Here is a 288,358-nt window from a genome sequence, read left to right as displayed (position 1 = left end):
CCCCACTGTCTGCAAGAAAATGTAATCTAGACAAAACGCTTCAAAATAATTGGGACTGGCCAATCACAGCGCATTTATTTAGAAAAAATGATGTATTATTTTTATTTTTTATGTGTTTTGTCATTTTTCCAAGATGGAATGGCGGACTGCCTCATTGACAGACATCCAAAGCAGTCCAATCACAGCGCTCTATATGTTTGATGGGCCAGTCATAGCACTCCGTCAGCCAAATGGGCGGGATGTACCTGCAAGTTAGAAAACCAAGATGCCCGCTACTCCGTAGTTGTTCAATCACAGCGTTGTTTTGGTTTGGGGGGCCAATCCCAGCACTCTGTTGTGGACGGGATGTTACTGATATAAAGATAGCGGTGGATGTTTTGAAACGGCTTTGGCATCAACTTTGGACTATTTTTGACTTAGGGTTTTCTTTGAGTCAAGGGGAGATGGATGGAGGTACTTAAGTTTATTTCGAAAAGGACATATTTGGATCTTGTTTGACGGTGTACGGCGGACCGCATCGTTGACTTGACATCCGTAGCAGTGGGGATGTCTGGTTGTTTGGTATCCAATAGCATACGGAGAAAGACCGTAGATCCCACCCAGCCCTTAGAGCAGATACTAGAAAGAGAGTTGAGAGCTGTCAATGGACCGTAGACGCTGCCCGACTATTTATTGAATTTCTTTATTCATCTTTTGGGTGAAAAGTGAAAAACACAGAAGTATTCCAATGATATTACGAAAGTAACTGTATTCTAAATACCACGTTTAAAAATAGTAACTGTACCGGAACACAGTTACTCATAATTAGTATTCTAAATACGTAACGGCAGTACTAGTATTCCGGTACTCCACAACACTGGGTGAGAGGTTCTGGTCCGAATGGATGTCCAGGGTGAGACGGGTCTGCTGTGATCCGACCTGCACGCCTCAATGTCCTGGAGGTGTACAGGTCCTGTATGGAGGGGAGTTTGCAGCCCATGACCTTCTCAACAGAGCGCACGACACGCTGCAGCCTCTTCTTGTCCTTGATGGTAGCTCCAGCGTACCACACGGTGATTGAAGAGGTAAGGATGGACTCGATGATTGCGGTGTAGAACTGCCTCATCGACTGTGATGACAGGTTGAATTTCTTTATCCATTGGCACATGATGAGCTACAGTGTTGACACAGCTGCCCTGGAGCACACTGACAGAGGTGAGGCTCCGAAACACAGGAAACACTGGTGTCTTGCCCAAAGACAAAACGGCTGAATGGGACAGAGTGAAGAAGAAGAAGAAGAAGAAGAAGAAGAAGAAGAAGAAGAAGAAGAAGAAGAAGAAGAAGAAGAAGAAGAAGAAGAAGAAAAGATCTTTTCTATAGCGCCTCTCAAGACAAAAATCACGAGGTGCTTCACAAAAACAAAAAATGTAAAAATATAAAAAATAATTTAGAAAATGGCTAAAAAATATTTAAAATGAGCAAAAAATAGACAATTGTGGTTAAATAACATAAAGAAAGAGAGAGAGTGAATAGAAAAGAGGGAAATCAGTGGATCCTGAGGAAGGTGGAATAGGTGGGGAGAGCAGAAAGAGGAGAGGGTGGAGGTGAAGGTCACACCAAAGCTTGAACAGGTGAGTTTTCAGCTGCTTTTTAAAGGAGACCACTGAGTCCACTGACCTCAGGTTCAGGGGGAGAGAGTTCCAGAGTCTGGGGGCCACAGCAGCAGATGATCTGTCACCTTTGGTCTTTAGCCTGGTGCTGCACAACCAGTAGGCTTTGGTCGCTGGACCTCAAGGACCTGCTGGGGGTGTAGGGACTAAGAAGATCACCAATGTAAGATGGTGCTTGTCCATGTAAGGCCCTATAGACCAGAACCAGGCTCTTGTAATGAACCCTGAAGTTGACTGGCAGCCAGTGAAGCTGGAGGAGAAGCGGGGTGATGTGGGTTTGTTTGGAGGTCTTGGTCAGAAGCCGAGCACAGGCATTCTGAACCACCTGTAGACGGTTCAGGGAGGTTCTGTTCAGACACGTGAAAAGAGAGTTACAGTAGTCTAAGCGTGAGGAGATGAAGGTGTGGATAACTGTCTCAAATTCAGAGCGGGACAGAATGGGACTCAGCTTAGCAATGTTCCTGAGATGGAAGAAGGAAGAGCGAACAAGAGAACTGACATGAGAATCCAGGGTGAGAGCTGGGTCAAAGGGAGCTGGGTCAAAGGTCACGCCAAGATTCCTGACAGAACGTTTGGTGTGAGAAGCAAGCTGACCAAGAGTCTCTGACTTTGAGTGCCAGCTTGTCTGGGGCACAGATGAGGGTCTCAGTCTTATCTTCATTCAGCTGAAGAAAGCTCCCAGCCATCCAGGTTTTGATGGAGACAAAGCAGGTGTGGAACATCTTAGGTGTGTTCTTGCTGTGTCTTTGTAAATCCATGCTTTCGTTCTTTTTTAAACACAGAAACAGTTTTGTTTACCTGTTTGTAGCTACGGTTTCGCCGACAGCTGCCGGCTTCTTCAGGCTGACGCTGATGGTGGCGCGTCACTTCCTTCTCCGTTTATCTGCGGGCAGCAGAGGACGTTGTCGCCCTCTACTGCCCGCTCTCCCCTCTCCGACGATGCAGTCCCATGCGTGGTCCAGCGTGTAAACTCCGTCGTCCCTGTTCATGGTCCCACATCCACGTCTCCTTATCTCTATTGCTTCCTTGATCCATCTTTTGTATTTTTGTTGTTCGGTGGTTATGATCCGTGTGCTGTCCCAGTCCATTATATGGTTTTCTCTTAAGCAATGATCTGTTACGGCTGACTTTTTTATTGTGCTTTCTGCTTCTTCTTTTGCTGCTCTTGTGTGTTTACGATTTGCCTCTTTCTCGCACTCCTTTCTGTGTTCTATTGTCCGTGTATTGAGTTGGCGTCCGGTTTCTCCTATGTATGTTTTATTGCATATTTTGCATGGGATTTCGTAGATGACTCCACATTTTTGTCCAGCTGATATTTTGTCTTTTGGGTGTACTAATCTGTTTCTAACTGTTGTGTATGGCTTTGTTGGTGTGTTTATGTTGTGTTTTTTCATTGTTGCTCTTATTTTTTCCGTTATGCCTCTGATGTATGGTAGGGTTATCACTGGTTTTGGTTCTTGTCTTTCTGGGTTTCTGGTTCTTTTTTTGGGTTGTTCTTTGCTTTCTGTTTTTGTTTGTTGTTTTCCTTTGTTTATTGCCCATGTCGGGTATCTGCAGGTCTTTAAAGCGTGTTGTATGTGTTTGTCCTCTTGTTTACGGTCTCTCTCTTCTGTTATTATGTTTGCTCGGTGATATAATGTTCTGATTACTGACATTTTGTGTATGGTGGGGTGTTCTGATGTCCATAATAGATATTGATCTGTGTGTGTTGGTTTCCTAAACATAAACACATACAGGAAACCAACACACACAGATCAATATCTATTATGGACATCAGAACACCCCACCATACACAAAATGTCAGTAATCAGAACATTATATCACCGAGCAAACATAATAACAGAAGAGAGAGACCGTAAACAAGAGGACAAACACATACAACACGCTTTAAAGACCTGCAGATACCCGACATGGGCAATAAACAAAGGAAAACAACAAACAAAAACAGAAAGCAAAGAACAACCCAAAAAAAGAACCAGAAACCCAGAAAGACAAGAACCAAAACCAGTGATAACCCTACCATACATCAGAGGCATAACGGAAAAAATAAGAGCAACAATGAAAAAACACAACATAAACACACCAACAAAGCCATACACAACAGTTAGAAACAGATTAGTACACCCAAAAGACAAAATATCAGCTGGACAAAAATGTGGAGTCATCTACGAAATCCCATGCAAAATATGCAATAAAACATACATAGGAGAAACCGGACGCCAACTCAATACACGGACAATAGAACACAGAAAGGAGTGCGAGAAAGAGGCAAATCGTAAACACACAAGAGCAGCAAAAGAAGAAGCAGAAAGCACAATAAAAAAGTCAGCCGTAACAGATCATTGCTTAAGAGAAAACCATATAATGGACTGGGACAGCACACGGATCATAACCACCGAACAACAAAAATACAAAAGATGGATCAAGGAAGCAATAGAGATAAGGAGACGTGGATGTGGGACCATGAACAGGGACGACGGAGTTTACACGCTGGACCACGCATGGGACTGCATCGTCGGAGAGGGGAGAGCGGGCAGTAGAGGGCGACAACGTCCTCTGCTGCCCGCAGATAAACGGAGAAGGAAGTGACGCGCCACCATCAGCGTCAGCCTGAAGAAGCCGGCAGCTGTCGGCGAAACCGTAGCTACAAACAGGTAAACAAAACTGTTTCTGTGTTTAAAAAAGAACGAAAGCATGGAGGTGTGGAACAGCTGCAGCTTAGACATCTCATGGGGCTTAAAGGAGATGTACAGTTGATGTCATCTGCATAAAGATGGTAGGAGATTCCTTTGAAGGAGCTCAGGATGAGCTGAAGAGGAAGCAGATAGAGGAGGAAGAGCAGAGGCCCCAGCACAGAACCTTGTGGGACACCATGGGTAAGAGAGGTGCTGGAGGACCTAAACTTGGAGACGGCCACAGAAAAGGAGCGCTCAGAGAGATAAGAGGAGAATCACTCCAGAGCAGATCCTGATAGGCCTACCCAGTCTCTCAGCCTCTCCAGTAGCAGGTGATGGTCAACAGTGTCAAAGGCTGCAGTCAGGTCCAGCAGGACCAGAACAGAACAGTCCCCTGCATCACTGTGAGTCAGAAGGTCATTAGAGACCCTAAGAAGAGCCGTTTCAGTAGAATGAGCTACCTGACTGGAAGCTATCATAGATGTTATGTTCATCAAGAGCAGCTGTGAGTTGTTTAGCCACAACCTTTTCCAAGATCTTGGAGATGAACGGAAGTTTAGAGATGAGTCTGAAGCTGCTGTGGAGAGGGGTCGAGACTCAGTTTTTTAAAAAGCGGGTGGATTACAGCATTCTTAACGTAAGCAGGGACCTGACCAGAGACCAGAGAAGCATTAATTATAGAGAGTACGCTGGGACCGATGGACTGAAAAGCACTTTTAAACAAAGATGAGGGTAAGATGTCAAGGGGGCATGCAGAGGTCTTCATAGAGTTAACTAGTTTGGTTAACTCAGGCAAAGAAACAGGAGCAAAGCTATCTAGGATGATGGGCCTGGTTGGAGTCGGGAGAGGCGGCGATAAGGCTGAAGGAGAGATGCTAGATCTAACCTTATTGACTTTGTCCACAAAGAAAGACAGAAAGTTCTCACATTCCGCTACAGATTGGATGGAGGCTGTACGAGAGGCAAAGAAATTCTTCTAACATAAAATGACAGAAAGCACAAAAATGCAACTTGATGTTTACATTATAAAATAATGGTCATTAAATATTCTCATAGAGGCATATTTTTATTTATGAAAATATCTCCCTTGTCCACCACCCATCACACATATTTCCAGGTCTCTAAAGATGACTTTTAGACTTTTTAGATGAAATGATCGGGGTTATTTCTGCAGACACGGCAGAGCTAACACAGTCCCACAGTCTGCAAGAGCTTCATCAATAGAGTTATTGTGTGCAGCTTTTCTGTCCATGTGTTTCTGGCCGGCAGCGTAACAGTTCCTTACAGCAGCATTACACTCGTTACATTTATGAGAATATGATCCAGAGCTGTTTACTCTTTCTGCCACTCTGCAGTCTGTCAGTCAGCAGCTCGTTGCTGCCTGTTGCTCACAGTCACACAAACCTGAACAGAGTTGGCTGCCAGTAACCCATTCATTTAAAGAAATCTGCTGAAATGTGAATTAGATTACAAGAACCAGGAAAATATGGCACTCTGTGAAATTAGTCCTCAAGTCAGTTATGATTAAACTTTATACATGTTTAAAACAATGTGAAAAATGAGAGAATACACCATACAAACCAAATATTACACATCTCTGTGATCAAGGCTGGATTGTCCAAAGAGAAATATGGGTACAGGCCTGGGGGCCAAGGCCCACTAAAGTTCCATTTGTTCAAATTTCAGGGATGCTCAAAACGTTGATTTACCAGAAGTATAACAGTGAGACATGAATAATATTTTAACATTCTTGCCCCACCAAAAATAAAATAAACATGTAATCATTGGAGTCCAGTGATATTCTCTTAAGTTGCAATTTTCTTTGCTGCATTTTGCAGAGGGGACCCACAGGCAGACACAGAGGCAGTGGGAGAAGCCTCACAAAAGAATCAACTGCAAATAGGACCGAGACAAGTTACCACAGGGCACATAAATGTCTTCTATCTATCCATCCATGGATTGATGGATTTTGAAAGTTAGTATTCATGGCTTTGCCCCACAGACATCATATACGTAGATACCCTGTGGCTCTGCCATTTGGAACTGTAGTGGCCGGCGGCCACCATCTTGGATCGGTTCCTATTCACCCCAGTGCATTTATTTCTACCAAGAGATGTGTTTACCCAACTAAAAAACACATTTTATTATGCTTTTTCACAAAACCAGACAAATGGTATGGCATGATAATTAAAATGTAAATATAATTACATAAAAAACAGTGGTTAGGCTAGAAAAGTCAACAGTAATCACATGTGATCTGTTTTGAATAGTAGTGTAGTTTTACTGTACCATAGGCTGCACAAAAATTTAGCATATTTACTCTCCCAGTGTTGGTTCCAGGTGGGTTTGGAGATTGGGGAACCCATCCAATATGACGGTGATGCTGTTACGCTCTCCAGTGCCCACTGGGGTGTCTACATATTCATGACTATGCTTTACCCCCCATTGCTTGCAACCAGGGAAGCGCAGTGCTCAGCCACTGGAAGCAAACAATTAGCAACTACACCAGAAAGGCAGTGGAAGAGTCATGTCGCTCTTAGCCAATCAGAGGCAAGATCTTTGCATATCATAAATATTAATGACTAAGACTCATAATCCTGCCAACCAACCTATTAGCCAAGCCACGCTTCTGGAATACAGTGGATACAACCATAAAAACATAACAGACCAATTTCACGTGTTTGTTCAACACATTTACAGTGATCTCTAGTAAAAAGTGAATGCCTTGCGGGTCAATCTCTGTGGAGAAAAGCTTTGGCACTCCTGTTTCAGGAACTAGAAGTGAGCCAGATGAGGGGTGAGCAGATAAAAATATATTTCCTGATATTCTGACATCCCACCTCTGATTGGCTAACAGCAATGAGACTCAACCATTGACTTTGTTTGCTTTGCAGTGTTCATTTTTTGAAATCTCAACAGATAAGTCAAGACTATGGACGTAGTATTTGAGGGTGGGGTGTCCCCCGCACCTTTTACTGTCCAAAAACAATGTAACGCTATATCATTAGACACTGGTTGAGCACTAGGACCAAGCTGTGAACATGTCACGACGTGCTGCGGAGTGAAGCGGAGCTAAGGCGATGATCCAGACCGGGGAGGAAGCAGGCAGACAGGTAGGATGCACTTTAACAGTTTTATTAAGACGCACGCTGGACAATGAAACAATGACACCACAAGGAACACAGGACAGAAGGGGTTTAAATACACGAGGCGCGGGAGCTATGGTGATTGGGAAACAAGAGGCAGGTGGGAACGATTGACGGAGACACAGACTACAACCTAGGAGAAGACAGGACAGGGTGTGACAGTACCCCCCCCCCCCCCCCCCCCCTCAAAGGGCGGATCCCAGACGCCCACAGGAACCAGTAGCAGGGCGGGGGGAGGGGGACCCAGAGGGAGGGCCCAGAGGATGATGGAGAGGCGGCAGGGATCAGCAGAGTCCGGGGGCCGGCGCCTGCGGCAGATGAGGCAACGGACCCTTGGAGGCCGGTGGAGGAGGCGACGGGCCCTTGGAGACCGGCGCCTGCGGCAGAAGAGGAGGCGACGGGCCCTTGGAGGCCGGCGCCTGCGGCAGATGAGGAGGCGACGGGCCCTTGGAGGCCGGCGCCTGTGGCAGATGAGGAGGCGACGGGCCCTTGGAGGCCGACGCCTGCGACAGAAGAGGAGGCAACGGGCCCTTGGAGGCCGGCGCCTGCGGCAGAAGAGGAGGCGACGGGCCCTTGGAGGCCGGCGCCTGCGGCAGAGGAGGAGGCGACGGGCCCTTGGAGGCCGGCGACGGGCCCTTGGAGGCCGGCGCCTACGGCAGAGGAGGAGGCGACGGGCCCTTGGGGGCCTGCGTCTACGATAGAGGAGCCCTGCAGGCTGGGCCGGAGACAAAGTCTCTGCAGGCTGGGCCGGTGACAAAGTCTCTGCAGGCTGGGCCGGAGCGACCTCCAGAACCACCAACGGAACCGTAGACGGTGGAGACGTTGGACTGGAAGGAGCGTCGACCTCTGGAGTGCAGAGAGCATCCTCAGACGAGGCGACTTCAGAGGAGCCGACTTGGGAGGCGACATCATCAGACGAGCCGACTTGGGAGGCGACGTCATCAGATGAGCCGACATTGGAGGCGACGTCATCAGACGAGCCGACTTCAGACGAGGCGACTTGGGAGGTGACTTGGGAGGTGACTTGGGAGGCGACGTCATCAGACGAGCCGACTTCAGACGAGGAGACTTGGGAGGTGATGTCATCAGACGAGCCGACTTCAGACGAGGAGACTTGGGAGGTGATGTCATCAGACGAGCCGACTTCAGACGAGGCGACTTGGGAGGCGACGTCGTCAGACGAGCTGACTTGGGAGGCGACGTCAGACGAGCAGACTTGGGAGGCGACGTCGTCAGACGAGCCGACTTCAGGGGAGGCGACGTTGTCAGATGATCCGACTTCAGGGGAGGCGACGTCGTCAGATGAGCCGACTTCAGGGGAGGCGACGTCGTCAGATGAGCCGACTTCAGGGGAGGCGATGTCGTCAGATGAGCAGACTTCAGGGGAGGAGACGTCATCAGACGAGCCGACTTCAGAGAGGGCGGCGACGTCATCAGACGAGCCGACTTCAGAGGCGACGTCATCAGACGAGCCGACTTCAGAGGCGACGTAATCAGACGAGCCGACTTCAGAGGCGACGTAATCAGACGAGCCGACTTCAGAGGCGACGTAATCAGACGAGCCGACTTCAGAGGCGACGTCATCAGACGAGCTGACTTCAGAGGAGACGACTTCGGACACGTCGACCTCAGAGGAGACGACTTCGGACACGTTGACTTCAGAGGAGACGACTTCGGACACGTCGACTCCAGAACAGGAACGGGCGTCGACTCCAGAACAGGAACGGGCGTCGACTTCAGAACGGGCGTCGACTTCAGGACAGGAACGGGCGTCGACTTCAGGACAGGAACGGGTGTCGACTTCAGGACAGGAACGGGCGTCGACTTCAGAACAGGAACGGGTGTCGACTTCAGAACAGGAACGGGTGTCGACTTCAGGACAGGAACGGGCGTCGACTCCAGAACAGGAACGGGCGTCGACTTCAGGACAGGAACGGGTGTTGACTTCAGGACAGGAACGGGCGTCGACTTCAGGACAGGAACGGGTGTCGACTTCAGAACAGGAACGGGCGTCGACTTCAGAACAGGAACGGGCATCGACTTCAGAACAGGAATGGGCGTCGACTTCAGAACAGGAACGAGCGTCGACTTCAGAACAGGAACGAGCGTCGACTTCAGAACAGGAACGGGCGTTGACCTCCATCGACTTCTGGTCGGGGGCGTCGGCCTCGGGTCCGGGGGCATCGATTTCTGGTCCTTCGATTTTCAGACCGTCGACCTCTGGACCGGAACCGGAACCATCTGCTTCTGGCCCGGAGGAGTCGGCTTCTGGTCCCTCGACTTCTGGACTGCCGAGTTTTGGACCGGATCCGGTACCGTCTGCTTCTGGGTCGGTGCCCTCTGCCTCTGGGCCCGCTCCGTCGGCTTATGGGCCGGTACCGTCTGCTTCTGGACCCGATCCGTCAGCTTCTGGGCCGGTGGCAGAGCCGCTGCTAGGAGAGCTTGGAGTGATGAGGAGAAGCGGGAGGTCAGCTCGGCCAGCTCTAGCTCCCTGAGGCTGAGCATCCAACGGAGCTGGGCCAGCTCAGCCCGCTGACCGGTGAGCTCTGCTGGGTGAACCCCGCGCTCGCTCCTCTGGCCCTGAGACGAGGAGGATAGAGCATCCAGGTGAGACTCCTGGCGGCTCGCGGAACCGGCCGAGCTCCGCCTGTTGCTCTATCAGCCGGGCTGCGATTGCTGCTCCTTCCTCTGCAGGCGACGGAGGTGCCAGTTTGGCAGGAGACGGGACTGGTGGTCTGGCCGTGGGCGTGTCCGAACTGCAGCGCCGGGCACGGCCAGCGGCGGGCTCGCAGCTCTGTCCTGAAGCGCGGGGCTGTGGTGGCTTCCGGCGTCTTTCCCCACGCCGTGGACCGACTCCAGGGGAGCAGATCGCCAGCCTCATGCCCTCATAGCTGGAGCGATCCAGGGGCGTCTCCCCATGCCAACTCCCGTCCGGTTCCAGAAGGGCGGCGAGGAACGCCAAGGCTGATGGTCGAGGACGCCGGTGGCGGCGAGGTTAGAGCTGGGGCTGGAGAGGGAGAAGCCGGCTGGTGGGTCGGGGTGAGCCACTGGAGCAGGTCATCCCACGGAACAATCTCCCCGCTGGATCCAATACTGGGGGGTAGTGTCATTCTGTCACGACGTGCTGCGGAGTGAAGCGGAGCTAAGGCGAGGATCCAGACCGGGGAGGAAGCAGGCAGACAGGTAGGATGCACTTTAACAGTTTTATTAAGACGCACGCTGGACAATGAAACAATGACACCACAAGGAACACAGGACAGAAGGGGTTTAAATACACGAGTAGCGGAAGCTATGGTGATTGGGAAATAAGAGGCAGGTGGGAACATTTAACGGAGACACAGACTACAACATGACAGGGTGTGACAGAACAACTACTTGTGTTGAAGTCTATTTCCCATTAGAACCATCCATAAGCTCATCTATTGGCTTTGCTGATACTTGCTAACGTGTGACTGGCCAATTCCTGCTCTCACTTCACGCTGTAAACAGGATGTGATCTCTTCTTTTTCTAGTTTGCCAGCTGCCAGGGGGTATTCCAGTAAGCGAGTTTAGAACATCGGGGATCTCCTGATAAATTCCTGCTTGACAAAGCGCTTCCCTCCCCTGCCGGTTTTGCCGGCTCCACAAAAGATTCTCAGGTGGATTCAGGGCTATCAAGGCTCACGCTCGTCCATAGGCAGCCCCTGTTAATTGATGCTAGATAAATCAGAATGTAAAGGACGGAGCCTCGTTCTTCATCCAGATGGTACAATAATTATTCATTTATGCCTATGAGGACTATAAAGATATCAAAACTAAAACAGAAACCACAAGCTGTTTGAAGACAGCTGTGTAGCTGCCGCTATTTAGTTACATTGCGCAGTTTACACGTTTCCATGGCAACGCCGGAAGCCCGCATCAGCTCCTGTTTCTCCAAATATTTTATAAAAGTTTTCATCATTCATGTGTCATTTTCATGTTCTGCTACCGAATCTGGAATATTTCAGACAGGAGGACTTTTTTTTTGCTGAGCAGCTGTGAGTTTTGAGAATATACATTTGTGGTGATCATGTGACCCTAAAGTTTAAATCGTTTGTCACAAATATACTATTAGCACATATATTACACACTGAGGAAAGACATCACGTATGTCAGTTAAATCAAATGTTAACGTGTTTGACACGTGTGACCAGAGTAAATGTATAGTCACATCAGTAAAGTTTTTCCTTTTACATATCTAACAAGGTGCAAAACAAAGTTGAATTGAAAGTATTGAAGTTTTTTCTAACTGCCACCTGTGTACTTGACAGTTCTGCATTCCTGACATTGCATTAAAGAGCCTCTAGGCTGTAGTTTTATACAAATTTGTTTGTACACTTACTGTAAAGACCCCCCTCCACCCCCCACCCCCACCTCCCAGTCTTCATGCCGGTTGTTTGTCCCCCCCTTCTAAAGTCAAAATGTCATCCATATTCTAGCCTAAAGAAGTCCTGCCATGCTGTGGAAATGCTAAAGCTAACATTTAGCTTTTACTAGCAGAGACGCACTATACTCTCTCCTGGACGCTAAACCAACAAGCCTTCCCTGTCGGGACCCAAGATGGCTGAGTCCATGTTAAATTTCAGTGTGACATAGATCTGTCAGGATTTTCTAATCCGAGCGTTTCCCTGTCTTTTTTCTATCAGAAGCTAAAGAAGGAAATAGGGGTAGAAGACTCTTTTCACTTTTAGCTTGCATGTTAAACTCAGAGTGACTGACCGAAAACACCTTTTCAGAAATTGTTTTTTTTTTCAGCAAACTTGCTCTTTAAAACACAAACATAAAGTTGTTCAGATTAATGCCGGCATCAGAAGTTGAGGCAAGTAACAAGTAAAACTGGTTTCTCAGTTATCTTGCTCTGTAACCTTTTGACCTGATGGATAGCACTTTTTCTGCAATCATCCCTATCTTGAATCTAGGATACATTGTCTTCATATTGTTGCCCTCAGTTCAGAGGTGCAGATTTACAAGAATCAGGTGTAAATCATGTATAATTTCTGATAATCCTAATCTTCACTGGTTGGACAAATTGTTGCCACATGAAAACAACTCTAATCTCAAAAACATCATACAACTGTGCAACATTACACAGGTTCTCTGTGCCGCAGGCTGCCCTTGTGTCAATGGATGCAAGCAGCTGTCCACTTTTACTGTCAGCTATAAGGTAAAAGTTAGACTCTGGTTTACTTGACATGTAGGAGGTTTAACAATGTATTAACTCAGTTACCAAACATTTTAGCTTCAGGCCAAAAATACCAAAGCAAAGACTTGAGATGATGATCACAAACATAATAATACATAATCTGCCCGTCTCGGACTCTTCTCTTCTTGATGAGAACTGTCTGACATCTACAAAGAAAGTTCTGAGTATGCTTTACATCCGGCTCAGCTCACACCGTCGGACCAGTTTGGATGCTTTAAAGCAGAACTGGGAGCGGGACCTGAGTGTTAGATTGTCGGAGGAGGTCTGACACAAGGCTTTAAAGAACATTCACAAATCAGTGTTCTGTGGTGCACTTCCTACATTGGTCCAAAGACAGACTATCTAAAATTAAAGCAGACTTGGAGCCAACCTGTCACGGACCTGCCACACTACTTCACATGTTCTGAACGTGCCCAAAGTTAGAGAGATTTTGGAAACCCATTTTTGAATCACTCTCCGGGATTTGTGGGACCACTGTTCAGCCGGCCCCTTTGACTGGCATAATGAACTGAACTCTATTGGGATGTTTACTTTGTGAAGTGCCTGGAGATGACTTGTCGTGATTTGTCGCTATAAAAATAAACTGAACTGAATTAACAGCTTTATTTGGAGTGGTCACATTTCATGCTCCTTTGGACTCACGTCAATTGAGTGTGATAGCTTTTTGCTGTTTAACGCTAAGAGACTCATATGGTCACAGGGTTGTGGAGGCTATGTCCTACATACAAAATTTCCAGCACAGGCTGAGAGGCTCAGTTAATACATCTGAGGATGTTTACTTATCATTTATGGTCTTTTTTGATTGTGTGCCTGAGTAACGTTTTGTGATTGTTCCTTGTAAATTTGTTTGTCGCCTCTGTCAGTACGTCCCAGTGCAGTCGTGGCTACATTGCAACTCATCACCACTAGCGTGTGAATGGGTGAATGACGGATTGTGTTGTGAAGCGCCTTGGGGGGTTGTACAACCCTAAGAAGGCGCCATACAAATACAGGCCATTTTATTTTGATGTTTTGCTATAGTTTATCCAGTGTAGCGGGTGGGTGGGGTTGGGGTTTTGTTTGTTTATAGAAATGTTAAAAATTTTGTTAAAAGACTGTTAAAAAACTAACTATATTTAGGAAATAATAATAATGTAATAGTTTCTTTAGCACTAACGATGATTCTGCTTTCTTCTTTGCGATAATTCTGCACCAATATGCTGATGATAATAACAGACTCAAAGACACTGAAGCTCATAAACCCATGAGGTGTGGACTTCTTTTGTAGTGAGACCCTTTAACCCTTCCACTGTCCTAATGGGCGTGACGCCGCGAGGAAAGTTGACCATTGAGCAGGATTTATGGTTTATCCCTTGGGTCCATTTGGCAGGGGTGAGGAGTGGGCACCACATCATCCCTGCCACGTGGACCTCAAAGGATAAACCATCCAACCTTCCTCGCGGGGTCACGCCCATTAGGACAGTGGGAGGGTTAAAATCAGAAATAGCAGCTCGGCTCTGCAACGTTATAGGTTTCAAACAAGAGCCTGAGCCAAAGCCTGAAACACGACCGCCAGGCATCCAAGCAAATGAAAGGATTATTACAAGATGATTGATTATTTCTGTTCATCCAACAACTCTCGAAGGTCACTCAGAATTCACACCCACCTTCTCTGTGAGGAACTTACAGCAAATTTCACACACTTTGAACCAAAACAAAAGCATTTTGGCCCTGTCTGTTGACGACATGGGTTTTCACCCACTTTTGTCAACGAAGGAGAGTAAAACAGAACAGAAATACTCATTTTCACATGTGATCACGACAAAAATCTGAAATCTTTCCCACATATGTGTCAGATGAAGCCACAAAGCCCTGTTTTACATTTGTGCTTGGCTAAACATTTGCATAAATACCTTTAAAACAAGATCATTTTGACGCCTTCCCATTCTGCTGATTATGGGTTTAAGAAACCAAACAGGATGCACAGACAATCACTCAGGAAAGCTACAACCCCAGCCAGCCTCAAGCACGGACCCACAAGACAAATGAGTTCATTAATGTCTATTTAGGCGTTAGCATCCAGAAACAGCAGGTTTTAGGACAGACACTGGAGCAGACAGTGCAAACATTTCCCAGCATTCCTCTGAGGAGCAGAATAAACTAACACTGGGGCTTGTTTGGATCTAAAGGGTGAATGTGGATGAGTGCTATTTGAAAATGAACCAACAGAGACCTTCAAACCAAACTTTAGGTAGTTGAATCTTAGCATGTTGATCAATTTATCACTCAAACATTATTGAAGATGTAGAAGTTGACACTAAAATCATTACAATCCAACAGAATGAAAATGAGACCAAGACCAGACCAGGAATCAAAAAAGAAAATTAATGCTACTGTTGGTCTTCATCTCCTAAGCAGCATGGGTCTGTCTGGACTCTGTTTGTCCAACTTTGATATATTTTCCCCTGAGCTGCCAGAAAAAACCAGTAACTCAGGTCAGAAGCTTGGAGACGACAGAATAAAGCTTTCCCATAGGCTTTTTGGTGTTTAATGTGGCTAGATTGGAAACAAAAGAATGAAGGAGATAAAACCACCTGTGTGTTTAGTTCAATAGAAACATTTGTTGTTTTTTTGTAAAAGGTGTTCAAATGATCAGTTTGATTTAATTATCTACAAATAAATGCAATTAAAAAGGTTTCGGCTACTGTGTCTGCCTCACAGTTTAAAGCTGGGAGGTAGTTCCACAGGAGAGGAGCCAGATGACTAAAAGATCCATCTTCCATCCTAATTTAGTGCAGAGAAGCTAAAACAGGAGAGACATGATCTCTCTTTTTAATTCTCAACTGCTATTAGATTTCAGAATTTCAACTTAGAATGAGTTTGATAATGTTCTAATTTTATTTTATCACTAGTGATTATTAAACTCTACTCTCTGAAGCTTTTTTATTTCAATTTATTTAACCTTTAACCAGGAAGAAAATCCCATTCGTGAGAAAACCACAAGTCCTACAGCAAATTCAGAAATGTTGTGTAAAATAAGACAAAAATACCTTATAATCTGTATTTGTGCCAAAACTGCCATGGGAGTAAAAATAGGTTGTTGGCAAATGCTGTGTAAAGTAGAAGCAGCTTTCCTGTACAAAGTATAATTTATTTAAATTTGAATTATCCTAAACGCTCTCATCATCCTTTGACCACTAAGAGCTAATAATAGATCTTTTTGTGCCCACTCACAGACAAGTTTGTTAGCTACAACTGCTCAATTGCTGATTAACATCTATTAGCCATTCAGATGACAGCAGCTCATTGCATTTACTCATCCAGAACCTTCCGGGCATGGTGAAACAGGAGATTTATGTCTTGGATCTAACTATGTGATGCCATCATGTCAACATAGGTCAAAACCTCTGAGGAGCAACTTCACTAACCCTGAAATACCAAATAGTTAAGGTCTAAGGCCGAATGTACTTACCTGAATTAGCCGTGATGAGTAGCTCAGCTCCTAGCATTCAGCAGAAGTCCAAACCATTCTGTTTGGTCACCTAAAACAAAAAACAAAAAAGTTTGAGATCTGGCTAAAGTCTGCAACACAACCCTCTTCTGGTTGCCAACAGCAAATAAAACTTTGGGGGTCAAACATGTCTACACTTTTAGTGTCAAGAGTTTCTTTATATATAGTTGAAAACAAGATGTTTACACATTACCATTTAAAGTAAAAACACAGATGTGAAGTCTCCCGAACCAATAGGAGAGTCATTTCTAAGTAATGCATGACTAGCAGTTTTTCGGGCCAGTATCCCAGCCGTCTGCTTGGAAACAAGATCTAATTTCTGAAATTGACGTGTTAGAGGTAACGTTCCCATGCCTCACTTCTCCAAAAGCAGCTCAGTGTTCCAGGCTTGGCAAAGGCCAGCAGAGAAACTTGGAGAAGTGGAAACAGAAATAATGTAGTGTGTAGAAAGCTGATTTTTGTCAACATTGGATCAGTGAACTCAAATTCTGTCCTGTTGGGGAAAGTTTCCATGAGAGGAAAAGAACAAGTTACGGTCAGCTGGAGATTTTCCCTGTTGGAAGAAAATAATCAAGAAAATATGACAAAACTTGTCAAAGTGCAGAGATCTGTTGGTTCTCAGTCAGGAACTCAAAGAGCCAAGGCTGAAGCAGGGTGACCTTCAGATACAGACATGCACCACAATGGTTGGTCGCCATCCTGGATGAGTCTTCTTTTGCCTGCAGTGCATTCACTTCTACTGATGATGGTCTTCACCCAACTAAAAGACACATTTTATGCTTTCTCACAAAATCAGACTCATGGTATGGCATTATAGTTAAAATAGATACAATAAAAAGTAATAAATAAAATATAAAATCCCAGCAGGTAGGCTAGAACAGTCAATAGTCATCCCATGTGATCTATTTTCAATAGTGCGGTTGTTGCAACTGTAGGCTGCACTAGAGCCCTGCACGGGCCTAAAATCTGAGCCCGTGTCTGGCCCGAGGGGGTGGAGCCCCAGCCCGACCCGGCCCGAAAAGGTTTTCAGAATTCTCTGGCCCGACCCGGGCCCGACCCGAGCCCGACTTTTTTTTAACCAACTAAATGAAAACAAAGTGCATCAATCCTGACCAATGTGTTAAAAGACGTGCAGGATCCGATCAATTTGTTTTTCCCTCATTTACCGTCACAGAGATAACGGCGCACTGGCTCTGGTGGTAATCAAGTTAAATTGTATCTCTTTCCAACAATTTTCACAAGAAAACAGAACAGTTAAAAGCAGGGCTTGTGTTGACCAGATAGTTCCCGTATTTGGCAGTTTATTTTGACGGAGAAAGAATAGAAAGAATTACCCCGACGCATGCAGATGAACTGACATTTTATTCTACGTACATCGCAGATGTAGCTAAATCACCCAAGAAAAGATTCCCATCTGAACATCTGAGCTGGACACTGCTCAGCGCAGCTCGCTGTCAGCGCGTACATAAGGTGCACAGCGAACTGAAGTTGTGGAGATTGGCTTGGAGCGCGTCGCAGAACCAGAGCGCATGCGGGAAGGTTCTTCCCACTGAAGCGAGCGTTTTCCAAACCCCGTCTCTCAGAGAGACTTGTCACTTAGAAAATGTTCCCTGATTATGAAACTTTGGCTGAATAGTGCTTGTTCCTGTCTCCAATGTGGCGACACATCCAGGAGCCGTCTGAGGAGAAGCCCAGAATCTCACATCCTCTTCAGCTCAGACAGCGCCGATATGATTACGCACAAGCGTGACGCGTCAACCCGGTCTCACAGTCAGACTGGGTTGGGCCTGTTCAGGTTTACGCAGACAATCTTTACATAGAATTGACTTTCAGATATAAAATTAATTCAGTAAAATATAACGCATTTTATTTAAATATCCATTCATTAATTTACAAGCACAGAGAGCCGCATCAGATTCAGATCAGCGGGAAGGTTCCTCCGACTGAATTGAGTCGGAGGAACCTTCCTGCATGCGCTCTGGTTCTGCGATGCGCTCCAAGCCCCTCTCCACATCTTCAGCTCGCTGTGCACCTTATGTAGTACACGCTGACAGCGAGCTGCGCTGAGCAGTGTCCAGCTCAGATGTTCAGATGGGAATCTTTTCTTGGGCGATTTAGCTACATCTGCGATGTGCGTAACGAATAAAATGTCAGTTAATCTGCATGCGTTGGGGTAATTCTTTCTATTCTTTCTCCGTCAAAATAAACGGTCAAATACGGGAACTATCCGGTCAACACAACACAAGCCCTGCTTTTAACTATTCTGTTTTCTTGTGAAAATAGATCAAATTTAACTTGATTAACACCAGAGCCAGGCGCACTGCACCGTTATCTCCGTCACTGTAAATGAGGGGAAAACAAAATGATCGGATCCTTTTCTGAACTTCCCCACCTACAAAGTTTAACTACAACAATCAAACGTGACAGAGCCTGGATTTGTATTCTGAACAGTCTAAACATGTTTTAAAAAGAAACGTATGACGAAAGTGGCACCTGCTCAGTAAAACCACCAACAGGGTGAAAGATATCAAAATATTGTCGGCAGAGACGGGCTACAACCTCTGGATCCATTTTATATAAATCGTTTTATTGATTATCTTCTTATGAAAGATAACTTTGACGTACACGAGCGACCGGACTGGCTGCTGTCACCTGTTGTGAGCAGCGCTCTGCTGTGAGGATAGGCCCCGCCCACAACGCCACGGCTGCTGTGGCTCCCAGCGTTTTCTTTATTGTGGGAAACGGGTAATAATGGCTCTTTGATGGGAACAGGTTGCCGACCCCTGGTTTAACCCTTTGATGCATAATGGTCACTACAGTGGACAGGTATTCAAAATTGTTATTTCTTTATTTTTGCTATTAAGCACAGCTGTTGAAGACTTTATTGCATTTGAGCCCCTCCATTTGGAATTCAGTAAGTCAAGCCAACATATTTCATGTTCAGAATGCACGCTGTCCACTGAGATGGACATGTAATAAATTATTTGTAAATTAACAAAATGTTACAAAAATATTTGTTGAAATTTGTTTCATTCACACCTAAAGATGAATGAAAAAAATTGTTTAAAAAATCCTGGTTGAAGATTTCATAATTCATGCATCAGAGGATTAAGTGTTTCAATTTTTTTTTCTGATTTCGATTAAAAATAAAGGCGCCCGGCCCGGCCCGTGTCCGAGGTAATTACACAGTCGTTGGCCCGAAGCCCGGCACGAGGGCCGTCGGGCCGGGCCGGGCCGACCCGATGGCCTAGGGCTTCAGTGCAGGGCTCTAGGCTGCACAGCAGGCAGAATTGCTCACTCTGCATTGACTCCAGTTGTTTGAGGAGTGACAAACCCATCCAATACGGCAGCAGCACTGTTACGCTCTCCAGCGCCCAATGTTTATGGTCTCAGAGCCTCTATGGGGTCTTCATTAGGAAAAGGTGGAATGTGTTCTCCAGGTAGAGATGGAGCTCCTGGTTCTAGCCTTAGCATCTTGGTAGGATGGGGGAGAGGTGGGCCAGTGGATCAGGAGTTCAACCTTCCATCATCCGCCACTTATCCAGGGTAAGGTCAAAGGGGACAGCAGCCTAAGTAGAGAGGCTCACACTTCCCTCTCTTCAGCCACAAGGGCCAGCTCCCCTGGAGGAATCCCAAGGTGTTCCCTGACCAGCTGAGAAACAGTCCCTCCAGCATGTCCTGGGTCTTCCTTTAGGTCTCCTCCTGGTTCAACATGAACATGCACTGAAAACCTCTCCAGGGAGGCATCCCACCCAGATGCCACCTCTGCTGGATGGAGTTTGTCCGTATTGATGACACTCTGGGTTTATTGGTCCATTCAAACCTTCATCTAAAGATCTCCATAGGCTCCTCCACATCCAGAGGTCTCTTGGTCACTTCCCTCTGGGAGAAAATCCACAATCTGCTGGAGGGAGTCTATGTGCTGTGAAATTTCATAAACATCTGTATAACTGCAAACGTTTACAGTAGCTTGCTAAAGAGTAAAACTGTTAGTTTTAGTTGGATTTTAAGTCTAACTCCTCCTCAGTAGCCCAGTGGCAGAGTGTCCACCCTGGGACTGGTAGGTTGGGGTTCAAATCCTGGTCAGGTCATACCAAAGACTTTATAAAGTAGACCCAATGCCTCCCTGCTTGACCTTCAGCAAAAGGTGTTGGACTGGGGGTTAAATCACCAAATAGCTCCCGAGCGCAGCCACAGCTGCAGCTCCCCACGGGGATGGGTCAAATGCAGAGATGTAATTCCACCAGTGTGTGATGACTAATTGTTATGGAAATTTTATTTTTATTAATTCTTGATCATTGATTCAATCAACTGAATGTAATATGTATTGCCCTATGCCTCTTTGCATGCTCACTTATTCACACACACACACACACACACACACACACACACACACACACACACACACACACACACACACACACACACACACACACACACACACACACTCACACACACACACACACACACACACACACACACACACATTAAATAGAGCCGCTGAGCCGGTCGTTTTGATGCAACAGTTGTGGGGGTGCACGCCCCTAACAAAGATCATTTCGTGAGCTCCGCTCTGAGACGTTTGTTGACTCCCCTCTGGACGTCGGAGGGTCGTGTTGATGTGTTTTGGACCAGAACAATGACCTGTCCAGTCTGGTCAGCAACAACCTGCCGCAGGTCTGGTCGGAGGTGTTCAGAAAACCATCCGAGTAGAGGGACACGTAGCTGGAGAGGCTCCACTTTCTTTGGCTTTCCCTGTAAACATGGAGGGGGGATTTGAAACGTTAAAGAACATTTCTAAACTAGAGCATTTGAAAATAAAAATACTAGGGATGCACGATCTATCAGCATCGATGTCAGTATCGCCGTTGTTAGCCATTTTATATCGGTATCGGTCCGATAAGCAAAACTGGGCCGATTTTAACAACAGATGTTTTTTTCCCGTTCTTTATTGCTGCAGCGTGATTGAAGTGGTTACTTTTACTGACTGATCAATAAAATGTGATATTCCATATAAATATGAATTATCAACCGTATTGGTCTTTGAATATTTGATTTGATGTGAACTTGGGGTCTTTGGATTGCCAGAGAAACATACACTTCAGAATAATTCAGACAGAGTCAGGAATAGAGCTGAATGCATATTTCTAAACTACTAAATCTTATTAAACATTAACGTGAAGCGAATATGTTAAACATTCATATTAATATTATTAGTGACAGCATATACTGATAGATCGACATTAAATTCAACAACTACTAATCTGGTGTCATTTAAGATCTGAACTAAATCATTTCAGGAATACCACTCATGTGAACCCATCACTCATTACTGTAGAGTTTTGGACACTAGAGGCTGCATGACTGAAGTTGTTTTTAAAGTCGACCATCAAGTAATGAAATCGAGTCGGCTTTGACTAGTCGCTGATGATGTCGCACACCTGAAGCGGGTTGGTTCGCTGGAGTTTTTGACAATTAAAATTGCGCCCAAGGTGGCTGTTGCTAGCTGTGGTCGCAAGGTGACCGGTGCCAGTCGTGGTGGCAACCCCCGTACCCGCTGGTGGACACCAGAGGTTCGGGGAGCCGTCAGGCTGAAGAAGGAGGCCTACAGGGCGTGGCTGGTCTGTGGGTCTCCGGAGGCAGCAGACAGGTACCGGATAGCCAAGCGGGGTGCAGCAGTGGCAGTTGCCGAGGCAAAATCTCGGGCGTGGGAGGAGTTTGGTGAGGCCATGGAGAAAGACTATCGATCGGCTCCAAAGAGGTTTTGGCAAACTGTCCGGCGCCTCAGGAGAGGAAGGCAGCAACTCGCTCACACTGTTTACAGTGGGGATGGGGAGCTGCTGATGTCAACTGGGGCTATAGTCGGACAGTGGAAGGAATACTTTGAGGAGCTCCTCAATCCCACCTACACACATTTCGAGGAGGAACCAGAGCCAGGAGACCTGGGGATGGACTGTCCAATCTCGGGGGCAGAAGTTGCTGAGGTAGTCAAACAACTACACAGCGGCGGAGCCCCGGGGGTGGATGAGATTCGTCCTGGGTATCTCAAGGCTATGGATGTTGCAGGGCTGTCGTGGTTGACACGTCTCTGCAACATTGCCTGGTCATCGGGGGCAGTTCCTGTGGAGTGGCAGACCAGGGTGGTGGTCCCCATCTTTAAGAAGGGTGACCTAAGGGTGTGTTCCAACTATAGGGGGATCACACTCCTCAGCCTCCCTGGAAAGGTCTACTCCAAGGTACTGGAGAGGAGGGTCCGATCTATAGTTGAATCTCAGATTGAGGAGGAGCAATGTGGTTTTTGTCCTGGCCGTGGAACTGTGGACCAGCTCTATACCCTTGCAAGGGGTGATGGTGGGGGCATGGGAGTTTGCCCAACCAATCCACATGTGTTTTGTGGATTTGGAGAAGGCTTATGACCGTGTCCCCAGGGGCACCCTGGCTTTCTGTTAAGGGCCATTCAGTGTCATGGTTCTGCCTTCTCTCTGCTTCTGCTGCTATTTTCCCTTCATTGTTTGCAGGTGAGTGTGTTGGGGAGCAGCAGCAGCAGCTGCAGCTAATTACCATCAGCCTGGCCAGAAGATTTAAGGAGCGGTGCTGCCACACCTCAATGCCGGTTGATACTCTACTGTTGGGTACATCTAGCCACGTCCTTATCTGTGCCTTGACTTTAAGACTTGTTTACCTGAACTAACCCAGCTCTGCATTCTTGTCTGTACCAGCCCTGGATTCCCTCCACCTGCCTGAGGTGTGATTTATCACAAGAGTCGTTCAGCTTCCCTGGCCTCCTGCTCTCCACCGCTCACCTGCCTTCCTGGATCCAGCATCTCCTCCAGCGACCATCTCCTCCCTGCATCAACCTGACTTGCCTCTCCCTCCTGCCCCTCGTCCTGCTCAACTCAGTAAGCCTGTTCCTCTCATGATTATTCATCTCCTGGTTCTCAGTTTCTAATCACTCTCACCGTTCTTCTTAGAGTCGGAGTTGCCTCATTTCCTGTCCCGTTTGGATCAGCGCCCTCAGTTTTCGCTTTGTTTTCTTTATAAAATAAAGATTTTATTATCATCTCTTACCTTATCCCTGAGTGATTCTTCATGTGGGTTAAGAAATTACCACCCATCATGACAGAATCAACCGGCCAAACTACCGATCCCATGACAGAATCACTTCCTCCGGCGTTAGTTTCCACATTAACCCAGCACGAAAGATCCATTCAGTCCGTGCTCGAACAGTTAACTATCACCAATCAACGGTTACTAGATCTCGACGCCGAAAACCACCAGCTGCGGGCTCAACTCAGTGCTACAGCTTCATCCAATCCCTCCGCTCCACCCTTTCCGTCACTTCCGGTTCCACCATCACCAGGTCATTTCCGGGTCGCAGATTCTCCCACACCAGACACCTTCTCAGGTGAGCCTGGCAAATGTCGGAGTTTTTTGTTGTTATGTAAATTAGCGTTTTAACGATCTCCTGACACTTTTTCAAGTGATCCGGTAAAAATTTTGTTTATTGTAGGATTATTACGTGGGAAGGCATTGCTATGGGCCGAGGCTAGGAGTCGCCAGCCTGGTTTTTTACTCGGTCCTCTCCCTGAGTTTCTGTCTGAATTCACACAAATTTTCGACACTCCCGACAACCCTGCGGAAATAGCTAAACAGATCTGGAACTTACGTCAGGGGAGATTATCTGTACTAGACTTTGCCATTGAATTTAGAACTTTAGCATCCATTTCCACACTTGATGATGCGTCGCTCCGAGCCGCCTTTTCTCAGGCCCTATCAGAAGATCTTCAGGATCAGTTAGCCTTCTGCCCAGATTCTGAGAACATGGAGAGTCTAATCTCCCTTGCCTCTCGCATCGAAAAACGCCTCAAGAACCGGCGTAGGAGTTCCCGACAGCTGCCTCCCGTCACTGCCCCTGAGATGCACACCGCGACCCCGACACCACCACTGTCGCAGACAGAACCTATGCAGCTGGGCAGGGCTCAGCTAACTCCTGAGGAGAAACTGAGGCGGAGGACTGCTGGTCTCTGTCTCTATTGTGGTCAAGCAGGTCATATGATCTCACACTGCCCTGTTCGGCCAAAAGATCGCACCCACCAGTAGGTCCAGGGTTACTGGTGGGTGGCATTGCTAACCCAAGACCCCTGTGCTCCATGAATTGTGTGGTCTCCTTTAATCACAAAACCTTCTCTGCAGTTGCCTTGGTGGATTCTGGGTGCGAACGCAATATACTGGACCAGGTTGTGGTGCAACAACTGGAGATTCCCACAGTTCTTCTTTCTACGCCCCTCCGCGCGTCCTCCCTGGACGGTTGTTCCCTGACTACCATCACCCATCAGACGGTTCCCATAAACCTACTGGTATCCGGTAACCACCATGAGGTAATCTCCTTCTTTGTGTTTCCATCCCCTCAGTCACCTGTTGTCCTGGGCCACGAGTGGTTAACCACGCATAATCCACAAACTGATTGAAGAACAGGGAGTATCTGTAACTGGAGCAGTTTTTGTTTGTCCCACTGTTTATCATCTGCCTCTATCCCTATACTCAACCCCAAGGCCAAGACCCCTGAGTCTCCTGACCTGTCAGGAGTACCTCCTGAATACCACGACCTCCGGCAGGTCTTCAGCAAGGACCACGCCTCGACGTTACCACCCCACAGACCTTTCGACATGCGCATCGATCTCATCCCAGATTCCAAACTACCCACCAGCAGGTTGTATAACTTGTCTAGACCAGAACATGAAGCCATGACTCAATACATTTCGGAATCCCTTGCTGCGGGCATAATAAGACCTTCCACTTCACCCCTGGGAGCGGGATTTTTTTTTTGTGTCCAAGAAGGATGGATCTCTACGTCCTTGCATTGACTACCGGGAATTAAACCACATAACCATCAAAAACAAGTACCCACTTCCCTTGCTCTCATCCACATTCGACCCAGTCAATGATGCCTCCATATTTACTAAACTCGACCTCCGAAATGCTTATCATTTAGTCCGAATCCGAGAGGGAGACGGATGGAAGACCGCCTTCAAGACCCCTCTCGGGCATTTTGAATATCTGGTCATGCCTTTTGGATTAACCAATGCTCCCGCGGTCTTTCAGTCCCTGATTAACTCAGTTCTCAGCGATTACCTCAACAAGTTTGTCACTGTTTATCTGGATGGCATTCTCATATTTTCCAGATCTCCCACGGAACACCGCCATCATGTCCGAGCAGTCCTCCAACGCCTCTTAGAGAATCTTCTTTTTGTCAAGGCAGAGAAGTGTGAATTTCACTCCTCGTCCGTCAAATTTCTGGGCTTTGTTCTGGAGAGCGGAAAGTTGAAGGCAGATCCGGAAAAGATCAGAGCTGTGGAGGAATGGCCCTCACCCACGACCAGAAAACAGCTGCAACGGTTCTTGGGCTTTGCCAATTTCTACCGCAGATTCATTAAGGACTACAGTACCATAGCCACCCCTCTCACACAACTCACCTCCATTAACAAGTCTTTTTCTTGGACTCCTGAGGCGGAAGAGGCCTTCCTGACATTGAAGAAGCGTTTCACCCAGGCACCCATCCTCACCCGACCAGATCCTCTCCTGCAATTCACCCTGGAGGTGGATGCGTCTGACACCGGAGCAGGTGCTGTATTATCCCAGGTCTCCCCAGTCGATAAGACCCTGCATCCGTGTGCTTTCTTCTCTCGTCGTCTGTCCCCAGCCGAGAAGCACTACGACGTAGGAGACCGGGAACTGCTGGCCATAAAACTGGCGCTGGAGGAGTGGCGGCACTGGCTTGAGGGGGCGGAACATCCCATCCTGATTTTGACGGTTCATAAGAATCTAGCGTACCTGAGGGAGGCCAAGAGGCTTAATCCCCGCCAGTCCCGCTGGTCTCTGTTCTTTTCCCGCTTTAACTACCTCATTTGTTACAGACCCGGAACCAAGAACACCAAACCTGACGCCCTATCCCGCCTATACGCCCCGGGCAGGGAGGTTGAGTCCACCACTATCCTTCCTCCATCCTGTATCCTTGGGTCTATTACTTGGGACATCTCCACCAAGGTCCTAGAGGCCCAGCAGACAGACCCTGACCCAGGTACGGGCCCCCCTAACCGAACCTATGTTCCCTCCTCTGTTCGCAGTGCAGTAATTAAGTGGGCCCACACCTCCAGGTTTTCTATCCACCCTGGCGTGGGTAGAACTCTTGCCCTCATCCGTCGGACGTTTTGGTGGCCGTCTCTCTACAGGGACACTAAGGAATTCATAGGCGCATGCCAGGTTTGTGCCCAAAACAAGTCGAGCAACCAGTCACCTCATGGTCTCCTCTGCCCCCTGCCTATTCCATCACGCCCCTGGTCCCACATAGCATTGGACTTTGTTACTGGGCTACCCGTCTCCAGGGGTTTTAATACCATACTCACCATTGTTGACCGGTTCTCCAAATCCTGTCATCTTGTCCCTTTTAAACACCTTCCAACCTCTGCAGAGACCGCCAACCTCCTCATCTCTCAGGTTTTCCGTCTACATGGGATCCCCTTGGAGATTCTCTCGGACCGGGGTCCTCAATTCCTGTCTCGAGTATGGAGGGAGTTTTCCGCCCATCTGGGGGCTCGATCTGCTCTGAGTTCTGGCTTCCACCCACAAACCAACGGCCAGTGCGAGCGGATGAACCAGGAGCTGGAGGCCATGCTGAGATGTGTCTGCTCCAATAACCCGTCTAGATGGAGCGACCAATTGGCATGGATTGAGTATGCACACAACTCTCATGTCTCCTCCACCACAGGTCAGTCCCCATTCGAGATCTCTCTGGGTTATCAGCCACCTCTGTTCCCCTCCGACTCCGATTCCCCAGCTTCAGTTCCCCAGTTCATCCGTCGCGCTCGGCGCACCTGGAACCAGGCCAGAGCCGCTCTCCAACGGACTGCCGACCGCAACCGCCGGCTGGCTGACCGGCGCCACCGTCCGGCCCCCGCCTACGCTCCTGGCCAGCAGGTATGGCTGTCAACCTGTGACATTAAACTTAAGGGTGCCAATAGGAAGCTCTACCCCCGGTTCATCGGTCCCTACACCATCACTGAAGTCCTCAGTCCTGTTTCTGTGCGCCTGTCCCTGCCCTCGTCCATGAGGGTCCACCCGGTCTTCCATGTCTCCTTGGTCAAGCCCTTCGTGTCCAGTCTTCTGTGCCCTCCTGCTGAGCCTCCTCCTCCTGTCCGGCTCTCTGACGGCAGTCTCGGCTACCGGGTCCGGCGCATCCTGGATGTTCGCCCCCGGGGTCGCGGTCGTCAATACCTTGTGGAATGGGAGAGATACGGTCCGGAGCATCGTCAGTGGGTTCCCGCTTTGTGGATTGATGACATCTCTCTCATCAGGGATTTTGAGTCCTCCTCCTCCTCCTCCTCGGCTGGGCCGCCAGGTGGCGTCCCTTGAGGGGGGGGGGGGGGGGGGGGGGGTATTGTCATGGTTCTGCCTTCTCTCTGCTTCTGCTGCTATTTTCCCTTCATTGTTTGCAGGTGAGTGTGTTGGGGAGCAGCAGCAGCAGCTAATTACCATCAGCCTGGCCAGAAGATTTAAGGAGCGGTGCTGCCACACCTCAATGCCGGTTGATACTCTACTGTTGGGTACATCTAGCCACGCCCTTATCTGTGCCTTGACTTTAAGACTTGTTTACCTGAACTAACCCAGCTCTACATTCTTGTCTGTACCAGCCCTGGATTCCCTTCACCTGCCAGAGGTGTGATTTATCACAAGCGTCGTTCAGCTTCCCTGGCCTCCTGCTCTCCACCGCTCACCTGCGTTCCTGGATCCAGCATCTCCTCCAGCGACCATCTCCTCCCTGCATCAACCTGACTTGCCTCTCCCTCCTGCCCCTCGTCCTGCTCAACTCAGTAAGCCCGTTCCTCTCATGATTATTCATCTCCTGGTTCTCAGTTTCTAATCACTCTCACCGTTCTTCTTAGAGTCGGAGTTGCCTCGTTTCCTGTCCCGTTTGGATCAGCGCCCTCAGTTTTCGCTTTGTTTTCTTTATAAAATAAAGATTTTATTATCATCTCTTACCTTATCCCTGAGTGATTCTTCATGTGGGTTAAGAAATTACCACCCATCATGACATTCAGTCCCTTTACCAGAGGAGCGTGAGTTTGGTCCGCATAGCCAGTAGTAAGTCGGACCTGTTCTCGGTGAGGGTTGGACTCCGCCAGGGCTGCCCTTTGTCACCGGTTCTGTTCATTACCTTTATGGACTGAATTTCTAGGCACAGTCGTGGTGTGGAGTGTGTCCAGTTTGGTGGCAGGCGAATCTTCGTCTCTGCTTTTTGCGGATGATGTGGTCCTCCTAGCTTCATCCAGCTCTGACCTTCAGCTCTTGCTGGGTAGGTTCGCGGCCAAGTGTGAAGCGGCTGGGATGAGGATCAGCACCTCAAAATCTGAGACCACTGTTCTCGACCGGAAAAGGGTGGCTTGCCAACTCCGGATCAGGGGAGAGGTCCTACCTCAAGTGGAGGAGTTTAAGTATCTCAGGGTCTTGTTCACAAGTGAGGGTAGGACGGATCGGGAGATCGACCGCTTGGACTGACGGTACCCATCAGCTGCCTTTGGATTACCACGGGCCAAAAAGAGCCGATAGAACTCTTTCTTCAGCTTGACAGCATCCCTAATCACTGCTGTCCACCAGCAGGTTCGGGGGTTGCCTCCATGATAGGCACCGACAACATTGTGGCTGCATCTCCGGTCAGCCCCCTCAACAATAGAAGCATTGAACATGGCCCACTCTGACTCAATGTCCTCCACTTCCTTCGGATCGTGTTTGAAATTTTGTCTGAGGTGGGAATTGAAGCTCTTTCTGACAGGAGACTATGCCAGATGTTCCCAGCGGACGCTCACAACACGTTTGGGCCTGCCAGGTCTGACCGGCTTCCACCCCCACCATCAGAGCCAACTCACCAGCAGGTAGTGGTCAGTTGACCGCTCCGCCCCTCTCTTCAACCGAGTGTACAAGACATGCGGCCGCAGATCAGATGAAATGACTACAGTCAATCATCATTCTGCATCCTAAGGTATCCTGGTGCCAAGAGCACATATGAACACCTTTATGCTTGAACATGATGTACATTTATGAGCAATCCATGATGTGCACAAAGGTCCAGTAACAAAACAACAGTCAGATTCAGCTCAAGGGGGCCATTCCTCCCAACCACACATCTCCCGGTCTCACTGTCATTGCCCACATGAACGTTAAAGTCCCCCAACAGAACGAGGGAGTCACTTGAAGGAGCGCTCTCCAGCACCCCCTCCAAGGACTTCATAAGGGTGGGTCTGAGCTGCAGTTTAGTGCATAAGTACAAACCACACTCAGAACCCTTACCTCACATGAAGAGAGGCTACCCTCTCACTCACCGAGGTAAAACCCAACGTACAGGCAGCAAGATGGGGGCAACAAGTATACCCGCCCCTGCTCGGTACCTCTCAGTAGGAGGAACTCCAGAGTGGTAGAAAGTCCAACCTCTTTCGAGGAAACTGGTTCCAGAGCAAGGGCCATGCGTTGGGGTGAGTCTAACAACTACAGGTCCTTCTAAAAAAATTAGCATATTGTGATAAAGTTCATTATTTTCTATAATGTACTGATAAACATTAGACTTTCATATGTATTAGATTTGTTACATTCAACTGAAGTAGTTCAAGCCTTTTATTGTTTCTAATATTGATGATTTTGGCATACAGCTCATGAAAACCCAAAATTCCTTTCAAAAAATTTGCATATCATGAAAAGGTTCTCTAAACGAGCTATTAACCTGATCATCTGAATCAACTAACTCTAAACACCTGCAAAATATTCCTGAGGCTTTTAAAAACTCCCAGCCTGGTTCATCACTCAAAACCGCAATCATGGGTAAGACTGCCGACCTGACTGCTGTCCAGAAGGCCATCATAGACACCCTCAAGCAAGAGTGTAAGAAACAGGAAGAAATTTCTGAAGGAATAGGCTGTCCCCAGAGTGCTGTATCAAGACACCTCAGTGGGAAGTCTGTGGGAAGGAAAAAGTGTCAGAAAACGCTGCACAACGAAGAGGTGTCCGGACCCTGAGGAAGATTGTGGAGAAGGACCGATTCCAGACCTTGGGGGACCTGCGGAAGACTGAGTCTGGAGTAGAAACACCCAGAGCCACCGTGTACAGGCGTGTGCAGGAAATGGGCTACAGGTGCCGCATTCCCCAGGTCAAGCCACTTTTGAACCAGAAACAGCGGCAGAAGCGCCTGACCTGGGCTACAGAGGAGCAGCACTGGACTGTTGCTCAGTGGTCCAAAGTACTTTTTTTTTTCGGATGAAAGCAAATTTTGCATGTCATTCGGAAATCAAGGTGCCAGAGTCTGGAGGAAGACTGAGCAGAGGGAAATGCCAAATAGCCTGAAGTCCAGTGTCAAGTACCCACAGTCAGTGATGGTCTGGGGTGTCATGTCAGCTGCTGGTGTTGGTCCACTGTGTTTTATCAAGGGCAGGGTCAATGCAGCTAGCTATCAGGAGAGTTTGGAGCACTTCATGCTTCCATCCGCTGAAAAGCTTTATGGAGATGAAGATTTCATTTTTCAGCATGACCTGGCACCTGCTCACAGTGCCAAAGCCACTGGTAAATGGTTTACTGACCATGGTATTATTACTGTGCTCAATTGGCCTGCCAACTCTCCTGACCTGAACCCCATAGAGAATCTGTGGGATATTGTGAAGAAAAAGTTCAGAGACACAAGACCCAACGCTCTGGATAAGCTTAAGGCCGCTATCGAAGCATCCTGGGCCTCCATAACACCTCAGCAGTGCCACAGGCTGATTGCCTCCATGCCACGCCGCACTGAAGCAGTAATTTCTGCAAAAGGATTCCCGACCAAGTATTGAGTGCATAACTGAACATAGTTATTTGTAGGCTGACTTATTTTGTATTAAAAACACATTTCTTTTATTAGTTGGATGAAATATGCTAATTTTTTAGAGGAATTTTGGGTTTTCATGAGCTGTATGCCAAAATCATCAATATTAGAAACAATAAAAGGCTTGAACTACTTCAGTTTTGTGTAATGAATCTAATATATATGAAAGTCTAATGTTTATCAGTACATTACGACAATAATGAACTTTATCTTAATATGCTGCTTTTTGTGAAGGACCTGTACATCTAGCCGGAACCTCTCAACCTTACACACCAACTCCGGCTCTTTCCCCATCAGAGGGGCGACATTCCACGTACCCAAGAGCTAGCTTTTGTAACCGAGGATCAGACCGCCAAGGTCCCTGCCTTTGGCTACCACCCATCGACATATATACTGGACAATGGGTTTCCATAGACTCCAATAACAAGTTTTTTGTCTAAAATGGGAGGTGGCCACCACCACCATTTTGACCGTGTCACAGGTTCCGTCCAGCCCAGACAATTCCATAAAAGGCAAGAGAGGAGGATCTGAGGGTGGGGCTGTAAGGCTGGGATCGACTGACGACACCCGGGCGAACTAGCTACAAGCTAACCTGAAGCTAACCCTGGCTAACCCAAAGCTAATGCGGAGGTGGGAGCCGAGCTAACGGATGTAGCCACCTAGCTTCAACCCAACCGGAGCTAACTGTGGAACACCCATCGACCTGAACCTCACAAGAAGTTTAGGTGGAGGTTTTCGGTGCTTTTTCGTGAAAAGTACCTGGATTAAAAAAGTATTAAATCAGTAAGTTTATAATTTATTTCCGTAATGAAAACATATTTTGCTTTGAGCAAGTTAGCAGTACCGTTTTTTCCGGGCTATCGCTCCTGATTCGCACCAGCCATTAAATGTAGAATGAAGAAGAAAAAATATATCTAAGTCGTATTTTGGGGGGACATTTTATTATTTTTCTTACAAAATCTGAGACCAAGCATTTCACATTGCAAGACAAGCACCGGTAACCATAACAGAATGAACAACGCGGGCGCAGCAGCGCGCCATGGTCTCCAGCAGAGGAGAGGATGGCGGTGTTTCAAACCCTCCCGGCGGGCGAGGAGAGCTCATTCTTGGGCTGGAGCCGGCCCTCAGCACCCCGCCACAGGCTCCAGGAGATGCTGGCGGTGTTTGTATGTCGGAGTCACTGCACACACAGTTGTCACAGATGGTACTTGGCATCTACAGTCTTTTGCCCTGACTGTGCAGAAGTCGAACACTAGACACTATGCAGAACTCTGTGCTGAGGAGTTTCTCTCTGTGGCGGAGGAATGGGGAATTCGAGAAAAGGTCACCACAATTGGGACTGACAGAGCACGAACCATGGTGGCTGCAGCAAGACACCTCCCATTCTAACACATGCCTTGTTTTGCTTATATCTTGCAAAGAGCCATCACAGTTATCCTTGCCGACAGTGGGTTTAGTGACGTATTAGCAAAATGTTGCAAAGTTGTGGGGCACTTTAAACACAGTCCTGCTAAAACAGAAGAGCTACACCAGGAGCAAACAAGACTGGGGAAAGAAAAAGAGGCTCTCATACAAGATGTTTCCACACGGTGGAATTCAACACCGGATACGATCTCTCGTCTACTAAACAATCAAGAAGCAGTTTCAGCTGATTTAAACAAACAGAAACACAAACTAGTCTTGTTAACTCCATCAGAGCTGGTGAAACTCCAAAGGCTGGCAAGTGTCCTTGAGCCATGCAGGTAAATAAAACTTTTTTCTTACAGTTTGTTTTTATTTTATAGTTGACAGTTATTGTAGATTTATAAAAAATTGTTCCTGGACTTTCTACTGCAGATTCGTGACTGTGCTCCTGGGAGGCGATACTTATGTCTCATGCTCAGTCGTCTTACCTGCTCTCTGCCACCTGCATCACACCATGGCAGTCTCTGATGATGACTCAAACTACATGGTGAAGTTCAAGACTGCCTTCACAAAGGACTTATCCCAACGTGCAGCTACTCTGAATCATGAATGGCTTAAGATGGCTACTGTGCTCGACCCACGCTTCAAGGATTTAAAGTGCATTGCGAAGGGAGAGCGAGAAGAGGTTTGGCGCAGCCTTTAAACCCTACTGCAGGACCAGGGTACAGATGCCCCCACACAGGAGCCAGCAAAGAAAAAGAGCCTGCTTCTCACATCATTGTCTTCAGACTCTGATTCAGACGAGGAAATCCTATGCAACAGGGCCCTGAGTTTATACAGAGCGGAATCCACCATCAGCGAAACAGACTGCCCACTGCAGTGGTGGTCCAGTCGAGCTGGGACCCACCCACAGTTGTCTGTTCTGGCCCGCAAGTTCCTTATTAATCCTGCCACTTCTGTCCCATGCGAGAGGCTGTTCTCACTTGCAGGTCATATAGTAACAAAAAAGAGAGCTGCCTTGAGCTCTGAGAATGTGAACAGGCTAGTTTGTCTTAGCAAATGGTTAAAAGAAAAGGAGAAGAAATGATCAGTGAAGTATGAGTCCTAGTGGTTTGATACTCTTTGCACTAAAGTATTTCAGTAGTTAAACAGTTCTAAAGTGATATGCAAACTAGTTTGCATAAAAAAGCCAGTCAGAATTACTTGTTTGTTTTTTTTACTACAAAAGCAGAAATTGCACTTTACGTTGAATATTTTTTGCAAAGTACTGTGAGCCTTATTGGTTATTTTTTGCACTAAAATGTTTCAGTGATTAGTTATGGACAGATGTACAAACTACTGTATTTATGTTGCTTCAAGTTTCAAAGAGAAGCAACTCAAAATCACTATTTGCTTGTAAGTTTTTGCACTACAAAAGTAGGAATTGCACTTTATGTAGAATTTTTTTCTGTTACACTTTATGTTGAATTTTTTCTGTTATAATTTGAAGAGAAATTTCCAAAATTTACTTGTAGTACTTAAGTAAAATTATACTCATTATTGGCCTGTTCAACTTTGGCCAGGTATATATCTTTTTTTCTTGTGCTACTCTTCAGAAATTGAATGCATTTAATAGCAGTTTTTCAGACTTTAATAAAATACAATACGTTTATAATTCATGTCTGCGTTGCTTAATTATGTCATCCACCAAAATTCATTCAAATTTTTTTAAATTGCTTTAATGGGGTAAGTTTTTCTTTTTGCTATAAACTGCGATTAATCGAGATTAATTAATTACAAAGCCTCTAATTAATTAGATTAAATTTTTTTATCGAATCCCACCCCTAATTTCAACCCATTTTTATGTTAAATGCACTGGGTTTTACCCATCGACATATGCCCTATTAATTATTTTACCGTATTTTACATCTAAATTTCATGGTTAAACAGTACATGCTACATGTTAAAATGATAGTTAGCTAGCTACTTCGATAAACTCAGCTAGTTTAAAAGCGGCAGTGACATAAAATACAAAAATATATTTTAACTTACAGAAAAAAATGAAGTGGAGACTCCTTGGATGCTCTATTAGTGCAATCAATGCCACAGCAAGTCATTTTGTCCAACAATTGCACCAATAATATCCAAAACAGAATTCACAAGCACAGAGACTCAAAATCCCGAAACAGTTTCCAGGAGAGACTGAGGCTGTACTGAGGCCTTTCCACGGAGCTAGCTCTGTGGTCACGTGGGTCTGAGGCGGCGGTCACGTGTGTCGGATGCTCATTAATTATACAGAATTTTAGGCTTTCAATACACTTACAGTGGGGCAAAAAAGTATTTAGTCAGCCACGGATTGTGCAAGTTCTCCCACTTAAAATGATGACAGAGGTCAGTTATTTACATCATAGGTACACTTCAACTGTGAGAGACAGAATGTGAAAAAAATCCATGAATTCACATGGCAGGATTTTTAAAGAATTTATTTGTAAATCAGGGTGGAAAATAAGTATTTGGTCACTTCAAACAAGGAAAATCTCTGACTCTCACAGGCCTGTAACATCTTCTTTAAGAAGCTTTTCTGTTCTCCACTTGTTACCTGTATTAATGGCACCTGTTTGAACTCATTATCTGTATAAAAGACACCTGTCCACAGCCTCAAACAGTCAGACTCCAAACTCCACTATGGCCAAGACCAAAGAGCTTTCGAAGGACACCAGGAAAAGAATTGTAGACCTGCACCAGACTGGGAAGAGTGAATCTACAATAGGCAAGCAGCTTGGTGTGAAAAAATCAACTGTGGGAGCAATTATCAGAAAATGGGAGACATACAAGACCACTGATAATCTCCCTTGATCTGGGGCTCCACGCATGATCTCATCCCGTGGGGTCAAAATGATCATGAGAACGGTGAGCAAGAATCCTAGAACCAAACGGGGGGACCTGGTGAATGACCTGCAGAGAGCTGGGACCATAGTAACAAAGGTCAACCTCAGTAACACACTACAACGGCAGGGAATCAAATCCTGCAGTGCCAGACGTGTTCCACTGCTGAAGCCAGTGCATGTCCAGGCCCGTCTGAAGTTTGCCAGAGAGCACATGGATGATACAGCAGAGGATTGGGAGAATGTCATGTGGTCAGATGAAACCAAAGTAGAACTTTTTGGTATAAACTCAACTCGTCGTGTTTGGAGGAAGAAGAATACTGAGCTGCATCCCAAGAACACCATACCTACTGTGAAGCATGGGGGTGGGAACATCATGCTTTGGGGCTGTTTTTCTGCTAAGGGGACAGGACGACTGATCCGTGTTAAGGACAGAATGAATGGGGTCATGTATCGTGAGATTCTGAGCCAAAACCTCCTTCCATCAGTGAGAGCTTTGAAGATGAAACGTGGCTGGGTCTTCCAACACGACAATGATCCCAAACACACCGCCCGGGCTACAAAGGAGTGGCTCCGTAAGAAGCATTTGAAAGTCCTGGAGTGGCCTAGCCAGTCTCCAGACCTCAACCCCATAGAAAATCTGTGGAGGGAGTTGAACGTCCGTGTTGCTCTGCGACAGCCCCAAAACATCACTGCTCTCGAGAAGATCTGCATGGAGGAATGGGCCAAAATACCAGCTACTGTGTGTGCAAACCTGGTAAAGACCTATAGTAATCGTTTGACCTCTGTTATTACCAACAAAGGTTATGTTACAAAGTATTGAGTTGAATTTTTGTTATTGACCAAATACTTATTTTCCACCCTGATTTACAAATAAATTCTTTAAAAAATCCTGCCATGTGAATTCTTGGATTTTTTTTCACATTCTGTCTCTCACAGTTGAAGTGTACCTATGATGTAAATTACTGACCTCTGTCATCATTTTAAGTGGGAGAACTTGCACAATTGGTGGCTGACTAAATACTTTTTTGCCCCACTGTAAACAGAAGAGTGAGAAAAAAATTCACCCCCTCAGAGTTGTCATGAGTGTAAACTAGATAATTTAGACAAAAAACATGTTCTGGTACCAGGCTGTAAACACGTTTATTTTTGCTGTGAAATTGGTATTTTTAACATGGGAGTCAATGAGGATTTGCTCACTTTTGACACCAGCCCCCAGCGGATGAGGGTGGAACTGCAATTTCTGGTACTTCCGGGTTGGGACCAATTTTAGAGCCGCATTGTGGGGGCTTGCTACCACCCAACACACAATGCACCCGACCCCTTTGGCCCCTCCCACAAGTGGCAAGCTCACGGAAAGGGGGACCCAGGTCCCCTCTTCGGGCTTGCCTACGTGCCCCAACTCCAGCCTGGCTTCAGAGGGGGGCCCAAGTGACCCACTTCCAGGCTGAAGGAACACTGTTTCCAGTTGTATTGTACTTCATTAGAGGTCTATGGGCTGCACTTTGTCTGATCCCTCCCCTCACCTAGGACCTGTTTACCATGGGTGACCCTACCAGAGGCATAAAGCTTCAGACAACATAGCTCCTAGGATCATTGGGACACAGATGGCAGCCCATCATTTCTATCTTTATAAATGCTATTAGTGACTTTTTAAAAAAAGCAATTAAAGCATGGAATGTGGTATGATTAAATAATTTAATGGCCTGCCATACATGGTTGCCAATCAATAATTCAGTTAACTAATGAGCAGGTTTTACTAATGTCGTCATTCTCTAAACATTTGAACCCATTAACACTCAGAAAGTCAAAAGAGACTAAAAGAGACGGCAAAAGTCAAGGATTGTTAATCCTCAGTCTTGGGCTCAAAACACATCTCATCTCTATTATGTGGAAATAACATGGTGGAGAGCTGGAGGTCTGGAGATGAGTAAGACAAATCATCTTTTCATTATAGCAGGAGGAGAGAGAGAAGCACCACAGAGAGAACAAAGCAGGCTGGAGGGAAATGAGACAGAATGGAAATTGAAGATGGATGATTTGGTCAGACGAGAGAGAAGGAAACCTGCAGGTGAGCAATCATAGCCTCCTATGCTTCCGGAGTCGGGCTAATATAGCCACGGTTTGTCATCAGCTGTTTGTCATGCAAGTCAAACAAAGACTGTTTTAAAATTAGGCTGAATTGATGCTTTTAAAAGTGAACATCACAGAATAAATGTTGGCTGATTCACATCTCATTGATCAAAATCCAGCTTATTTATAATATGGGCCAAACTGGAAATAACTCCATGTTTTACAGCGTTGATGTGTTCGTCAGAAAAACATCTGATGAACCAATGGAACATTGCTATTGAAACTCTAAGGTTATTATGGGATGTTCATCTAAACCAGGAGTGGGGAACCCTGGTCCTCGAGGGCCGGTATCCTGCATGTCTTTGCTCCAACACTTCTGATTCAGTGGTTGGTTCACCTGTTCTGCAGCTCATCAAGCTCTACAGAAGCCTGTTAATCACCTGCTGAATGAAATCAGGTGTGATGATGCAGGGTTGAAACTAAAATATGCTGGATAGCGGCCCTCGATGGACCAGGGTTCCCCACTCCTGATCTAAACGCTTAGGAGTCAACCTAATTCAAGATGGCTGCCACAGTTTGCAGACTGTAGAAAACATACAAATTGTGATTAGTCAGGTGATTTTACATACAATCAGCTCACATTCATCAACTCTGACTGGGGGGCTTCAACCCGACGCGCAACTGTCGCGTAACGTCTGCAAAGCGTAGCTTGCAGCAATTACCCGCCATTGTACTTGATGTGTGCTGTTGCATCAACCACGAAGCGTCAGAACCGTAGGGACACAGTTTACACTTCAAGAATGTGTCAAACGCCGCAATTCAGACTGAGCTACTTTCAAATGAAGGCCTCGTGCAGAGTTCCCGTTGCTTTACTAGTTACAAAATAGGGTAACGCCTTATAAGGGTTGCTTTACTGACATTACTTAGTGCAAATATTAAGCATTAATAAAAAAGGGTCCCTTTATTAATGTTATTAACTATTATGAGACCTTAAGGTTAGGAGGATGGCCCAGGTGTGTGTGTGCTGCACAGTAATGCATTACATAATATGGTTAGGCAGTTGTTAATACTTTAATAGCTTAACCTCCTGAGCCACTGCTGCCCCATTTTAATAGTGTGTGTGTGTGTGTGTGTGTGTGTGTGTGTGTGTGTGTGTGTGTGTGTGTGTGTGTGTGTGTGTGTGTGTGTGTGTGTGTGTGTGTGTGTGTGTGTGTGTGTGTGTGTGTGTGTCACCATGGGGGCCAACACAGAAGGCGTGGTCCTAAGAGCAGTCTAGGATGGTATACCAAACAGGGGCTAGGTAAAACACCTCAGGGTGCGTCTCCTGGTGCTGATAAAAAGTCAGAAGGTGACAAACCACTAGTGCATTTTAGTTAAAATGTTAATTTTCTGCCTAAAACTGTCAGTGTTGTGCCGTTGTCAGGTAAAAACTCTGCACTGCATTTGAATTTAAATCTGCCATCGCTATTAGCTAAGAGGTACCCTAGAATGTTAGCTAGTATCATATGATGTCACAATGTTGTTGTGAGCCTGTGTGTGTGTGTGTGTGTGTGTGTGTGTGTGTGTGTGTGTGTGTGTGTGTGTGTGTGTGTGTGTGTGTGTGTGTGTGTGTGTGTGTGTGTGTGTGTGTTCTGTCTTCTCCATCCCCAGTGAGTCATGGAGGATGGCGGCTTATACTGAGCCAGGGTCCTCTGGAGGATTCTTCCTGTTAAAAAGGAGTTTTCCTCTCCATACACGCTAAATGCTTACTTAGTATGAGGATTGCATCAAGTCCCTGACACTAGTCAGGGACTTGATGCAATTTGCTGGGTTCCTTATACAGGAAACATTTTTTCTGATTGGCTTAATGAACTGACCTGAATTGGAATGTTTATGTGAAGTGCCTTGAGACTACTCTTGTCGTGATTTGGCGCTATATAAATAAAACTGAATTGAATTGATTGCACCAGTGCATGTGTTTTTGTGACTTTCCACTTACAGAACCTTTTGTGGGAGACAGCTGAGCTTTCTGGAGCTATAACTAGGATGAAAACAGAACGCCACGGTAGAGGTTCACCCCAAAAAAGGCCCTGCTAGGCAGTTCTGTAGGAAACACCTGCTGAACCTTTTAGGAACTGCACAAAACCTCCAATTGGTTGTGTATCAAATATAAGTATGTTATTAGTCCACTTCCTCTTCTGCTGCAGTTTAGAGAGAAAAGGTCTTAAAGTAACAACAGATAGTTATTTCAACTTTAAACTAGAGCTTTAATCTCAGTGATTGTTAAATTAGAAACTTGGCCAGTTACATATCTGACACCACTTCTGAAGCCCTCTGCTGACCAAAACTACTGCAGACACTTTTGTGGAGCAAGTGCATGTCCTATAGGGGAGATCTTTACCTGCTTTATGGCTGTTGGCTGTAATGCTAGCAGCTAGCATTTTCAGTTGTCAGATCAATAAAAAGAAGAAAAAAAAGTTTGCTTTTTCTGTTGGCTCCAGGTGAAGCCTGGGAAGAGTAAGAGAGTGATGCCTTTGGAAGTAATGCAAAGAGCTACAACCAGAGTGAACACTGACGTGGCCTACACTCCTCTGAGGGAGCTAAAAGAGGTACAAAATCATGGACTGATGGTGACCTGGCTTTGTTGCCACTGGACTTGTAAGTAATAATGTTTTTTGTCCAACAGTGTAGATCTTTTTACTTTGTGATTTATTTTAGGATTGGTTGGCTCATGTTAGCTCGTTGTTAGCGTTAGCTACTGCAGGCTGCAGCAGGGTTGTTTGCGACAGTTGTAATTCCACTCTCAACCAGTAGGGCGGAGGAGCAGGAAACTCCTCTGTTACTTTTATTGTTTCTGTATCATTCTTAAAATATTCCAATTTTTATTCAGAATTTTTTATTTGTCCTGCCAAGCTTTTCCCACAATAGTCAAGCTGTTCCTGATGTCTGCAGGAGGTCTTTCTCTATTTTGTTTCCACCTTTTTTTTGGAACATTCAAATTGCGATTCAGGTTCTGCAGCTTCTGCGAAGAAATCAAGAACCACCTTGAACACTTCCAGTTATTTTTGATTTACTTCATATTTTACAGTTTGCTGCTTATAGTTGCATCAGTGAGATACTGACTTTTGCAGATGCTAACTTCAGGTACTGACTAGTTTCTTCAGCAGTGTTTAAAATCTTTTCCAGTAGCACTCGTGTTTATTTCTATTCTACCCCTACCTGTGTAACGTTGGTACCTGTTCATCTGCTGACACAGTAATAACACATTTATTCATCACACAGTAAAGAAGCTTTCAGCCCATTGTTTTACTTTAGCAGATGCATTTCCTGTATTTGTTTAAAGTTGATGCTTCTGCTGTTTGAACCACCATGTCTCAGGGCTTTAAAAGCCAAACATCACATGTTTAGGTACAGCTCTCATGATTAAAATGCAGGGGACCACAAACATCTCAGCTGGAGTAATGCTATTGTTTCTCTGAGAGAAGGCAGTCTCATGGCTGGTGCCGTTTGTGTTTTTGTGTCATTTCTCACTCATCTGTTTTTACCCGTCTTGTGGGAAAGGAGCTGTTTTGCAGCACCTGGTTGGATGTAGCGGGAATGTAAAAAATAAGAAAACGCCGGCAAGATGTGTAGATCTGAAACTTAAAGTAAAAAAGTGTCACATAATTATTATGAATATTCCAGTGATCGTAATAAAACAGCATTTTACTAATATGATGTGAATTTCCGTATGAATATGGAAATCCGTTCTGATTGGTCTTTGAATGTTTAACCGGAAGATTTAGACTTCTTTGTTTATTCAGGGATCGTAACACACTTCGTATTAATTCAAGAGAGTCAAGTTTATAAAAAGTAAGAAATGTATTAACTAAACAATTAAAAACATGACAACTCGGACCATTTATGTGATGAATGGATCTATGTGGATGGAATGTGAGGTGTGATGTGATGTGTGAATGTGATGTTATCTTTAAAGAGCAAGTCACCCCCTACCAGATTCTTACTCAACTCTCACTTCCTGTTTGAAAAATGCAACGAATGCTGTTGCCTAGCAGAACGAGAGGGCGGAGCCACTAACGCACACACACACACACACACACACACACACACACACACACACAGGCTCACAATGACATTGTGACATCATATGGTACCAGCTAACATTCTAGCCAATAGCGATGGCAGATTTAAATTCAAATACAGTGCAGAGTTTTTACCTGACAACGGCACAACACTGACAGTTTTAGTCAGAAAATTAACATTTTAACTAAAATGCACTAGTGGTTTGTCACCTTCTGACTTTTTGTCAGCACCAGGAGACGCACCCTGAGGTGTTTTACCTAGCCCCTGTTTGGTATACCATCCTAGACTGCTCTTAGGACCACCTTCTGTGTTGGCCCCCATGGTGAGAGATCGCTGACCAACTGCTTTGTTTTTGTTCCAGTGCTGCTTGGCAGGGAATTCTCAGCAGCCCAGCAAACTGTTCCTGTGTCCTACATCTGGGGCAGAACAACAAGACCTCACCAATAAAAAACTGTTACTGCTTCATTCTGGTGTTGGTTGAATTCTTGGGTCCCATTTACTCCTGGTTGCGACAGACATGAGATACAGATAGACACTTGTTTGTTTGTTTACCGGTTGATTTGTTATGAGAAACCCACTAGATTGTCTATATTCCTTTTTGTTCGTGTATTTAGACGTTTTACTGGTATTTTGCTCATAATTGTTGCTTTTCAAAAGAAGAGCTCCATGTCTGTTTTCCGTGAATCCATGCGGCCGCCGCTTAGGTGTAAACCGGCGCAACATTTATTTACGTAGAACAAGGGTGGTACGTTTAACACCTCAGACATGAGCACCTGCGTGGAAATGATGTGAACAGTTGGATGTGAGACATTATGACGCAGCGATTCATCAGCGCATTTCCGGAGCAGGAACACTTGGAGAGACATCATTAAAGTAAGACCGGTTATTGCTCTTCGTTCACTCTGTGGGAAAGATTGATCAGATCTGTGCTCGTTACAGTGGTCCTTAAGCGCGTGAGTTACGTTCTAAAAATAACCCGCAAAATCCACTAAGTTGTTTTTACAGAATTAGCGTAAGCAGCTACTCTTGGGTCACACACGAAAACACACCAGACTCCGTTTCTCAACGTTTGTTGCAGCATTTAAGCAGATTTGCGTCTCCTCCTGTGCAGGAGCGCAGATTATGCCACTGATGCGCTCCATCTGTGGCACAGTGCGCGCCCCTCTCCCCGCACGTGCTTGTCGCACCTCCGCAAAAAAACCCTCATTACACACCTTATGCACTTCTTTCAGATATGCATGCACGTTTTGACTTTTCTCTCGTGTTTAAACTCTCAAAGTTCAAACCTTCAGAGCAGAACACAAAGCGCTGTAAAAAAAAGCGTGCAGCGAACGGTGAACCGTTACTGCACCGATGTTTGCTGATGTTGGTTTAAAACTGTTTTTCTGTGGTGGCACGTGCACATTTGATTTCCGTTACATGAGGAGATGTTCCTGGAGGGTGGTTCTGTTTCGGCGGATGAACACTCGGGTGTCAGATCTGCTGTCTGCAGCTGCAGAGCATCAGCCCCATGTTGGTGGATTCTGGAAGTTTTGATTTGTCATGTGTGGGTTTCCCAGTGTTGGTGGTAATAAGCTGCTGTTATGTTGAAGAATGAACCAAGAAAAATGAAGGCTGATGACTATTACACATAAATCTATATAAACATGTTAAACACGGTCAGCACGTGTTTGCACGGCACTGGCCGTGTTTGAGGTTATAGAGAAGTAACTGTTCAGTCAATAAATGTCTGACAAACGGACTTGTTCACAACGGTCGTGACCCGGCGGGAACAATCCGAATCATTAAAATAACAGAATAATTTACCTTTTCAGAAGATACCTACTTTATCAGTTAAATAAACAAATGCACATTGAAAACACTTCAATTCTATTTTATTGACCTAAACAACCCGCTTTTAATATTTTACACTTATGCTCACGAGGAAGTTCTAAGATCCATAAAAATGCAAAATTAATTTCGTTTATTCTAATAACTACGGTTGCTTAAGGTAAAAAATAAAATCCATGAAACAATCACGTGACTCCTTAAAGCTTGTAAAGGAAATTCAGTCACGTGATCTCACAGACGCTGAAGACGCACGTGACATAGCTTCTTTAGCTATGCTATTGTGCTTTAGCTTGCTGGCTGCGTCTGCTGTGCTCCTCAACATCCTTTGATCCTCTCCACCCCTTCGATCACGTCTGCGCATGCTCCTCTCCACCCTTTGATCACGTCCCTTTGTGACGTCATCCGCCAGCCTATAAATAGCGCGCTAGAACGCACTTCGTCAGTCAGTCAAGCTAAGCTTAGCAGGAAGGATGTGTGGATTCAGTAAGCTCTTAACGACCCATACAGCCATGTTTGCTGTTACTGGGTTTGTAGCAGGTGTTCTAATTACTAAAGCGGTTAGAAACGCTTATAAATATTTTTATGGAGACACAGAAAAAGAGGATTTATCCTCTATAGAACAACCGGAGTCTGATTTTAATAGCCCTGGACCCGAAATTTCAACTTGTCTACTTAAAGATGTCAAACCATTGATTACAGAAGATGAAGGGATGAATTCTCTCTCTCTGAAAGTGAACATAACTGATGTTAAATATTCTTACGGAGAAACAAAAGACGGTTCATCTACTTTAGAAAAACCAGAATATGAAAGCAACGGTGGTTTTGGGCTGGAATTAGCAACCGGTCTACTCAGAGATGTCGAACCATCGGTTTTCCAAGAAGAGAAGGATTCTGGTCACCAGACAAGCGTCTCTGTGGCCCATGAACCACTGACTGAAAAACCATTTTCTGATTTTACGTCAGATCAAGTAACTACGTCAGATCTGGATGCGTTTGAATTTAGAGAATCTGGCTCGAAGTCTCTCAGCGAAGACTTCACTGGAAATGAGGAAATGTTTGTGGTTTTCAGAGAAAAACAGTTAGCCGCAGTTTTAGAGATGGCGTTCGGAGACCAGGCAGCAGAAATACCGATCTCTGCTCAGGACTTTTCTGAACAACGCTTTGACGACTTGTTTGCGACGTCTGGTGAAGATGACGGGTATTCCTTTAGTCCTGAAGCTGCTTTTCTCCACTCTTCTTTTGAAGATGTGTCGGCTTCTCAGGACAACGGAGTTACGTCAGGAAGCTGTTTAGCATCAGAAGACACGACTTATTCCTCTTCTGTAAAGTCTGCTGAAGATTATCTGTCGTTGTTTCATTCAGAAGACGACCTCTCCTGTGATAATCCAGATACAGGCGTCTTTTTCACTTTAAAGGAAGATTTTGGAGAAATTCGGTCAGAAGAGTTGTCTTCAGGAATGGATTTATGTGAGGGCGACTGTTCTGTAACTACAGAGGAGCTTTTCGATGAGAATGATGAAAACTCGCTCTCTTTAGGTCAAAAGCAGGAAACGTCACCCAGTTTTACAGAATTAGAGGCTTTTATGGAAGGAGAAGTGAAAACATCTCCGGTTTCAGCAGAAGATTACGATTGCGTGTCTGACGGCTCTGAAATGCTTCATGGTGCAGGTGAGACCTGGTCTGAGCCAGAAAGTGACCTTGACTCATTGCCTTACGATGACAGCGACTTGCCTTATATGGACGAAGGAATGGGTTGCAAACTCGGGTTAGAAACAGATGTGAAGGAGCTAAATTGTGAAAATGGAGCTCCTCTTAGCGTGTTCGCCAGCGGTTCTTATCCTGATACCGAATGGGGGGAGGACGTTGGTCTATCTCGGACTAAGATTATTTGGGAGAATCAGGATGACGATCAGATTGATCTTTCCACAATTATAGAGGAGAACTTTGAGGAAAGAGATGAAATATCACTTTCTTTAGAAGAAAATGAGGAAATGTCTCCTACTGATGAAGGTTTAGAGGACATAGACGGTGAAACGTCCATTTTTTCAGAAGGACAATTGAGTGAGGGCGACACATCGTCAGATTCAGAGGAAAACGACGATTTGCTCTCCCACAGCTTTGAAAGTCTTGATGAAGATGAAACAAGTTGCTCCGAACAAGAAGACGAAGATTCACTGCCTGAACACGTAAGTCACGCTGAAAACTTGACGTCTGTGAGCCCTGCGGCTGAAACGTTCATTTCAGAGCAGAAATTAGATGACGGTAATTCTTCTCGCTGGTCGCCCAGCTCTTGTCACTCTGATGGTGAGGGTGAAACACTAGATGTTTTAGATGATGATGAAGAGGAAACGTGTTTGGCTATGGAGGACAGATTTAATCACAAGCCTGATGATTTTGATGCAGGTGAGACAATTAGCTCCGTTTTAGAGGTCGATGTGGATTTATTGTCTGAAGACACAAGCGGCCTTACAAGTGGGCAGGCTGAGATAAAGAGGCTCAATGAATTTGATGAACTCTTGGTGGAGCTTGGTCTACAGCATCTGGTCTGTGACAGCGTGGCTTCTGGTAGCTCGTCCTCCAGCTCCGGAAAGGAACTGGATGAGGATGATGTAGACATAAATTGGTCAGATATTAAAGAAGAAGTAGCCAATAGGTTTGGATTAGATACAGATACAGTTCAAATGTGGTGGGATGCTGCAAAGAGCAGTAAAACATCTCAGAGAAGAAAAAAATGCAATGTTGAAAAAGTTAGTTCAGGTGAGAAAGACAATGAAATATCTTCAAGCTCAGATGAGGAACTGAGTGAGAATGATGATGAAATATCTTCAAGCTCAGATGAGGAACTGAGTGAGAATGATGATGAAATATCTTCAAGCTCAGATGAGGAACTGAGTGAGAATGATGATGAAATATCTTCAAGCTCAGATGAGGAACTGAGTGAGAATGATGATGAAATATCTTCAAGCTCAGATGAGGATCTGAGTGAGAATGATGATGAAATATCTTCAAGCTCAGATGAGGAACTGAGTGAGAATGATGATGAAATATCTTCAAGCTCAGATGAGGAACTGAGTGAGAATGATGATGAAATATCTTCAAGCTCAGATGAGGAACTGAGTGAGAATGATGATGAAATATCTTCAAGCTCAGATGAGGAACTGAGTGAGAGTGATGATGAAATATCTTCAAGCTCAGATGAGGAACTGAGTGAGAGTGATGATGAAATATCTTCAAGCTCAGATGAGGAACTGAGTGAGAATGATGATGAAATATCTTCAAGCTCAGATGAGGAACTGAGTGAGAATGATGATGAAATATCTTCAAGCTCAGATGAGGAACTGAGTGAGAATGATGATGAAATATCTTCAAGCTCAGATGAGGAACTGAGTGAGAGTGATGATGAAATATCTTCAAGCTCAGATGAGGAACTGAGTGAGAATGATGATGAAATATCTTCAAGCTCAGATGAGGAACTGAGTGAGAATGATGATGAAATATCTTCAAGCTCAGATGAGGATCTGAGTGAGAATGATGATGAAATATCTTCAAGCTCAGATGAGGAACTGAGTGAGAATGATGATGAAATATCTTCAAGCTCAGATGAGGAACTGAGTGAGAGTGATGATGAAATATCTTCAAGCTCAGATGAGGAACTGAGTGAGAGTGATGATGAAATATCTTCAAGCTCAGATGACGAGGATGATGTAGACATAAATTGGTCAGGTATTAAAGAAGTAGTAGCCAATAGGTTTGGATTAGATACAAATACAGTTCAAATGTGGTGGGATGCTGCAAAGAGCAGTAAAACATCTCAGAGAAGAAAAAAATGCAATGTTGAAAAAGTTAGTTCAGGTGAGGATGAAGACGGAAAATCATCATACGAGAAGAAAAGTGTGGACGAAGCTCTTCCAAGCACGTCCACCGAGATCTCGTACGAGCAAACCCCGCATCATCAGAGGGAAAATAATGGAAGTAAGGTTAAAGAAAAATCATCAGTGAGTGCAGAAAAGAGTTCAGGAGTAAATAAAAGTGGAACCTCGATCACAGGAGCCAAAGCTCGGAGGTCTCTGGTTTCTGTCAGAGAGACTGAACCAGAGTCCTCACAGGTAAGCGAGACTAAAGCGTCAGTCACATCTGGAAAAGACCTGAAGGGACTGAAGAAGAGGTGGAGTACGTTTAAGAAGTAAATTAAGTTTTATTTACTTAGGAAGTAAATAAAATAAAACTCAAAAAAAGTAGATGAGCACATGTTCTTCATGTGCTTTTTACGTTTAGGCTCACTTGGTGACTTAGAACCGAGAAGCTGTTTAGGTTTCACTAGCAAGTAGAAAAAATAGAAGAAAGAACAAAAAATCTTTATAAAACGTTTTTATTTTCTATCAGATAAAATGTCTTTTTTGGGTTAGCTGCCATGCTATTTTGAAATGGTGCTTTATAAATAAATTGGTATGGTATGATAAATAAAATTTGAATGAAAAACATACTTTTATAAAAAACACAAAATAAACAATAAAATAATACAAAAAAATAAAAACCATCCCTTCCGCAGAATCGCCACCTTACCGTGGTGGGAGGGTTTGAGGACCTCCATGTTCCTGGAAGCTCTGCTGGCTGGGCCATTAGTCCCTATAGGGGTCTCCATGGCAGCAGGGTCCCAGGAAGGTGGTCGGACTAAGAGCGATTCAAACACCTAAAGATTAGACCTCCTCTATATGGATGAGAAGAGCGAGCTCTTCCACGTAGAGGAGATGCTGTCCACGGCCAGTCTTGTTGATTATTTGGTAGACGGGGATCCGGCCTCTTCAGGACAGCATTGGGGACACGGCGTCTCCTTCCTGTTTGATGGAGACTTGTGCGCTCTTCAGTTAGCCATTCAGGGTGAGTCCTAGCCTGGCATGCCTGACTCCTCCTGTGTTCTGACAGTGCACAGACTCTGTGCACTGTCAGAACACACACACACTTGGTCAGAACACACACACACACACACATGGTCAGAACACACACACACACACACATGGTCAGAACACACACACACACACACACACACACACACGTTCAGAACACACACACACACAAATTCAAATCAAATTCAAAGATACTTTATTAATCCCAGAGAAAATTAGTTTCAGTACACACAATTCAGAGATCAGACGTACATGGGCAAGACACATGACAAGAATAGCTGGGTTTCAGTCACGTGGTTAAAATGACGCGCAGATTTTGGTTGGAGGGCAGGAAGTAAACAGCAGAGTACAGTTATGGAGGAAACCGCAGAAGAGAGTCCTCATTGCATGTCTTTAGACTCAGTTTCGAAACAAAGGTACACGGATTTAACAAACAAATATGTTGGACGTGATCCGTATTTAATGAAAATGAGTGAGTTTACCCCAGAACTAACGGCTTTGCCGAGAATACAGTCTGTTGATATTACAAACTACCTGGTCCTTCAGACATCTTTCTACACTAAACAACAAATGAAAGCATATAAAAGTCTGGAGGCATATAATTTTTTTGTTAGCGGGTGGGTCCAAAACCTCGGTACTAAACGGCTCCGTGATGATTATCGTCTGGTATTCGCCAGGGTGAGTTTTTGTCTTTAGATTGATTTATACGTAAATTTGTTAGCAGCTAGCCTAGCCTGCCAGACTCGTGCTTTTGTTTAATTCTACACAGAGAACTATCATTCTGTGTAGAATTAAACGGAGTACGAGTCTGGCACGCTAGGCTAGTTAGCAGCTAGGAGGATTAACGTCAACACACAGTAACAACGTCATTAGCCTGACAGTCGTTGATGTTTCAAGGTAAACCACTCACAAAGATCGAGTGAAACACCTCTGAAGACGTGGATTATTTCGAAGGAAGATGGTGAAGTTATTGCAGCTCGTTGCAACTGCATGGCAGGGTAAGTGATCTATGTAGGCTGAGATTCTTGTTATGGGATTAGTGTTGTACATACAGTATAATATAGTGTTCTATTCACAGACTATCGGAGTCATGTTCTCATGTGGGGGCAGTCCTGTTCTCCATTGAAGCCGGGGTGAGAATGCGAGACTCTGCTTCTTGTACATCTGAGCAGTGCAAGTGGTTGATGCCATCACATGTTAAAAAGGTAACAATAATCAGAGAATGTCATTTCTGATCAACATGGAGGACTAGGCTAACTATGAGATGTAAATTATTAGGTTGTGCCCTGTTGTTTATGACTTTGCTCTGGTTCAGTTACAAGGACCTAATATTTTGTACTTATCCTCATCTACATTTTATTTTCCCAGAGATATTAGATATTAATCATGATTTTTTTAGACTCCTTTTAAATTTTACTTGTGTAACCGGGTACAAAATGCACAGAGGGCTCACGCTCTCACCCCATTATGAGGAGGAGGTTCATTTTTCAACTTGCCTACCCGATTATATTATCCCCTCTGGTGGAATATTCACAAACTTAGAGGAGCAAACACTTAGTGCATTTAATCAAATATCAAGACCTACTGTAAGTTTTCAAGAACCATTCAAGCATGAGATAGAAACGGCTGCTGACTTGTCACTTCTTGCCCCTAGTGAGTAGCAGCAAAAGCTGTGATTTCTTCTGCTGCTTTGTATAATCTCATGGCTCTGTCTGCAACCAGGATTTTCCCAAGTTCAATCCCTGACCTCTGGTCCACATAGTCTCTCCTCTTTGTAAACATTATTTTATTGTCCTATAAAGGTTTTTGTTTTCTGGTTTGTATTCAATTAAAAGTTATTTTGCTTGTGACATTTTAGTAAACTACAGCTTCTTTGTTGGGCAAAGAACTAATACAGCCAAAATTCAATACCTGAATGCCCTGTTGGATCTCAGTCCTATAATGCTTTACCTGCAACGAGTGCCAGATTTGTTACAGCATTTAAGTGTGTTAGACCCTAGAAATGTGTAGCCTGGCCTGCCAGACTCCACCTCTGTTTAATTCTACACAGAGAAGAACTACTGAACTGTCCTTATTCCAACGGGACAACAGACTCTGAAAAATTAGACAGGACACAGCAAATAACCACAATCTTGTCAATCAATGCTAGTGCCTCACCTGGTTTTGTTGCCATGTGTTCTATGGGCATAGCCCTGCTTTGCAGAATTTGGTATTTCCTTCTTACTAAACCAATGATTCTCTCAACATGTATACGCAAACTAGCAATTTTTCTAGTTTCTGCAACCTCACAAGCTGACAGCTGTTTTTTTCCCTTGGTGAAGGCAGGTGTCTGTAGTGAAGCACAATAAAATCCCACACTATCACCAATACTGAAACCTCGGTCTGCTAATATAATGTCTCCAGGCAACAAGTTTTTTAAGAGGCCACTCTCTAATGTAACCTGCTTATTGCTGACTCTCCCTCCCCAGGCACAAGATATATATGTAACATAGCCTTGGGGCGCAACTCCAATTAGAAATTTTACAGTATGATGGTGCGTATAATTTGACCACGTTTGTGCTTGGGCTAATAAATTAGAGGGCCTCTCAATGAAAACTTCAAAACAATCAACTATCACAGCAACTTTATTTCCAAATGCCTCTCTGAATGACATTGGCATTGTTGCATGAAGTACATGTCGCTCTGGCCACTCAATTTGAAATTCTAGTCTTTCATAAAGTATGTCAATTAATTTATGCCAAATTCTGGAAGCACTGGACAGAGAAATCTTGAATCTGAAAGCTAAATCTTTCAGTGGGAGATTTAGTCTCAACCTAATTAAAACTAACATAAACTGTTCAAATTTAGACAGCACAGACATGGGGCCATAGGTGATGTAGGGCTCACACAGCTCAAAAATCTGCAATAAAAGTAAAAAGTTGGGGAGTCCCGTGTAGAATTTAGTCTTGTCCTCATTTTTTTCAAATGAGTCCTGACAAAAATCTGTGTCCAGTGCCTTGGAGTGAAGATCTGCCAGCTCTGTTGTGTTCTGTCTCAGAACGTCCTCCATCTTCTCAATGTCCTTCATCGTAAGCTCTGTCTGGGTCCCGGCATCTGCGTAGCCTGCAATCGGAGGGCATAATTACTGAAGTCAAGTCAAGGAATTGTGTCTGTATAATTAAAAATAATGTATGAACAGTTGAGATATGATAAAAAGATTGCAACTCTACCAGGCACTTGAGCCAAATGATTTGTAGAGCCATGGTAAATGTGAAAAAAAACTTAATTTTTAAAAATGTGTAATGAAAATTTTACAAGATGTGTACACCTCCCTGTTTTAGATGTCCCTATTTTAAGCAGCACTTGATTCATTTCTGTAATAATGGCTGGGAAAATCAGAAGCTGTGTTAATAACTGGTGCATCATTTTAGTTATGTGCTAGAAAGCAACTTTAACCTAAAGAACTGTAATCTAAAATGTGTATAAGCATTAAGTTAAGACATTACTATGTTTTGATAAGATTATTGGAAGAAATCAGTATTTGCATCTAGATTTAGGGTACGCCGGACATCATTACTGAAACTGTATTGCAGAAATATGTTAAAAAATAAAGATGTCTGTTGTCTCAGTCAGTGCGCCCCAGGGCAGCTGTGACGACATTGCAGGTCATCACCATCAGTGTGTGAATGGGTGAATGATGTAAAGCTCTTTGGAGTCCTCTGACTCTGAAAGGCGCAACACAAGTTCAGGTCATTTATATGTTTACATTATATTTTGTATGCTGTTTTAGATTACATCTGCAGTATAAACATTAAAAAAAAACGTACCTCAATCATTAAATGTCTCAATCACACCGATGCGCTCAGACTGTGGGTGGTCAGGTGTCAGCATTGGTTCGGAGCTCTCAACTCTCTGCTTGTCTGGTATCTGAAGATCCAACAGAGTTTCTGCACAATCATATCATTTTTGTTTGTCTTCCTTTAGCTTCATCCTCTGATCCTGTTGAAGAGAGGTTTCTGACTTGGGCTTAGACTTCTGGTAACCGAGGTTGACCGTTGGAGCCCAGTCTTCCGACTCAACCTTATCTAAGGAGCTAGGGCGGCCTAAAAAGTCACATAATGTTCATATTAAGACTACAAGTAATCACTACAATAGAACTAACATTGCGGTATTTAAACACTGTCATAAAACAACGTTAGCTGTTAATATACCTTGGAGGAAGTGGTCACCGCAGACGCGGGCATTGTCAGACTCTGCTCCTCCTGACCGCAGGCGTAGGTTTAAAATCCATTTTTTCCGACGTTGTTCTGTAAGCTTTTTATATTTGTCGACTCTGTGAATGACAAACTTCGGTGCTCTAAAAAATCTTTTATTTTTTTCTCGGTTAGAGCGATTGGAGCAACCATAAACAACACAAAACATAGGCATTTTTACCGTTGCGATTGCTAAATTGCTGTATTCCACTTCACTTCCTGCCCTCCAACGAATTTGCGCACGCTGGTGATGACGTCACATGAAACCCAGCTATTGGTGACTGTGGTCATTCGCAAACCTGAGTCGCGCTACCTTAATAGAGATAAGAGGGGTTTACATGAGGATTGGGTCAGGTGGAGGGAAAAAAAGGCACTTCAGGGTTACCTCCACCGGGAGGGCAGCTTTGCTCTGCAAAAAAAAACAACCCTCAGACAGATATGCAACAGACTTCAGACAACACAGCATAAGTGTTCACTGGTGGGGTGGTGGCTTGGGACTATCCCCACTTCGGTTCTGGCAGCCACTACCAGCAGCGCATGTCACCTCAGTCTGAACAGGGGGAGGAGCATTGAGGGTTGCAGTGACCCTGGAACGATTCGGCGGCCTTCCCGCAGTCTCGCCCTGGCTGGGATAGGAGACAGAGCTGAGGACATGGTCAGAACGCACGCACACACACACACACAGACACACACACACAGACACGCATGCTCGCACACACTCACACACTCTCTCTCTCTCTCTCTCTCTCTCTCTCTCTCTCTCTCTTATCTCTTGGTATAAATAAACTCTGTGGCCAGATGTTCGGGGCATTTTGCCTCGTGCGTTGTGCCACAGTTATAACTGTTTGACTTGTCTGTTCATTGTCTCCTTTTTCTCTTTGACTACAGGAAATGGGTTATTGATAACATATTGATAAAATCTATGACATTACTTGGTCCTTTGAGCCGGGGTCCCATCACCTCGCGGCGCCAAGGACCGATGCCGGAGATAAATGAGAGAGTGTATGGATTTGCTTTGTACGTGTGGTATCTACTGTATGTATGGGGGAATGAGAACTCACAAACACCTTTTGATTGAAGATGGTACATTGATGGAAATGTAAACCCAGCAAATGGGCAAATGATCTGAAAATCATCAGAGGATTGGTGGAAAACATGTTTTGCTGGTATTTTGGTAACCACTAACGTGTTGTGCTTGCAGGGTAACCTTAAAATGAGATAACACAAGAGAGAAAATTGAGAAAATTACAAATTAACTATCAGGATTATGGTTACGTGGATGCACAGAGCAATGGAGAGAAAGAAAAAGTTTGAAAATGTGAAACAGAAAGAAGGCAAAGCCTGCCTAAAAAAAAATCAAAACAGCTGCAGCTGTGCTCTGAGTCTGAGCCACCAAGGTCAATTGGGGCCTGAAGGCTATAACTAGAAAATAAAGATGAAAAATATAATTTGAACAGGTTCGCAAAATTGTAATTTACTTATTTGTTTTTGCTATTAAGCACAGCTGCTGAAGACTTTATTGCATTTGAGCCCCTCCATGTGGACTTCAGTAAGTCCAGTCAACATATTTCATGTTCAGAATGCACGCTGTCCACTGAGGTGAACATGTAGTAAATTATTAGTAAATTATTAAATGTTACAAACAATATTTGTTGAAATTTGTTTAATTCACACCCAAAGATGAATGAGAATAATTGTAAAATAATCATGTTTGAAGATTTCATAATTCATGCATCAAAAGGTTAAGCACTGGCCAAATATTTAATTCCTGGTATTCTGGTGACTAATATAAGTTGAACTATGAACTGTGCCACTTTTAGTGGCTGAAAGGGAAAGGGTTTTAGTGGAACCCCTCGATTTGAGAAATTGATTGTTTAACAGTCCTTATAGAGCTTCGGATGTCACGTGACTCTCAGAGATTAGACGCCATGTTGGCAGGCAACAAAGGTAAACAAAATGAACAGGATCGGCTAGGATTTCACTCCGTCGAAGTTTACTTCACACTTTAAAACCGAAGAAATTGTTTTATATAGTCAGAAATTAAATAGACTAAACATCTCCGACCCTTACCATGCCCCTGGGATACTTTTTAAAAACGCCAGAAGCTGTCAGAGCGGACCTGGCCAGGGAACACCTTGGGATTCCCCCGGAGGAGCTGGCCCAAGTGGCTGGGAGAGGGAAGTCTGGGCCTCTCGACTTAGGCTACTGCCCCCGCGACCCGACGCCGGATAAGCGGATGAAAATGGTTGGATGGATGGACAAATAACAGATTTACATGTAAGAAGTTTAGAGTGATGTGCTGTTTGAATGTATAAACTGAACGCCAAGAGAAATCACTAGTCTGATTTTTTTCCGTGAATAAAATAAATATGTCAGGCAGGAGCGTCTCAGGATCTGTCTGAGATCTGTCTCGGTGAGACAGATAATAGCAATCCAAAGTGCTTTTTATGTGTAATCTGACAATTGATCAACCATTGCTTAAAAATTAAATACAGCTTAGCCGGTTAATTGCTGTGATCATAAGACACGTAAACGGCAGCACGCAGAAATCACGAGGCAACGTTTTACGTGATGTTTACTTGCTGCTATGAGTAATAAGACAGAAAAAGCCACGCCAACATAAGTTTAGGAAGCCCACTAAGAATCGTAATAAAAGCATTTAAAATAAATACCATACACAGTTGAGGAAACGTTGGTTTAAGTACCTGATATGAAGTGGTCGCTGCATAAGCGAAAACCTTTACTCTCGGGATCCCACAGTTTCATTTTAGCCCGGTCACTAGTGCGTTTTACTGCACTGATCCAACGTTTGCGGCGCTCTGGATCTTGGGGAATCCTGTAGGTGGCTCATCCCTTATGTCGTCCGCGTCTGTTCTGGCATCCTGGGGCACAACAGGAATCTACCATATTTCCCGTTTGATTGAGTTTTCTGACAAAAACAAATAGTCCAGCTGTGGGCTTCTGCCTGCCAAGATGGCGCCGTTTTGATTTGAACTGTTGCATGCTGGGAGAAGTGACGTCAACTCCCAGAGCTCTATTGACCAATAAAAGCAAAGTTTGCATGATTTTGGGTTGAACCTCCTGGACTGAGAAATTGACTGTGTGATTTAACAGTACTTCCAGACCAACTAAAACTAATGACTATTGTCAAATTGCATTTTATCTCCTTGTTTTTTTTTTCCTTTGTTTCTGACGTTTAAATCCAAGACAAGGGAGTTCAGCGGATGACAATCGCACCCAGATGAAAATAATCTGGTGGGCAGTACCTGTTGAAGTCAAAAATTGCATTTTGAACACTCTAAAAATAACGGTTGACATGAATTGAATCTCCTGGTGTCTGTCAAATGTAGAAACTTGTTCAGGTCTCCGATTAGCGGACATTGTGATCAGAACACGGGGAGAAACTGAAAGTAAAATTGAAATGAGACAGCAGATTAAAGCTGTTGTAGGGAATTTGCATTTAAAAAGTTTTAATTCTTTTAATTCTTCATGTATTCTCAGCTTGGGAACTTAACAGACCTTGGGCACAAGTGAGACAATACTCTACCAGCCATCCCTATCAGCCTATCAGTCATGTGATTCTTAAGCAGAAATCAGAAATGCTTCTAATATAATTCCTAAAAGATAAACAATGCCAAAAAGGAAGAGTAACTCTGTGTTGTTAATTTAACTTAAAAGTGGGTTATGGATAAGTTAATGTTTTAATTTAACATGGGTTTTGCACACTTTTAAATTTAGAATAAAGTAGCTGGACAGTTGATTAGAATTCATCTGTCTTCTTTGGGATGTAAACATTGGCCACTGTTTCCTAAATCGGTAGAGATTACGTTAATGTTGACACAGCTGCTTGGCCTTGCTCACTTAGGAATTAGGAGAAAAATAAAGTGATGGAGTTTCTGGCTGAAACTTTTAATATTGGTAAAATTTAATCTGATTAATTAGCACATTTATTGCTGAACACACCAATAGTAAATTTTGTACATGACCACATATTTCATTTATTGTAGGACAGGCAGTATGATATTGTCTACATTTCAAAACCTGGATTTCATAAAACATGATAAAGGTTAAATATTTTGTTACACACCTACATTTATTTTATAAATGGGGGTTAAATGTTGAAGATTCGATTGTTTGCTAATTCAATTGTTAAGCCAAACCTCGCTGTCTCCTTATCGTAATCCAAACAGAAGGAGACTGCTGGAGACTGCTAGGTGACCTGACCTCTTCAGGCACACAGAGGTCAATGGAGCCTGACATTTTTCCAAAGTAAGATAATTAGCAGATTGCTCTAAATAATCTGCTAACCATCTGACGCTTGTGCGTCTGTTAAATACCAATAGAACTTGATTATGAGGGTAAACGAAATAACATTAAGCAGAGTTAGACCCCTGATAGAAGGTTAAATGAACCAAATTGAAATGTCAAATTTAGGAGTGATGATAAATATTTTGCTTTGAACCTAAACTAAACAAACTTTCATAAGTACTGACCGTGCCTTTTTAAATGATCTTCTATGAATGACCTGGTTTGCTCCCTCGAGCAGATTCTTAAATACTATCGTTGATCGATATCATTAGAGATTACCCAATACCATCAAAAACATTATCTATAGCAGACAGATGGATTTCTAGGTTACCATGATTTTTTTTCTTTTCCATTATGTTGTTATCATATGATGGGGCAGCAGTAGCTCAGGTGGTAGAGCGGGTTGCCTCATGATCGGAGGGGTCATGGGTTCGATTCCAGCTCCCGCCAGGGGTATCCTGCTGTTGTGTCCTTGGGCAAGACACTTCACCCAACTTGGCTGTGTTAGTGGTGGTCAGAGGGGCCGACGGCGCCAAATGGCAGCCTCACCTCTGCCAGACCTCCCCAGGGCGGCTGTGGCTACAAGTAGCTTACCATCACTAGCAGTGTATGAATGTGAGTGTGTGTGAAAGCGTCTTTGGGTGTCTAGAAAAAGTACTATATAAGTTCAATGCATTATTATTATTATTAGATGTCTAGAAGGCCAAGACTACTACTCAAGTCATGGGTCATGTCCGTTTATATCCTTGAAACTTTCCTGACAAATGAGTCTTCTAAACAAGTCTCCCTGTTTGTGACTGGAGTTACCTAAACCTTGATTTGGTGTTCATGACTTCAGTAGCATCTATTTATGATCAGTTCCATATGAGGATGCTAAATTAACTGCATATTTGAAGAATCTAGTTCTTTACTAGTTATGAAGAGTATAGAAGTTATGTAAATACCTCTACCTTGTGTTAGCTAATCTATATGGTTTCTAAATTAACTGTTTATGTAATTAATGCTGAACTCCTTTTGTGCAGGTTGGTGAATATTTTTGCTAAATCTTTATTTTGCCCCTACTTTGGACCTAATCAGCTCCTACTTTATTATCCCCTTCTTAATTCAACAAAAAGAGAGCAGCTCTCGCCCTTGACTCATCACCATTGTTTTGTTATTGCTAGACAAGCATTATTGGACGACACTTGTTCTATGAGACCCTTAGGATGTGACCAGTAGCATGATAATCTAACAAATGCTCTTTGATGGTCACATTAATTTGAGAGTGACCTGATTACATATCTAGTAGCTTTTACGTTTGTCAGTCTTTTATTTTAGGGTTCCAAGCCCAAAGGGCATTGGAACCATTGTTTTTCTACGGATTTTTCATTATTATTCTTCTCCGCTAATAGTGTATGGGGGCAAGAGCCTGAAATTGCCAGGAAAAATCTGATATGTCATTCTGATAGAAAATCCTGACTGCTACTCAGGTTCGAAAATTTGGACCCCGAGTCACCTAGGTGGCGCTATTGCGGAGGTGAATACGATTGAGCTACTAGCTCCCAAACCATAGGCCCTACAGTCAAAAAACTTTATATGGACATGATCCTTGGATGATTCTGCATCTTTTTTGTATTGGCCACGCCCATTTCCGCCTAACTAGATTTTTTGCTAGATCTCAAAAAACGCAAAACTTAGTTTTAATCACCTATTCGGCATTTTTCGTCGAATCAACTTCAACCTTTGAACATATGATCTATGGAGGAAGAGAAGTTGTTGTGATGAAGAAAAACGCGGAATTATTGAAAATTGGGTTAATGACACCATGTCAAATTCTGTGCGCTAGCTAGCAAATGTCCTAATTGATTATATCTTCAACAATTTTCAAGATAAAATGATGAGACTCTAGACCCTTACAAAGTATGAGCGGTAAACCCTATCTACGCAATTTTGTTTGGATTCACCAAGAGGGGGAGCTAAAGATTCAAAAAGTTTGTTTCAGCAAAACGGCTTGATGGATTTCCACAAAACTTGGCAGATATGTTTATCATTGGACCCTTACGCTATATTTCGAAAATGATTAAAAAGTGGGCGTGGCTTATAGGCTATAAATAGGCTTTAAAAGTTTTCGCCCTTTTACTCATGAAAAATATATATTCTGTACAGAAAGTTACAAATCAAATCAGTCATCGTGACATCTACAATCACAGAAAAAAATTAGAATTTTGTCCAATAGATGGCGCTGTTGTACCCCAAAAATGTTTATGGCATGTTTCTCCCCATTACATTTGTAAAAAAAACTGGTCTCATCCAGTATGTTCATTGATTCAGTCAAATTTAGATGAGTATTTTAAAAAATAATTTAAACTTATGCTAATTAGTAGAAATTTGCATAGTAAGTCAAACGTACTTTCGTTAACTCCTCCCGGCCGTCCAACACAATCACATCACAACTTTCCCTGACAAGAGAGGAGGAGCGGCTGACGAAACGATGTGAAGGGATTTGGGATAATTTGCTTATTTGTTTTTATATGATTTTTTAAAATAATTTTCGGGGAATGAAACTGTTTTTTTAGCATAACTTCAAAAGATTTTGACATTTTTCAAAGCTATTCATAACCACCATACCTAAGGTCAATTCAAGTGGATATCTTGATTTTCAGCTTGATTCAACAATAGGGGGCGCTATAAATAGGAAGAAATTATACTGCTGAACTGGCTAAATGGATCTGCACGAATCTTAGTGGTTGTCATTATTATAGAGTCGTAAGACTACAATATCAATATGGTAATGATTGATCAAAGTGGGCGTGGTTTATGATCATTTAAAATTTCAAATTTGAAAAATTTCCTAAAAAATCATTATTTGCATGTAAGAGGGTAAGATTTTCAGGTTGTGTTAACTGGGTAGGCTGGAGCTTATGTCACGTTCTGGTCAGAGTTGGGATCGATCCTTCAACCTTTTAGAGCCATTCCCATCTGTACCTGGTCGACCCTGCCCGGATAGCTCCAGATGGCCCCAGCTTGGCCCGGTTGATTCCACACATCCGTGCTTAGGTATGCAAGGAATGCAGTCAGAGGCATTTTTAGGTTCTAGGTAATCAGCATGATAATGAATGAGAATGAATTGAGCATGCCATAAGCCCATGTGGGTTGATCCTACCCACCAATCAGAGGCTTGCTCTAGTGGAAGGTGTGAATATGCTGTCAGCAGGGGGAGTGTTGGCCCTGGTCAGCCTGAAGCAGACCACCTCAGAAAGAGGGCTGAAAAACAGTCTCATTGCACCCTAAAAATAGGACGGGACGCCGGCGGGAGAACGTGTCTTTGGGGCGGGGCTGCGTGAGGAGTGGGGAAGTGGAGGGCGGGGGCGGGGGGGGGGGGGGGGGGTTGTGTGGGCACTGGCACTGGTGGCTTGGAACCCGTTGATAACTGCTTGCAGTTGTAGTTGTTTATTTCTTGTTGTGTTGAGTATAAATGCTGTAGTTGTTCATAATCACACTTATACCCCTCTGCAAGTTTCTGGCATAATGAGAGAGTCTGATATTTTTTTATATGAGCTTGGGGACTAATGCTTAGAACTAAAAAGCAACCAGTTTATATTAGTGTCTGATGATGATATTTTATTCATTTGAAGCAAAAAATTTGAAACATTGTAAAACTTGGCCCACATTAACCCCAAAAACAAGCCAATTATAAAACTCAGGCTACTGCCCTTTTTGGTTGAACAAGGAGCTGCTTTAGAGGCACGAGGGCCACATGTGGGCCCTGGAGGCACAAGGTTGACACCTGTGATCAAAAACAGATCAATTTAAGAATCGTCACAGGAAGTGATTAAAAAAAGAGAGACTTTATTTCACAGTGAATAAAAACAAAACAGTCATCTACTTCCTGTTGGCGATCCTCTTGGAACGTCTCAGACCAAGACAGTGAGGTTGTTCCTCTGCCTCCTGTCCACAGTGAGACTCTTGATGTGATTCTTTTGGGTTATTCTCCAAGGTCGCCTTCCTCCGACTGTCTGCAGGTTTTTGCCGCCCTCCCGCGGCCCGTTCAGGCACCTCTTCCTTCTCCACCCTCCGAGGTTTTTTTGTTGAGGCTTTTAATGGCTTTGATTCCAACACTGCTCCGGGTTTCTGGTGCCGATTTTCCTCAGGAATCGTCCTCAAAGCATTTGTCTCATCTACATTCCCACGTCGAGTTGATTTACCAGTAATGAGCTTTTGAGGACCTTCAGCCGCCTTTCCTTGCCTTTCTTGTTGCTTCGCTTTGCTTTTAGCAGCTCGTGGTTCTGCAGACTTCTCCACCTTCTGAATTAAGAGGAGCCCTTTAGTTCATGAGTGGAAAGGGCTTCTTTCACATTTACAAATTTAAACACCTGTTCTGGGAGTCCAGACTTCAGGTCAGCCAACTCCCTCATCAGCTTCTGGATCTTCATCTGGAAACCAGAACACGTTCCAATAACTGAAACAAACCAAAGAGGTTAAAGCTGATGCCTCTCACCTCATCAGTCACAACTTGTTTCTCAAGTCGATCCCTTTCCAGGTTGTCCCTCTCCTTCCTAAAAAGACCAAGTTCACAAATGTTTTTCCCCTGAGCACATGTGCAGCAGTCTCAAGTATAAATTAATCCCTTGTGAGTTGATCCCTGCAGAATAAAAGCTTTTGCGCTCCTGTTTGAGGAAGGAAGTGAGCCACAGCCCACTTGAGCAGAACATGGCATGATTTGGAGTTGATATTCTGACATCTCTTCTCCGATTGGTTAACAGCAACGTGAATCTACCACTGACTTGCGTAGTTGAGGTTTTATCTCCACAAATAACAAGCCTGGACGAGTTCTGCTGTGTGGTGGAGTTGCTAATGCTAACAGCTTCTACTAATAGATGCTAAACCAATGGCCTTCCCCATCGTGAGCAAAGCTGGGCGAGTCCATGAATATTAAGTGGCAGTGTGATGTAGATCTGTCAGGATTTTCTAATCCTAGAATTTCACGTCTATTTTCTATCAGAAGCTAATGCAGGATAGGTGTAGGAGACTATTTTCATGTTCAGCCTGCATTTAAATCTCAGAGTGGCCAATTAGATTTTAAAATCAGCAAATTTGTTCTTAAGACAAAAAAAAAAAAAAAAAAAAAGCAAGCTGCTCAGGTGGTGCATCATGATGTTCTTCACATGGATGGAGTGGCTCAGCTAGATCAACGGGAATTATTCCTGCTCCAACACATCAGATCTAAAAGCTTCATCATCTCAGCAGGTCCTCGAGTTAGAAGACCAGTACCCATATGCTGAGTCAGAGAAAACCAAAGTAAACCCCAAGGATGACATTTAAGATCCCGTCTAAATCACTGATCTACATTTACTCGAGTACATTTAGGTGAATCCTACTTTTCAGCTGCTGTCCTCTTCATCTCATCCATCCCTCTCTTCTTCTCATCCATGAAGCTCTGAATGTTTTCCATTGTCACCATGGCTACAAGAGACTTCACACCCAAATGGTCCAACTCCACTGAAGGGGTGGTCTTTCTGATCACCAGTTTGGACCAGGTAGTGAGGTCTTCACAGGATGGGAACTGATGGAAGGAAAAATAAATAAAAACACTGATTGGAGGTTTGGTCCTCAACCCAAGTGAAGGATGTAAAAATGTAAAGACTCACCTTATCAAGCTCATCCTGCCCCTTCTTCCTAGAGGCATATGCAAGGTCCAAGGCAAACATTTCCTTCTTCAGCCGTTTCTGCACCTCCTGCAGATCTCCCTAAAAACCCACCAATATCTCACTAGATCAGAAACTCGGCAGAATTTTAGACAAAAAAAAAAAAAAACACTACCTGAAGCTTTTTGAAAACTTGTTGTTCTTTAGTCTTTTTGATGAATTCCAGGTCCGCTTCTGTCAGCTGGTAGCCCCTCATCCCCTTCAGCATGGATTCAGGGACATCTGAAATCAGGACGTTCTGCTCACCTTCAGTCACAACTCAAGCAGTCACCTGCAACAGATCAGAGTACCTGGCTCCGGATCCCAGCAGAGAGGAGTTTTCTGCAGCTCAACTCGATCTCTGCTCTCCACCTGGATACGAGAGATTCAGCTCCTGTCAGTAATCCACTTTGATACGAAACAGAGACACAGAACCACACGTCTACCTTGTTGTTCTGATCTGGATGTGAATGGTTCGCATCTGGATCCAAAAAACTCAAATTCCTCTTCACATCGGCCATTGGAGGAGTGCGAGGAAGCTGCCGACCCGGCGGGATGTAGTTCCAGGCTTGACTGCATCTCAGTGTTTTGCATTTTTCTTCTGACATGTTTTTCTTAAAATAACTTTTCACCAGTTGTTGTCACTAAAACCAGAAAATCTCACAATCTGCTAATTAAGCTATGTAGAGTTTAGACTAGATTTTTCCAAATGTGTCCCAAGATGACTTCCCTCGTCTCTCAAGTCTGCTTTAATCAAGACTAACCACATAATTGCTTTCAGCTGTGGCTTCAAACCGGCTCCTCATGACCACTAGAGGGGGACGGAGCACAGGCTACACCTTCACTTCATGTTTATTTATGTGTATATAATTAAAAAACATCTATCATTTATTTTCGGTATTTTTGGACAACGTGCCTCAAAATGTGAGGAAAATACTTGATTTTTTCTACATGTATTCAGCTTTTCATTCATATTTACCTGGATTTAAAATTCAACATTTATGTGCTGATTTGAAAATAGTGGAATGAGAGTGGAACTCAAACTACTATTTATTGGTATGCTTTAAAACGTCATCAGAAAGAAGATGCAAAACAGCATTTTGGACACATTACCAGTAATCCAGTGCATTTAAAAACAAATGTAGACAAAACAAAACATATTTTACCAGCCCTAGAACCTCAGAGTCAAAACAAGAACAAAGAGGTATATTTGTTTTAGAATCTTTATTGCCCCTTAAATCCTAAAGCGCAGACCATGACCTACAGTATTTTAAAAGAAAGTTTAAATGACGCCAAAACAGTGACAGCACACAACTCTAACATCGCCTTAACCATTTACCCTGTGGAGACTAAGTGATTTCCTGTGTAAATAATGTTAAAAGTACTGCCTGAGGCTCATTGAGGTCACCATGGCAACAGTGAACCTGTGTCTCTCACTCCCCCAACACTAAACTTAAGTAAAACAGTAAGTCTAAAAGTAAACTAAACTAAAGTAACTAAAAGTAAGTCTGTGCAGCTTCCTGCTCCTTAACCCTACTGGTTGAAAGTGGAATAACAACTGCCGTGAACAACCCTGCTGCAGCCGGCTGTAGCTAGCGCTAATAACAAGCTAACTCTAACATGAGCACACAAAAAAAATTTTTACAAGTCCAGTAGTAACAAAGCCAGGTCAACATCAGTCCGTGATTGTGTAGCCTCCTTTAGCTCCCCCAAACTAGCGGAGTTTGTGTCAATGTTCACTCTGGTCACCTCCAAAGACGTCGTCTTCCTCCACTTATCTGGGTCCGGGTCGCGGGGGTAGCATTCCAACTAGGGAGCTCCAGACCGTCCTCTCCCCGGCCTTCTCCACCAGCTCCTCCGGCAGGACCCCAAGGCGTTCCCGGACCAGATTGGAGATGTAACCTCTCCATCGTGTCCTGGGTCAACCCGGGGACCTCCTGCCAGCAGGTCATGCCCGAAACACCTCCCCGGGGAGAAGTCCAGGAGGCATCCTGACTAAATGCCCAAACCACCTCAACTGGCTCCTTTCGATCCGGAGGAGCAGCGGTTCTACTCCGAGTCCCTCCCGAATGTCTGAGCTCCTCACCCTATCTCTAAGGCTGAGCCCGGCCACTCTACGGAGGAAACGAGCACACCTGGAATCTGTAATTCGTGCTTTTATCACCTCCCGACTGGATTATGCAAATTCCATTTTAATTGGCTTACCTGCCTCCGCTCTTAACAGGCTTCAGGTTGTACAGAACGCGGCAGCCAGATTTTTAACAAACAACCCTAGAGGAGACCATATCACACCTGTACTGGCGCAGCTACACTGGCTACCCGTAAACTTTAGAGTCAAGTTTAAAATCCTGACTTTTGTTTTTAAGGCCCTGAACGGTCTGGCTCCGGATTACCTGTCGGATCTTGTCACTCGTTATGTGCCAAACCGGGCGTTGAGGTCTGCTGATTGCCTGCTGCTTCGTGTTCCATCAATGAAATACAAAGCGCGGGGGCAGCGTGCTTTTGTCTATGCTGCTCCGACACTCTGGAATGCTCTTCCTCTTTCAGTGAGGCTGGCACCATCCCTCCTCCGGTTCAAGTCGCTGCTGAAGGCTCACTTTTACGACCAGGCATTTTTAAATCCCTGACTTTTATTATTTTATTTTGTGTCTTTTTATTGACTGTGATTATCTGCCTTGTTGTGCATTTTATTGTTGACTGTGTATTGTTTTATATTGTGTTTTTACTTTTTATTCTGTACAGCACTTTGGTCGGCTGCCATGCCATTTTTAAATGTGCTTTATAAATAAAGTTGGTATGGTATGGTATGGAAACTCATTTTGGCCGCTTGTATCCGCGATCTCGTTCTTTCGGTCATTACCCAAAGCTCATGACCATAGGTGAGAATTGGGACGTAGATCGACCGGTAAATCGAGAGTCTGGCTTTCTGGCTCAGCTCCCTCTTCACCATGACAGATCGGCTCAGCGTCCGCATCACTGCAGACGCCGAACCAATCTGCCTGTCGACCTCCAAAGACATTACTCTTTTACTTCAAGGCTCCGCCATGATGCCAACAGAAAAAGCAAACAACTTGTTTTTTTCTTCTTGTGCTTTTTATTGACAATAGGTGAACTGAAAAAGCTAACAGCTATCATTGCAGCTTACAGCTATAAAGGAGTTCCCCTTATAGACCATGCACCTGCTCCAAAAAACTCTTAAGTGCAGCATCTGGCCAGTAGAGCTGCAGAGTGGTGTCAAATATGAAACTGGTCAAGTTTCTAACTCACAATCACTTAAATCAATGTTAAAGCTCTAGCTTAAAGTTTAAAATCTATTTATCGTTTCTTTAAGAAGAGGCACTACAAGCTAATCTTCAAAGAGCTGTTGGGTAAAAACTAAAAGTTGTTTTGAAAAAACTCGAACTGTGAGCAGCAGAAGGCTCTGATGATGATAATTGTGATTTATTTTGTTGAGAAAAGTAAAATGACTCATCACTTCCTGTTTTGGGTTAAACTACTGAAGTCAGTGGATATTTGGGTGTTCACTCTGTACTCTGAGGGGATTTAGGAGGAAACCATCAGTCATACAGCAGTTAGAGATGCAGCACATGGAAGAAGACTCGAATATCTACGTTTTGAGGTCCATATTTATAGTTGAGAAAAAAACAGTTGGAGAAAAAAATTTGTTAAAAATTGGAAAATTTTTTACTACAAAAATAAAGAATCTACGAAAAAAATCTCCAAATATCGTAAAAATACTCAATTGATACTTATAAAAAAACATTAACAATATCAAAACACAAATCCAAAAACCTGAACTCTGGCACACCAAAGGGGGTGGGACTTAGGCCTAGTCCACACGTAGCCGGGTTTTTTAAAAAACGAATATCCGCCCCTCCAAAAACTTGCATCCACACCACTTCGTTTAAAAAAAACTGTCCACACGTACCCGGATAAATACGTTGTTAAGGACATGCCAGACCTGTAGGCGGCGGTACTTCCCCCGTTCTTAACCTCGTCCTTCGTCTGTGGTCTTCCGCAAGGAGCAGTAATTCCGCTTGCAAAAACAAACAAGCAAAAAACGCTTGGACAATTGATAAAGCGAGCACAGCTCTGAGGGCATCCATGCTGTCGGCTAGTGTAAACACAGGTCTCACATGTGATGTCAGCATTTTTTGTCGTGGAAAGTGACGTTGCCGACCTTAAAACTCCGGTTTTGTCCGTCCACACGCAGACACCCACAACGGAGAAAACGCAGATCTTCACTTTGGCCGGAGTTTTTAAAAAGATCCGTTTTCGTGTGAAAAAACTCCGTTTTCGTGTGGATGACAGGCCAAAACGTAGAAAAATATCTACGTTTTGGCAGATCCCCGGCTACTTGTGGACAGGGCCTTACTCACCTGTCATTAATCATCGTTTATGGGGAAGCTGCCTATAGGTGCCACAACCAAAACTCACAGCATGCTATTCTTGATTAAAATTCACATTGGGATGTATTATTTACATTTTTCCTCAAAGCCGAGACTAAATTCCAAACTATATAATATAAACCAACATCCTTTACAACGTCCTTTAGTAAATACTTCAGTTTTACGAGATTGATTATGAAACATCCTGCCATGTTTTAGCTGCTAAAGACAGACAGAAAAACAGGTGGTCAGACTCGCCGACACAAATAGTCTGAACCGAAGGCCCGTCTATCTTTAAATGGGGCTGATGGTGTCACACCGCCCGTCCCACATGTTCAGCAGAGCTCCAGGAACTCTAGGGGAGAGTGCTGAGTCGTAAATACCTCTGCTTTTAAACTGCGCGCTCCCATAAAGCTGCAGGAGGGGGTCAGAGAGTGTGTGTGTGAGATACACTTTACGACTCCTCCTTGGCAAAGTGGAGTGGAAAACATTTGCATGGGTTTACATGACGGCTAACAAATCACACCTGCAGTAAAAATCAAATGAAAAGTTAATTTTTCATTTATTTCGTGCCGATGACTCCTCTGGTGTTTCTGGGGTAAGTTTAAGCTATTTAACAGGCAGGAAATGTAAAGCAGGAGCCTTTGAGTTTAGGTCTGAAATAACAACCATTGGATAATATTCCAAATGATCTTCAAATAAAACCCAAAGTGATTCCAAACACAAACAGAGGATTTATCCTCTGGGATCCCAGTCATGTCTTTGCTCTTATTTGAACGGGCTGAGCTGACGGGTCAGAATGGGGCAGAAAAACCAGCAGGAACTTGCTGAAACACAAATAATTTTTTTTCTACTGCTGTGAGGAAGGGAGGTTTTAGCTTTCTATGTTAAAGGAACCACATACAGGAAGTGAATTACTGTTTTGAGTTGTCATAAAAACTTAAGATGCGCTCCATCTTAGAACCACCCTCCCACCCACTGCATCCCACTGTGGAGACCATGCCAGCTCCTTCAGTGGCAGGCTGAGACACCCCAGATGTAAAACTCAATGCTACCGTAGATCATTAATATACTATAATATAAATGTACATAATGTAAAAATAACATGAACGTGAAAACAAACGATTTATACAACATAACGGCTTTAAGTGTTTCATTTGCGTTTAAGTGTAGCTTAAACATTTTGTTTATACTTTTATCAAGACCGGATCGTCTTGGGACATATTTCCTGTTACTTTTGGGCGCAGCAATCATTACCATAGACCTATGCAAACTGGAGCATGCTTGATGGACCCTCCCCTCCAACACAAACAATAGGGATGTTTCTCAATGTCAAGGCGCCTGACCTAGCAAGGCGATTTCTTGCTAGGTCAGGGACGCGGCTCGTGAGGTGGTCACGTCACGCTACACGTGAGGTTAAGTTATATTTTATTCATAAAAAGAGTCTGGCTCTTTCTCTTCCGGCTCTTGGAGAGTACAGATGCTTTTTTTCTCCTCTCCCTCCCTCTTATCCCAAGGCTCTTTGTCCTCTCTTTGTGTGCACGGTGCTTCTGCATTTTTTCTGGAAACTGGAAATTATTACAAATGGATCTAGTCAGCTGGTCGCTCAACGCGATTGACAAAATTTTTTCAACGATGAGAATGGGAGAAGGGGCTCCCGGATGCCCCTCTGGGACAGACCCAGCTGAGTATATCATGGACTCCTGGAAACAGTGGAACCCGGTCTGCCTGTCTCAACTGTCTGTAGAGGATTCTGAAGACGTCTGGATATTCGTGGTTTTGGTGTCAGAATTCCTGCTGTTTGGCCTGAGCGGTTACCTGGCATACTGGAAAATTAACGAGCTTTTGAGGAATAGTGGCTCAATCCCGCAGCTCAGGGATGGAATGCATCGCGCTGTGAACGCACAAACTGATATAATTGTCAAGATGAGTCATAAGCTTGGAACTTTGGCTGAGATTCAGGCTCTGACACAGAAGGTATATTCCATCAAGAACAGAGTTGTGGACGGATCAGCACGGATTGGGATAGATTAATTACGCCATCATTGGATGTAGAGGGGTTGATGACCAACGGAACTCTAAGGCAGAGAGGAAATTATCTATGTCTGTCCCCAAAACAATTCTTATCTGAATCTGGTGCCCTTGAGCCTGTGAGGCTGAAGTAAAAACTCCCCCCTCAGAAGAAATGTGGAATGCTGCCGTCACTAGGCAACTCTTTCTCCGTCTCCCAGCCTGGGCGGGACTGTGACCGGTGAAGGCCATGGAACCGTATCTAGGAGTCACTGTGCTCTCCAACCCATTAATCTCCCTCCCCTGTCCAAACAGAGGCTCCATGTGGCTGCACGCACCGAAGTGAGGAGAGTCCCAACCCTACCTCCCCACCTAGTGGACACTTATGTTGTGTAATGTCTGAAGTGTGTGCATATCTGTCTGAGGTGTTTTTTTTTTGTTTTTTTTTTGCATAGCAAAGCTACCCTCTCGGGTGAGAGTAACTCGGAAGTGCCTTTTTTTCCCTCCCCCGACTATCCTCATATAAACCCTCTTGATCTATAACGGTAGCACGACTAGGGTTGCAAATGACCACAGTCACCAATTCTTGTCATGTATCTATGTCTATGAATGCATGTCTGATCTCAGAATTGTGTGAACTGAAACTCTAATTTCCCTCTGGGATTAATAAAGTATTATTGAATTGAATTGAATTGAATATAAGTTTCAATATAAATATATAACAAGCCTTTTTCTTTTTGAATTGTGTATATATTTGTTCAAATAAATATGTAAGCAAGTTACTACCCGCTAGCCACCAAAACTGCAACTACTAAGCAACTAACCAACCATAGCTAACTGCTTTGGATATTTAAAAAAAACATTTTAGATATCAGCTCGATTGCTACAATTATTTGATTAAAATTTTTATTTGCCCTCAAAGTAGCTGCCAGCTCCTGATTCACCATCCTTTTGAAAATACTGCTGTATTCTGTAAAACAGCTTGTTTGCAATTACATATATATATATATATATATATATATATATATATATATATATATATATATATATATATATATATATATATATATATATATATATATATAAACATATGTGTGTGTGTATCTATCTATCTATCTATCTATCTATCTATATATATATCTATCTATATATATATATATATATATATATATATATATATATATATATATACATATGTATATGTATGTGTGTATATATATACATATATATACATACATATACATATGTGTATATGTGTATGTAATATATAATATAACATATATAAATATATAAGTATATATATATGTATATGTATATATATATATAATATTATGTATTATATATATGTAATATAATATAAAATCTATATAATTATATATATGTGTAATGTATCATTACAAAACAAGCAGTTTTACATAACTGCAGACTTTATGAAAACTAGTTAATAAGTTATACATTATCTAAAAATGATGTTGCAGGAAACAAAACATTTTAACGTGATGCACAGACAACTATCCCTAAACTCACACCCAGTTGGGGTCTAAAGTCAACTGACACCAGATCAATAATCAATGCCACTTCATTAACGTAGGATTTACATTCAAAGCCAGAAAATTGACACCAAAGCAGAACTCAAGTCCATCATTGGTGATCAATAGCAATAATGAATGTATAATCAATGATTGACACAGGCCTCTAAGTCATCTGCTGGTTTGGAAAGTCCATGGCTGTGTGACTGTATAAGGAGCTGGAAGTCAGTTCTAAATCTGTTGAGTCACAATTCGCTACAACAGTTCTCATGAGACCTGAGCCACATAATTAAAAAGCAAGTTACCACCTAATCAGGTTTTATTGCTGATAAACGATATAAATCAGAATCGCCTTTATTGTCACTGGGTGTCAACAATGACGTTTGAGCAACTGCTTCTTCACCAGTGCCTTAGATAATAAAGAATAACTTACACAGTTGAAGACGAATGAGGACGAAAGGACATACAGTCCTCTAATATTAATCAGGAATGCACAGTGCCAGTATCTATAAATAAATAAGTGATAATAAAAGTAGTAATAGTCAGAGATGCTGAGTAGTGCAAAAGAGCAGAAACAAGTGTCTAACAGTGCTGTCCCTTACCTGTGGTCCCGAGCTTTGGGTAGTAACCGAAAGAACGAGATCGCAGATACAAGCGGCCGAAATGAATTTTCTCCACAGGGTGTCTAGATAGGGTGTAGAGATAGGGTGAAAAGCCTGGTCATCCAGGAAGGGCTCGGAGTAGATCTGCTTCGCCTCCACATCGAGAGGAGCCATCGTTCATTCCTCTACATTGAAAAATTGTTAAAAAAAACTTCAATGTTATGCCAGTATCTAGTATGGACAGCTGTGTACTAGAACACCTCTAGTTTATAAAAACAAAGTTTCATCCAAATCTGATGCGGAATTTAAAAAAAAAACGTATTTGAAAATGGTTAAATATGATTCATTCCTCTACTTTGAAAAAATGTTTAAAAAAACTTCCCTGTTATGCCAGTATCTCATGTGGACAGCTGTGTACTAGACCACCTCCCCTTCATAGAAAAAAAGTGCAATCCAAATCTGATGTGGAATTTCAAAATAAAACCTCTTTGAAAATGGTTATATATCGTTCATTCCTCTATCATTTTAATGCATCTCGTTTGTATTTCATGTATAGCAGATCAACACCTACCTAATGGTCAATGTATTATTGTCGAATCTTTTTTCTATTTGATTTATTATTAGGTATATGTAGTACTGTGCATGCTTTAGCCCACAAGCCATTGCTAGTTTCATCTGCTTGCAAGCCACTATATATCTGCTCCTCCACCACAGCAACAATGTCCTTAATGAAAATTACTTTGGATTTGTTCTGTTCAGAGAAATGAAAATTACAAATTACAGAGCAATTTCATACATTTATAAAATGTAAAAACAACTATCACATGTAGTCCACTTAATATTTCCTACTCACACCCAAACAGTCTGAAGAAGTGAACTCTGTAAGAGACATACATTTAAATCATCTATTAACTGATGTTAAAATGTATTTGAAACGTAATCTTTTTCATTGACATATACATTAACTTGACTGTGTATATGTTTTAATTAAAACAAATTGCACTCATATGAAACTGTGCATATTTAAACTAGCATTAGGAGCAGAAATCGTTATTATTAAAAAAAATGTTTTAACTACTTACCCATGCTCTCGCCGTGACATCGTGGTGCTTAATTACACAATGTAACTGGGGGAGCGTTTGCCCACTAAGCATTTTTCGGAAGAAGTTGTAACATACAAAGAAGCAAAATCCAAAATCCGATATTTGAAGCAGCGTGAGTGTGTTTTCTTCTAAATGGTAAAGAACTGAATATATTCCTATATTGCACGACTGGACAATGGGAAATGTTGGACGGTGGAGTTTTTATGTTTATTTTTAACTGGTTCATTAAACAGGTAGATCGGCCCATATGACAGGATTGATCATGGGATAGACCAATTACAGCCTTTTTAAAAGGAGGCACACCCTATTTGGGCCTCAGCTGTCAATTAACCACATAGACAAAAGAGATAGTAAGTGTTAAAAAATACATGCTTAAAAACTTGTGGAAAAAACCTCCAGGCAGGTACTACAAAAATATGTAAACCACAATATTTGGCGTTTGCAATGTGCGAGCTTCTTCCATGATGCAGATGAAAGGTGAAGTGTAGGTGGATGCAGGACGATAGATCCTTAGAAAACGGCGCCATAGACCGGGGCTTTCTATTGGAGCTGGTGTAACCGCGGGACGCAATCTTGGATGGGTCACTATTAAACGTTATTTTACAAAAAGGAATTAATAACTTTGAAAGAATTTCTAAGAGCTTTAATTTTAAAATTCCAAATCAGATGTGGTTGAAACTTTGTTCATATAAACTAGAGGTGTTCTAGTACACATCCATCCACACCAAGTGATGGCATAACAGGGGAGTTTTTTTAAAACCTTTTTTCAAAGTACAGTATTATAAACGATTTATAACCTTTTTCAAAGAGGTTTTGTTTTGAAATTCCACATCAGATGAAACTTTGTTTCTATGAAGGGGAGGTGTTCTGGTACTCATCCATCCACACCAAATGCTGGCATAACAGGGAAGTTTTTTTGTAACACTTTTTCAAAGTAGAGGTATGAACGATATATAACCATATCCAAAGAGCTTTAATTTTGAAACTCCACATCAGAAATGGATGAAACTTTGTTTCTATGACGGGGAGGTGGTCTAGTACTCATCTGTCTACACTAGATAATGGCATAACAGGGAAATTTTTTTAAAACATTTTTTTCAAAGTAGAGGAATGAACGATATGTAAACCATATTCAAAGAGCTTTAATTTTGAAATTCCAAATCAGATTTGGATGAAACTTTGGTTTTATAAAGTAGAGGTGTTCTAGTACACAGCTGTCCACACTAGATACTGGCATAACAGGGAATTTTTTTAACGTTTTTTCAAAGTAGAGGAATGAACGATATGTAAACCATATTCAAAGAGCTTTAATTTTGAAATTCCACATCAAGTTTGGATGAAACTTTTTCATAAGGACTAGAGGTGTTCTAGGGCTCATCTGTCCACACCAGAAGCTGGCATAGCAGGGGGATTTAAAAAAATATTTATTCAGAGTAGAGGAATGAATGATTTATACCGTTTTTCTAAGAAGTATTTTTTATGTAATATGTATAGGTTTTTGGACACATGATATATAAATAAAAATAAGCTTTTCCATGAAGTTTCACAGGAAAAAGGAGAGGTCATCGAACTGTAATATAGTATCAAATCACTATGGACTTATAGAGAAACATGTTTAAAAAGGATTGTCACAAGTCGTTTTTTAGGCATTTCCACCATTTGTAATATATTTTTGAAATATCTGTTAAAATGGCGATATAGTTATTTTTTAAATAATCAGTCAGAAATTAAGTTTCTGATATGGCCTTTTATTTTGAAAAACAGTGGTTAAAATGGCAATATAACTATAACGTGGTAACTTTGAATTCCATTTTTTAAGTTATTTTTAAACCATCAGTCAGAAATTAAGTTTCTGATATGGGCATTTATTTTGAAAAGCAGTGGGCCGAGCTTTTACCGCAAAGCTGCGAACGCGTACGCCAAGCAAAATCAAGTGAGGGCTCACTTTACCATGACTCGCCGAGTGGAAGCTGGCTTTACCCCAGTGAGACGCGCAACATGAAGGGCAAATATTAGCGGGATAAAACGTATAATTGCCGGCAAGTCTGGTCTTTGTTGACATATCACTTTGTCTGGTCATGACTGACTCCAATTATGAAGCCGATTATTGACTCTGATGAAGAAATTCACTCATCCAGCCGAACAGATTGACGCTGCTGCAGCATCAGACAGCTGGTGCTGCACGAGAGGTGTTTGGAGCTTACAAGCTCCAAACGTTGGGTTTGATGTTTGTTTAACCTTCTCTGGGACGTGATGGATGTAGAAATGATGGTAAAAACACCACTAAAGTGACAGACTTAGCGACAATGTAAAAAAAGCCATAAAAAAGGTGCAGATGCGATGTGTTATATATGGAAGTCAAAGTGTGCCACAGAATCATAAAAATGAAAGTAAAATATAAAATTTAAAGAGCTTTATTTATGTATATATAAATTAAAACTTTCCAAATATGGTGACATCATAAAACGCAAATTAGATGAGTGAATTTGCTCCCAACACAAACTTTGGGTCCTACTGTAGATTTTTCTCTTCTATAGTTTAGCTTTATCTCTAACCATATCCAAGCTTCAACCTTTTGAAATTGTCATGTCAAAATTTTATATTTTCTTGTAAAAAGTCTGGCGTCCAAAGGGCTGGACAGTTTGAACAGACGTGAAACTGCCCAGTATTATGTAGAGATGACTGGAAGAAGGGGAGAGGTTTTTGGGTCCTTTACTTAATCTTTTTTGGACAGTTCATTTGTTTGCCTGAGTGAATTTAAAACTGTCTTGTAGACTACATGTTTTTATACTCATATATATGTATGTATATATAGTTAATGGGTATGCAAGGCACTCTAATTTAGTAGTTCTCAAAGTTGGGGATGGGACCCCAGTTGGGGTCACAAACCTGTAAGTGTGGGGTCTTGAAATCCTCTTTAGAAAAAAATGTAAATATCAGAAATGTAAATATTAGGCCCGGAACTTTAACGTATTAATTATGATTAATTAATTAGAAAAAAATAACGCGTAAAAAAATTCACGCATTTAATCACAGCTTGCATTTCGAGCACGGCAGAACCTTTGTCATTGCACGACTTCCTCGTAGACTGAATATCAATGACGCACACAACAATGCACAGAATGGGTCTGATCTACAATAAAATACATTTTATTTGCAATACTTTTTACTTGAGTAAAAATTAAGGCAAGTACTTTTACTTGTACTTGAGTAAAAAAAATTATCAAAGTATTGGTACTCATACTTAAGTAGGACATTTTAGTACTCTTTCCACCTCTGGACAAGACAGAGCTGGCGGCGCGCTGAGTCGGTCACTGCCTCTGCTCCAGTCGGTTTTTTTTTAACTCTCTCCCTATCTCTCTCACAGACACACCTTAATCAACATTGTTTTGTTTAACTTTGTGTGTGAAAAATGCCAAGAACATTTGATAAAACAAATCAGTTTAATCAAATTAAAATAAAAATTTAAAAGTTGTGTCTGGTTCTGGTATTTCATATTTCCTAGTTCCTACTGCATGAGTTCAGATGTATTAATTCATACACTTAAATATTAATGTTCTGATTTAATTGAAAAACTTGTTCTGTAATACTTCCTTTACTATTGTGATCAAAAATATTTAATCTAAGTTCTGAGGGTGCTCTGTAAATAGTTTTCAAATAAACAATGCACATAGCAACTTCTGATCAATCCATATCAATTTCAGACTTAAAATAATGTATTGATATAAACCACACCCACTTCCGGTTAAACTACACACACTTCAGGGTTAGGCCACACCCACTCCGACTACAGATACAGATATAGATATTGGTGCACTCGCTCATCCCTAGATTCATTCGTTTTTTATTGTTATGTCATTACATAATAAAGTAAACACATTATTATGGACTTGTTATAATAACAATAGTATTTTATATTTCAAGCTTTAAAAGCTTAAAGAAAAAATTGCTGAGTCATTTGACTTACTGCAGGATGAAAACATTTTTTGAAGAAATCCTTCCCACCGTCATCCACAGCTTCATCTCTGAGCCTTAAGTGTAAACTCTTGAGCTGCGAGACGCTTCGCTGCAAACCACCGGAACGTTAAAAGCATTTGTTCCACCTCTTTTAAACAAAAGAAACCAACTTGTTGAAGTCAGAAACCATAAAGCATCATTTTCACTCTTTGTAAAGCTCTTGGGGGTTTTGTGCGGAGGAGAATAATAACTTGGAGCGGTCGTGACGCAGGCGGAGACACCTGGGTAAATAAACACAAAGAAAAGACAGCTGATGAAGATGTATGCCAGTGCATCAGCTGAAGAATTCACACTGGATCTTGACAGACTGAAGGTCAGAAGCCTGTGAAGACCGATTCATTCACACACGTCCACAGCTCGGTATTTGTTTGACATCTTTGTTGTTCAATAATAAAGAACTGATTCATGTCACGGCTGCTCGTTCGGCCCTAAAATTCAATTTAAAGCTCAATAATGCCCACATGTCTGGAAGAAAGAAGTTGGCTGTGACCCAAACTCTGCACCAGAAACTAAAAACAGCTGTTTTATAAAAGTAAGGCGTCTATGTTGAGCTCAACCCCTGAAAAAGTGGCTTTGTAAATGGAAAAGCTATAGGTGCACCTGGTGAAGTTATTTAAAATGGTTGGGCGGTGAGTCGGATAATCAACATCACAATGTTTTTAGACTTTAACACTATACATGTAGTGTCATGACTGTCTTGTTTTTGACCTAAAGGTCATGATCTGCTGCGTCTGCTCGAGCAGAGACATAAAGTCTCTGACAGGTCTTTCATGCACTCTGCTCATCTGAACTGCTTCACCTGTGTTACAGCTCAATACGAAGACGAAGACGAAGAACTCTCTTGATAAAAACATAATCAAACAACTTTGTTATTACCAATAATAATGTGAGCCCAATGTTCAATCAATCTGTGAAATGACAATGTTATTACTTGATATTATAATCCTGTGATCAGTAATATTTTACAAGTAATTATAATCCTGCACATTTGCACTAGACACTGATGACATGTAATGCTAAAGTCACATGACACATTTCCTTTTGTCTGATCCAATCAGAACCTTCGTTTCTGGCTAGGCGTGGTTATCTGTGGTGTTTGTATAAACCCCATTTGCATGTCAAATTCTGATTCGCCAGTAAACCAAAGTATGACAATTATAACAACTATTCCACGCCACCTTTTCTTTAGTTCAAAACGTTCTAGAGGAGTTTCGGACAGGCCATCCGGACTTCCTCTTCAACCAAAAGAACCTCGACAAGCTGGATAAAATCTGTTGCAAGTTACACCTGACCGCAACGGTTCCTTCAGAATAAAAGCTGAACCTCACGACCCCTTCAGGGTCTAGGAGACGCCAGTGATAACCTGTCATGATCTGGAAGCATTCCAAGACTAGTTTGGTTGGCACCGCTGCTTTTCTACCGGCTTCGGTTCCAAGGAGGGTCCAAGAGGACCTCGACATTCTGGATCTAAACGGAGGCTTCCCCTGGGTACGTAGACCAACAGATGGCGTTTCATGTGTGTTATAAATCTCCTACTAAAGTTTAGAGTGAAACGTTCACTCCCACTCAGAACTGAATGCTTCTCCGGATCCGCTGGTTCTGATAATAACATTCCACACACATACACCATCATCTCACGTCTCACTCCACCTCAGTTTCATCAGTACACAGAGTGTTTAAGTTAGTATTGTTTAAATTGTGTAGAAATACATTTCTTAATTATTATAAACCTGACTCTCTTTCTTTCCTCGGAGTTAATACAAAGTGTCACTTAATCCCTGCAATAAAAAGTTCTGAACTTCTGATTAAAATATTCAAAGATCCATCAGACGGGTATTTCATATTTCTATGGAATCTCACATTTTATCGTTCATAAGTAAGATGTAAACTACCCATCCTTTACATACAAAACTTATCTAAATTGTTTAGAGTCTGCTCAATATTAATAATGTCTAATGTTCGGCTGGGTCTTTCACACACAAGTGAAAAGCTATGATGGCAGACTCTGAAAGTAGTACGTTCAACTTTCCATGGAGAATAAACAAGCCAAACATACACTTAGGGAATGAAGTTATTTTAAGATTAACATTACTAATAAACATTAACATTATTAATAAAATGTGTTTCTTACCAGGCCTTTCAACAGGATGCATAAGCGTTGCGTAAGGTCTATGTATTATGCAGCAATTAGCTGCCGATATAGTGGATGGGTGCGTTTGGCCGAAACGTGTCACATTTTGGAAGCGTCCCAGAAGTGTACGGACATGTTGCTTGCACTTTGCGTCTAGTTTGTATGTGCTACCCTTCCAGAATGCATCAAACTTCAAACAGCAGATAATCTTCTGGCTATACAGATTAAGTGGGGCTTAGGGAACTCCTGGAAGCGAAACACATCACCTACCAACTTTCATGGGGTTTCGATCTAAAACAATCTCAGGTTGAGAAATGATAGCCTGGCAAGCCATCCATGCATAAGTAGTCTGGCCATGGTCCAATGGCGGCTCTCAGTTGTGGGGTGGGACCTACGGTTGTCTTTCAAACTGTCTCCACATGCTATTGGATAACAACAAGCAAGACGTACTCACCGCTACGAATGTCATTCAATGGGGCAGTCCGCCATTACATCGTGGAAGAACTACATAAAATTGGCCAGCTGGGTCTGTGAGGTTCTAGATGAGTGTTGCTAGACCGTCAGTTGTTCTTCGGCAAATGACGGTCCAGATTCTTGACTAGGATGGAACACCATATGGGTCAAATACTGAGAATAATATTTGATTTAACTATCTGAGCATGCTTAGTGTGCTTTGATGACTCTCAGCTAGCATGTCTTAGGCCTGTAAAAGTCAGAGTTTGAGCCATATTTGCTTTAATTAGCTGAAGCATCCATCTTGAACTAACTTATTTCCAACTGGTAATCAATCAATCGATGAAAATCCAGTGATTTTTTTCTCAGTTTCATCAAAGGGCATCCAGTGGCTCATGAGACCAGTTGAAGTTAATTCCTTTACCCCCCCCCACCCCACCCCCCCCCCCATCAGAGACTGTCATGCCCCCCTCCCAAGTGAGCTGGAGAGGGAGGGAGGACGTGTCTCAAGGTGTCAGAGGGGAGGGTGGTTTATATTTAACTGCAACAGGGCTGATATCTGCATGGCAGGTCCCGTCTCCCCTCCCAGCCCTTCTCTCTATCTCTACTCACCCTCCTCCTCACACTAACTCTGTCTCCTCAGTCACAAACAACAGCAGCAGCAGCTCGGCCAAACCGGAGACGCGTCATCCCTTTCACCTGGATTGTACCGAGGCTGGCTGAGGACGTGACGGAGGACGGGAAAGGTGCTGGGATAACAGTTGGTGTGAGCTGGCAGGCTGAGGGAAGCCACTGCAGAGGCACAGCAGCACAGTGAGCAGAGGATTCGCTGTGAGAGGTAAAACTAGGATGGCTGTGTGAGTGAGTGAGTGTGTGTGTGTGTGTGTGTGTGTGTGTGTGTGTCTGTATATGTGTGTGGGCTCTCACACACCCTTCCCTTTCCTTTAGAGGCAAAAAGCTATGCAGAAGGCTGTGTGACTGGGTGAAGATCCTACATCAGCTGATTGGTCCAGTTTATTTGGACTTCTTTATCCTGACACTGCGTTTTCACATTTATTAATCCTCCATTGTAACATTTTCTTAGTCTGCAGGGAATAATGTGGATGCTTTGAACTTCAGAGGGCTATCTGAGGATTATGATGAGCATTATCACAGCTTTAGTGAAGAAATCTTGCTAATTGAACGATATAGAAATCAGAGAGCTCTCCCAATGAAGCTGAGATAAAAGATCTGAACCTTCTGGTTTTATTTAGAAAAGCTAGAACTTTTTGTGTCACAGGTTTGGAGTAAGTCACCTGTAGTTTTTCTGAATTATGGGTTGACATTTGCACAGCTTTTGGTAAGTTTGCTCACCGTTGCATAAATGATGATCATTCATCAGCACCATGTGGCGAGCCGTTTTGGTTGCAGCTGGAGGGATTTTCCAAAAGGGCAGCGTGTCCACGAGTACCCTGCAGCATACAGTAAGTGAGTGCACTGAGGACGGCCGAGGGAGGGAGGGGGTCAGGTTACGCGGCCCGCACTCGGAGCTCAGTTTGGAAACACACCGAGGGCAGCGGGAGTGATAGACAAAAGTCAAATGTCAGGCCAGGGGTGTATTTTCACCACAGCCAAGTTTAATTATTGGTGTCAATGCATTTGTTCCTCTTCTCGCCCCGCAGCTTACAAAACTTCATCAAAACATTTATTTCAATTGGGAATAAAACAGCATGACTTCTGGCAGCAGCAAATTGTACGATGATGACATGGCTAGCAAAAGACAGCTAGTAATGGTTTTTTGTGAACCAGATGAGAAAGCCCCGCCCTCTTTTGGAGCTCGTTCAGGTAAACTTCACTGTAGAAATATCCTTCAGATTAAACGGGTCACAGGATTCTGACGCGAAACTGGAGTGAAAGTGTTCCACACTGATCCTGTGAGGTCACAAAATCTCGGGAGAACTGCAACACCACGCGTGACTTCGGAAGTTACAAGCAAGGAGAAAGACATGGCCGCATGTATCCCATTAGGTCTGTGGTTTATTTTCTGTCCTGTTTCCATTGGCTACATTGGGTTTCACAGGAAATAACGTACGTTTATATGTACAGGACTTTTATTTAGAAAGTTTACGGATATTTATCACTGCTGTTGTGTTTGACTTCTAGTCTGGCCCAATCTAAACTGCATACTTAGACATGTTTTGGAAGCGTAGTGTGTAAAAACTAGACAAAACGTAGTGACAGCGTCCCTTTGCTTCTGAGGCACGTCCAAAACGTTACACTTTGCTGCCGATAGAAAGGAACCCATCCACTATAATGATGTCTAATTGCACGTAGTATGTTTCACGATGCTTTTACATCGGTGGAAAGGAGTCAGAGTCTGCTGCTGCTCATGGGTCAAGAGTAGTTCCACAACTTCTAGCTTTCATACAGCTGCTGTTTTCCTGAGAATGATTATTTTAAGTTTCTGTTTGACCCTCATTGAGTATGCTGTCAGGGAGAGACACCGGTGTGGGTTTACCACGGTGACCCTAATGAGTCACTGACCAGAGCGTAAACATTTGTTCTGTTATTTTCCTATCTGCTTGTTGACTTTGTTCCACAGTTCTTCAGAATTGAATCTAGTCATAAATTTCTGTCTCGTATTAAAAATGCCAGAGTGATTAGCACATGATGGAGCCGGGTCTTCTGTGCTGGCAAACCACACTCTGACGATGTGCCGGTATGTGGTGGTCAGCACGCTGACCACAGATGTGTATTAATAACAGGATTAGCCCTTGGAGATCATCAGCAAATATTATGGTTTGTGGTTACTCATCGGTTCTGAATGACGAAGGTCACGGCTCTCATTTAGAGCTGCGCGTTTTTCCTTCCAGACCTGAAACATGCCATCCTGGACTTTAGGAAACGGTTTCCCCCCGACTGTAATGGTCCACAGTAAACATGAATTGAATCAACAAGTGATGAGTTGTTTCTCCAGGACTCCCACAAACCTTCGTGTGAATAAATATTTGGTCTGACAGAAGGACATTCCTACCAGATGCAGCTTTAAAAGGCTCAGGGTTTTAGTTTGTGGCGTGTAGTGACAGGTAATCTGTTTAAATACATATGATGGAGCCGCAGCCTTCTGCTGCAGGACTAATCTGCTTTAAGGCAACAAAAAGGTAGCTGCTCAGACGATTTACAATAAACAGTGTTTGTGTGGGTCCAAAGCATTGCTAAATACTACAATGGGAGAAAAGTCAGATTTAGAGTTTACAGTTATTTCATAAAGTCATAGTTGAAATTCTCAATTTCTGTACATGTTTCGGTAAAAATACTTGTTTCAGAAATCTTTAAACTAAGATAATTTTAATCCTATCTGAGTCCAATTTGAAGAAATGTACTTAATTAGTAGGTCCCATTTGAAAAACACAATTATTTAGTCTTTTTCTTAATAACATTTATTTAGGGTTTTTTGAAGGTCATGGAGTCTTTTTCTAACTTCTAAAGCAACCTAATCCACTTAAAAATATTTTTTGACATTGGTTGCCAGTTAATAAGGAAATTTGTCCTAAACATTTGATATTTTTGCCATTGCTGCCATGAGTTTCTATGATTTACCTTCTTAAATGATCTTGATTTTAGTCAGAATCACCCAGAGCTGTTGTTTGTACCTGCCTTAAACATCTGAGATCTGGCTCAATCCTATTCTCCAATTCCTAAAATGTCTAAATGACTTATCTTCAGCTAAGGAAGAACATCAAATTTTATAACTCAGAAAATCTGAAGAGGAACCAAGGCAACAAGCATCATGTCATCCCTACAGTTGAACACAATTTTACAATAAAATAAAAAAAGTCCAGAAACTACAGAAGTGCCCTCAAGCAACGTAAAGTCCTGCAAAGACCCAGAAGGGTCTAAGTACAGCACCTCTGTGGATGCCCATCCAATAAAAATGGAAAAGATCCTCTTAAAGACAATTAAGCTGCAAAACTAAAACCCCTATAAGGAACTTGTTGGCCTTTTTATGCGTGTTTCTGTGAGTAAGTAGTAAATAATTGCTGTTTTAAGGCATGTTTTTACTTCATGAATCTGAGCCTAAGTAGGCTAACAGGGTAGAGACCACAGAAAATTGCCCTGATTGATAGACTGACCCCTAGATGAACCAGTTGTGCTATACTATGCTGATGATGGTTATATTTACCTTCTTAAGAAAATACAGAAACGCAAAGAGAAGTAGAAGATTTCTAAAATGAATTGTGATATTTAGGAGATCAGACCCATTCTAAAACTTACAGCTTATCAATCCTGAAGGATGATAAATCTATTTGAACAGGAAACTGTCTACAGTGGGTTAAATAGGAACCATTCATGACGTATACAGAGGAATAACATTAAACATGGCTAGAAATTGGTTTTGTGACTAAATCTTGATCTAAAAGTAAATGTTGACACTGAACTCGAAGTTTTCTACCTCCCAACTTATCTTCGGACCGTCCGTTTGCAAAAAAGAGGAATGCAATTCCATTATTTGGTTATTTTCTGAACACAGAGTAGTAGAAATTTGTTTGTACCTTCTTTGCTGACAAGTTTCAGAAAATAAGTAAATAATGTAATTGGATAACCAACACAGAATGAACTTATCATAGATGTTCAAAGAGGAATGCAGTTAGGATTGTAAGAGGTGGTGGAGGCTGGCTTTTAAACGAGCCGGCTCTGGACCCCAAGGAGGAGGTAGACGAGGGGGAGAAGTTTGATATGAAGAGGGACTGAATAGAGATGATGTAATGAATGGGATGAGGTAGATAAATGATGAAGGGGTGATAAATGGGGGGGATAAGAAGGCTTTCCAGGTGATTAAGGGAGCAGTAGAGGATCGAGGTTAAAAGAAGTCCCCTTCATGCGTGCCGAGCTAGTGGGATCATTCACAAAAATAGTTGCTGAATCAATACCTAATTACACCGACGATAGACTCCAAATACCTCACTTCTTTGTGCCATTGTTGTGAATTTTCATTAAATTCAAATTAATAATGCAATTTGATGAGAAGATGAGTGGAAATTGATACGATCTCAAAGATTTTGGGAGATTCAAATCTTTAAATTCTATAATTTGGGTCTTAAAGTCCTCGATTGCAACAAAACAGCTGATTTCTTGTCTGTGTTGACTGACTGATTGAGGGTAGTGGGTCGGGGGTCACTTAACACGACACGCATTAAGACGAACCCTTGAGCCTGCCAGCTGGAGGATGGATTAAAGAACCAGGCTCAGAGGTGTGATCCGTGTTCGATTCATCAATCGGAAAAGACGCTGACATTCCACACTGTGGTCATCTAAATTTGGCCTTTTACTGCTTTTATTCCTTATGGGTTAAAGTCATTTTAAACCTGTAAAAATCTTCTCTAGAGGGAGGTGGAGGTATTGGTGTTGTACTGAGTGGCCGAAGCAGGATTAACTAGAACTGCTAAGCACTCTGGGAAGAGAACACTATATAAACACACCTATATGGAGACAACCCGTGACCCTCTCTACTACCCTCAGCTTGTCCTGCAGCCTTCTGCTTTCAAGCAATGTCCAAATATGTCATCTGAGATCAGTTGGTCCAGCGGTACAGGCACAGAAAGATCAAGTGGAGTTACTTTCACAGAAGACGTTCCTTTGACAGAAAGAGAAGATGGAAAAACCTCAGAGGGACTGATGCGGACTGGAAGCATGCGTCTCAGCTATCTTGTGCATTTATTTTTGAGTGGTGTCGGGGGATACCGTTGCCTAATTGCTAGAACATCTCTGAACGAACTTCTGGTGTCAGAGCGGGGCCAGATGCAGCTACTGCTCACAAAGTCCAACGTCAGCCCTGATAATCTAAGCTGAGACTAAATGTTTAGGTTTCAATGGAAAATACTTTAGAAGTTGTAGTCAGCAAAAATGTTACCACTGAGTCATTCAGGTCACCATGGAAACCACCTGTGGTAAACACCTGTATCCCTCACTGCCTGACAGCAAGAGGCAGGAGCTAAACGCTGTCCTGCAGCAGTTAGTGCTCATCTCTGTGAAAGTGTGAAAGGCTGATGCTGCATCACTACGCCCAGCAGCATCAGTGGCACACTGGCTGCGCTGCATTTAAAGCGAACACCAGTACGTGTCATCTGGACGTTTGTATTTTAGGTGTGAAACTGCCACGTGATGAAATTCAAAAGCTGTATAAACTTCAACACTAATGTGTATTTTGTCATTGAACAGGACGGCACACTCAACATCCAACTTGCTTAGAACAATTTTAGCATTTGTTTCTGTCCAGAGAAAATGTTGATCTGAATCAAAAGCTTTTTGATGCTCGTTGGCGGTGTTGCAGAAAATAAAGAAACAGAGGAGAGCAGGCGTACTAGATACGGTTTGTTTGTGTTTTGTCACATGAGACAATAAAGTGGATAAAAGGACGTAGCTTCAGACGGCAGGTTTTGGAGTCTTATTTCCTGATGTTGGGACATCTTTGCTCTGATTGGCTGACAGCAATACGACTCTACCACTGGCTGTGTTTGCTCTGCAACGGTGACGTTTTATCTCCAGAAATAACATAAGCCTGGAGGAGTTCTGCTGTGTGGTGGAGTTGCTAATGTTAACGATTAGCTTCTACTAATCGAGATGTTCTCTGCTGTTTCCTGGATGGTAAACCAACAACAGCCTTCCCCGTCATAAGGCAAGATGGGTTAGTCTATGAATGTTCAGTGACAGTGTAACGTAGATCTGTCCGGATTTTCTAATCCTAATGTTTCATAGTCTATTTTTGATCAGAAGCTAATTTAGGAGATAGGTGTAAGAGACTATTTTTATGTTGAGCCTGCATGAAAACTCAGAGTGACCGATTACAATTAGAAATAATCAACAAAAAATTGTTTTTCAGTGTTTCACATCTACTGAGTTGTCCTTAAGTTCCCTGTTTTTTTGTTACGTGAGGGTAAGCTATATTAGCCTAGCAAAACTTGACCCCTTAATGGTAATCCTCCACTCATCTATTTGCAACACCCTGGTTTGTGATTAGCACTGCAAGCTGTACTTGCATCCTAGCAAAGCATAGCTTGAAAGGTTAGCTTACTTTATGGAGACGCATTCTTTCAACACAATCTTTGAAGGGTCCTCCATCAGCCCAATGCCAATGTGAACCAGCTCTCGTTTTGAAGCTATTCCTGCTCTGTAATTCCACAGGGGGCTGGCTTTGGTTGTGAAATTCCTAACATATGTAACATGATTGGATAAAATGACACAGGAGGTGGCTGGATGCTAAATATGCTCTGAAGGCGATAAATGAATGAATATATAAATAAATAAACTGAATGGATGGATAAAAAAATAATAAAAATACTTAAATAAATAAATAAACAAATATATAGATAACAGAATGGGTGTGTAAATAAATAAATAAATAAATAACACCTGGAGGAGGCCGGCTGCCAGTGCTCCATTGTGTCCCGTCTCTGTTTGCCGTTGCTATAGCTGCTGACCGAACTGAGATGAGAGGGCTTAGTGAGGCTCTGGGAGTTTGCATGGTTTTTGCATGCGCTGCATGACAGTGTCAATTATCAAGCTATTTCCTGTCGACCCACTGACATTTTCTTCCTATTTAAAATTGGTGAGGTATGCTGAGAGCTAACATGAACAGAGGAGGAAAGAACAGTACTCAGACATGTCAGCGCTGCATGCATGTGACACTTCGGCCGGGACGGGCTGATATGTAGAGGGAGGGACTGTGTTTGGGCTGCAGCTCCAGTAACACACGAGTCCCACGTTGAACTCGACAGCAGAAAAAAAATGTGTTAGTGAGGGTGAAGGAGGGTACAATGCTACCGTCTGCCAAGATGACTCATAACTGGAGCACAGGACCAAAGCCACAGGGCAGAGCCCTCAGGAATGAAGTGTGGTTTTAGCAGCACACAGAAGCAATTCCTCCATAGGAGGTATGATGTGTTACAGCTCTGATGCTTCAGCGATCTGGTAAAATAAAAGGAACAAAAGGTTTTTTTATCTGATACAAAAGAATGACTCATGCTAAGGTGGTTCAAACTCACAGATGCTCTGCTGTTGGTCAGACCATGACTCAGCTTATTCACAGCCACAGCATGACAAGGAGAAACCAATTAAGCTATGATTTTTAAAATGTGATGCTCTAATTTACAGCAAATATATTAGACTTTAAAACAGCCTAAAGTGTGGCAGCTTTTCAAGGTGGTTGCCAAGCAACTGAGGACAAAGCAGACCTTCTGGGACAAATTTACAAAAGGGAGGACAAAGCTGACGTGTCCTAATACCTAATGAAAGATTCAAACTTAGAGTTTGTCTCTGGATTTGAAAAAGGACTAAAGAGGAGGGGACCAGATTCCTCCTCCTCCTTAGGAATGTCCGGCATGTCACCATAACAAGTTTTACTTGACCATAAATTATCCAGAACTTGATGCAAAAAATAAATAAATAAAACAAACAATAACGTGGTCATTTTGACATAATTTCCAACTAGTTATAGGGGATGGCATAATAAGCACGCCACGTACAAACCCTCAAAAACCTGTGGATTTCAACACTGAAACTTGAAGAAATTTGAAATATCCAAAGCAACCAAGACAATAAATAAAAATTGATTATAAAGTGTCTGCAAACCAAACAGTCTTCATCGGTCAGTAGGTCTCAGATAGGGAAAACAGGTACAAGTGCCAGATAGTGCTTGAGGTGTTGGGAGAGGCTGTTTTAGCACCCTCTATTGTCCGTTTAATAGAACCAAAAGCAAAGCTTATTAGCATCTCTTTAGCATTGCTCTGCCCCCTTATTGCCCTCGTTCTCTTCTGGAACTGGAGAGTGCTGGTCGCTATAGAGCTCCGGACATCACGTGACTCTCAGAGAGTAGACGCCATGTTGGCTGGCAACAAAGGTAAACAAAATGAACGGGATCCGCTTGGATTTTACTCCGTCGGAGTTTACTTCATACTCTAAAACCGAAGAAATCGTTTTATATAGTCAGAAATTAAATAGACTAAACATCTCCGACCCTTACCGTGTCCCTGGGATACTTTTTAAAAATGCCAGAAGCTGTCGGAGCGGACTTCTTACCGGACCTGGCCAGGGAACGCCTTGGGATATCCCCGGAGGAGCTGGCCCAAGTGGCTGGGGAGAGGGAAGTCTGGGCCTCTCGACTTAGGCTACTGCCCCTGCAACCCGACTCCAGATAAGTGGATGAAAATGGATGGATGGATGGACAAATAACATAGATTTACATGTAATAAGTTTAAATAGAGTGCTGTGCTGTTTGAATGTATAAACTAACGCCAAGAGAAATCACTAGTCTGATTTTTTTCCGTGAATAAAATAAATATGTCAGGCAGGAGCGTCTCAGGATCTGTCTGAGATCTGTCTCGGTGAGACAGATAATAGCAATCCAAAGAGATTTTTATGTGTGATCTGACAAGTGATCAACCATTGCTTAAAAATTAAATACAGCTTAGCCGGTTAATTGTTGTGATCATAAGACACGTAAACGGCAGCACGCAGAAATCACGAGGCAACGTTTTACGTGATGTTTACTTGTTGCTTTGAGTAATAAGACAGACAACACCACGCCTAAATAAGCTTAGGAAGCCCACTAAGAATCGTAATAAATAATTTAAAATAAATACCATACACATTTGAGGAAACATTGGTTTAAGTACCTGATATGAAGTGGTCGCTGCATAAGTGAAAACCTTTACTCTCGGGATCCCACATCTTCATTTTAGCCCGGTCACTAGAGCGTTTTACTGCACTGATCCAATGTTTGCGGTGTTCCAGATCTTGGGGAATCCTGTAGAAGGCTTATGTCGTCCACGTCTGTTCTGCATCCTGGGGCACAACAGGAATCTACCATATTTCCCATTTGATTGAGTTTTCTGACAAAAACAAATAGCCCAGCTGCGGGCTTCTGCCTGCCAATATGGCGCCGCTTCGATTTGAACTGTTGCATGCCGGGAGAAGTGACGCCATCTCCCGGAGCTCTATTCTCTTCGTCTGCAAGACTGTTGCTTTCTGTTCCATTCACACACACCGAACTTGGCAAACAAGCTTTTGTCCACTTAGCACCCTTGGTTTGGAACGAACTGCAGGCCCAATGGAAAATGACAGAGTTAATTCGTTCAGTGTTATGAAATCTAAACAAATAAATTATGAGGCCACCTCCATGGCATGTAACAGGTTCATTTAGATTGGTTGCACTTTTTAATAGATTTTTAACAATTTTGCTAAATGTAGTGTTGTAGTGTTTTTAATTGAGCCACTTTCTTCTGTAACTTTGTGTGATGCTTGCTGCTGCCCACCTTGACCAGGTCTCCATTGAAAAAGAGGTTTTTAATCTCCTGGTTACATAAAATTTAAATAAATGATTTATTTATGTTTTCAGTGTCACTGGTTAGTAATGTAGAAAAGAGTAAAGGTCAACACTGGTCTGTGTTCAGGAGACTTAGACAATCATCCGAAGAACAAAACCCCAAATGATAGATCCTATGTAGCCTAGGAATCAGCAGCAGAAGCAAAAGGGTTTTGCTGTAGGTCGGTTTATCCACGCTCCACTGGAACCTCAGCAGGCCCAAGCAGTTTTGTGTCTTGCCAATCACAGCGCTCCATTGGTTTGGTGGGCGGGATTACCATCAGTGCTGCAAGGGACCGAAACAGCAAAGATGGCGGCTTGTTTGAAACAGCTTTGGCATCAGCTTTGGACTATTTTAGACTTGGGCTTTTCTTTGAGTCAAGAGCAGATAGGGAGCCTAAGTCACACACATCTACTTCCGGACCATGGGTCCTCGCCGAAAGAACGAAAAAATGAATTGAAGTCAACGGGGCTAAAAATGCTATTTTCTAATTCCACTTGTTATGTGCCATGGATTACACATATGATGACCGTTATTTTTAAAGACACATTTTGATACCAAGTACACGCTTATTTTTGAACGTGGGAAACGCTATTTTTGGTTTTGTGTGAAAATATGTCCAGGACTACAAATGTGCATCATGAAAGTGATGTCATCGAACCAGACACGGAGAAAACTGAGGGAAAAGGGCTGTAAGTTCAGCAAACTTCCCACAGGAGGAAAGAATCACCATAAATCTGGTCATGTGGTAAGTAGCAGCTACGCTAGGGGGGAGGAGCTTATGTGGTGACGTCACAAATGCGACGTGTCGATTTCTAGTTTGTAGTCATGCTAATTACTAACTTTTATGAGATGATTAATCTCAAAGTACATGACTGGCGTGGTCGAAACACCCGTCATTACTTTTCATTTAAACTGCAGTACAACATAAATGTGATCCAGGGCGTAAGGCAAAGCGGGTTAGAAAACTCTTTTAGCCCTGTTGACTTGCATTCATTTTTTCGTTCTTCCGGGGAACCATGAGCCGACCGGAAAAGGAGGGGACCTAGGCTTCCTATAGAGGTACTCAAGTCCTTTATTTCGAAACAAGGAGTATTTGCGTCTTCTTCAACGGTGTACAGAGGACTGCCCCGTTGACTGACATCCATGGAGGTGAGTATAAAAGCATGTGGAGACAGTTTGAAAGACAACTGTAGATCCCGCCCCATGACTGAGTTCTGTCTATGAGTCGTGGCCAGACTTTATATTCACATATATAGGATGGCTTACCACGGTAGTGTAACGTGGAGACAAGTCAAAGTCTCTGCTCCACCTCGGAGAAGAGAGTCACATGAGGTGGTTCAGGTGCCTGACTAGGATGCCTCCTTCTCGTCCTCCTGGTTTTCCCTAACCACAAGCCAGACCCAGATCTCACCAGTCACCTACCGCTTTGGTCTAGTGTGAGATGGTGAAGAATATTTGGATTTGTTTCAACCATGACTTTACCTGGGATTATTGAAAGAAAACAGAAAAAAGGGGCTCTGTGGTTGAGCAGTTTTGTTGCCCCACAGTAACAAGGTTTCAGGTTTCAATCCTGGCTGCTGCCTTTCTGTGAGGAGTTAGCATCTTCTGCTATACGTGGAAGTTCTCCTGGTACTTCGGTTTCCTCCCACTGACCACACACATCCATATCGGCTTCATAGGAGACACTTGTGTTTCTAGATGTGAGTGAGTGACTGTGTCCTAGAAAGGTTCTATGGGCAAGTGTTGCAAATTAGCACGTGTGCTAACACACTAAACAATGCATCTGGTTCGTCCATTGTAATTGCTGTGTCCATGTCAAATAAACATCACTCACTCACTCCTTGTTGTGGACCAGAGACATGTATTGTCCACTGCCTCTAGTCTGATGACTGCTGGTGTTAGACCTCAGCTCCCCATGACCCTACAGAGGATGACAAATTCAGCAAATGTAAGGAAGGGTGTGTGTCCTAAATCCTTAGCACTACTTAATTTCTGACCTAAAGGAAAGCACAATAACTATATACGGTAAGGCTGTTTCATCCCTAAACTGACAATCATCTGGAAAGTAAAGCTCCACCACTTCCAACATCCATTTAAGGAAAAATACATTTCTGACTTTGTGATTCCAGCCTTGAGTCATGAAAAAGAACACAGTCGCTGCCTTTTCTGGCCTTGTACCGGTTTGTGGTTATGACCCCTAAATATAGCTGGAGGGTGTTCTTCTGCTGGACATTCTGCATCAGAGAACAGATCTGATGCAACGAGGAAGCAAGGACACATATCTGCTCTCCTTTTTCCACAAGGACCAAAGAGGACGTTTTCTATCAGCGCAGCCTCTGGTTAAGATCATTTTCACTCAAGCTGAGTCACATGAGGAATGCAGAGAGGCAGCTGCGTGATGCAGGGCTGTGTTTTTAATCTATAATATACGTCATTCAATTCAATTCAAGTTCATTTATAAAGCGCCAACTCACGACAAGAGTTGTCTCAAGGCACTTCGCATAATAAACGTCCCATACAGGTCAGGGGCCTCATTTATCAAGCTTGCTTACGCACAAAACGGGGTCGGAAAACTGCGTAAGCAACTTTCCACGCAAACTTTGGGATTTCTGAAAGAAAACGTAGCGGAAAAATGTGCGCAACTTTAAGTCGACTAAGGACCTGGCTTACGCACATTTTGGACATGGAAAGCACCTGCAATGCTGCTGCTGAGAAGGATGAAATTATGAAATCCTGCAGCGTTATCACTTGTACCGCTCCATGCACACACGGAACAATGTTGTTCTATTGACTCCAGATTCATGCGATACTTACTTTGTAGATGAAGGGTACTTTTGTTTTTGGTCTTGGAAATCAACGATGAATCAGCTGAGGTCTGCAGTCCTGCAGATGCTGCTCCGCGTTCTTTGATTTCCCTAAAACGGGGGCTGATGTTTTGCTTTTTGAGATCTTTTAACCTAATTCATGTTCTGTGATTTCTTAATTCTGCAGAAGTGGCCGGCAGAACTATACTTCACTGCATTTAGTGTCTACTCAGGTTATTTAGTTTGATACTGAAATTTGTTTGCGGATCTGAAACATTCAAGTGCCAATTTAAGAAGAAATCTGAGCTTGCAGACTCTGTTTTTCACATCAGTACAGATGCAAAGTGATTGATAAGTTATTGTATCTAAAACATACAATTTTAATGTCATCATATTCCGACATCAAACACAGACGTTATGCTTCAAATTCTCATTTTGCTGCTTTAAATGAATGAATTCTTGACAGACAGATGAAACGTCCCGATTCTTATCTGGGTAAACTCAGTGTGTGGAAAGAAGTGACAGCATGTGGAGCAGCTGATGGGAGCTGTGAGCCTGTAATCCTCTACTGTAGATCCTCAGCCACCACAAGATGGACTTGGGATGAATACATGAGTTTTGATGCAGCACTAGAACAATCTTCTGTCTTTAAGTTGATGAAACTTGAAGGTTAAAAGCTGAATGGATAAAGAAAACAATCAAAACAGAGATGTAATAAGCTGTTACGATTATTACCATGTTCAGTTGTCTCAAATATATCTGAGCATACGAGTTCAGATCTGTGATTCAACCCATTTGTATCTAAACCAGAGGGGCCTAATGCCATGCCCTGAGAGACACCAACCTGCAGGTTTAAGTGCATCGCTAGGTGCAAACTGTATAGTGATGCAACAGCTACGTATTAATTCATGGCCTTAAATATTTTTTACAGGAACTCACAATATTGTGTCTAAATATAAATATTTGGAAGTAAACATAGAGAAAAAAAAGTAAGATTAACATGTCTAAAATAAACATTTAAACTGAAATATAAATTTCTGTTGCATTAAAAAGTTTAAATCTTCAAGTTAATGTTCAGATTACTTAATATTTAAAATAGTTTGATACAGCTTTATGCATTTAAATTCCATTTTAAGTATTTAGCTTTGAAGAAAACTTTTTAAAACTTGAAATAAATGTCTCATTTTTAAAGTAAATTTACACCTTTTCTTGCCCATTTGGCTGATTAAAGACTCCAATCAGACATTAGGAAGCTGTGTGAAACTTAAAAATCTGCTGCCCCCTGCTGGTTTATCGCAGCAGTTGATTACTGTAAAAGCTGCACCTAACCAGAAATGAACCACTACAGAAAAGCAGGATGGAGGTTATAGATAAGAAACTATTATTATTTGTTGAGAAAATTTGTAAAAATAAAACAAAAATAGATTTTTGCCATTTGCTGATGAGACTTTGATCTGTGTGTGTGTGTGTGTGTGTGTGTGTGTGTGTGTGTGTGTGTGTGTGTGTGTGTGTGTGTGTGTGTGTGTGTGTGTGTGTGTGTGTGTGTGTGTGTGTGTGTGTGTGTGTGTGTGTGTGTGTGTGTGTGCGAGCTGTAGATTCAGCTGGTATCAGGATGCTGGGTCGTGTAGTCCTGATGGTGATCTTTCACGGTGGCCCTTGTGGTGACAAGCCACGTCAGTTATTCACACGCTGTGACCATCGGATCTGTCTGGAGCTACTCAGTCATGCTGGGCACAGAAGACCCTTGGCCGGGGTCGGGTGTAGGGTTCCAAGCTGGGAAAAGGATCTGTGTGTTCTTAAAATGTTGCAAATTTGAAAAGCTGTAAAGCGACTGCAGCCGAAGATTAAACAGCGAGGATCTAGAGTGGATGTCCATGTTCTCCCATAAAAACATAAAACCATGCACATTAAAGGACGTAATCTTCTGATACTTGAATGGGATATTATATGACATTTATTCTTAAGCTATAATAGTTCAATGGCCTTTACACAACATGCTGATAAAGTTTGTTGCACTAAATCCTTCTTACGTAAAGCAATTTCACAAGTTGTATTTTTGACATTTTTAGTGCCTTCCAGAATGAGCCACTTTATTGCTCTGTTACTTTACGAAAAACAAGCTGTTACCCATTCATGTCCTGGTTGGCTGCAATGAGGGGTGGAGCTTGGACACCCAGGAGGGGCTTGGAGTAGTTCCTCCAGCGTCAAAAGGTGAGGGGATTCTGTGCTTATTTTCCTTATCATAACATCACGAGAACGGCCATCTTGAACTGACTCATAGAAGCATATAAATCCTGAAACCACACACTGACAGAAAATAGATGGATGTTTTGTTTTCTCGTTTGGAGTCGACCTACATGGCAACACAAAAGGATGTCGGTTTTAACAGAAACTAAAAAAAAAAATTCCGCATGGACATCAAGGGCATTGAGATGAACGCGGTGAAAAAGGCCCACCCCCTTTTATAGCTTTACTGACCCTTTACAACTTCGTCACATGATCACGTGGGTCCACTACAGAGGACGTCAAAAATGAGTTAAGGGAGTATCGAACGGAGGGCAAAAGTGACAACTGAGGTTATTTTTATTGCCAGTTGGGCCTGGTTTCTACTAGTTCACACCCAGTTCACTTGTGAGAACATAAAGAACACCGAGGTGTGGCTCAGAGAGCGGTTTCTACAAAAGTTAAAGCTGTTATGTGACTTTTTCTTTTTGGTACTCTGGTAGTTTCTTCTAAAGCTGAAGTGGTAGCAGCCGGCTGTTTCTCTGATATTATTGAGCGGAGAACCTCTGTTCTGTTGCTAAATACGCGAGTGTGTTATGATGGGAGGATCCAGGGAGTGGCCGACAACTGGATGGTCCAATGGTTGCTTTCGGTCCAAAACATGTTATTGGTGGAGGTTTTTAGACAAATGTGAGTTTTTTTAATCGAGAACATTAAGAAGCATGAAAAAGACGTTTTAAGCTAATATGTGTTAGCTAGCTCACGAACGTTAGCTTACAGTCTCCCTGCTGCTGTTCGATGTAAACAAATTGCCGATTATTCCTCAGAAACATTTCGTTAAGATGATTTTTTTTAAAGCTGCTGCCTGAATCAAACCAGCCAGACATTTTACTGAACCGTATGACCCCATCATTTCAGCTTTGTTTGGTGTCGTGTGATACGGCAACCTCCCTGCAGCTCATGGCCAACTCATCAGCCCTTCTATCTCATAATCACCTGCTGGAGGACAGACAAGGTTACAGTCTGATTACACCAAGCTCCGAGCACAGCCTGCCAACCGAGGAAAGCCGACACTGGATATTAAATCCATTGGACGTGTTTAGAACATGTATTTGTTGGCTCGGCTAAACATGGAATCACTTTCTGTGGAGCTATGCTCTGTGTGTACCGTGTTCTGCTGATGTTTGGATCAAAACAGCATGATGGATGCCATTAAAAGTCTATAATGCCGGTTAAGAGATCAGGATGTCTGTTTCTCTTCCCACCAGCTTGATCTGGTTAAAAACGACATTATTAGCATGACAGAGAAGAAGTTCTAATGTACAGCGAGGGCTTAAGACAATTAAAAACAGGAGGGCTCACTGTAAAAACTTGGAGCCAATCATGAAGTCATGAGAAAGAAATTCCAAGAGAACTGGGGCTGCTGAAATATACATTTATTATTCAGGCCAAAATATAAATCTCTACATAAAAAAGGATTTACATCAGGTTCCTTTCACGTGTTTTCTCAAGAAATAGGAAGAAAATCCCCAGAACTGTTAATTGTTAAACTAATTTAAAGAGTAGTGGCTGAAATTTGACCAATTTGTTCTCCGTCACAACACAGTGATTCCTTTCAAATTACCTACAAGTTTCTTTAAACATCGTGAAACTTTTACATCATAATCTGTTAGTAGTTTTAGGTCAACCCTGGAGTTTTTGCTCAAGCAAAACTGAGTTTATGACGCTTTATTTGGATTTAGAAAACCAATTGACTCAGACTGTTCAATTTTACTGGCTAAATGACGCCCTCTAGTGACAAGAAAATACTGTAACTGCTGTTTAGGCCTGAAGGCAGCTGCAGATTATGATGTTAGCTATAAATAATAGAATCATTCTTTACAGAAAGTATTATCAGATCTTCTGATGCAGGTTTCAGCTGAAAATGTGCATATTTGAGTCCAAGAATTTTCCTGGTGTTGCATCATGGAGGAAAGAGGAGGAAAGTGTAGCCTACAGCTATAAACAGTGTTCCTTTACACAAGCTGAAACATCTCAGTTAGTCTGTAAGAAAGGAGCCGGAGTTGCAGGCGACTTCAGTGCTCAGGAATTCCCAAACTGCTCCTTTTGTTTCTTTACGATCAGGAAACGTCTCTGACCGGTTTACGGCACTGACCTCCAGGTCCCTCGAGCTGATCACTACCTGTTGCTGTGGCAACCAGAGCTCTGTTTGTAAACATCTGAAGGTTTTTTTGGGGCTTGATGATGGAAACCCCTCAGGCACTGCTAGGAAGCTATTAGCGCCGCTTATCCATTTCACACTCGATTGTGACACATTAAATGAAGAAATATGAAGAAAATACTGGAAATATTTTTTTATTTTATATTTTTTCCAAACTGGATCTAAAACTGATTAATTACACGCTAAAAGTTAATACATTATTTATTCTCACACAGATCAGGTCTCGGCACCCTTTTTACATACAGTACTCTTATTTGCTTTTTAAATAAATTAATAAATGAAAACGTTAAAATGTCCTAAAAAGCTGTTGAACAGGCATTTCTGGATTTGTTTGCCTCTTTTTTTTAATTGTTTGCTCTCTATAATTTAAAATTATCTTAAACGATGGCACTCCACAGGGTTCTATTCTTAGTCCTTTTGTATTGTTTAGTGGTGTCTTCTTTAATTTTGTGTTGATTATTTACAGCTTTTTCCTAATTGGCTGTCTGTAGATGAGCCTGACTTTAAATCAGGAGCTTTATCAGCCAACGCTATTTAAAATAAACATGGTAAATACTGGTTTTTAATCGCTCTATCCCTTTTCCAGATGACTTAGTCCCTTAGATTGTTGGAAGACTTTTTAAAATTATGTATCTTTCATTCGACTCGTTGGTACACTGAGTGCTATAAAACCCAGAGCTGAGATGGAGATGATCAGTCTTTATCCTGTAGTCCAGACACTCCCGTGTTACACGTCTACTGGTTAGCTCACCGTTCAAAAGAGCTTCTGTACTTGTGAGCTACTAGTTACATTTCCTCACAAGGAGCCTGAGTTAAACTGATCGGGATCAGTAAACCATCCCAGCTAAAAGGTGAAGGTGACAGATCCTTTAGCTCTGGAACTCACGGTCTAAATTCCCAAAACTTGCCATTGTTTGCACAACTGGCGATTTTATGAATCTTGTTCTGTTTTACTAGTGGTCTACCTGCGTTCCAGCCCTCATAGTCACCAGATTTGGATTACGACTAAAAGAGTAGAGCTGCTGCTCCTCCTCATCAAAAAGAGCCAGTTGAGATGGCTCCAGACTCTTTTTGGGATGTCTCCTATCTATGGAGTTTTGTAAGGGCACAGCCAGACTTCGTCGGAAGGATTGAAATCCTCTCTAGTCTGGAAAAATCTTGGGATCCCCAGGAGGAGCTGCAGTGTGATACATATTGTGGGAGAGGGAAGTCTGGGTTTCCCTTGACCCACTTAACTTTAATATCTGTATCTTTTACGAATAAACCTATTTACTGAAACACGTTTTTAAACTCTGGCTTCAAAATAAATGCACCGTTACAGGAAATTAGAGCAAATACAGAAAAAAATCTCATTTGACTGAAGCATCAAAAACTCCTAAATTCCCACGGAGAGAAAACGCTCTGGTTTTTGGTCTCAGATGTCCTTCTTTCCACTGATTATTTTAATCACAGCGGATGTTAAAAAAAACTCGCTCTAATTCTCGTCTCGCTCTTCCTCTCACAGCTCATGACCGCGCATACAGGAGGACACATACTTAGGGTTGTGAATAACGTGGTTTCTCTGCTCTCCTTGAACCAACACCATTAATCACATCTGAGATCAACGGATTTAAAATCAGCACTCAGGTATTTAGTCATCTGAGGAAAATGTGAATGTTTTCCTATTGAGATGTTGTCCTGGAGTTTTTCGCATTTAAAACCAACAGAGGTCTGCATGTTTTGTTTTTGGGAACACCGCATGTGTTTTATTCGACGAGATTTGGAAAAGGTGGAGAAAAAATTCTACAGAACCTCTTCCAGCCACCTGAAAGCATTTTGTGCTCAAACACCAAAGTCACCTCTTGAAATTATTTTGAAGTGGTGATTTAGTTGAAGCGTTGTGTACAAAGCTGCAGAAGATCCTCCTGAGGATAAAGCACTCCTCCTCCCCTCTCGTTTGATCTGTGTTTCTCTTCCCCTCAATCATATCGACAGCAGCATGATGTCAGCCCAAAGGAATTTACTCTAATTTGTGTGTGTCTGCACCGCTGTGGGTGTGTGCATGCATGCATATGTTCTTTGCATCTCTGCACGCCTGCTGCTGTTTGCATTTGTGCATCTGGGAAGAGGTTTTTTTTTGTGGCACACCTGCTTCCTCACCTTTCACCCCTCTAACTTTAACGACTGTCGCTTAGCTTTACTTTCAGCTCACATGAAAAGTGAAGTCATCACTCCATTTTATTTTTATAACAGAGACTTATTTTTACTTTAAAATCCAACTGGCTCTCATAGTGAAATACTTGATCTCTGTGTTTGATTAGAGTCGATGTGTATGGTTCAGGCTTGGGTTGCGAGTCCCAAAAGTAAAAGAAATACCCCAAATAATGAGCTAAAATGTCCTTGAAGAGTTGAAATGTGTGATAAAAAGCTGTAAATGTGGGTTTATGAGCTGGAGCCCGGCTGGCCACTAGTAAACCTACTTGAATGAATGAGCTGCTTGACCTGGTAGCTAGCTGGATAAGCCTTGGTGGTCCCTGCTAACGGAGCCAAACTGCCAAATGTTTCCAGTAACAGATTAACTTTTGGCTTCGAACATTGTCTAACTGCTTAATGAGAGCTCAAGGTAATGGAAGGAGATCAGGAAAGAGAGAAAAAGCAAAAAAGAATTCATGAATGAATAACAACACTATGAGCTATGCTAGCATGGTGGCTACAAGGATCAGCACTTTTGTAGTTTAGTTTAGATAATCTTTATATTAATCATGCATTCTTGACGTAAAGAAATATGCGAGGTGGATGTAAACCAGTGGCATTATGTTTAGATTAAAGTTATATTTACATTTATAGATTATCTTCTACAATAAGTAGGCTACTTTTAAACTACAAATACTGTCGAGTGGGTGACTGGGGGAATGACCAGGAGTACATGTCAGTCATCTTGGACTGGTGTGAGCGTAACCACCTTTGCTTAAACACTAGGGGCCTCATTTATAAAGCTTGCTTATGCACAAAACGGCGTCGGAAAACTGCGTAAGCAACTTTCCACGCAAACTTAGGGATGTCTGAAAGAAAACTTAGCGTAAAAATGTGCGCAACTTTAAGTTGACTAAGGACCTGGCTTACGCACATTTTGGACATGGAGAGCACCTGCAGTGCTGTTGCTGAGAAGGAGGAAATTATGAAATCCTGCAGCATTATCACTTGTACTGCTTCATTTTCACACAGAACAAGACCCCCCCCCCCCCACACACGCACACACACACACACATGCGCGCACGCACGCACACACACACACACAGCCTGAAGCGCAGAATATAGAATGCAGAATATCAGCAGGGGGACAGATTGAGACAGAATGTCGTGCGTCTGTGACAGTGAGCGTCCTGTCACTGTGACCCGATTGATCATGCGCCCTGGCTACTTGTACAAGGGAGATCTCTATTTGGCTGACTGGTTAGTGCGTGTGACTTTCACCTGGGAGTCTGGGCATCAAATCCTGATTGGACCATTTTTTTTTATATCCGCCACAGATCTCTCTGAAGAACTCAGCATTGATGGCTTCAGCAACGCTGTGCCACTCCGTGGATTTTCTCTTATTTGTTTTGCAAAAGCACTTCCTTTCATTTCTCCACCTCACCCACAAGTACCTCAATTTCTGCTTGTGAAATAGTGTTTCCTTGATCTGCGGTCGTGATCGAAATGCTGCAACAAGCCAGCTTATGTATATGCACGAGATCCACAAGGCATTTGTGGATCGACCATTTATGGCAGTAAGTGGGCGTGGTGAGGGCGGGATGTGACTAAAAAGCAGCTGACAACCTTTCTAGATAGTCTCAGATTTATGAAGCGGAGCTTGTGTGCAGCTGTGCGTACTGCATGTTTGATAGATCAAAAACCTACTTGGCGTCAGTACATTTTTTTGCTGAGCTTAAGTACGGTTTTAGTAAGGATTCTACGCAATGTTTGATAAATGAGACCCCAGGAAGACAAAGGAAATGATGACTGACTTCCAGATAAACACTCCTCCTCACTCACCAGTAAACATTCAGGGAACAGACATTGAGCTGGTGAATACCTGTACCTGGGTGTTCACCTCAACAGCAAACTGAACTGGTCCAACAACACAGATGCTCTGTGTAAGAAGGGCCAAAGCTGCCTCCACCTCCTGAGGAGACTGAGGTCCTTCAGAGTTATTTTCCAGCTGCTAAGATCTTTTTATCACTCTGTTGTTGGCTCTGTTATCCACTCTGCTGTGGTCTGTTGGGGTGCAGGCTGTCCACTGGATTCTGTTGAGTAGATGTGTGAAAGGAGGATGCTGGGGAAGATGACCGCCATCTTAAAAAAAACTCTCACCCACTGCATTCTACTGTGGAGACCACAGACAGCTCCTTCAGAGGCAGACTGAGACATCCCAGATATAAAACAGAACGCTACCGTAGGTCATTCATCCCCTCTGCAGTAAGAGTGTATAACTCCTCAGTTTAACTGGTACTGGCATTATCCTGGTACACAATAACATCAATGCAATGCTCATTATGTATTTAATACTTGTTCAATACCAGATTTACATAAGATAATAGTTTACTGCCTATGTATAGACCTTTGTTATTATTTCTCTTTAAATTATTCTCCTAAGTTTTTGTGCCGCTGTAAAAAGTAAATTTCCCCACTGTGTGATCAATATTCTATTCTATTCTATTCTATTCTATTCTATTCTATTCTATTCTATTCTATTCTATTCTATTCTATTCTATTCTATTCTATCCTGTTCTATTCTGTTCTAAAGAGAAGATAAATGGTTTGAGAGAGAGGTAAAGGAAGCCATCTGCCAGTTGTCACGATGGTCGACTGGGTACGGGAGTTGAACTCGGTAAGGATGTTTGACGTCTGGATTATTCGGTAGAGAACTCTGATCAGGGGTTTCAATGAAACGATGACTGAGTGAAGAGCCGGTGCGGCGTCTTCCATATATAGGCTTGGGTGTGACTGGGAGAATGCCGGGAGTTCTCGCGAGGAGCTTGCTGGGAAATGTGGTCCAAGATGGAGGCCGGTTAGCTGGGAGAGGCCGGTTTGGGGGCTTGGGTTCTGACAGGACCCCCCGGTCCAGGGACGGCTCCAGAAGTCCCAGGGCGACCTCAGCGGTCCCAGAAGTCAGAGACAAGGGCAGGGTCCAAGATGGAGCGGGCCGGCTCCCAGGAGCGTTCCTCAGGGCCGTAGTCCGCCCAATCGACCAGATACTGCCAGCCCCGTCCCCTGCGGCGAGCGTCCAGGATGCGCCGGACGGTGTAGATGGGCTCACCGTCGAGGAAGCGGGCAGGCGGAGGTGCCGGAGCCGGAGGCGGAAGGAGGGAGGATTCCACGTAGGGCTTGAGCCGGGAGATATGGAAGGTGGGATGGATGCGGAGACTCGCAGGCAGCCGCAGCCGGTACGTGACCGGGTTGATGACCCTTTGCACGGGGTAAGGCCCAAGGAACCGGGGAGCGAGCTTCCTGGACCCGGCACGGACACGGAGGTCTGCCGTGGACACCCAGACCTTATCCCCTGGAGCATATGAGGGACCAGGACGGTGTCGGCGGAGGTGTTGGTGAGAGTAACGGGCGTTAGCTCGGGTTATGGAGGCCCGCGCCTTTATCCAGGCGTTCCTGCAGCGCCTCACCAGGGATTGAGCGGCCGGCACCGCAACTTCGGGTTCCTGGTGGGCAAAGACCGGGGGCTGGTAGCCATAGCAGACTTCGAACGGGGACATCAGAGTGGCTGAGGAGGTGTGGAGATTGTGGGATAACTCAGCCCAGAGGAGGTACTTAGGCCACTGCGAGGGTTGGGCCGAGACAAAGCAGCGGAGGTACCGACCCAGTTGTTGGTTTGCCCGCTCCGTTTGGCCGTTGGTCTGCGGGTGATAGCCCGAAGATAGGCTGACTGATGCTCCCAACAGATGACAAAAAGCCCTCCAGAACCGGGCCGTGAACTGGGGACCACGATCCGAGACCACGTCGACAGGAAATCCATGGAGACGCACCACATTCTCCAGGAACAACTCAGCTGTGCGTCGGGCCGAGGGGAGGCCCAGAAGGGCGATGAAGTGAACAGCCTTAGAAAACCGGTCAGTGACCGTCATGATGGTATTAAGGTCGTTGACTGGTGGGAGCCCTGTGACGAAGTCCAACCCCACATGGGACCAGGGGCGGCTGGGTACCGGAAGAGGTCTGAGGGTACCAACCGAGGCCTGGTTGGATGTCTTGGAGCGGGCGCAGACGTCACAGGCACTCGTATAGTCCTTTACATCTCTCTCCATACGTGGCCACCAGAGAGCTCGTTTGAGGAACCTAAGAGTCCGTGAGAAGCCCGCTTGGCCAGACAGGCGTGATGAGTGGGCCCAGGACAATGCCTCGCTGCGACAGGCCGTGGGGACGTAGAGCTGACCCGCGGGGGTCTCTGGAGGTGCTGGATCGTCTCGGAGGGCGTTTTGGATAGTCTCCTCCAGTGGCCACCTCAGGTGGGCCAAGAAACGGTGCTCGGGGAGGATAGGTGCCGGCTCGGACGTGGGCGTTGGATGTGTGAACTGGCGGGAAAGGGCGTCCGCCTTCTGGTTCTTTGTCCCTGGGCGGTAGGCGAGATGGAATTCATAGGGCTCAAAGAAGAGGGCCCAGCGGGCCTGGCGAGGATTGAGCTGCTTGGCTGATCTGATGTGGGTCAGGTTCTGGTGGTCCGTCCAGATGGTGAACGGCTGAGTGGTGCCCAGTAGCCACTGCCTCCATTCCTCCAATGCCCACTTTATGGCCAGCAGCTCGCGATCCCCTACGCCGTACTTCTGCTGGGTGGTGGAAAACTTCCTGGAGAAGTAGGCACAGGGATGAAGCCTGTCGTCGGGCCCGGCTTGGGACAAGATGGCACCGGCGCCAACATCCGAGGGTTCTACCTCGACCACAAAGGGGACTGCATGATCCGGATGGCGGAGGATAGGAGCCGACGTGAAACGGGCGACTAGGTGTTGGAAGGCCCGAACGGCGTCAGGAGTCAGCCAGAACGGTTGGCTCGGAGGGCTTGGTCGGGTGAGAGAAGTGAGAGGTGCCACAATGGTGCTAAAGTCCTTAATAAAACGGCGGTAAAAGCTGCAGAAATCCAGAAAACTCTGCAGTTGTTTCAGGCTCGTCGGGAGGGGCCAGTCTCTCACCGCCTGGACTTTCTGAGGGTCCATGGTTAGTCCTTTATCTGAAATCATGTAGCCCAGGAATGATACGGACCGCTGGTGGAAGGAGCACTTCTCGGGCTTACAGAACAGGTTATTGTCCAGGAGCCGGGTTAGAACAGCGCGAACATGGTGGAGGTGTTCGGCCTCGGACTTGGAGTAGATCAGGATGTCATCCAGGTAGGCAAACACCCACCGTCCCAACATGTCGCGGAGGACATCGTTTATGAGGCGTTGAAAAACGGCGGGGCTATTGCACAGCCCGAAGGGCATTACCTGGTACTCCCAGTGACCGGTGGGTGTGATGAAAGCGGTCTTCCACTCATCTCCAGCTTTAATACGGACCAGATTGTAGGCGCTCCGGAGGTCCAGCTTGGTGAAGATCCGCGCCTGGGAGATGGCGTCCAGGGCAGATGTGAGGAGCGGCAGAGGATGACGGTCTTTGACTGTGATTTTGTTCAGACCTCGGTAATCGATACAGGGGCGGAGATCACCCTCCTTTTTCCTGACAAAGAAGAAGCCTGCGGCACCCGGGGAGGAGGAAGGTCGAATGAAACCCTGCTGGAGGGCCTGGTCAATATATTCCTCCATGGCTCTGGACTCGGCGGGAGAGAGAGAAAAAAGGCGCCCCCGGGGTGGACTGGTTCCTGGTTGCAGCTTGATTTCCATGTCGTACGGGCGGTGAGGCGGCAGTGTGGTGGTGCGCCGCTTGTCAAACACCGCAGCCAGGTCCCGGTAGGGCAGTGGCAGATTGGGCGGTGTTTGGCCAGTGTCACCGTCCGGGCGGTCTGGCATGGATGTAGGAGGAGAGAGGTGGGCCTGGCACTGGGTCCCCCATTCCAAAATGCGGCCCTGGGACCAGGAAATCCGGGGGTCGTGGAGACGGAGCCAGGGAAATCCCAGGATTAGAGGAGAGGAGGGAGCACATATGATCAGGAACTGGAGGGTCTCTCGGTGGCCTTGGACAATCATCTGGAGTGGCTGGGTTCGGTTTTGGATCGGATAGGGTTGGAGGGGCCTACCGTCCACCGAGGTCACAGGCACAACTCTCTCCAAGGGGGTCATGGGGATCCGTCGGCGCTTAGCCAGATCCATGTCCATAAAATTGTCAGCGGCCCCCGAGTCCAACAGCGCGTGCATCTGAAGTGAGGTCTCACCATGAAGGAGGGTAACATGAAGAAGGAGTCGATTTGAAGAGGCGGGGGCTGAAGGTGACCCAGGCTGAGCGACCCCGATACTCAGTGGGTTCCTTCGTTTCCCAAACGTAATGGACAGTTCAGGCGTCTGTGGTGGGAGGAGCCACAATAGGCACAGAGACCCTAGCGCCACCGTCGCTGTCTCTCCTCTGGAGGAAGGTGGCCTGATTGCATGGGCTCATCAGTAGAAGCGGGTCCGGGAGCAGGCGTGGGGGAACGAGGAAGAGGGCCAGGTGCCCTGGATGGGCGAGTGAAGGGCTTGGGCCGAACCAGAACCCGCTGATCCATGCGCAGCGCCAAATCGACCACTTCATCCAGGGTCTGGGGCAGTTCCTTTCCCGCCATCTCATCACGGATGTAGGTCGCCAGTCCCTCCAAGAAGACGGCTCGGAGGGCAGAGTCATCCCACCGCAGCTTGGCGGAGATGGTGCGGAACTCCGACGCATAAGCGCACACCGTGCGCTCCCGCTGGCGGAGCTTTAGGAGTTGTGTTTCTGCTCCCACTTCGCTGCTGGGTGGAACAAAAGTCTTTCTGAGGGCGGACACAAAAGCAGCATAGTCATTGCAAGCCGGTGATTTGGAATTATAAAGCGCAGCGGCCCACTCAGCCGCGCGTCCGGAGAGCAGGGAGGTGAGATGCGCCACCCGAGAGCGAGCAGTGGGGAAGCGCCCTGGCTGGCACTCAAACTGCATGTCGAGGGTGGCGAGTAGACCGTCTGGGCTCCCCGTCTCTCCGTTCCACCTCTCTGGGAGACTAAAGTGCAGCCCCTCTGTTGGTGGAGCGAGGGCTTGCTGCTGGAGAGCATGGAGGGCTGTGGAGCTGAATGAGTTCATTTTCCATTTGCTCCGTCTTTCTTTTCATGCGCTCGAACTCCGCTGGATCTACGGACTCAGTCATCCTGTCACGATGGTCGACTGGGTACGGGAGTTGAACTCGGTAAGGATGTTTGACGTCTGGATTATTCGGTAGAGAACTCTGATCAGGGGTTTCAATGAAACGATGACTGAGTGAAGAGCCGGTGTGGCGTCTTCCATATATAGGCTTGGGTGTGACTGGGAGAATGCCGGGAGTTCCCGCGAGGAGCTTGCTGGGAAATGTGGTCCAAGATGGAGGCCGGTTAGCTGGGAGAGGCCGGTTTGGGGGCTTGGGTTCTGACACCAGTATGTCAAATAGGAAAGGTCACACCCTCCTGCATCTCATCAGTACAGCCATTCTAACACAATAGGACTTAACGACATCAATGTCTCGTCAGGGGAAGGGAGAATGGGTATTCAAAGACAGACTAAAGCTTGGTTTATGCTTGACACATTCACTTTCCGCTTGGTGATGCGGCTCGCGGATGGAACGCGCTTCACAACTCGCAGTGTTTATGGTTCATGCGGCTTGTCTCTGCGGTGAGCCAATATTCTCCCAAACTGTAGGGGGCAGCATGGAGCTCTACGGCATGCACCCAACACTACACCATAGTAGAAGTAGAAATTACTGTTTACAACATGGCATTTCAGCATTTTTAACAGCGTCCTCGTCTTTTCCGACAGTGCGAGCTATTTCTCTCCAAGGATTATTTACATGTTGATCACGGTGATCTCTGAGAGCTGAATCATACAAATGTCTGTATTTACGAACCTCTGCCATACTAGTTCTTGCCGGTCCGCCACGGTTTTCCGCGTCCGACCGTCCGCGTGCTTAAGGTTGGTTTATGCTTGACGTGTCCGCGAGGTCCGCACGGCTCCGCGCGGAAAAGTTGCGTCATTTTAACAACCACACCCCTCCACCGCGTCTCCGCACGGCCCAGAATTTCCGCAACGCACACCTTGGAAAATTTCTAACCATGCGGACGCACGTACCATAAACACTGCGAGTTGTGAAGCGCGTTCCATCCGCAAGTCGTATCACCGCGCGGAAAGTGAATGCGTCAAGCATAAACCAAGCTTTAGAAAATTTCCTAGGTGCGGAACGTTTGGGCCGTGCGGAGGCGCGGTGGAGGGGCGTGGTTGTTAAAATGACGCAATTTTGCCGCGCTGAGCCGTGCGAACCTCGCGGATGCTTCAAGCATTAACCAAGCTTTAGGAGGCAAGGCAGCGGAGCCCAAGCGCCACTGGTCTCTCTGATCACCACCAACAGGCAAGGTGGGTTAAATGTCTTGCTCAAGAACACAACAGCAGAATTCTCTGTCCAGAGCTGGGATTGAACCTGCAACCTTCCGATTACTGGACAACCCGTTAAACCTCCTGAACTACTGCTGTCCCAGAATGAATACTGCATTGTATGAAACACCACTAATCTTTTGTTTATGGGATTTATTTATTTATTTGGGTTGTTTTGTAAATTGTTGCATCATTTATCTAGATCAGTGGTTCCCTACCTCATTTTCCTTGAGGGTTAGGGTTATGATCTGGTAACAGAAGTGATTTTTAAAAGATAATTACAATAATGGTGGTACTAATGGAAACCAGGACTCACCTGGGACCAAAAATGTTGAATAAATCCAGAAGTGAATTTAAAATTCTTGAAGAAGCTAATTTTATTCTAACGTAAGCATATGTTTTGCATTACTTGTTTTGCTTTATGGATTCTATCATGACGGGTTAATTTTCCTTAATTTGTTTTGCCAGAAAAATGAAGCTTTGGTAGTTGGTTTCAGGAAAATGGATATCTTTAGACATTGTGTTCATAACAGAAGCAGCAACTAAATCTTAGAATGAACAAGAGTCTGACAGTTATGAAACTCCCTCACCCAGTCTTCTTTTTCATCTCATTATTTATGTGTTAATCGCCCATTTGAGTTTCCTTGTCAGAGAGTCATAGAACCAGTGTGCTGGCTCGGACTGCTGCTCATAATGACACTGGGTTTATTTAAGGTGCTCAAACACCTTTCATTCATGACGCTATTGTTTGAACTTCAGCAGATGGAAAACGTGATGAATTAGCGCAGGTACAAACACGAAGACCAGGGGCTGACAGCTGGGCAACGACATGGCTTTGTCTGAGATACTGACATGTTTTGATACGCCTTCACCTGATAAACTGCCTGACAGATGATGCATTTGTTGTTCATACAGATGAGTAGAAACTCATTTAGTTATGTCAAAATGTCTCTATAGGTTAGAATTAGAAAGGGTTATCGGAGGTCTTTTTTTACAGAAACTTCAGCTAATCAACTGGTTTTGTTAATTTTCTAAGGTCATAACAGTGGCATGAATAAAAAAATATAAAATATGTTTTTGAAATTATTAAATTATACAATCAGTGTTGCAGCTGCACTAAAGAAATGATCAGTAATTGGTTCCAGTAGGATGATCTAGAAAGATAGAAGATCGTGACGACAAATTAATGAAGTGACATCCGAGCAGGTCTTCGTAATTCCCACTGTCACACCAAGAAGGGAACAACTATCGATCACGTCTTCCTCGTTCCTCACTGGCCACTTTGATGAAAACATCCGCTCCTTCAGCTCCCAATCAGCTGATGACACACCGTGCTGCAGAAATATAGTAATGCACACATTTGCTCATCAGTAACAGAAGCGGCGTCATGACAAAATAGGACGATAATTAATCAGATTACTAGTAACTGAAAAAGACTGACTTTCATTAGTAACACCGTTTCATGCCTCATCACTGTTACTGATGCATAATCGCAAGTCTTTCCTAAGTTTCAAGCACAAAGTTAATAAAAGTGGCTCTGTGACACTTGGAATTTGGAACTAGTTTGTTCTTTGTGACATAAAACTATTGATCTACATATTTATCCAAATAAATATATGTATCCCATGTCTCTGTCCCATATTTCTAGACATTAAGGGGACTACAATAGCAACACTGTTTAACTCAAAACACTGACTTGGAATAACTGCGAACCATCTGACCACTGTTAAGAACTTTCTGGAGTTTAAACAAGCTGCCGCTGTAGGAAATGAGCCTTTGCAGCATTTTCAAAACTTGATGGTAACCCAATTTTTGAGGCATTTCAATTGGTTTTTATAGTATCTTTCCGGAGTTTTCCCCTTTCAGAAATTGTGTATGATTAGTCAGAAATCCATAAAAGTGATTATCTTATCATATTCTGTGATATATTGTAAGCAATAAGTTTTTTTTGCTAAACATGCCCCCTGCCCCGCAGAGCTCCGTGCAATAGGAAACTGAGCGCCGACCAGAACTAACCAATAGCGTTAGACTACCGCTTACTTGCTTCAAATGTAAGGAATACCTCGGCTGATGCAGAGTTGAAGTACTTTTCACAGACAAGTGTCTAAAATATAAATATATGAGAACATAACATGACAAAAGAGTAATACTCGTAAAACAACGTGCTTTAGCTGTTTGTCATACAGAAGCACATTTATAAACAGAAACATGAAGTCGCCATCTTAAAAAAATGGAAGGAGTGTGAAATGCTTGTCAGCCACTGGATGGTGCCATCGGATAAGAGAAATACTCCGGAAAGAAGCTTTAAGTCCTGTCACAGTACTGAGACTGCACTAGTAAAAGTTTTTAATAACGTCTTGGCTGCAGATTTTGGTGAAACCGTGTTTGTCATCCTCCTTTCCACCTTAGTTGTTTAATTTCACATCTGTGGATATTGTGGTTCCACCTTGTTTGTTTGACCTTACTTTGGTGTTCTTTTAAACTGTTTTATGACGTGTGACGATCTCGACTTATGTTTATTACGTGCAGCGCTTTGGTCGGTTGTAATGCCATGTTAAAAGTGCTCAATAAATAAAGTGGTATGGTTAGGGTATGTCTTTTGCTGTTGGACCTGACTGCAACTTTTGATACAGCTGACTACTCTATTCTGATTTCATGTTTGGAACATTATGTTGGCATTATGAGACATTGCCCTAAGCTGGTTCAGATCATATTTGTCAGATAGGTCTGTGTCTGTCAGTGTTGGCGACTTTTATTCTAAGGAGGTTCCCCATGTGGTGTACCCCAGGACTTAGTTGTTGGCCCTCTACTACTTTCTATATATTTGATTCCTCTTGGCATTATTTTAAGGAAATATAGTCTGTGTTTTCATTACCAAATTTTTGCTTCATTTAAGGCTTGCCTTTTAGGACTATAATTGGTGCAGAATGCAGCGGCACGCCTGCTGATGGGCACCCACCGGTCTGACCACATCTCCCCGGGGCTGGCTTTGCTCATTCGTATTCCATTTACTTTTAGAATTAGTTTTAAAATTCTTGTCCTGACACATAAATCGTTAAATGGGTTAACAGTGACACAATCGTACCTGTCGGATGTTCTTATGCCATATAATCCACCATGACTTCTAAGGCTGGCTTACTGGCAGCAGCTGGTCATTGCGAGGGCAAGATTGAAGCTGAGATTTGAACATCTGTTTCAAGCTGTGATGCATTTTATTTTTGGGATGCTTTTACATTGTTTTATCTATGCTTGTTATTTTTTTATATTTTGTAATTGTTTTGCACTTTGGTCGACAGAGTTGAATAAAAGTGCTACATAAATAAATATGAACTGGATTAGGTTGGATTGGTTTGCAACAGTGATGTTTTATCTCCACAAATAACACAAGCCTGAAGAAGTTCTGCTGTGTTGTGGTGTTGCTAATGCTAACAGCTAGCTTCTATTAGCTAAGACGTTCTCTGCTGTTTCCTGAACACTAAACCAACAACAGCCTTCCTCAAGTCGAGATGAGTCCGTGAATGTTAAGTGACAGTGTGATGTAGATCTGTCAGGTATTTCTGATCCTAGAGTTCCATTGTCTATTTCTATCAGAAGTTAATGCAGGAGCTAGGTGTAGGAGACTGTTTTCAAGTTCAGCCTGCAGGAAAAACTTAATCAATTAGTAGAGATTTGTAAAGTTTGTTGTCAGCAGCATTTGTTTTTCATGTAAATAATCTGGGTTTTAGGTTTTGCCACATCACTGTCATGACATAAATGCTCTGACCATGTGTGTCCATGTGTTTACACTCAGCTTGTTTTTCTGCTCTATGTAGAATAGGACAAGTGAAGCAATGTTTTATTGCAAAGATGCAAAAGATTTGGGGAACTACTGCCACCTACAGGCTTGGCAGGCTTATGAATGTGCTTCACATTGCACTATGTTCTGTCACTGAAAACTAAGTGGTGTGGACCCAAGAGGGTGTTTGGTTTTACAAAAACCCAGCTATGTGTGTACATGGCCTACGATCCAGAAAGACAAATCAGCCCAGACGGTCTTCTTCCACCAGATTTTTATTCCTCAAGTTTCCTAAAGCTTAGTCCTCCAAACCTCATTTATCTCCCCACAGCAGCGATGAGATGGATTTGAAACCTTTTTGAACACTTTTGTGAACCCTGTGATACATTTCAGATCCATCCTGCAGATTTTACAGATATGTGATACTTGCACATGTAGGACTCCCTGTGGGCCCACATTACATGCCTCTAACCACTGGATTTTTTTTGCACAATCTGGATTTAGATTTGCATGCTCCTGCTCATTATGAAGCTAGGAACTTTTGTTTTTCTTTCAACCGCAAGGTTTGGTTGCGCAATGATGGGCAAATTTCACTAGAGGTTTGACACCACTGAGGAAAAAAAAAAAACGTTTTCCTCGTGTTTTCAGTCCTGAAGTTGAACACAGACTTGTGCACATTTTCAGGAGTTCAGTCTGTAGCCCAGTCAGATCTCGGAGTAAGCCATTGTGGAGCCTGTCTTTGGCTACAGGGAATTACCTCAGCTCTGAATCATGTGGCGCACTGCCTAGAGTGTGCACAATGCAATCAGCCAGCCATCTTTCTTACTCATAAACTGTCAGAGGGCCTCACACAGAGGCTGGGCGCACACTGCAGGAGTCTCTTACACTCGGTGTCCATGTGCATATCAGACACCATCAGATAAAGAGCTACATCTGGTGTCAACTCTGGACCAAGACGGACATTTTATTTATTTGTTAATATTCAGAAAAGGACTTTATGTGAACTTTAGGAATTGTTACATGTCCCGTCTCAAACTGGACAGACACATAACTTTAACTCACCTTTAAGGAGAAAATGTATTCATTTCAAATGAAAGTTAGAAAATGTTTTAAACTGGCGCATACATAACCTATTTGTTAAAAATTACTTAACAAAATTCTAAGAAAATATTAAAAGCTTCAATAAAACCTGCATTAAGGATACTCTTATATTAACAGTATTACTTTATATAGTTAATGTTCTTTTTAGAGTTAAGCTTTTTTACTGCAAATGGGTAAAAATGCAAAAAAATTTATTCATGTTTTTATTTTCTTGGCATAGTAATAAAAAAATAATTAAAATTTCTGAAATAAATTGGTTTAATCCAAGATGGCCGCCACAGCCAAGTAACCTTATGAAAACTCAAAAATGGCTACAACTTATTCTAGAGGGAGCATACGTCTCCTCCCATTTTGGTCGGCTCACGGGTCCCTGGAAGAACGAAAAAATGAACGTAAGTCAACAAGGCTAAAATAGCTATTTTCCAACCCACTTTGCCTTACGCCCTGGATCACACACGTTGTACTGCAATTTTAATGAAAAGTAATGTTTCAACCACGCCAGTCACGTACTTAATTTATATAATTTATCAGCTTGTAAACATTTGCAATTAGCATGATTACAAACCAGACGTCGGTATATCGCATATGTGACTGTGACAGAATCTCCTCTCCTATAGCGTAGCTGCTACCACATGACCAGATTTATGGTGTTTTATTTTTCTCCTGGAGAAAGGATTTGAATTTCGCTGAACTTACAGCTATTTTCCCTCTGTTTTTCTCCTTGTCTGGTTCGACGAAGGCCCTCCCCCACCCGTTTGAATATAAGCACTTTCTTGAATTAAAATGTGTCTTTAAAATTGACGGACATCATATGTGAAATCCAGGGGACATAACAGGCGGGATTACAAAATAACGTTTTTAGCCCCGCTGACTTGCATTCATTTTTCGTTCTTCCGGGGACCCGTGGTGCGGAAGTAGATGGGCGTGACTTATAAAACAGGGAGCGTAAGTATTGTGCAGACGATAATCATTTATGGAATATGCTTGCTAGATTTTATTTGAAACTATTAGGTCAACCAGTGGCCATTGGAATCAACTGTGTTTGGCTGTTATTTAAACCATTACATTTAATATTAAAGAAAGCCAGAAAGTATTAAAATGATGTACACACTTCATTCAGCCCACAATGTACTAAAATAACCAACACTTTTGTCAATGCGAGGTGCTTGTAAATGAGAGTTAATAAGTAAACAACTCCTTCAAAGCCAATCTGCTTTTCTTCAAAACATTTTCAAATAATTTCTTTTTCAGAAATGTTTTTTTTCCCCGTAGGGATTTTGTGTTGAATATGCAAGACAAACAGAAATGCTGGACTTTGACCTGTCATGGCAACTAATAAATAAATGAAGCAAAGGTTTACTGGTGTGTGAGAAAACTGGAGGAAGTCAAGTCTGAAATCACTCACTTGGAAACGTTTCCATTTGAGCCGAGCTTGATAGATGATGACGTCATGTCGTTGGGTGGATTATTGCACAAAGAGACGAGTCTCAGCATGCTTTTGTTCTAATCTGTCTTACGTATGTGTTTACTTTAGCTGAGCGTAAACACTGAACAAGTAATAAATTACTTGGCAGAGGAGCATCGGGTTCGTGTTCCCTGTGAAAATTGAACTTTTATCTGTTTATCATTACTGGATTAATCACAGTCAGGACCTGAATGGACCATTCACAAACCAGATGGGCAACATCACACTGTGGACTTTAAACACAAAGGTTTTTATTCATTGTTCCTGAAACACTTACCGAGTTGTTGACTTTTCTAGTGGCTTCAACTTCATAGCGTCAAATAATTAAACAAAACATGAGACCATAGGTCAGGGCTATTCAATTCTGGGCCTCGAGGGCCACTATCCAGCATGTTTTAGCTTTAACCCTGCTTCAACACATCTGATTTCAATCAGCAGGTGATCGACAGGCTTCTGCAGAGCCTGATGAGCTGCTACACAGGTGACTCAACCACTGAATCTATTGTTTTGGACCAGAGAAACCACTAAAATGTGCTCGATACCGGCCCTTGAGGCCCGAACTTCAATATCCCTGCCATAGGTAGTGCCAACTTAGACAAATAATACCAAAGCTGTTAATGATGGCTACATGTTGGGTCATTTGTTGAAACAACACTGAAGATCAAAGATCTAGAAGAGATAGGTGATGCTTTGTTTTCCCTCTTTACTATTATTATTATTATTATTATTATTATTATTATTATTATTATTATTATTATTAAGATTGTGATAGGATGAGTAGAAAACTCATTTTCTTTGCTTGTCTTGTTTTAGACTAAACAAAAACAATATTTTTTTCTGCAAAGCTCAGAAATAAATCAGCAGGTGCAGAAGAGAGATAGAATTGTAATGAAATTGAGCGAAACTTGGAGATGCAGACCAACACTGTCAGTGAGAGAGATAACAAGAGGATAGAAGGGCTTTTACAAAATAAAAATGTTTCTTAACGCTGATGCTGACGGCTTTTGCACATCATATGTAAGTTCCTCAGCCTCAATGACAATGAAGCTGTGTACAGACGTTCTGTCAGAAGTTCATGAACGGAAACCCCAAAATCTCATAGAACAAACGTCGTTTTTCAGGAAACACAAATACGACTTCACCAAACTAGAATAAGGCAGTCCCATTTCTACTCTAGACTCGTGGTTTTGCTACTCACAATGTGATTTAAAAAAGTCATCCTGGTATTTTGTGTTAACAGGTGGAGGAACATGCGGTCCCGCAGCAGCAGCCTGGAGGACGTAGCCAAGGCCAAGCTAGCTCAGCAGCACCAGGTGGACACGTGCAAGAGAGCTGCAGAGCGAGAGGATCCTTCGGGAAGAGCAGAGCGTCGTAGTCGACACCGAGAGACCCCAGATGACACCGGCACCATTCAGAGAAACCACAAGATCACCAAGAACAGCACCAGTGCTATTGGGAGTGCAAGGACTGGCGGCAGCAGTGCTGCAAAGGGCAGTCGGAGGGAAAAGGGCAGGGACCTTTCCCGAGACGACCTCATTTTCCTGCTGAGCTTGTTGGAAGGAGAGCTGCAGGTAATGTAAACTTGAAAAGGTAACATGCCAAACTGGATTACTACCATTACAGCAGACCTGGCGCCGCCCCCAGTCGGACATCGAAGTCTGACACGCTGGCTCAGAAGAAGTGGGCGCTTATGGACTAAAAGCTTGTGTTAATGGACAGCTAACAGCTGAGGCTACTTCCTGACAATTCCTGCTTCAGATCCAGGAATCCACTGGCAACGTCAAAAGCTGCTGTTTCATGTAAAATCAACACCGAGAGGCTTCAGTCTGAGCGCTGCAAAAGAAAATAGTTCAGAAAAAAGCAAATAAAACTTACAAGGCCCAAGAGGTTTTACTTTTGTTGGTAATCTGCCAAAAAAGAAAAACATCCTACAAAAGCTTTCTGAAAAACGTGTTTATCAAACAAAGATATTTTTAAAGACTCAGCAGAAGAAAAGGCTTTTCTTCTGCTGAGGTGACCCCGCGAGGAAAGTTGACCATTGAGCAGGATTGATGGTTTTTCCCTTGAGGTCCACGTGGCAGGGGTGAGGAGTGAGCACCACCTCACCCCTGCCACGTGGACCTCAAGGGATAAACCATCAATCCTGCTCAATGGTCAACTTTCCTCGCGGGGTCACCCATTAGGACAGTGGGAGGGTTAAAGCCTCAGTGCTTATGTATAGGCAACATTAATGAAAAATTAATATAGACCTTTACACAAGAGTTTTGAGAATGAAATATTTTTACTTAATGTTTTGTATCACAGGCCAGAGACGAGGTGATCACAGTCTTGAAGGCAGAGAAAATCGACTTGGCTCTACTGGAAGCTAAATATGGTTTTGTTACACCACATAAAGTCCTGCAGGCCCTGCAGAGAGACTCCATCCAAGGCAAGCCTGACGCCTTTCAGGAAGACATCTACGAAAAACCAATGGTAGAGGTAAGGCTAACCCTCAACCCAGTAGGTGCATAGGGAGCAGTTAACACACAGCAGTCTGGACTGGACAGATGTTTTCTATGTGCTCCCCACACAGCTGGATAAGCTGGTGGAGAAGCAGAGGGAGACCCATCGGCGGATGCTGGAGCAGCTGCTGATGGTGGAGCAGGCTCATAAACAGGCTCTGTACAAGCTGGAGGACGAGAAGAGGAACCACGGAGAGTTCATGAAGAAGAGCGACGAGTTCACCAACCTGCTGGAGCAGGAGCGCGAACGGTCAGTCCTCAGTGGCTTCTACAAGAACATAACAGCGCCCACCCATGTGACCTGGGATGAACACGACACGTTTTAGCCTCTTAACCTAGCTTCCAAAAAAGAAGCCACAGGCATGCCCTTGTATTTCATATTTAAGTAGTATCTGTCATCTCAGAATGCCTCGCCGTCCCTGCGGTACGCGCGTCTTTATGAGGAGACGTCAGCACGTTGTTTTTAAGTGATTTCACCATGCTGAGTGGCAGCAGAGTCATTCAGCTGGAGTGGTTCTCATGATAGAAACTCTCCAGTGATGTTCTGGAATGAATGCCTTGCTTCAAGTCGGTTTGTGAGCCAGCTAGAAAAGCTGACAAAGGCCGCTAAATTCCTAATCACTCGATGTAATTTTAGCCTTAAACTAAGCAAGAAATCCCCGTTAAAATGATTACTGCTGTGCTCCTGCTCAAGTCCTTTAAATATTGAGCAAACGTGAAGCTAAACTGGTTTCTGTTCTGGAGAGGATCTGGTTTTTGGAACATATAATTTAGGTTTGAAGCTTAAGCACACAACTCACATTTACAGCTCAGCTTTATCGCATCTCTGTGTATATTTGGGAATCAGAGTGAATTACCAGATTCCTTGGAAAAGTAAAGCCGGTGCGCCAGAGGTGGGGAAGCTTGGAGGCTCAGAATGAAGGACGCTTGAAGGTTTAACCGTTGATTCTGTGGTTTTATAATGTGCTATGATGTCATTCTCCAAACTGTGGGAGACAATGGCAACAATACTCAGAGTTGTTCTTGCTAGCCTCCTAATCCCCAGTCCGGTTCTTCCCCTGAGACCACAGCAGGTTCGGACCCTCTGGGTGCGAAAGTCGGATCCATGCTTTAACCTCAGCCCTGGAGGAATGTTGTGTGATTTAGTCTAGACGTCCATGGTTTCTTTACTCCAAATGGCTTTAGCGCTATCGGGTTCACGTGTGTGGTTTTCTGAGAAATGTCACAACAGCCATTGAAGGAACTGCCAGACATTTAGGTTATTCCCCGCTCAGGAGGAACTGTCTTCACTCTATCCGTACACTTCTATCCTTCAGCACCTTCGTCTATATCACGTTGGAGGGCTTTACATTTTGTTTTGCAGCAATTCAGGTATTTTGTGAAGGTTTTAACACCTTGGATGGTAAAAGCATTTGTCAGCAAAATTGTGCAACGTGATACAAACCTGGGTGGAAATATGTCAGCTGGATATTTCCTGTAAAACTCTCTTACTGAGCCGTCATCTGCGTACTGCTTCCTGCATAATATCTCATATCCACACAGACAGAAACACAAACACACTAAAATGCACTCTCAGCATCTAGCTTCATGACAGAAGAACAGCTGGACAGTGGCCCGTGTGACCTGTTGGGGACGATCACGTAGCTGTACTTAAGCTGGAGCAGAATGTATGAGTTGGACCACCAGGCGCTGTGACGAAGGTCTGTGCTTTGTCATCAAGCTCGTTGGGAAGGAGGGGCTGCCATGAAAAACAGGCCTCAGTCCAGGCTTGGGCTAATTACTGAGTGAGGAAGAGTGAAAGATTTATCCATCAGAGCGGAGTATTCACCGACTTCAATCACCACGAGCAGCAGCTTCAGCCTCAAGAATTTTGAGGAGAAAACGTGTAAAGCCTAGTATTGGGAAGTTTCTCTCTGTGAGGTCGGATAGATGGTGATGGTGCAAAGTCACTCAGTGACATCCACAGAGCCATCTGGAAGCCACTCCTTTGTTATCTGGACTGACTGGTCCGGGTTGTTGTGTTGTTGGAAGAAGACAGTCCAGTCTGAGGTCCAGAACAATCAGTCTCTGACTCTTTGACCCAGATTAGGGCTGGGCGATATGGACCAAAACGTATACTTGATATCTGTCTGATATAAAGCATCCTGATATTTTCCTCCTGTAAGTTAACTCCCTTCAAGCTGTCTCTTATACATAAATTCATCAGCAGACTGATCAGCCAATCAGCAGGTATCTGTACCAGAGTCATGATTACACTGGGAGGGGCTTGGGGAGGGGTTTGATCCATCTTTCCACAAAAGCAGGATAAACAAATCTCTGTCAGCAGCAGTGTTGGGAACGTTACTTTAAAAAAGTAATTAGTTATAGTTACTGATTACTTTGTCAAAAAAGTAACTCAGTTACTAACTGAGTTACAAGATCATAAAAGTAACTAATTACCAACAAAAGTAACTACTTAGTTACTTTTTTCATTAAAGCATGCAAGAATTACTACAATAGTAAAATATAAATGACTAATGACTGAACATAGTAAAATGTGTCCAAATGTTTTATATAAACCTGAATAATTAAAACAAATAAGCACTTAACAGGAGGAACTACTAATAGGAACATTACACTAATCTAGACTATTAAAAGGTCACTGTGTGATATTTAACAAAAACCCAATCAGCTAAAATTTAAAATTGCAAATGGAAACACCTGTAAAGGTTCCCGAGCCTTTAAATGGTCTCTCAGTCTAGTTAAATTACAGAAATAAATGTAATTTTGCACAGCATTCTAATTTTTACAGCTTCACATAATTGTGTCTTTTTAGTAGCATTTCTGTTGCTACTAATCTAGTAACGGTTAAATAAATTAATAAATATCCTTTAAAATGACACTAGAAGAGGCACAAGCCTAGGACTTAAATGTACTAACTTGGGTCAGACCCAAACACAGAAGAGCTGAAGCTGGGTGGTGAACACACACAGGTAGTTCTAATAACACCTGAGCTCCATGCCGTCTGAGACTGATGCATCAGTGTTACAGCGTGACTAAAGACATGATCAGAAACCGGTTACAGCTGGATAATCTAGGAAGGCAGGAGATCAGGACGTCTGAGCGGTGAACAGGTGAGCGGACCTTCGGGACGTCCCGCTGTCACGCTAAGGGCACGGCTGCAGACCCGCAGATTCGCTGCTGCAGCAACAAATCTGCGGGTCTGCAGCCGTAGACTATTCATCATGTCTTCCTCGTTCTTCACGGGCCATGATGCTCTTAAACATCTGCCTCTTTAGCTCCTGATCAGCTGATGACGACAGCTTCAACACACCCCACTGCTTAACGCACGCATTTCCTTACCAGTAACAGGAACAACGTTTTGATAAAAGAAGACGTAATTAATTAGTTTGCTTGTTACAGAAAGACAAATTTTTTATTAACGCGGTTATTTTAAACGGAGTTATTCCCGTTGTGTCTACAGAATGCAGTGACTGAGACCGTGAGGGTCTCCGCCCACCCGGCCAATCATCACCGTGTTTGTAAGTGCGTTACCGACACCTCTCTCTCCCTGGCTGCAGCTGAAGTGTGGCGGTTGGAAAGCCTCACACTGCTGCTCAACGTTCGACAAGCACATAGTAACGCACAACGTTCCGTCCCCAGTAACGGTAACGGCGTTGCAACGGCGGGAAAAGTAATTAATTAGATTATTCCGTTACCTATTAAAGAACGCCGTTAGAAACGCCGTTATACTTAAACGGCGTTACTCCCAACACTGGTCAGCAGCCATAAACGCTAAAACACACACGAATGTCCCCAAATATTAAAAACCAGAAAGCCAAATGCAATGATTAGGGCAGAACATGGACCCAGAGTTTTCCTGATCAAGAGACACGTGAGAAATCACATGTAATGACCGCTCAGAGACGGAGCAAGTTAGCGGCAGCTGCTCCAGCTATCTCTAGAAAGACACTGGTTGTATATTTATATAGAAGTAAATAAGGCCTAGTCCACACGTAGCCGGGTTTTTTAAAAACGAATATCCGCCCCTCCAAAAACTTGCATCCACACCACCGCGTTAAAAAAAAAACTCTGTCCACACGTACCCGGATAAATACGTTGTTAAGGACATGCCAGACCTGTAGGCGGCAGTACTTCCCCCGTTCTTAACCTCGTCCTTCGTCTGTGGTCTTCCGCAAGGAGCAGTAATTCTGCTTGCAAAAACAAACAAGCAAAAAGCGCTTGGACAATTGATAAAGCGAGCGCAGCTCTGAGGGCATCCATGCTGTCGGCTAGTGTAAACACAGGTCGCACACGTGATGTCAGCATTTTTTTGTCGCGGAAAGTGACGTTGCGGACCTTAAAACTCCGGTTTTGTCCGTCCACACGCAGACACCCAAAACGGAGAAAACACAGATCTTCACTTTGGTCGGAGTTTTTAAAAGATCCGTTTTCGTGTGAAAAAACTCCGTTTTCGTGTGGATGACAGGCCAAAACGTAGAAAAATATCTACGTTTTGGCAGATCCCCTGCTACTTGTGGACAGGGCCTAAGATAGAGTTGTCTTGTTTGAAATTATATTGATTTTCTGCAGCTGGAAAAAAAAAAACACTGCATGATGCTGCCACCACCGTGCTTCAGTGAAGAAAACTATTTGGTATCTATTTGGAATTCAGGCCAAACATCATAGTTACATCAAACCTAAGACTTTTGTTCACCGTGGTCTTAAAATCCCTAAGGTGCTTTTTGGCAAACTGACTTTTACTAAGGAGAGGTGTCTGTCTAGCCACTCTGTGATACAGGCCTGATTGATTGAGTGCCACAAAAATGCTTGTCCATCTTCATAGTACTCATCACAGAGCACCACTGGAGTTCTGTCAGATAAACTATCTGTTTGTGTTGTCACCTCCTTGATTAAGCCCCTTCTACCCCGGTCACTCAGATTTACCTGGTGGCCATTTCTATAAAGACTTACGAATGATGAAGAAAACTACACTGATAGACCACACTGCCTTGATACAAATCTGATTCCAAGGTCTACGGACAATTCTTTGGACACCTTTCCTTGGTTATTGCTTTAAGGTCTTACTAAAGCATACCTTTGAAAACACATCAAATCAACAGATCTGACCACAGGTAGACAAATCAAGTTCACATTATAAGATGACTGCAGTTACTGGTTTAAATCCAGCAGGTGGAAATTTTGAGCTGTACAGTGGTGAAAAAAGATGGACAGAGTTGAGGAAGCTTAGATGTTGGACACTATGAAAAACAGCACATACAAGTCATCATACATTGCCAGGGTTGCTTTTACTCTTATGTAATCTCTAGAAGAACATGAGTTATGTGGAAGGGGAGGAAGTGCATACCATTTGGAAGCAAACACATGCAAAGCTGAATGTGTCATGATGACAATTATGTTGTTTTTGTGCTCATTAGGAGTTGAAACTGAAATATACATTTGAATACTTGGCCCAAATACGCTACTAGTGTTGACCAGTGTTTGTTCTTAGAGGCCTGCTTCTTGCATTGTCAGAAAATCTGTAACCACTGAGTATTAAAACCACTAAGAGCCTGTTTAAAATAATATCTCAATTCAATTGAATTCAAGTTTATTTATAAAGCAACAAATCATGACAAGAGTCGTCTCAAGGACCTTCACACAGTTAACATTCCAATCCAGGTCAGTTCATTAAGCCAATCAGAAAAAAAGTTTGCTATATAAGGAACCCAGCAGGTTGCATCGAGTCACTGACTAGTGTCAGTGACTATACAGCAATCCTCATACTAAGCAAGCATGCAGCGACAGTGGAGAGGAAAACTTGATCTTGATGCTCTGCTCTGTCTTCTCCATCCCCAGTGAGTCGTGGAGGACGGCTGCTTATACTGAGCCAGGATCCTCAGGAGGTTTCTTCCTGTTAAAAGGGAGTTTTCCTCTCCACTGTCGCTTTATGCTTGCTTAATATGAGGATTGCTGTAAAGTCACTCGATGCAATTCGCTGGGTTCCTTATATAGGAAACTATTTTGTGATCGGCCTAATGAACTGACCTGTATTGGAATGTTTATTATGTGAAGGTCCTTGAGACGACTCTTGTCGTAATTTGGTGCTATATAAACAAACTTGAATTGAATTGAAAACTCCATTTTAACAGGAAGAAACCTCCAGAGGATCCTGGCTCAGTATAAGCAGCCATCCACCACGACTTACTGGGGCTGGAGAAGACAGAGCAGACACACACATTCACCAACACCAGACCCCAGGACCCCCCCCCCCCCCCCGAACATTGAATCAACATTTACTCCTTCGCCCAGGCAGAAAAGACCCTTCAACGGCTTCTGTTTAACTCCTTCCAAAACACGGTTACAGATGGGTGGAAACATAGGAAACTGGGAAAAGGAAAAGGCCACTTATCGCTCGTTTAAGGAGAGCTGAAACAGCCCTGCATGGGAAATGCTGCAGCAGGTTTTAATTTGAGGGTTTTTTTGTTAGATGAATTTTAGCTGCATGTAATCACTTCTGCTCGCCCCCCCATAGAAAACACACAGTTGTGATTAAAATCTGGGTTACTGTGGATCAGAAGTCTCACTGCTGCCGGTTGATACTTTGATCCTCCTGCTAGCAGGAGACCCAACTGGACTCCTCCTAGGAATCCCTAAAAAGCTTGTAAAGCTGCGTCGGGTTAGAGAAAAGACCTGGTTCACGTCTGATTAACTGTCGATGGAGCGGTGACCTCATTGCGTGTCGGGCACTGCCGGAGCAGCGGGGGTGAGAAAGCCCGAGCTGCGTCCTAACCATCAACAGATGTTGGGTTGGACGTGACATCAGCTAACAGATGCGCACAGGCTGTACAGAGTTAGGCCTCGCCAGGCCTTCTGCTTGCCTTTCTTCTTCTGAGCAGAGGGCAAAGAGCAAGCTTTACAACCACAAGCAACCTCTGGTTGAATTTGAAGAGTTGTAAGATTACAGAAAAGGGGGTATGTGAAAGAATACAACATGAAAAACATTAACTCAGTGCAGGGTGGACCTCTGCACTTTTATGATTTTAGCAGAAATTGGTCAAGTTTTAATTTTATTACTAAGTAAACATTTTGTAGTAGATTATTGTTATAATCCAGCTGTAGTGTTACGGTTAGTACCTTCATCAAATGCCACATAGATCTGTAAAACAAACCGGGCTGTACCCTGTTTTGTGATAGCTTCAACCAAATAGCTCTGACATCATCTGGATTTGGACAAACTCCAAAAGTGGACTAGCCTAGAAATCTAGAAAATCTGTAGCAGAAGCAAAAATATTCTGCTCTGCAGGCTGGTGTAGCCACGCTCTGTTGTAGCAGCAGGTCTACCACTGACTTGGCTAAGTTTGGGATGGGCCAATCACAGCGCTCTACGTTCAGATAGAAACATTGGGTGCGACAGAGCTTTTTTTTTTTTTATGTGGCAGAGCTGCTGTGAAGCAAAACAACAAAGATGGTGGGGATTCAGGAACGACACTGTCGACCAAAACATGTGCAGAAAATTTGAGAACATTTAGAGATTAGCGCTGTTTAAAAAGATGAACTCTGGACTTTTCTGGTAGCTCAAATCTAGTTTTTAAAACCCTTTGTCGTTTCGCTAAACTGTTGCAATGGTTTAATTTACATGTTATTTAATGAGCCATAAGACATTGGATTCCATAATAAATATGAAATCAACCTTATGGATCTGTGGGTACTGTTTAACCAGAAGATTGGAACTTTTTATTGCAGGGATTATGTAACCACTTCGTATTAATTCAGAGACAACAGAAGAGAGAGTCAAGTTTTAAAAGTTTAAAGATTTATTACTAAACAAATTAAAACTAGGCTAACTTTAACACTAAATGTATGGTGTAACTAAGGTGAGTGAGGCGGAGAATGGTGTAGTGTGGAATGTCGTTCAGAACCAGCAAATCCGGAGAAACGATTAGTTCTGGTTGGAACTGAAGGTGATGTCTTTGCACTAAGCTTTGGTTAGGAGATTCATAAACACATTCGACGCCATTCTGTCGGTCTACATACCCTGAGCGGAAGTCCCCGTCTAGATCAGGAGGTGTAAAGGTCCAGACTGACCTTTGTGGAGCCGAAGCCTATAGAAGCAGCCGCGGCAGCCGACCACCAGTCTTGAGATACTTCCGGGTCACGACAGTTTTTCGGCATCTAACAAGACCCAAAACAAGGTCGTGTTGGTTCAGCTTTTATTCTGAAAGGAACCTTTGCAGCAGTTGGAACAGCAACAGATTTTATCCAGCTTGTCGTTGGTTCTTTCGGCTGAAGAGGAAAGTTATGGTTTGGCCACTCTGACAACTTCTCTAGAACGCTTTGAACTGGTGTTAAAGATGGCGTGGGTATTGTTTTAAACTTCAGATGTTTTGGTTTATGGTCGAATGAAAAGATGACAGATTTACCAAACACCACCAAAACCACGCCTCCGTCAGATCTGGCAGATTCTGATTGGATCAGTGAAAACAATGTGTTGTCTCTTAACGCTACGTGAGATCAGTCCTAGTGGAAACATTTAAAGTCATATTACTTATTATATTCTATAGGATTATAATAAAGTAATTAATATTTTGATTTCACAGATTGGTCACATTTTATTATTGACTAACACTTTGTTGGATTAGCTTTATTTAAAATAGAGTTCTTTGATTTATTAAAAGGAGAGAGTCCTTTTCTTCATTCTTCTCTTGAGCTGGAAAGAAGCAGTTTATAGCAAATGCATGAGACCTTGAGGCCATATCTCATGCAGACTAGTTCTGTGTCAGAGGAGAGGGGAAAATGACTTTTGGTGGAAAACAGTCATTTCATTCTGTTACACTGTGATCACTTTGACCAAAGTCTTCTATTTCCCATAAAATCCTAAACTCTCCCACGATACTCTAATCTCTGTCTGAGATTAGAAATGAAACAAATGATTACGTTTTTAAACATAAGTGACATTAACTGTTAAATGGTTAAAGGCAAAAAGCTACTAGCTTAATCAATTATTTGAAAACATTTAGATTTTAAAAATAGTTTCTCAACTATTTTCCCACCTCTTCTAAAGTTGTAGTTTTGACTAAAGAGCAAAAAATAACAGTAGATGTGGAAAAATCTGCATTTTTGTGTGCAAAAGCCCACCCTGATAGTCTGCATTTAGCGACGAGATGAAGCACAGCAGAGAGGCAGGTGCTTGAGTTTCTCTTCATGACCTGCCAGTACGATTTACAAATCAAAACACACACGTAGATTTGTGATGATTGTAAAGTACACATCATGAAGCTGCTCTAGCAAAATTGTGAGTTTAACTAGTTTTCACAATAACTGCTTTGTTTTAGAGCTTAAAGAAACTAATTATCGTTCCTAACGGATTTATTCAACGTAATGTTGGACTCATTCAACACTAAAGGCGGATTCATGCTTCTCTGTCTGCGTCAGTGCGGAGACACGCAACGCCATTATCCATCCTTGCGTAGGGCACGCAAGTACGTACAGAGTCGAGCCCACTTTTTTAAACATTCGTCGAACGAGATGGAGAACGCAAGCTTGTGATTGGTCAGGACGCCGCTGTTGTCTACACCGCCGCCATTGCACTCTCAAAAACATAAAGAGAGTCGAGGATATCTAGCGGCAGACATGGAGAAACTTGAAGAATACCTCGCGAAAAAAACTCTAAAATATGAACGTTTGATTCCCCCGTGACTGGAGGAGTGAAAAGATGTGCAGCAAGCGTTTTATTTGTGGATGGAAATGACAGGAAACGTGGGTTTAGAGGTGGCGAGCGCTTGAAGAGGTGGAGGAGGATGAGAGACAAATTTGTCCGTGTTAAAAAGTCTCATATATACAAAAAAAAAAACATAATATAAACACACTATCTTGGACCGATACATGACAGGATACCACAGAACAGCGCTGCGCCCTCTGTTGTCCTGGCAGGGAATTGCTTTGCAACGCTGACGGAGAAGTATGAGGGCAAAATGTCTCCGTCAATCCATTCGTGTCTGTCCCTTGCGGAGCTGACGGAGAAGCATGAATCAGGCTTAAGACTTCCAGGGTGGCCAGAATACCGCCCTTACAACTTCAGAGTTGGTGGACCGCACCCTGCTGGTGGAGGGATCTGTGGAGCGCAGTGGAGCTGACATTCCTGGTGCTGCAGTCTGCTTCTAGCACATTTCCTGTATGTTTTAGATCATGAACACAGCTGATTTCTTTAATTTAGTGATGAATCAGTCCTGTAGACACTAATGAAGGCTGGGACACAGTTCAGCTGTTAGATTAAGGTGTTAGAAAGACGAACGTACAGCGAGGAGATATGTTTTACTTTCAGTTTAGCCACGGTGAATTAATAATGGACACTAGGGGGTGCTAAAAGCAAGCAAAACTGCCTAGTATCCCTTTAAGTAAATATATGATGATGTAAAGCGACAGTTATTCTGCAAGAAAAACACTTTATCCTTTCTTTTTGGAAGAGAATAGTCATGAAGTCACTCAACATTGTGGGTGCATTCTGATGTTGCTGTTGGCTAAAGAACAAAGTGGACTTTTTACTAAATATTTGCTCAATTTCTGTATTTTTTATGATACAAATATTGTAGTTCCGCACATTTCTTGAATAAATAAAACCACTTTGAGTGCTATTATTAACCATTTATGTCTTTGAATAATCTTTCAACGTGCTCATAAAACTCCTTAAATTGTAAACGTTTCTGTTCTTGCACACTGCATGTGGGAATTTAGAAATCAGTAGCTGTAAACACCACAACACGTTCCACGTCTCAGCATTTTACAAGGAACGCCGTGTATGCTCATGCCATCTGGTTCACTTAACTTTCAGCTGTGGTTACATCATTCACGAGGATCAGATTGAGAAAATTCCTTTGCCCTCCTCGTCATCATCATCGTAATTATTATCCCGACATGCCCTGCAATTAGATTTTTTTTTTTGCAATCTGGGATTTTTTTGGGCTCATAAATGATTGCTGATCACCTCACAGGAGGGATGACATCATGTTCTAGGAAGCAGCTATGACACATTCCTCTGTCTTCACCTGAGATGTAAAGATTTTATCAGCGCTGTGAGGAGTCAGAAGCCGGCCTTGTTTTGACGTACAGCTGCTCAGATCTGCCAGGTTTCTTCAGCACACCTGCATGCCTCCTACAAACTATTCAGCCTCACAAAATCTCTCACCACACCGCATCTCAGCTATTCCCAATCACAGCTTTTCATTAGACTGGTTACATAATACATCGGTTTGGAAGTCAAACGCTTCCTTTTAAGGGAAACTTTCGCCGTGAAGTGATGCTCAGATGTTTCTAGTTTGTAAGTCCGGAGGTCAGGGATCCCACACGTGTGACATATTCAGCGACACCCTTAAAACACACAGAGGGAGAAGCCAGCCTGAAACACACACCGCCTTGTTTTTAAACACGTCACTCACTTCTGAGCAAACAGCTCACGTTTCAGGCTTCTGAAGCTTTTGTGTCAAAACATTCTGAGTTGATCAAAAGTCATTTATAACCCTGTTGGATTTAGATTTTTATCATTGTACATTATTATAATCCAGACTGTAAAATATTTTACAAAATGGAAAGATGTTGATAAAATGACATCGGCATAATAGGCTCATAAAAATGAATGACTGCATGTTGGAACAACGTTTTTGTATTTTTACATTAAACCAACCTTTATCAGGTAATGACTCGGCACCAAAAAGATTAAGAAGTTTTTACTTCTAAAATAGCAACAGGCTGCTAGAAGCATAGATGTTCCTGGACAGAGTCAAGTCTTTTTTCTGCCCAAGTAGCAAGAATAAAGCGGGGATTAAAAGGACTTAAAACAGGGAAAACGTAAACATTAACTTAATTGATGACAGCTGAAAAAACAGTTCGGAGCGAAAATGGCTATTTTGTCGCTAATTTGCAGGAAATATCTAGAAGAAAGTAGCTAAGGGTCCTCAGAAATGTAGCTAGGTTCATCACTAGGCATTAGGAACAGCGACAAAGTCGCTGAGTTGGCATTACCTCTCTCTCTGCTGCTAAAGCTACGGATAGCAAATACTACGGGCTATGCCTGAGCGTGAACACGCATGAAACAGCCTGCTCGACCCGAGCATCTCTCTTTTTCTGTGATTTTACAGAAAAACAGGCAATCACAGTAAAAATGCCAGGGTTCATTCTACAGGACCTGGGCAGGAGAATGTATGAAGAAGACATTTATTATTTCTATACATGTTTTGGCTGTCAAACTTCCATAATGCCCCTTTAACTTAACTCAGACGATTCAACCCACCGTGAATTACAAAGAGTACGACTTCTGCTGCTTGTATTTCACAATTCTTAGCTTGACTGCCTTCAGAGAGAAAGAAGTAAGTGAATTGTGTGAAAGAAAGAAAAAACACCATGAATATAGACGGTTTACAACAACGACAGATCCTTTTCCTTGTTTTCCTGCATCCATCACTCCCACGTTGAAGGAAAATCTCAGTGGTGACTGACCTAATTTAGTCCGGCCAGCAAACGCTCCCTTTTTACCTCGATAACATCCAGATTTCTCCACCAACCTCCCTTCCATTCACATAACCTCCAAACATGTGAACTGCAGCTCACGGTCACTCGCTAAAACATTCTCCTTTCTTTTTGCTTTTAAACCGTGCTAAATAGAAAATATGAGCTCAATCTGCTAGTTAGTGTTGTGATTTGGCTTCTAACTGTGAAAACTTCCCGTGTAAACTGGGCAGTAATTGGACCCAGCGTTTTGTCATCGAATGATGTCATGTGATTAAATCTCCCTGACAGAATGCAGCGATAACAACTCACCAACCACAAGGTCCCCAGACTTGCCGCTTGTACTTTTCCAACCATAAACGTACGTTTTCTACCCAAATGGGTGCAGGAGAAGGTAATCACTTGCATTTTTATGCTAAACAAAGAATTACTTTGGTGTTTTTCAGACAAATACTAATTTTCTGCATGAATTAGCTTTTCAAACTACTTTTTACAGGAGTTTTTTTTAATGGGTCAACCCTTTGGGTTTATGTATGAGGCTGACCTACCAGGTTGTATTTAAGTAAAAGGACAAAATTACACCATTTAGCACAAAGAGCAGAACCCAGCCGCAGCTACTGAAACATCGACTGCTTGTTTGTAACATCTAACAAATGCAGGAGCTAAAAAAGAGCAGAATCCAGCGAATGGTCAAACTAAACAGAGCCTGATAAATGAATATGGGGACTGGGAATCCACAGGAGTGATGTATGAGCTAATCTTCTATTTGTGAAGGGAAATAGCACCAAGGGTGGAGGGGTGGGGGCAGTGGGGTCATGGAGGGAAAAAACACCCAGCTAATGTAGACGTAGCATGACATTTCTATGCTTGCTGTGAACCATGCACAGCCTCTGCCAGGAGCTGGAAACAAATGACGTGGAGAGAACCCAGAGAAGGACGTGCAGACTTGACATTGTGGAGGATACTTTACCCTGCAGCGAGGCTGTGACTCATTCTCCGCTCACATTTGTTTAAGTAGACACCTTCCTGAGTTATAGCATATAGCCCAACGTGGCAAAGGGAAACCAGCCTGCCCGTTCGTCCTTTCAGGGTGGAAGGAAGTGACGGTGTGAAGCTCGTACTTCACGCCTCCGTGGCTGGCAGCTGCTGCTGCGGTCCCTGAACAATAGGTCACGCTCCGAGCAGAGCCAGAGCCCGGATAGTGAGTGAAATATGGAGGGAGGAAAGAGCCTGGGACCTCATATGTCTCACTATGGTGAAGGGTGGATGCGCTCACTATGAATTCTGTAAAGGAGGGAAGTGAATCGAGGCTGGAGCATGCCCTTTTGTCGGGTTAATATTTCTTATTCTCAGTTATTTAAAGGGACCATAAGGAAGTTTCACAGTCAAAACATGTATAGAAATAATAAATTTCTTCTTCATACATTCTCCTGCCCAGGTCCTGTAGAATGAGCCCTGGCATTTTTACTGTGATTGCCTGTTTTTCTGTAAAATCACAGAAAAAGAGAGATGCTCGGGTCGAGCAGGCTGCTTCCTGCGCGTTCACGCTCAGGCATAGCCCGTAGCATTTGCTATCAGTAGCTTCTCTGCATTTCTTCTGAAAAACTCTATTTTTACTAACCATGGATTTGATAAATTGGTCATTCAATGCAATTGATAAGATTTTTTCAACAATGAGAATGGAGCAGTGGACTCCCACATGTCCACAGGGGATGCACCCGGTGGGATTTATGTTGGATTCCTGGAAGGAGTGGAAGATCATATGCCTCAGCCAGCTGTCCATTGAGGATATCGAAGACGTGTGGATATTCGGCCTGATGATCACTGGATTTCTCCTGATTGGAGTGGGAGGATATTTGGTTTTCTGGAAATTTGGGAAGACAGGAGCGATTGGGGGGTGACCCGCACCCATGGAAAGTACCGTCCGTGTGGAGACTTCTCAGACTGGGACGTTACTCGAGGTGAATCATGAGCTGGACAATGTTCTAGCTGCAATACCGGTATTAGTGTGCAAAATGGATGTCATCTCGGAGAGAGTCACCGGACAGTATGGACAGGTTTAAAAACCCAAAATTGGCTTCACTGAAGGACTGGAAATGATCAGTTTAAAGACTGAAGGCAGAGAGGAAAATTATCTCAGCCTGACCCAAACTAATTCTTGTTATCTGGATCTGACGCCCTGGTAGCCTTGAGCGGCTACAAACCCCCACGAAGGAATGCAGACAGATGCTGTGAAAACCTGACCTACCCCTCCCGCCTTCGGATTGGTGGACTTCAGCCTGGCGAGGTCATCAATGTGCAGGAGTCAATGTGCTCTTTTCTTCTCCCGAGATCTCCCTCCCACCTGTGACTGTACAGTAGATGAGCGCCGTAGATGGCTGCTCTCGCTGGGGGAAACAGGATCCCCCCACCCCCACCCCCCCAGCCTTCCTATTAGAGTCTCATGTTGTGTTGTGCTGTCTGAAGTGAGTTGCATATTTGTGGGGGTGTTTTATTTTTTGCATAGCAAAGCTGCCCTCCTGGAGGGAGGGTAACTCTGAAGTGCCTTTTTTTCCCTCCACCTGAACCAATCCTCATGTTATCCTCTTATCTCTGTTAAGGTAGCGCGACTCAGGGTTGCGAATGACCACAGTCACCAATTCTTGTCATGTGTCTTGCCCATGTATGTCTGATCTCTGAATTGTGTGTACTGAAACTCTAATTTCCCTCTGGAATTAATAAAGTATTGATTGATTAATTGATAGACAGATACAATGAATGCCACTGGTACTTTAGCTCATTCAGTAAGGTGTCTGACTCATGCAGAAGACCTGGGTTCGATTCCGGGTGTAAACAAAGTTTGTTATTTGGAGTTTCTTTTTTACATTAATGATAATTTTTTTACAATAATAAGACGCCCAAATTTTTATTTGAGACTCGCCGAACGGCCTTGAATTCACGGATAAAAAAGATGTGGGTTCAACTTTCATTTTGGAACAATTTTTCAAGCAAGGGAAGGGAATGATCTGAGCATGCAGGAGGACTGACCCATCATAAACCTTTGTCGGCTGTGCTGAAGAAAAAGGTACAGAACCAAATGATTTTATTAATTAGCTGCGTGTTCTCCTGTCCTCTGGGCCACACACAAACACACACAAACACTCACACACACACACACACACACACACACACACACACACACACACACACACACACACTGCACGTTCGGCCGGCCGACGAGAAAGTGCAGCTGCAGAGACAGAAGCACATTATTTTTATTAATTTGCTGTGTTCTTCTGTCCTCCGGGCCACACACACACGGAGCTGACTGTCTCAGCTGTTATTTTCGTTAACGAGTGTGCACGTACAGCATGCGCGCCTCGTGCACTAGCCTACTATTGAAGCTGCCTTTACGCTTTTGGCCTGAGGGGGCAATCGCGAGCAAAAAAATTCAAAAGTCTGCAAAATCCCATTCATTAGTGAAATAAAATACTTTCCGTGAAAATAAAATATCTCTAGAACTTTTGCCGTTCATGCTATACTCACAAGGTGTACACTTTTGCATGTGATACAACACCATATATTGCAGTTTTTATGCAGTGTGAGTGTGTGTGTGTGTGTGTGCATGGATGAATGACTGTGTTGTAAAGCAACTTGGGGGGTTCTAGGACTTTAGAAGGCGCTATATCAAATGCAGTTTGTCATTTATGATATAATATTGCATCACGGGCTGCATTGGGGTGCAGTTGGGAACACCAATGCCTCGCACAAGAAAGTTGCCGGTTCAAAACTTACTGTTAGCTGTGGCCCTTCTGTGTGAAGTTAGCATGTTCTCCAGGTAATCTGGTCTACTGCCACAGCCCCGAAACGTGTATGTCAGGTTAACTGGAGACTCTTAAAGAGGTCCTTCACTGAGAAACAATTTTTTACTTATTTCTGATTATAATCAGTCACTCAGAGGTTTTCATGCAGGCTGAACATGAGAATAGTCTCCTACACCTATCTCCTGCACATCTTCTGATAGAAAACAGATGGTGAAACTCTAGGATTTGAGAAGCCTGACAGAGTTACGTCACACTGTCACTGAACATTCCAGGATTCACCCATCTTGACTCACGACGAGGAAGGCTGTTGTTGTTTTAGCGTCCAGGAAACAGCAGAGGACGTCTCGGCTAGTAGACACTAACCATTAGCATTAGCAACTCCACCAGACAGCAGAACTTCTTCAGGCTTGTTACATTTGTGGATAAAACATCAGTGTTGCAGAGCTAACAGAGTCAGTGGTAGAGTTGTGTTAGCCAATTTGAGGTCAGATGTCGAAATATCAGGAAAAAAAACTCCTAATCATGTCGTCTGAAGCTACTTTGTCCTCCAGCCAAATTCTCTGTGCTGATCCCGACCTCTCCCACCCTTCTCATTGTTTCCGACTCAAGGAAACTAAACTGAAAAAGATTCCTGGACATTTTTAGACAGCTGCCCTGACGCTGTTGCAATCCACATCGAGAGGAGCCAGTTGAGGTGGCTCGGGCATCTGGTCAGGATGCCTCCTGGACGCCTCCCTGGTGAGGTTTTCCGGGCACGTCCAACTGGGAGGAGACCTAAAGGTAGACCCAGGACACGTTGGAGGGACTTTGTCTCTCACCTGGCCAGGGAACGCCTTGGGATTTCCCGGTGGAGCTGGCCCAAGTGGCTGGGGAGAGGGAAGTCTGGGCCTCTCGCCTTAAGCTGCTGCCCCCGCGACCCGACTCTGGATAAGCGGATGAAAATGGATGGATGTTGCAATTTTTTATTCAAAATGCAGTTAAAGTTGAATACGCTAGTGGCAGGCTTCGGACCATGCAGCTAGCGTGAATGAACTGAAATCCTTGGAAGCTTTTGAGGCACTTTGGAAACTTCTTTACAACTGTTTACAATACTGCACCAATAGTTGCAGATGAGTGAAATTGTGGTGTTGCATCAGTTGGGAAATATTAATCCAACAAACTCCAAAACAAGGCTGCTTTTGGAACTCCGTGAAAGGCTTTTTTTGTTGAAGATCCAAGATTTTTTTTAAAAGAACAGCATCACTGCAGACGTTAACTAAATGATGAAAAAGTCTGAATTAGATCAGCAGGGCTTGATTTAATGTTTGTATCTACGCCAGAAAGGGATTTTCCTAAAACTTGAGGGACTTTTGTACACTATTCAGTGAGTTGGTTAGAAATGTAAAACGTTAGACAAAAAAAAAAAACACCAAATGGAATATTTTAACTAAGCTAAACGATGATCATGCCTCATGTGTGTGGTCCCTTTTTCAATTTTCTGCTGTTTTTAGACTGATTCCAATGACCAGGAAGTCTGTGATTTTACTGTCATTCACTTTCATATTTTTTCTGACAGAAACCAAAAGACACACCTACAGTTTTCAATCAGATGCTAAAGAAAACCATGATTTTACTTTTACTCGGCAGTTTTCAACATTTAAAAGCCTAATTTATTATTACTGTCAGGTTTCCAATGTCCTAAAGAGCATAAAGACAACATAAGATTGAGCTGAGTGGGTGGTCGAGTGTCAACTTGTGACACGGAAGCCCAAAATTTAAAACTTATTGGTGCGGAACAATAGAAAGATGTCAGAGGAACCACCTGATCCCAGTTCATCCTGGAGTTTGACAAGAAACTCCAGAAACCAGGAAATAGGAGCCATGGGTGGGTTTTAAATTCCCTCCCCGCAGATCTGATGCGAGCTGCTGGGGATGATTGATGACAACACTTTACTGCGAGGTTATGAGACTGGAGGATAGCTGGCGGTGGGCCGTCTCTGTGTGGAGACAGCAGGATAAACACGGCACACCTTCTCTCCACAGAGAAGCGATTGTTTTCTAAAAGGTTTCACGAGCAACACGTTTAAAAGTTTTCTGAATAAGAAGCTGAAGATTAGGCCTGCCAAGGCTGCATGAAACCACAAACACAACATTAATCTCACAATTAGATGCGTGAATTAGAGTACCATCAATTAAGACTACACCAAATATGATGCAAGCGCTAGCTCATCTGTGTGCTTACAGTCATAATGTAGCCAAGAGATCTTGAACAGCGGGATTCTCCTTGCATGCTTTTTACCCGACACTCTACAGCTGAAATACCACATGGATGACCAGCGTGGAAGAACACTCCCCAACACACTCTGATGATGGGGAGCGAGGCCTGTTTCAACCTCCTCAGATAGGGAAATCTATGCTGGACTTGATTTGTGATTGCTGAAACATGTTTGTGCCAGCTGAGGTCCTGCAAGATGCAAGATGTCCCCCGCACTATTTGATGTCTGGTTGCTGACCCGAGGAGCATGCTGGCGCACTGCCATCACTCTGATGATACTCAATATTGTCGACAGGATGTTGTGAGACAGAAAACATTTCCTAAACAATATTGCACGATATGCAATCTTTGATGAAATTAGCTAGTATGAGATAGGACAAGGGTAGAATGCCTTCTCCGGGTCAGGGATGAGGTCCTGCCCCGAGTGGAGGAGTTTAAGTATCTCGGGGTCTTGTTCACAAGTGAGGGAAAGCTGGAACAGGAGATGGGTTGGTGCTGCATCTGCAGTGATGCGGGCGTTGTGCCGGTCTGTCGTGGTGAAGAGAGCTGAGCCAGAGGGCAAAGCTCTCGATTTAGCGGTCGATCTGCGTTCCTACCCTCACCTATGGTCACGAGCTTTGGGTAGTCTTTTTGAAGCTTGTTTCAGATAGAAGGAGCTGATGGAACGAAAGCTCTTTTCCCCAGGTTTGTACGCACAAACAGAACCACCAGCATTAAGTGATAATTTGAGGACCAGTTCTCCTCCATTTGATTAGATTGCAGATGTAGGAGGGCAGTAGACCAAGCAGGGTATTGTAAATAAAAATATACCAATGACTCAGCCTCCTGGGAGATAGAGCCGTCCTGCTCAAGAGTGTAGCTCACAGTGACGGGTCTCTATGTAGAACTCAGATGCATGGATCTTACCCTCTGGAGTTTAGTTCTGTCCAAACTGGTTTTAAATATTCGGACATTGGGCACGTACAGACGACAAATCTTGTGCAGCCTAAAATTGAAAATTCAAGCAGCTGCGGTCGTTGTAGCAAAGCAAACACCCACCTCATTCTGCCTCAGAAAACTCTAAACCACACTCTTTCTCAGAGTCGTGTCCAGAGCCGTCCTGATCCGAGCCCAAAACCGCAATTACACCGTATTTCTCCAAGATTAAATGATGCAGTCAATTTCATTTTACTGAGATATCTGATGTTGTGTTGACCCGGTGAGGAACTGCAGCTCTTTTCTTGGCTGAGGGATACAGATGTTTCATGATAATGCCCTGACGAGGCTGAAGCTGAGCGACTTGTGCATCTCGCCGAGAAAGATTAGAGTGCTGAAATGAGAGTCTGCAGGCTGATCTCGCAGAACAAACGTCTGAGCTGAATGCTGAGTAAATCCTGCTGGAGGCGACTGAAACAGGGAGAATAGACAAGCTGGGAATCCCACTAAAGAGGAGAAGAACGATTTAAAGGTCTATCCAGTTTCAGTGTCCTCACATGGTTTACTGAAGTGGAAGAAAGAGGAAGTATCCATATCAGTAAGGAGACAATTGGAATCTCCTGCAATAAACCGACTAGTAGAAATGTTTCTGCAGGAAAATATACAAATTATTATCTAAACTAGAAAAAATAAAGTCATATTTTGTTATATTGGTCCTCAGTGCTTAAGCCCCCACCATCTAAGAAAAGGTTCTTGGAGAGTTTAAACACACAGAGATGAGTTGCAGTCCGGTATCTGTGGTTTGGACCAAGAGCAAACAGAAAATAAAGGCTATGCCTGGATCTCTATAATTTGTTGTAAGTACAGTAGGAACATTAAGGCGCATATTTAGCAGAAAAAACATGCTCACATTTCAAGAAGCTGTGTATTACAGCCAAACCAAAAAAAAAAAGAATTAAAATAAAACACAAAGAAAATCAGATTTACAGTATTTTTCCCTTCGTTGGGTCAGTTTCAGAGGGACTGAAGTGCATCCAGATGTTGATTTTTTTTTCAGTCAGTCAAAATGCCTTAAATAAAACGCAAGAATTTTTTTTACATCAAATACTTCAAGTGTAGTATAGAATATTAGGGTTTAAAAACATCCCGATTGTCTCTCAATTGATGAATTTACTTTTAGCAAAATGTTCGTTTTGAAAAGCGAAACATACAAATTTCATTTAACTTGGTTTTGTATACAGTTAGTTCTGTATTTAATTTCAATAAAAAGCAGTAATTTACAGAGGTTCACGAGTCAGTTTTTAGTGAAAGCCTTATAACGGTGCAATGTAGGAAGAATTAAGTAGAAATGGCATCTGTGATCACATTTTGGTACTGCTGTGTATTTACTAAGCAAAACTTCCATTCTCACTGCAATCCATGGGTTTTATGGATGTTGCCAGTTACAGATCACAGTCACAGTTAAGATTCTAAATGACAAGCAAAGACGAGTCCAACACAGTAGGTTGATAAGCAGATAAGTTATTATTCTTACATCTGGTGTTAGCACTCTTGGATGTTTTACGGTAGGGAGCACTTACTACACTTATTATGGGAATATGCCTCCAGTACTACAGGAAGTGTTGTTTGCCGTCTTTAAAGGAAATCAAACGCCACAATTGATTCATCGTTCACCTCACACATACATTTCACTGTAATATTGAGTTGTTGGAAATTGAAAAAGTAGCTTGAGATATTTTTATAGCCGACTGTTTCTAATTCACCGTTAGCATTGTTAGCTCAACGTTAGCCTCTAGCATTCTTTACCCATCATTCGAGGAACACAAAAAGATCCCGTGGCTTCTTGGAGGTCCAAGAAATATGTTCTGGCTTGTTCATGTTTATTGGCTTTAACAACTCTGAAGCTTTTAGCCTGCTGGTGTTAAATTACAAATGTCAGCGCTGCAGCGTTAGCTCGGCAAAGACTCGGAAACCTCTCGGGCTCGCAGATTGTAAACAGTAGCTGCGTCCCCCTTTAGTTTTCCTTTGAAGGGAGAAAAACTGACAACCCCCTAGCCCAAACCTGGGCATTTTACTGCCCGCGGGCCACATACGGCCCTTTGGTTGACTTTGACCATCCCGCGTAAGGTTAATTGGAAATTACAAAATAAATGTATTTTCTCATTTTACCTCATGCATGGACTAAGGCTGCATTGCTTTTATTTTGAAGTTGTTTTTTACGTGCACAATGACGCAATACGTATAGCAACAAGTGCCCGCGGTTGACATGGTGATTGTAGCCCCCAGAAATGTCTGCTCATGCAAAAAAAAAAATAAAAATAAAAAAATAAAAAATAAGATGCCGAATGCACGATTTTCAACAAAAATTGGACTGCTAAGTATTTTTTTTACTGAAGTCGGAGGTAAAGCCGTGTGTTTGGTTTGCGGGGAGGAGATTGCCGTGTTTAAGGACTACAATTTGAGTCGGCATTACGACAAGAAACACTCAGAAAAATACAAGAACTTGTCTGATGCTGAGAGGGCACGGACATCCGAAGCTTTGCTAGCAAAGTTGCAAAAGCAGCAAGGCTTTTTTACTAAGCTTCACACATCCAGGGATGCAGCAACCAGGACCAGCTTTGTGATATCCCACAAAACAGCTAAAAACAGCAAGCTGTTTTCGGAGGGAGAGTTCGTCAAAGAGTGCATGGTGGACTCTGCCGCACTAATATGCCCTGAAAAAAAGGCGCATTTGAGCAAATCCCGCTGTCCAGGCGAACCGTGACCAGGAGGATCGAGGACATTGCGGGGAGCCTGGAGCTTCAGCTGCAACGTGAAGTGGCAAGTTTTGAATTTTTCTCATTGGCCTTAGACGAGAGCTGTGATGTCCGCGACACAGCCCAGCTGCTCGTATTTGTCCGGGGATAACAGACTTCAAGCTCACAGAGGAGCTGGCAGCAATGCGGTCGATGAAAGGGACGACAGGGAGTGGTCTTTTTACAGAGGTAAATGCGTGCATGGACACTCTGGGATTGAAATGGGAGAGACTGTCAGGTGTCGCAACAGACGGTTGTCTAAATCTTACAGGGAAAAATGTCGAACTTTTGAAACGCATGCAAGATAAAGTGACAGAAATCGATGCAGGTCAAAAATTGGTGTTTTTGCATTGTATTATACACCAACATGTGTTGTGCAAGTCAGTGCTAAAATCAACCATGTTACTGATGTTGTTACTAAAATAATAAACTTAATCAGGGCGCGGGCAATGAATGAATCACAGTTTGTCGCGCTTTTGGAGGACTCCACACAGCTGTCAGATGGCTCAGCCTGGGGAAAGTGCTGAAGAGGGTTTGGGACTTGAAAGCAGAGATTCGAGAGTTTTACGAGAGGAAAGCCAAAGACATTCCAGAGCTCTCAGATGAGGACTGGATGGCAGATTTTGCATTTGCTGTTGATGTGACTGCACTGATGAATGAACTGAACACCAAACTGCAAGGCAAGGGCCTTTTTGTTCATGAAATGCACAGCCTCGTGAAGGCCTTCATGAGAAAGCTGCCGTTTCTTTCAAGTCAACTGGAGAGCAACACTCTCACTCACATGCAAACCCTGAACGAAGTCACACCATCAGCTGATCACCTCAGCAGGTACTCATCCAAGTTAGGTGCATTGCATGGTGAGTTTTCAAGGCGTTTTGAAGATCTCTGAAGGATGAAATGCACATGATGTCCTCTCCCTTTACCTGCAGTGTGGATAATGCACCCAGTGATGTGCAGCTGGAACTCATTGACCTGCAGTCTGATGCAGTACTGGCAGAGCACTTTAAGTCAGGATCTCTGCTGGATTTCTACTCTTCTCTTAAGGAGGAGAACTTTCCAAACCTGAGGAGACGTGCTCAGAAGATGTTGGTTCTCTTCGGCTCTACCTACATTTGTGAACAAACATTTTCAATGATGAAGTTTAAAAAATCCAGGTATAGATCCTCTCTCACTGATGATCATTTGTCAGCTGTGCTTCGCATCTCCACCTCAGACATTCAACCTGACTTTGATGCACTTGTTAAAGCCCAGCAGAGACTAGATTTCTCTCACTGAATAAGAAAAAAATCGCTTAAAAACACAAAATAAGGTGTTTGGACCAAAAATTTAGGCAACTAGCAGTGAACTGGGACACTTTTTTTAAACCTCTTTCTCAAGATCACAGTTCAGTGATTTTATTTTACAGACAATAGTGTGTCTGTAGAATGCTAAGAACCTCTTTCCAACAATATTTGAAACTCAGAATGTGTTTTGGAGTGAATGTGGCAGAAACTGTTAACTAATACAAGTCACAAATGTTTAACAAAAACCAAATGCGCACACTTTGTTTACCATTGCCTTGGGAGATTTGAATAAATCACATTTTTGTAAGCCAACCTCACTTTTTCCTTTTTGCTCATTTATAACATATAGTCGACTCTTACCAGCTTGAAAAAACGATGGTATTTACCGCTTTTTATAAAGAAATACCATTAATATTATGCATAATTGACTTCAGCCTTTTGGCCTGGCCCTCCACAATATTTTCTGTTTCTCATGTGGCCCCATGGAAAAAATAATTGCCCACCCCTGCCCTAGCCGGTTGAGAATGAAATCTGTTTCAGTATAACCTTCCTTCCAACATGATTGAGACCTTATGATAATGACCTGCACTTCTATAGCATCTTTTGGAGTCAGAGGACTCCAAAGTGATTCACTTTAGACTATTTTGTGATCATTTAACTGTAGGCTTTTTAAATTTTGCTCCTTAAAGTCCAAGGTAAAATTTTAATTTATAATCCATCACCAATCTATCCATCCATCTCCCCTTATCCGGGGTTGGTTCGCAGAGGCAGCAGCCTAAGCAGAGAGGCCCATACATCCCTCTGCCCAACCACCTGGGCCAGCTCCTCCAGGGAAATCCTAACCAGATTTATATGTAAGATATAATTTTTGAGGTCAAGTCCAGTCTTGAGTCTTTTATTTTTTCCCAACCCTTGTCCAAGTCTCTGAATGGAGAACCGAGTCAAGTTCCCTGACTTCAGAGGCAAAGTCCAAAGGATGGCTTGAGTCTTAGTTTTTTAGACTTAAATGTTTATCAAGTCACAACTTTAAGTTCAAATAAAATCTAGAGTCCAAAGAGAATGAGTCCAGGTTTATTCTCAGTTCTTTTTTGTTTGCAATTTAAAAGCATCTCTAGTCTAAGTTTCACAGTTTACAGGTTCTCTCAAGAGTAAGTTTGAATCTCATTTTTAAGTTTTTTTTTTGTTTGTAAATTAAACAACTTCAAAGTCTTAAACTCGAGATGCAGATCAGATCTGTTTGACAGCTAATTTATATTTATCACTTAGTTTATTTATTAGAATGCTCAATAATCCAATATAAAAATGGATATTTCTTTAGTGTTTCCATTTGAGGGAAAACGTGACATAAATTTAAAAACAGGCACATTTTAACATCTTTGTTTGCGCATTTATAGTTTTTTTTATTTGTATTTTGGGTTTAAATAGGTACAACACAGTTATGAAGTACTTCGAAAATGTTTTTAAAAAGTAAAACAATGCAGGAAGAGAAACAGATGTCAGCATTGACACACCTACGTGAACAGATGTTTTAAAATGTATTAAAATCTTGTAAAACCTCTCAAATCCAGGAAACCTGCCAGAGGTAATTGTACCAAATGAACATGAAGTCACCATCAATCCTCATCATCACCAGAACTCGGTGAACGAAGCTAAGGCTCATAACTCTCTGTGTTAAAATGCCTCCTTGGATTCACTCCAGATGTGATCCATCTGTTGTGTTCAGTCACTGAGGTGAGACTAGTACTATCCAGACGGTGACATCATCCAAAAATCTACCATTCAGCCCGTTCATTAATAACTCTACAGATCCTAAGCTTTCAGGCAGCTCCATCGATTTTCTCTGAAGTATCCCACCGCTGCACTTCATCAACGGTTTAAGTGTTTTCTGCCATGAAGGGCTTAAAAAAGCTGCACTGTAACCCAGCTCCTGAACGTGCCCCTTAACTCTCTAGAGGTTTCCTATTTTATGGCCGGGCATGACATCAGGTCATGGTTGAAGCTGCTTGTGTGAAAACTTGTTTAAACCCAAGTGAAATGGGTAAAATATAGTAGCCCACATGTTCATAACCCCTTTCTCAGAACTTATTCTAAATGAACTTTGGACTCTGTATCAAGATTCTTCTCAAATCTCTCTACTTTGTGACAAAAAAAGGAAGGAAGATGTGATTTTCTTGGATGCCTGGATTCCAACCAGTCATCCTCCACTTACAAGGTGAACTCCTAACCCCCGAGCCACTGTGGCCCAAAAAAGTTGTGACGTCTTAGCAGTCCTAGTACCTAAGTACTTTAAGTGGTGCAAAGGTTTGATAATGAATTGTGTTGTCTACCACTAGGGGGCTGTATAAGAGAGGAGAACGTAGGTAGGAAAAAGAGAATACGTGCTTAGAGAAGTTAAGATGGATGCCTGATATTGCTACATGTGACGCAAGTTCGGATAAAGCTTGGAAAAGGAATTCTCGGCTACTTGTGCCACTGTCTGATATAACGGCTGACCATAACAAAGTGGTACCACCAAAGGTACTGATCTGGTGCCCTCAACTGTTAATACTTTAGTACACAGTACATTTTAGAGATCAGTCTTGTACCTCTGGTGACTACTGTAACAAATGGAGTTCCTTAAAAATGAGCAAAGGCATTTCTGACCTGAATGTGTTTGTTTTTTGTCATCGATTTCTAAAAGGGATGTTCTGTTTCCTCAACATCTGGCATGTTAACTCATTCACTGCCAGCCTTTTCCTGATCAGAAAAGCCCTTCACTGACAGCATTTTTCTGCATTTTCACAGTTTTTTTAAGAGTCACAGAATGTTGCGCGCTATGATGTCAACGGCAAAACTAACAAATCAAAGAGTAGACTCACCTCTTACATCAGGAAGAATTCACACAATTTGAGCGTTATCCTTTTTTTCTAGGGAAGGACAATATATCGGCATCAATATCAGTATCGGCCGATGTTAGTCATTTTTTTAACATTTCAGTATCGGTTCGATTAATAAAACTGAGCCGATATTAACAACCGATATTTTATCCATCTCGTCTCCATTTGTTTGCCTGTTTCAGAGAGTGAGGGGGTGATGTGTAATTGTTAGTCATGTGAACAGTGAATGAAATCATCTCAGAACTGTAAATGTGTGTGTTGTGTGTACATAATAACGTAAATTCAATTTTAGAATCATTAATGTCAGTATATCGGTATCAGCAAATATCAGTTATCGGCCATAACAGTGATCTTGATATCGGATTTCGGTATCGGCCCAAATACTTGATATCGGTGCATCACTAGTTCTTTCATAATCAGTTGTTGAATTGTGATTGGCAGAAGCTTTTCCGGTTCGCGCCTCACTTTTTTTTACAGCAAAATGATCTATAACACACGGATTTTCTGCTTCCTGATCACGTGACATGTGACGTATGCGGATGAAGATCAGTTTTTGAGCTGGGATGTTTGCTCTCACGGTGCGGGGGCTCGTTCCGACGCCCACACAGTAAAAAAAAAATGCAAATGACGACTTTAGTTGGTTGAATTTAAAATGAAGACTTTTGTCGTCAATGGCAGTTAATGAGTTAACGGAGGTAACACCTGAGCACCATCATTTATCTGAACCTTTTACAAATTAAAGACAGTATTTTGCTGCCAGTATAATCAACAGTGTGGTTGTAGACCTATCTTGGAAATTCACAGAAAAATCCAATCTGGAACTAAGAAATGAAATGTCTTGAATTCATCCATCCAGGTTTTGTCCCACAGTTACTTTAAGTGAAAAGATGTTTCCTCTCAAACATTAAGTCTTCTGAGACTTTTCCTTAACAGTTTGCATAGTCAGTACATTAATACGGACATTTCACTACTTGGGAACGTAAATGTACCTTTCAGGACATGAAAATGTACACCTCGAGGTCCAATATTCAACCCAATGGAGCACATAAGTCAAAACTGTACCTTGGGGGGAGGGCTTTATGCACTTTATTTTGACTCTTCTGGTTTATTAGAAGGGCTGATCCTCCCTTTCACCCTTTGTTCCACTTCTCAGGCTGTCCTTCATCACAGCTGTCTCTCCAAATCCTCCCGCTTGCTCCCTACTTGTTTTCAGCAGGATTGCAAATGATAATCACTGAGGAAGTGGAATTTGTTAAAGTTGGACTGTGATGAACTTTTTGGAGTAGACTTGTCAGTTGTTGAAATCCTGGAACAAACTTTGTTCTATTGTCTGCTCACTTCCTGTCCAGGCCTTCATGATCTCAGTTACTTGGCGACCTGCCCTTGATTGTCTCTGACTCAAAGTGAGAAGACTCAGACTGGGGCAGACACATCATCACTTTCTGTTCTGATGAGTTTCTGGATGTCTGGTTAAGTGCCGGGAAGCGAAGAGCTCACGAAATTCGGCCGGTGCTCGCTGCTCCTCAGTTCAGACCAGACGTTTGTTTCTCCGCTCCGGTCGAGGCGCACCTCGTAATTTTTCTTTTAACCACTTGGTGTCCTCCATTTCCTATCTGCCTTTACTCTGCTCTTTTTCTCTACACCCCATCCCCCTTGCTGTTTGTGTGTGTGTGAACCTATGGTGTGAACCAGTTAATAGCTGGCCTACGACTTTCTGCCTCTCTGTCCTGTTTGTTCCGGTTGAAAGACACCCAAAACCACACCCCCTTCACGTGGTCACACACACACACACAAGTTCGCTGTGTGTGTGTGTGTATGTGTCTGTGTGTGTGTGTGTGTGTGTTCGTGTGTTTTTTTTTTTTTGCAGTGTCTGTTTGCAAACACATTTGACTATTGCGGAATTGTATTTTGAAATGCTTTATTTTGTTAAATTTACCTCTTATGTCTAGGTTTGACTTCCTTCCAGAATTGACGCGGTTCACCCGCGGCTCGCAACAAAATAGAGCAGACGCCGAAATGATCGCTGCACGGCGCAGGCTGGAGCGCTGGCGCGCGCCGCTTCGGCGGCCCATGTGTCTATAGAATAGGATAACAAGGGCGCCGAATGAAGGCGGCCCCATTTTCGCGGCGCTTCGGCGGCCGGTGTGTCCCCGGCGTTAGGTGTGGACTGATTCATTAAGTTGACTTAAAGAATGGATGAAGGCTGAAGTGGTTGTGACATTTCTGATTCATTTCCATGAGCAAATGAAAAATCTTCTTTATATCCATCATTTTCTATGTATGAATTATATTACTGTACTTTTAAATTAATTTAAGGCTTTAATACAAATATTTAGATTTTAAAGGCACACACCAGCCCTCTGACAACCTTGACATTTATATAGTGCCTCTCATGATAAAAATCACAAGACGTTTGTACACATGGCTGCATTGAAAAGAGGTTAAAATAAGTTTTAGTATATTAAAGAGGTCCTTCACTCATATTTTTTATACTTTTGCGGTGGTCTCTAGTAAGAATGAATGCCTTGTAAGTCATACACTGGGGGGGAAAGCTCTGGTGCGCTTGTTTCAGCACAGAGAATTCAGCTAGAGGAGACAGTAGCTTCAGATGACAGGTTTTGGAGTCTTGTTTCATGATATTTGAATATCTCTGCTCTGATTGGCTAACAGCAATGCGACTCTACCGCTGACTTGCAATGTTGATGTTTATCTCCACAAATAACACAAGTCTGGAGGAGTCCTACTGTGTGGTGGAGTTGCTAATGCTAATGGTTAGCTTCTACTAGCCGAGATGTTCTCTGCTGCTGTGGAAGCTAAAACAACAACAGCCTTCGCAGTCCAGAGTCAAGTTGGGTAAGTCTATGAACGTTAAAAAACTTGCAATACCTGCTGAAGTCAACCTGTTCTATCTATTAGCAACTCGCAGAAATCACTTGATGTACATCTAAAACTACCTAACATTTGAAATCAAGAAAGCTGCTACAGATAACTAACGTTAAAACAATATTATATTTCTCTATCAGCTTGGATGCGGAGACACACTCATAGATGGAGACGTTTTCCTTTCAGACTCCTCCGTTTCCTGAGAAGTGTTGCAAGGCAATTGACCACTAGGACATAAGGGGACGTCGTGCTACCACTGCAGTCACGCCTCCGATCAGCAATAGTGTGTTTATTATAGTGTATTTTATGTTTGTGTATTTCACAGGCTTTTCAACATGGATAAATTTGTTCCGTATTCTCATCCACCTCTTCATGGATGGGGGTGAGGGGAAGGTTAAATTGCTAGAGGTTAGAGATTAAATATCGGTGAAATTTGCGTATTACCGCGGGCGTCGGAAAGGCCTCCCGACACGTTGGAGGTCCCAACGCATCGGAAACAAATGCTTGGTCACCTTTCGTCAGTTTTATCCCCTTTGGGTGTGAGAATGTGTTGTTTAAAGACATGTTCAAGTCATTTAGAACTGAGGAAAGAGCTGCAGTGAACTCCGCCTCAGTCGCCATGTTTACGAGAAACTCAGTGTCGTGGTGTGTGACGTACGCTGCTTAGCATTGATTGGCTTGGTTAGAATTCTCAGGGGGTGGGGTTATTTGAATAGGAGAGTTACCACAATGTGTTTGACAGGGTATGAGTCATTCACAACTCACACTCCAGTGGCTAACAGATATCGCAATTTTAGAATTTTGAAAAAGAACTTTATTAAAATCGTTGAAAAATCTGTCACAATGGGCATTATGGATTCTATCAAGACAGTGAAGACTTCAATTCAATGAATATACACATGATGTGTTTAAATGAATGAATAAAAATGTATAAAGAAAACAAAATAGTGTTATTTTTAACTCAAACCAAAGATCAGAGTCTGTTCATAGCTAGAGAAACAAAACTATTGGGAAGATCAGTGCACCAGAAGGCGTGGGAGAACAAGTCACTGGTTCCATCCTTCCAGTAAAAAACACTGAACTGGGTCTTTCCTTTGTGTAATCTGATCATATTTCCACAGCGAATGTAAAATATGACCTGTAACTTGTTTCTAATCTCTCTAATCCCCTCACGTGAGACATTTATTTCACATGAAAAAAGATCTGAGGAGCATCTGAGGTCGTACTTTGGAAGAGAGAGAGCCTCATGAGAAAGCTGAGATAGATGACTAATGAGGACATATGGAGACTTCTGGGGTGTGTCATCCACAGAGAGTTTAGAAACAGAAAGAGGCTGAGGAGATGATCATTTCTTCTAACAGATGACTGGATCAAATGTAATCTGTGTATTAAACAGATAAATCGAAATGTATTCCTGAAATTAAAACTGACTCAGCTGTTTATTGTTCAAAAGGCTCAAGTCCCAAACTTCCAGTTTAAGTCGAATTTCAATCTTGGGAGTGCAAGACAAGTCATACAATCTGCAGCCCCAAATCTTCAGTCAGAGTCCAAACTAGAGTCTTTGTGCAACTTAGCTCGAACTTGTGCTCAGGTCTTAGACTTGAGTCTCAAATCCATGTCAAATCACAAGTCTTCATTTATGTGATTTTAATGTAACTCATGTACAAGTCTCAGACTAAAGTTCCAACCCAATATTTGGAGTCAAGTCTCCAGTTTTTTATTGTACAGCTAAAGTGTGATCCATGTCTGAAACCTGGGTCCCAAGCCTCAAGTCCTAGTCAAGTCTCTAATATTTGTCTGAGCAGAGTAAGAGCAACTCAAGTGTCTGACTGCGGTCACAAACCTCAAGTCTAAGTCAGTGATTTAGTCTTATGAGTCTTTTGAGTCTTTTAGACTCAAATCCACGTCTCTGAAATCCAAAAATCTCATGTAAAGAGCCAGGTATTTCTGTGACTTGTGTCCAGTTCAGTCTCATACTCAAGTTGCAAGCTTCTCCAAGTCCAACTCCATCTATCCATTTTCAGCCGCTTATCCGGGGTCGAGTCGTGGGGGCAACAGCCCAAGCTGAGATGCCCAGACTACCCTCTCCCCAGCTACTTGGGCCAGCTCTTCCAGGGGAATCCCAATGCGTTTCCTGGCCAGGTGAGAGACGTAGTCCCTCCACCGTGTCCTGGGTCTACCTTTAGGTCTCCTTCTGGTTGGACGTGCCTGGAAAACCTCACCAGGAAGTCATCCAGTAGGCATCCTGACCAGATGCCCGAGCCACCTCAACTGGCTCCTCTCGATGTGGAGGTGCAGCAGGTCTACTCCGAGCCCCTCCCAGGTGACCGAGCTTCTCATAAGGGAGAGCCCAGACACCCTGTGGAAAAAACTCATTTTCGGCCGCTTTTATCCGCAATCTCGTTCATTTGGTCACTACCCAAAGCTCATGACCATAGGTGAGGGTAGGAATGTAGATTGACCGTTAAATCCAGAGCTTCTCCTTCCTGCTCAGCTCTCTCTTCACCACAACAGAACGGTACAACGCCCACATCACTACAGATGCACCAGTCCACCTGTCGATCTCACGCTCCATTTTTCCCTCACTTGTGAACCAGACCCAGAGATACTTTAACTCCTCTACTTGAGGCAGGACCTTGTCAAGACCTGGAGAAGGGTTTCTACCCTTTTCCAAATCAAGACCGTAGTCTCAGATTAGAGGAGCTGATGTCATCCCAGCTGCTTCACACTTGGCTGCAAACGGCTCCAGAGAAAGCTGGAGATCACGTTCTGGTGAAGCCAACAGGAACACATCATCTGCAAAAGCAGAGAACTGATCCTCAGGCCACCAAAACGGATGCCCTCAACACCTTGGCTGCGCCTAGAAATCCTGTCCATAAAAGTTATGAAGAGAATTGGTGACAAGCTTCTTTAAGTCCAACTCCTCCACTCAAGCAGGTCGCAAAATTAAGTGCCACATTTCAAGTCACGGTCAACACTTGAGTCTTGGTTTATGTAACATTAGTTGGATTAGTGTCCGAGTCAAGTCCAAAGCCTTAAAGGTGTGATTCACTGAATAACCATTTTTAATCAGTGTTTCTGATTATAATCAGTCACTCCGAGGTTTTCATGCAGGCTGAACAAGAAAACAGTCTCCTACACCTATCTTCTGCATTCTCCTACACCTATCTCCTGCATTAGCTTCTGATAGAAAACACACGGTGAAACTAATAAAGGAAAATCTAAGATTTGAAAATCCTGACAGATCTACGTCACACTGTCACTTAACGTTCATGGACTCACCCATCTTGACTCACGACGGGGAAGGCTGTTATTGGTTTAGCCTCCAGGAAACAGCAGAGAATATCTCGACTAGTAGAAGCTAGTCGTTAGCAGTAGCAACCCCACCACATAGCAAAACCCCTTGAAGCTTGTGTTATTTGTGGACATAAAACATCAAAGTTGCAAAGAGAACAGTGTCATTGCTAGAGTCAGCTGTTATCCAATCAGAAGTGAGATTTCCAAATTCCAGGAAATAAGACTTCAAAACCTGTTGCCTGAAACTAACCCCAGAGTACGACTTACAAGGCATTCATTCCTACTAGAGACCACTGCAAATGAATTGATTAAATGAGTGAATCACCTATTTAAGAAAAAGTCTCTAGTTTTGTTTGAGCACCTCAAGGGCAACTCACAGGAGAAGTACAAGTCTGACTCAGGTTAAGTGTTTTATGATTTATGTGTGACTTGTGTCCAAGTCCTGGACTAACATTTAAAACCTCAAGTCTGTCAAGTCTCAAATCCTTTCTTATGTGACTTCATTGCTACTAGTGTCTGAGTCTCAGACTCAATTCAGTGTCAAGTCTTGAGTCAGTGTTAGACTCGGGTGTTTGTCTGCAGGTGTCCAAGTCAAGTCCAAGTCAACTAAACAAAGATTATTTAAATACCAGAAACTTTGTGAAAATGCTGTTCTAGTGTTTGCTCTGCTGACACCAACTCATTCTTGTTCTACTCAGTGTAATAAACAGGAGTGTGACGGCATATTCACAAGAGTAGATATTCACTTCGTCTGTGCCGTTGACCAGCTTAGGAAACATTTTCATGTGTTTGATGATGATACTGAATATCTGAGTTTCCAGCTGGCAGACATGAGGATTTCCTTCAAGTTCTGTTCTGTAGGCTTCGTATTCAGCAGACATTTGTTTTCCCCAGCTGTCAGGAGGACATAGTTTGGAGTAGGAGTTCAACAGAAAGCTACAGTTTAAGCGTAGCACATTTAGCTGTATAGAGCTTAGAGTAAATTACTGGTGTGGTTAGGGTGTCGTTCTTCCAGGTTGACCAAACAGTCCAGGAGCCCCCTCTTCTGAAATGCAGACTAAGCAGCAGTTAGCCTGAGCTCCTGCCTTCTGGAAGGCAGACATTAAGGGATTATCCAGGTGGCGGTTGTACTGCTGGTAAAGGTAGCTCCTACTTTGGAATAAACTTCATAAAACTGTCGAACGTGGCTATTACTGTGCTAATCAAAAGATTTACTGGGAGGTGAAGGAGAACAAAGATGAAAAAATGAAATAAAGTTTTTGAGGCTTCATGGCTTGACGAAGCATGCTCAGCTCCTTGAAATCTGATGAAAGGGGAGGTCTGATACGTCTCCACGGACTAGGAGATCAATGCTAATCCACCAGGAAGCCATCAAAGGACACTAATAGTCAGATCCGCCCTGTTCACCTGACAGCTGGACAGATTAGACTGTCCAGTTTCACATCCTTTCTTCCTGTGAAGTTGCGTGTTTCACTGCAGCATTTCTTCAAATCGTTGCAGCTTTGTACCGACTGACGGTCGATGGGTGGCCTCCTGCGCTTTGAAATTCACCAAATCTGTGCAAACAACGATTGCAGCATCCTCTTTAAGTGTTTGTGATTTACTTCAAAGCCTAGAGAGAGAATTTTCAGCTGTACCAACTGAGGACAGCAGACACACGCCTGCCATGTCGCCTGTTAAACACACACACACACACACACACACACACACACACACACACACACACACACACACACACACACACACACACACACTTTTCTTAATTTTCCCCCTACCTACAATTGTGATCCTTTGTTAGTTAAAAGCTGTTGTCAGACTGTAAATTACAGACTCCCTTTTGTGGAGCCCTTCAATCTGAAGCTACATGACTGATTCCTGCCTATAATCTTATATCACTTCATGGGAGGATGACGTGTTTTCATCGTTATGCAGTTAGAGAATCATTTGTTCCTGAAGGGAAGTTTGGAAAAAACTAGTTGTTTCTTTCAGGTAATCAATCAGGGATGTCTAAAATGGTGAAATACCTCATTAACAAAAACTTCCATGGCTTTGTTGGGGCAGTAGACGTTTTTCAAATAAGAACAATATACACAAGTTATGTAAAATATACCATGGAGCAAGACTTCCATACTTTATAGAGGTTCAGGTCCACCATCCAGAGCATCAGGAGGGGAAAGCAGTGTGCTACCAACACTGTTTAGGTCAGGAGTTCTGGAGTGGAGGGTCTGTCGGACAGTTGATCCTCGATCCAGGAGGAACAATGTGGTTTTCCCGCTGGCTGTGGAACACGGGACCAGCTCTATAGTCTTAGGGGATCATGGAGGGTGCGTGGGAATGTGTTCAACCAATCTACATGTGTTTATAAGATTTGGAGAAGGCATTCTACCGCGTCCCTTGGGGGCCCTGTGGGGGCCCTGTGGGGGGGTACTTCAGGAGTCTGAGGTACCAGGCCCTCTGATACGTGCTGACAGGTCCCTGTATGACCAATGTCAGAGCTTGGTCTGCATTGCTGGCAGTGAGAGTTGAACTCTGCCAAGGCTGCCCTTTGTGACCGATTCTGTTCATAACCTTTATGGACAGGATTTCTAGGCACACCCAAGGAACTGAGGGCATCGCAGCCGAGTGTGAAGCAGCTGGGATGAGAATCAGCTCCTCTAAATCTGAGACCATGGTCTTGATTCGGAAAAGGGTAGAATGCCTTCTCCAGGTCAGGGATGAGGTCCTGCCCCAAGTGGAGGAGTTTAAGTGACTCAGGGTCTTGTTCATGCGTGAGGGAAAACTGGAGTGTGAGATCGATAGGTGGATTGGTGCTGCATCTGCAGTGATGCGGGCGTTGTACCGGTCTGTTGTGGTGAAGAGAGAGCTGAGTCAGAAGGCGAAGCTCTCGATTTACCAGTCGATCTACGTTCCTACCCTCACCTTTGGTCACATGCTTTGAGTAGTGACCAAAAGAACAAGATCATGGATACAAGCGGCCGAAATTAGTTTTATCTGAAGGGTGGTTGGGCTCTCCCTTAGAAATAGGGTGAGAAACTCAGTCATCCGGGAGGGGCTCTGAGTAGACCCGCTGCTCCTCCACATTGAGAGGAGCCAGTTGAGGTGGCTCGGGCATCTGTTCAGGATGCATCCCTGGTGAGGTTGTCATGGCACATCCAACTGAAAGGAGACCAAAAGAAAGACCCAGGACACACTGGAGGGACTATGTCTCTCGGCTGGCCAGGGAACACCTTAGGAATCCCCCTGGAGGAGCAGGCCCAAGTTGCTGGGGAGAGGGAGTCTGTGCCTCCCTGCTTAGGTTGCTGCACCCGCGACCCGACTCCAGATAAACAGACAAAAATGGCTGGATGTAAAATATAGAAAAATGTTTCACTTTTTGAAAAATACTTTGTTTTAATTAAAATGTTTCACTTGTGTTGATGAGGTAACTGAAACTCCCACATTTGCACTAGGATTCAGCTGTAAATTCATGCTGCCACAATCAGGCTGACCGTACATGTTGGAGAAGTTATGACCACAAACATACTGACTCTAGGTCTGTAATACAGGAATGCACCAAGGTAGAAGTTCAAAATGAATATTTTGCCAATTCATTGAGAAACCAAATCATTTGATATGGTTACAGAGAATTATCTTCACTATATGTGGAAGAAAGTAAGCAATGAAAATTTCTGTATTATCTGTATGGCCCATTACAGAGAACCAGGAAATGTTGAATCTGCCACTAGTAGTTCATTAGAAAAACTGTGATGACCAAATGTGGCTCATTGAGGTCACCGTGGTAACCACATACCTGTGTCTCTCACTGACTGCAAATGTAATACAAGCAGCCAGAAACTAAAATGTAATCTTGAAGCAGAAGCTGAGTGAAAAAATCTTAAACGAAAAAATTAGCAGCAGAAGGCTCTGTTTTCTTCTTTTTTTTTTTGTTTGTTTGTTTGTTTCCTCTGTGAGAGTTAAAAAGCTCTTTCACTGTGACTGTCTCTGTATATGACTGTATATGTCAGGTGGCGTCTTTGACTCCTCCCTTCTCCTGGGACTTCTTGTGCTGCTATACATCTTCGCCTCCCCTCCCCCGGCTGCCACACCTGGTGTGGGGTGTGGTGCCTTGGTCTGCCTGAGTTTTCACGGCTACTGGGTCAGGGGGTTTAAGATTTTTGGCGTCTGCCTGATTAATCCCGGTGGCTGCCTGGTGGGATCTGGATCCCTGGGCTCTGCTGGGACCCCGGCGGGGGTGGTCGCCCCTGGGTTCCGGGATCGGCCGGCTTGGTGGTGGGAGGCTGTGAGCGGGCCTGTGGGCTTGCCGCTGATATTCTCTGGGACTCTGCCGGCTGTTGGTTGAGGTCCCCCGGGGTGTTGAGGGTCTGACCTCATGAGGAAATTACTATGCAGTGATTTTCTCCAAAATGACTGTGCTTAAATTGCTCTGAAAAGCAAATAATCACATCAGCGCCAAGAAACTTCATTTCCCATGATGCTTTGCACACGGAAGCATTGTGATGACGTCACCGCCTAGTACCAGAAACACGTTCTGCGCATGTGCGGGAAGCCGTGGAGCTTTTCCCGCGAACTAAGACCATAAATCTTCAGCAGAGACAAAGAATCCTCGTTCTTTTGCCCAGGATACCTGGCGGTAAGGACACGCTTGTCAACGCTCCGACAACTTGAGCACGCGGAAGCTCTAAGTGCCAAGTTGAGCCCACGGAACTGCTGGAAACTAAACTGCAAGCCCATCAGATCTGCTCGTTTCTGCTCCCCTCCAGCTGATGTTTGAGGACACAGAACTGCGGAGGAAAGCAACAACTCCATCAAGCACGCTGTAAGTTATAACTCAGCACAGAAAGAAACTTTGCTGTCTCTGTCCAGCCCGTGGAGAAACACTCGTGAACGCCAAACAACGGAGAAAGCATCAAACCGACGGACGACGCCGAAAGCTGCGGAGAAACACGGAGAACCGTCAAATCAAAGAGGGAGGGACGCCTCGCTCTTCTGGTGATCAGCAACTCATCTCTTTCTCTCTCTCCTTCTTCTTCCGTTAACTCTATAGTCCAGAATAAGCAATAAAACCGCGCTATTGCTTAAAAAGTAGCTTCGTGTTTTCCTCTTTCGTCCCAAACACGTCCGTCGGGTCATTTTGAAAGAATAAACTGCTTATTGATCATTGTTTGGTATCTTAAAATGGTTTCTGTCATGGCCAGGCTGAAACTAAAAGATATTAATTTGTGATTAATCTTTTGTGTTGTTTCATGATCTTTTGAAATGTTTTGAGTGATTTAAGGTTAAGTTACTACTGATTCTAAGTGCTTTGGAAGTTGAAGGCACAGAAGCTCCACCCACTAAGCCAAAATCTGCTAAACCTAGACCTGTTAAACCGCGAGAGCAGTCCCAATCTCCTCAACAGGGGAAGGGGGGTGCTGATTGGCCGCCTAGGTCTGGACAATCAGACAGGAAGTGGCCCAACCAAAACCAACGGCAGGCAGGTTGGAACAGTGGAAGGTTTAAGGAGCGCCGCCAACAGGTAAGTCCCGAACGCAAGTCCGCAGGTGAGTACTTGACCAAAGCCGACCTCCAGGAGATGTTTCAGCAGTTCCTAGCTAAACAGAAGGAACAGCTGAGATCTGCAGGAGAGACCCCTGCACCAAAGTCTTCTTCTAAGCAGCCAGACCCAGAGCCAACGTCCGCATGACTAGGCGTGGCTCAACCCCCCAGCGTGGCCAGGACCTACCTGATCAGCTGGGGGAACACTACTGGTAGATCACAGGAGTCTCCTGAAATCTACCCCCCAGAGAAACCTGATACTAAATTTCTGAAGTTCCTTGGTGACTTAACAAACCATGATCATGCTCGCCGTTTGTACTGTAGCACCAACGTAGGTGGGTGCATACAGGTTGATGCTCTGCTGGATACCGGCTCAGAAATCACCCTGATGTGCTCCACACTGTTCCATCGCGTGTCTGACACCATGCGGTCGCTCGGGAAACCAGTCCAGGTAGAACCCTGTGACCTGAAAATCACCAGCTACACCCAGACCCGGGAGTGTATCACTCACCGGGCGTGGCTGGACATCACCTTCCAAGACATGACTCTGGTTCACCCGTTTTATGTCTGCCAGCTAGACACTGAACCACTTCTCGTTGGTCAGGACCTGCTTGAACGTCTAGCTCCCCTCATCGACTGCCAGAAGGGTCAACTGTGGGCCCAGGTGGACACACCTAAGCCCTGGAACCCAGATAGCAGCCGACCATCCTCCATTCTTGAAGTCAGCATAAGTGAGCCGCAAAACCCTTGTTCCAAGGTCATGCCCCTTCCTACGGCTCCCACAGACGATGACCGCCTGCAAAGGCACGAAACCGCTCCTGGAACTCCGCTCCGCGCACATTCATCTTTTCTCTGCTCGCTGAAGAACGTCAGCCTGCAGCCATATGCACCACACATAGTTGGTGGTCTTACCATCAACTGCACCCACATCTCAGATGCTCGCCTTGCTCTTTGGTCTGAAAAGTCAGCCATCAGCCAGCAGACGTTTGAACACCTGCGTCAGAAGGACCCCCCTCTGGTCAGCGTGACACGTAGCCATCGGCTCTTGTCACCTACTTGGCCGCAGAGGCTCCTGAAAGCGCCAGAGGTCTGCTCTCTGACTATCCAACTTGGAGCAAGACAGCTCACACATACATTCAGCATCATACCACAGCTTGATCCACCTGCACTCATCGGAGCAGATCTGCTGGTTCGACTCGGTGCCCAGCTGGACACTTGCAATCAAGTCCTTTGGGCCCGAGCCACACCATCCTCTGAGCCTCGCTCAGAAGGCCCTGAACACTTGCTGTCCGGTCAGACCATTCCACAGGCCTGCCGTGCAGTGGTTGAGGCCAGCACGGTTCTGCCCCCACAGGTCAAAGGAGTGCCTGTTCGTCTGACTCTGATGAAGCATCAGAAGCTGCCAGGCACACAGGCCTTCTTCCAGCCATCACCACACTTCTTGGAGCTCAACTTAGCCGTCTGTGGCACGCCACTCTTGGAGCTGAACAATCGTTCTGCCTACTTGTTGGTCGAAAATCCGACCCGGAGTCCTATCCACATGCCGGCAGGAAAGCCCTTGGGCATGCTGATAGATAGCTCATTCCATGACTTCGAACTTTCAGTCCCCGTGATCGGACAACTTCCGTTGTTCTTGAACGACAGACAGGTTGGTGTAGACACATTCAGTACTTTCCCTTCACAAATGATTACCATCAAGCGGCATGAAGCCCTTCCTGAGGAACCCATTTGCAGTGCAACCTTAGATACTGACAGCGGTCAGTGTCTAACGGTTTTTGCAATAAATACTCAACCCTCTGAGTCACCGGTTGAAAGCCCGGAACACCAGAGACCCTCCTCCTCTGAACCTTATGACGGCTTCGAGGCCGAAGTCAGCCAGCAGCTTGACAAAGCGGATGCGCTGGAGTCAGAGGAGCAGAGAGCAGAGCTTAGAAGCCTGTTCTATGAGTTTCAGTCCGTCTTATCCAGGGACTCCCTGGACTGTGGACTCACAAACCTGCATACGGTTCGCATTCCGACGAACCCGAATGCCCCTCCTACTTTTGTACGTCAGTACAAGATTCCCCTCGCTGCTTATGAGTCGATCCAAGAGATCCTCGATCAGCTGAAGGAGAAAAACATCATCAGAGAGTGTAACTCCACTTACAACTCTCCCATCTGGCCGGTTCTGAAACCAACTGGGAAATGGCGTCTCACCATAGACTATCGTGCACTGAACAAACAAGTACCTCTCTCCAGGTGGCCTATGATCCATTTAGATCAGGAGCTAGCCAGAGTCAGAGATGCTCGTTTCTTCTCTACGGTTGACGTAGCCAACGGCTTCTGGACCATGAAGGTTGAGCCGGCGGACCAGTATAAACTGGCTTTCTCCTTTGGAAATCGCCAATATACTTGGAACCGCTGCCCCTTTGGCTACTCTAACTCACCTGCCGAGTTCAACATCTTCCTCCACAAAGCCATGTCAGATGCTGCTTCCAGAGGGAACCTCATATATGTCGATGACATCTTGATGAGGAGTCGAACCTTCGAGGAGCACCTGGTTGAGCTCCGTCATGTGCTGCAACAGCTCGCTGACGCCGGAGCTAAATTGGCGATTCTCAAGGGACAGTGGTGTCGAACCAAAGTGGAGTATGTTGGACTGCTGGTTGGCCCTAATGGAGTCGAGCCCCAAGCGGGACGCATTAGAGCCATTCAGGACATCAAAGCCCCAGCTAATCTGACTGAACTCAGGAGCTTCCTCGGAGTCTGCAACTACTCCAGACAGTTCATTGAGGAGTACGCTGAAACAGCGAGGCCCCTCACTGAGCTGCTTCGGAACGACACACCTTTCGTGTGGGACAGACCCCAAGAACTCTCCTTCCAGTTCCTAAAACAGAAGTTGGCGTCCGCACCCTGTCTGGCTTACCCAGACAAGGATAAAGAGTTCTACATAGAGGCTACTTTCTCCTCTCACTGCCTGAGCGCTGCTTTGAAGCAGAAACACGATCAGGACATGAGAGTTGTGGCATACGCCAGCAAGCCTCTGAGCAAGGTGGAACTCCAGTTCTCAGACTGCGAGAGAGCTCTCCTCTCTACAGTCTGGGCCGTCGAACACTTTCGTAGTTACATCGGTGGACAGAAAGTGATCATTGAAACGTGTCATCAGCCCGTCACCTTCCTAAACAGCCAGCGACTTCGCGAAGGAAGAGTGTCAAACAGCCGCATTGCGACGTGGATGATGGTGCTCCAAGGATACAACGTTGAGGTCAAGTATGGTCAGAACACCAAGCTAGCGCTAGGACAAGGGCTAGCAGGCTGCCAGCACTGTGACTCTGACTCCGTCATGGGCCCCCTGGACACACCTGCCGCAGTCTACCCAACCGCATCCAATCATCGCTACTTTGATGAGAATGTTTGCCAAGGGCTTCCGAAAGTTTACACTGATGGATGCTCCTACCTTCACGAAGGCCAGCTCCGTGCTGGGGTTGGAGTCGTTTGGGTGGACTGTGACACTAAGCAACCAAATCACTACCGGTTGGGCCAAAAGTCTAGTCAGTACGCCGAAATTGCTGCAGTGTTGATAACCCTCCAGCAGGCGGCAGCCTTGGACATCACTCAAATCGTCCTTTGCTCTGATTCAAACTACGCTAGACACAGCTTCATCTCTCACTTCCCCATGTGGAAGGAGAACCACATGAAAAACGCCAGGAACAGAGACGTGAAACACTCGGAGTTATTCCTAGCGTGTGATCTGCTCACCACTGAGAAAGGCATAATGGTCTACTGGAAAAAGGTCAAAGGTCACTCCAGGACCCTAGGTCCAGAGAAAGATGGTAATGACGAAGCTGACCGCCTTGCTAAGCTCAGTGCTGACCAGGGAACCTGCTGGGAATTCAAAGACGAGTGGCTTCCACCCAAGGCCGTTCACGAGGTCTGCGCGATTACTCGTCGCCATGCTAAACAGGCAGACGAACCTCAGAACGTTGGGGTACCCGTGTTTCTAGGCAGACAACCACATGATGCGGACCTAGTCACCATGCAGGAACAAGATCCTGACCTGAAGCTCATCCGCGAGCTTCTCCAAAAGGGCCCGATGCCTGAACAACCGTCACCACCTACTGGCGCAAGCCGAGATTTGGTAACCCTGCATCGTCAACTCACGCATCTGAAACTACAAAACGATTTGTTAGTTTACATGCGTGACGACCACAGCCCGCCGCGCTGGGTTGTTCCACTCGACCACAGAGGAGTGATGCTTGCCTACGCCCACGACACTCCGGTTGGAGGTCACCGCGGAGCAAAAGCTACCCTCGCGTCACTGACAGAAGTAGCATATTGGCCGTCGATGTCCAAGGACGTACACAGCTATGTCCAAGGCTGCCTCATCTGTGCCCAGTTTCAACCCTCCCAGCCGCTTGCTAGAGCACCACTGCAACGCAGGGGAATAACCTTCCCTTGGTCCCACCTGCAGATCGACTGGGTTGGACCGGTTCCCAAATCGGCAAGAGGAAACAAATATATGCTAACTGTTACTTGCAGTTTCACAAAGTGGGTTGAGTGCCTTCCAGCGCCAAACGATACAGCCGTCACAACCGCTGTACTGCTGATTAACCACGTTTTCAGTCGATGGGGACTTCCACTCTGCATTGACTCTGACCGGGGAACTCATTTCACATCCAGTGTAATGACGTCCCTGTTTGAACTTCTGGGAGTGGAAGTGAGATTCCACCTCCCCTATCACCCACAGTCATCCGGACAGGTCGAACGGATGAACCGCACGGTCGTCTCTATGCTCAAAAAGTACGTCTGCTCCACTGGGAAGGACTGGGACGTTAAGCTCCCTCTGGTCCTGATGGCCATACGGTCTACTCCCCAGCGATCCACGGGGGTTACGCCCTTTGAGATGATGACCGGCAGACTGATGACTCTACCACTGCACCTCCTGTATCACCCAGAGGATGTCAGTGTTGCCACTGCCTATACCGCTCATCAGTATGTGGCAGACTTGAAAACACACCTCAGAGCTACGTTCGCGCACGCTCAGAAGAAACTGGAGACCAACGTAGAAGGCGCTAAAGCCTACTACGACCAAAAGACAACCAGCCGCGAATACGAGGTGGGTGACAAAGTATTCTACTTTCGGTTCGCCCAACCGGCACGCAAAGCTAAGAAGTTCCTGCCCTGCTGGTCAGGACCATTTGAGATCGTGGCAAAACTCTCTCCAGTTGCATACAGGTTACGCATCACCAAAGCGAGACAGGAGCCTGTCTACAAATGGGTGCATGCAAACCAAATCAAACCCTACGTCACCATCCCCGCGGGTACAGAGACCAGACTCCCCGCAGGAGGTAGACGTAGTCTCGACATAGTTCTATGCATGGAAATGGAAAGGGGGGGAAGTGCACGTTTAACCCACTAACATGTACTAACCGACAAAGAACCAAGCCCCCCCCCGCCGTCATTTTCACTAACCAAGAGAAACTCCTTCCTAGACCGCTAACAGGATGTACCTACTAAAACCTTACAGAGTACTCTGGTACCTACACTAGGCTCTGATTAATGAATCTCTACGTGCAATCAAGACTTTGTCTGAAACCATACCTCAGGATATTGTGTACACACGAGTGGTGAGAGATTTGATGTAGGACCTGCTCAGGGAAGTAAGTTCCACGCTGGACAGCTTGGTTGAAAGTCGTATTTCCCCGTACTTGGTACCACTGGACCTGCTCAAAGTTAGCTTGACAGCTGCTACCCCTCTACTGTGCACCTTTCACAAATCCACCTAGCGTACAGCCTAGGTAGTGCAATTCCCATTCACGTTGATGCAGAAAATTAGAACTCGGTTTCCTGTTACATGTTCCCATAATTGTGACACCTCACATCTATAGGTTTAAGTCGATGCTGAACATTGGTATTTTAAAGGACGGTAGGCATTTCCACTTTGAACTAGAAACCTGACACTCCATCACCTCAACCTCGAACAGCATGACTCAGAGATTGAGATCATGGACGCTTTCCGGGGTTGTAACTTTGCCTTCGATTTAGAAATTGACCAACAATTACTGATTGAAGGAACCAAATTTGCTAAGTTCACACAAAACCCGCGTGAACTTACTTTGACGCCCATGAATAGATACCCAAGACGCTACATTGACACAGATTATACCACCTTAATCTGCACATTGGTCGCCCTGGGGATGGGATGGCTCATCACGGCCGTGATTGCTTATTCTGCCTACAGGCGTGTTAAGAAACTCCAAGATAAGATGCACTTGCTCACCTACGGTGTGCCTCGTAACCGCGTTCGGGGAGACTCCAAGCGTGAATGTACCACACCTGTCTAAAGGGGGTGAGCAACATTTTCTTTGTTATTCTGTAAACCTAAGAGTAGTTCTCATTTTAGTCTACCTCACATATTTATCTGAGTGTTGCAGTATGTCACATTCTTTATAAGCTACACACTGACTGTATGACCTAAGAATGTATTTTATGAGACCTCAAGGTTGCTATGAATTTTCTTGGATGTTATATGGTTTTTTTTTGGGTTTTCTGTATTTTTGTTTCTTACTTGGTCACATATTAACTAGTGGTTATGTGCCGGCCCAGCTCAGTCTGTCAATGACTCTGTCTGACGCACCAGCACATTGTAGTACCTCTTAGTTTTATGGTCCTTGTTTTAGCCCAAAGACTGTCCTGATCCACCCTTTGGACCAAAAAGGGGGGAATCTTGGGACCACATAGGTCAATGCGCGTTTGCGAACTATGGACCTCGTACATCACCGCGTGCTCCATAAACTGAACTGTATGGCCGGCGGTGAGATGCCTTTGTGTCCACTCGTGGAGTTAACCGCCCACCGACCTTCCTCCTTCTACACTACTACCCCTCGCATGGACGACATCATCATTGCGTACCACCTGCGTGAGTGGCTTCTTCTCGTTATGCGCGTTGGGGACTATCCCGTTTCCTATCCTCTTTGTGCCTGACCAGGATCAAAGACCAAAGGCGCCAGGATCCAAGACAAAGACCAAAGACAAAGGCGTCCAAGGAGACCAACGTCCTAAGGGACAAACCCACCTGTGCTTCCGACAATCAAGTCGACCTACGTTCATGAGGAACAAACCCATCTATGCTTCCGACGATCGAGCTTTGGGCGCGATCCCCGAAACCAAAAGGGGGAATGTTGAGGGTCTGACCTCATGAGGAAATTACTATGCAGTGATTTTCTCCAAAATGACTGTGCTTAAATTGCTCTGAAAAGCAAATAATCACATCAGCGCCAAGAAACTTCATTTCCCATGATGCTTTGCACACGGAAGCATTGTGATGACGTCACCGCCTAGTACCAGAAACACGTTCTGCGCATGTGCGGGAAGCCGTGGAGCTTTTCCCGCGAACTAAGACCATAAATCTTCAGCAGAGACAAAGAATCCTCGTTCTTTTGCCCAGGATACCTGGCGGTAAGGACACGCTTGTCAACGCTCCGACAACTTGAGCACGCGGAAGCTCTAAGTGCCAAGTTGAGCCCACGGAACTGCTGGAAACTAAACTGCAAGCCCATCAGATCTGCTCGTTTCTGCTCCCCTCCAGCTGATGTTTGAGGACACAGAACTGCGGAGGAAAGCAACAACTCCATCAAGCACGCTGTAAGTTATAACTCAGCACAGAAAGAAACTTTGCTGTCTCTGTCCAGCCCGTGGAGAAACACTCGTGAACGCCAAACAACGGAGAAAGCATCAAACCGACGGACGACGCCGAAAGCTGCGGAGAAACACGGAGAACCGTCAAATCAAAGAGGGAGGGACGCCTCGCTCTTCTGGTGATCAGCAACTCATCTCTTTCTCTCCTTCTTCTTCCGTTAACTCTATAGTCCAGAATAAGCAATAAAACCGCGCTATTGCTTAAAAAGTAGCTTCGTGTTTTCCTCTTTCGTCCCAAACACGTCCGTCGGGTCATTTTGAAAGAATAAACTGCTTATTGATCATTGTTTGGTATCTTAAAATGGTTTCTGTCATGGCCAGGCTGAAACTAAAAGATATTAATTTGTGATTAATCTTTTGTGTTGTTTCATGATCTTTTGAAATGTTTTGAGTGATTTAAGGTTAAAGAGCAAGTCACCCCCAAATCACATTTTTTTTTTGCTGATAAACTACATAAAGGAGTGTCTAATCATGCTACAGACACGTGTAGTCAATAATTTGGCAGTTCAGTGTATCTTGGTTAAAATTCAAATATTCTGCCTAAAACTGTCAGTGTTGCGCTGTCGTCAGGGAAAAACTCTGCACTGTATTTGAATTTAAATCTGCCACCGCTATTGGCTAAGAGGTATGCTATGATGTCATCTGGTATATTATGATGTCATAATGCCATTGTGAGCCTGTGTGTGTGTGTATTTGTTAGCGGCTCCACCCTCTCGGTCTGCCAAGCAACAGCATTTGTTGCATTTTTCAAACATGAAGTGGGAGTGGAGTTAGACTCTGGTAGGCGGTGACTTGCTCTTTAAGTTACTACTGATTCTAAGTGCTTTGGAAGTTAAAGTGCAAGTTGCCACCCACACTTTAGCCAGACAAAGGGGTCAGCCATCTTGTATTCAAGACTCCATTTTGAATCCATACACACGCACACACACACACACACACACACACACACACACTACTCCTTTGTGAGAACAAAGGACCCCATTCATACATCCTCCATCACATGCAAACACATCCATCTTCAATCATATAACACGGTTATTATTCATCTATTCCACTGTTTATTCATTTGACAAATTGTTAATTAAATGTTATAAAATTCAGATTTTTGTGTCCAGTAGCTTTGTTGTGTCGAAGAGAAGTCTCTGCTCCAAGGATTCTACGAACTTCAAGAAAGACTGATAAGAGTTTTGGATTCATTTCCCTTTCTAATTAAAGGGTGGTGCCCCGAAGATATCTAAGAATATCTTAATTAATTAATAAATCAGTAAATAGTTCCATATTTACAGAATTTATTGAAGAATCCAAAAGTAAGTTAAAGCTTACGAATTGTTCGCTCCTAATAACCCCAACAGGGGCAATCCTCTGCGCCTCTCGAGGGGGGCGGGGGCTTTTCTGGTTGCAGTCTCCCTGGAGTCCCTGCGCTCTGGGGCAGCTCCTGGATCTCTGAGACTTGGAGCTCCTTCCATCTCCTACACATCTTTGGGGGGCAGATCTGTGGCCCCTCACACTCTCTATTGGACGCTCCCATAGAGAAACCTTACCTATACAAGCGCGGGTACACACACAGGTGCTCACATGGCGCTGTCAAAAGTATGGACTTGGGCACGTTCAACACATGTCTAAAGGCTGTGGTTGGCACTAAATGCACTGTGATTTATTATTGTGATTGTTCAGTAAAACAATGTTGATTTTATATTTCCTCATCAGGTTGATGCAGTGATAGCTTGCTCCTGTTGTACTGTTGTGTTTCCCTTTTCTGCAGGTCTAGAAGCAGACTCTAGTTCATCATTGATTGTTTATTTTTGTGGAACCACCCGTCCATTCTCTTTCACCTCTGTTTCTGTGTCTGGTCCAAATTATAAAGCATTCAATAAACAATAACAATAAAGTTTTAAGTATCAGGGGTGACATTAAAGCAGAAGCTTCAATGCTCCACTTGAGAGTAAATCTGTAAGGCTTGTCACCAGCATTCAGACATTAATTCTGTTTGCTTCACAGCCAGACAGAATATTTTGAGATTAAATATAACTGGTCGATGGAAACTTGGTGTAAACTCTCTGGACTCGGTTCGGAGAGAAACCCCCCAGTCCTAGACTCACTACGCAGGTGGAAGAAGACTAAAAATATCTTTGTTTTAATGTATAATTTGTACCACAAAGTAGTGCTATAAAAGAGATTGCAAGCAGTGAGAAAAAGACTAGACAACTGAAAATTAGAATTACATCATCAGCTGTCAGCTGAATATTTGGTGGAAAATTGACCGAAAATCCTTAAAACTAAACCATGATTTTGTAAAATCCACCAAAGACGGCAAAACACCAGTTCAGCCATGCAAAGTCCAATTTTCCTGTGACTCATTTAACTTCTGAGTGATGTGACTGCAGTGAAACCTATCTGAGATAGAAAGCTCCAAAAGTCGGCGGAGCTTTCACATCTGTTTCATACAAAACATACAACATATCACTACATTGTACGATAACGGTGGCAGAGGATTTAAGTCTCCTCCCCTGAAAGGGTTGCAGGCTCATGCCCTGCTCAGTCTGTCGCAGCCGTTGTGTCCTTTGGCAAGACAATTCACCCTCCTTGCCTGCTGGTGGTGGTTGGAGAAAAATGGCGGTGCCTATTGTGTAAGGCAGCCTCGCCTCTGTCAGTCAGCCTCAAGGCAGGTACATTTTGGCTCATCACCACCAGGGTGTAAATGTGTGTGGTTGAGTTGTAAAGTGCCTTGGGGGGTGTTCTAAGACTCTGAATCACTATTTCAAAAAGAAACAGGAATATCACTGCTTTATGTTGTCAAGTATAAAACTAAGAACTAGTGTTTGAATCACTGTCTGGTATTGAGAGCTGCCTTGATGGAGACAGCAGGTGAAAGGTCAAAGCCATCCGCCCACCTTTGGTTTCCAACGGAACGCAGCAACAAGAACACATTGTCCATGAAACACGCAGCATAGCTTTTACTTTTCACCACCAACAGACTATTTCACATGTTTAAGGGCGAAGCTGCAGCTTCAAAAGGTGATGAAATCCTGAATCCAATAGAGTTCCCAGCTTGTTTTTGCCACTACAGTCGTACTCAACAGATTATCATCATAACAAAAGACCCAGAGCCAACGAATGGCAATAAAACCTCATTCTGGCCATAAAAGGCCAAGAAATGTCCACACGAGATGTTCTAGCCTGGCAATCAAAGTCATGTTCCATTCCTACAGAAGAGCTCCCGCTGAGGATCAGGTCGAGACCAGAAACAAGAGACGAGCAAAAACAGAGGTGGTGCATACGGGCTAAAACAGGGGAAGGGAGAAACGGCTAAATAAATCACAAATAGGAGACAAAGTCATGGGTGGATAAAACCGGAGAGTTCTGCAGAGATAGACTGAGTGGAGGAGGAGAGGAAGGAGACATATGGGTTTGATTACAAGCCGATGATGTCATGTGTGTGTCAGGTAATCAGCCCCTGGGCTGCGTGTATCACACGAGCATGTGTGTGTGTGTGTGTGTGTGTGTGTGCGTGCGTGTGCGTGTGTGTGTAGGCAAGACCAGACCTTGTCTGTGTCGGCTGCAGGGAGGCGGTGAGTCTGATGTTCAACAGGAATCAAACATCACACCAAGAGAGGAGAGGATGTCTGTCTGGTTCAGCTGCATGCAGACAGCTCAACAGACCCTTAAAACAGCTCAATGTGCGTCCAACAAGAAAAGATCCTGCACCCTGTATTACCTTAGACTTCCACCCAGTTTAGGCATGAATCAGATCCCCTTATTTATAATCAAAAAGTTTACGTAGGCGTTTAGACTGAATGGCTTGGAAACAAAAAGTCAAGTTCCAACTAGATTTTTGTATTCTGAGATAAAAATGCCACTGACAATGTATGACTTTTGATTACACATCCAAACAAATCAAACAATTTATGATTTTTTATCATTTGTATAAAATTGTGAGTGCTTTATTTACATTTTGGACACATGTGGTATTGCTGTTCAGAAACCACCAATCACCAGAGATGTGATGTGTGACATGCACAGCTTAAAAAGTAAAAGACTCGTTCAATATTTATATTGAAACTAATACGTCTCACAAGACCAGGCGCCTTGCTTAAGAGGACACTGTCCTTCCTTGGTCAATGAAAACGGTTAAATGGAACAGACTTGCATCACGTGACCGCGGCTTCCACAGCGGTCACGTAACGTCACGTGACACGGGAGATAACGTTATATTTTATATGTATTATTTTCAATATAAATATAGAATGAGAATTTTACTTTTTAAATTGTGTATATGTTTATTAAATTAAATATATAAGTGAGTTACTAGCCTCTATCCACCGAAGCTGCAAATAACCGACCATAGATAACTTCTTTGGATCTAAAAAAAATATATATTTTAAATTAGTTGACTTACTTTTAAACAGAAATTTGCCCCAGAAGTAGCTGATGGCTTATGATCTGCCATCCTTTTGAAAATACTGCGGTGTATTCTGGGTAATTTTTGACCAAGGCTAGGCTACAAGACACCTCCCGTGTATTGATGCTCAGCTTGCTAAACGGCTAACAAACGGAGGACACACGCCTCTGTAGAACATGAACATTGGAACACGTCTTGGCGGCTCCCGATGACGTATCTCCTAGGCAACCGGGGTAGGGCCAAGACATCAAGGCAAGGTTCCTTGACATTGAGAAACACCCACTATCTTGGACCAGATGTGTGACTGTAATAGTGGCGAGATTCCCCAGAAAAGTGCTATGCCCTCTGTTGTCCTGGTTGGGAATTGCTATGCAAAACTCCCCAGGTGATGGAGAAGTCTGAAGGGAAAATATCTCGTATGCGAGACTCCACACTGAAGCTGACGGAGGAGTATAAACCAGTCTTTATCCTCAAAATAACTTCTACCTCTGAATCAGGAGTACCACACCTTTTTTCCCTCAGAAGACGGCTCACAAGGCTTCCATTCATACTAGACACCACAGCAGATTTGTTGAAAAAACAAGTGAATGGTAGATATAAAATCCTACAGCAAAGTCCGGATCTATCTCGGGATCTACTCCCAGCACGACCCCTAATAGGATGCCAGATGACTACTGTCGAAGAGGAGCAGAAGTTCTTCTCCAACTTCCCCCAGGGTGATGGAGATCTTCACCTACTCTTTAATGCCAAGCGTGGCTTTGGGGTTGGAAAAAAGGGCTCTTATCAGAAAGGAGCAACGCCTTCGTTACCCCAAAGTTCCACTATCTCTGCTCCGGCAAGAACTCCGCAGCAAAAACGGTCCCTTTGTGGTCAATCAGAGCTGTTCCACTACTGCGACCGTGCGGCGCAGTGCGCCGCCCGCCGTTCCGCCATCCGGCAAAAATAGGATCTAGGGATGAGCCGGATACTCGTTTCAGATGAGTATCCGGTACGGATAAAGCATTTTTGACGAGTACGAGCATGAAACGAGTAAAACTCGTAAATATCTGTAATCGTGCTGAAGGAAAATCCTCATTGGGTAACTGACTGTCTTCACGCTCTGTGATTGGCCAGTCACATAGAGCGCCCACCCCTCCCTACACACAAAACTCTGCACCAGGAGCTCAGTCCGCGTCCGGTCCATCCAAGCACACACACAGACTGTAACTGATCTCTCTGTGCTTGCTTCACTGTTGTTCACGTTTCTGCAGTACTCCCTAGGTTTTCTTCAGTTCACCTCTTTTTAAAGTTACTTTAAAAATACTTAAAGTTAAATTTTTCGTAACGTACGTGGTGCATTTGAAAAGACAGAGCTGAAAACGGCTCATGCTGCGCCAGTCACTATCTCCGCTCCGTTTTTTTTCCTCTCTCTCCTCCCTCAGGATCCACTCCCTCTTTCCTATTCGCTCTCTCTCTTTCTTTCCTTACATTTTTTAATCACAATTGTCTTATTTTTAAACCACCAAATAGCTCCCAAGCGCAGCCACAGCTGTAGCTCACCACTCCCCATGGAGATGGGTCAAATGCAGAGATGAATTTCACCAGTGTGTGATGACTAATGGGACTTTGACTCTTACTTTAACCCTCGCAACACCCTTTAAGTTGTCTGGAAAAGCTGGACTATGTATTTAAAGTTTTGTTTTCATAACTTCTCTCTCTCTCTCTCTCTCTCTCTCTCTCGCTCTCTCTCTCTCTCTCTCTCTCTCTCTCTCTCTCTCTCTCTCTCTCAATTCATGCACTTAAATATTAATGTTCTGATTTTATTGAAAAACTTCTTCTGTAATAGTTCCTTTACTATTGTGATCAAAAACATTTAATCTCAACTCTGAGGCTGATCTGTAAATAGTTTTCAAATAAACAATACACATAGCAACTTCTGATCAGACTTAAAATAACGTATTGGTTAAACTACACCCATTTCCGGGTTAGGCCACGCCCACTCCGAGTACAGATATGGATACAGATAATTTAGATGGTTGAACAGATACAGACACAGATACAGATAGTGGTGTACTCACTCATCCCTAATAGGATAGCTTCTATTTTTGCCGGACGCCGGAGCACCTCCGCAGTCAATGGACAGAAATCACAACCACCCAACAGGAAAAGGAGCGAGCACAACTTCCATTATCTCACAATAAATCGATAAACAAAAAGCTTTTTTTTTTGTTTCATATGCACAGGTTTAACAACTTTTAACAACTATCAATGGCGGTTGAACTTTAATGCACAAAAATAAGCCATAAATACAGTTTCTACTATCAATGTACTCACCCATTGTTGATCCAAACACGTGCTGATCTCTCAACACAAATGATGGCAGATTAAACAGTTCTTTTCGATGCTTCTCCCACACAATGATTTGTTTGGATCTAACTTCCGCATTTATTGCTCAGACTGTATCGCGAGATCTCGAAAATCCCGTGCATGCCTGTTTGCGCGCACCGGGGCGGAGCCGTTGTAGAGCGTGTATAGTATATTTGGAATTCGGAAGCGAGCGGCGGCGGAAAGCGGGGGCGGAGCGGAGATAGTGGAATTTTGGGGTCAAGCTGACGACAGTGTAAAGGTCCTAAATGACTGGAATATCCCTTTAAGGCTCAGGTCTTTATTCTTCAATCACCCCATTCATCCAAGTAAAAACATCCCTTTTTAACAGATTTGTCTTGTGAAAATGCTTGAAAACAGTCGTCATTTTATCGCTTAAGAACATCTCAACTACTGCGCCTCGGGGTCCAACAACAGCTTCCAATCCTGATTTAACCAAATCCCAAACCCCACATTCTTCCGTGTATTGTCAGAGTTGGAGTCATTCTTCAGCGGTTACACAACGCTTCTTCATCTCCCTACTATTTGTCATTTGGCAGAGGCTTGTCACAGCAAACATGTTCATGTGGCCTGCTCGTGTGTTTGATCCCCAACATCTGGTTCGAGCGTACATTACTCAGAGCCCTCCGTGTGTACGGAACCAGAAATAGATCCCAACTCTGAATGAACAAACTGTTTGCTCCCAGATTAAACAGTTTGTTGCAAAAATGGAACAAACACATCATAGTTTAGAGCCGGAGGCTCACTGGATGGTTGTTGGATGACTGCATAAAAATGTAACAGCAAACGTTGCACAAGGAGGCACGCCAATGATCTGATTCTCACGGTAAAACCAAAAGTTGACGCTTTACATTTCTCGGTAAGGTCAACTTTTTACCCTTCACTGTATTAAAACTGCATTCATAAATGGAACAAAAATGTAAGCTTGTTAGGGTGTTCTTTATTGACTTATTAACACTATTTCTAGATTTGTAGTTATAGCTTTAGAAGAATAGGTCTGCAGCCTCAACCATGTCCTCCTGGGTTTGTCCAAATTCAAATTTAGCATGTTTGGACAGGCAGAACGGGGAAGTTCATGGTATCTTTGGCTATGAAAACCCTTTCCACATAGCCTCATTCACTGTGCTCCAATAACTGTCTCCTCCAATCGGTGACAAACATAAGCCACCAGGTCACATGTTTAACACTCACTGAACAGTCTGGGTGCTGCTGTGACTAAAATTCACAAAAGTTTTTCTTGAAGCACGTTTTAGAGAATGATTCTTTGAACTCTTTGGGGTTCTGGCCAACCATCTGGTAGAGCACACCTAACCCCTTATTTTCACTGCACATGAAAGCATCACAAAGCAACAGAGAAACGTACTACGCAGCAATTAGCCGCCGCCGTTACAGTCGACCAGTTCCTTTCCACCGGCAGCAAAGTGTAACATTTTGGACGCGCCCCAGAAACGAGGTGACTCTATCATTGCGAGTCTATTTTTTATACACTATCCATAAAAAATACGTCGAATTCCACAGTTTAGATAATGGCAGACAGGAAGTCAAACACAAAAGCTGTGTAAAACATTTGAAAACTTTCAAAATAAAAGTCACATAAACACATGCACATAAACGTATATGATTTCCTGTTAAAACCTCTGTAGGCAATGCAAACAGAACCGAAAATAAACCACAGACCTTTTTTGATACATGCAGCTGCCTTTTTCCTTGCTTAATATTGTATGTGATGTCTGAAATCATGCATGGTGTTGCAATTCTCCCATGATTTTGTGACATCACAGGATCGTCTATGTGGAATGCTTTGGCTCCCATTTCACATCAGATTTGCTCTTGGTTGGGAATGGGCAACACATTCTCACACCCAAAGTGTCAAAATATGACACGTGTGACCAAGCCTCAATATATGACGATTCGGGACGCCCCAGCGTGTCAGGAGACGACGATCAGGGACACACTGATGATGCACCGTCCCAAAGCATCGGTATCTGACGCCGGTGGTGAGACGGACATTAGAACGACTTGTGAACTACTTAACCTTCCCCTTACCCCAATCATAACCTTAAGGTCACAGTTACTGACCTTAAGGTTAGGATTGGGGTGAGGGGAAGGTTAAATAGTCGAACAATGTCCGTGTGACCGCGGGCGTCAAACACTGACGCCAGCGGAGCCACGTGTCCCTGATCGTCGTCTCCTGATGCGCTGGGGCATCCCGAATCGTCATATATTGAGGCTTGGTCACACGCGTCATATTTTGACGCTTTGGGTGTGAGAATGTGTTGGAATGGGCCTCTGGGTAAAACACAGCTATTACATTACGCAGAGTTTCAAGGCCAGTGCAAAGAAGCGTTAGCCTCTATATTACAGAAGTGTCGACTTAAAACAAAACCAAATAAACTGACAACATTAACAGATGGAATAAAAAGTGTTGTTTAACCACCTGGTGCTTGATTTATCTATAATGAATGCATATCCTGTTCACAATCGCTTCACACTCTGAGGCTTTAGAAAATATTGGCTCATATGCATTTGTACACCAAAACATGCATTTCAATCAGGAATCATGTATGTTGCAGAAATATCAAAATTCCCCATAATCAGAAGGACAGGTGAGACAGGAGCTCTTTATCTCCAGTAGACTTCACAGTAGAAACATCATTCAGATAAACTTTACATGACTGAACTGGTATTTTGGTATCATTCGTGTTTTTGAAGACTTTTCCAACTGATAATGGTAATGTCACACTAACTACCAGTAGTTACTATGATTATCCTAATGAGCCACTGGCAGCAGCTTTAACATTTCCTCTGATTTTCATCTTGATTTTGTTTACACTTCCTAAACTGTTTATAAACTAAGATGAAAGCATCTTGTCTGAACTTAGATTTGTCCGAGACACCCTTTAGAAACTTCTAGCTACAACAGAATGCTCCGGATTTAACATAACAGCTGTTTTAAATCAATCCTGGTCTGTATCCATTCGCCTTCCTGGTAAAACAGTGACATCAGTCATCATGAGGCCGTGACATATTTTATTTATCAAGACAAGTCACTCAGGTCATCGTTCTGCCTAAAGCATGAACTAACAAAGAAAACCGTTTAACAACTTCATGTGACTAATTTAGAGTCTTGCACCGAGTCACAACTAGTCAGCTTGGATGAACTCCTGCTGTCAGTGCAGTACGTTTTTCAGGAATGATCTGCTCATTTGTTTCGTCACCGTTCTCTCTGTTTCAAAGAGCAATAGACACTGACGGCTGAGTAAAAACTCCTGACAGATTGATGCAAAACCAGCTCCTGAAAGAACAATGCAGAGTGTTGAATATGGATTTAGCCAGCTATTATCTGAGAAGCGCTAAGACTGCAGCATTGTGATAAACAGTGTGCCACTGATAAAGAGAACGGTGAGTGCTGACTCGAGGTGCGATCGCAATGTGATGGGAAAATCCAGTGTGTTGATCCATCAATAACCTCACAGGTAAGAGACGTAGAAGAGCTGGCTTTAGACCCAATGAACACCAGGTGCTTGAGCAGCTCCTCGCTGCAGTGTTTCTGTCTCTGCAGCTAATAAAAGCTATTATAGTCTATGGATTGGTTTACACCAGATGCGCTGTGGCAGCTTCCAAATGCATCCAGCGTAGTGCCGCACCTGCGTTCCAGAACGCATCACGCTCTGCAGTACACCTAGGACCTTACAGGAAACCACACATGGAATATTTAAATAAAACAGCAGATTTCTGTTTCTTTCTGAGAGAATAAATGTAAAAAAGATCCTTGTTTTACTCTCGTTTATGTGAAGTAGTTCTTCTCCTTTACAGACTCTGAGGGTGTTTCTCAATGCGAGGCCAGGCGCCTTACTTACGAGGACACTGTCCTTCCTTGGCCAAAGAAAATGGTTAAATGGAACAGACTTGCATCACGTGACCGCGGCTTCCACGGCGGTCATGTAACGTCACGTGACACGGGAGATAACGTTATATTTTATATGTATTATTTTCAATATAAATATAAAATGAGCTTTTTACTTTTTAAATTGTGTATATGTTTATTAAATTAACAATATAAGTGAGTTACCACCCGCGAGCCACCGAAGCTGCAACTACTAAAAAACTAACCAACCATAGATACCTTCTTTGGATCTAAAAAAAAAAAAAACATTTTCAATTAGTTGACTTATTTTTAAACTTGAAATTTTGCCCCCAAAGTAGCTGCCAGCTTCTGATCCACCATCCTTTTGAAAATACCGTGGTGTATTGTGGGTAATTTTTGACCAAGGCTAGGCTGTAAGACACCTCCAGTGCATCCTTGCTTAGCTAGCTAAACGGCTAATAAACGGAGAACACGCGCCTCGGTAGAACATGAAAATTAGAACACGTCTTGGCGGTTCCTAATGACGTGCATCTCCTAGGCAACCAGGGCGGGGCCAAGACATCAAAGCAAGGTTCCTTGGCATTGAGACTTGGTCAGGAACTCCAATAAAAAGCTCATTACATGAATAGACTTGGACTTGAGGTCTGAGAATCAAGTCCTTGACTACATGTTTGTATCTAAGAGTTAAATGTAACCTGGTTACTAAGCTGCAGAGAAAGAGATGGGAAGGTGGCAAGTCCAAGGCAATCTCAAGATCTTGAGGTTCAAGTCCAAGTCAAGCATGCTTATGCTGCAGGTCCAAGTCAGGTCTCAAGCGATTGAGGCTAAGGTCCATGTTGAGTCTCAAAGACTTGATGTTTAATACCACGTCTGGTCTGACATCACTAAGGCTAATGTCCAAGTCGAGGCTCAAATACTTCAGGTTAAAGTCCAAGTCTAAAGTCTAACTCAACTCAAAGTCTTAAGTCTTTTAGTTTCAAGTTCAAGTAGAATCAAGTATTTGACTCTAGTCTTGTTCAATCTCTGACTCAGTCTTTGAGTTACAGGTCCAAGTCCAGTCTCAAGCCTTTTACAAGCGATTTAATTTGACACCAACCAGAACATAACTCAAGTGTTCCTCAGACACACGCAGTCACTCTCACGAGCAAGAACACCCCCTTCTTGTGAGCATGTGCAATGCAGAGCCCCATATAAGGTCATGCTGATGATGTAATGGTCCACAGGCAGGGAGCACATCCCTTATTGTTTGGTCTGACTGCAGGAATGCCCACATTACAGCTGCCACTAAGAGAGGAGAAGCGTTGAATGGAAAGATAATAAGCTTAAAGCGGCAAAGCAACAGGTAGGAACCTTCACTTGGAATAAGGAGGAAGTGCTAAAACCGTTTTAAACAAGTTGTTAGAGAAACGTGGTTGGTCATTCTGACATGAACTGAACAGATATTCTTGGGTCTTTAGTCACATGTTACTAAGGTTATTTAGAGTTTTTTTGAATAGGTTTAATTATAAACCAACGTCTGAGTCAGCTTGGAAATTTTGCACAACAAAAAATGGAAGGAAGAGCTGTTGTGAAAAACGTAGGTCTAAAGTTTTTAACAGGCTGCAGTTTCAGTGTTTATTTTGTAGTTCATCAGTTATTCTCAGAAGTTTTTTTCATTTAAATTATTTTTAGATAAAATACTTCAGTTGTATTTGAGATGTGGAGTTTTGTTTCACTGTGACATATCAAACTTAGCGTGATTAATAAAAATGTACTTTAGAAATGTAAATTAGAAATTTAGCTTTCTTTTAAAATCATTTCCAGCACCTGAAGCAGATAATTTTGTTTATGTAAACTATAATGCTTTAGTGTGTTTCTGAGCTAAAAAACCAGGAAAAATATACATTTATCAGACATATTTGTTGTTTTAGAACTACAGGGATATTTATAAATGATGTACTTTAAAAAAAAATTGGCCGATTTAAGCTGGAGATTTATGGCATTTGTTGCTCTAATGAGAAGAGGTGTTTAAACTACAAAAGAGCAAAAATGTTTTGGAGAAAAAATGTGTTCAACTGTTGTTTTTTAAAGGTTTAAGAAGAAATGTTTTCCTTTAACACCAATATTTTACTTTCACTTGTATTTAATATCTGATGACCCACAAGCAGGAAGTTACTAAACATCAGAGCGACGTATTTCACACGTGTTGATTGCACTCTGGAGGCAGATCGTTTATAAATCCTCCTCTCCGACTCGGTCAGACCATAGGCACGTCCTTTAGGTCTGAACATACGTTGTGGTGACGAAACGGCGCAGCAGCACGGACATATGGAACACGTGTGCAGATTTGAGCACCGACTGAGCGAGAGTTTCCAGTTACTTAGAGTTTTAATGTTTTTCTGTTATTTTTATGGTATTTACTACATGTTAGCTTACGCTGGAGGGGAAGATAAACCTGCAACAAGGCCAGAAACAACAGAAACGGCTCACGGCCCACCAAGTCAGCCGATGCAAACCATTTGTCCGTGGCACATTTAAGGCCTGCATCCGTTTCAGGGAGGATCGAGTCTGAATAGGGTGCAGGGTGGGTGGTAGAGGGTACTGTAATGATGATCCTCATCATTATTCACTCATCAAACTCAGCAGAAGAAAAGCATCTAAGACGTGGATCTGGTCCCAAACGCATGTCAGAGCTGGTGTAAAAAAAAAAAAAAAAAAGGTGAGAGGAAAACTAATTAATCAGAGGCTAAATGTCAGAATTCCCAGAAAAAATATCCTGTTCTGGTCGAACTGAAAAGCAAATCCTGCTTGGGAACAAAGTGCATTTCTCTTTCTGTTTCAGCCAATGACATCACTCCCAAACCAGCAGGGAGTGAGATAAGAGATTGAGTAAACAGTGGTTACAGACAACAGCGGAGTTTGTAATAGACACACGTGTGTGTGTGTGTGTGTGTGTGTGTGTGTGCGTGTTTTGCTTAGCAACATCTTGTTTTTATAGCAACAGAAAAATTTGGATTTAATTTCTCAGCGTTTGCCATCTCTACATAAGGATCTCGCACTCCTGAGTATCTGATCTGGCTTTAAACAGCAAGACGACTTCATTCTAACGTTATTACAAATTTTATAGAAATTTGTATAAAAATATTTGACTATGAACAAACAGAAGTAAAAAAAGCAGCATTAATAATGAAAAATATTAAGATCTTATGAATTAATTACGAAAAAGTCATCATTGCTAATTTATTATAACTATTTGAGTGAAAAACCTTTTTAGCTAAATAGAGACCACATTACAAAGCTTTGTCTCTCTTCTGTTTTGTTGTCTATAATGAAATGAGTCCAGGTTGACTTTAGAAAAAAGTCTAACTTCAGGGTAATCTTCTCTTTAACCTTAACATCTTTAATATTAAAGACAAGCCCTCAAACTACAATTTACTCTTTAGTGTCCAACCAAAAACTTTTAAGGCTAAATTTTTGTGATAAACCATTTATACATATATTTTTTTTCAAACTTTAGACTTTAAACAATGAAAAATATTATACTCTTTGGAAAGTATCAGTAATTAAAAAGTATAAAATTACGTAATGCTTTGTTTGTTTCGAACTCTGGTATTTCCTACCAAAATAACCTGTTTTGGTTTTCTTCTTTAAAAAATAAAAATAAAAAAAGAATCATTCTTAGATTAAAAAAAGGAATTTGAGGGAAAACCCTTTTGAAAAATATTTATATAAATCTCTTTAAACTTTCATTACTAATTAGTTCTTAAATGTTAGATTGAACAGAAGTTATTGTGTCCTTGTTTCCGTATGGTGGTGTTCCACAGGGATTAGTTTTAGGTGCTTTCCTTTTGCCATTAGCTTTTAAAACTTCTAAAAGGGAAAGACATTTTGATATGGCAATTGGTACATTGGCCCAGTTTAGTCAAAAAACTCTGACTCACCAGTTAGAGCTTAAGTTTGACACTCAGATCAGGTTAGTGGTAAATAAAACACGTTTTCCCATCTGAGACAGCTTCTGCACTCTGCACCTTTGTTACGGTTCGGCTGGATTTACTGCCATGCACTGTGTGGAGAACTTGGTGCCTCTTCTATCACTCATCTTCAGGACGTGCAAACTGTAAATCTTTTAACTGGATTACTTAAATATGAACACTTTACCCCCATTTTAGCCTAACTCCAGTGGTTCCATTTGCAGTAACAGCTCCCAAAATGTTTGCCTTTGGATATGTCAGGGTTTGGCTAATCCTACCTATCCAACAACTGAACCTCAATGACATTTTGTTAAAAACCATCATGAGGATCATGAGATTTTTGACTCAAGCTAAATACCTAACCAACAATGTCTGAGTATGGGCTGTTTCTTAGCTACAAATACACCAAACTTTAACTCTAAAAGGCCATTTTGGGTTCCCTAAGATACTACCATCTTGAACTAACTTCCAAAAGTAATTAAAGGGACACTTTGCAACTTTTTCATATTTTTTAAATCATTTTCTTGAGCCAGTATGTGCTAGCTGAACCTTTACAGGATGAAATAAATGTCTCTTAGACCCTTACCGCCCTCTGTGGCCAAAATACCATGTTTGCAATTTCAGTGTGCTGAGCCATCACCTGTGGACTGACATATCTGGCACTGCAAACTGCTTCCAGCATGTTTCCTGCATGTTTTAGATCACGAACACAGCTGATTTTGTTTGATTTAGTGATTAATCACTCCTGTAGACACTAATGAGGGCTGGGGAGACAGTCTGCAGCTGTTAGATTAAGGTGTTAAAAAGACAAAGCGATATGTTTCACTTTTGCTTTGACCGCAGATAATTAATAATGAATGCTAGGGGTGCTAAAAGCAAACAAAACTGCGTAGTATCCCTTTAATTGAGATGAGCATGTAATAATAAGTTTCATTATAATTCAATGCCACAGTAATAAAAAGTAAATCAGCAAATAGTTATAAAAGTTAGAATCTGTGGAATACAATCTGACTTGAAAGATTTTTTTCATAAATATGTAGTAAGTACATTTTATTTATTTATGTAATGTGACTCAACAAAACCAATGCATATATTTTGGTAAAATCTACACATTTTAATATATTATTGGCTATTGTTAGTCTGATAGCAACATAGAGGTGGTTTCTGAGTCCCATCTGACATCTTACTCAGAACTCTAGTGTGGAATTAGTTGTAGTTGCATAAACCCAGTGGGACTGCAGTAGCCTTTGTTAGCTGGGGGAATTCTTTTAAATGTATCAGAAAAAAGGTGGTTTTAGTGAGAAGGGGGGGGGGGGGGGGGGTAGCAGAGGAACCCCTTCATTACAGGGTTGTTCTGTGCCAGTGGAAACGCCTGGCAGCTGACTTCCTCTGGGGATACAGGCAGACACCCTGACCCAGGTTAGAAACACCAGCTCAAATCAGGCTTTTAAATAAACATTACGTTAGGCACGCTGTAATTTCCTGGTTCGTCTCAATGCCAAACACATTTTGTGTAGCTGGAACCTTTATTCTGAAAGGTGGCCATGCAGGTTCTTTTTTCCTTTCTTCTATAAAGACAGAGAGTTTGGGACATTTGAATGATCTGAGCAGAGATAAAAAAAAAGTCTACATTTGAATGTTTAAACTGTACAAGCCTATTGGGGTCACCTTGTGAACCACATGCTAGTGAGCCACACTGCTATAAATTAGCATAGGCCCTATCGTCTATAGCAGGGGTGTCAAACTCTTAATTCACACGGGGCCGAAATGAAACTCTGGGACGGAGTCGAGGGCCAAACTCAGTATTTTTTGAAAAACTGACGGCAAATTTGCACATTTTCTTCATCAACATTTATGCAATTTTGAACCTTTTAATTTGGAAACAAACTTATTTCTGCATTAACACTGAATGTGGAATAACCAAATGACACACGAGCAAGTCAGTTTTAAATAAAAGGCATTTGTGGTATTCATTACTTGTGGTATAATCAGCATTTTTAAAATCTATTCAGGATTTATGTTTTCTTGTTGTTTACTCATTTTACTCATTTTTTATTCTCCTTTTTTCTCCTGTAATACGTGTCATTGCTGCTGTGACGTCTAGCTTTCCCCCTGAGGAACAATAAAGGGATTTTCTATTCTATTCATCTATCTGCAGCCTTTCCACTTCCTGTTTACTGTAGGTTAAATCTTTTCTCACGGGCCATCAACAAAATAAAGATATAATTTTATCTTAAATGAAAATGCAACATCTCACCTGTTAACTTTCATGTTTTGGAGCAGAAAAAGAGCATAAAACCAACATATTTAAAGCGCAGTTTGCTCCACTGGTTTACTGTGATGCTCACCTGTTCCAGCCAGATACCTGCATCATGGGGTTGATCTGAGCTGAGGAGCAGACTCCTGTTGTTTTGTTCATCTTCATCATAATAATGACAACATTAGATGACAACAGGTGCTCACATAGGTTTGTGCTGATGAACATGTCTGAGCAGCTTGACCACGTTGTTGTGTGTCGGGGAGGAAAAATAAAAACTACAGCAGCCACAGAGTCATGCTGACTTGAGAGTGTCACTGCTCGCAGGAGTTATATCAGCTTTGTCTGGAAGTTAGTTGGAAAACTTTCTCTTTCAGTCGTGAACACATTACCGAGCGGCCAGAATCTCTGTTTCTGGGCTTCAACGTCGGCAAATAGCTGAGTAAACTCGGCGCTGAGTGGGAGGAGTGTTTAGTTTGTCCGAGACAGCGGAGCTGCAGACACCGGCAGCAGACGCTGGAAAAAACACAAAGGAGGGGGAGCTTCGCCTCCGCGCTAACGCCGCAAAGCATCATGGGAGTTGTAGTCTTTGCAGTAAAATCAGCCAGCGGGTCAATTTTAATGTTTTTGATATTTGTCTCGCGGGCCACATAAAAATGCTCCGTCTGACATGTGGTCTATAACAAGTCGTTGTACCAAAACTACAAGTTCTGTCAAAAACATTCTTGAACGTTACGAGGCAGAAGGATTCTTTGAGTGTCCAAAGCATTCTTTGTTAGAGCTACGACGAGAGAAACACTTCAAGTTTTGAACAGAAACAAATTAATTGTGACACAATGTGAGTCAGCGAGACTGAATCCGTTCTCTTTGAGAAAACCCATCAGTCCTGCAGCAGTGAGTCCCAGCAGGTGAAAGTAAACCCCAATATCTATCTTTTGGTGTATTTTTTTTACACCCAGTAAAAAAAAAGGTTAGAGGAAGTATCGTTAAGACAGTTGAAATAGTATGAATCAGAATCAGAAGAATTTTATTGCCAGCGCTCCTTTCAGAGCGTAGGAACTTGACTCCATGGTACAACCTGACCAAGGTTACACACACACACATATAAACAAGACAGATACAGGCAGACCATGGGAGCAGCCATAACGGCGCTCCTTTGTAGATGAGTAAGGGGATACATGAGGGAAGTTCAGGGAGGGGGAAAAAGGGCATTAACAGGGTTACACCAGCAGGGTGTAGCCCTCCAATGTAAAAAAAAAAAACACCCGACATGTAAGCAACAAACGTCACAGTTCACACCATGAGACTCGGTAGGTAGGGGGGAGGGGCTGGGATCCTGGTTTCCTCAGCGTGGGGCGGCCCGTTGTGGCGCTCAACCAGCTGTCTCCGCAGGGGGAGGAAGGTCATGAGGAAGCATGGAGAGCAGTGAGTCCTTCAGCTTGATGACCTCGGTGGAAACCACAATCTGAAGGCGGGGGGGTGGGTGGATAGAGATTCACAGCATTTGTCAGCATTCCTTCCAGCGTGGGGGTTTTGCATGCAACTCCAAGGCTGCTTATGGCATCAGATTCAATAACAGAAACTTTGTTTGGGTCAGACAGAGATAATTTTTCCTCTCTGCCTTAAGTCTGTATTGATCATTCAAGTCCTCCAGTGAAGCCAATTCGGTGATTAAACATCTCCACACCGTCTAGTGACCCTTTCCGAGATGTTATCAATCCTGCGCGCTAACACCGGTAACGCAGCTAAGACATTGTCAGGCTTGCGATTCACCTCGAGCAACGTCCCAGTCTGTGAGGTATCCACACGGACGGTGCCGTCCATGGATGCGGGTCGCCCTCCAATCGCTCCCGTCATCCCAATTTTACGGAAAGCCAGATATCCTCCCACTCCAATCAGAAGAAATCCAACGATCATCAGGCCAAATATCCACAAATCTTCGACGTCCTCAGCCAGCTGAGAGAGACAGATGACATTCCACTTTTTCCAGTAAAAATAAAAACATTTAAAAAATAATACGAGAGAGAGAGAGAGAGAGAGAGAGAGAGAGAGAGAGAGAGAGAGAGAGAGAGAGAGAGAGAGAGAGAGAGAGAGAGAGAGAGAGAGAGAGAGAGAGAAGTTATGAAAACAAAACTTTAAATACATAGTCCAGCTTTTCCAGACAACTTAAAGGGTGTTGCGAGGGTTACAGTAAGAGTCTAAGTCCCATTAGTCATCACACACTGGTGAAATTCATCTCTGCATTTGACCCATCCCCATGGGGGGTGGTGAGCTACAGCTGTGGCTGCGCTTGGGAGCTATTTGGTGGTTTAACCCCCGATCCTACCCGTTAAAGCTGAGTGTCATGCAGGGAGGGATTGGGTCCCATTTTTAAAGTCCTTGGTCTGATCCAACCCGAATTTGAACCTGGATCTCCCAGTCCCGGGTGGACGCTCTACCACTAGGTCTGACATACAAACCAATGCGCCATCTAAAGTGTGATGGTTGTAGTTGCAACAATGGAACAAGGTTTCCAGCTGCCGGGATGTCAGGTTCACTGCCGATACGTGACATTTTTTATTTGGGTCCATCTGTTGTAGGCTTCACCTAAACTCTCTGGGTTTAGATCTTTTATGGTTGCTCCCCTTCTGAGAAGAATAACGACATATTCAGAGCTCAGAAGCAGCAGTTTTGGCTTGCCAAGTCCGCCGTTTTCCACAGTGCCAGCATCGCTGAGCCAAGCGCTGGGCAACTTGCTATGGTGCCCTCTATTGGCTGGTAGATGTAAATACAAACCCAGTTTTAAAACAATATTTGATCTTTTTTTTTTTATTCAAATATAGATTTTAAAGGAAATGCTGTACCTTCACCTGCACACATCTAAACGCCTTGTGGACGTACTATTTTAGAAAAATACAGCTTTTTGTTAAACTGTTCCATATTCAACCTTTAACCTCTGATGTTTATAAAGAGATGTCTGCCTAAGCTAGCAGGACTTTTACTCCCATTTCACCAAAATCTCAGTTTTCTGTTGATAAAACGTTCATAGCTTTTGTTTGTATTGTTTTCCATTTTCAAGGTATTGCAACAAAAAGACAGCACATTTTTTTCTGACTGACCAGCATGCTAACCCTAACCCTAACATGTCCTGTTTATCTCCAGTTCCAAAAGAAGAATACATTTAAAATTAAGTTTTCTGATCAAAAGTGTTCTGAACTAAAAAAAAATAAATGGGTTAAATTTTAAGTGAACCGATGATCATTCGCATTAAACTTTCAAGAATAATCCTTATTTTAGACTTTGGCCTTTCTTCCATCAGTAAACTCCTTCAGAAAACGCTGGTGATTACATTCTGGGCAGAACTGTCATTTTTTTTTGTGGTGAGATAATCTTCCTCAGAGGATCAGTGTTTGGTCATTTGTCATGACCTCGTGCTACGCCCTGAGCCACAGTGGAAACTTGCTAAAACGCTCCTCTTGTTACACTTAAGGACAAGCGTTTACAGCCATAACTCCGGTCCTGATCCTTATGGGATTTAGTGGGCAACAAGAGGGAAAATAGAACCACAGGTATTTCAAACTATGACCGTAAAGTTCTGCTATTTTATGTGGCCAATTTTCCGTGACAAAAAATAAAGTTTAGTCCTCCTTAGCAAATGCAGAGAAAATACACGTATTTTTGATGTGAGTTAGTTTTTTTATATTGATCATAAACCAGTGAAGAATACAGATGTTTTTTCTATAATTCTGTACATCTCCAGCTTGTGGATCTAGTAGAAATGACACGAATAAACAGATTTTTTGATTCTCTTTGTCTGTTTTCTTGTCTGTACAGCTTAAAGGTGCTGATTGATCAGGAAAAGGCCTACCAAGGGCGAAAAGAGGAAGAATACAACAAAAAGATCACAAGTCTTAAGGACGAGCTGACAAAACTCAAGTCGTTTTCGTTGATGATTGTTGATGAGCAGCAGCGTCTCACCGAACAGCTGAATCAAAAAACAACAAAGGTCCAAGAACTGAGGGCCAGTTTCACACAAGCTCAGGAGGAGCTGAGCTCAGCTAATGCTCGTCTGCGGGAAGAGGAGCAAAAGGTCTTTCGCTTGGAGGCTGAGCTGCATGAACAAGCCTGTCGATACCATCAGGAACAAGAGACCATGACCGCCAAACTGACTGGAGAGGATGCTCAGAACAGACAGCTCCGCCAGAAGCTGTCGGCTCTCAGCAGGCAGCTAGATGAGCTGGAGGAGAGCAACAAGACTCTGCGAAGAGCTGAAGAAGAACTGCAGGAGCTCAGGGACAAAATAAGCCGAGGCGAGTGCGGAAACTCTGGGCTGATGTCGGAGCTAGAAGAGCTACGGAAGAGAGTTCTTGAGATGGAGGGGAAAGATGAAGAGCTGGTCAGGATGGAGGACCATTGTAGAGACCTGCATAAGAAACTGGAGAAGGAGTCCAACCAGAGCCGGTGCCTGAAAGCTGAAGTCGATCAACTGAATCACAGAATTATAGACTTGGAGAAGCTGGAGGACGTGTTCAGCAAGAGCAAACATGAATGTATCTCACTTAAAAGTCACCTGGAGAAGGAGAGGACAGTGTCAAAGGTTCTGAGCAGTGAGATGGAAGCTCTGAAAGTCAGAGTGAAGGAGCTGGAGGCTTCTGAGAGCCAACTGGGAAAGACTGAGCTGATGCTCAAAGAAGATCTAACCAAGTTAAAGACTCTGACTGTCATGTTAGTGGATGACAGGAAGGCGATGGCGGAAAAGGTAAAGCAGATGGAGAACAAGGTGCAAAACAGTACCGGCAAACTTCAGGCAGAGCAGGACAAGGTTACTTCCGTCACGGAGAAGCTGATAGAGGAGAGCAAGAAAGCTCTGAGATCAAAAGCGGAGCTGGAGGAGATGATGTACAGCGCGACCAAGGAGAGGGATGACCTGAAGGCCAAGTTATGCACTGAGGAGGAGAAGAGCAACGACTTGGAGTCAAAGCTGAATGTGATGAAAAAACGTCTGCAATCACTTGAGACAACTGAGAGAGAATACCTGCGAAACAAAGCTAAAGAGGAGCATATCAAAATGCCTCTAGCTAACCGCTTCCAGCAGGAAGACAACAAGGTCAAAGAGTTGACTCAGGAGGTTGAACGCCTCAGATGCAAACTAAAGGACCTAAAGGTGGTGGAAGGGGATCTATTAAAGACACCGGAGTTTGAATCGCTTGAAAAACGATTCAGTAATGAACAAGAGAAAGCCAGAGCTCTGATGGAGGAGCTGGAGATCTCCAGAAAAGAGCTTTCAAAATACCAACTGGCTGAAAAGAAAGAGTGCAACCAAGAGCATGTTCTCTATAAACGCTTAAAGGAGGAGGAAGCCAAGTCAAGCCACCTGACCAGAGAAGTGGCAGCCCTGAAAGAGAAGATTCATGAATACCTTGGAACAGAGGAATCAATCTGTCGAATGAAGACTGACCACTCCACACTGCAAAGGAAGCTTACCCAACAGGAGGTCAGAAACAAGGAGCTGGCCAGAGAAATGGAGACACTGACCAGGGAACTGGAACGATACAGACGCTTCAGTAAAAGTCTTCGACCTGGTATGAATGGAAGGCGCTTTTCAGACCTCCACGTGTCCACCAAGGAGGTGCAAACAGAGCCACTGGACCTCATGTCTCCAGGAGACAAGACAGCGGTACCCCTAGAGCGAGCAGTGGTCAATGGGAAGCTGTATGATGGAAGCGATCCCGAAGACAACACAGGCTACAGTAATGAACTCCAGCTCACCAAACGCAGCCCTTCTCTAATCAATAACACCAACAATCTAAACAACAACATGAGACGGGTGAGAGGCCCCTTCCTCAGGAGCAAGGACACCCCTCCTCATCAGGCCAATGGCAAAGTGCAACCGCGACTTAATGGCAACCACGTCCAGCCTGGAGACGTGGTGTTGACCCACCATCCGGGGCAGCCGCTGCACATTAAAGTGACCCCCGACCACGGACACAACACAGCTACGCTGGAGTTCACCAGTCCAACCACAGAGAACCCTCAATCATTCACCAGCACTGCTGTCATACCCACAAGCGGAGGTCCACCCAAGCAGAGAATCACCATTATCCAGAATGCATCCATGTCCCCAACTACAAAGTCCATTTCTCCAATAACCAAATCCAAGAGCTCCTCCCTGTCTGAGGAGCTGTGTTCACCTGATAGGGCCCTCTCACCCTTTACCATGACCACATACACCAGAGCAACGACCCCAGACTCTTGCGGTTCTGTAAGCCCAGACCGAGCAGTGTCGCCCATACAGATCGTCTCTGTGATGACAAGCACGCCTGAGCATTCCCTTTCCACAGAGCCCGTGGAGGTCGTTGGCGGGCATGCGGTCTTCCGCGTGACGCCGGAGAGGCAGAGCAACTGGCAGATCCAAAGGTCCAACAGCTCGGGTCCAAATGTCATCACGACAGAGGACAACAAAATCCACATTCACTTAGGGAGCCCGTTCATTCAGAACATCAGCGCGCAAACGCAGAGTCTGTGTCACACGGCCGGACTCCAGGAGCAAAGGACTGCTCCGGCTGTCAAAGGCAACAGCAAAATCACAAGCAGCATCGTGATCAAACCCACTACCACCCCAGTCCAAAGGCCTTCACAAATTACAGTAAGTAATGACTGACCCCCCACATTCCCAGAACCCTTCATCCCATCCTCACCCCTGAGTCAGACATCCTTAGTCCTAATCCCCATCGTGTTTGACTCCATTTAAGTGTTTAAACACACTGTTTGGTGCTGCGTGATCAAATACTACAAAACTGTTTTCCTGCATGATAAAAGAGCAAAGCAAAAATGTTATTTTAACCAGGTTTTAACTCATGTGCACTTACTGTATTGTACTCGGAATATTCACACTGATGTACCGTGGCAGTTTTCACAAACTACATAATGATTGTTTTCTGATCATTAAAGTGTGCAAACAAAGTTTTAGTTTGTCATCCATGCTTGCAGATTTCACTCATTTCATCCACCCAGCATGTTTTTAATTATTTAATGAAGGGAACTGCGGTTTATTTCCATTTAAATCAACTGTATGCTTTGGTTTTCAATGCATGTTACATAACAGTGTTTGGGAAACCTTTCTGCCTGAGAAACCTTTGTACCTTCACAGACAGACTTAACTTTGCAGGATTCCCACATGTGCTTGCCCGCTCGACTTGAAATCATGGGCTGATGTCATCGCTTCTGCCTCCATCCAGAGCGGTGTGATGTTAACTTGGAGCTCTCTGACATGACTTCATGGAAACTCAGTTTAAAAGCTTTAAACCTTCCGATGGTGCACCATAAAGCAGATCCTGCTGCAGGCAAATCCTGGCTTTGACTAAAAATAAGACTGGGGACCTACACGTGTTCCTGAATCTGAATCAAAATCACAGTGAAAGAAGGTGCAACTGCAAGGTATGATACACAGGCCAAGAAATGAAACGAATCCATGAGGAACAAGAGTGAGACATTTTCCTTTTAGGGTTTTAGAAACCACAGATCGTCGCCGTCGTCTTCCTCCGCTTATCCGGGTCCGGGTCGTGGGGGCAGCATCCCAACTAGGGAGCTCCAGACCGTCCTCTCCCCGGCCACCTCCACCAGCTCCTCCGGCAGGACCCCAAGGCGTTCCCGGACCAGATTGGAGATGTAACCTCTCCATCGTGTCCTGGGTCGACCCGGGGGCCTCCTGCCGGCAGGACATGCCCGAAACACCTCCACAGGGAGGCGTCCAGGAGGCATCCTGACCAGATGCCTAAACCACCTCAACTGGCTCCTTTCGATCCGGAGGAGCAGCGGTTCTACTCCGAGTCCCTCCCGAATGTCCGAGCTCCTCACCCTATCTCTAAGGCTGAGCCCGGCCACCCTACGGAGGAAACTCATTTTGGCCGCTTGTATCCGCGATCTCGTTCTTTCGGTCATTACCCAAAGCTCACCTATGGGAAACCACAGATGTGTAATGTAATAGGTCACAGGAGGCTGAACTCACTTCATCTTTTCAACGGTTTTCTGAAGATCTGTTTTCTGGGGCTTCCTGTTTATTAAAACCATCTGTTTAATTCAGACTCTCCTGTAAAGTGACTCATCTACACAACCTACTCAAGTTCTTCCGAGCGTCCACATTTCTCTAACTGGCATGCAATTAATTTAAATCACCAAACAGAAGAGGAAATGACTCGATGGAAGACGAGATATTTGTGGGAGTGAAGCTAAGAGGACGTGGGGATGATTTCATTTGTTGCTAAATGCAGATTGATGTCAAAACAAACACTTTACTCACTTTAAAAAGGGATTTCTTTTATATGTAATACAAGAAGGTTCAAAAACAAACTGGCTACGTTTGGATCAATTTGATGCAAACTAGAAGAGTTGTTTGGAACTTTGAGCTGCAAAAGTCTGGTGATTTTCCGTGTTTCTGCATGGTTGTATGTAGGAGATAAGATAAGTTAGAAAGATCTATGAATTCCTGTTTTGGGCTAAAATGAACAGAAGTCTGGAAGCTTGGGTGCGTGAACTCTCTGGAGTCCTGCAGCTGTGGGAGACAGGTGGAAGAAGGTTCTAGAAACGGCATCTGAATGTTTAATTTCTGACCTTATTAAAGGAAACAAAGCTGTGCTACTTTGTTGGCAAACATTAGACACTTTTAGCAGTTCCAAAGTTAGTGTGACGTCATCAACAGTGAATTAAAACAGTGATGTTGTAAAAACCGTCAAAGATATCAGAACACCAGTTCAGTCATGTAAAGTCCAACTTCCTGTTACCTGTTTGAATGATGTTTCTACAGTGAAGTCTACCTGAGCTATGCAGCTGCAGAGGGGGCGGGGCTTACTTGAACAATTCACCCAAAATTCAATCCATCCATTTTCAGCCACTTATCCGGAGTCGGGTTGCAGCAGCCTAAGCCGGGACACCCAGACTTCCCTCTCCCCAGCTACTTGAGCCAGCTCTTCCAGGGGAATCCCAAGGAGTTCCCAACCCCGGCGGGAGACATAGTCCCTCCAGCGTGTCCTGGGTCTGTCCTTGGGTCTCCTCCTGGTTGGACGTGCCCATAAAACCTCAACAGGGAGGTGTCCAGGAGGCATCCTGACCAGATGCCCGAGCCACCTCAACTGGCTCCTCTCGATGTGGAGGAGCAGTGAATCTACTCGGAGCCCCTCCCGGATGACCGAGCTTCTCACCCTATCTCTAGGGAGAGCCCAGCCACCCTGCGGAGAAAATTCATGTCAGCCGCATGTATCCGGGATCTCGTTCTTTCGGTCACTATCCAAAGCTCATGACCATAGGTGAGGGTAGGAACGTAGATCGACCGGTAAATTGAGTTTCGCCTTCTGACTCAGCTCTCTCTTCACCACAACAGACCGGTACAACGCCCGCATCACTGCAGATGCAGCACCAATCCACCTATCGATCTCACTCTCCAGTTTCCCCTCACTCGTGAACAAGACCCCGAGATACTTGAACTCCTCCACTAGAGGCAGGACCTCATCCCTGACCCGGAGAAGGCATTCTACCCAAAATTCACTGATTATTTCTAGCAAACTTTTGTCTACGTCGTAGAACATGGGACTGTAAAAAGTCCGAGCACATCTCAATCATTTACATTTACTTCATAATGTTGGAGCATAAAAAGAAACACAAATGGTGACGGATTAGCTAACGAAACACTTTGGCATCATTAGCGATACCTCAGTGTTTCTCACTCATCTTATCGATTCCCTTTTTAACAAAGACAAAGTCTTTCTTTCATAACGTGGGTGCTTTTTAATTACGCCAGTCACCTACGATGCAATAAGTTTTTATTCACAGCTCTAGAAGGACATAGTTTTTGCTTTTTCTAACTTCTATTCATTTGAAACTGTAGCATTTGTGATCCCAACCTAAACAGAAAACGTGACTTCATAAACCAAACATCGGCCCTTAAAAGGCGTTCGTCAGCACACGTCTAATCATCTTATGTAAAGAAAGAAACGGCTGCTAACAGAATCACACGTTTGTTTTTAAATAGTTAATTACCTAGAAAAATACGTCCTGCCAACAAGAACAATCACTAATATTGATGCACAGCGTTTTTGGTGCTGATGGGAGAAGTGTGCACATAGCAGTTGTAATGAGATCAATGGAGGGTAAATTGGATTAAATAAATAGCTTAAGAGCTATTTATTTTTGTTTTCATTACTGTGACCCATAGCTGTGATAATCTATTAATTATAGAATATCACCTGCTTGGTCTTTAAGATGATTAGGCAGAACATTCTAAGACTCTTTGTTTGTCAGGTTTGCAAACAATTCTAATTCTAATTATTTTACAAACAAACTAAGAGAAGGGTGTCTGGAACTAGGTGTGAATATAGTATTTCAGAGTCGGTATCATGAGAAAGCTGAATCCTGGATGGAGGAAATTTGGTTTGCAAGTAAGCTACCAGCTGTTATTTATCAAACTGCATACAGACGCTATCTCACTGTGTTCTATGTAACCAAGTGGAGGCGCCCTTGCGGATCCGAAATGTCAGGGGGGTTGGAGACCCCGAGTACAGAAGTCCGTAGACTAACTCCTAGTACGACCAGGTCGGTCCAGGATCGCTTCCAGGTAACACAGGTGGACTGGATGGAACCAAGCGTCTCAAAACAACTCTGAAGGAGTGTCGCAAAATCACCTTCGTTCTGCAGGACAAATATCTTGTTGTCCTCAGCTTTGCAGGTGCAACAGCTTAAGGTTTTGACTATGTCAAAATCCTTCTGGTGAAAGAGGCTTGCTCAGACGACCGTTCTGAGCTTCTCTCTCTCTCTGTCTGTCTGACTTACTGAGACTGAGAGTGAAGCTCTTTTTAAGGCCTGGTGTTATCTCAGAAGTTGCCAAGCATCTCAGAACACAGTCTCTGATTCTGAACTCTGAAATGTGCGACAAGGTTACTTATGTGTCATGTCTTTATCTTAGCCTTACTCTGTCTGCAAGTGTGATGACCTAATCCAGTAAAAATACTTAGTATCATTTAAACAGATTCATGAAACATTTCATCATTTATAATTATACACGGCAAGTGATTATTAATTATAAAATCTTAGTTATAAGATCTTCTTTTCGTCAATGATTATTTTGAATTATAAAATGATTACTTTAGTTATGAAATCTTTTCTTCTGGGAATAAAAGTTTATCTAACAGAGTTCTGTGCAGAACCTTGGGGAAAAGAATGCTACTTGTTCATCTTTTGTTATCAGTTGAAGCTTCAGTTCAGTTGATGAAGTCATCTGATTTAAGAGCCTGCGTGCAGACATTCCATCTCCTGTCAGGGTGAAATACAGCAGAACGTGTGAAGCCAGGGTTACTTACTCTGGCCGTGCATACGAACTGTGGGATCTCAAAATCAGTCCATTTGGTGACGTTACACAGCGAGTGTGACAGAGAAGAGGTGATTAAACGGAATGAGACAGCTGTGGAAACCAGATCCAGAAACCATCTGGGCGTGATGAGAAGATGCGGAGGCTACACAAGATGCTATTCATTATAGAAGGACTTGATAAAACCACTAGCAGCTGGGACGGCTGTCTGTGACCTTAATTACCCCGACTCACTTAAAACTGATTTAATTCATAAACTGAGCTTGTCCGGCTCGGCCGAGGAGGACGAATCTGTGGAGCGTTCATGCCAGACTGATAAAATGAGCATGATGTGACTTTCTGGAAGGTTGTGCCTCTCGGGGATCCCAGACGGCTGCTCGCTTCTGTTGGCTGAGACTTCAACTGGAATCACACCAGTGTGGTTAAAAAACACCAAACTTCCTGAGGTGGTTTTAAACAATCGGCTTCTGATGAGAATCCTCAGCAGACAGGAAGTTCTGGAGGATGCCAAAAAGATGAGCCGTCTGGTGAGAACGGGGTCAGTTCAGGAGAAGCATTTCCTCATCTAAACTCATTTTGTGGCAAATGATGCTGTGAGAAAGACAAGCACCAAAACAAAGTTTGTGTTTAGTTACTATGGCAACAGCTGTGTCGGTGTTGCAGAGCAGAGGGGGGAGGAAGTGCTGCTGCTGCGCCGCTGATATACGGGAGAACAAAGCTGCACAATAAAGTCTCTCTTCCTCAGTGTAAATCTAACACGGCTCCCAGGACGAAAAGCCAGATCAAACGTTCAGGCTATGGGGCGCCATTTGTAAAAACTAGATCCAAAGGTTTCACTTGACCAACTTGGATATTTTAGGTTTAACCGTAGAGGTGGAAATGTAACAAAATAACCCCAAATTGTAAATAAATCTCCATCTGATTTGAAAATGGATATCTAAATGGTAAATATATATAAAAAAAATAATTCAAATGTAAATGTAATACAATCTAAAAATCATTTTTCATCTAAAAGCTACATCGAAATTTCACTTTCAAATCCAAAACCTTCACTTCAAAGTTACACATGAACGCTACACTGAGAAGTTCATCGTAACTTCAAATTTGACAGCTAAATATAAAAGTCGATTTAACTTTTTAATAAAAATGTAAGTTTAAAAATTAAGTTTGTCCAAACTTTTGATTTTTTTTTAAATTGCTATTTTTAAATCATAAATTCAATATTTTAAATACATAAATAATAAGTCTTTGTTAAATGTTCAAGCAAAATGTGAACGTGTCGTATCAGTCGGTAAATGACAGCTACCCATTCAAAATCACTTGTCAAAAGTGCCTAAATTGTACATGCCAACTCTAATTTTCTATCTAAATTTAACTCCATCCAAACATTCATGTAACATTTATTTTTAGAGTCAGCATTGTATTAAGATTTGATAGATACTAATTTATTATCTGGATATATATTTATCATTTAGCCATTTAAATAACCTAAATTTTATACTTTAGTAGTTTAGGCTAATTTCCATCAAGTTGGAAAAAAAGTGACCCGATAATTGTCAGCTGATGACTTCCAGTCAAGTGTTTACAGTTGGCGCCCCATATCTGCCCTGCTACTTCCATTCATCCTGAACATTTAAGAACATCATTCCCACAGAAGTTTGCTAATCCGCTAAACGTCACAACCACACATATGACCAAACTTAAACGCTTTGCCTGAAGCAACACTGAGACCTTTCAGTGGGCCGTCTGGGAACGGGTTCAGCAGTGTGATGAAACTGGTGGAAATACTGACAACTTTCAGTTTCACTCAGCTGCAGAAGTCCAAACCGAGTCGATGACACAATCTGTTAAAAAAATATATAAAGAAGTGCTCAAAAACCCAAAGAAGACACTCAGAGTCCCTCACGTCTGGCGGGGTTGGTTAATACCACTGCTGGAACTTTAGCATAAACCTTTGCAGACGTTTATGCAGAGGAACACGAACAAATTGCGAGGTTGTGCTCAAGCAGGGGTTTTTCTTTTAGCTAGGAACAGTCGCTGGTAGAAACGGACGTGATCTCATGTAGGAGGTGTTTATACACGTCAGTGGATCGTTTTCCATAACTGTCATGAACTAAATAAAGCCTAATATGATTTAAAGTGTTCAGGGCCTAACATGAGAGCGTCCTACCAGAGTTAGTGTAAACAGGACACGGCTCTAACAGCGGCCGTTGGAAAACGCTGCAGCTCTGCAGGTTGGCGTGCTGCTGCACACGTAAACACCGATTAAAATAAGATTGCACAGTAAATGAAGCGGCGAGTTGTTAAGAGAAAACCAGGAGAGTAATGTTGCTCAGGGGAACATCTCCTTTGAAGAGTAGGCTGCAGCTACAGCCAAACACCGGTTTCCTAGCAACCCTCTGGGGTTGATTACAGGAGTTGTGGGACAACCAGAGGGACATGACCAGGCTTTTTTTTTCTATTCCAAACTCCTACTCTACATAATGCTTTAATTTAGTTAAACGTTTAGAAATAAAAGGGATGATGATGATGTTTGACAGGATATTTATTATTTCTTTACAAAAAACACAAGACGTTGCACCATGTGACTTGTAATAGTGGGTTTTCTCTACGGAGTATGATTTGTCTCCATCTACAGGTCATTTGATCACATCAATGCATGCTTCCCTTTTACAGCATGTGTTAATTCTGACCACCTGGGTCCTGAAACTGCAAACGTCTTACTAATCATTTGATATTCCTCCCTCAGATCCCTGTAGAAGCATTCCGACGTCCAGGACCGACCAGAATCCCCAAACCCAAGTGCTTCAGCTCCCAGAAAGGCCCGAGCAGCGCTGCAGCTAACCTGGGACTGCAAAATAAAATTCACCCGGCTGCTCACACTCACAGCAGCAGCAGCAACAACCCGAATCTAATGAACAGAAGACTGTGACATCATCTGAAGCAGACTCCGCCTTTCTTTGGAAGGAAGTCTACCTGTTAACACCACCTGTGGTGATTCAAAGACTCCCAAAAATCAGCCGTTTGTTGTTGGGTGTGCTGTAGTCTGAGATGTTAGTCTACTGTGCAGTGGAAGAGCTGTGTCGTGGTGACACCAGTGTGTCCAGTCAAGTTTTATGCATATTTGTACGGTGAGTATTTGTTTTCCTCCCCTGTGGTAGTATCTGTTGTGAGAAGCTAGGATTGGGACACATGTATATATTTTAAAAACAGTGGCAACAATGTATAGAACTAATGCCAGCTCTCACTAACTCTTTAAAATGTGACCTCTGTATTATTTTGACTGCAATAAAGATTTTTATACTTCAGTCTAAAGGGAACGTTTCTTTTCTAAAACAAGACAAACTCAACAGCAACACCAAGTGGCAAAACTGAGTTTACATTCATTGCATAAACTCTCCCACTCATCTGATTTTAATGCAACTACCACAAAACGAGCTAACTGACTTCAGGAGAGGATACAGGTCACGATGGCCGCCACTTTAAGCTATCTCACCACCATAAAGGACATCTCAGATGCTTCCATGTTGGTAGTGTCTAAGAAATTTCAAACCAAAACAAAACTTTAGCTCCAACTTGACTATAGGGAGCGTAAGTCACGCCCATCTACTTCTGGACACGGGTCCCCGGAAGAACGAAAAAATGAAGGCAAGTCACCGGGGCTAAAAACGCTATTTTCTAATTCCGCTTGTTATGTGCCACGGATTACACATATGATGTCTGTCAATTTTATAGACACATGTTGATACCAAGTACAGGCTTATTTTCGAACAGGGGGAACAGTATTTTAGGTTTTGTGTGAAAATACACTCAACAACAATATAAACGCAACACCTTTGTTTCTGCTCCGATTTTTCATGAGATGGACTTAAAGATCTAAAATTCATTCCAGATACACAATATTACCATTTCTCTCAAACATTTTTCACAAATCAGTCTAAATGTGTGATAGTGAGCACTTATGCTTTGCTGAGATAATCCATCCCACCTCACAGGTGTGCCACATCAAGATGCTGATCTGACATCATGAGTAGTGCACAGGTGTACCTTATACTGCCCACAATAAAAGGCCACCATGGAATGTGCAGTTTTGTCTCACAGCAAAATGCCACAGATGCCACAAGCATTGAGGGAGCATGCAATTGGCATGCTGACAGCAGGAATGTCAACCAGATCTGTTGCTTGTGCATTGAATGTTCATTTCTCCACTATAAGCCATTTCCAAAGGCATTTCAGAGAATATGGCAGTACATCCAACTGGCCTCACAACCGCAGACGACGTGTAACCACACCAGCCCAGGACCTCCACATCCAGCAGGTTCACCTCCAAGATCGTCTGAGACCAGCCCCTCAGACAGCTGCTGAAACAATTGGTTTGAATAACCAAACAATTTCTGCACAAACTGTCAGAAACCGTCTCAAGGAAGCTCAACTGCATGCTCGTCGTCCTCATCGGGGTCTTGACCTGACTCCAGCTCGTCGCCGTAACAGACTTGAGTGGGCAAATGCTCACATTCGATGGCGTCTGGCACGTTGAAGAGGTGTTCTCTTCACGGATGAATCTCTGTTTATATTGTTCAGGGCAGATGGCAGACAGAGTGTGTGGCGTCGTGTGGGTGAGCGCTTTGCTGATGTCAATGTTGTGGATCGAGTGGCCCATGGTGGTGTTGTGGTTATGGTATGGGATGGCATCTGCTATGGATGAAGAACACAGGTGCATTTTATTGATGGCATTTCAAATGCACAGAGATACCGTGATGAGATCCTGAGGCCCATTGTTGTGCCGTGCATCCACGAACATCACCTCATGTTTCAGCAAGATAATGCACGGCCCCATGTTGCAAGGATCTGTACACAACTCTTGGAAGCTGAAAATGACCAAGTTCTTGCATGGCCAGCATACTCATCGGACATGTCACCCGTTGAGCATTTTTGGGATGTGCTTGACTGGCGTATACAACAGCGTGTACCAATTCCCACTAATATCCAACAACTTTGCACAGCCATTGAAAAGGAGTGGACCAACATTCCACAGGCCACAATTGACAATCTGATAAACTCTATGTGAAGAAGATGTATTGCACTGCATGAGGCAAATGGTGGTCACACCAGATACTGACCGGTTCTGAGTCCCTAGACCCCCAATAAAGCAAAAAACTGCACATTCCAGGGTGGCCTTTTATTGTGGGCAGTATAAGGTACACCTGTGCACTACTCATGATGTCAGATCAGCATCTTGATGTGGCATACCTATAAGGTGGGATGGATTATCTCAGCAAAGCAGAAGTGCTCACTAAGCTGACGTAGGTGTTACCCGCTCTTTAAGCAACAGCAGTCATAAAAGTGTCTAAAAAAACCCTGGAGGAACAGATTCCTGAATGTGTTTATTTTCAAGTTTCAGTCAGAGCTCCCTCACAAACCTGCTCTTTGTCCCTCTCTGTCTGGGTTTAGATATGACCTCAGATTCAGAGGATCCTTTCATTTGCATCTGTGACTAAAGTCCGACGCTTGTCTGTGTCAACCTTCACTGATGTCCTTCTCAGGGCAGACTTTACAGCCAGACGGAGCGCAGACAGGAAGCACTCTCTTTCTCCACCTCGCTCTGTGGCACAGACCCAGGAGCGTGAAGGACTCTCCAGGATGAATGCATGGTGGACATCTACAAGGACACAGACATTGAACTCCATTCCTGAGGATGGGATGAAGGATCAGAGCTAAAACTCACAGCGTGTGTGTGTAATCTCTCTGATGGACAGGCTGGTGAGGGCGACAGAAGCCAGGAATGTGTGTGTGCTCCTGTGGGACACTGTGAAGGGTGTGTGGTGCACTTTTCTCCTGGTCAGCATTAAGGCGTCGTTGAACAGGAAGAGGCCCACGTCTCCCACCTGCTCATAGATCCTAAACAGGAAGAGGTGAAAAAAAAAAGCTAAAATGTGATCAAAAACATTGTTTTCTAATTTTTGACTCTATATAAAAAAGCGGATTACATCGAATGACTGTTGGGTTTGAGCAGAGATAATCTGAGATCTTACTTCAGCGAGTCTGGAATCTGTCCATCTGGGCACCTGAGCAGCGTCGCCTCCTGAGTTATGACCAGCCTCCTGCTTCCTTCTCTGAGGCTCTGCATGAGGACAGAACACAGGAAGTCCCACAACAGCTCCACACCACGTGCAGATTATAAACGGGTGCTTCTAACCGGACAGCCCAGAACCATTTGCTGCATTTCCTCCAGCACCCGGTCTGCCTCCAAGTTTCGTTTCAGCTGAAAAAGAAAACACTTGATTGGATCGGATCTGCAGCGGCCAGGAGCAGCAGCGCAGATTACAGCTGCTTCACCTTCTGTATGAACAGCCTGAGCTCCTGCATGGTGTTGAGGGCAGAGCTGAGGTGGGCGTGGTCGGGGTGATGGGGCTGTGTGTTCACACACAGAGCCTGGAGGAGAGTCACGTACTCCTGAATCCTCCACGCTGGACACAGCAGCAGCTCCTGGAGGCTGCACCAAACACGCAAACACACTCACAACAGGTGTCATTGTTCCATGGCTCCTCTGGGGGGCGCTCACTGCATAACAAACGCACCAGTGATTGAGACGCTTGTTACCTCAGCATGTGGGACGAGAGAGTTCTGTCCATCCTCTTCAGGAACGCCCGGAACGCCGGTTTGGCCTCGCGACACTGAAGCAGTTTGATGAGGAGAGTCATTTCTGAGATCAGAGACATTTCTGGGGTGTCTGATATTAGAGTCTAGTATCTCCATGGTCGCTTTCATTTATCTTGGCTCTTCCACTGACTCTGTTTGCTCCGCAACGTGTGTGTGTGTGTTTTATCTCCACAAATAACACAAGCCTGGAGGAGTTCTGCTGTGTGGTGGAGATGCTAATGCTAACGGTTAGCTTCTCCTAGCCAGGACGTTCTCTGCTGTTTCCTGGACGCTAAACCAACAAAAGGCTTCCCCGTCATGAGCCAGGATGGGTGAGGCCACGACTGCTTAGCGACAGTTTTATGCAGGATCGTCGGCTAGCAGTGCCTACACCACGCTCAGGACAATCCAGACTCTTCTCATGCATCGTTCCACAGATGTGGAATGACCTACCAAGCACTACCAGAACAGCGGCTTCCTTTGCAATTTTCAAGAAACTCTTGAAGACCCTGCTCTTCAGAGAGCATCTTCTTAACTAGCACCCTCCCTGCACCTGCCCCCCCCTCTCTACTGTCCACTCCTTGTTCCCTCCTCTCCATGATTCATCATGCTGCCTCACTGCCACCTACAGTACGACTGACTGGAAATTGGTTGCTGTTGTTGTTGTTATTGTTGTTGTTAGCCTCAAGGGCAACATGCCGATTATCACTTGTAAGTTGCTTTGGACAAAAGCGTCTGCTAAATACATAAACATAAACATAATTCTGTCAAACTTTTCAAATCCGAGTGGTTCAAGAAAATTTTTTAAAAATGAGAAAAATTTGCTACGTACCTTTAATACCAAGACATTGTTATGTTTCTAATCTCCCTCTGGGATTAATAAAGTACTTTTGAATTGAACTGAATTGAATGTTAAAGTAAATGTATATTACTAATGGAACCCGTTAACATAACTTGGTTGAAGAGCAGATTTACTGAAAAAAGCATGCTTTACTCCTTATTTCTGAAAATGATCGGCCACTCTTTGGTTTTTCTTGCAGGCTGAACATGAAAATCTAGCCTGGCCTGCCAGACTCTGCCTCTGTTTAATTCCACAGAGAAAAGAGTCCAGTAACTCACAGGCAGAGAGGCGTACGAGGGGCGGGACTAGCCAGCTCAAGAATAACCAATCAGGAAAAAGGCGGAAATGCCGGTTGTACCGCGCAGCGCTGTAGTGTTTTAGTTGTAGTTAAAGATGGCATCTGGCAACGGCGCAAACATCTTTTTTTAGAAGAAAGGCTTTTAGCTCTTCTTCTTGTTGTGGTTTTAAAGACGTGTTCAAGTCATTTAGAACAGAGGAAAGAGCCGCAGCAAACTCCGCTTCAGTCTACATTGTTTATGCTTCCCATAAGGAAGCATAGGGCAGGGTGGTTAGCGTTAGCTAAAACGAGTAAAAACAGCCTGGGTTCAGAAAAGCCTGACAGATCTACGTCACCCTGTTGTGGACTCACCCATATGGACTCACCACGGCGAAGGATGTTGTGGGTTTAATATCCAGGAAACAACAGAGAACGTCTCGACTAGTAGAAGCTAACTGTTAGCATTAGCAACTCCACCACACTGCAGAACTCCTTCAGGTTTGTGTTATTTGTGGAGATTAGGGCTGGGGGTAAACGATTATTTTTAAAACGATTATTCTGACGATTATTTTATCGAATAGTCGACTATTCTAATGACTATTTAGACAATTAATCTAATGATTATTTTTCTGTTGCACAGTTAATAAAAACCAAAAAATCTCTAATAAATTACTCAAAAAAATTGATAAATTGTTACTGTAAGAGAATAAACACTACAGGCCTTCCGTTTTGTATAACACTGCTTTTATTGTGTTGTGGTTGGTTATGTTCTGGTGACGTGTAGAACTTGGGAGTGCAGGCTGCTGCCTGAGAGGTGGTAGAAGACGGAGTGTCTCCATGCTGCTTTGTTTTGGTCACTTATGTGCGTGAGGCGAGTGGTGTTACGACTCTTCCTGGGGAGTTTGGCTCGTGTGCAAAAAGGAAGGGACAATAACGGGATTTAAAAGTTAAAATGATGATCAGGTTTATTTACAACTACAAAAAAACATAAATCTTTCCATCCACAGGTTGGGAATAATAAAACTAATTCTGCCTGTGGGGAATTAAAACAAAAGTACAAATAAGTAGAGATGTCCCACTGGGCAAAGATTACAGGGTTCTGGACCAAAATAAGAATCTCCAAAGGTCCAAACTCTAAACTGGGCGGTTAAACCAAACTCAGGTGATATCTTAAACGAAACCAAAAACCAACAACACTCTAAATGTAATAAAAGGGAGATCTGCACCACAAAAAAAGATCAACTCTAAACCAAAACGTAACAGCTTATCCAAACGCAAGAAGCTGTTAGCGAAAATGCTAACAGTAGCTTTACCAATGTTAAGTTCAAGTTACCAAGTTTCTATAAACCAAAAACACCCAGCAGCAAACAGACCAGCATGGAGGAGAGACTGCTACCACCAAAACAGCTCTCCTAATGTCTGAAAGAAGCTCCTTTATGAAGGGAGAAACGCTCCCAGTGATGTTCTACATCTGCGGTAGAGACGGAGCAGCGCATCTGACCCCGGAAGTTGTTGTCCGTTGCCGGGAGAAGAAGGCGGGCAAAACAGGAAAGGAATCTAGTAGTGAACGGACATTATTCCGGGTCTTCGGTATTTGGCGGAGATGTTAGTGAAGGTGGAGAAGAGGGCGAACTAGAGGAAAAACAGGCAGATTCCTCCTCTATTTACAAACTCCTGTGGATGCAACAAGTGGGCGCGGTGTGTCGACTACCGGATCTGACGTCGACAAATTTTTAGAATCGAGCCGTCGACGTCATCGAGGCGTCGCTACAGCCCTAGTGGAGATAAAACATCAACGTTGCAGAGCAAAATGGAGCCAGTGGTGGAGTTGTGTTGCTGTTATCCAATCAGAGGTGAGACGTCAGAACATCAGGAAATATGACTCTGTATCATCTGAAGTTACTTTCTCCTCCGGCTGACAACTACCCCTGAAACAGGCGCACTGGAGCTTTTTTTTCCACCGAGTATGACTCACAAGCCAGTCATTCCTAGTAGAGACCACTGCAAATGCATTAAAATCTGAGTAAACTTGATCTTTAAGTGAACGCAACATTTCATTTTTTAGAGTGTATAATAAGGATCTGCTAGAACCAAACAGAGAAGGCTGAGTGTGACGGTTTAGCTGAGTCAGCCGACTCGAAGCAGAGTCACAGCCTGATTTTACCTTGTCGATGGTACGGAGGGCGGTGCTGTAGTTGTTCAGGTAGTTGGTGTAGATGCTCAGGTTGGAGCAAAACTTCACAAATACATCTCCAACACACTGCTCCACCCCCCACTGCTGCAGCCTGACCTGTAAATCTGCCTGAAACACTCTGTAACACACATGCAAACACACGTCCTGTTCTCAGTGTGTGTGTGCGTGCAAGCGCGCGTGCATGTGTGTGTGTGTGTGTGTACCTGTTCAGCTGTACTAATCCCGTCACAGGGCTGAAGATGATTTGGATGTCTGTGTAGCTGAGGATGGCTCTGTTGGAGTTCAGAGCAGCAGACAGAGGCTCCTGGTACACCTTCAACACCAACAAACACCATCAGATCAGCGACATGTTCACCTTTCTTATTTGATGTTTCTATGGTGGCCTTGCAGGACAAAATATATCAAAATCGTATTGTTATTTAAACCAAAAAGGCAAAGACACACACTGAACATCTAAGAAGTGCAAACAACCTTAACCTTTTACAGTCAAACCCCTGGATGAGAGTTTCTGCTGGTTTGTTAGGGATTTTGTTTTCATGTGTTAAGCTGAAGGATCACACGTTCACCTTGAGAATGGAGCTCAGCCTCCTCACATAAAGGCACTCGCTGTGGTGGAGCTCTTGTACGACTGAATGTCTCCGGTCCAAAACGATCTAAAGACAGAAAAACAAAACATTCATTAGATCGTAGTTAGACGTTAGAATAAAGTACTAACACACACACACACCTGTGAGTAATCGGATGTGTTTACACATCTGACAGCTGGAGATGGATCCTCTCCAGTGTTGGTTCTGTGCGTCTCCTCGTTCCTCCACGTCAACAGGAAGTTGGACAGAAACTCCACAGGTCTGGTCTGAAGGTGTGAGCAGAGGTGAAGAAGGTGTTTGTCCTGACTCTGCTGTATTTTAAACCCAGTTCAGAGGAACTCTGACCTCTTCCTGTTCAGTGAGAGCTGTGAGTCCTTCTGTCAGGGCATCACTGAGCTCCTTAGAAACACAGATCTTATCCAAGCGGATCTCCTCCCACAGAAAATGACCTTTAAAGACCAAAACTCTGGTTTACGCGTCAGCAAGGGTGTGCTTGTACTTAACTGGGAGCGAAACCTACCCAGAGCTCGGCCTCTGGCCTGCAGGCTGGTTTGGCGGAGCTGTGATTCCAGAGTTCTCCTCAGCTCCTCCAGAACCTGCTCCATCCACTCAGCCTGTCTGCACCAGGCCTGCAGAACGCCATCGCTCACATACTGCAGTGCCGGAGCTGCACGCTGCTGACCCTCCAGTCCAGCGCCACTGGACCACTCACTGAGGACTAAGTTACACCTCACATAACTCTGACTCAGCCTAGGAAACAAGAAGCTGTTTTCATGGTGAAATAACTCACTGTTCTGGAAACTTCCAGTGGCCAGACCCAGTGGAGCTCGGACCTCCAGACACGTCAGAGTGGAGAGGTTCTGGAGGAGCGCTGCTCCCGATGCTGCACAGTTAGCATATCAGCCCGTTGTTACAGAGGTGCCATCAGACGTGGGTGGCCCTATATGGAATATGGGGGTCCCTCTGAGAAACCCATGTAGGGCCCATTAAAGTCTATATGGGCTAACCCCTGTAGGGTTACCATGGAAACACACTGCTTCCCATACATATTCCATAGGGGCCCACCCTATGCATGCTGGCTGTGTCTGTGTGCTACCAGATACCAGATGCAGCCAGTGGGCAGAAGATGTCCATCCCTCCTCCTTCCCGAGTTGGTAGCACCCAGGTGCACAATCGTTCCCAGAAATCCCTGTGACCCGGGGTCAGCAGTGTCCTCTCTGATAGGCTACAGTCTGCATCGGTGCAGAATCAAAGACAGAACTAGTAGAAAGGAAAGATTCGATACTTTAGGTTCAGTGTGCTGTGGAACAACCTGATCAAGTCTTACCCTGAAGCAGATAAACCTCCTCCGTTCCTCCTGGAGCCAACAGGCCCACTCTCTGGGCCGGCTGCCCAGAAACCGCTCCCTCTACCTGGAGTAACAGTGCAGACAGAGTCCCTCTGTGGTCGTACAGAACGACGGTCACCCCGGCTTTCACGCCGCTCAGAACCAGCTGGATTACAGAGAAAAAACAGGAAGAGGTCTCTGCATGTTCCCTGTAGCGTATATGACTGACGCCATCCTGACTCTTAACCTCATAAGCTGGGATTCTGCTGGAGACGAGCAGCAAGAGGGCAGCAGAGGGCTCCCACGCTCCATCACTGGAGGAGAAAACATCAATCACCATTGATTAGATTTATATCCAAGTACTAAAAAGAATACTCCATTACTACAGTAATCTAAAAGCTGCAGCCCTTCACTAAGAAAAACATCCTCCCTGTTCGATCCCTTAACAGCCGATCCTGAGAACAGCTCTAATCTGGAGGAGCCTGCAGGAGGACATCACCTGGTACCAGCAGACTTCTGAAGGGAGCCCTGTCCTCCGTCCGGACTGGGACTGAAGCTGGAGGACTCGTCTGTCTTTGACTGCCAGGTGAGAGAAGACCAGAAGCTGACCTTTGACCTCCCTGGACCTCTGGCACCTTCTGACGTTGTGTTGCTGCCCCATGGTCTCCTGTTTCTCATTAGTGATCCTGCAGATTTCACATCATTTACGGGAGACAAGTCTAAAGCGTCCTGGAGTATTTCACTTGGACTCACGCTTCTCCTCCTGTAGCACGTCTCTGATCCTCTGTCTGATCCTCTTCTCCTTCCTCCTCTCCTCCTCCTCCTCTGTCACCCCCAGGCTCGGCCGGTTTAGGGTCCCGTACAGCTCCGACGCCTCTCGTGGAGTCAGCCAGTCCAGCGTGGAGACGCAGGACACGTAGTGGTTTTTCCAGGCTCCGAACTCCTTTCCCCCAGGAGTGTAGGGGAGGAACCAGCCTCTCCTGATGCAGCGGCCGGCCCAAAGGCAGTCCTGGATAAAAACACAGGATCAGTTGACGGTTTCTAAACAGGTAAGTGTTTAAAACCGTCTCCTGGACCTCTCACCTGCTCTGACACAACCCTCCAGTGCCAACTGACTTGAGCCGTGCGGCAGAGGTCCATAGGGGACAGGAAGGACATGATTTGGAGGGATAAAAACCGAGGCAGGACAGCCGTGAAGTCCACCCGGGTCACCGGGACCATCTCGACCAGCCGATCCCTGCAGAACCTGTCCGGCGTGTCAGAGGCTTTAGACGTGAACTTTAGGTTCCCGGTAGAGATGTGATGCCTGACACCCTTACTTGAGCTGAGACTTGGAGCAGCGTGAGAACAGAGAGTCCAGTAGGTGTTTTCTCTGAGAGTCGGTCCACAAGTCAAACCAGCGCTGCACCAGAGTCACCCGCTCCTCAAACAGCTGGGAAGAGATTGAAAAAAATCGCTTACCGAATTCCATTCATCCATGTTTATCTGCAGTCACGCTGCAGAGGAGACCGATCCAGGCCCCATCCCCAGATCGTCCGGGGGTAGGTGTTCCCACACCAGAGATCACATAACTGTTCTGTTTACTTAAGCAACAGGCCCAGGTCATTCATTAGCGGTGTTCATTATACGCCAAAACTCAGTCGTTTCATGCTGCGTGCTCTTTAAAGCAGGATCATTTGTTGGGTAATACTGCCATCTAGTGGTTTACATTAGCAATAGCAGCAGACACATTGTTCATTTACACCATCTTTACCTTCTACGTAAGTGCTCAGGCCTCCTTTTGCTTCTGCGTTGTTTTCAGCAAACATCTTAGCTGAATTTTCACAACCACACACACATACACACACACATATAAATAACTAGCTTTTGCCTTACTAGCATGTGCTAGCATCAGGCTGCTATTAATTAGTAATAGCACTGTTTTCCCCATAAGGAGCCTAAGTTACGCACGTCTACTTCCAGACAACGGGGCTAAAAATGCTATTTTCTAATTCTGCTCGTTATGTGGCATGAATTTCACATATGATGTCCGTGAAACTTAAAGACACATTTTGATGCCAAGAATGCGCTCATTTTTTGAACGGAGGCAAAAGTTAGTTTAGGTTTTGTGTGAAAATACATCCAGGACTACAAATGCGCATCACCAAAGTGATGTCATTGAACCAGAGATAAAGATGGCTGTAAGTTTAGCAAACTTTAAATCCTTCCTTCGGGAGGAAAGAACCACCATGGGTCTGGCCATGTGGTATGTAGCAGCTACGCTAGGGGAGAGGAGATTATGCGGTGACATCATTTATGCAACGTGCGGATGTCTGATTTGTAGTCATGCAAATTACGAACTTTTACAAGCCGACTGGCGTGGTCGAAACACATTTCATTTAAACAGAAGCACAACATGTGTGCGATCCAGGGCGTAAGGCAAAGCGGATTAGAAAATAGCTATTTTAGCCCCGTTGACTTGCATTCATTTTTTTGTTCTTCCAAGGGTCCGTGAGCCAACCGGAAAGGGAGGAGACGTAAGCCTGGGGCACACCGGAGACAAATAGAAGACATTATGGTTAGTGTGAGTGGCTACACGGGGAGCGCAGCACCGTATCCCAGAAGCGCCGCCCAAGGCCAGTTCCATTTCAAGCGCCACAGAGATACAGCTCTGGATAATGGCTGCAGACGGGGTTCTTGCCCTCCAGATTGTGTGAATTTGTGCCGTTACCTGATTGTAAACAACTTTCAATAGGGGGCACTCTTTACAGCTGTTAGCTGTTATGTTAACAGTTAGCTTTTTCGGTTCTCAGAGTGTAAATATAAATTACAAGAAGAAGAAGAAGAAGTTTGCTTTTTTTGTTGGTATCACGGCGGAGCCTGGAACTGAGAATAATGTATTTGGAGACGAAGCAAAGGGCTAAGACCAGAGTGAACATTGGCACAGCCTACACTAGACTGAAGGAGCTAAAGGAGGCTAGTGTCCGTTATTTATTCTCTGTGGTCAAACCAAAAATGAAACTTATCTCCTCGCAGTGCATTCGCCATTTTAACATCTTGATCTAACAGCTAAAATGTCTCCTCTGCCTTCATTGGTGTCTACAGGAGTGATTTCATCACTAAAATTAAACAAATCAGCTGTGATCATTATCTAAAACATGCAGGAATCACCCTGGAACCAGACTGCAGCGCCAGGCATGTTGTCAACTCCATTTTTTTCTACGTCCAAAGAACGGATCAGCAACTCTGACGTTTCAATTTATCGATTATGTGCACACTTGTGTACCAGGCGCTCAAAGTCTTCCTGGGCATTTCATTCAAGTGCACTTCCGTAGGGCGCAGTGCGAGCATTGGGATCGGGATTTAAAGAGCAAGTCACCCCCAAATCAACTGTTTTTTGCCGATAAACTATATAACTGAGTGTCTAATCGTGCTGCGGCACAGTCAGTTATTTGGTATTTTAGTGAATCTTAGTTAAAATGTAAATATTCTGCCTAAAACTGTCAGTGTTGCGCCATCTTCAGGTAAAAACTCTGCACTGCATTTTAATTTAAATCTGCCATCACTATTGGCTAAGAACTATGATGCCGAACCCTGTCCTAGTCTCGGTTCAGCGCCATGTTCTGCCAGGCTCAGAGGCTTATTGTGCTCCAAGAATGAAATAACTAAGAATAAACTGCTCCTACGCAGTGCTCTTCGCTAACCGCTCCGTGTTTGAGCACATTGGTTTGTCTTTCCGGAACTGCGCTGCTCTGGGCGGCTGCATGTTGGAGTAGCTCTGTTGACTATATGTAAGTTTTGCCTTTTCTTGGGCATTTTTTCTTCTAGTTTCTCAAGAAAAACTGTATTTTTTTGGACATTTTACTTTTCTGTTTCTGGTGCTGTGAAGCTTGGAGGATTTTTACTGCTATTTTTTTTAGCTTTTTAAGCTTTTTGAGCATTTGTTATGATGCGTAACCATGGCAACAAATGGTTTACAATCAGGAGCAGCTGATTAACATTGGAAAGGCTGAAATATTACCTCAACTGAAGCCACAAATCCTAAATGAGCTAAAACACAAGAAGCGTGGATGCAGAGCGGGAGCAAAACGGAGACAGTGAGAGAGGAAATTCAAACCATCTCTTCCATCGATCATAATGGGCAATGTGAGATCACTGGCCAACAAGATGGAGGAACTCCAAGCCCTTTCAAGGACTCAGCCAGAGTTTCGGCAGTTTCGGAACCACTGGAGGAGATAATGCAAAGGATTCTCCAGAGAATCAAGAAAATGATGGACAACCCTGAGCATTCTCTTCACAAGACTGTCTGACAACAGAAGAGTGTCTTCAGTCAGAGGCTTCTTCAGTTTGGCTGCAACACTGACCGCTGCTGGAGATCCTTCCTGCCAACAGCCATTGTAATATACAATAACTCTTTGATGACTTGATTATTATTATTATTCTGAGCTACTACAGCAATTAATTTCCCTCTGGGATTAATAAAGTATTTTTTAATTGAATTGAATTCAATTACGTGATGAGGTCACAATGTTGTTGTGAGCCTGTGTGTGTGTGAATTTGTTAGCGGCTCCACCCCCTCGGTCTGCCAGGCAAAAGCATTTATTGCATTTTTCAAACAGGAAGTGGAGTAGGACTGTGGTAGGGGATGGCATGTTCTTTAAAAAGCAAGTCACCCCCTATCAACAACATTTGGGACATCATAATGTACCAGCTAACATCACAGTAATAAATATTTACACTGACATTTCTTTGTTTTACCAGACAAAGGAGTCAGATGCAAAAAGGAGCGCCATGCCAGACTGACCTGTTTTCTCGGTTCAGCGCCATGTTCTGCCAGGCTCAGAGGCTTATTGTGCTCCAAGGATGAAATAACTAAGAATACACTGCTCCTACGCCGTGCTCTTCGCTAACCGCTCCGTGTTTGAGGACATTGGTTTGGTTACGTGATGAGGTCATTTCTTCTTCTGTGGTTGCCCAGTAAACATTTTGATAGCGACCCTCTAGTGGCACAAAATATATTGCACTCAAACGCAGCAGAAGTATCTGAAGCAATTAACTGGGCAAAATTATTTTACCTGATTACAACATTAACTGCAATTAACCAGTTAACTATGTACATCCTTATAGTGAACCTCTTAGCCAATAGCAATGGAAGATTTAAATAAAAATGCAGTGCAGAGTTTTTACCTGAAGAGGGAGCAACACTGTCAGTTTGAGGAACAATATTTACATTTTAACTAAGATTCACTAAGATGCACTAAAGAGCTAAATTATTGACTTCATGTGTCTTCAGCATGATTGGACACCCATTTAAATTTTTTTATCAGCAAAAAAAAAATTGCTGATTTGACTTGACTTGATCTTTAAAAATATGAAAACACTGTATGGCTTTAAGACCATTTGTTTTTCTAATTTGCTATAACAGTTAAGATAAAACCAATATAAACTCGATATTGTGTCCTAAAGCTCACCTGTTTGCTCTGGTCGGAATTAAACTGTTTCTCCAAACTGAGGTTGTTCAAATAGCTATAAACTAAAATCACATTTAAATGACTTTTTTTTTTATTAATCCGTTAGCCTAAACCAAAAAACACTAAGTAAAGAATACTTATTTTATCCTTAAAAACGTTTTGAAGAGCAGAGGCGTTAGCTGGCATTAGCATCCACGTATGCTAAATTAAACAAACACTTCTCTCCCAAACATGAAAACTCCAATAATTTACACAGAAATGTGTAAAAACTCGACCTAGTATCGTGTCTGAAGATAAACTGGTTTATTCAACAACAGAAATGCTAATGTAGCTAGAAAAGGCAGGTGAGTTAATAAAATCGTTTATGCAGCACCAGCTTTGGTCACCTAGCTTGATGAGCTGCTGCCTGTGCCTGAACACCTGTTCAGTCTCTGACCTGCAGGTTGCTCTGCTGGTGGTTCAGAGGGGTCCAGGTGCTGAACCGGGTCTCTGTCCGCACTCCGAGGCCTCTCTGCGGCTGGTAGTCCGTCCCGTTCAGCTGCCACAGTTTCACCGAGTGTGGGGCGGAAAACGGAGCCGTCGCCATCTTTTGCCCGCAATTATTAACTTTAGATTAAAAAATTCAAGTAATTCTCAGTTTCCTTCTCTGAGACAGGCTGCTTCCACCGACTGTAACCATAGAGACGCATCAACAGAGCCAGGAGAGCATTCCTTCACAGCCACATCAGGCCTGGACATTAATAAACAAACAAGCATGGTTACAACCGCATCATTTGCATTTGTATTATAATAACAACGGGGGTTTTGTCAAAAATTGGCATGATAGTTCAAGTTAGTCATTTGTATGCACTTGAACGATAGAATAATCTAAAATGATGTAAATATTACAACAAAAAACATGACACTGAGGGGCTGGACTGGGACCAGATATAATCTCACGGATTAGATCAGATTTATCCCAGCAGGCCCAGACACTCTTTTGTCCTTCACCACATGGCTGTGGCTAAAAAGATGATGTCACCAACATCCTAAAACAATACATTAAATGGACACAGTTGAGCACTAGGACCAAGTGGAAAACAAGCGCTTGTGTTGAAGCCCGTTTCCCATTAGTCCATAAACTCATCTATTGACACTTGCTAACGTGTGATTGGCCATTACTGCCACCTGTATACTTGACTGTTCTTTATTCCTGACATTGCATGAAAGAGCCTCTAAGCTGTAGTTCTATACTGTACTAGTGATGGGAATTCCGGCTCTTTTTAGAGAGCCGGTTCTTTTGGCTCAGCTCACCAAAAAGAGCCGACTCTTTCCGCTCCCAAGTGGCTCCTCAGATTTTCTGTTGCGTAGAGTACATTTATAACCAAAATAGTGCTAAACTATATGTTAAATAATTTACTAATGTAAAAAAAGCAATATATCAAATATTTATCATTTCTATGGATTTAATAACTGAACACTTTAAGAAATCTCGACTTTCCGACTGCTGGCGCTCATTTTCTCACCGTCTTCATCGCACTCTCCTCTCTCTCGATCGCCTTTTTCCTCCTCCTCATTCCCTCTCGTCTCCCTCCTCCCACATGTGCGCTGTGTGTCTGTCTGGGCATGATCCTCCCTCTTCCCCGCCCCTACTGCTCTGTGTGTGGACAGTCTGGACACACAGTTACACATGTTGACCAATCGCCTGTGGCTTTCATCAAGGCAGGGGGGAGGGGGGAGGGGATGGCTTCCAATGACGAGCCAGCTCCCGTCGTTCACTTCAAAGAGCCGGCTCTTAGAGCCGGTTCGTTCGCGACCGACACATCACTAATCTATACATATTTTTGTACACTTACTGTAAAGACCCCCCTGGTTCTCACGCTGGTTGAGCGCTTTCACGTGCGATGGAATGAAGGGGTCAGAGTGCCCCAGGGCCGCTGTGGCTACGACGTAGCTCATCATCAGTTTGTGAATGGATGAATAATTCACTGTAATGTTAAGAGCCCTGTTTCAGAAATTCAGATCATTTATCCTTCATCAGCTTTTGCATTTTGTTAAAGTTGCTGGGCCACCGTACATAAAACAAAGAAAATATGGAAAAATAATTATTTTTCCACGTGTTCCAGAATCCATTATAACGTTAAACCTGGATGTGACACTTCAACCGTTGGTGATTCGTGGGACATTAGTTATATTTGAAGTCAAAGACCTGCTAGTGCCTTTACATGAGTATTGTTTTAATCTGGTTTCGGGACAAAAGCGTCCCTTAAACTTTCACCAACATAATCCAGGTCTAACAAATCACAAATTGTGTTTTACAGATTTAGCTTTCAGTTTTAAATAATTAAGTCCGTTTCCCTGCCAACTTTTTCTATCCAACATCTGACTTCTGAAGAGGTTTTTGTACACCCAAGAATGTCCTGAAAAGGACACCGTACATGAAGAATAATTTAACAGTGCTCACTAAAAATAAAATAAAGTCAAGCAATTCTTCATTTTTAACATATTTATTAGATTATCAATAAAAAAAACAACAAAAAGTCCATGATAAAAAAAAACACAGACCTCAAAAATTCTCCTTAAAATCAGAAAATCTAATCTGATTTAAAGCAGCATCAATGCGATCTTTCAAACTCTAAAGCAAAATGTTACAAACCAATAAAGGCAGAACATTTGCTAATTAATAAAAATTAAGGCATGATTGTGATAACAACTGAAGTTGTTTTGTGTTTTCTGTGCAAATACGTGTAACACTTAGGAGCTGGAGGTGTGATCAGGCCACACGAGCAGAAAGGAAATCAGGAACTAACATAATCACAATCTAATGTGCATAATGCTGCTTTTCTTTTGGCAGATTTAAAATATTTCACCAATTTCTATACATCGAATCATTATTTATGTTCTAGTCTGATTAAAGCTGTAAGTAAAGGCAATTATAAACATTTCTGTGTTCATGATTTTAGAAGTGAAGACCTGGGTCTTTAGCAGTGATATAAGGATTGTGTTTAGATGACTTTGGTTAGCAACATTCTCCAAATCTAAGCTGTTTGGGAATTAAAACACACATTAAAACAGAAATCCGGAGTTTTCCCCCTTTCGGGAATTATGCATGCCTTTTTAGAAATCTGTAAGAGATCGTCTTACATTGTGATATGATATAATGGAGGATGAGCTGGGCAAAAATCAAAAGTTTAGCATTTAGAGACAATTTTTCCCATGTCAATAAGTTTGATAATAAAAAAAATTAAAGGATGTGTGTAGGTTGGCAACGTTCATGTCCCTTTAAGAAGCTGTACCGCCTTTAGTCACGTAAAAATGTGACTCAACGTAATACATGTGACAGCCCCATCTAGTGGACAACCTTTGTGTCTGCGCGCAGCTGAAGTTATCGTCCGTTTATCGTTATCGAGGTGAAATCCTCAATATATCGGGACATTGATTTTAGGCCATATCGCCCAGACCTAAATGGAGGCAATATGTCCGTTTTATTTTGTTAAGACCGTCCCTCATCACTTAGAGCCCCATGCAATTTTAATGGAGTGCCACTTAGCATTAGCCAATAGCATTAGACATCCGCTTACGTACAGATGTCGATCACATATGTGGACACATAAAGTCGTCATTTTCATGTTTTTACTGTGTGGGCGTCGGAACGAGCCCCCGCATCGTGAGAATTAACATCTCAGCTCTAAAGCCGATCTTCATTCGTGTACGTCACCGCGTCACGTGATCAGGAAGCAGAAAATCCATGTGTTAGGAGATCGTTTTGGGCCGCTGCTGTAAAAAAAGTGAGGCGCGAACCGGAAAAGCGTCTGCCGATCACAATTCAACAACGGATTATGGAAGAACGGATAAAGCTCGAAACACGCCGACTCTTCCTGATGCAAGAGGTGAGTCTCCACTTTGTTTTGGCGTCAACATCATCCTAGCGTGCAACGTTCTGTGAAAACGCTGAAAAACGCTGGCAGTGAAGGGCTTTACTGATCAGGAAACGGCTGGCAGTGAACTAGTTTAGTGGTGAACTGCCAAAGGTTAAAAAAAAGGTAAGGTTACTCAAAAAGGCTTTTGTCATGCCACCGTGTGTGGCATCAATTGTCAAACACGGAGAAGGAAGTGTGATGGTTTGCGGCTGTTTTGCTGGATCCAGGCTCGGCGACTTGTACAGTACCCTCTGGTATGCAACTAGTAGGCCAGGGGCTCATCCTACAGCAAGATAGTGACCCTAAACATAAGTCCAAGCTGTGCCAGAACTACCTCAGGAAAAAAGAACAGCATGGTGAGCTTGAAAACATGGAGTGGCCAGCACAGTCTCCAGACTTAAACCCCACGGAGCTGGTTTGGGATGAACTGGACAGAAGAGTGAAAGCAAAGCAACCTACAAGCACCACACATTTATGGGAACTTCTGCAACAGACATGGAAGATTATTTCATTTCTATTGTAGAAAGAATGCCACGAGTGTGTTCAGCTGTTATACTTTGATGAGTCAAAATTTTTTAATACATTTGGGCTATAAACTGTTTCCATGATTTCCTTTTTAACTCCGATTGCTTATTTGTACTATGCTTTAATTTCAGAGTGCAATGTGTCAATAAACTGCATCATTTCCAATAAAAAGCTGGAAAAATTGGGGTGTTCTAAAACTTTTGTCCGGTAGTGTATGTATGAATAAGCAGCATAATAACAGTAAAACTATGTTTTAGCTGAGTCGTGTGAGGTGTGCAATCACAAAAGAGAGGCGTTGCTTCTAGTCGTAATCATAGAAGTAGGAAGAGTGGTTTCATGTGCAATACGTTTTTCTACCTCTAGATGGTGTCCTCTGAGTAAAAAACTCCAGATTTTTGCTTTAAACCGATCACGATAGACAAAGTCAAACCACACGAAGCAGCTCATTTATCACACTTTGTTCTTAAGTAAAATAAGATGTTATTTTTCTTTTAGCAGCTGGAGCCCCGCTGTAAAATCTGGTATCAAAACCACACAACAGCGGACAGCTTTGCTGGAGTTTCTCTTAAAAGTAATAAAAACATTACATTTGTTTCACTTGTTCTTATTTGTTACATTCCTGACAAGCGTACGGAAACAACAGCAAAGCTTTAGAAAAGATGAAATAAGAAAAAAAAAAACATCACATGCTGGACGTCCTCTGGATTTCTTGGGTGTCGGCTAAATTCAGTTTCTGACTGAAGGTGTAGGGTCAAGTGTAATAAAAGCAGATGCTTTAGGCTTCAGATAACCCAAAGAGACACTTTTAAACTTTAGAAGGATACATGGAGGAACTCAGCTCCTCGAGCTGTGGAGAGGAATAAAAAACGGAGATCTGATTAACTTACTTCAATCACAGATGATTTAAAATTTCTAAAACTCTTACGTTAAGAAGTAACTTGTCCATGTTGGCGTCACAGGCGGTTTTCTTCTGGTCCTCTGGCATTTCATCGACTTCACCATAGAGGTCAAAGTGCAAGCGTGCTAGCTTCTCCTGCATTTCTCTGACGTGCTCCATCTGGTCGATGGAGCACTCGTTACCTGAGACCCAAAATAAAACAACCCCGCCTTAGTGAATGTGTTTCTTAATGCAGTATCAAAAGCGGCTTGAGTTAGTACAAAATTAAGCTTTCGATCACGACCTCTGACCCTAACATAGTTGGGACTGAGGGACTTTAGATGTTCGGGGTTTGTTTTAATTTGAATGTATCTGAGGCAATGCTGGACGTGTTGCTTTTTGAGACTTTTTACCCTATTTATAGTTTTTAGACAGTTTTTAATTACGTGATTTCTTACTTGTACAGTTCTGGTGGCAATCAGGCTTTCTGAATAATGTGTTTAATACAGTTTTCTTTAATGCTTTAACAATGGGAGGTGAACATTTTTGCGCATAGAGGCAGAATGTAAAGCTTTGCTCTCTAAAACAAAATAATCATAAGACAGTCTTTTGTGTTAACTCACATCATCTGTCTGATACTGACATTTATTTGCTGATCTGCTACATTTAAGAGACAAACAACTACCCAAAACAAGGAGGAAATACTTTTCCTCAACACTGTACATTTGACTCATTTCTCAGATCTCCACGTTTTAGGGGGTCAAACGTAAAACACTGCTTTCTGTAAACACACAGCCAACAGTACTGATCTTACCAAATGCCTGTAATTTCCCTGAGTGGAAGTCGTTGAGGAGACTGAGCAGGCCATTCTCCATCTCCTGGACATCTGAGACATCCGTCAGAAACGAGTGCTGGGTGCTGGGTGCAGCCTGGCCCTGGTTCTGGTTAGCTTTAACAGCTGAACCCGGCAGATTTTTGGGTTTGTCTCTGATTCCTCTGCAAAAAGCGAACAAAAACACTCACAACGACAGCTTGAATGACATAAATAACCCTGATGAAATATAATTACAAGACAAGTTAAAGATTGGAGTGCATTAGAGAAGAAATATGCGTTCAGGATGTAAAGATGCTACCTCCTGCTCCTGCTTTTTTGGCTGGAATTAGCCCCCGCGTTGTGGCTGTAGCCGACATGTCTGCCGCCGGACGAAGAGCTGTTCTTCCGGCCAGAGCCTCCTGTCGGGGCCGATGTGTTGGTGGAGGACTTGGTACTTTTTCTCTTTAGCTTTTGCTCCTCCATAACTTCATCACTTCACTTCATGTCACGTTGCCGACAGTTAGCATTCAAGGCTAAAAAAACTGAGGCAGGCTGACAAGTCAAACTGATAGCACCTAAACGCTAGCTAAACACGCTAGTTGGCTATTATTAAAAACGCCACAAACGTTTCTTACATAAATCTAACACACGCCGATAAAACTCACTCTGTCAAATAAAACAAAAATTGAACTGAATTGAAAAAAGTGGCTACCACGGCTAGAAAACGTACTTGAAAGTTCTGTACGCAACTCGCAGGCTAACAAACTAGCTTGAACCCGTAAAACTTTGTTTTGATGTGACGCAATGAACCGGTCCGGATCGGGCTGCGTTCCAAACAACGGAAAGTCCCCTTACGTAAAGCTGCACTCGATTAATAAATGACGTTTTTGTCTTTCGAAAATATGTAAGTTTAAAATTGCAGTACGACCGTAGTCAAAGTATAATGACTGAATAAGTTTGTTCAAAAGTTATAACCTGTTGTAAATAGTAACGGAACGGAACCATTTAGGTATGATACCCATAATTTGTTTTTTGTTTCACAGATATAGTTTTTAAAACTTCAGTTTATTTTTTAATAATAAGTGAATTGTTGTCGACATTATACTTTAAACTACAGTCATTTACAGTTTTTGCCTCTAATGAATGTTTAATCTCAAAAGTTTTTTGCTTTTATATATTATAATATTATATTCAAAATGCAAAAATCATTTTGTTACATATATCAACTTCGCATTTCCGAAAACGATTTATTAAAAACATCATTAAAAGCATCATACCACTGTTTACATAAAGTAGTCTTTGTTTAGCTTTTTCTTGTCCATCTTTCACAAAATGAAAAAATATAAAGTTCATTCAACAGTTGTGGACAGGATGCAACAGCGGTGAGTGACCACTAGAGGGAGCCACATGAGCATGAAACTGATTTCCACCCTTCTTACAACCTCAAAGAGTTCACACATAAAACAAATCGGGTACTTTTCACACTTCAACTAACTGCATGCTTTTTCCTAACAAAAACTAGACATAAACGGAAGAATGACTGGATTCCACTGCATGATTAACGTTCTGACTACATTTTTTGACGAATGAGTAATTTGGGGGCTCACAGCGATTGACTTCCAAACAGGTACTTTTATTCACTTTTACTGACATGAAGGTGAAAATTTCCTTAATCTCATCGCGGTTACAGTTAGAGACATTTTGCAGTATGTTAGCCTTTCTAAAAGAAACAGATAAATGGTTACATATTTTTTCTGACAATTAATTCCATTTAGTTGACAGAAAAGTTCCCTGACTGAGGATCTCATGAGGACAGTAAACATCCCGCCCAGTCAGCTTTTACTGGTTTCTCATGTTGGAACCAAGTCATAAATGTAACTCTTGTGTCTAAGTTTAGATTCTATCTATGGACAAAAAAAAAAGGACTTTGTAAAATAAGTACAAATTTCACAACGTGTTTAAAATAATTAAAAGAAAAAGTTTTTTTTATCAAAAAAGTTGTATAAAAACTTAAATTATGATTTTTCTGCACATTTTTGTTATTACTACAACTAAATGTCAATGAGTCGTGGTGAAAAAAATGTAAAAATGATTACCTATTATTTTAAATTAATTAAAGTTTGCTGCTGTGTCATGTTGCTTTGCTGAATCAGCTTACTAATAAATAATCATTAAGGAGTCAAAAGTCTTTGTGTTTATTTATAGCTTCTCTAATTTCACATTTTCAGGTCACAAACTCTTTTCTTTTCTTTCAACAGCCAACAATGCTTCAAAAAGCATGTAGATATCCCTTAAATATTCTAAAACATATATTTGTGGGGAGACTGACGTGCACGGATGTCGGCCCATTTTTGTTTTCTCCCTGCTGTGTTTCCTGCCTCGGAGTTTGCTGTGTGACGGTGGCTGAGTGAGGTGAAGCAGGATAAAATGTTTCAGATGAAAACATTTAGACTGTTGCCTCCATACAGCCATTAACTTGGCACACACACACACACACAACACACCTATCTCTCTGCAGTAATTGCAGTGTAGGTGCTGTTTGGAGCGCTGGCTCCTGAGTACAGCCGGTTCATTCTTCCCTCTCGTGCATGGCTGCTTAAATTATCCATTTGGATTGTAAATGAAAAACAACTTGTTTAATTACACGCCGCATTCTGCTGCTAATTCTAAGTTTTTGGCTTTCATAACGCCGCATTATTTCAGACGTGGGAAAAAAAAATGCTGGGTCTTAAAGTGATTTCCACACAAACACTAGCAGCTAAAGCCTCATAGAAACACAAGTGCACGGTTTGATTTGTGTGTTTTTGTCTGCAATGTATAATCTTATTATTTCACAGTGTTTTTCATTCGGAAGCCTCTTTCTCTCAGTGTACTTGACCCATAATCAGTGCAGAAATGTTGAATCAGTCTGGAATAAAAGCAGGAAGGACGCGGTTTTGTCTCTTTTCACATGGACGCTGCACACCTCTGTTTGATGGTGAACATCTAGAAGAGTGACAGGACGCTCGGGGGACACACAGCATGTGTGTGTGTTGTAAATGGAGCGCTAAAGAGGAGGTTACAAGTGTGTGTTTCCGTCTTAGCAGCTGCGACCCAGAATAAGACACTTTTTAAAGAGATTTTGCACACCTAAACCGCGTGTTTCACTAAAAGTGACTCCATCTATGCGAATAAACGTGTAAAAGAGTCCCACATCTTGTCTTACATTTGTCCTCCTTGCAAGGACAGACAACAAGACACACGCGGCACATTCAGGGAAGGACTGACAGAGATGAATAGAAGGAGATGAGCAAGAGAAAGAGCATGAAAGAAAGTAATTTGTGAGGGGAGAAAAAAACAAATAGGTCACTTTTATAACGTACTGAAAAGGCTCGAAATATTACAGAAAGTAGAATAAATGTGGGATTTTTACATGTGGTGATGCTAAGTTTTCACTGTGTGAAAGAAACCGGAACAAAATAGTTTGTGTTCATCATTAGGAAGAATGAGTTCAAATGAAACTGATGTTCTAAAGAAACTTGGTCATACGTTCATGTCTGATAGATTAAAGGGATAGTGTGCAACTTTTTCATGTTAAGTCGTTTTCTTGAGCCAGTAAGTGCTAAAATGACCCTTTACAGGGTTAATGAAAAGTCCCTCAGACCCCCACTGCCCTCTATGGCCATGATACGGTGCTTGCAACGTCAGAGTGACAGTCCCTGTTGGGCTTAATAAAGTGGAGCTGACAGGCCAGTGCTGCAGTCTGCTTCCAGCGTGTTTCCTGCACGAACACAGCTGGTTTATTTAGTGGTGAATCACTCCTGTAGACACAAAGGCCAGGGAGACATTTCAGCAGTTAGATTAAGTTAAAAAGACAAACGGACAGCGAAGAGACGAGTTTCACTGTTGCTTTCACTAACATACACTAGGGGGCGCTAAAGAAAGCCAAAACTGCTTAGTATTCTTCAAAAGGGGCCGCATCATGGAAAATCCACTTTTAAGAGCTTTTCACAATGTTATATTGTTATTTATCATGAAAACGAAACCCAAACTAGGTTTTGGCCACATTCGTGCATTTTCCTGTTTCAGCTGCAAATTTTGAGTTTTACTTATGAAAATCTCGTAAAGCGTTAATAGAAACAAATCTCGCCTTCAGGCCCCGCTGATGACCTGTCTCCTTTCGCCAGCACAGGCTATGTGTGTTAGACGACTGGTGTCATGTGGCAGACGTGGTAGTCCGGCGGTTAAAGTGCCCAGACCTTAACCCCTGGACTACTGTGGCCAGCGTACCAACTGGCTCGGCTACAATGCTCTTGTAGGCACTACTCGTCTGAGCGGGTGTGGGCGGAGTTTCACGAGAACAAAGCTCTTTACTTCCAGGTATAAATTCACGCTGATGCTGGTATATATGATAAATGACATCTCACTAGTGCCCAGGGGCATGTCCAGGGAGTGGCCTGGGGTAGCACATGCCACCCTTAGAATGTGATTGGCCACCCCAGGTGCCACCCCACTAAGTTCCAGTTTGAATTGACTTTACATTGTCGACAAAAGGCTTGGGTTGTAAACTTCAAAATAGTGTGTGGTTGCATGCACCTTTCACCTTGTTTTCTAGCCCAGGCATGTAGTATTAATATCATTTAATATTTTTTCATATTCACATACATAGTACTTAGAGTCCCACTCAACTCCAGTTGGTGGCAGTAATGCAACAAGAAGTGGCTTGCTAACCACCACAAAAGTAGAATATGAAGAGGGGGAAAAAATGATGATTGTGCAATGTGAAACTCAAAAATTCAATAGAAAGTAAATAAATAAATTAACGATTTGTGTAAATAAATAAATAAACATAACCATTGGTGCCACCCATGAATTAACAAGTGCCCCACATGGGCCACCCCATTTTAAAAGTCCTGGACACGGCTCTGGCGCCAACAGTGATATTTGATCATATTTTATCAGCGCCACCGTATTTAGCCTTCCTGCTGAACTGTTATGTCCCTGCAAGATCGCTACGTTTGGTTCAGAGTGACCTTTTGGTGTACCGCCATCAAAGCGTAAGTCTAGGGGTGATCGTGCATTTGCAGTTCTGGGTCCTCGGCTTTGGAACCAACTCCCACAAGAAATCAAGCCGTCCACGTCACTGCCCACTTTTAAAGCAAGGCTTAAGCTGTATTTTAGATCTGATTTTATTCACATTTTAATGTTTTTGATCACTATTTTTATTGTTTTTAGCTCTTTTTTTACCATACCACACCAAATTTATTTCTATAGCACACTTTAAGACACAGCGTGAGAGCTGACCCAAGTGCTGAACAGGCAGGATCACTTAAAACAAAAGTAAAAACAATAAGAAGATAAAACACAACAATAAAAACTATAAAATCATGGTACGATAATACGAATCACTGTCTAAAAGCCAAGTCATAAAAGTAGGGTTTTAAACGAGATTTAAAAACAGACAGAAAGGATGCCAGCCTAACTGTAATGGGCAGTGAGTTCCAGAGCGTGGGGGCAGCATGGACAAACGTTCACCTCGTGATTTGTAGGCCATCCGGGGAGTGCAAAGCAGTAGACGGTCAGCTGACCTCAACATACGAGTACGCATACAGGGAGTCAGCAGGTCGGACAGATAAGGATGAGCTAGGTCGTGTAGGGCTTTAAAAACAAACAATATCTTAAATAGTGGCAGCACCAGGGGGTGCTAGGGGGCGCTATAGCTACCCCTGGATTAGTCATTGCACCCCCAAGTAAATATTTTATTTTACAATTTAATTTTAATTTAACGTGTGGATGTGATCATATTTAACAAACAAAATAAAAATAATCAGTAAATTATCATATAGATAGTAAAAACTTAAACCAAAACAGGAAATTGATGTTAACCTTTGACCTCATCAGAATCAGAATCAGAATGAATTTTATTGCCAGCGCTCAGATCAGATCAGGGCATAGGAACTTGACTCCATAGTACAACCTGACCAAGGTTACACACACACATATAGACAGGACAGATACAGGCAGACCACAGGAGCAGCCATGACGGCGCTCCTTTGTAGATGAATGAGGGAATACATGAGGAAAGTTCAGGGGAGGGAGAAAAAAGGCATTAACAGGGTTACGACAGCAGGGTGTAGCACTCTAATGCAAAAAACACCCGACATGTAAGCACAAACGTCACAGTTCACAACATGAGACCCGGTAGGTGGTGGTGGTGGTGGTGGTGGTGGTGGTGGTGGCGGGGGTGGGGTGGGGGTGGGGTGGGGGGTGGTGGCTGGGATCCTGGTTTCCTCAGCGGGGGCTGCCTGTGGCGCTCAACCAGCTGGCTCTGCAGGTGGGAGGGAGGTCATGGGGAAGCACAGAGAGCAGTGAGTCCTTTGGCTTAATGACCTCAGTAGAGACCACAATCTGAAGGCGGGGGGGTGGGTGGATACAGTTTCACAGCATTTGTCTGCATTCCTTCCATCGTGGGGGGTTTTGCACGCAACTCCAAGGCTGCTTATGGCGTCAGATTCGATAACAGAACTTTGTTTGGGTCAGGCAGAGATCATTTTTCCTCTCTGCATTAAAGTCTGTATTGATCATTCAAGTCCTCCAGTGAAGCCAATTAGGTGATTAAACATCTCCACACCGTCCGGTGACCCTTTCCGAGATGATATCAATCCTGCGTGCTAACACCGGTAACGCAGCTAAGACATTGTCCAGCTTGCGATTCACCTCGAGCAACGTCCCAGTCTGTGAGGTATCCACACGGACGGTGCCATCCATGGTTGCGGGTCACCCTCCAATCGCTCCCATCATCCCAATTTTACGGAAAGCCAGATATCCTCCCACTCCAATCAGAAGAAATCCGACGATCATCAGGCCAAATATCCACATATCTTCGACGTCCTCAATGGACAGCAAAGAGAGACAGATGATATTCCACTTATTCCAGGAATCGAACATATATCCCGCTGCATGTGTCCCTTGAGAGCAAGCGTGAGCCCCCTCCTCCGTTCTCATTGTAGAAAAAATCTTATCAATCGCGTTGAATGACCCATTAATTAAATCCATAAAAATAGTGATTGCTGAGGAAATGCAGAGAAGCGCTCTGTAGGCAGACAGGACAAAAAGAGCCTTGGGAAAATACAGATAAGGGAGGAAAGGCAGAAGCGACTGCTCCCTGTGAGTGCCGGAAGAAGAGATGTTCCACCTGTGAACGAGTGAAAGGTAGAGCTAGTGGTAAAATGGATTGTTTTTTGTTGCCCAAATTTCCACGGGTTCAGTTAGAAACGAAAGAATCTTTGGAAGTGATCTCAGACCCACAAAAACCTACGGATCTGGATGAAGAGAGTCAATCCTCAACCGCCGCAGCAGTTGAGGGTTTTGCCGCTGGAAATGCTAACACTAACGTTAGCTAACCTTGCAACTCTATAGATGGTTTTCTGTGTGGCTGTATGTGTTTATGATTTCATGGAAAAGTCAGCGATTGTTCATATGTTTATGATGTTTATTAATGATTGTTTCAGGTGTTGTTGAGGTTTTGTGCACGCATGTGTATCTGCTAGTGTTGAAGGTGTTTTAGAGAACAATAGGTACGCATGACCACTTCCTTCCTAGCACCCTCAATAAAAAGACTAGCTCCTTCATAGCACCTGCAGAAAAACATTTCTGGAGCCGCCACTGATCTTAAAATGCACACGAATTGAGATGGGGAGCCAGTGAAGACGTTTTTAAATGGCGCCCAGTTGTTGAAAAATATTGTAACATAAAAATCTGTTCTAAAATACACAGGAGCGGGTCAAAGTCTCTGGGCGACGCCACATGACATGCCATGTTTCCTTCTACGGGAGCCCATTAGGACAAAATGTATTGATTTGTAACAAACGGTTACTGTATTTTCCTGACTATAAGTCGCACTTTTTTCATAGTCTGGCCGGTCCTGCGACTTATACTCCGGAGCCACTTATATACCAGATTATGTAGGCTATACCGCGCTGCTGCGGACCAGCTCCGGTCCAGGTTTCAGCTCCTCTGCCTCACCATCACTGCAGCCTGTGGCGCGCTGCTGCGGGCCAGGCGGCTCACACCCAGGAAAGAGCTCCCCTGTCCCGCTGGGAGGGTTTGAAACACTCCCATCCTCTGCTGGAGACCGTGGTGCGCTGCTGCACCCTGGTTGTTTATTCTGTTATTGTTACCGGTACTTGTCTTGCAATGTGAAACGCTTGGTCTCAGATTTTGTAAGAAAAATAATAACATTTCCCCCCAAAATTCGAATTATATATGTTTTTTTTTTTCATCTTCATTATACATTTTATGGCTGGTGCGACTTATACTCCGGAAAATACGGTACTAATCTTTCTCTACTCATAAATGTTGTTTACCCACTTACCTCTTCACTAGTTGCCAGTGATGAAAGGAAGCCTGATGTGCTCGTCACTTTGTTGGAGGTTCTGATGAAGTACTTGTTGGAAAGTTTCTCTCCTAATGGCCATCTGTTGGTACGGTCTCACTCGAACACAAACATACAGCTTACTTGCAATGATGTAGGTACAGTATGTCCTGCCCCTTATGCCAGGGAAATACACATTGTCGCTTTAAAGAACCCCTGTGCAACCTTTTCCATGTTTTGAGCCCGTTTGTGCTAAAATGACCCTTTAATGTAAGGTCTCTCAGCTCCCTCCATCCCTTGTGAGCAGGATACCCCGTTTGCAACTTCAGCCTCTCCTGACCGCTCCCCTGAAATCTCACAAAGTCACGCTTTACTCCTATTTTACACTGAAAGCATCAGCAGTGCAACGTCACTGCTTCAAATACAAACATTTGTAGTCTGTGGAGTGTTTCAAACCAGCTGCGAAGCAGGGATTTTCAGGCGCGTCCCAGAAGCAGCTCGCCGCGCCGCTAAAGATAGGATCAGGTTCTGTGACGTGTCAATTTCCGCATTTAACATTGGGCTAGACAGGAAATCACACAGTTTCAGTGTAAAATCCCTGGTTATTTTCAAAATGAAAGTACTGCAGTGATGCAATTTCATGTGTAGTTTATGAGTGACCCAACGGCTTATTTCAGGGTATCCGCGGGTCCTTAAAAAGTCTTAAAAAGTCTTAAATTTACTTTTCCAAATTTAAGGCCTTGAAAATCCTTAAAAATGACAAATAATCCTTCAATACAGTTTCCAAAGGTCTTAAATTACCAAAGACCCAATAAACTTGATTATTTTATTTCTATGACATTTTCTTGAATTTCTAGTTGGTGTTCAGCATTTTTTGTGTACGATGTTGGCGTAAGCGGAACCGTACACATTCAGTTAGTTGTGAAAGGGGGCTATTTTTAGATGAGCACATTAGCTGGTTAAGCTAGTGGGAGCTTGCGCCATGGGGAAGTGCAAGTTTAATGGTAACTGGATGGCTAATCCCACGTTCGCGACGTGGTTAGCACCGGTTCCAGGCAATAGCTGTAAATTATAGCAGAAATTAAATTTTCAAAAATAGCTTAAATTTGGTCAAAGTGGCCTTAAAAAAGGTCTTAAAAAGTCTTAAATTTGGCTCCCTTAAACCTGCAGATACCCTGTTATTTACTCCCAGCATTGTTCCAGAAGTGCAGCGGTATGTTTTTCATGGCTTTAATCCTGACAGTGGAGAGGAACGACATCATCAGTGACGTCAAACGTGATTTCCTACTTTTGACTTTAATGACAGATGGCAAAAACCAACCGTGACCTTTCAAGTCTTGAGGGATTTTGTGATCTCGCGAGTTCAGCGAGGAGGACAGTGAAGAAGCCGTTCCGCGGCCGAGACTCTCCCGCCGTGTACCGGATCGCGCTGAAGCTCACAAGTAACGTTCCGTTTGCCGTTCCACGCTGCTGATGCTTCCGGTGTGAAACAGGGATTACGGCAATCCATGTTTACACCTCAGAATGGAAGAGCTATCCCTGGTTAGCATTTATTGTATGTTCATCATGGTGGAGTCAAAGAAAACATTGATCTGATAAAGCTAATAAAATAAAAAGAACGTCTGATTACAGTAGGAGTCAAACGAGTGAACACCAGGAGTTTTCTGATTCACGAGAGCACAGACACATCATTCCTGCATGTTTTAGATCGTGAACACAGCTGATTTGTTTAATTCAGTAATGAATCACACATGTAGACACTAATGAAGGCTGGGGAGACGTTTCAGCAGTTAGATTAAGGTGTTTAAAAGACAAACACCCAGCGAGGAGATGGGTTTTGCTTTCGGTTCTACTAAACAGACACCAGGGGGTGCTAAAAGCAAGCCACAACTGCCTAGTCGCCCTTTAAGATGGGGACAAAGGACCATGGAGGTGACATAATATGGTTAAGCAGCTGTTAATACTTTATTTAGTAATTTATTAATGCTTAATAGCAGTCACGCCTAAACTTGATGACATTGGCCTTCGTCTCAGAATGACTGGAAACCGCTAGGATGAGCTTTTGTAGGGTTTGATATAATACAGTATGGTCTGACACATGAGAGCTGAGAAATGTAACGGTCACTTGATAAAGTTGAATCTTTCTCCCACATGTGGGTTCAGGTCACACCCACCTCTTCCACCATCACTTGAACTTCAGTCCCTCTCTCGTTCGCTTCCCTGTCTCCCCTCCTCTCTTCCTCCCCCCTCATCGCTCTGTAGAGGGTCCAAGTGACATTTGGCTGTCCCCCGCCTCGAGGGGGTCCAGGAGATGCAGACGTGGTTGGCAGGCAGGCACAGGGAAAGCATAGGGGTCCTGGTGGGGGCTTCTGGAGTAAGAAAAGAAAAAAAAAGACATTATGAACTGTCCCCTCAGTCAGAACCACACTCTCAGGATGCAAATGCTCACATCAGTAGAACATCAGCACCGAACACCAAAACTGATTATTTTATTACGTCTGAAGTTTGATGACAAACAAAATCCAGCATTTTAATTCTGGAGACTTTTACCTTTGATCCAGAACATAAAACCCCACCTCTGATTATGTAAGGGTGGTGGTGTGAAACGGGTTCTAAAAGGTTCTCAGGATGCATTCAGAAGCAGCGGATGTCCCACCAGAACCCATCTCAGGCTAGATAAGACCGAGCTGAAACTGAAACACTGGAAGCTTTGGTGGTGATCTACTCAGAAAAGCTTTAACGTTATTTAATCTGGTGTCTTGGATTCAGTCTGACACAAACTCCATCTCCCATCAGTCTCAACGTGCCACGTACCCCCCCCCCCCCCCCCAATCACACAAGTCTATAAATGAAAGTCAACTTATCCTCATTCCCATCTCTGCTCAGTTGTCGTTTCTTCTGATCCATGTCGAGAGTTCTGAGCTCCCAAGCTCATCCAACCTACTGTCCTCTGACCAGGAAGTCGGTTTTCTTCTTTTCACGGAACACCTCCATGACCTCGTACAGGCGTTCCCAGATCAAACCACGTGTCAGCAGCTCTCACTGCTCATTCAGAGCTAGGGTCTAACCACACGCTACAGCCAAACTTCCTGCCCTCTCTCAGTTCATTCCTCCACCAGATCTGTCTCAAGATGGCCACCACAGCTAGAATCTTAGCCAGTCTGCGCCCACGCAAAAGTGATTACAACTCAGTCACGCTTACAGATAGTGAGCTGAAAATTGGTGTGGAATTGAGTTAGAGTTATTTCCGTGATCTACTCCAACCAGTAGTGCAATAGCTTTGCTGAAAAATCTGGGATTTTAATCAAAGTCTGAGAAACCCCTGTAACAAATGCATTCTAGTACACCAAATTTCCAGTTCACATGACTTTAGTCAGCAAAGGATTACATTCTGTAGTCAATCTGAATCTAGATAACTGGTAAAGGTTAGTGTTATCTGTGGAGGTCAACGCTCAAGGTTGGAGCGGGTCGTCATGGGCTGGTGTGGGTCGGAGCGTTGATTGCCAGTTAGACTTTCTCACTTGGCAGACGGGATTAAACCAAATGTGTATTGTGGCTCTTGGTGATGAAAATGAGGAATGTCGGTAGTTCTGATGTTGCACAAACCTTGGTGCCGGCATCGTTTCACATCTGTGTACAAATAATGATACAAACAACAGCACTCATGTTCATTCTGCTTGTTTCAGGGACTGCGTTTTGTGGCACCGCCCACTCCGCCATAGCCGTAGCGCTCCACTGTCCAATGGACCTACAACTAGAGTTGTAGCAATGTGTCGATGACGTTGACGACGCAAATCTAAAAAAATTGTCAGCATAAATCCGGTAGCCGACACACCACGCCCACTTGTTGCATCCCCAGGGGTTCGTAAATAGAGGAGTATTCTGCCTGCTTCCCTTTAGTTGGCCCACATTTACGACAGAACTTGCAGCCAATCATCTAGGACACTGTATCCATGGAAAGTAGAGCTTCTCAAGCCTGCTTCACACCGAGTACGGTACGGAGGCGGTGCAGTTTCCATGCGTCTTCTGGACGGACAATCATTCACACCGACTGCAGTTCGTGTGCTGAACGTCTCCAGATATCCGCTATCACAAGAGCAGCAAATGATTTGAAATTTGACATCATACATTTAAAAACATGCCTTCATCATTCATAATGAAACAAAAGCTATACCAGATGCACCTCACTGAAACACATCGCACTTCTTGTCTGGCTCACGTCATTTCTTTAACTTCATGACAATCTGTATGTGGCATCTGGAAAAGATAGGCTCCATGTGAAAACTTTCCAGAGCTCAGCATCCAGGTCCGATGTAAATGCGCTGATTGGACCAGATGGTTTTGGATCTATGCGGAAGCCGTACGGAAACCGGAACACATCCGTTCTGCATCCAGTGTGAACTAAGTGTCAGGACTAGAACGCTGTCAGAGGAGAGTGCAGCTTGACTAGTCAAACACGCTTCTGCATCTGCATTAGTTTTACGGCTCGGTGAAATCCAAAGCACACAATTTACTAGAAATTAGAGAACAAGGTGAGATTGTGAGGTATGATATAGAGTTGACAGAAAATAAGGTGTTTATAAATATTCGTGTAACCGGATTACAGGATACAATAAGATAATTAAAAGAAAAAATAAACAAATGGGCCAATAATTAGGTTCGGGGAGAATTGGAGGTTGTTTAAGAATGACTGGAGTCACGGGTATAGCATGAAACGGTTTATATACTAAATTTTAATAATAATGGGAAATATAACACATAAAGATAACACACAAAAACAGATGAAAACAATCGACAATAGTAAAATGGTCGGTATGAGATTTGATCATATGAGTCACAAGTCAGCCGGCGTCAAGTCAAATCCCCACGCTTGGGGTGAAAGTCAGAGTCCGGTGGTGCGATTTTTTCCTACCACACCGTTGAGATTGTTCACAGAAGAGAGCAGTCTGCTCTTCAGTTACTTGAGATGTCCTGGTTCGTTCAGTGGTTAAGGCTCGCCATCTCCCTCGTCAGGAAGAAATCCAGTTCTCGTTCCAAGTGAGTGATCATAGGAGTCGGGATCAAACCCAAGGAAAAAAAAAAAAAAAACCCAGCCTGTAAACAACAGGACTGTTAGCAAGTTGGCATCGACCCTTCTCGTCACATCACAGCATAAAGTCTTACAGACTTAAACAAATGCTTCACTCTATTGGCATAGCCAATCATGTTTGGGTTCACAGTTCAACTAACATAACATCAATTTGATTGTCTATTAAAATAATTCTCAGTAGCTCTGGAAATATAATTACATATGACAACAATTGTTCAGCTCAATAGGCTCAGTTAGATTCTATTACTCTACACTATTCGACAAGAAATACATTCATGACAACAAGGATACATTTAGTTGTGTTTCTATACAGCATTGTGACACCTTGTATATCTGTAACACAATAAATAAATAAATAAATAAATAAATAAATAAATAAATAAAATGTTCTATAACAAAATTCAACAAAATATAAATTCTGGTCCTTTGGTCCACCTTTGTAAAATGATTCCTCCCTAATCAGTTAGCTTTTATTTATTTTTATTTATCTATTTTTTTTATTATTAAATGTTTGGTTAAGGGACGCATTGCTAATTCTATGGCGTTAGCTATAACGCCCCTGAGGACCTTGTACATCTAGGCCGTACCACCATTAACTGGCGGTTTGAGCCGTTAACTCCTGGGAATCCCATATGCCCTACCGCCGTTAACTGGCGGTTTGAGCCGTTAACTCCTATATGCCCTACCACCGTTAACTGGTAGTTTGAGATGTTAACTCCTGGGATCTAACGTCTAGCAGCCCACTGCTGTCACCTCGGTTGCTGTAATTAGCTTTTTGAATTTAATAATTTACTGAATTTAATCTCATTCACTCACCAACGCGCTCCAACGGTTCCCTCCTACAGAGGATTGGTTCACTCTGTCGTCTCCACACAAATCTATAAGAATGGAATTAATTTAATAAGCTATTTAAGTTTCCTTTTTTTTTTTAAGTTGCATCGTTAGCTTTTTCTCTTCTTTTTTCTTTACTCACCGCGTTGGTTCCAAGTTCCTAGCTCTTATTAGAAGGAGTCAAGTCCGCCTCTCCCTCTATCTATGCGGCACCCAAATCAGGGTTCTTCACGGCCTCGACCGTTGTTTTTTTTTTCTCTCTCTCTCTCTCTCTAACCGCTCAGTCTTTGCTTTCTGTATCTGCGTGCTGCACAGCCGTTTGTCTCTCCTCTCGCTCAGCTGCGTCGCACGGTTTTATTTCGCGGAGGCGGGACTTATTTCTCTCAGCCAATGAAATTTCAGATTCCCACCTGGACCAATAGTATACAGCTTTCCTCTTCTGTTTCTGTTAGGGATGTTCAAGATTCTTGTTTTAACCGATGTTTAATATTAAACTCGTTATTTTAGTTATTCACCCTTCCAATAATTCATTATGAAATTATCTATTAGTTAATTAGATATCTATTAATTAGTATTGTTAATTTCCTTAATTTATATTTTATATTTTATCTAAATTGAGGATGGATCATATTAGTAAGCCAATTAGTTAATACCTCATTAAGGTTCTAGCTTCTGGGTTACATCCTCCCCCATTAAATATCATGCACGTCCCTGTGCATTGTTTCTACGGGGTACACAACTTCTTGAGTAAGAGAGTCAATAAAAGCTTTATTAAGTCCTTGGAAAAGGGACCTAACTACGGTCACTAGTGGATTGCCCAATTGAGAGTAAGTTAGTCTTTGAGGAGGCTGACTACTTCGTTCAGATCTCCTGACATACATCTCTGGTTGCACAGTATCATGCTCATCCGTTTCGGTTTGATTCTCAACTGAGACAGGACGAAGTGAGCTCTCTGTTTCCGACAGAGCTGATGAGCTATTCTCTAAGACTTTGGTCTTTTCAGATGTATGTGTCTGATCGTGTATGATGGGTTCAAAACTTACATCACGTTGCTGCGACTTTAGGACACCATCCAATTGAGGTAGGTTTGTGTTAGTTTCATCCCCCGTTTCTACGTCAGGTAAGTATACTTCGTTTTTTTTCGTTTTTTCAGGTAAGTATGTTGCTGCTTCTTTCACTCTTTCAGGTAAGAATGTCGCAGTTTCACTCATTCTGTCAGGTAAGAATGTTTCGGTGTTGATGCCTTTGTCAAGTAAGGACAATTCAGCATTTTCATTACCAGCTAAGGTTGGTTCCTTGCGATCCCCTGTGTGTAAGGATAGTGTGTTTTGTTGTTGAATATTATTTACCGGTCCTGAATCTGCTATGAGTTCCCTATTTGGCAAGGTGACCGCTATTTGATAGGATGGTCGGTTTAGCACTTGTGGAAGATCAGAGTAATAAAACTCATCTACCTCTTCGTCAAGTGGCTCATCTGGGTCAGGTTCTAAGGCTGAACTCTGTCTTGTATGAGGTCTGCTAGGTTTCGTAACGCGTTCTGTTTCATTTTCTAATGAAGAGAGAAAACCACAAGGCAGTAAAAGATCTCTGTGGAGTGTTCTGTTGGGTCCTTCTCCGTTCTCTGGTTTTACAGTGTATACTGGCAAGTTTTCCATCTGTTTGAGAACTATATACACTGTTTGCTCCCATTTGTCTGCTAATTTATGCTTTTCTCTTAAGCGAAGATTTCGGACTAAAACACGATCTCCCACACCTAGTGTGGACTCACGAATGTTTCTGTCAAACCGTTCTTTGTTCTTCCTCGCTGTTTTTTGAGAGTTTTTTATGACAATGTCATAACTCTGTTCCAGATGACTCTTCAGTTCTTTAACATACTGAGAATGAGTTATAGAGGGCTTGTTCAAATGCGGTAACCCAAAGGCAATATCTATAGGCAACCGAGGCTGCCTACCGAACATTAGCTCGTAGGGAGAGTATCCCGTCACGTCATTTTTTGTACAATTGTACGAGTGAGTAAGTGGTTTTACAAAATCGCGCCAGTGATGTTTCTCAGTGGCTTGTAAAGTTCCCAACATGCTGAGTAATGTACGATTGTACCGTTCAACGGGGTTGCCACGAGGGTGATAAGGGCTCGTTCTGACTTTACGGATACCAAGTAAAGAACAAAGTTCCTTGATTGTACGTGATTCGAAATCCCGTCCCTGATCACTATGAAGACGCTCAGGAAACCCGTAGTGGACTAAAAAATGTTCCCACAGGTTCTTCGCGACGGTGGTGGCTTTCTGATCTTTGGTTGGGATGGACACTGCATACTTTGTAAAATGGTCTGTAATCACTAAGACATCTTTAGTGTTCTTACTGTCTGGTTCTATGGAGAGAAAATCCATGCAAACTAACTCCATAGGTCTGGTGGTGGTAATACTCACCATTGGAGCAGCTTTGTCAGGGAGGGCCTTCCGACGGATACATCTTTCGCAAGTTTTAACTTTGATTTCGATATCACTAGCCATTTTTGGCCAGTAAAAACGGGACCGAATGAGATCTGTCGTACGTTCAACCCCAAGATGCCCCATATCATCATGTAGGCTTTGCATGACTGTTGAACGTAATGAATCAGGCAAGACTAACTGCAATGATGTCTCTGGTCCTAATTGGCGTCTCCGGTACAGTAAATCATTTTGAAACTCAAACCGTTTCCACTCTCTCAAAAGGTTAAGAACCACCGGGGGTTCTGCAATAGTATCAGTTGGCGGTTTATTGTCAGTCATAAGCAGCTGAATGACTCGGCCAATGGTTGGATCTTTCCTCTGCAAGGAGACAAGGTCAGCATGGTTATACTTGGGCACAGCAAAGAAACTGTCACTATTGTCTTCCAACTGGAATAGGTCTGGAATGGCCGCTGCAGACATGGCAAGTGACTGAACTAAACCACAAGGAGAATCAGTCTCATCCAAGACCATGTGCTTTTGGCATGTTGCCTTCACTGCTTCGGCTTGAAGTTGAAGCTCGACTTCTTTGACAGAGGATAAAAGATGAGATCGGAACTCATCTAGTCGTTGGCATTCCTCAGTGAATTTTGAGTTGTCTTCAGGTTTATCATGCAGCCTCCTAGACAGGCCATCCGCGTCAACGTTCTGTGTACCTGCACGGTATCTGATGTCAAAATTATAGGTGGACAACGCAGCTAGCCAACGATAGCTCGTTGCATCGAGTTTTGCCGTTGTTAAGAGGTAAGTTAACGGATTATTATCAGTAATGACAGTGAATGTGTTCCCATACAAATAGTCATGAAACTTATCTGTTATGGCCCACTTTAAGGCTAGAAACTCCAACTTGTGCGCAGGGTACCTAGTTTCACTAGAGCTTAAACCGCGACTTGCATAAGCGATTACCTGTGTGACACCGTTTTGCACTTGGTATAGCGCTGCACCGAGTCCGGTCGTACTAGCATCTGTGTGTACTAGATATGGGAGTTTTGCGTCAGCGTAGCCAAGAACTGGCGAAGTGGTAAGTTTTTCAATAATAGTTTGAAAGGACTTCTCACAGTCTTGGCTCCAACGATTCCCAAAGGGTTCTTTGGGGTTCAAGTACTTTGATCTACATGGTGGTGTTTTAAAGTTTTTCCGTTTGGGTGGATAACCAGCCGTGAGAGATGTTAGTGGCTTGACAATATTTGAGTAATCTTTAACGAAGCGTCGGTAATAACCGGTAAATCCTAAGAAAGATTGGAGTTCCTTCAAAGTCTGAGGCTTCGGCCATGTTTTGAGTGCTTCCACCTTATCTGGATCGGTTTTTATGCCATCTCGAGATACTATATGTCCAAGATAACGCACAGATGTCTGGAAAAAACGACACTTATCTGGTGATAGCTTGAGTCCGTATTCTCTAAGCCGTTCAAGAACGTGAGAAAGTCTGGTTTCGTGTTCTTCCAAGGAGTTGGAAAAGACGATCAAGTCGTCTAGGAAAACTAACACTTCCTTCAGATTAATGTCCTTCATACACTTTTCCATAACCCGTTGGAAAGTGCTTGGAGCATTTGTTATTCCTTGTGGCATACGGTTAAATTCATAAAACCCAAACGGGCAAACAAAAGCAGTTTTAGGTTTATCCTTTTCACACATCTCTATTTGATAGTAACCTGACTTGAGGTCCATCACAGAAAACCACTGTGATCCAGCGAGAGCAGAAAAGGACTCCTCCAAGTTAGGCAGGGCATATGCGTCGCGAATGGTTTGCAGATTAAGCTTTCTATAGTCTATACATAGACGTACCTCACCATTCTTTTTCCGAACTACCACTATTGGTGAGGCAAATGGAGACTCCGACTCTCTTATTATACCGGTTTCCAAGAGGGCTTCCAAATGTTTTCTCACGGCTTCATAATCATGTGGATGGATCGGCCGAGATTTCTGTTTGAATGGGGTCTCGTCTTTTAAGTTGATGTGATGTCTTATCTGTTGTGTATGACCAAAATCAAGATCGTGGTGCGAAAACACATCGGAGTAAGTGTTAAGTTTGTTGGTGATCCTCCCTTTCCATTCTTCGGACAAGGGCGAAGTACCGAAGTCAAAACTGAGAGGAGGGTTTGAAGGTGAAGTCTGTTGCTGCGAACTACACGCCGCAAGTACTTTCTGATCACTTTTGTCAGGTTCTGGATATGGCATAACACGATCGGCTTTAACTAACTCAGCGATCACACAGTTAGTGGGTAATGTGATGTCATGGTTAGTTTCGTTTCTTAGTACAACAGGTACTTTGTATGGACCATGTGAAGGTAAGGAAATGAGGCAACAGTCTACAATTATACCCCCTGGTAGAGAACCATTGGTGGGTTGTTCAATGAGTGCATAAGGCTCATGCTTGTTTTGGCTGGGTTGCATAAACCCTTCTAGTAACAGTTTTTTATTTGCAGGGAGAACTTCTTGGGTTCTCCCTCGAAGCTTCACCACACCAACTCGTCCATCTTTGCTTTGTTTTTTTCTGACTGCTAAGGCTTTTAGCACGTGTTGGTACCCATAAGAGAGTGCCTTGGAATCAGGTAAGTTATTGGCAGACAATTGCTCATACAAAGGATCGAGTGTGTTTGTGCCAATGAGTAGTGGTGTATCAGAGTTTGAACTTATATCCGGAACCACTAACGCAAGGGTAGGTAACTCAAGTCCAGACTGATCGAGCTCTTTTGGAAATGTGACACTTATCTCTATGTATCCTAAATAAGGAACTGCTTGACCGTTTGCGCCCTCGACTTCTAACAGATTACTGATGGGTTTAATTGAGAGGTCAGGTAAGTGTTCTTGGTAAAAAGAATTGGCAATGGTGGTTACCTGGGACCCTGAATCCAGTAAACAATTACATTCAACACTGTTAACTGAGACTGTAGCTGTGCATCGCCCACCCACTAATCTTTTGGGAAGTTTTGGCACTGAATGAGCATGAACTGGCTTGCAAAAAAGTCTCTCTGTCCTTTCCTTAGAGGGACTTGGTTCTACTTTAGCACCTATCTGTCCCACGATAGGAGCTTCTACCGGTTTAAAGGAGGAGACTGAGCAATTGGCTTTGACATCTCCCACTCGCGCTGCTTCTGTCTAAGAGCAAGTCTTTTAGTTGCAACTAGTGCTGGATTTGGCTCGTTGCTACAGCTAGAAGCTATGTGCCCATCTTCTCCGCACTTAAAACAGTATCCAGGCTTTGGTCTGGGCACCACTGCTGTTATCTGCTGAATCTGTTTGGGCTCATCTGGAATTTTAGTCCCCACACGGGGTTTTGACTCTTTTTGAGTTTTCTTTGCCTTTTTATCTGTGTTGTTAACCTTAAGCTGTGCAATTTGGCTCCTGAGCTCAGCGATTTGTTTGCGTAAGTCATCACAGTTATCATCTATTTCCAGTTCACAAGTGTTTTTACTCTGAGAGCATGTTGTTTGCACATTTGAATACACTCTAGTTCGTTGTGCCCCTAAGTGTTGTTTCATGCGTGCTGCTTTAGTAGCCTGTTTGTCTTCTTCAGTGCGCAGTTTGAGGAGAAGTGCTGTAAAATGAGGCGGGTTGTCTTTCTTTTGTTCGAGTTGCAGGTTTGAAATCAGCGAGCTGTCCCAACAGCCTCTGCAAAACTGCTTGAGCAGCTGCTGGTCGGCGTCACTGGAGGAAATTCCATTCCTCTGAATAACTAGGTTTAACAAGGTGTATAACCTCTGAAAGTAATCGGAAGGTTTTTCACCACTGTCCTGGTTTGTGTTTAAGAAGCGAGCAAAGAGCTCGTCGCCGTCTTCGACAGCTGCGTAAGCTGAATCGAGATGTTCAAGGTACGTTTCCGGGTCGGATTTTGGACTAAGAGCTTTAACGATGCTCGCTGCTGGGGCTGACAGACTCTCCACGATCCTTCGTACAATTTGGGACTTGGTGAGTGAAAGATCATTTATGCATAACACTACACTACTACGCCAAGTATCATAGTCAGTTTCAAAAGAAGGGTGTGGAACTCGCCCTGAGAACGGTTTTAGTCTGTATTGTGAAGTAGGCGGAGGGATAACCTCACTGCTTTTAACAATGTGTTCCACAATAACTCGCTGAACCTCAGGTGTGTTTAAAAGATTTGGTGGAATGCAAGGGTTTTGTTTTCCAGTCTCTGTAGGTGGACAATTGTCCTTTGAGTTGTTCATATAGTTAACTTCTGGTGTTAAAGGCAGGGAATATGTAACTTGGTCACTATGGAGCATTGGCTCTGGTTCAGTGACTGGTTCAGATGCATGGGTATCCCTTCCTAAAGATTCCCCAATTTTTGCCAGTTCCTCCATTAGAAGGTCTTTAAATGATTGATTGCTACGCGCAGCTATGTCCCTGAGCTCTGACAGATAGGCATCAGTGGCAGATGTGGTAGTTTCTAGACTGTACGCGCTGGCTAGGTCTTGAATATGAAAGAAAACATCTGGGTTCCTAGTACAAGGTTTGTCATAGGGTAAACATTGTTTCTTTAATTCCTTAACAGTGGCTTCATGTTGAAACTCCACAATAATCTGATCACAGTTTGGTAACTTAATGCGCCTGTTAACTGGTCCGAATCCTTCCATAAACCCAAAGACTTCGTTATCAAGGTCTGTATCAGTTAACCCACTGATTAAAACAGCATTTGAAACTTTGACCTTTTCTGTTTTCACAACTTCCATTTTAAAACACTCAAAAGTACCAATAATGCCAAAATGGCAAACCACTGTGACCTCCAGGCACTCTTATGATGTCAGTCAATGGTTAGCTAAGGTAACAACTCTACAATTCTCCTGGCTGGCTCGCCAAGTTTTATGTAACCGGATTACAGGATACAATAAGATAATTAAAAGAAAAAATAAACAAATGGGCCAATAATTAGGTTCGGGGAGAATTGGAGGTTGTTTAAGAATGACTGGAGTCACGGGTATAGCATGAAACGGTTTATATACTAAATTTTAATAATAATGGGAAATATAACACATAAAGATAACACACAAAAACAGATGAAAACAATCGACAATAGTAAAATGGTCGGTATGAGATTTGATCATATGAGTCACAAGTCAGCCGGCGTCAAGTCAAATCCCCACGCTTGGGGTGAAAGTCAGAGTCCGGTGGTGCGATTTTTTCCTACCACACCGTTGAGATTGTTCACAGAAGAGAGCAGTCTGCTCTTCAGTTACTTGAGATGTCCTGGTTCGTTCAGTGGTTAAGGCTCGCCATCTCCCTCGTCAGGAAGAAATCCAGTTCTCGTTCCAAGTGAGTGATCATAGGAGTCGGGATCAAACCCAAGGAAAAAAAAAAAAAAAACCCAGCCTGTAAACAACAGGACTGTTAGCAAGTTGGCATCGACCCTTCTCGTCACATCACAGCATAAAGTCTTACAGACTTAAACAAATGCTTCACTCTATTGGCATAGCCAATCATGTTTGGGTTCACAGTTCAACTAACATAACATCAATTTGATTGTCTATTAAAATAATTCTCAGTAGCTCTGGAAATATAATTACATATGACAACAATTGTTCAGCTCAATAGGCTCAGTTAGATTCTATTACTCTACACTATTCGACAAGAAATACATTCATGACAACAAGGATACATTTAGTTGTGTTTCTATACAGCATTGTGACACCTTGTATATCTGTAACACAATAAATAAATAAATAAATAAATAAATAAATAAATAAATAAAATGTTCTATAACAAAATTCAACAAAATATAAATTCTGGTCCTTTGGTCCACCTTTGTAAAATGATTCCTCCCTAATCAGTTAGCTTTTATTTATTTTTATTTATCTATTTTTTTTATTATTAAATGTTTGGTTAAGGGACGCATTGCTAATTCTATGGCGTTAGCTATAACGCCCCTGAGGACCTTGTACATCTAGGCCGTACCACCATTAACTGGCGGTTTGAGCCGTTAACTCCTGGGAATCCCATATGCCCTACCGCCGTTAACTGGCGGTTTGAGCCGTTAACTCCTATATGCCCTACCACCGTTAACTGGTAGTTTGAGATGTTAACTCCTGGGATCTAACGTCTAGCAGCCCACTGCTGTCACCTCGGTTGCTGTAATTAGCTTTTTGAATTTAATAATTTACTGAATTTAATCTCATTCACTCACCAACGCGCTCCAACGGTTCCCTCCTACAGAGGATTGGTTCACTCTGTCGTCTCCACACAAATCTATAAGAATGGAATTAATTTAATAAGCTATTTAAGTTTCCTTTTTTTTTTTAAGTTGCATCGTTAGCTTTTTCTCTTCTTTTTTCTTTACTCACCGCGTTGGTTCCAAGTTCCTAGCTCTTATTAGAAGGAGTCAAGTCCGCCTCTCCCTCTATCTATGCGGCACCCAAATCAGGGTTCTTCACGGCCTCGACCGTTGTTTTTTTTTTCTCTCTCTCTCTCTCTCTAACCGCTCAGTCTTTGCTTTCTGTATCTGCGTGCTGCACAGCCGTTTGTCTCTCCTCTCGCTCAGCTGCGTCGCACGGTTTTATTTCGCGGAGGCGGGACTTATTTCTCTCAGCCAATGAAATTTCAGATTCCCACCTGGACCAATAGTATACAGCTTTCCTCTTCTGTTTCTGTTAGGGATGTTCAAGATTCTTGTTTTAACCGATGTTTAATATTAAACTCGTTATTTTAGTTATTCACCCTTCCAATAATTCATTATGAAATTATCTATTAGTTAATTAGATATCTATTAATTAGTATTGTTAATTTCCTTAATTTATATTTTATATTTTATCTAAATTGAGGATGGATCATATTAGTAAGCCAATTAGTTAATACCTCATTAAGGTTCTAGCTTCTGGGTTACATCCGCAAATAACCAGTAGAAGTTGAGGAGAAGCAATATAATCGTGTATTTGTGTAAACGATTCACAGTGCCATTTATTCCCATTCAGATGGACAGTTTTGTTGAAGTGACTGCTCCCTTCTCCCTCCTCTTATCCCTGCAAGACCACTCATCTGCCCATTCTCTCTCTCCACTCTGATCTGTCTCTCAGGTCTCTTCAGCGAGATAATACTCTGGTCATCTGGGGAGCGGTGGAGTGACGGGGAGATGGAGAAGCAAGGCTAATTGCGGGGTGTCGTCGCACGTCTGAGTGGCACTGCCCACTGTTTCGGCACAGCCGTAATTACCTGGCAGCTGCAGATGTTTCACGCCATTGTTGAGCACCCGTGGATGGATGGATGGACAGAGAGGTGGGGAGGACAGCTTTGCCAGGCAGCTGCAAACTTCTGAACGCAAAGGAACAGCGACCAAACACTTTCTCTCTCCATTTATTCATCCACCTCTTTTTTCACCCATTCTTTTATTCATCTCTTTCAATCCATTATCAAAGCAACCCTTTTATATTTGCACCTTGAGTGTTGATGGCTGATAATAATTTGTGTGTGTGTGTGTGTAGGGTGCAGCCTCCCCACTGAGGCAGAACAAAGTAGCGTAATAACTCAGACACTGAGCTGACCCTCTCTGCTGCTCTCAAGTACACTTAATGGAGGTGTGTGTGTGTGTTTGAATATGACTGCATGCACACACTCGATCGCCGGTGCGAGCATGTGTTTGCATGAGTGTGTGTGTTTAAATTACTGATCCCTCCAGGGGTGAATTGTTATGGATGCTGTTCTGTTTAAATTACTGTTATTTGTTTCCTTTAAAACAAGCTAATTGCAGCATAGCCGCTTGTTCTCCGTGCGCGAGCGTTTGTGTGTGCGTCGACTTACTTGCTTCCTTGTTTATTGTTTGTTTGTGTCGCATTGCAGACCCCTCTAATTTCTTTAGCATGGTCACATTTTCACTCCGGCGACAAAACTCATTCTGCTGCAGCTGTTTGCAATTTTACTTTCCAGCCTGTTTTTTTTCACCTCATGGTGGTGTTTAAACAAAGTGCTAATCTAAGTGCTAAATGATCTGCTCTTCCTGGTCCGTGCCTTTTATTGCTGTTATCTGTAAATGGATTCTTAAAAGTAACAGCTGATATTTTTAATCAAGGAAAGGTCATGCACAGCACGACTGACCTCTTGTAGATTGTCCAGTTTGAAGAAAGAAAGCTAACGGCTAATCAGACTATAGTGGACGGCTGCCATCTTAAAACAACCAGTCTAAAAACTGTTTCATTCAAATAAATCTTTACCTCACTGTCAACCTTTATAAAATGGTTATTTATAATTGTAGCCATTTACAAGTTCAAATGCAGCATCAGCAGCTAGCTTTAGCGTCGCTGCACTTCCTGCAGAGAAACTATTCAATGAGATACTTTGCAACTTTTTCATATTTTCTAATGATTTTCTTGAGCCAGTAAGTGCTAAATGACCCTTTTTACAGGGTTAATGAAAAGCTACCCAACCCCAATGAGCTCCTGTGTCCAGAATATTCCACTTGCAACTTCAGAGGGCTGGTCTGGTCTGTGGGACGTAGAGAAAAACAGAGCTGACATACCTGGCGCTGCAGTCTGCTTCCAGCATGTTTCCCGCATGTTTTAGATCAGTGGTCCTCAATAGGCAGCCCCTGAACCCCACATGCACCCCCCACCCCGGTCAGACAGATGAGCTGGAGGGGAAGGGACAGGTGTTGTGCTTCAATATCAAAGTCAAGTCAAAGTCAAAGTCATTTATTGTCATTTCTACCACATGTGCAGGACATACAGAGAAACGAAATTGAGTTTCAGTACACACAATTCAAAGATCAGACATACATGGGTAAGACACATGACAAGAATTGGTGACTGCGGTCATTCGCAACATGAGTCTCGCTACCTTAATAGATAGATGAAAAGGGTGTTACATGAGGATAATTGGGGGTAGGTTAAAAAAAGGCATAGCAGAGTTAGATCCAGCGGGGAGTAACTCTATTATACAAAAAAACTCCTTAACATGGAACCACAAACAGCACAGATACAAAACATCAGAGTCCGATGGGAAGGCGGGGTTGGGCGGGATCCTGAAGCCTCCAATGGGAGCTGCCACTGCGGCGCATCGACCAGCTGCAGACCAACAGGTGGGAGGGAGAGATAAGGAACAGAGAGCACATTGAGTTTCCCGCAGACGTCTCAATCTGAAGGAAGAGGGCGAAGGTCGGGACACAGCATCTGTCGGCATTCCTCCTTTCGTGGGGGTGTGTTGAAGCAGCCTTGAGAGGCTGCTATGGCGTCAGATAAGGATGAACATGACTTTGTTTGGGGCAGGCAGAGATAATTTTCCTCTCTTCCTTGGAGTCTACAAGTGGTCATTCAACCCCCCCCCCCCACCCCACCCCACCCCCCCGTCCGACATTCCAGAAGCAGCACCCCTACACCCGGTCCGGACCCCTTGCTTCTGGGTCTTTTTGTTGAGTGGCCCTCGGACCATTACAATTGAGGACCTCTGTTTTAGATCATGCACACAGCTGATATGTTTAATTTAATGATGAATGACTCCTGTAGACACTAAAGAAGGCTGGGAGACATTTCTATTGTTAGATTAAGGTGTTAAAAAGACGAACGCACAGCGAGGAGGTTTTGCTTTCGGTTCTACTAACGGACAACCAAAACTGCCTAGTTCCTTCTTCAATGCAAAACTGATACCACTGTATGTACTGTATACTACCATAAGACACTAAACCTTTAAGATATAGAAGATTTTCAAACTTAAGATACTAAAGATCTTTGATATTATCGGTCTACCATTAATATCGGCCAATCTCAGCATTAAAATGTAATGATGGCAAATTTTGGTATCGGCTTTCAGTCATTTAATAGCAACCTTTACATTCCAAAACGCATATTATACATCAGACTCTTCTCTCCCACAAAATGTAAAAACATGACAAATAGCCTCTGAAATATGGCTTATAGACCATCATCAGGTTTTAGTTTGTCATCAGGTTTTCCAAATGTCTCGCTAAGGAAAGAAGCTAGTAGCTGTCCTAAAAGGTACCATAAGTTTCTAAATGACCTTTTGTGTGTAGAGGCCATGTGTATCTGATTGTTCGAAATAGAACGAGAATCCATGATGGCAAGAAAAGTAAAAACAAAAACTTTTATATTTTTACAACAGAACTTATTTCTGTTGATTGTTTTTTGTAAAGTAATTACGGTGGAGCTAGGGGTGGAACAAGCTCAGTGTCAGATGTGGGCATAGCCGGATGCCAGGGGGTGACCGAGAATGATTGAGACCCTTCCTCACCAGCTTGCTCTTGCAGCGTTATTAGGAAGGTCATCGGATGGACAAATACACCCCCCCACCCCCCCACCCCCCACCACCACCCCCAACAGACTCTTAATGGAGGCGACTGGTCGGACAACCCCCCACTCTTACGGCATTCTCACGGTGCTCCCCTGGAAGCCTGTGTGTTACTCAAAAACCGTTATACCAGAATAAAGGCACACACATATAAACTGAAGCAGGACCAGTCAGTGTGAACAATCTGACTAAACAGAGTGAACAACTCTGGCTGCAGCAGAAGAGTAGACTGCCGCTGGACTGGGCTGACTGTGAGCGCTTCGGGAGGAGATCACATGAGCACCTCCTCCTGGTCGAGAGGTGAAGGAGTTATATGTGTTTGATGTCAGAGGTTGCAAATGTCTCCAGTTACCAGAAAGATGTGGCTAGTTGGTTCAACCTGGACATCATTTCACTAAAAGTATTTACGCAATTTCATGGAGTTTTTAATCATTCTTATGCAAAACCACATTGAATCTGCTCATGTGAAACAAAAAGGCAACAATTGATGACCTGTAAACATCTTAGTGAACCAGAACTTCTCATGCCTAATTAGGGACCAAGAGGAACTCCTGAGTATTCAGAGGTAGGAGCAAAATAAGAAGTTATAAAAGATAAGACTCTTCTGGGTGGGTTAACATGTGTTAAGTGGGACATCTCAGGTAGTCAGGCTATCCTCTAACACACACACACACACACACACACACACACACACACACACACACACACACACACACACACACACACACACACACACACACACACACACACACACACACACACACACACACACACACACACACACACATGCCAGCTCCTTCACATCCCCGTGTGCCAGGTATCTTTGTGAGGGAATAAAAGACCCGCAGATCTGACGAGGAAGAAAACACACATACACACTCACACATATTCTCATGGGGGACGAGAAAAGGGAGAAGAGCTTCATCCCTCAATCCAATCCTTCTCCTCCTTTCGTTTGGTTCCATTCGTTCATCAGTTCTTTCTGTTTAGTGACGTTCCATGTGCTGCCGCTGTCACTCTCTCTCTCTCTTTCTCTCTCTCTCTCTCTTTCTCCTGTCCTCTTTATCTTTGCTCTCCATCCTCTTCCTCTCTCATCGCACCAATCCCTTTCTTTCCAATCCATCCCCTCGTTCTCCTCGCCTCGTTCCAGTTTCCAAGTGCTTGGACGTGGGGGCTTGCTGCTCTGGTCACTGCTTAGGGAGTACGGTGAGCTAAAGTAGGCTTAGTGAAGAAGAACACAGCACAGACACACATTTGAACAAACAGAAACTGGCACTTTCTTTTACTCCAATTTCAATTGTGTCTTGTTTGCTACCTGCATATGTCTCTACCTTCTCCAGATCCAAAGCTTATCTGTGCAGGCAGCCTAGAAAGCATTACGAGAACTGGTCGGACATCATACGTAGCCAAACACCAAGCATTCAGAGATAAGCCTCCCTGTTCCTATCTCAATCAGTTGCCCAACACTCTGCGCCAAATTAAACTTCAGCGTCACAGAAGTTCAAACCCACAAAAGAGGAATAGATTTTTACACCTGAAAACAAAAGTAAGAACAACTGAAATGTCTTTGTGTGTGAAACGTCTGCAAAGTGAATAAAACTCAGAACTTTTTAAATTTGAACTTGAGAGCCAAAGTCAAAAAAAGTTTAGAAAACAACACATGAATCTAACCATTAACCTTCTCAGTGGCCTATAGGAGAGTAGGACTGGGACTAGGAGATCGGGGTTCGGGTCATATCAAAGACCTTCAAAAAATGGGACCCGTTGCCTCCCTGCTTGACACTCAGCTTTAAAGTGTTGGATTAGGGATTAAACCACCTTTATCAAACTGATTAGATACACGCGAACAGTCCTATTAATTATATGAAAATAAAAAATTAAGATAATGATTAGAGTTTTGAGCTAAACTTTGAGAGAATTAGTTAAATGGTCATGCCTTTAAATGATGTCGGAGCTGACACATTGGACCCAGATCAGATAATGGGTCAACAGAGATTAGATTAGTCAAATTAAAGCCCCATTTTTCTGAGAATGAACTCTTTCCATGATTTTCAGCTATTAGGACTTGAAATGTTAGCTGAATGTTAGAAAAGTGACTTATTTTTTTTTTTTTACTGTGACAGCTATATTCATGATGAGTGTGATCCAAATGAGAGTTTGACTGAATTCGGTAAACGTGGCTTGTGAGATTTTTTAAAAACAGCAGAAAATCTCTGGGATTAGGGTTTTTATACGTCTTCATCAGCGGGGGTAGAGGTCCGCAACTGACTTTTAATTTGTGGAAGAAAACTGGTTTTGGAAGTGGCAACTACGTTAAGAGTTGGAAGAGGATGAGGGACAAACGTGTCTATGTTCAAAAGTCTCTGAAATACACTGCCAGGCCAGAAAAGAGGTCACACACTAATGTTTGATTGGACCCGTATCCACAGGAACGGGGTCCCAGACTGCACCCCCCCCCCCCCCCCCCCCACAAGTCTATGCTAAATAACTAATAATTGGGGCCATGATGTGTTCGCATTTGCTGAGTAGATTTTTAATTTTATTGCCAGATATTCTTCCCACGGAGACATGATTTTTTTGCGTTTCTTATGCTCAGCTGCTGTGGCGGCCATCTTGAATTGGGCTGACTTTAAAACTCGGATCCAGCAAAGATTTTCTCAGAACTTCATTAGAATATGTCTGGTGGGTCATAAAATGTTTGCAGGCAAACAGAAATAGTTTCTTTTTTATAAAGTCATCTGGTGGAATGTGGGCGGAGCTTCAAGTGAAGGTCTAAAATTCAAGAAAATCCCAACAGTTTACAAAAAATAAATAAAATAAATAAAAACATTTTGTTTAGGGTGCTCACTTTTTCATCCCTCTGAAGATGTTGACCTGCATCATCTGCTGCTTCTTTGTTCACCAACTTCCTCATTGTTGCATGTTGACTGTTGTGGCTCTCCAGGTGTGCCCTGACCTTTCATGTGAGGTTCTCGTACTTTAAGACTTCAAGAGATGAGGATGATTGAAGTCTAATCTTTGATATCCTCTGAAGATATGTGTGCGTGTGTGTGTGTGTGTGTGTGTGTGTGTGTGTGTGTGTGTGTGTGTGTGTGCGTGTGTGTGTGTGTGTGTGTGTGTGTGTGTGTGGGCTGGCTGTTTAGGACCTCCTATAGTTAAGGAACCAAAGGTCTTCAGGGTATTAGAGCAGGAGATCAGGGAGTCAGAATGCTCCTGAACACACACACACACACACACACACACACACACACACACACACACACACACACACACACACACACACACACACACACACACACACACACACACACACACACACACACACACACACACACACACACACACACGTTTGCACATATTGTGGTGTCTCAGCGACCTCTTGGTGAGTTCAGTAGCGAGGCTTGGTGGGGATAGTCCTTTGAACCTGCAGATCTTAAAGATCACACACACACACACACACACACACACACACACACACACACACACACACACACACACACACACACACACACACACACACACACACACACACACACACACACACACACGGAAACACTTAAAGCGTCGTCTTTAGTTGTAAGAACTTCAGCGGGATGCAGATTTAGAAGATTTAATCATTTCCACTTCTATTTAGGAATTGTGTTTTTCATGTTCTCTCATTATTCCTGTGGGAATATTTACAGTTTGCATTAGTAAGCATGAAAAAGGATGTGAGGAAAGGAAAGATTTGTAAAGAAAGGAGGAGGGGGGTATTTGGTAGGAGGAGGAGATGAAGGAGAAGAGAGGAGTCTTTAATGTGCGTGGGTCTTGTAAGGTCAGACAGGGACTGGGGAGGAGGGGGAAAGGTCACAGGAAAGGTTACCATGATTTATTTAATCACTGATCCATCAGAAGCAGCAGTTCACGCACGCACACACACACACACACACACACACACACACACACACACACACACACACACACACACACACACACACACACACACACACACACACACACACACACACACACTCACTTTTTAAACACGTGTGTTAGAGTTTAATATTGTGTCAGATTAAACAAAAACATTTTCTAGAAAAACCATGAAGTTTGTTCTGAAGTGGCTCACAGGTGAACCCTTTGTGTCACATTTAACAAAAGATATTTTAAAGATGAATGTTTGAGTCAAAGAAGCCATTTAAACACTATTAGGGAGAACCGTCTTTACTGAGGAACACAACTGGTCTATTGACCAACAAGGTGCTGTACAAGTTCCTCAGAGGTTCTGGTCCATGCTGACCTGGCATCCTCACAGTTCTATCCATGTTGGGAATCCAGCACATCCCAAAGGTTCTGGACTGGATTGAGATCTGGTGAATGCGGAGGTCGTTGGAGTCCAGTGAACAGTTTTAGTTCTAGAAACCATTTAGAGGTGATCTGATCTTTGTGACATGGTGCGTTATCTTGCTGGAGGTAGCATCGGATCAGCAACCATACTCACGTAGGCTTTGAGGTTTAAACCAGGATCAGGTGGTAAAAGCAGGGGTGTCAAACTCATTTTAGCTCAGGGGCCACATGGAGGAAAATCTATCCCCAAGTGGGCCAGACGGTAAAATCATAACGTCAAAACAACAACTTGAGATTGTTTACTTTGTTTGAACACGAGCAACATGAACATAAAGCTGGAGCCTGAGCACAGAGTGTCTGTTCTTTCATCGACTGCAACCGAAAATGCAATAAATGACTTGATGTTTTGTTTCAACTGGCTGTCCAAATCCACTGGAAGATAGGACATCCTGTCTGCAACTGTGTTTCTTGTCAGGCTGACATTTTTCAGGGCACACAACATGCATGCTTTTACTAATTCAACCTCGCTAAATGGTTTTGAAGCCACTGCAATTTCATTAGCAATTACATGGCTAGCTTTCACTGCAGCGTAACAGTTCCAGTGCAATTTATGTTCCAGTAACTTCATCTCTATGGTTTTCCCCAAAGCTTGCACCTCCTACGCTCCTCTTTCCAGTTTGCTGCTCCCAACGACTGGAATGAGCTGCAAAAAATCACTGAAGCTCTACCTACACTCCATCATCTACGGCCAGCTCCCACTCCTAACCTCCATTCCCGGGAAGCCAAGCGACAACAGAGGTAATTTGATTTTGAGTATCTACCAATATGGAGTCCCGATCCGATACTTCCGTAATACATAAAAACAAAAGAGCAAAGAGCGAAGAAACAGATCCAGTGCTAACACCGCTCTACTGCTTTTAAAATCAGGGGAAACCCCGGATGTGTACTCACTAAGCAAATACTTCTCAGATCATCACATCTACTTCTTTTACTCCCAGCTGCAGACATTTTTTTTACCTTCAGACATAACTTTTACCAGCACAGACATCAATATAATATGTCTGGCTAGCGGTAGCTTGTCCATACAGCAACCAGCTCCGAACTCTGATTGTTTTTTTTTTCTCGTCTAGTCCCGCCTGTTCCATTTGCTGATTGGTTCTCTTTTCTGGTCTCATGCCTATTCCATTATCTGATTGGAATTTCATTTGTCAATCTTTGTTGTCGTTTTGTATTTGTCAATGAAAATGTTGATCAATATTTGTCATAATGTAGTCTTTGTTGGTGTGTATTCTTTAGTTTTGTTTTAGTTTACAAAAAAATCATTTGTAATAAAAAAAAAACCCAACAATATTTCCCCAACCAAATTAACACTGATCCGAGTCCTGATAATGAGGGAATGTACGATTCCGAGTGAGTCTGAAATCACGTGATCGGGACCGATTTCTGTTCACATGACGGAATCCGGACATCCGTAATCGAAACCATTTCTTTTAAAATGCACAGCAGTTATTACAACAGATTCACTAACCGGAGACAATGATCATTCAAAATTCACTATATTTTAAACATCTGATATTAAACTCAGCATGGATCACAGGATCTTCTGGTCCTGTTCTGGTGATGCTGTGTGAACTGTAGCCTCAGGTTACTGTTCTTAGCTGACACAGTAGTGACACCTGCTGTGGTCTCCTGCTGCTGGAGTCCATCTGGACCAGATGTGGTCCAGACATGCTGTTCTAAAGAGCTTGGTAGGAACCAGTGGTTGTTAGAGCTGCTGCTGTGCATCATCAACACTGTAAAACCTCACAGCACATCTTAATAAAAAAAGTGAGTTCAGTTCACTTATTTCCCTGAAAAACTTGCACTTACTGACTTGTATGAAGTGAAAAGCTTAAAGGGGCATTATGGAAGTTTGACAGCCAAAACATGTATAGAAATAATAAATTTCTTCTTCATACATTCTCCTGCAATGCCCTGGTCCTGTAGAATGAGCCCTGGCATTTTTACTGTGATTGCCTGTTTTTCTGTAAAATCACAGAAAAAGAGAGCTGCTCGGATTGAGCAGGCTGCTTCATGCGCGTTCACGCCAAGCCCTCACAATGCGGCAAAAAATTGCAGTTCCACCCTCATCCGCTGGGGGCTGGTGTCAGAAGCGAGCAAATCCTCATTGACTCCCATGTTACAAATACCAATTTCACAGCAGAAATAAACATGTTTACAGCCTGGTACCGAAACATGTTTTTGGTTTAAATTATCTAGTTTACACTCATGACAACTGTGAAGGGGGTGAATTTTTTCTCACTCTTCTGTTTAAGTGTATTAAAAGCCTAAAATTCTGTATAATTAATGAGCATCAGACCCACATGACCGCCGCCTCAGACCCACGTGACCACATAGCTAGCTCCATGGAAAGGCCTCAGTAGAGCCTCGGTCTGGCCTGGAAACTGTTCCGGGATTTTGAGTCTCTGTGTTTGTGTATTCTGTTTTGGATATTATTTGTGCAGTTGTTGGACAAAATGACTTGCTGTGGTATTGTCGTCGTCATCTTCCTCCGCTTATCCGGGTCCGGGTCGCAGGGGCAGCATCCCAACTAGGGAGCTCCAGACCGTCCTCTCCCCGGCCACCTCCACCAGCTCCTCCGGCAGGACCCCAAGGCGTTCCCAGACCAGATTGGAGATGTAACCTCTCCAACGTGTCCTGGGTCGACCCGGAGGCCTCCTGCCGGCAGGACATGCCCGAAACACCTCCCTGGGGAGGCGTCCAGGAGGCATCCTGACCAGATGCCCAAACCACCTCAACTGGCTCCCTTTGATCCGGAGGAGCAGCGGTACTACTCCGAGTCCCTCCCGAATGTCCGAGCTCCTCACCCTATCTGTAAGGCTGGGCCCGGCCACCCTACGGAGGAAACTCATTTCGGCCGCTTGTATCCGCGATCTCATTCTTTCGGTCATTACCCAAAGCTCATGACTGTAGGTGAGGATTGGGACGTAGATTGACCGGTAAATCGAGAGCCTGGCTTTCTGGCTGGCCTGGCTCAGCTCTGGCTCAGCTCCCTCTTCACCACGTCCGCATCACTGCAGATGCTGAACCAATCCGCCTGTCGATCTCCCGATCCCTCCTACCCTCATTCGTGAACAAGACCCTGAGATACTTAAACTCCTCCACTTGAGGTAGGACCTCTCCCCCGACCCAGAGTTGTCAAGACACCCTTTTCCGGTCGAGAATCATGGTCTCAGATTTGGAGGTGCTGATCCTCATCCCAGCCGCTTCACACTCGGCCGCGAACCTACCCAGCAAGAGCTGAAGGTCAGAGCTGGATGAAGCTAGGAGGACCACATCATCTGCAAAAAGCAGAGACGGGATTCTCCTGCCACCAAACTCGACACACTCCACACCATGGCTGCGCCTAGAAATTCTGTCCATAAAGGTAATGAACAGAACCGGTGACAAAGGGCAGCCCTGGCGGAGTCCAACCCTCACTGGGAACAGGTCCGACTTACTACCGGCTATGCGGACCAAACTCACGCTCCTCTGGAAAAAGGGACTAAATGGCCCTTAACAGAAAGCCACCCACCCCATACTCCTGGAGCGTCCCCCACAGGGTGCCCCTGGGGACATGGTCATAAGGCTTCTCCAAATCCACAAAACACATGTTGATTGGTTGGGCAAACTCCCTTGCCCCCCTCAATCACCCTTGCAAGGGTATAGAGCTGGTCCACAGTTCCACGGCCAGGACGAATATAGCTCCCCCCTGGGTGTGTAAGCTGAGGGCTTCCAGGGGAGCCTGTCATCCTTTGGGGTGAGCCGGGATCCCTTTAGCTCACCCGTAATTCAAACCCTGCGTATATCACAAGTTGGTCGCGTGAGTTGCCGGATCCTTGCAGACAGTTGCCGGAATGGTCCTTTCAAAATAAGACAGTTCCCGGATCTTGTTCCGGCAAGATCCGGCTCAAATTAAGCACTGAGTGTACCTCTTAACCAATAGCAATGGCAGATTTGAATTCAAATGCAGTGCAGAGTTTTTACCTGAAGAGGGCGAAACACTGATAGTTGTAGGCAGAATATAAAATTTTTAACTAAGATGCACTAAAGTGCCAAAATATTGACGACACATGTCTACAGCACGATTAGACACACATTTACAGTAAATCCTCTAATACAGGCCCGGGCCTGTATTTGACTCAAGCTCATCAAGCTCCAGGCCTTTATTGGAAGGAGGACCAGAATTAGAGGCAGGCCTCAATTTCTATTTGAGCAAAATGAACTAATGGTTCGCTGGAGTTTTTGACAATTAAATTTGCACATTTTCAAAGTTAAACACATTTCTTTTAACAACGGCCACAAACTCACTGATGCGCCTGCAGCCTTTCAGAGTTCCTGCTGCTCTAAACATTAAAATAATTATTTCATTTTCTCTTCCTCACTTCTGATTACCTTCAATGGTGTCTTTGTTGCAACCACCAGGTACAAAAACTAACTTGTTTTTATTTGACTATTTTTCTGTCCTGCTTGTTTATTATCTTCCTGCATCTCCTCTCAATCCTAAAGAAAAACTGCTACCTGGGTTCATATATATTCACCTTATGAGTTACCTTTGAACTGCAGTTCTAAAAGATCTACCGACCGCAAAAACAGCGGAGTGCGTGCTGCTCGCCGGCCGTATCAGTGGTGCTTCACCGAGGACAAAACAGGTGATGCGCCCCGATCCACAGCAGCGAAAAGCATCAGGCACAAATAAAAGAATAAAAAAACAAAAAACATAAAAGGAAATGATCCGACATGAACGATCGTGTGTTAAATTAGTTTTTGAGGTGGCGACAACTGATTTGATAATGTTACTGTGGCCGTGCTCAGGACGCAGATGTCTGGAGCGCGTCAACAATCAGAGCTTTGCATGTGCAAGCTGGTTAAGGTTAGGATGGGGGTGAGGGGAAGGTTAAATTGCAAGAGGTTAAACGTCACAATTTGGTTAAATGTCCGTTTTACGGCGGGTGTCAGTGCCAACGCTCTGGCACAGCGCGTTGCCTCCCGACGCGCAGGAGCTTGTCACCTGCTGACAGCAGGCTGCTGTCTTTTCTGAGGACTGCATCTTGCCGGTCATTATCACGTGACAGCGACTAGTCGATGACAGGCAAAAAAAGTCACTATAGAGCGGTGAAGTCGACTAGTGACTAGTTCATACAACCCCTGCTACTGCTCCCCAGAGTGTTCTGCAGCATAATCAGCACGTTCTCTTTGAACTTGATATCAAAATTTCACCTCCTCTTTGTCTCCGCACGGTTAAAGTTACCCTCGCGGTCTATCACTGGCAAATCAAAAGTGAGATGGATGACACAACCGCCCCCCGTACTTGCTTGTTACCACATTCCACCCGGCCATAACAAAAAACCGGCCATTATTCACCTCCGCCGAGTCCGACACCGGCCAAAATATGATACCTGGCAGTTAATTAAATACAGGCTAATATTAGAGGATTTACGGTATATAGTTTATCTGTAAAAATAAGTTGATTGGGGGTGATTTGCTCTTTAATGTATTTCAGAGACTTATAAATACGGACAAATTTGTCCCTCATTCCTCTCCACCTCTTCATACGATCAGCACCTCTAAACTCATGTTTCTCGTCTTTTCCGTCCACGAATAATACACTTGCTGTATAACTTTGTACTCCAGTCACGGGTGAATAAACGTTCTTATTGGCAGACTTTTTCTGCGATGCCTTCTTCAATCTGTTCTGCATCTGGGAGTGGGTAATTTGCGCGTCTGCTGCCTTCCTTGGATGTGGTAGCCGTTTCTCAGGCTCCCTCTCCGGAATCGAACCCTGATTCCCCGTTACCCGTGGTCACCATGGTAGGCACTTAAAGTACCATCGAAAGTTGATAGGGCAGACATTCGAATGAGACGTCGCTGCCACAGAGGGCCAGCGATCGGCTCGAGGTTATCTAGAGTCACCAAAGCAACCGGGCCGCCCCGAGAGGCACCCCGTGAGGGTTTTGGGTCTGATAAATGCATGCATCCCCGAAGGTCAGCGCTTGTTTGCATGTATTAGATACGTAAGTAACGTTGGAGCGATCAAAGGAACCATAACTGATTTAATAATGATTTTATCTTATTGCTGTCTGATTTTTACTGTTTCTCGTTTTTACTTGTACATCATCTCTTGCTGAATGTGTCTGTAAGGCACTTTGTGTTACATTTATAAGTGTTACATTTATAAGTGTTACATTTATAAAGTTATTATTATCATTATTATGTTGTTAATTTCTGAAAGCATGTCTTTCTCCCTCAGACTTTTGACACCTTGTGAGGTGTGGACTTAGTATTTTTGTTGTATTTTCTTTATTGCTCTTAAACATACGATCTGGTATTGTCTTTTGTTTGAAATGTTTTATAAATAATGTTGAATTTGAATTTTTTTTCAATTTTGAAACTGGCAGCAAACATGCAAGACTTGGTCAGAAATTCATGAAAATATTTTTAGATCACCGATTTAAAGAGTAAGTTTAAGTTTGGGGGACTTGACCCATTCTTCTACCACAAAACTACTAGTGAACACGTCTCCAGTTTCCTAAGTAAACTTATTTCTAAAGATGTTTGTGTTCAGTCGTTACCCACCCTAACCTCTCTGATCTTTTCTTGCCATTTTCACGTGATCTTTGTTTTTTTGTCATACTTTCCATCGCATTTTCACGGCCTTTCTAAAAATTATACAAAGACAACTCTTCCAGGAAACACTTTGCCTTCTTCTGTTACCTTTTACCTTTGTGGACTTCGAATTTTTAAAGTTGGCTGATAATGAGAAAAACATTCATAAATTTGGTGGCTGTGGCCTCCACAAAAGTTAGGAAATAGAAAATTTATGAGGTTCTTTATTTTCTTTGACTCAGTCATGTTTAAATTGTTGAGTCTTTTTTTTATCCAATTATGTTATTACATATATAAACTTGCAGGTCTTTAAACCTGCTGACTTTCATGTTACTGTAGATGAATTTATCATTAAAAAATTTTAATTCTGGGATTATTACATATAATCTGTTTATGCTTTGAGTCTGTGTCATGAACGACGCTCAGCTACTTCAACATCATCTCTTGCTGAATGTGTCTGTACGGCACTTTGTTTAGAGGTGTTATATAAATAAAGTTATTATTATCATCATTATTATGTTGTTAATTTCTGAGAGCATGTCTTTCTCCCTCAGACTTTTGTCACCTTGTGAGGTGTGGACTTAGTATTTTTGTTGTATTTTCTTTATTGCTCTTAAAACATACGATCTGGTACTGCAGCTCAGTATCTGGAAAACGGTGGCCATGTTAGTGTTTGCTAATGTAGAGTGGCAGCCATCTTTACTCAGGTTGACCCTAAAAAATGACTGGTTGTATATGTTTGTTCAACAATTAATCTCAGAGATTTTCATTAAATTTCACCCAGTCGAGATATTTCAACAATGAACACAGACACAGGCAACATCCACCTTTAATATCTATGGAAGCATATTGCTGCCAATGTGTGGAAAAGGTACTTAAAAAACTTTATCGTAATACAAATATGTAAAAGTCGTTTTCACTACAACATTTCTAAAAATAAGATGTTTAAAATCTAGTAATACTGACATAGCTCATAACCTGAAATGCCACCATTTCACAGGATTTTTCAAACTCGACTCAAAGAAATGTAGGGAGAAGGAACATCGCTTGACTACACACTTTGGTCAAGCCGTCCTCCAGTAAATACACTTCCTTAATTCTCTGTATCGTTTCATCCCAAATGTTTGAATTCTCTACACAATTTATGGAAATGATTAAAATATTTAAATTTAGCTTTTAGGCTTTATACCAAAGTTTTGTGAAACTGAAATTTTGAGATTGTAAAAAAAAAAAAAAGAAATAAGTTTTTCTGAAGAGTCCTAAAAAGTTGAACTCATAGCCTACTTTTATTCTTCTGCAGCAGCACACCAGTTTTTTTCTTGTTGAACTTTTTACAAAACCAACCTTTGATGCATTTGTTTGGGGAACTGAAACTCTACTTACCACAACTGCATTTTTGTCAACCTTCCCAGGTATTATTGGCAAAATATTCCCATTGAAATCCTACCTGATGGTGACAGGAGCACCAAGTTTCCTGGAACGTGATGAGAGGGGCACGGAGACTAAAGAGAATAGCAAAGCGGTGCGCTGCCTGCTCAACAAAAAACTCATGAAATATGAACGACTTTGGAATATTCTATCTAATTACGGTTAGCGCTGAAACTAAACGTCCACTTATCTTTTCCTGCACACGTCCGATGAAGACAGAGGGTTGGGTAGACAGAGCGGCTGATGGAAAGGGTGGGAGGGTGGATTAAAGCAGCACGCTCGTTTTTCCTGTCTTTTGTGGTGGAGAATGCCCTAAGGCGATATTTAACAGAGGGAAGAGACAGACAGGAAACGAAGGACAGAAAAAAGAGATATGTTGGTGACATTGCCAACCCCCTCTCATCATCATCATCCCTCCTTTTTCCCGTGCATGTGCCCCTCTCTCTATTACGTTCTCTGCTGCCTAGCTTGAGGCCTTAGTAGCCCTTTGCAGGTGCAGGGTGCGACCTTGGTGTCCACTTCTCTGGTGTGAACACACAAGGAGAAAGGACGATCTAATCCTTGATTTGTCACAGCGTCTTTTCTCCCTCCCTCCTTCCCCTCTTCTCACACCGTCTGGACTACATATGTGCTCCTTCACCCCTCTCTTGGCCAGGGCCAAGGCCAGTGGCCCTGCCACCTTACCCAGGGCAAGGGCTGCATATGTTGGGAAGGTGGGTACTTCAGAGGGGGGGAGATGGGCTGGGTGGGCGGCAGATGGCTGAGCCTTAAGGCCTCTGCTGGTGTGGCCGGTGGTGAGAGTGTACGCCTGTGGTTGGAGGCTGGAAAGTAGGTGTGTGTGTGGGTGGGTGGGAAGACTGTCCGTCTGTGTGTGTGAGGGCCGGTTTTCTACTTGAGAGGATGGATGGATGGATGGTTGAGCACCAGTGCAGAAGAACTTCTTCTGGTCACAGAGAGCAAAGAAAAGAGCGGGAGGAAAATGACTCTTCTGATCAGCGTGTCTAGTGATTCACAATTTTTTTAACAAAATTTGTCATATTTATCAGTAAAATATTATTTTATTATACAGAACAAGGGTTAGAGAGTTTTATTCAACTGAAATTGTAGGAATAATGAACTGAACTCAATGCAATGTTTAATATGTAGGTTTAAATGAAAAGTTTGCTCTGTAAAGTGCCTTGAGGCAAGGACGTAATTTTCACTTTAGAAGTGGGGTGACATGGGGTGGGGGGGTGGGGGGGGTGTATCTTTACAGTATGTTCTAATGGGAAACCGGCTTCAACACAAACAATTGTTTTCTGCTTGGTCCTAGAGCTCAACCAGTGTCAATTTAATACAGCGTAATATTGTTTATGGATGGTAAAAAGTGCAGGGGTCAAAACTTGACTTTGGAAAAAGTGGGGGGGACATGTCCCCCCGTCCTCGTCCCCCCCAAAATTACGTCCATGCCTTGAGGTGACAAGTGTTGTGATCTGGTGCTATATAAATAAACTGTAATGTATAAATCTTAGCAATGCACTATGTAAGGCAATATCAATACAGCAAAGGACTCACTGGAAACACGACACAGCACAGCAATGATCAGCCTCTGGCTTGTTGTCAGACTCTGAGCCAGGACGAATTCTCTTGAACAACCCGTGACTCCACCCCCTAGCTAATCAGTTACTGGCAGTCGCTGACATCATGCTTTCGGACCAGATCAGCACGTTAGGAACCACAACAAAGCAGGTACTGAAAGATTAGGGGAAAATGTCAAACAATGCTGTTGAAAAAGGCTGTCAAACTGATCTGTACCCATCCGAGTCATGCTGAGCAGTGCTCATGGAAATGCGCCAGAAGACTGCTTCCTGTCTTGCAAATATTTCCTCTCAAGCAACTTTTAATCTAAGCAGTTCAAAATGCAGCTTGCAGCTTTGACCCCGTTGGCCATCACCTGACATTTGACAGGCTGAGAGACTGGGTAGGTCTATCAGGAACTGCTCTTGAGTAGTTCTCCTCTTATCTAAGCACCCCTTCATAGCTGTGTCCACCACCTCCCTCGCCCATGGTGTCCCACAAGGTTCTTTGCTAGGATCTCTACCATAGTTTCTTTGTTTGCTTCCTCTCCAGCACATTCTGAGCTATTTTAAAGGAATTTCCTTCCATCTCTATGCAGATGACATTCAACTGTACATGTCCTTTAAGCTCCATGAGATGTCTAACTGTTGCACGCTTGCTTAAAGGTATAGCGGAGAATCTTTTTCTTCCAGGTGGATCATCTGAACCATTGGTCCGCATAACTGTCAATCATTCCGGTGAAGCTTTTATGCAAGGCCGTTGTCGTACATGCTCTTTCCCGGATTAGTTTTCACTTCATGCACATTCTGTTTATGTGTAGCATGATACCGTAGCCTTCATTAATCGCTCTTCTCACCGGGTTCTTTTGAAAATGGCTGAGAGTGGCAAGAGAAAACATTTCTTCGAAATCTACGATAAGAAGAGAAAGGCCTTCGAAGAGAAAAATAAGACCAGAGTTTTTTAGGACTCTTTTCAACGATACCATGTGCTGAAAGTGAAGGTTGGGCTCCCCACAGATGCCTCTGTTGCCAGTTTTCTGCTCGACAGGTTAGCTAAAGTTCGGCATGTTATTTAGAATATTTCATTTCAGAATACTGCTAGAAGATGTGGTGCAAGGCCGGCAGCTACTTGTAAGCAAAGCGTGCATTGTTTCAAAACGTGGAGAGGGTGGTTCTTTTCTGAAATTCCAAAACATACTCCGCTACACCAGTTGAATGATGACAAGACTAAGATCCTTATATGTGCCCCAGACAAGCAAATGTGGTTTGTTTGTGTAGCAATAGCACCCAACAGCACTTGCGGTAATGTCAACTGTAGAATATGCTATTGTAGTACTGGTAGATTGGTGTATTAAAGAGACAATGGGAAGTTTTCATCGCTAATCTCTGGAACTGTCCATCAAAATGCTGTTCAAAATGTTTATAACCATAAAAATCAGGTCTAAATTACATAGGAGCGGGTCTAAGTCTCTGGGTGACGTTATATTAGAGGCCATGTTTCCTTCTATGGGAGCCTGTGAGGACAAAATGCATTTACTGATTTGTAACAAATGGTTACAAAACTTTTGCCATTCATAAACGTTATTTTACAAATTTACCTCTTCACTCGTTGGCAGTCTGGCGGTCTAACATTTTTGTCGTTTTGCTGGAGGTTTTGCTCCCAGTGATTTTTGACCCTAATGGCCATCCATTGGTAAGGTCTTACTCAAACACAAAAATATCACCTGCTTGCAATGATTTAGATATATTCTGTCCCTTGTCACCAGGGGAAAATACATACTGTCACTTTAAGCACCCATGAAATTTAAACACACATTTTTTTTCTTAAACTGCTCATTTAGACCCCTAGTGGGCCCCTGGGCCCATTATCACCATAGGACAATCCCACCTTGCATAGCAGAGTACATTTTAGTAGAACGTTTTAGATCATTTATTGCTCGAGAACTGAAATTACATGGGAAGAACCTTCTAAAAATATGGAGATATTTAAATAAAAAGTTTTATTTGGTTTACCATACATAGTATTATCTTAATATTAATGCTATTACCTCAAATAAACAAAGACTTTTTTGGTGTGGAAGTCAAAGATGGTATAATATGTTATATAAATGAATCACACACACACACACACACACACACACACACACACACACACACACACACACACACACACACACACACACACACACACACACACACACACACACACACAAAAGCTGTAAACTTTTGTAAGTTCAAACCATAAACTAAAACCATTTCATGTATTTTTTTATTTAGAAAATAAACTTTCCTCACTGAAAACATTTGATCCACTTAATGAAAGAACAAATCCTAATTAAGCAGACATTGTGCTGAATTGTAAGCTAATTAAAACAAGCTAACAAACAGAAAAACTAATGAAAAATCTGCTTCCTGCTGACAACAAATAGCAGCCATGAATGGGCCCACTTGAATTATTTCACCCTAAACAACTTGTCTATTAAAACCATCAATGCTTTAATCAACTCAGAGATGTCTACATTCCCACTCTTTCAAATTTCCTCAATTGTGATTTTTTTTATAGATCAGACAAAGTGAAATGAGGTGTAAGGACCTTTCTAATACAGTTTTATTGTAATAATTAGATTGTAACACACCGTTTGAATAGAGGTCTAATAAAGTCGAAGTAAATGAGAAAACTGATTGTACTCAGCCCTCTTCCACACGTTAGTCACGTCTAGCATGTCACTAACGCCACGTCTTGACCATTTTTCTTCCAGACCGTTTGTGAGAAATATCCTTGACATTCCTTTCCATATTTTGAACCTTTATCCCTGCAAGCATGTCTGCTGTCTGCCTGTAAATCTGCCAAATGTAAGACTGTGTTTGGCCTCTGGCACACTGTCACCTCTCTGTCCTCTAAGGAGGACACAATAAAAAAAGCGTCCATGCCTCCCTTCTTTAAAAAAAAGGCGAAAGGAACACACAGGATATCAGTTTTCTACTTCAACTGCCCCACAATCCACCTCTTCTGCTCCATTACAGATGAGCGTTCTTCAGTGTCCTGAAGACACAGCTGCCACGCTCTGAATCACACAGACACACACCTTGCAGGTATGGGCCGGTTGCCATGCTCTAGATAATAGGCTGCTGAGGGTGAAGCTTGTTAGCCAGCCACAGCTGACACTCCAGACACACCAGTGGCAAAAGCCAAGAACTGAATAGAGAGCAACCAAGGATACAGTGATGACTCAATCTTCTTTCCTCTGGCTCTTTCTATGTTTCCTTCCTGGCATTTGAACCTTCTCCTCTCTCACTCTCTTTACTTTCTCTTTCCTCAATACTTCCCCCTGCTAAAGTTCCTATTAAAACATTACCATAAGTGGAAAAAAAAAGTTCTGCTGGCTCATCCAGACAACAGTTATAACCCTGGTGCACGACTCTAAAACCACATTGAATATTTATGCACTAGATCAGTGGTTCCCAATCTTTTTCCCAAGGGACCCCATTTTTTTACCAGTAAAATTTTTGACGACCCCCTCCCATTCTCTCTTCCAGTACAAACAGTATTAAGAAATGATAAAATTATTCAAGCACATTTTAATATGCTTTGATTCAATAGATACCAGTAATAGTAGGCTCCAGTACGGAACAAAGTCATTAACAAAACCAAACAGAGCATAATGTGCTTGACAGTTTGTATTACTTTTCTGAACACATTGTTTCTTGTAAACACTGATAAATCAATCATTCCTTTCAATAAACGTTTGACACATAAAAAATACACTGAGCAAAATGTACTTAAATGTGTATGTTACTGTTTATACTAGATTATTTACTGTAAAGGCTGTGATTAATCAACCAGTCCTATCTTTAATGAACTTTTGACACTTGAAAATAAAACAGTGAGCTGAGCAAAATGTTCTTAAAAGTGTGTTACTCTTTCTGTACTAATTATTTCCTGTCTTAATATCAGTAAACTTTTCACTCAGGAAAAAAAAATGTGAGCACAATGTAGGCTATAAACAAGTAATAAATGAAGTTTTAACCCCTTAAAGTGGAGAGGTCCTGGCGACCCACTGAGAGGCTTTGGCGCCCCCTTGTGTGGGTCGGGACCCCCAGGTTAGGAACCACTGCACTAGATCACTTAATGCAGATTTAAGCCGGCACGACCAATCCTGCTTTGAACCACCATCCACCTGGAGCCCTGATGTTCTGCTACCATGATGCAAACGACCACACACTTGATAAAAAGCTTTATCCAAGCTCAAAACCAACATGGACATCTCACATGTGATGAAAAGCCCTCTGCAATCTTCACATGTGGCTTAAGACCTTTGTAAATAAAACCTACTTCTCTTAAAGAGGGCCTATTATGCAATATTCGCCTTTTCTATACTTTTGTGCTGCCATGTGGATCTCTACTACCACTACAAACAATCCAAATGTGAAAAAATCCACCCATCCATTCTCTGTTGGTTTAATGAATTGTGGGCCTAAAACAAACCATTTCAAAAAGTCTCAGTTTGTGATGTCACAAATGGAGAAATTAGCAAAGAACAACCTTCAATGTACAAGAGGGAAACTCTGAGCCCCTCCCAGATACCAGAGCTTCTCAGCTTATAGCAGCCAGGAGAGGGAGAGGGGTGGACGTGGCACGCTGAAACTTGTTTTCTTAAAGTGACAGATCCCAGAAATGGCTCATTCTGGAAGGCACTGAAACTGTCGAGAATGAAATGGATGAAATCGCTTTATGTGAGAGGGATTTTATGCAAAGACCTTTATAAACATGTCTTTATAACATAACTATATCTTAATAAAATAGGTCATAATTTGTCTTCTTCAATTATGGAGGATGTTTTGGTAGAAAATGAACCATTCTCTGAGTGAATCCTTACCTGGATTGGAGGTGTTCGAGTGTCTTGGGGTTTTCCTCATGAGCAGAATGGAGCAAAAGATGGATAAATGTATCAAAGCCTCATCAGCACTGGTTTGTTGAGGCAAAGAAGGAGCTGAGACAAAAAATAAAATAAAATAAAAGCTGCTGGTGACAGAGTTTGGTTCATGACCAAAAGAACAAGATACTGGATGCTAGAGGTTAAAATGAACCTCCTTTGCAGGGTGGTGAAGTTTAGAGATCAGCAGAGTCGCTGCTCCTCCACATCGAAAACAATCAGCCGAGGTGGTTCAGGCAGCCCTACGGTTGTCTCCCTACCGAGGTTTTCAAGACTCAGGCCATGAAGAAGATACCCAGAAGTAACTGGAGGGAATTTATTTCCTCTCTGCCACAGGAAGAGCTGGAAGATGGATGGGTGGATAGATGGAATATAAGTTGTCCTTATTATCAAATCTTTGACAGAAGATAGTGAATTTCAGGACCTACAAAAATACACACTTCCAAAGAAACACACACACACTCACACCCTACAGACTCCCAGAAGGTCAGCCCCTCTGAGAATGTCTGTTTGAAGTATAAGGACCTGTGTGGCAAGCTGCTGGTGGCCTGACTCACTGTCAGGTGTGTGCGCTTTATTGTGTATTATTATTTATTATTATGGATATTTGACTGTTAAAGTAATCAGATTTATGCTGCTGTGCGTTGATGCCTCCTGGTAATAGATCCTGATGGCCGTGGGCAGACTTCCATGGAGCGGGGCTGTAGATTTGTCTGTTTGACCCCATCCTGCTGCCCCAACCCTGGGAGGGGGGAAGGCCTGAGGGGCAGAAGGCTCTGTGGGGGTCTGGGTCACCGTCAGCATGCATAACACTCAATATAAAGGCAGAAGTTGAGAATTACATATGAAGACTAAAATGTTGCGTTTATCCATGCTGTAGTTGGTCAACATCATATCATCTATTTTAGGATGCCCACCAGTGATGAGAAAAAAGCAAATGCTATAAAAGGTAACAGTTTGAGATTGGAGATGGAGATAACGGAAATTTAAGGATGACTGTAATAGTCAGAAAGATAACCAGATTGGATACTGCCCAATCCTGGATTATGTGGTTTGTTTTTCAGGATCCCAAAGTGGGTTGGAGTGGGGTTACTTGTCATTTACCTGAAGATGGATAGATGTTTTAAATGTATTTTCTGCGATTTCGACTGATAAATGGAGAAGGTTGCTACTTAAAAGGCTGTCCTCGATACAACAGCGGGCCAGCTAGGACCCTGTGCCATTATACTTCTTGCACACATAACACTACAGACAATGCATTAAATAAATGTTTTTGCTCAAACGTATCTGTTACAGTGCCTAAATAAGAAATAAATAATCTATGCCAGGCTTTAAAACCATACAGAGTGAAGGGACTTGGCATGAAGAGTGGTGTACAGTCTGAACTGTGTAAAACCCAAATAGTGACTTTTCAGCTAGATCTGACGGTTTTAAATCCTTGCTTTAATAATTAAAATATAAACATATAAATTATCAAACTGGCTAAAAGTTATTAAAACAGTTATTCTAATGACAAGAATGGATTCTGTTAATTTGGCACTTTTCAAGACACTCAAAGTGCTTTCGATTGTTCACGCATTGTGACATTCACTCACTGCCATCTTATGTGCGATGATCATGTGATCCTGGTTGCATACTGTCTGAATCATGTAAAACTCTCAACTGTCAGTCCTTCAGCCCCTTGTTTGACTGAAGTAAAAACATAACGGCGAGGCAGCCAGGAGTCGGCAGTTTTACATGGCACTCTGCAGAGACCATAAAAATGTTTCAAAGTAACATTAAATAGGTTTTTATACTTTAATCTAGAGTTTAAACTAGGGATGAGCGAGTACACCACTATCTGTATCTGTTCATCCAACTAAATTATCTGTATCTGTATCTGTGCTCGGAATGGGCGTGGCATAACCCGGAAGTGGGCGTGGTTTGCATCAATATATTATTTTAAGTCTGAAATTGATATGGATTGATCAGAAGGTGCTATGTGTATTGTTTATTTGAAAACTATTTACAGAGCAGCCTCAGAATTGAGATTAAATATTTTTGATCACAATAGTAAAGGAACTATTTCAGAACAAGTGTTTCAATAAAATCAGAACATTAATATTTAAGTGCATGGATTAATACATCTGAACTCATACAGTAGGAACTAGGAAATATGAAATGCTAGAACAAGACACAACTTTATGTATTTTTTTTTATTTTAATTTGATTAAACTGATTTTTTTCTTAACGTTCTTGGCATTTTGCCCCACACAAAGTTAAACAAAACAATGTTGATTAAGGTGTGTGTGTCTGAGAGCGATAGAGAGGGTGAGAGGGAGAGAGATGGAGTTAAAAAAATAAAAACCCCGACCGGAACGGAGGTAGTGAGTGACTGATGCAGTATGTCAGCTCTGTCTTGTCAAATGCACCATGTAAATTACGAAAAAAGTAACTTTAAATATTCAACCGAAAAAGAGGCGAGCTGAAGAAAACCTAGGGAAAACTGAAGAAACGTGAGCAACAGTGTAGCAATCACAGCGAGATCCGTTACTGTCTGTGTGTGTGCGTAGATGAGCAGGATTGACTGAGCTCCCCGGCTGGCTAGAGAGTTTTGTGTGTAGGGAGGGGCGGGCGCTTTATGTGACTGGCCAATCACAGAGCGTGAAGACAATCAGTTACCCAATGAGGATTTTCCTTCAGCACGATTACAGATATTTACGAGGTTTACTCGTTTCATGCTCATATTCGTCAAAAATGCTTTATCCGTACCGGATACTCGTCTGAAACGAGTATCCGGCTCATCCCTAGTTTAAACATTGATATTGGTGCATGTTGAGTTAAAAACGTGACCAGTTTCATATTTGACACCACCCGGCAGCCCAAAAACCACACTTGATAGCTTTGTGGAGCAGATGGGTGTCCTATAGGGGGAGCTCTTTACCTGCTTTACGGTCGTTAGCTGTAATGCTAGTGGTTAGCATTTTCATTTTACCGATCATCAACAATAAGCACAAGAAGAAAAAGCAGTTTGCTTTTTATGCTAGCATCAGGGTAGAGCCTGGAAGTAAACATCAGCATGGCCTACACTAGTTTGAGGGAGCTAAAGGAGGCTACATAACATGGCTTTATGGTGACCTGGCTATGTTGCTACTGGACTTGTAAGTAATAATATTTTTTGTCCAACAGTGTGGATCTTTTTACTTCATGGTTTATTTTAGTATTAGTTGTCACTAGTGTTAGCTTGTTAGTGCTAGCTACATTAAGCTGCAGCAGGGTTGTTATTTCCCTTTCAAAGGCAGAGGAGCAGGGAACTGCTCAGTGTTAGTTTAAAGGGACCGTGTATTTTTCCTGGCGATAGGGGGCATTACAAACCAAAATCACTGCAAGCAAGCAGTATTTTTGTGCTTAAGTGAGACCTTCCAACGGATGGCCAGTAGGGTCAAAAATGCCTGAGTGTCGTACCACAATGGTTTTTGTGTGTTAGGAGGAGGATTTAGCAAAGTAAATGGATCATTGTTTAGCTAGCTGAGCAAGGATACACGGGAGGTGTCTTGTAGCCTAGCCTTGGTCAAAAATTACCCACAATACACCACTGTATTTTCAAAAGGATGGCGGATCAGAAGCCGGCAGCTACGTCAGGGACAATTTTCAAGTTTAAAAGTAAGTCAACTAATTTAAAATGTTATTTTTTAGATCCAAAGAAGTTATCTATGGTTGGTTAGTTGCATATTAGCTGCAGCTTCGGTGTCTAGCGGGTAGTAACTCACTTATATTTTTTATTTAATAAACATATACACAATTTAAAAAGTAAAAGACTCATTATATATTTATACTGAAACTAATACATATAAAATATAATGCTATCTCCCGTGTCACGTGATGTTACGTGACCACCGTGGAAGCCGCGGTCACGTGATGCAAGTCTATTCCATTTAACCGTTTTCTTTGACCAAGGAAGGACAGTGTCCTTGTAAGCAAGGCGCCTGGCCTCGCAAGACGTCACCTCACAAGGCCAGGTGCCTTGACATTGAGAAACACCCCAGGACTGAATAACCTTGATGTCTTAGATCCTTGTGTGCTCTTGTCCAACGCTGTGCTAGAGTGGCTTCAGTAAAACTCAAGTTTCTCAAGAAGGTTAAATACCTCAGTGTTGTTTTTCATACAGGAAGCAGCATTTATCTATAAGTGAGTTGGATTTATCCACAGCCATGTGAAAGATGTTTCTCTTGTTCTGTGGAAGTTTTCACCTTAACGACGCGTCACATTAGAGAGGATTCGTCACGCAGGTGTTTGACTGAAGAGGAACGGACCTCCGAGACAAGAATAGCTACATTTGTCCGTCCCTTTTCTCCCGCTGTCTCCAAGTAGGTGAATGTCAGAAAGAGGGGAGCGGTTCAGGTAAACAGGGTTCTCGGGGGAGAGGTGACCTTTGGGACCACAGTCAGGGGGACAAACGGTGGGAGGAGGAGGGAAGAAACAGGGGTGGCCGAATAGAGGAAACCAGAGTGGAGAGAAAGCAGGAATGGAAAGTACAACATTTCAGGAAGATATTAATAAAGGGGAAAGAACAAAAACACTGTTCTTAACAGCTAAGTGCTTTTAATTCAACCAATGTAACCAGCGATAATTTATTATGTTAGGCATCTGATCAAACTAAATGGTGATTTTACTTTTAAAACAGGATCTCTGAGAAGGAGAAAACACGTTTAGGTCTAGAAGGAAAAATGGATGATTTCATGTATTTTAGCTTAAACATGAACGTTTATCACTTTCCTGGGCCCAGATGTCCCTCATTGAGATCTACATGTTCGGTATAAAACTTTACCTTTCTGCCTCTTTTTCACCCACTTTTATTACAGACTTTTGTTCAGGCTCGGCTCCGACGTCTCCCACGGTGGCAGGAGGACATCAGTAGCCCTAGGGAAGTGCTTCGCTGTGGGAAGGAGCCTTGGCTTTAAGTGGCTCTAAGTGGCTCTTGCTGTTTGTCTCTTCAGTTGTTTGTTTTCTCCTTCGCTCACCCTTGGGCAGGGAGGAGAAAGGGACACTTAGCTTCGGGGAAACCACAGTGTGGCCAGGCAGGGAGGTTTAGTACCGCTTAGTAGCCTGCAGAGTTTCCACGTGAGGGAGGCGCAGATACACAAAGTGCAAGTTTATTATTGCAGTTTGCATGTGTGCTTGTCGTTTCATCATTAGAAATGTTATAAAGGCGTCAAATGGTTAGCGTGCATTTTATTATTTTATTGTAATTATGATGTGTGTGTGTGTGGTCATGTGATCGTATTGACAAAGCCAAAAGGTCCAGGTATGACCTTCTAAGATGACATTATTTGCCATTGATTTGCCTCTGTTTCATATTTTGTCTCACTGGGATTACTGTACCAACAATCGGCCTCTATTGTTCCGATTTTAAAGACAAACAGCGACACCGGCATATCCCTCGTGGAAAAAGCTAAAACAATCGTGGTTTTGGTCAATGCTTCAAATAATTTCACACAAAAGCTGTAACAGAATCAGGATCTGAATTAAGCTACGGCCACTAAATGGTACTGAATGTTTGAGTTTTTGCAGAATTTTAGCTAAAACCTGTTTTCATTTCCAGCCTCCTAAAGTGTTTTGGTTTGGTAGAGGGTTGGCCATTTAAACAGAAAAAATCCAATATATTTTTAGATATCTTGAAAGTATAAAACTCTAATGGCAGTATTTTTTGGGTAAAGTTCGGGATAAAAAAATAGGTTTTTTTTTGGTTCAAAATCAACATTTTTTACATAGAAATGAACTCAATTTAGGCCGAGTAGTTGATTGGTGCCGATTTGTGGTTCAGTCTTTAAACATATTATAAAGGTGCCGTCTGCATTCTTGGAAAAACCCATTTAAGCGTCTACACTTTGAAGAAAAAAAAAACTATTTAAAGATCCTGCCCCTTTCTACAGGCTCCTCCCAATAGGCACAGAATCTGATGGTTGCAGAAAATGATACAACACCTGCTGACATGAGCAGATGCTCTGCTGAGCTGCTACGGTTAGAGTTTCAAGACCACTTCAAAGTATTAATTTATTAAAAGAAAGCCTGGTAGCAACATTTATAGATGTCAACAGTTGCTTAAAACATTTGCACAATACTCCAAGTTGGAAACTATTTAAAGGAATACTTGCCAAATTTTTCATATTTTTAAATCATTTTTTTGAGCCAGTATGTGCTAATATGACGCTACAGCGAGGGCGTTCAATTCCGGGCCTGGCGGTCCGGTATCCAGCACGTTATAGTAGTTTCTATGCTTCAACACACTCAATTCACCTGTGTAGCCCATCAGGCTCCGCAAAAGCCTGTTAATCACCTGCTGATTGAAATCAGGTGTGTTGAAACAGAGTTAAAACTAAGACGTGCTGGATACTGGACCTCCAGGCCTGGAATTGAATATCTCTGTCATACAGGATTAATAAAAGGCCACCCAGCCCCTATCGCTCTCTGTGGTCAGAATATTCCATTTGCAACTTCAGACTGGTGGGCCACTCTGTTGAGAGGACATACCTGCTTCCAGCATGTTTCCTGCAATCTTTAGATAATGACCACGGCTGACTTGTTTGATTTAGTGATGAATCACTCCTGTAGACACCAACGAAGGCTGTGGAGACATTTGGCTTTTGGTTCTACAAACAGACTGTAGGAGGTGCTAAAAGCAAGCCAAAACTGCCTAGTTCCTCTTTAAATTTTAAATTGTATAGAATACCCCCCCCCCACACACACACACACACAATTTACTTCTATTAATGCAGAAAAACCTACAATGGTTAATGAAACAACATGAAGCAAAAATAAAAATGTATTGAGAATAAAAATCAACGGCTGAAAATCATTTATTCATGTGAACATGCTAGATTTGTCTTGTGATTAGCCTCCCATGTGTCATTCAGTCTAGTAAAGCCGGGCGGACACTGTGCGACTTTTTCACTTTTTTGAGCTGATTTTCCACTTGTGCGAGAATCCATGAGATCGGGGCGAGTTTTGCGCCGAACATCATGTAGTGTACAGGGGGTTACGAGAGGCGATTAACACCACGTGACCAGCTACCGATCGGCAATCGTGAGCTCGCACGGACTTCTGGAGTGTTTGATATTTTGCTCGTCCCTCGTGAGGGTATCGCACTGTTGAAGCGGCGCTGCGAGCCGCTGCGACCCAAAATGTATCAGAACCGCTCACGGCGCATGCGCAGTCCTGCATCAACACCGCTCCCCGCTATTTCCCTAATAATACACGTTGTTCGTTTTTATTTCTACACGTTTTTTTTACTCACAAAGATTGTCAAGAAAGCGTGTTTGTCGTGTTCATGTCAAACTAAACTGATCACAAAACACAGATTTAATTTATTTCGTTTTCCTCATCCAACCCCCATAAATCCCTGTGTGTCCCTCTGCAGCTCTCCCGAAGGACAACAGGCAAAACAAGACAAAAAAGTCTGACGTGTTGAGTAAAAACTGCTATTTTTAGCATATATTTTAGGGCCAACGTGTTGCTACCAGACGTACAGTGTGAGCAGTCAGGTCGCATCCGAGAACTGGGTCGCGCAGTGTGAGCACATGACTCGTGAGATCTGCCCTGCGAGGAAGTCGTACAGTTTGAGCTGAAGCTGAGTGCTATGAGTGAAAAAGTCACACAGTGTCAGCCCGGCTTAACCAGTCAGCCTTCCAGTAAAAACAAAGAAAAGTAGTCACAGTGCTGTTTGGTTTTAGGGTGTGTTCCACACAGAACATGCTGAGTTTGGTGAAAATTTTAAAAGGAAAGGCTAGAAGACAATCACCAAGCTGAGTGTTGTTTCTTTGACTACAGTTGGTCACATTCTAATTTAGCTTAAGAAGCATAGGACTGCAACCTCTCTGGATGTGGACACGAGAGGACGTCTAATGACAAACCAAGGAGACGGAAAGCATTAATGGTAACCAATGAACGTCTATGTCATGCAGATGTACAACATTGGTTAGGGTTCGAAGGCTAAGGGAATCTGTTTTGGATTCAATGAAATGAGAGGATGTCCTCCCAGTGAAAGGATTCAAACAGGAGGCACCCTGTTCAGGTTTGGAACGTTTCAACAAACTTATTCAGATGAGAAGAAGCAGCAGGTCTACCTGCCCAGCCACCATAAGGAGGAAACTCATTTCAGTCACTTGTATTCAGGCTCTGATTGCCCTTGCCCATGGATGATGGCCGGAACAAAAAGGACCAGTAAATCGAGAGCGTTACCTTCCAAGACACTGGAGAAACATCACTGCAGATGAATTGCCAGTGGCCCATTAACAAGACACCGAGATACTTAAAGCTCTCCACGTTTCAAAAGGAAATCCTGTGACTTTACGTTTCTACTGTATGTCCAAATCCAGGGGCTGAATTCTTCCAAGTGCTTTTCTCTGACTTTCAAAGATGGGTCTGGTGTGTCCTTTTTGGCGCACCACATCGAAAGGTTCTTTGTAGGCCGAATGGGACAAAACAGGAACGTGTTGGCAAAATATTAGGAACACCAGACCTGTTGTGGAACATGGTGGTGGCTGCTCTGGATCAGGGAGTCCAAAATCTGTTCTGGATCCAATTACATTTGCTATCCAGTATCTCTCAGTCTCAGGTCATGGGTCATGGGTCCTCCAACGGGATCAACGGGATTACGAGCCAAAACATAACACTGTGTTACTGCCAAAACATAAAACTTTGTGAAGCGCCTCGCAATTTTTATCTTGAGAGGCGCTATAGAAATGATTTCTTCTTCTTCTTCTTCTTCTTCTTCTTCTTCTTCTTCTTCTTCTTCTTCTTCTTCTTCTTCTTCTTCTCTGCTACTGTACTACAGGATATAGTGAGGTGGTGTTCTATGACCCTGATCTAGATCCTGTCCATCAGTGTAAGGAGCTGAACATCAGGCGAAGGAACCCTTCAAATCTGAGATAACCGGAGCCATTTGCTCATGGGGAGTAGGTCAGATTGCCTGTGGAACGGTGAGTTACAGATCTGCACAGAAACACATGGTGACCTCTCAGTGAGTTTCTAGCGAAGTAACTTTTTGGTTTTGTTGGCAGGAGCACATGTTGTTCAAAGATCAGGTCCAACAGGGGTTTAATTCCTCTAAGTGCTGTTAATTCATGCAAAATGCCAGAGAGCATGTGTTTGTACATGTGTTTGTTTCCAAGGGCCGTGGCAAGTGCATCTTAGTGTGTAACGTGTGCAAGGCCAAGCAGATGCCCGCCGAGAAAATAACGCAAACTTACACAGATAGCAGAACACACAAACACACAGTCATCGTGATGAGGATTACCTGCATGGCCTCACATTGCAAACACACATTTGCTCATCTGTCCTTGTTCCATCCTCGTTTTATCACTCCTTCTTGTTCCCACCCTTGTTTACAGGCAGAAACACACACACACACACACACACACACACACACACACACACACACACACACACACACACACACACACACACACACACACACACACACACACACACACACACACACACACACACACACACACCTCCAGTGTCCTCGTCGTCTCAACTTGAGCAGCAAATGAACACAATTATCCACGGCTGCTCAAACACACATTGGGGTATTGTTCAGCCCACACTCACTCAGACCTTAATCCGGTTCTCCAGAGGGAACGTGTGTGTGTGTGTGTGTGTGTGTGTGTGTGTGTGTGTGTGTGTGTGTGTGTGTGTGCGTAAAGGCAGTCGAGGGGAAGCATCGCAGAGCCCAGCTGACAGAAGGGGCTTCCAGGCCTTTTTGTCCCCCTCAGAGGTTTCCACGACGATGATCAACTCCTCGCGCCTTAGCTCTTGCCGAGCTCGCCTCACACACTCTTTGAGTGAAAACCCACTCGGCTTGAACTCATTTCAGACACACTCGCAGCCTTCGGTCAGAGCCAGATGTTGCGGGGCAAACAAAGGCACCGAGTCACAAGTTAGTGTTCGTGACAGCAGGTTGAGCCTCAGGTCATTATTAGCACACACTCCTTTACACACACACACATACGGAGCAGCTGACCGGCTCACTTCACAGCACATCCACCGACTGCTTCTTCCCCTTGAGCAAGTGTGTGTGTGTGTGTTCTGGTTGGCTAATTAGACAGCAGGTAGATGCCTGACAAGATTTCCTGCAAGAACACCTACACAAGCAGCTGCCTAATGACTGCGCGTGCCAACAACAAACCACAGGATGCTAAATCATGCTAACAGTCCTGGAAAAATTAAGAAATAGATCCACACACCAGTCAAGTGCATCTAGTGTTTGTTAATTAGGAAAAACTCATACCGTTCTCAGAAAAGTAGCTATAGAACAGTAAATCAGGAGCTTTGTCTTAGGTGACATTCTAGGAACGTCACAGCAGATAAATCATCAACAAGACACCTTTAGATAAAATACTTAAACCTCTTCACCTTTTAGGATAAAAATCATGCCTACATCAAATCCAGTGACTTTACATTCCTAATCTAAGGAGCGAAGCAACAAGTTTCTCCAGAGTCGAAGGATCCATCAAATGCGGTCCAAAAATGCATCCTTTTCTCTGAATATCAAAGTTGGGTCTGGCATATCCTTCGTGGTCCCAAGGTTCTTTGTAGGCTGAATGAGAGATTTTTGTCACTAACAATCAATCAGAAGAGGATTAAAGTTTTAAATTTGAGTAAAATCATATCAGAAAAAGGTTATGTTGTTTGTTTTTGCATGTTTTCTTTTAATTATCATTTTTGTCAATAATCCTAAAGGCAGACCAGGTAGTTGTGGCTTGCTTTGCTTTTAGCACCACAACTTCTCCTCGCTAAGTGTTCATCATTTTAACATCTTAATCTAACAGCTGAAATGTCTCCCAGCCTTCATTAGTGTCTACAGAAGCAATGCATCGCTAAATTAAACTAATCAGCTGTCTTCCTTATCTAAAACATTCAGGAAACGAGATGGAACCAGACTGCAGCGCCACGTATGTCAGCTCCATTTTTTTTTTACTAAATCCAACAAACTGGACCAGCACTCTGAAGTTGCAAGCGGAATATTCTGGCCACAGGGGGCGATAGGGGCTGGGTGGCCTTCCATTAACCCAGTAAAAGGTCATTTTAGCACATACTGACTCAAGAAAATGATTAAATATATGAAAAAGTTGTATAGTGTCCCTTTAAGAAATATCCTCAACAATGAGCTTGTTTGGTGGTAATTTTTCATTTATTGGTCCTAATTTTAACTAATATTTAGTGCTGTCATGGTTGCTAGGTGACAGAGCACATGGGCGTGAATATCTCTGAAGGCTAGATCGTTCAAATCACACCCGCTCACTTCTGGTCTTCATGGTCATCGAAGATCCGGACTCATGTAAACCGAGAAGGGCTGGTTCTTCAAAGCTTGGTAATCATTAAAGTGGGTTTGACTCAAACAATAGTTTATTAAGAATAATTCAATAAAAGATGGTTTCTTCTGTGTTTTATGAGCCATTTTATTGATATTAGAAGATTTACAGTCTTGGAATTCAATAAAATCACGTTTTTAATTTTTCAGTGTTTAGGTATGTTTGGTCAAAAGGAGCAGAAATGATTTAGAAGCTATGTCAAAATAATCATAAAGGTTTAAGTTTTTGCCAAAGGGACTTGTCTGACCCGGCCAGATCCAGGGTGGGCTTAGTGGAAACAGGAACTCTGCTGTTTTTGTCCCAGTTTTGCTCAGATCTGATGGCCAACCCCTCCCAGAGCTTTCTCATTATTTCACTCTTCCTGACTTGAGGCCCAAATTGGCATTAAGACTTCATGGAGTGAGCTTGTTTGTCATGCAAACCTCATAACATCAAGTGCAACACCAAAGTTGGGTTTAGAACCCCACCATAACAGTTAAAGATAACTGCTGAAAAAGCTCCTGACTCGGACCGATGCAGCTCGGCCAACCACTGGTCGCAAGGGCACCGTTCAGTATTTCCCCCCTAGTTTTCCCCTATTTTTAGACCCTGGAGCTAGTTTCTAGTTCCTGGAAAGGCTGAGTCGGGCCGGCATCGTGATCCTGGCTGCTGATTGGCTAGGGGCGGAGTCACTGGTTGCTCTGGAGTTTTTTGCTTTCTGTTTCACTGTTTCATTTCCTGGTTCAGAGTCTGACAAAAAGCCATAAAACTGAGCAACATGTCCAGCAACACCAACGTTTTTCAGCTGAGTTGCGTTTCTGCGGAGCATCTATGAGAGGCACAACCACTTTCTGTCATGGGAACAAAACTCTCCTCAGATGGGCAGAGCTGTTTTAGGCTGAGTAGCGCTCCTGGAAAAAACACCTTTAGATACCAACGCTCATGAGCCTCAGACTTGCAGTTTTTTGCCCTAAAAGCTGAAACATTTGGGAACAACTGCTAAACGAAACACCAACCCTGGATACTGGAGCACTGGAAACACATTCTCCTAATGTTTAAGTTTGGTGATGTTCACCTGCCATCCTGGTCCAGAGGCGCCTGGCTCCTTGGCTCCAGTGTTGGGTGATCCCATTGAATCAGAAACATTTTGAAAGATGCTTTCTTCCAACTTCCAGGAAGGCCCTTTTCTAGTTCGATGAACCTCGATGTACCAAGCAAGGGCTTCAAGAACTTGGCAGAGCGGTACTTCTTGTCCAAAGACAAACCTCCTTTTAGCACGGACAGAAATTCTGCAACAGTTCATGGAAAAATATCCAAACAGAAACTGATATGGCAGGGATACCAACTTTACTCTATTTAAAAACTATAAAGTTCCTTCTAATGTAAAAATGGAAAACATGGAGTTTTTTTTCTCTATAAAATTTTTGTTTGCCAAACTTTGCGACCAGCAGAGATGTCGTTTGTCTCATAGCCTGGAGGGAAAGTGACGGTGAGAGTCGCTGCATGTCTGCCAATTTGACTCGACAGTGTTTACAATGACCTTCCCTTCGGTGTGAGTGCCTGCGTAACCATGGTAACCGGACCTTTTTTAGAGGCCACTCCAGCTTCATTTTGCATATAATTAGCGTTGTTTTGTTTTTTTCCCCCCACTCCCAGATGCCTTAGCACACCGACATATGAGAGCAAAAAGAGAGATTGTTGTTGCGGTTTTTTTGGTTGCATCATGTACAAAACCAACATTTTCTCAAGATTCCTGGTCTAGTCGGGCAAAGTTTTCACAGAATCCTGCACCAAAGTCAGCACAAATGCAAAACTGGGAAACTTTCTGGATGTAAAATGCAAGACTCTTAAAGCAAATACAGTTATTTTAGAAATCAAACAAATTTTCTTTTACACTAAGGGGTCAGATTTTTCCTGCCAGTGACAATAAGAGGAGCTGAACCCGGCGAAATTTGGATGCGTACACGGTACACCATCATCGCCGCATTGAGCCAGGATTTAGTCTCAAAGTGCCCCAGATGTGTTCACTGGTGCAATTATTCCAGCAAAGACATTGGCTCAGATGCATTTATGATGGTGTGTGTGTGTGTTTGTGTGCGTGTGCTGTAAACCAGCGGTCTTACTGGAGCTGTAAATGTCTTCTGTTTGAGCTGCTGGCTGACCTTCTCCCTTTGCGTTTTCATCTTTAGCCTTTTCCTGGGTTCTCACCTTCACTGCCAAGTAAACTATAGACTGTCTACTTGGGTGGACAAAGCTCTTTCAATTAGAACATAAGCAGATACATAAAACCTATTGGAATCTGAAAACCACTTAAAAATCACTATAGAAAAAAATATCGTTTTATTGAATATATACCTATATATATATATATATAGTTTTATTGAATATATACATATATATATATATATATATATATATATATATATATATGTATATATATATATAAAATTTTTATTTTTTACATACTTATGCATGCACACACACACACACACACACACACACACACACACACACACACACACACACACACACACACACACACACACACACCAGTCCCAGCTCTACTTTGTGTGACAGTGGTGCCAGCTTTGTTTTGGTAAATTGCTGCAGTCATTTGCATCCATCTGGTTTGTGCTTGTAAGTTCACATTGTTTCAGTTTGAAAAAACATGCTAATGCCTTTGTTTGAGACTACAGGGTGCAGATTGTTAACTAATACATCAAATAAACAATCGCTACATTGTGTCACATTTAAACAATAACATCTCTGAATTTAAAGTCACTTTTAACCAAATTTGTTGTGGATATTTGTCTGAATAATGTTAACTACGGTAAATGTGTCATTTAATTAACCAAATCAATCAGTCAGTCAGTCTTGATTTGTTTAACACTTTATTCTGCCCAGGACACCAAAATGCTTCATGTTTCAATATATAGATTTAAAAACAGTCATACATCACAGTGAAAACATCAATAAAAGACATAAAATGAAAATGTTATAATTAAGAGCCGGTCATTCACACTCCCGGTTAATCAAAATTATTATTATTTAATTTACATTTATACATAGAAATCAATATTTAGATGTACTTCATTGAACTGAGTTTGATTCTAAATATTTTAAAATATTGTTTAATTTATTAAATTCGTGAAACTCACATGTATAAAAGCTACGATCCGAAACATTTTGCTCGCTCAAAATTTAATGAGAAGTGGTCACATCTTTTTTCCCTTAAATTTCTCCCAACTTTTGCATAAAGGTCCAGATAGAAATGTTTCACAGTGAGGTTTAATGGAGTCATTATGAGCAGTAAACATATTCTTTGCAGCGCTTAGAATGACCTAAAATTGGTTAAAGGTGTGAAACACTGAAAACATTTTTAAATAATTATTTCTGACTATAATCGGTCACTCTAAGTTCTTCATGCAGGCTGAACATGAAAATAGTCTCCTACATCTGTCTCCTGCATTAGCTTCTGATAGAAAATAAACAGTGAAGCTCTAGGATCTGAAAAGCCTGACAGATCTATGTCACACTGTCACAGAACATTCATGGACTCACTGTCATGATCTGCCCCGGCCTCCCTGACTGTCTCTCCTGCCTTGATTAACCTTATTTTTCTCACCTGTCCCTCGTTACTCTGCCCATGTGTTCCTGATTTCCCTGTGTATTTATACCACCTGTTTTGCTCCTGTCCTTTGTCGGATCATTGTTTGTTCTTGCGCGTTTTGTCCCGTCTCTCCCGTTCCACCATTAAACCATTTTTATTTTTTCATCCGTGCCTGCTTTCCTGCCTCCTGAACCCTCCACCACACTTGGTCCGCCATCTCCACCCTCACATCATGACAGAATGATCCGACCAACCTGGACTTGTGGTGAGCTTAACGTCTGTTCTGGAGGATTATTGATTTTTTTTCTCTCCTTTTCAGCGGAGGGAGATTTCGGCCTGGAGTCTTTGGTTTTTTCGGCGCATCCTACCTGTTTCGGGGTGGTCGAGCCCTCTGGGAGATCCTGGCACATCCTATTCGTTTTCGGGGTGGTCAGGGTCATTCACACCTCCTGCTGTTTTGCCCCGTCCCGTTTTCACGGAAGCTGCTGTTTCTGGAGTTTTTTATGGAGGTAAAACCCCCTGCGCACGCCAGCGTTCTTCGGAGTGGCAGGGCTGGTCTTCCACTCCATGTCTGCTTCCCCTCACTTGAGCCTGCCTAAGGATCCAGTCGAGTCTTGGTGTGCACCTGCTCAGGACTGTTTTCCGAGTACCTGCTACCGCTCCTGTTTCCCTCGCGTCGCTGCTGCTGTTTCTTCCTGCTTCCTGGTTCACGCCTGCGGGGTCTGTGCCTGCGGGTCCTTCATGCTGCGGTTCCTGCTGGGTCCCATGCCTGCTGCTGCAGTTCCTGCTGGGTCCCATGCCTGCTGCTGCAATTCCTGCTGGGTCCCACACCTGCTGCTGCAGTTTGTTTCCCGTGGTCAAGTCTTCGTGGTCAAGTGTTGAGACCAAGTCTTCGTGGTCAAGTGTTCAAGTCAAGTCTTCGTGGTCAAGTGTTCAAGTCTTCGTGGTCAAGTGTTCAAGTCAAGTCTTCGTGGTCAAGTGTTCAAGTCTTCGTGGTCAAGTGTTCAAGTCAAGTCTTCGTGGTCAAGTGTTCGAGTTCCCTGGTCCCAAGTCAAGTGTTCGAGTTCCCTGGTCCCAAGTCAAGTGTTCGAGTCCGAGTTTCCTGGTCCAAGCTCAAGAGACCCATCGTAAGTCGGAGTTGTGCCGCCTGATCTGAGAGGCCCCTGCTCCGTGACCCTGGTCTGAGCTCGAGGAGACTTTGTAAGTCGGAGTTGTGCCGCCTACCCCAGAGGCCCCTGCTCCGCAGCCCCGGACTGAGTTCTTTGTTCCCGTGTCACGTCTTCTGTGTTCCCGAGTCCTGTGTGCCCGAGTCTGGTCTTCGTTGTTCCCGAGTCTCCTGTGCTATGTGGCTTGTGGGCATCTGGTATCCGCCCCTTAAGGGGGGGGGGGGGGGGGGTACTGTCATGATCTGCCCCGGCCTCCCTGACTGTCTCTCCTGCCTTGATTAACCTTATTGTTCTCACCTGTCCCTCGTTACTCTGCCCATGTGTTCCTGATTTCCCTGTGTATTTATACTTCCCTCCTTGTTGCTGTCTTCGTCGGATCATTGTTTGTTCATGTGGGTTTTGTCCCGTCTCTCCCATTCCACCATTAAACCATTTTTAGTTTTTCATCCGTGCCTGCTTTCCTGCCTCCTGAACCCTCCACCACACTTGGTCCGCCATCTCCACCCTCACATCATGACACTCACCCATCTGGACTCGGGACAGGAAAGGCTGTCGTTGGTTTAGTGTCCAGGAAACAGCAGGTAAAGTCTCAGCTAGTAGACGCTAACTGATAGCATTAGCAACTTCACCACATGGCAGAACTCCTCCAGGTTTGTGTTATTTGTGGAGATAAAACAATGTTGCAGATCAAACAGAGTCTGTGGTAGAGTTGCATTGCTGTTAGCCAATCAGAGGAAATATGTCCAAACATCAGGAAATATGGGGCGTTTCTCAGTGTCAAGGCACCTGGTCTTGCGAAGCGATATCTGGCAACGCCAGACGTCTTGTAACATCAAGGTTACAAGGTTACAGTGGTTGTAACGTCACGTGACATGGGAGACAACTAAATATTTTATAAGTATTAGTTTCAATATAAATATATAATGAGCCTTTTACTTTTTAAATTGTGTATATGTTTGTTATATTAAATATATAAGCGAGTTACTACCCGCTAGCCACTGAAGCTGCAACTACTAAAGCAACTAACCAACCATAGATAACTTCTTTGGATAAAAAAAAAACATTTTTAATTTGTTGACTTACTTTTAAACTTTAAATTTGTCCCCGAAGTAGCTGCCGGCTTCTGATCTGCCGTCCTTTAGAAAATACAGCGACGTATTCTGGGTACGTTTTTACCAAGGCTAGACTACAAGACACCTCCAGTGCATCCTCGCTTAGCTGGCAAAACGGCTAACAAATGGAGAACACATGCCTCAGTAGAACATGAACATTGGAACATTTGGTGCACAACCTTCTCTGTCTGTGCACCGAAGCTGTGGAATGCATTACCACTGCTAGTGAGGCAAGCACCAACAGCTAGCATTTTTAAATCACGCCTGAAAACTCACTACTTCAACCTAGCTTATACAACATAATTATGGACCTCACTGACATCTGCACTGTTTATAAATGGACTCCACAATTATCGACTTCCGTATTATTGAGGTTCTTTGTAAAATGTTTTTTCCTATTTTTATTTCACCCTGTGTCTTATTGATTTTTAGCTGTTATTTTTGGGAATTTTGTTGTATTTCCTTTTTATCTTTTATCTGTGTTCGACATGTTTATATAACGCCTGTTTAATTAACCAACATTTTTAGTGTACAGCGCCTTGTTTGGTTGTAATGCCTTGTGAATGCGCTTTATAAATAAAATTGGATTGGATTGGAACATGTCTTGGTGGTTCCTGATGACATATCTCCTAGGCAACCGGGGCAGGGCCAAGACATGAAGGCAAGGTTCCTTGGCATTGAGAAGCACAGCTGTGATGTGGGTCACTTCTAATTCCCGAAAATGGTGCATCCCGAGTATGACATACATTCTTCCTAGAGACCACTGTAAATGTATTAATTAAACGAGTGTTCCACATCTTTAATTTCTTTGTGCATTGGTAAACTATCTGCTAATCTAAGCAAGGCCATCAATAACATGGATTACAGTTGCGTGAAAAACACTCAGATGTCAAAAGAATATACATTTTGTGTTAATATTACTATGAGAAACCTTCAAATTTTGGCAAATTTCTGTTATTTTGACAACAACGTTTGAATAATTCAGCTAGAAATGCCCCAGTTTTTGCTGCTACTTGCAAATGACCACAGGTTTAGTCATAAGCATCAGTCATATGAAAATCTGAGCAGAGTTCAAGATTTATAATTTAGAGTTTACATTAACTAGTATTGAACAATTGAAATGATATCTCTTTAACATGCTCAGATTAGCCTTTAGCCAAAAATTAGCTTTTAAATTAGGTTAGAATTCAACTCTTTATCTTCAGTTTGAGGCTGATTTCAGAGATAGCTAATATATTAGCTGTTTGTAACCGTTCACTGAAGACTTCCCTTGAATATCTCTTTCTAGCCCCCTAACCCTATTTTTAAGGACTGTTTTCCAGTCAGAGCATGGCTAAGTGAGACAATTCACACCTTGTCTCAAAATGTTTTATTCTTGAGGGAAAATTTGCACTTCAAATGATCCAAAACAAACAAATCCAGTCAGATTTGGGGCTTTTTACACTTGTATGATATAATCAACCTGACGAAGTTTAGCCTTTGCTTCCCGTATTCGCCTCTTTGCTTTCCTCCAGCTCCTCTCCACAAAGTGCCTCCTTTCTGCTGTTCTGTGCTCCTGCCTTCAATTAAGTGCGTAGGCGTTTTATCCTATGATTAGTGTCTTGGTTGTTCAGCAGGCAGGCTCATTATCTATGCGCCCCGTTAGTAAAAGCCTTAACGATGCCTAACGAGACGTCTAATCAGACTGGTTTTTAGCCACAAAGGGCTAATTGCAGCTGTTGCTTCTGTCGCGGCTGAAAGAGGCAACGGGAAAACCTGTTTGGATTGTTAGGTCATTTTGAATATGCACACACAGATACACACGATAAAACCGCATATGTGCACAGCATCAGCGGCTGTTTAAGAGCGACGTGTTGGCTGCTCAGAGGGGGAGCCTCTCTGCTGCTGCTGGTTTGACTTCACAGGGCAGCAAAAAGGCCGGACGCGCACATGGACACACACCTAAAAACGAATGCAGCTTCATGCGTAAACACCTAATGAAGAGGTTACACACGTGAGCACAACAAAGAGCTGCGTTCGTTACTCAGAGCCCTTTGTTGATGTTCTCTGTGATTCTGTGCCAACATCATATCCATCTGTCTCTTTTACACAATTACACAAATAGTTCTGAACAAGTGTTTGTGCATTGTTGCGTTTTTTCCTCTCCTGAATCAAATCCCACAAATAACGCACTCTTGGAAGCACGTAAGGTGTTGTTGAACCACTAAGACTTCATTTTTTAAGTTTTTATTGATCTAATGTATAAAAAAGACAAATAAATGATAATGATAAATGACCCGCACTTGTATAGCGCCTCTCAGAGTAAGGACTCCAAAGCGCTTTACACTAGAGTGTATCATTCATCCATTCACACACACATTCATACACTGGTGGGGATGAGAGGCGAGGCTGCCGAGCACAGGCGCCACCGGACCCTCCGACCGCCACCAGCAGGCAAGGTGGGTTAAGTGTCTTGCCCAAGGACACAACAGCAGAATTCTCTGTCCGGAGCCGGGATCGAACCTGCAATCTTCCGATTACCGGACAACCCGCTCAACCTGTTGAGCTACTGCTGACCGATAAATGGGTGATTGCAGTCTGACGGCAGAAAACCAATTCAAATTCAATTCAAAGATACTTTATTAATCCCAGAGGGAAATTAGAGTTTCAGTACACACAATTCTGAGATCAGACATACACAGGAAAAGACACATGACAAGAATTGGTGACTGTGGTCATTCGCAACCCGAGTCGCACTACCTTAATAGAGATCAGAGGGTTTACATGAGGACTGAGTCAGGTGAAGGAAAAAAAGGCACTTCAGAGTTACCCTCCACAGGGAGGGCAGCTTTGCTCTGCAAAAAACACCTCAGACAGACATGGAACAGACTTCAGACATCACACAACATAAGTGCCCACTAGGTGGGGTGGTAGGGTTTGGGACTCTCCACACATCAGTGCATGCAGCCGCGATAAGCAGCGCTCGTCACCTCCGTTTGGACAGGGGGAGGATGTTGTTGGGTTTAGAGAGCACAGTGACTCCTGGAACGATTCAGCGGCCATCACAGCTCGCAGTCCTGCCCAGGCTGGGATAGGGAGACAGAGTTGCCATGGCGACGGCAGCATTCCACATTTCTTCTGAGGGGGGGTATTTGTTTCAGCCTCACAGGCTCAAGGGCACCAAATTCAGATAAGAAATTGTTTTGGGGCCAGACAGAGATAATTTCCTCTCTGTCTTAAAGTTATGTTGGTCCTCAGCCCCTCTGAATCCAATAATGGCGTAATTAATCTATCCCAGTCTGTGCTGATTCGTCCACTCACTCCTTGATCACATCCATCGTTTGTGCCAATGCATGAATCTCAGCCAAAGTTCCAAGCTTACGACTCATCTCGACAATTAAATGAGTCTGTGCATTCACAGCGCAGTGTAATCCATCCCTGAGCTCTGGGAAAGAGCCAATATTCCTCGACAGCTCGTTAATTTTCCAGTAAGCCAGGTAACCTCCCAGGCCAAAAAGCAGGAAACCCAACACCAACACCACTGATATCCATACGTCTTCAGAATCCTCTGCAGACAGTTGAGATAAGCAGATCAGGTTCCACTGTTTCCAGGAGTCTATGATATGCCCAACTGGCTCTATCCCAGAGGGGCACCCGGGAGCCCCTTCTCCCGTTCTCATCGTAGAGAAAATTTTGTCAATCAAATCAAATTCACTTTATTTATCTGTTAGGAAGTTTGATCGCAGATAGAGTGTCAGCATAATCCATAAAAACAGCATCAAAACCTGCATACATACAATCAATTTAAAATAATACTCACGTCTACATACACTTGATTAAAAGGAATTTTAAATAGAATAATAAAATAATAAAAGATTTCTGATATTAACGTAATGTGGTCACAGTCATTTAGCTGCGGCGTACCATTTAACAGACGGATTGAAGAGGGAAGAACACTGGAGGAAGCCCTTTTTGTCTTCACTGGGAGGGCCCTGAACCGCCGGCCTGATGGTAACCGGGTGTAATAGGAGTGGAGAGCGTGTGACGGGTCTGTGGACCTTTCCTGAGAACTATAGTGTTGTACTGTACTGTATGTGCTGGTAAGTTTGCTGCTCCAGACTGATGATTTTACTGCTTATCCTGATTATTTTATTGAGCATGTTACGCTGAAAACACGATGCATTCAGCGTGAATGTATTTACGACCAGACGAGACTGGATTTACTTCTCTGAGTTTCTAATGTTTGAGAGGTGTTATTAAAGCAACAGCAACAACAGATGCTTTGTCTCAGTTGGGGCAGCAAAGATCCTTTTTTATTATCAGTGGTTATAACTTGTATATAAGATCTCCACTTTTGGATTTGTCCTTTTTTTCTATTTAAATTCTACCATTGGGTTAAACTAGCATGACAATTGTTCTGTTGCTATGCAGATGACACACATATTTACTTATGAGTGAAACTACAACATCTTTGAAGGATGTTAATGCATGGACAGAATCACAAGAAGATAGGAATGAAAACCTCTACTTTTTAAGTGACTATAGTCGGTAATCTGGGCTTTATACTGGTTTAATCTTTAGTAAATGAGGTCATAAAATATAGCTTTTAAATTCCAGGGTAATTGGAAACATGAAGCTGTTTCTTTTCTTTCTAAATCTATCAAAGTCTTCCTGTGGTTGTTGGGGTGCCATCAGTTGGTCCTACAATATACTGGCTTCTTTAAACTGGCTGTCTAAAAGTTCAGAATAGATTTCAATCCTCCCACTGTCCTAATGTGTGACCCCGCGAGGAAATTTGACCATTGAGCAGAGTTGATCGTTTATCCCTTGAGGTCCACGTGGCAGGGGCGAGGTGGTGTTCACTCATCATCGTACTCTGGGGAAAAAAAGCTTCGGTGCACCTGTTTGAGGAAGTAGAGGTGAACCAGTCTCGGCAGGATTTTGAGTCTTATTTCCTGATTTTCTGACATCTCACCTCTGATTGGCTAACAGCAACAAAACAATGACTCTGTTTTTATTCCATCATTTATGTTTTATCTCCACAAATAACACAAGCCTGGCGGAGTTTTTCCATGTGGAAGAGTTGCTAATGCTAACAGTTAGCTTTTACTAGCTGAGGCGTTCTCTGCTGTTTCCTGGAGGCTATACCAACAACAGCCTTCCCCGTCGTGAGTCCAGATGGGTGAGTCCATGAATGTTAGTGACAGTGTGACGCAGATCTGTCAGGATTTTCTAATCCTAGAGTTTCACCGTCTGTTTTCTATCAGTAGGAGACTATTTTCATGTTCAGCCTGCATGAACAACTCTGAGTGACCCATTAGATCCAGAAATCATCATTTAAAATGATTTTTAGTGTTCCACACCATTAATGTTTTTATTGATGTGTTATCAAATAATTTGTTTGCTGGAGCCTCATGGACTCTACCTCACCTTACCTCCCACCTACGCATTATTGTTGTCTTCAGACACCAGGAGACCAGGTATTTTAGAATAAACCTCATTTCCACAACATACCTCCCCCACCCCAAAATTAACATTTTCAAAACCATGACTTCCTCTATTTATTTTGTTCATCGTAGAGCTGTAATTACTCATCATTTATTATTATTATTACCTTCTGAACTTTTGATGGTTTTTGATGGAACAGTGCATTTTGCAATTAGGGCCTGATAAACATAAAAAGATAATTAGAAAAATTTGTAGTTAAAATAAAAACAGGACTTGTTTTTCTTTTTGGATAAAAAACGTCATGTAAAATTCAGAGTGTGCATGATGGGCAAATATCTCAGAAGTACATTACCCAATTTAAAAGACAAAAATATTAAATAAATATATGTGAACAATGTTTCTGGTTTTCTAATTTAAATACTCATTGCTCAAAATCTAAAACAAGCTCTAAAATTAGACTAAAAAAATCCATGTTTTTTTTACTTTACTACTTTTTATTGTAAAATATTTTTGTCACATTTTTTCAATAAAAATTCTGTTTGTTTTTATTTTTATCTCATAATTAAAAACAATGGAATTATTTATTTATTCATATAGAAATATTTCTTCTTTTTCTCATTTATGTTTTCCTTTAGTTTGTCTCAGTCAGTGCACACTCACTTGTGAACAAGTTGCTTAATTGTGCTATTGTGTCACATGAAGAACTTTATTTCTGAGGAATGTATTTTTTACGAAGACGAGTTACCTGATGTAGTTCCTATATATGGCCAGTAGGCGGGGACATGTCAGGTCAGTTGATTTTCAGGAAAACATTTATTTTGTGCTCGTTTGAAAATACCAAAATAAAAACACCAATATAAATATATAAAAACGAGCTGATATGTGTCGTTTATTTTATACACTCAGTATGGTTCTTCCTCATCTGCCTGACAGCGTTCATTCGATGGCATCTCTCCCTGTCTGTGTTTGAGAGTTCACTGGTTCCTCTTTTGTTCACTTCAGTGTGTGTGTTGACCTGATAATCTGTGTGTTTTATGGAGTGCTGTTCACACATCGGTCTCCACTCTGATCCCAAACCCAAACACAACAGCCCTCCTTCCTCCTTTATCAGCCCACCACACGCCTCCCCCATGTGATCAACAAACTGCACCTCCTCTTCCACATGTTCTGGTTCATTAGAATAACATGAACGATTATTGTTAGAATGCACCGAGTCCTGTACTCTTTCAAGTGAATTATGAGAACTGGGTTTGGTGTTTTAACCTTTAGAGGATGTTTCTTTATTCCCCTCCTGTCTCCTGTTGGGGGCCAGTTGGGATGATCACACACTGAATCACACGCAGATCCCAAACTCAAACACTAATACATTATCAGAGAACACACTCTCTCATAATCCCTGGGTAACTACACCTGTTTATGTGTGTGTGTGTGTGTCCTCTCTCCTGTGAGAATGGGTACTAAATAAATTTCACACAACTAGCTATTACAATAAATTATTTCTCCAACTTCATATTCTTCACTAAATTCTTCCAAACAGACAAAAGCATAGAACTATTCAGTCATAGTGATAAATCCTTTGTAGGTAAATAAAGTGTGATGTTAATGATGATTTTAAAAAGCCTTTTAAAGACTGAGTTCAATGAGAAAATGTTTTTTTTAATATGTTCAGTAACCCTGAGATTTTCATGCAGCCTGAGTATGAGAATAGTCTCCTACACCTATCTCCTGCATTAGCTTCTGATAGAAAACAGACGGTGAACCTCTATGATTAGGATATCCTGACAGATCTACGTCACACTGTCACTTAACTTTCATGGACTCACCCATCTTGACTCACGACAGGGAAGGCTCCTGTTGGTTTCTCCTCCGGCTCTTTTGTCCACTCCAGTAGAGCCTGATTTATACCACAACGGAGAGATGCCCACAGAGTTTCGGAAAGGTTTTTACATGCGAACTTTAGCGCAGGCAGGGGAGTGTTGCAAAACAATTCCCCGCCAGGACAACAGAGGGTGTAGTGCTTTTCTGTGGTATCCTGCCACCATAACACTCATGTATCTGGTCCACAATAGTGTATTTACTATCATGAGAGAGATCTTTTCTCACAGAGATCAACTTAAGGTATTCATTTATTCTAGAGACCACATCAAATGTACAGAAAAAAAATTAGTCCAAGTATATTTTTGGCGCTGATTTAAAATTGAACTTTATTTTCATTGTAGTATCACTCAGTTACTTCTATGTGAAGCTCAAGTGTTCTATTTGTTTCTCTGTTTTAGTTCTCTTGTACCTTTCTTCTACCTTTGACACTGTTGACAACTGAACAATGGTCAGCAGGCTCAGAGACAGCTGATATTACCTTTGGAGTGCCACAAGGCTCAGTTTTGGGACCACTCTTATTTTTTTAATACATTTTACCACTAAGAAAGTTAATCAGCAATTTCAGCAATATTTCATATCACCTATATGCAGACGATATTTAGATGTACTGCTCCTTCCATAAGAATGAGTTTCATATATGGTCTCCACTAATTCAAACGTTGGCTGAGTGCAAGCTTTCTCCAGCTCAACCCTGGCAAAACTGAGACTTTAATTATCGCTCTTGGGAATAAGCACCATCAAATTAGAGATCACCTGGGTACATTGCCATCTTCAGCTCGATTGAATGTCCGCGACCTCGGTATTACTTTTGACGCCGACATGCCTCTGACACAACACACTAATCTGTTAGTCAAAAATTGTGACTTCCAACTGCGAAATATTTCAAAGCTCAGGACTATGCTTTCTATAAAGGAGCTAGAGATGATAATACATGCTTTTATCTCTTCCCACTTAGACTACAGTAAACGTGCTGTAGCAAGAAGGACCTACCACATCTCCAGGTGGTCCAAAACTCAGCAGCCAGACTTTAAACATGCACCAGTAGAATAGCTCACATCACCCGTTTTAGCAACTTTACACTAGCTCCCAGTTTTCTTTAGGAGACAGTGCAAAATCTTGGTCCTTACTTACAGAGCGTTACATGGTCAGGTACCCAATTATATTGTTGACCTACTGACTATCCACAATCCAGGACACTCCCTCAGATCCTCAGACTGCTACTGGCAGTGCCCCGAACTAGATTTTGGACCAGAGATGACCGGACCTTTCAGGCAGTGGCCCCCTCACTGTGGAGTGCTTTACCACTGACCCTGCGATCTCCCCTACTGAGTCTTTTAAAAAGCAACCGAAAAAAACATCTCTATACTCAGGCCTTTTATTGGTTTTGTTTGACTCTGTTGTTTTTATTGATTTCCGTCATTTGTAATTTTTGTACTTGTAATTTGTGATTTTTATGTTCTTATGCTTTATAGGTGTGACAGGGTGAGCATCCTGTCACTGTATCCTGATTGATTATGCGCCCTGGTAATTTAACCATGGGGATGTCCCTTTGGCTGACTGGTTAGCACTCTCACCTGGGAATCTGGGGATCGAATCCCACCTGGGCCCTCGTTTCTCCAACTTGCCACATTGTTATGTGCCTTTTGCTCTTACAATAGGTTTAATGATTTATAATGACTTTATGCTGATTGTCTGTGTTATTATTTTGTGGTGTGAAGCACTTTGTGATTCTTTCTGTGGAAGGTGCTTTACAAATAAACATCACTTACTTACTTACTATTTTAATAGGATTTAAAGAGACAATCTGTAGCTTTTACCTTTAATCTCTGGAAATTTCCATTGAAATGTAGAAAAATAACAAAATGATTGTTGTTGATGAATACTGGCGGCTACCTAACATATTACCATAAAAATCAGGTCTAAAGTACATAGTGTGCAGGTCTAAGTCTATATTAGATGTATGTTAGGCAAGGCAAGGCAGCTTTATTTATATAGCACATTTCATGCACAAAGGCATTTCAAGTATTGCAAGAACATTAAAATCAACATGACAAAAAGTACACAAAAATTAAATTTTGATTAAAAATATTTAAATGAAAGGACTAAATTAAAGGGTGAGCAGTTACAGGTGTTTTAAACTGTTCCAGCAGGCCAGGAGTGGTGATTCCTGGGTCGGATCCAGGGCGCAGCACCCTAGTCTGGGCTCCAGAGGTGGATGGCTGTGTCAACAGACTTTTAAAGGCTAATGAATACATGAAGGTTTTCAATTTGGTTTTTAAAGTTTCTAGAGAAGGTCCTGGGTTCGCTTCCCAGCCTGGGATCTTTCTGCATGGAGTTTGCATGTTCTCCCTGTGCATGCGTGGGTTCTCTCCAGGTACTCCGGCTTCCTCCCACAGTCCAAAAACATGACTGTTAGGTTAATTGGTCTGTCTAAATGGTCCTTAGGTGTGAGTGTGTGTGTGTTTTAGTTTGTCCTGTGTGTCTTTGTGTTGCCCTGCGATGGACTGGCTCTCTGTCCAGGGTATACCCCACCTGATTGCCCATTGACCGCTAGAGATAGGCACGCTTGGAACCAAGCTGGAACAAAGTACAAGCAACCATGATAGCGTTACTAGTGGAAAACTATGCAGAACCAAGTTAAGTAGGTGCTAGTGGGAAAGGCTCACTAGAGTACTGGGAGTGCTGGAAGACACAACAAACCCTCTAGCAATGACACCTATTGATGCACCATCCTGAAGGAGTAGGACAGCCCGGGGAAGGTACTTCCTCATGCTACCAGCAGTGACACTGACCCTGGTCAAAACTGCTTTCTACCCTCCTTTCAGCACCTCATTCCAGCAGACATTATATTTTTGGAAATTGGGTCTATCCAGACATATATGTAGATGCGACATGGACTGACACTGCCTATTGGAGCTTGTGTAGCAGTTGGTCGCCATCTTGGATGGGTCTCCATTCACCCCAGGTGCATTTATTTCTACTGAGGATGGTGTTTAACCAACTAAAAAAACAACAACGCATTTTATTATGCTTTTTCACTAAATCAGACTTATGGTATGGTGTAATAATAATTAAATTAATAATTAATAATAAAGTTATAATAATAAATAATAATACAGTTAAATTATGAAATCCCAACAAGTCCAGAAAAGTCCCACGTGATCTGTTTTCAATAGTCATGGGTCTTGCACTATGATAATGACAAAACACACAGCTAAAAACACCCAAGGAAGGCTCAGAGTGTCACGGTCCGTGGTGAGCCTCCTGCATTTCACCTGTATTTTCTGAGCATTGTTTTCAGGTGGGCGTGTCTGAGAGTCTTCAGCTGCAGCCAATCCAGTCATTACGGCCCAGGGGATTTAAGGAGCAGTGTGGCACTTCACTTCGCCGGATGATTACTCTATCTTGGGTAGCTCTAGCCTTAACCTGTCTTGATCCTGTGAAATTTCTAGTTCCTAGTCACTAACCTGTATTTGAAGCTCTGCTTGATTTCTGTCGTCAGAAGAAACCCTGATAATCCTCCCCTGCTCTGCTCCAGGTTTCTCTTTCACACTCCACCACCTCCATAACCAGCTTGGACTCCTGCACACCAGATCACGCCGTCTCCTCCCCTGGCCGCTCGCTCTCAGCCGCTCACCTGCCTCCACCAAACCGCTGCTCCTACCTACTCTCTGGACCAACAGTCCCATCACCTTCTGGAGCTTTCCTGCTCACCCGGACCTGACCAGTCCCTCCAGAGGTTCTCACCACTACTGCAATCAGTAAGCTCCACTCCCAATATCATTCTCCGTCATTCCTCCATATACTCATTTTGTCTCCCTCCTCAGAGTTCCATCCTGAAATCTTGCTGCCAGCCTGCCCGTCGTCTGTTCCCCTCGTTGCCCTTCAGTACATAATAAAGTCGTTTTACTTACTTACCGGTTCCTGTGTGGTGATTCTGCATGTCGTGGGTCAAAAGATTGCCGCCCGCCATGACACAGAGGAGAACATCGGATTATTCTAATGTGGGTTTCTATGAGTCCTGACCTCAATCCTGTTCAGCGTCTATGGAAGGAGCTGAAACATGCCGTCCAGAAAAGGCGCCCTTCAAACCTGAGACAACTGGAGCAGTTTGCTCATGAGGAGTGAGCCAAAGTACCTGCTGAGAGGTGCAGAAGTCTCACTGACAGTTACAGAAATTGTTTGTTTTTTTTGCAGTGATTGTCTCAAATGGTTGTGCAACTAAATATTAGGCTAGAGGTACCATCATTCTTGTCCAGGCCTGTTCTATGAGTTTATTTATTTTTTTCTGTTGAATCATGGTTGAAAAGCAATGACTGAATTTCAATGATCACATTTCATAGAAGTTTTATTTATTATTACTTTTGTCAGATTCAAGTTATTTATGTGACCATTGTGGGTCACATAAATTTTGTCTGTAAATTACATTTATGTACACATTTATCAAATAAAAACAAACTTCTCACTAAGATTTGGAACTTCTTTGATAAGTCGAATTAAGAATATTGAGATTTTTATGTATTTCAACTGGAATGCTGTGAAAAAAATCTAAAAAACGTCATCCAAAAAGGAGCCGAACAATACAAAAATAATCATAGTCACCAGATTCACTGAGACCTGATTTAGATTATTTTCATATATTCAAGCGAGGGCAGTTTAGAAGTAGTAGAGTTTAATGATTAAATGGGTCGCACTGAGCTCTCCTTGTTGATGTCAATTACATCTTTAATTAGTGCACGTGTAATGTAAATACAATCTGTTTTGATTGCTGCTGCGCCTCCTGTCTCACAGTAAAACAGATTTTCTCCCTCATTAGGCAGTCACTCCTTCAAGTGCCTCCATCCCCCAGGACCTGGCCTGGACGAGCCCGAGCATGTGAGCAAAAGGAGGGGAAAAAAAGTCCATGTGTTCAGAGATTTGAAAACCAAAAATATGGCCGGATATTTGAGGGCTCCACCATCACACC

The 288,358-nt window shown here is 43.3% G+C and overlaps 5 protein-coding genes and 1 long non-coding RNA gene across 9 annotated transcripts; 2 read left to right on the top strand and 4 right to left on the bottom strand.

Moving 5' to 3' along the window:
- Positions 1–7,754: 7,754 nt before the first annotated feature.
- Positions 7,755–8,904, bottom strand: LOC139062041 (proline-rich protein 36-like). Its single transcript, XM_070542152.1, has 4 exons — positions 8,426–8,904; positions 8,199–8,316; positions 7,932–8,057; positions 7,755–7,847 (listed from the first exon to the last, which is right to left on the bottom strand). Exons 1-4 carry the CDS (start codon positions 8,902–8,904, stop codon positions 7,755–7,757), a joined length of 816 nt encoding a protein of 271 aa, XP_070398253.1.
- Positions 8,905–60,562: 51,658 nt separating this feature from the next.
- Positions 60,563–63,177, bottom strand: LOC107377198 (tropomyosin alpha-1 chain). The gene is made up of 8 exons (XM_015946664.3): positions 62,864–63,177; positions 62,729–62,789; positions 62,554–62,660; positions 62,382–62,480; positions 62,112–62,296; positions 61,232–61,289; positions 61,107–61,166; positions 60,563–61,038 (listed from the first exon to the last, which is right to left on the bottom strand). The coding sequence occupies exons 1-8, from the start codon at positions 63,023–63,025 to the stop codon at positions 60,616–60,618; spliced, it is 1,155 nt and encodes a 384-aa protein (XP_015802150.3). The 5' UTR covers positions 63,026–63,177; the 3' UTR covers positions 60,563–60,615.
- A 16,024-nt stretch (positions 63,178–79,201) lies between these two features.
- filip1l (filamin A interacting protein 1-like) lies at positions 79,202–192,872 on the top strand. 3 transcript variants are annotated; one of them, XM_015946666.3, is made up of 7 exons: positions 79,202–79,488; positions 97,746–97,867; positions 114,333–114,663; positions 115,397–115,570; positions 115,665–115,843; positions 182,043–184,854; positions 192,314–192,872. In XM_015946666.3, the coding sequence occupies exons 3-7, from the start codon at positions 114,343–114,345 to the stop codon at positions 192,494–192,496; spliced, it is 3,669 nt and encodes a 1,222-aa protein (XP_015802152.3). In that variant the 5' UTR covers positions 79,202–79,488; positions 97,746–97,867; positions 114,333–114,342; the 3' UTR covers positions 192,497–192,872. The 3 variants fall into 3 exon arrangements, with proteins under 3 accessions (XP_015802152.3, XP_015802151.3, XP_015802153.3); XM_015946665.3 differs by lacking the exon at positions 97,746–97,867; XM_015946667.3 differs by lacking the exons at positions 79,202–79,488; positions 97,746–97,867; positions 114,333–114,663; positions 115,397–115,570; positions 115,665–115,843 and adding an exon at positions 170,409–173,364.
- Positions 192,873–194,921: 2,049 nt separating this feature from the next.
- Positions 194,922–207,766, bottom strand: LOC107377201 (epithelial cell-transforming sequence 2 oncogene-like). 2 transcript variants are annotated; one of them, XM_015946668.3, is made up of 21 exons: positions 207,316–207,766; positions 202,749–202,861; positions 202,513–202,675; positions 202,183–202,438; positions 201,929–202,115; positions 201,677–201,743; positions 201,430–201,595; positions 201,206–201,334; positions 200,893–200,985; positions 200,623–200,820; positions 200,448–200,551; positions 200,243–200,368; positions 200,082–200,168; positions 199,719–199,828; positions 199,486–199,633; positions 196,165–196,238; positions 195,901–196,057; positions 195,761–195,826; positions 195,597–195,685; positions 195,290–195,462; positions 194,922–195,223 (listed from the first exon to the last, which is right to left on the bottom strand). In XM_015946668.3, the coding sequence occupies exons 1-21, from the start codon at positions 207,463–207,465 to the stop codon at positions 195,030–195,032; spliced, it is 2,850 nt and encodes a 949-aa protein (XP_015802154.3). In that variant the 5' UTR covers positions 207,466–207,766; the 3' UTR covers positions 194,922–195,029. The 2 variants fall into 2 exon arrangements, with proteins under 2 accessions (XP_015802154.3, XP_070403358.1); XM_070547257.1 differs by having other exon boundaries at positions 207,266–207,372.
- A 1,583-nt stretch (positions 207,767–209,349) lies between these two features.
- Positions 209,350–213,825, bottom strand: ccdc28a (coiled-coil domain containing 28A). The gene is made up of 5 exons (XM_015946670.3): positions 213,314–213,825; positions 212,995–213,176; positions 212,229–212,383; positions 212,128–212,150; positions 209,350–212,040 (listed from the first exon to the last, which is right to left on the bottom strand). The coding sequence occupies exons 1-5, from the start codon at positions 213,475–213,477 to the stop codon at positions 211,986–211,988; spliced, it is 579 nt and encodes a 192-aa protein (XP_015802156.1). The 5' UTR covers positions 213,478–213,825; the 3' UTR covers positions 209,350–211,985.
- A 72,674-nt stretch (positions 213,826–286,499) lies between these two features.
- Positions 286,500–287,270, top strand: LOC107377355 (uncharacterized). The gene is made up of 2 exons (XR_001571931.3): positions 286,500–287,153; positions 287,220–287,270. It is a non-coding gene; the product is annotated as an uncharacterized lncRNA (long non-coding RNA).
- The last annotated feature ends 1,088 nt before the right edge of the window (positions 287,271–288,358 follow it).

The sequence above is a fragment of the Nothobranchius furzeri genome, chromosome 2 (assembly GCF_043380555.1).
Source record: "Nothobranchius furzeri strain GRZ-AD chromosome 2, NfurGRZ-RIMD1, whole genome shotgun sequence".
Lineage (NCBI taxonomy): Eukaryota > Metazoa > Chordata > Actinopteri > Cyprinodontiformes > Nothobranchiidae > Nothobranchius > Nothobranchius furzeri.
The sequence above is the reverse complement of the archived record's forward strand: the minus strand, read 5'-3'. Positions and strand labels throughout refer to the sequence as shown.

Excerpts from the sequence above, each read along its gene's own strand:
- LOC139062041 (XM_070542152.1), bottom strand. The coding sequence starts at position 8,904 with ATGACGTCGCCGCCCTCTCTGAAGTCGGCTCGTCTGATGACGTCTCCT. Across the intron at positions 8,317-8,425 it reads CTGATGACGTCGCCTCCAAT|AGGTCGACGCTCCTTCCAGT; the intron begins GTCGGCTCATCT and ends TCTGCACTCCAG. Across the intron at positions 7,848-7,931 it reads CGCCTCCTCATCTGCCACAG|GCGCCGGTCTCCAAGGGCCC; the intron begins GCGCCGGCCTCC and ends CTTCTGCCGCAG.
- LOC107377198 (XM_015946664.3), bottom strand. The coding sequence starts at position 63,025 with ATGTCAGAAGAAAAATGCAAAACACTGAGATGCAGTCAAGCCTGGAAC. Across the intron at positions 62,661-62,728 it reads CTGCTGGGATCCGGAGCCAG|ATGTCCCTGAATCCATGCTG; the intron begins GTACTCTGATCT and ends TCCTGATTTCAG. Across the intron at positions 62,481-62,553 it reads AAGTTTTCAAAAAGCTTCAG|GGAGATCTGCAGGAGGTGCA; the intron begins GTAGTGTTTTTT and ends GTGGGTTTTTAG.
- filip1l (XM_015946665.3), top strand. The coding sequence starts at position 114,343 with ATGCGGTCCCGCAGCAGCAGCCTGGAGGACGTAGCCAAGGCCAAGCTA. Across the intron at positions 115,571-115,664 it reads ACGAAAAACCAATGGTAGAG|CTGGATAAGCTGGTGGAGAA; the intron begins GTAAGGCTAACC and ends CTCCCCACACAG. Across the intron at positions 184,855-192,313 it reads AAAGGCCTTCACAAATTACA|ATCCCTGTAGAAGCATTCCG; the intron begins GTAAGTAATGAC and ends TTCCTCCCTCAG.
- LOC107377201 (XM_015946668.3), bottom strand. The coding sequence starts at position 207,465 with ATGGCGACGGCTCCGTTTTCCGCCCCACACTCGGTGAAACTGTGGCAG. Across the intron at positions 201,596-201,676 it reads GCAGAATCCCAGCTTATGAG|CTGGTTCTGAGCGGCGTGAA; the intron begins GTTAAGAGTCAG and ends TCTGTAATCCAG. Across the intron at positions 201,335-201,429 it reads GGAGGTTTATCTGCTTCAGG|ACTGTAGCCTATCAGAGAGG; the intron begins GTAAGACTTGAT and ends GCACCGATGCAG.
- ccdc28a (XM_015946670.3), bottom strand. The coding sequence starts at position 213,477 with ATGGAGGAGCAAAAGCTAAAGAGAAAAAGTACCAAGTCCTCCACCAAC. Across the intron at positions 212,151-212,228 it reads TGGACAAGTTACTTCTTAAC|CTCGAGGAGCTGAGTTCCTC; the intron begins GTAAGAGTTTTA and ends TCCTCTCCACAG. Across the intron at positions 212,041-212,127 it reads GAGGAGCTGAGTTCCTCCAT|TCAGAAACTGAATTTAGCCG; the intron begins GTATCCTTCTAA and ends CTACACCTTCAG.